The following is a 243,793-nucleotide window of genomic DNA, read 5'->3' as shown; positions in this document are numbered from 1 at the left end:
TACCCCGTCCGATGAAGGCAAGCATGTTGTATGGCTTCTTGACCACTCTATCAACCTGCGTTGCCACCTTCAGGGTACAATGGACCTGAACTCCCAGATCTCTCTGTACATCAATTTTCCCCAGGACACTTCCATTGACCATATAGTCCGCTCTTGAATTTGATCTTCCAAAATGCATCACCTCGCATTTGCCTGGATTGAACTCCATCTGCCATTTCTCTGCCCAACTCTCCAATCTATCTATATTTTGTTGTATTCTCTGACAATCCTCCTCGCTATCTGCAACTCCACCAATCTTAGTATCATCTGCAAACTTGCTAATCAGACCACCTATACCTTCCTCCAGGTCATTTATGTAGATCACAAACAACAGTGGTCCGAGCACGGATCCCTGTGGAACACCACTAGTCACCCTTCTCCATTTTGAGACACTCCCTTCCACCACTACTTTCTGTCTCCTGTTACCCAGCCAGTTCTTTATCCATCTAGCTAGTACACCCTGAACCCCATACAACTTCACTTTTGCCACCAACCTACCATGTGAAACCTTATCAAACGCCTTACTAAAGTCCATGTATATGACATCTACAGCCCTTCCCTCATCTATTAACTTCGTCACTTCCTCAAAGAATTCTATTAGGTTTGTAACACATGACCTTCCCTGCACAAAACCATGCTGCCTATCACTGATAAGTCTATTTTCTTCCATATGTGAATAGATCCTATCCCTCAGTATCTTCTCCAACAGTTTGCCTACCACTGACGTCAAGCTCGCAGGTCTATAATTTCCTGGGTTATCCCTGCTACCCTTCTTAAACAAAGGGACAACATTAGCAATTCTCCAGTCTTCCGAGACCTCACCCATGCTCAAGGATGCTGCAAAGATATCTGTTAAGGCCCCAGCTATTTCGACCCTCGCTTCCCTCAGTAACCTGGGATAGATCCCATCTGGTCCTGGGGACTTGTCCACCTTAATGTCTTTTAGAATACCCAAAACTTCCCCCTTCCGTATGACAACTTGACCTAGAATATTTAAACATCCATCCCTAGCCTCAACATCCGTCTTGTCCCTCTCCTTTGTGAATACCGATGCAAAGTACTCATTAAGAATCTCACCAATTTCCTCTGAGTCCACGCATAAATTCCCTCCTTTGTCTTTGAGTGGGCCAATCCTTTCTCTAGTTACCCTCTTGCTCCTTACATACGAATAAAAGGCTTTGGGATTTTCCTTAACCCTGTTAGCCAAAGATATTTCATGACCCCTTTTAGCCCTCTTTGTTGCGCGTTTGAGATTTGTCCTACTTTCCCGATATTCCCCCAAAGCTTCATCAGTTTTGAGTTGCCTCGATCTTATGGATGCTTCCTTTTTCATCTTAGCTAGTCTCACAATTTCACCCGTCATCCATGGTTCCCTAATCTTGCCATTTCTATCTCTCATTTTCACAGGAACATGTCTGTCCTGCACTCTAATCAACCTTTCCTTAAAAGATTCCCATATTTCAAATGTGGATTTACCCTTAAACAGCTGCTCCCAATCCACATTCCCTAGCTCCTGCCGAATTTTGTTATACTCTGCCTTTCCCCAATTTAGCACTCTTCCTTTCGGACCCCTCCTGTCCTTGTCCATGAGTATTCTAAAACTTACGGAATAGTGATCGCTATTCCCAAAGTAATCACCGACTGAAACATCAATCACCTGGCCGGGATCATTCCCCAATACCAGGTCCAATATGGCCCCTTCCCGAGTTGGACTATTTACATACTGCTCTAAAAAACTCTCCTGGATGCTCCTTACAAACTCTGCTCCATCTACACCTCCAACACTACACGAATCCCATTCAATGTTGGGGAAGTTAAAATCTCCCATCACAACCACCCTATTGCTCCGACATTTTTCTATAATCTATCTGCATATTTGTACCTCTACTTCATGCTCGCTTTGGGAGGCCTGTAGGAAAGTCCCAACAATGTTACTGCACCCTTCCTATTTTTTAGCTCCACCCATATTGCCTCAGTGCTCGAATCCTCCATCATGCCCTCCTTAACCACAGCTGTGATATCATCTCTGAAGAGTAATGCAACTCCTCCACCCCTTCTACCTCCCTCTCTATCCCTCCTGAAGCATCTATACCCTGGGATATTCAGTTGCCAGTCCTGCCCTTCCCTCAACCAAGTCTCAGTAATACCAATAACATCATATTCCCAGGTACTGATCCAAGCCCTAAGTTCATCTGCCTTACCTGCTACACTTCTCGTATTAAAACAAATGCACCTTAGACCATCTGTCCCTTTGCGTTCATCAACTCTTCCCTGTCTACTCTTCCCCTTAGTCACATTGAGTTTATTATCTCGTACCTTACTGGCGTTAGTTGCTGCTTCTTTACTGACCTCTAACTTCCTAATCTGGTTCCCATCCCCCTGCCACATTAGTTTAAAACCTCCCCAACAGTGTTAGCAAAAGCACCCCCTAGGACATTGGTTCCAGTCCTGCCCAGGTGTAGACCATCCGGTTTGTAATGGTCCCACCGCCCCCAGAATCGGTTCCAATGTCCCAAAAATCTGAACCCCTCCCTCCTGCACCATCTCTCAAGCCACGTATTCATTCTGACTATTCTTGAGTTTCTACTCTGACTGTCCGTGGCACTGGTAGCAATCCTGAGATTACTACCTTTGAGGTCCTACTTTTTAACTTATCCCCTAACTCCTTAAATTCTGATTGTAGGACCTCATCCCGATTTGTACCTATATCGTTGGTGCCTATATGCACCACGACAACTGGCTGTTCACCCTCCCCCTTCAGTATGTCCTGCAGCCGATCGGAGACATCCCTGACCCGAGCTCCCGGGTGGCAACATACCATTCGGGAGTCTCGTTGTCGACCACAGAAATGCCTGTCTACTCCCCTTACAATTGAATCCCCTATGACTATAGCCCTGCCAGTCTTTTTCCCGCCCTTCTGTGCAGCAGAGCCAGCCACGGTGCCATGAGCCTGGCTACTACTGCCTTCCCCTGGTGAGTCATCTCCCCCAACAGTATCCAAAACGGTATACCTGTTTTGGAGGGAGATGACTGCAGGGGACACCTGCACTGCCTTCCTGTTCTTTCTCTGCCTTTTGGTCACCCATTCCCTGTCTCCCTCACCAATCCTAATCTGCGGTGTGACCAACTCACTGAACGTGCTATCCACGACCTCCTCAGCATCACGGATGCTCTAAAGTGAGTCCATCCGCAGCTCCAGAGCCGTCATGCGGTCTAACAGGAGCTGCAGCTGGACACAATGAGGGAGTCAGGGGCATCGGCCGCGTCCCTGAACTCCCACATTGAGCACGAGGAGCATAACACGGGTCTGGGATCTCCTGCCATTTTTAGCCTTTACCTTAACTGACTACAAACTATACTACCAAATAATTAATAAGTGAAAGGAAAAAAGACTTTACTCACGAATCACAATACTCACCAACACAGGAAGAGTTAAATTTCTCCTAGCTGCTGCTAATTGGAGCACTTTCCTTACCAGCCAATCAGGTCACTGCTTTGCTGTGATGTTACCTTTCCAGGTAAGTAGGTCTGCGCAGCTAACCTCACGGACCAGAGAAGGGAATTAAAAAATTTCCGACTCTATGTCCTTCCTCATTTCTGCGCTGCCATGCTCCTAGGGTTAGACTTCCAATGCAACCTCCAGAGCTTAACCTTTAAATTCGGCGGCCCTATACCCCCCTCACTGTCTGCAGCCTCACGAACCTCAAGGTCAACCCTCCTTCCCTTTTTGCAAATCTCACCCCGGATTGCAAACCCGGTGCCACCAGGAGCAGACGGTACAGTGCCCAGGACCGGACCTTCATTAGGTCCGAAGTCCAGCGGCTACTGAAAAAGGTATTATCGAGGCTAGCAACAGCCCCTGGAGAGCTCAAATAGTGGTTGTAAAGACCGGGGAGAAGCACAGGATGGTCATCGATTATGGTCAGACCATCAACAGGTATACGCAGCTCGACGCGTACCCTCTCCCCCGCATATCTGATTTGGTCAATCAGATTGCACAATACAAGGTCTTTTCCATGGTGGACCTCAAATCTGCCTACCACCAGCTCCCCGTCCGCCTGGACAACCGCAAATACACTGCATTCGAAGCAGGTGGGTGGCTCTACCACTTCCTGACACAAATCGAGTCTCAGTCATCCAACGGGAGATGGACTGAATGGTTGACCGGTACGGTTTACGGGCCACGTTTCCGTACTTCAACAATGTCATCATCTGCGGCCATGACCAGCAGGACCACGACACCAACCTCCGAAAATTCCTCCATACCGCAAAAATCCTTAACCTCACCTACAACAAGGAGAAATGCGTGTTCAGCACCGACCGTCCAGCTATCCTCGGCTACGTAGTGCATGATGGAGTTATGGGCCTAGATCCCAAACACATGCGCACCTCATGGAGTTTCCCCTCCCCCACTGCTCCATGATTTTTCCCCTGTCGGCAGAGGCCCGCCAGGCCTTCAGCCGCATAAAAGTGGACATCGCAAAGACCATGATGCACGCAATCGACGAATCCCTTCCATTCCAAGTCGAGAGCGATGCGTCCGACGGAGCTCTGGCAGCCACCCTCAACCAAGCGGGCAGGCCCATGGCCTTCTTCTCACACACCCTCCATGCTTCAGAAATCCATCTTTCCTCCGTTGAAAAGGAGGCCCAGGCCATAGTAGAAACTGTGCGGCACTGGAGGCATTACCTGGCCGGCAGGAGATTCACGCTCCTCACTGACCAACGGCCGGTTGCTTTCATGTTCGATAATGCACAGCGGGGCAAGATAAAGAACGATAAGATCTTACGGTGGAGGATCGAGCTCTCCACCTACAACTATGAGATCTTGTATCGTCCCGGGAAGCTAAATGAGCCTCCTGATGCCTTACCCCACAGCACATATGCCAACGCACAAGTGGACCGACTCCGGGCCCTCCATGAGGACCTCTGCCACCCACTCGATTCTTCCATTTTATCAAGACCCGCAACCTGCCCTACTCCATCGAGGAGGCCAGGACCGCCACCAGGAACTTCCAAATCTGCGCGGAGTGCAAGCCGCACTTCTACAGGCCAGAGAAAGTGCACCTGGTAAAGGCTTCCCGTTCCTTTGAATGCTTCAGTATGGACTTCAAAGGGCCCCTCCCATCCACCGACCGCAACACGTACTTCCTGAACGTGATTGACGAGTACTCCTGTGGTATTGTGCGAAGCAAATAATGGCATGATGGGAAAACTAGTCAAGTTTCTTGGTACAATTAAATTTAAATTGACTTCGCATAACTTAAGGCACAAATACAAACAGCCAAGGTCAACTTGACCCGAAAACTTGCTGACTCTAAACTCAGATAAAAACTCAGTCGTCATACCCCAGAGCAGTCTAAATACACAAGATAAACTAGAAATAGTTATTTTCGATACTTAAACAAATCTGCTCCATTTCTTAAACATGCACCAAAAGACAAGATAATGATATGAGACCCCGAGTCCTCTAAAGGTCAGCAAGGTGACGCCAGTTTAATGATTATTACTTGTGTTTTACTTTTGATCAAATTCCTGACCAAGCTGTATTCACGTTATCTTGATTCTATAATGAATAAATGTCTACCTATTTGTCTGTCCTAGCGCAGACTTGGGACGGACCCAGCAGTTTGTATTTGACTGCTCTCCGACTCTTAAGTTTCAGCCAATTCTGCATGCAATTGTAATTCGTAAATAAAGCCTTGTTTTGTTTTCTTAACGAGCGTTGTTGAATCTTTCTATCACAGTCCAGAAGCGGGGAAAATATTGATTACGACACTCCCGGTTCCCATTCGCCATCCCCTGCCCCGATATGACCGCAGCCACCGTCATAAAAGCCCTCCACAGTATGAAAATGAAAAAATGAAAAATGAAGATCGCTTATTGTCACGAGTAGGCTTCAAATGAAGTTACTGTGAAAAGCCCCTTTACACTGTTCGGTTTCCCCGCCTACATACACAGTGATAGGGGGTCCTCCTTCATGAGCGACGAACTGCGTCAATTTCTGCTCAGCAAGGGCATTGCCTCGAGCAGGACGACCAGTTATAATCCCCGGGGAAACGGACAGGTAGAGAGGGAGAACGGAACAGTCTGGAAGACCGTCCTACTGGCCCTGCGGTCCAGAAATCTCCCAGTCTCCCGCTGGCAGGAGGTCCTCCCCGTGCACTCCACTCCATCCGATCACTGCTGTGTAACACGACAAACAAAACACCTCATGAACATCTCCTTGTCTTCCCTAGGAAGTCCTCCTCCGGGACCTCGCTCCCAACCTGGCTGGCAGCTCCTGGACCTGTCCTGCTCCGCAAACACGTGCAGGCGCACAAGTCGGACCCATTGGTCGAGAGGGTCCACCTCCTTCACGCTAACCCTCAGTACGCTTACGTGGCGTACCCCAACGGCCAACAGGATACGGTCACCCTACGGGACCTGGCACCCGCTGGATCCACACCCACACCCTCCCACCTACCCCACCCTCCCTCTCGCCGGCGCACCCCATGGCCGCCCCCTTCCCAGGTGGATCTGTTCTCCCACTGGTCCCATCTAGGGGTGATGAAGCTACCGAAGAAACCGAAGTCATGCTCGCGGAGTCATGGATGCCCGAGCCGACTCCTGCGTCACCACCAAAACTGCGATGTTCAACGAGGACGACCAGGGCCTCCGATCGACTAATTGCTTCATTTTGATATGTACATGTAAATAAATACTGTAAATAGTTGTGACATGGAACAAGACAAAACACTGTACCACCGACGGGTACCACCATGATTTCAACCTCTACCACTGTATAACGCAAGACCACCACCCCCGCCGGACTCTTTTTTTAAAAACAGTGGGTGAATGTGGTAGTCGGTATTAGGGGTATTACGGTACCCAGGTTGAGGCTGTAAGACCATTGGTGTGGGAGTTACCTGAGACAGCAAGATCATTGGTGAAGCCTGCCTGCTGGTTCCGCCCAGTAAGGCAGAGTATAAGAGTCTGTGTCTCCCCAGCTGCTGCATTCTGTACCTGCGCTGCTGGGGGTAAAACTAGTCCAATAAAGCCTTCAATTGTACTCCAATCTCGCTTCGAGAGTTATTGATTGTGCATCACAACTGGAGAACTAAAATTCAATTAATAAATCTGGAATAAAATGCAAGTGCCAGTAATGGAGAAACTAGCAGAATGTCAAGCAATCTCAGGAGGTGTGACAAGTGTCAACATAGAACATAGAACATAGAACAGTACAGCACAGAACAGGCCCTTCGGCCCTCAATGTTGTGCCGAGCCATGATCACCCTACTCAAACCCACGTATCCACCCTATACCCGTAACCCAACAACCCCCCCCTTAACCTTACTTTTATTAGGACACTACGGGCAATTTAGCATGGCCAATCCACCTAACCCGCACATCTTTGGACTGTGGGAGGAAACCGGAGCACCCGGAGGAAACCCACGCACACAGGGGGAGGACGTGCAGACTCCACACAGACAGTGACCCAGCCGGGAATCGAACCTGGGACCCTGGAGCTGTGAAGCATTGATGCTAGCCACCATGCTACCCTGCTGCCCCTAAACAGCTTACCCAAATTATTAAAATGTGGAGGACCAACTCTTACCAAACATTGGGCCTCCTAGTTTGCAGGTCATAACCAATTCCGACTTCAGGGGGGCTGTCCCCCTCCTAACCCACCTTCTCCATGTCACCAGCCTTGTGTCAGTTTGGCAAAGACTGCCCACTTCCCACAGGCCTGGGCAGGTCAAGAATTACATAGAATTTACAGTGCAGGAGGCCATTCGGCCCATCGAGTCTGCACCGGCTCTTGGAAAGAGCACCCTACCCCCTATCCAAGGTCAACACCTCCACCCTATCCCCATTACCCAGTAACCCCACCCAACACTAAGGGCAATTTTGGATACTAAGGGCAATTTATCATGGCCAATCCACCTAACCTGCACATCTTTGGACTGTGGGAGGAAACCGGAGCACCCGGAGGAAACCCACGCACACACGGGGAGGATGTGCAGACTCCGCACAGACAGTGACCCAAGCCGGAATCGAACCTGGGACCCTGGAGCTGTGAAGCGATTGTGCTATTCACAATGCTACCGTGCTGCCCTGTTGCAATTCCTGTTGTTAAAAAAAATGACATGGACCAATTCTTCGTTAGGTTCCTCTTCTGTTCCATCACAACACCAGTAGGAGTTATGAGGAAGAGCTGCAAATAGCACAGGAATGTTGGATGTAGAAATATTGGAGACCATTCAGCCCTTCGAACCTGCTCCGGTTGGGATTTTGATATGCTGGATCCTTGGTTTCACACCAAATGTTGAACAAAACAGCGTTGTAAAGAGAGTTTGGTGTTGCCACCTCATTTATTTGATTGTAGCATATGGTTGTACACCGCCTGCTGTTGGCTGCCCCAGCACTCAGTAGGGATGGAGTAGAATTAGTTTATAGAATGTGGTGCATCCAGCCGCCTGTTCTTAAAGACAACCTTTCTATCTGAAATTGATGCTGCATTAAATTACAGGAAGCTGATCCCGAGCTCTTTTGCTGCAATTGTAAACAAACAAAATGGAACTCAAGGGCAAAGGGAGGGTTTTCAGAATTGTGGAGACAGCTGCAGATGTATAATGGTGGAGTTGTACATGGGGAATAGATGTCTTGGTTCCATTGAGAGAAAGAGGTCCCCAAGACTATCTTAAAAGTGGGGCTCGATGGAGGTGGTTAGGGGGATGATGGCTGGAATTGTCTGGCTGTTTGCATTCGGCGGTCCTGCCGGACACCCACCCCGCCCATGGGGTGGCTTCAATGAGCATTACGATTGACAGGTGCGGGAGCAGAGAATCCTGCTGCCAGCGAATGGCATGCTGCCTCCTGCCACTGAGAAATGTGTGACTGGGAGGCAGGGGCACCCCACCCTGTAAGTCAGTGCCTGGCTCCAAGGACCTTGCAGCAGAGCCACAAGAAGTCTAACAACCTCCTGCAGGTGGTCAAGGCCAGCGAATGCATATTCAGCACACTAACAACTCTCAATGCACCACACCATTACCACACAGCCAACAAGCAGTCCCTGGCACCCAGGACTCACGCCTAAGATCCAGATACTGCGTCTCATCCTCAGACACCTATCAACGCTAGCCACTTCACACCCATCTTTCACTGCCTCCAGCTTTTCAACTATTGCAGGCACAATAGCTACATAATCACTTGAACTCTTCCTTCTCTCTTAAAGGACAAGAGGGCATACAAAATAAGGTGGCAGGAGCAGAATCGTTGGACAAGGGACTTTTGCCAATCATGTCTTATGGACGAGATGACTCTCAGCAATGTTGGGCAGGCTGCAACAGAGCCCACCACATCTGGCATTGCTGAGAACATTGAAGATATGTTCTTGCCTCATCCCTTCTCAACTCTAAGCTCTCCCTTCTCCCTGCTATCAGGCAAAGATAAGCATAGTGCAAATGGTGAGACCATGTACATCTTATTTTCTCTGCCACCCCCTTACCATCCCCTTCTGATTGTCTGCTTTCAGCCATTCAAGAGTCCTGAGCAGGGGTACATTTCAGGCTCCCCGACAGTCCCCTGAACGCCTGTCAGTCAGAAAATTGAAGTTAGGTGGAAAACGTAAGTGGTCAATAATTGCCAACTGGGCCCATGGTGGCCAACTCCAGATACTACACTTCGTGCTGAAGACTTACGAGAATGGCTCCAGAGATAAGGGGCCAATTTAGGTATCAGCATTTCAGATGAAGAACATGAGTTAAATGAGACCACACCTGATGTTAGATGATAGCCTACTCATGAGAGAAGATGTCCTTAAGTGATTATGTTACAAAGTTAACTAATCTCAGCTGGGGAACAAATCTTTGATCTCAGTGCACATGACTGATTGTACAATAAGGAAGTTAGAATTGTAATAGTGTTACTGCTGAAATTGAACATTTGCGTTAAGTTTAATGTTTACACTTTTGGAAACAAACCATTTAATATCAGCACATCACAATAAATTTTGTAATCAAATGATTGAATAATTAAGGACAAAAATAAGTGAAAATGTCCCTTTGTTATATTCAAGTATCAGTAAAAGCCATCTTACTCTTGTTCATGCCACATTTCACCTGGATGTCTAAATAGTCTAAAGAGTAGTAAGGGCGTGGAATGCCCTGCCTGCAACAGTAGTGGACTCGTCAACACTAAACACATTCAAATGGTCATTGGATAGGCATATGGACGATAAGGGAATAGTGTGGAGGGACTTTAGAAGGGTATCACAGGACGGTGCAACATCATGGGCCGAAGGGCCTGTACTGCGCTGTAATGTTCTATGTTCTATACCTTTCTTTCCCTGTTCTACTGCTTATAAGACCACAAGACATAGGAGCAGAATTGGGCCACTTGGCCCATCGAGTCTGCTCCGCTATTCAATCATGGCTGGTATTTTCTCATGCCCATTGTCCTGCCTTCTCCCCATAACCCCTGATCCCCTTATTAATCAAGAATCTATCTATCTCTGTCTTAAAGACGCTCAAGTGATTTGGCCTCCACAGCCTTCTGCGGCAAAGAGTTCCACAGATTCACCACTCTCTGGCTGAAGAAATTCCTCATCTCTGTTTTAAAGGATCGTCCCTTTAGGCTGAGATTGTGTCCTCTGCTTTTAGTTTTTTCTCGAAGTGGAAACATCCTCTCCAAGTCCAGTCTATCCAGGCCTTGCAGTATCCTGTAAGTTTCAATAAGATCACCCTTCATCTCTCTAAACTCCCGAGTACAGACCCAGAGTCCTCAACCGTTCCTCATCCAACTTGATGGCCAGTGTTGTGAAAAGTGAATAGCCGACAGTGTAAAAGCCCAATCAATATTTCATTGCATTTCAAATGTCCATCTGCTCATCTTACAAGGCACCATGATTTCTGCTTCAATTATTTCCTGTCATAAAGGAAGAATTATGAGATTATAAACTGACTGCAGGTTACACTGACCAATATGTCATGTGGCACACGACCATATTGGACCTTCACATGTTCTTACCCAATAACAATTTACACTCAAAGCCAAGGAAAAGCACAGAAGGGGCCTCACGGTAGCATGGTGGTTAGCATCAATGCTTCACAGCTCCAGGGTCCCAGGTTCGATTCCCGGCTGGGTCACTGTCTGTGTGGAGTCTGCACATCCTCCCCGTGTGTGCGTGGGTTTCCTCCGGGTGCTCCGGTTTCCTCCCACAGTCCAAAGATGTGCGGGTTAGGTGGATTGGCCATGCTAAATTGCCCGTAGTGTAAGGTTAATGGGGGTTGGGTTAGGTTACGGGTAACGTGGGTTTAAGTAGGGTGATCATGGCTCGGCACAACATCGAGGGCCGAAGGGCCTGTTCTGTGCTGTACTGTTCTATGTTCTATGTTCTAAGGTCACTTAATGTGGCTTCAAAACTAAAATGACCAAGATACTGTGCTAATAAAATAAGCAGTTGCTGGGTTTATCCAGGATTTTATGTTTTTATTTCAGATTTCCTGCATCCGCAATATTTTGTTTTTATTAACAGTTCATGGCTGCTCAACTTATAAAAGGGAGAACCATTATCACAAAACTAACTTTTTCTCTGGTCTGATACCCCGAACAATCACACCTTTGAGTTGTCTCGATGTGTGAATCATCGTAGAGGGTGTACTGGCGCCACCTTCAGGCAGCTCAAAGTGGAGCACTTGCTACCAAAAATGTTAGACTTTTGTTTTAGTTGCTTCAAATTCAGTTTGAATTGTGAAACTTTTCATGTTTCCATGTTTCACTTTTCATGTTTTTGTTATTCAAAATGAACCTTTTCAGATCACTAACAACTTAATAGAAATGAGTCCGGCACATGTTTCAGACCACTTTGGCAAACTCAATTGCAATGAAGCACAGCATGTTGGCAGAAGAATGGTATATGTCACTTTTCCCGTGTACGCAGCAGCCAAAACAAATAACCACTGGAGGCTGCATCAAACCCAGAAGTACAAAATGATACGCTTACCTGAATGTCAAGTCAGTCGTGGCATTAAAGATACAATGAACTTTTTGTTCAGTATTTGTTAATAGTACATATATCGTAAATGTCTTCCTAAGAATATAATTGGCAAATATACTTTAGTACAGTACATGGATGTTATTTATTATTGATGTAGACTTCCAGAAGGAATTGCAATAATTGTGACATCCCAAAGAATTGGAGGGAGTTTCATTGACATACTCTGTAAATTGGGTGGGAGGCAGGAGGCAGAGCGGAATGTTTTTCTGGTCCCACAGCAGCAGGTTAGGAGGTGGGATTAAGTATCATGCGGAGCTAACGTGGCAGTGTGTGTCTATGTGCTTCTTTTGAGTTAATGAAATAAATTAAATTAACAAATTGAGGAATAAATTAAAAGGCAGGTCCATAAAGGGATACTGTATCTGAGTAAACTAGCAGCATATGTGTGCCTGGCTGCGATAGGCAATTAGACCCGTAATGGACTAACTGGGGAGGACACTGATGGCACCACCAGGTCCAGAGTCTACTCTTTAAATGGAGGCCGCCATCTATCAACGGGGAGGGGGAATCCATGGAAACCTTTTACCCCAGCACAGCCGCTGGGATGCGGCAGGTACAGCCACAGTCCATCCTGTAGAGAGGGGTTTCCTTTCACATTGATGGGGTGACAGCTGTAGCAGCCCAATGTTTTTAAATTTTTCCCAATGCTGCAAAGGGCGACTTTATTTTCAGGCACATTCGCGGTTTCCTGCCTGTCGTGATGAGGCTGAAAGAGGGACGTTGTTGTCAGCACTTCTGCTGGACTCCACCATCACCCTGGTCCACCCAACGTACTTCATTGGATGCGGTTCTGGTGATGGCTTCTTCATGGGCCGCCTCTGGGAAGATCACAACCGCGTCCTGCCTCAGTTACCTCTGCCCCCCCCCCCCCCCCCCCCCCCACTCCCCACTTATGAACCAATCCAACTGGTGAAATACAGGCCAGAGTAATTACTCTGACAAATGGGTCCCAGGGATTTGTACTGATGCCTCAGCCTTTACCATTTTATCAGCGAAGGAACAGAGAATTAAGTCTTAATTTACCTGCAAAGACTTGCATTCGTTATCATCTTGCATCATTGGCTTTGACTATATATGTGCTTGTGTAGCCAACCTCTTCACTCACCTGATGAAGGAGCTACGCTCGGAAAGCTCGTGATTCCAAACAAGCCAGTTGGGCTTTAACCTGGTGTTGTAAGACTTCTTACTGTGTCAGTTAATGTCTTATGACATACATAGCATCCCGGTTGTAACAGTGACAGTTTTATCAAAAGATACAGCAGGTCAGTGATCAAATAGATACATTTTGGATTATGTTTGTGGGGCCAGGAAGAGCCAAAAGCAATTCCATCCCCGGTGTTTTTTCTCTGTTCGGGGCAGCTCACAGAATCTTCTACTTTCTATCTAATTTTGAAAAGATCACAGAATGAAGTGTATCCCTCCGGCCTTCAATGTGGTGGAAACTATTTCCAATACAAACACTGCTTTGATATACTTGGACAACACATAATGATTGTGCTGAGCCTGGGGTGCATGAAAGTAGGTGCTTGTCACTATTCACAACTGGGAAAGAATTATAGGAGGGAACATTGTAAATCTAGTCCAGTAAAACCATGGTGGAGAAAGCAGCATGCGTTATCTTGTCGTTATTATTCTAGAACTTACAATAAAGGAGACAACTGTTTACTGAAGTTATTTTATTGTAGTTGGTACATCAGCTGACAGTGCTATACAGCTCCAAATTCAGAAGCAGTACTAAAATCATTCTTCAAAAATGCATTTCTCATCACAGCAGCCTGTACACAATCTATCAGCTGCTAGTAAACATCACACCATAGTCTTGCAGTTACAGTTCTGTCAAATATACACAACAGCAAAATCGATTCAGACGGTATGTTCTACATTTGATCATGGTACAGTGTATCTAAATAGTACTGAAGTTGCTGTTGAATGTCAAGAAAATGTAATGGTTAACCTGCTACACAGACTTGACTGTGTTTTAATATCCCGAGTACTGAGCACATATTTCTGCTGCAAGTCACTGACATATACACCAACACAGTTATGTCACCAGTGGTGAAATCCTAACCCTAGAGAATAAAAATGAGCAAAGTACAACCAAGAATCGGTGTATATAAAGCACATGTTTCAAATGTTGCCATGTGTAGAAAATCTGCACAGACATTACTTGTGTTCTTAGAAACCAGTGAACTGTCCACCTTTATAGAACATTGTGCTTAGTCAGAGATGGTGGCTAACTCTGCCAGAGTTTCTCTTTTTGGAAAAAATGTGCTTAAAAAACAGAATTCTTTCCTCAGAGAGAATGTAACAATAGGAATGACTGCCGACACCATGAAATAATATGCATGAGATTCCACAAGGAAGAGAGTGGGAGTTAACATGAAAGCTTATGTATTTTTCTTTCTTTCAGGGTATGTGGGTATTGCTGGCAAAGCCAGCATTTGTTGTCCATGCGTAACTGCTCCTTGAACTAAGTGATCTGCCAGACCATTTCTGAGGGCAGTTAAGAATTAACCACTTTACTGTGGATCTGGAGTCACATGTAGGCCAGGCCAGGTAAAGACGGCAGATTTCCTTCCCCAAAGGACATTAATGAACCAGACAGGTTTTTACAACAATCAATGATAGTTTTGTGGTCATCATTACTGATCTTTCAATTTAGATCCAAAACCCCACCAGCTGCTGTGGTGGGATTCAAACCCACATCCCCAGAACAACCGTACCAGCCTCCCCAAACAGGCACCGGAATGTGGCGACTTGGGGCTTTTCACGGTAACTTCATTTGAAGCCTACTTGCGACAATAAGTGATTTTCATTTCATTTCATTTCATAGCCTAGGCCTCTGTATCACTAGTCTAGTGACATTACCACTATGCTACCATCTCCCCTTGCACCTGCTCTTGGATAGTGTAATACTGGAAAATGTGGTACAGGTGCACAGGGCAATATATCTTTTCAACAAAAAAAAAAGTGCTAACCATCTTTCAGCAGAAAAGCTGGAACAGTACTCAAAAGTCGGGAAAAAAACCCCTGAACATTAGTTCTAAATGTTTCCAGTACAGGAAAACCACATTTCAAGTCAATTAAATAGGATGCCAAATAAAATGGCTAATTTATATATAAAACTAAAAAAATAAAAAGCAGATCCTGCTATCACATTAATTACAAACACAATAATGGCAACCAAGTTAACCCACCTCTTCGATAATTTCTAGAAATGTGAATACATCATAAACAAAATACACAAAACGCATTAATATATACATGCAGACCAGCACCTTAACCATTTGTTCACTAATAAAATACAGTAATATAAAATGAAAACTGAAAATACATTGAAACACACTTCATCTGCATAATGAATGGCAGAAACTGACTATGAAAATGTCATGCAAAGTAGTCAAAAATATATCTGCCCATTTAGGCCTCACTGATGATTTAAGTGAACAAAGTGTTTTTTTGGAAAATCTGGGTCAGAAAGTACTCAAACACTCAGAAGAACAGAAATATTGCACAATGCTGCATGTATAAAATGAGTTTTTGTTTTCATTACACAATTAAATAGAATTTTCAGGTTTTAAACCTGTAAAAAGTTGCTAACATTTCATTAATTCTGTAAAACTATGGTGTGAACCAAATTGTTGGTAGTCCAATGTTTGGACCCAGCCCATTGTGGGATGACTTATAAAATGTGTAATATGTGTAGTGTCTAGACTTCTACTGTATATATTTGGCAAAATCTTGTTTGCATAATAACAGCCACTTGGAGTTCAACTGCAAGCATTACAGGAAAATTAAATCATACCCCTCTCTCTAAGGAGCATGGTTAAGTAATTCTTCAATCAATCTAGTGCAAGTTACCTGTCGCAATAATTTAAGGCATTAAAAGAATGTAAAGTAAGCTCGCCTGTATTTATATTGGGAACAGCAGCTGACTTGCAGCAGCTGGACTTGTTTGAGCTTTACCCTGGACTGCAGTGCTCCAGCTGATGAAAATACATCAAACATCACAATGTTTCACCACTGACACAATCAGATGATGCATGAAAAGACTATTTCAATCATGCTCTGCCTCGCCTGGACATGGGACTATTTTGTTAATGAATAAACTTGAAGTAGAAATATCACTTTTAATGAAGGACGTCTCTCTCAAGGCAAGTAACAGTAACTGGAAAATCCTTACTCAAATATAATAGTGCACAGAATAATACAATGGCCATTTGGAGGTTTTATTTGGAGGTTAAGTAATGACATGAATAATTTTATCAATAGACTGAGCAGTTGGCAATGGCAGACAAATGATCAGAGTACTAAGATGAGCTCTGTACCAGAGGGAAAAAATATTTTGCTGAATGGTAATTTATTTCGGACTTACATGGCTTATAATTGAACATTCTGACCTTAATGAAATTACACTTATGTATTATGTGGCTCATTGAACCAATGGTGGAAAGCAATCTTCTGCACCAAAGGAGGGCTATTCTGTATCAAGGTGACATATCAGATCATCTTTTTCCAGATACTTTGCACGATAAAAGCACATTTTTTGCATTTTCTTTTCTTACAGCAGTTTCATATGTACAGCTTGCAAAAAGCAAATTAACTAGTATCGTTTGGTGCATATATAAAATAAAAAGTATTTTCTCCATTTCAGAAATACATGAGGCTCAGAACCACTGCAATGAGTGCTGTGCTGTAGAGGAAATGCAGTTGAATTGCTTCACCCATACAATATAATCAGCCTTAAACTGTCCATTTATATTACTGGAAATTACACATTTCTGGCTGGAGAACTGTGTCTGAGTTCAGCTTTTAAATATAACCAAATTAATTTTTTTTTTTAAACAAAAATAATTTAATAGGCTAAATGAACATTGGTAAGTGTGAAGGTTAAAGAAAGAATAAACTCTCGATGATCATGTTAATCTTTTTCCCAGTTCACAAAATGTTTTGCATTAAGTGCTGGGAGCAAGTAGAAATGTGATTACAATGAACATTTTCCCTGGTTAGTGTTCATGTACTTGTTAGTCCCACTGAGTGCAATCTTACAGTTTTTGCTGAATGAAGTTCTCCAGCTTTATGATGATGCGGGCGGTGCACTCCATCACTCTCATTGCAACTTCAGATGTAAATTTATCATTTGGAATCAGGGGAAAAGGGAGAAGATCAGGATACCGGGTCCTCAATCCGTCAACACCATATGCTTCCAGAGTATTTACATCAACTGTAAGTCCTACCAGACTTTGACTGTATTCCTCCACTTTCTGTGCAAGCGCAATCGGTTTGACATCTTTGTCAGACTTTCCTTTCACTGCATATTCAGCTGCTATCAAAGCGAGTTTTGCTGCTAAGTAACACTTGAAACACACCCACTCATTGGCATTCTTATGCAGGTCATTTCTGGCTGCGGAGAAGTTTGCCCGAGCTTGCCTGAGCCATCTTCGTGCCTCTATGGGATTGCCCACGGTTTTGTAAGTTGGAGGGACAAAGAATCGTGAGGAATGTGATGATCCTGGTGTTGAAGCAAACCTCCCTTTAAAATGCTGTCGGTCAGATTTATGGCTCGTTGCTTCCTGGTTCCATGAAGTATAAAATCTCTGAAATGAAAACTTCTCAGATTGGAACCGAGCAGACGAAGAGGAATAAGTTCTTCTTGATGCTCTATCAGAGCTAAATTCAGAGCCTCCGAGACCTTGCTTTTCCAGCCTGTTGATTTCATTTTGCAGATGCTTAAAGACCTCTGTCGCAATCTCCAGATTCTCCGCATTTTTGTCGGGATGCCACTTGAGGTATAACCGCCGGATAATCTTTTTCTTTTCTGGCTCAGGTAGCCTCCAAGCCTGCTCCAACACTGCTGTGACTTCTCGAAGGATTTCAGGCAAAGCATGTAGCTTAATCTTCCTTGGAGACTGGTGCTTTGCTGTTGGCACTCTGTGGCTTTCCCTCCCAGGAAAATGAGGTGGAATTGGCCTGAGGCCTGGTGAAAGGCATTCTGTGGGACTTGTAGGTGTGGTCGGCGTACTATCTCTTCCTTGGGAACTTTCATCAGGTCTTGAAAACTTATACAGATCAAGAGAACTTACAATTTTATACTCGTTGTAGCCAATATCAATTTGGAAATATTTTCCCAAAAAGCTAGAATTTTCATCTCCTTCCCTTTCTACTTCTTGTACAATAATGGCGTAAGTATAGGTTGGCTGGTATGATCCATATATGTCACCACCTTCAGCATCAACAAGATAGCCAACATATTCTCCTGGGTAGAATACATTCATAGGGTCCATGAGGAGTAAATAATGGATTTCCGCTGGTATGGGTGTACCTGGCAGAGGCAATTCAAGTTTTGAAGGTTCAGTAGAAGAATCATACTTAACACCTAAATTGTCAAGTTTTTCATTGATTCTATAGATGTCATTGCAGCCAAGCATGGCTATCAGGTAGGAGGTATCTAAAATCAAGTTGTCAGTTGCAGTTTTAAGGGTCATTGCTAGGGCTAAAAGAAAATTGATATCCTTGCTCTCGGCATGCTGGATGTACAGGTGGATCACTGCATTTCCATATCTCTTCAGGAATGCTAATGTTTCACTCTTACTGTGAGGCATTGGGCTACATCCTTTTACTCGAAGGCTTGTCTGCAGCTTCTCAAAACAAGAAACTTTCAACCCCTCGCGCAAGGCCTTGCAGAGTCGACTGGCTTTTTCCTCATTCGCTAGATAGGCATTGTCATTTTCATGCTTCATTATCCGAATGAGACCTGTGATAAACTGTTCAGAAGAGAGCAGCAATTGAAGACGACCCTGCAATGAACAGAGTGCTCCAAATTGACATATTTTGGGTGTTTCCTCATCCAGGATCTCTTCCAAGATTCCGCTAAGTAGCCTTGGTCTCAGTTTGGACGGAAGCAGCATGATTAGTTTCGTATGAAAGGCATGGTCTTTGCCCAGGTAACACTGGCTAAGATCCACAAGCATTAGAACACCCACATTACCCTGCATTCGGCTCTTATAATGTGGAGCATCATCAAACACCAGTATATTTGACTTTGTTAATCTCCCATCGTTACTTGGAAGATACAGCCCTAATTCGCGAACATTGTCAAGATCAAGCCTGACCTTTATCGGGTCATTCTGAAGGCTCTTAAATAGTCCAGAAACAACCCTTTTGACAGTTCGCATTTCATTTGGCTCTAGCTGTTTCCCTTCAGATATTTTAAATATACGTCCAAGAACCTCAACGTACTGTTTGGTTGAAACAATATCTTCTGTACCCAGAAGTTTGAACAATTGGTGGAAAGTGCCTAGTTCTAATGGCAACTTGTAGAGGTATGGTTTAAAATCTGACTCATTCTCAAGATTTATTACAACCTCTTCAGGTTTAAGTAATTTCCACCCATCTTCAACCATAACAAAGGCAACACCTCGAAGGTGGAAACGGAAATCTTTTTTTTCTGCATTCAGGAATTCGTAAGTACTGCGTAAGGCCTTGACTCTTGTTTTTATCATATCATCTTCTGGAGAGGCTATGTTACAGATATTTTTGCAGTTGCTAATGACTTTGTCAGGCGGAGGGTCCAGACTGACATTTAGCATTGCCAGAACTTCCTCTACCTGTTCCTGATTGGCAAGTTTGCTACCTTCTTGCTCCTTAATACTTGAAGGTATTGCCTTTTCTGGGAGAAGTGGGCACGATGTCCACAATAATTGCATTACATCAGATTGTTTGAATTTGGGACTGACCTGAGACCCACTGAACCGTATTAGAGGGAGAATCCCATTTAATTCTTGAAATTGAGGATGGAGTTTCAAGAGATCTGCTGGGGCACGTTCTGGATAAATGAACGGAATCAATGAAAGGTCCTTCAGAAAATTTCCAGAAAAGAGGTCTGTCCTTTCTTGAAATATATGATTTAACAGGACATCGACCTTGTTCTGGATTGTTTCCTTGGACCAGTTCTCTGATTGAGCACGAGCTCCAACCTCCTTAGCAAACTGCAACAGCTGTTGTTGGGAGACTGTGTACTTCAATCCTATGTTTCGAAAGAATGTTATCCACGATGTAAGAAATGCAGCATGGTTCTTAGGTTTCTCGACTTGTTCCAGTTTCCGAAAAAAATCTTGAGGAATGAAAGCACTTTCTGGCAGCATAACCTGAAACACATTTTCTGTTCTGTCGTAAAAATTCTTTGTAGCCTTTAAGCGGTAGGATGAGTCTGGAATAATTGCAAGACCGTCAAGTTTTTCAAACAGTTGCTCCCTGATTGCTGTACCTTCATCGAGGTTGCAAAGTTTCTTCTTCAAATGTACTAGATGCTCAATCTTCGCTGAACTGGACAGGTTATCGAATTTTGGCAGCAAGTGCTTCAAATATACCTCAAGATCATCCACATGAACACAGTCGAGGAAAGCATACAGATCCTTCAGATGGGCATTGTCTGCAAGAAATGCAAAGGATGCAGACAGCGCCCATCTGTCTATTCCAGTTAGAGGAATGCTCTTCGTCAGAACAAAGCATGACCCATATTTCAGAATACTAACGTAGTTACCATTAATGGCCTTATAGCAAGGCAGAGACTTCAGTATCCTTATGTCATCTTGGGCTGTCAGTTGTTTCAAGTTGCTATTGAAGTACATTAGAAGCACTTCAAAGTCACTGTCAGACAAGTGGTCTGCCCTTAGCATTGATGTTCGGATCATATAATCAAGAGCCTTTAGAATGCTTTCAGGGCTCTCAACATTTGCCATGTGCAAAGCCAGCTGTGAGACTAAAATGTTCTCTTTAGAGCAAATTTTACTCAATGCTAGTTGAATGCAGCCTGCTTTCATCAGTGTATTGAAGACTTTATCATTCTGGGCATTTGGATAGATGGAGACATTCATTAAACTGAGAGGTACTAAAACATCGCTTTCTGGCACTAGCATCCTGTTGCTGGAAATGGTGAATCTTGTACCAGGCAACAAAGCCCAGTCTCTTAATACTTCTGTGATAGTTTCAAATGTTGGTCTAATCTGTGCCTCACCTTCCTTAACAGAAATTGCATCACTAATAAAGTGCCAGCAGTTTTTCAACCAGGATTCACTTCCAAAGTTGTCTTTCCACTTCACAACAGTTCTGGTTCTGTAATCTCTTGGCAGCACAAATGAGAGCAACTCAGCAAAGCTGCTGATATCAAAAGCTTTTGCAACACCACAATTGAGCAGGATGTTATTGTACTTCATATAAAGTGTGTTCATAAATAGCTCTTTGCGCGATGGAATCAATTCATGGTAGGTTGTCAGGAACTTTGGCCGTTTTGCGTCAAACACTTGCAGAACATTATCAAGAGTGATGAGAAGAGGGAGCCCTTCCACTCGAATCTCATTCTCTTCTGAATCTTTGAAGCAGTAGTCAACCAGAAGTTTCAAGTTGTGAAAGAGCTTCAAGGTAGTTTGGTGTAATCGACATGGTAACTTCCCGAGGTGACAGCTTGAATCAGGAGATGAAAATGAGTGCAAGAAGTCTCGGACATCAGCAGGTGTTACATACTGCACTGGAATTCCTGATTCCTCGAAACAGTGGTAAATGTTGGAAGTTTCATCAGAGCTGTAGACTAAGTTAAAAGCTATGTCAAGTAGAAGACTTTTGAGTCTGTAAACATTTTCAGCAATGGTTTTCCGTACTGCAATATTATATTCTGTGTTTTTCATGTGTTGCAGTTCGTCTTGGAGCAAATTGTCAAAGAATGATCTGTGTCTGTTTGTTGGAGAGGTATTCACCCAGCTAATAAAAATTGTAGGCTGCAGTTCTCCACTGTCTGCATTTGGTATCCGCACTACTGGAAGAAGACGCTTGAGGTCATCATGAAGACAACAATAGACAGATCTCACAAGGCAGTACCAATCTGGCTGTATGTCAGGTTTGTTGGCAGCGAAGAAGGTCATAAATTTTTTCATCAAATCCTTCAAAACATGAGTGGGTGTATTTTGCAAGACTGTTATTGTTGGGTCCGAACCTAGAAAGTAGCGCTTCCGTATCTGCACCAGCAACTCCACGTAGGCTGGAGCAATCAACGTCGTCATGAGGTTATTGTTCCAATCGCTACGCACTCCTACACCATTGTCATCCCGCCACAAATTTCTCCTGGCTGAATCCAAAGCAAAGTGCCCGTTTACATGGACAGGCAATCCGGTTTCCAATGACAACGGCAGAAAGCAGAAAGCTCTGTGAGGCTTTTTGTAATTATGACTGATGCAGGCAGCAACCCCTCCTCGGGGGAAGAGTGTTATGTCTTCGTTTTTATGAGCTGATATAACAGTCTTTGAAACCTTCTCAATATTAGAGAAACCTGATCGGTTACAGACCAGCCAGGTTGTAAGATTGCCTTCAGAATCTTCAATGTCCATCGTATATGTGATCTGTTGAACTGGTATCTGGCTAAGTTGCTTCCTTCTATTTACACTATCCAGTACAGATACATGAAACTGCTTCCGCTTCAACCTGTCGCCATCTGTAATTTTGGCTTTCACAGAATACAGAACGTTTAGCTTCCCAGTTGTCTTTTCAATATCACAAATGGAAATCTTCTCCATGTGATTTAAAAACATTAGAAGTTCAGCTCCATCACTCCGCAGTTTGTCCAAAAGATTCTGCACCATTTGATCCGACACGGGAACTTGACAGATTTCAGACATTTTGGCCATCTCAGCATTTCTGACTGGAAACCTAAACATTGTAGCATTTTCGAGTTTGAAAAGGTTGCCCAGAAATGGGTTCAGTACATCGGTAAATTGGGTTCTGAAGTCCGAATCCAAATCTCTAAACATGCGTCCAGGGCTAACATTGGTAGATCCGGGAGCATACCTTGCATGGGGATCAAATATGCAGAGTACATCATTGTCAGAAATAAACGCTGGGCAGTCTGTTATATGGTACACGGAATTGAATCCTATTCCATACTGCCCAGTCTTACCCGGATTCCCTTCCTTTGTCCCTCTTCCAAGGTTCTGAATCCCTCGAATATCGTCTTCTGTGAATGGTTGGTTGTTGTACACACAAATTGCAGGACCTTGAAGGGGTGCCCACTTCTCGTCAAAGATTCGATCTCCTGGATGTTGCCTAGGGTCAAAGATAAAGTAAATTTCAGTGGCTTTGGCATCATCTGCATTCTGAAGTAGCTCCTTCAGCATTTCTTTCTCAGAAGGATAAGCATTGAGAATGCTCTTAATCCTGCTGGTTAGCTTCTCTTTCTGTCCAAATTCACTGCCAAGGGTGGCGAAGCAAATATTAGATGCATAACGCTCTAGAGCTTTGTGACGCTTTGGTAGCGCTCCAAGTTTAACAGCTACCTCTCTTGGTATGTCAGGATGGCAGTATTTCACAGTTTTATCGCTCACTCGTATCCACGGACAATCATTGTAACACAGAGATTTAGCGGGAACAAGGGACCGATCACCATCTGGTAACAGAAGGGTTCCGTATTTTCTCTTGCAGTAGTCCCGATTTTTCTCTCTAATGAGACCCCAGACACCTTCGCTAATAATTCTTCTGCAAAGTTGAAAATTTGATTCACTTAGAGGTTCCTGCGCACATTCGGTTTTTAAAACTTGCAAGACAGATGCAAAGTCTTCCACAGTGAATGAGGATTGGACTCCCAGCTTTTCAAAGAACTCACGGAAATTGTTCCTGTACTTATTTGGGAGTTGGTGCAGGTAAGGGGTTGCGTCAAAATTGAGGTGGAATGCAACCTTCGCTGACTCAACATAGGTGTTTTCAACCAGAACAAAATTAAAATTCTGCAGCTCCTCATTGATCTGCGACTTTGAAATTTCGTTCTTGAGCATGGCTTCATGAAGATATTTGTAGCAAGCGTTTGTGATGCTCTCTTGGCAGAGAGTAATGCCATCGAAGGAAGTAGCTACTTTCTTCAACTGATCTAACACTACAAGAATAGGTGGCTTTTTTAGCAACCCAAAGATTTCTTTAACACTGGTAGAGAGTGGACCACATCCTTTACTGGGAGGATTTTCATTTAGGATAGGATGCAGAAGACAAACTACATCCTGGTACTCAGCTGTATAAACCTCCTTTGCTGCAAACATGGTTTCAGGCTGAAAATCATTCCCTTTCCAATGCAACGAGAAACCAGGAGGCTTTTTGACAAAAGGTAGGAAAGGTATAGACTGAAATCTCTCAGCAAAGTCTTTGGATCTGTGATCCCGAAACTTTACTTTCTCTTCAATTAAACTTAGTATGATGCTGCTACGTTGGCAACTAGCTGCATGGTCACTTTGATTCAGCACTGCCACCGACTCTGCCCGTTCTAGTAAATCCTCCCATGAGATGTCATCCTTAATCATGCCAAGTTGTACCAGCTTTACTAAACGGACTGGGTTCAAGTAGTCTTGCGTAGTTCCACAAGGGAATCGCCCATCACTTGTCTCGTATAGCTTAGCAACTCGACCTTCTGGATGGATAAGTCTTGAAGGAACTGTCAACTGTTGGTGCTCCCCTGAAGATGGTACACAATGGGTAACACGTAAATACGCTGAAAGCTCCAATACCTTTTCATCAAGAATATAAAGCATCAAAGGATCTCGTAGTTCTGCCTCAATCTCTTCAATGTACGGAAAAAATGCCTCTATGAAAAACTGCTTCTCAGAAAATGTGTTTTCCAGTAATATATTCTTGCACCCCGCCTCTTCAAAACCAGCCCTAACCCAAGATGGAAGCTCCACAGCACACAATGGTTGAGGTTCAGCCTTCTTGAGGAACTTCAAAAGGATCTTGAAAGCCACAGGCCCAACAACTGGTCTGTGAAGCAAAGCATCATCCAAAAACCTAATGTTTTTGATCGAAACCCAGGAAGTTCCATCTGAGAACACCTCTGTCAGCTTGTTTCCTCTTCCTTTGGCAATATCCTCATAAAGGCCTTGCCACACCACAGCAAAGTCATCATGAACCATGGCAATATCAGGCCACAGGGTATAGTAGTTGTAATCAACAAGTTCTGCATTAACAGCCATGTCTCGTAGCACAGCAAGCGCTTCTAAATATGCCTGAACAATCACATGTCTCATAAATATCATGTTCCACCTCCCTTTTGTGTCTGTTTTCCAAATTTCTTTTCGATTGGATGAAACTGCAAAGCAACCATTGATATGCACTGGTAATCCAGTTTTGATTCTCAAAGGCAAATAACAGAACACTTCTCCATAAGCGCTACCGTTTGTTTTAATGCTCCATTTGTTGTCTTCTGTTTCAGATAGCAAAACACTAACAGCCCCACAAGGGACAAGTCCTAATCTCCTCCCACACTCTTGCAGTGAAAATATCAGTGCCTCTCCAGTATCCATGCACGAACATATCAGCCAAGTAGTGGATTCAGTCACTTTTTGTGGCGACTCTTCATTTGCCTTTCTATTCTGAGCCGACTTGGCTGAAACTTCAAAGAAAGGTATGGCCTCATCTTCTGGGCCTCTGAATAGTGGTGACTGAAGATCAGCAATCCTTCGGAATACCTGAAAAAATTCATCGACCACAATTCGCACTATGCAGGCACATTTAGGTGCTTCAGAAGGAAGCTGTCTTGTACTGGCAAGTACTTTCATCAGTTTTGCAGCCTCCTTTAAGATGTTCATCGGCGTCGACACAGCTTTTGACAAACAAACAATTTTCTCCATGGCAATGATGGTCTGTGCCAAGCTAGGGTCAGGTTCATCTGCTTTGAGGTACTTTAAGAACATGGTGCTTACATTCTGAGAGAAGAGAATAAGTCTGTGACCACACAGGCTAAACTCATCAACCAGAGAATAGATGTCTGCTGTATTGTAGAAAACACTGCTAATTTCACTGACTAGTGCCTCCTCTTCGACTCTGAAAGGAAGTCTGAAGAGGGTTCCCAAATAGCAGAAGGGTTTTTCAATAGTCACGGGTAAGTCACAACCAAAAACATTCACAAATGGCCTGAACTGATTGGGAAACTTTCTTAACCTCTTCTGGTGTTTGTTCCAATTGATTTTTATCCCAGGGTTTGTTTTGTCACGGATATGCTTTCCCAAATGATTAATATTTGGATCAAACATTATCATAAATTCACGGCTCAAAATTATAGGGATGTCTGTAATATGATAAACAGAGTTGAAACCAAGTCCAAATTTGCCGACTTTGTCAACCTCACTCCTCTTCAGTGATCCACCCAGTCTGGTTATGTTGACAAAGTCTGAATCTGTGAAATCAGAGTTGTTGAATGACCATAGGGCAGGCCCGTGGCACACTGCCATCCCTGGATCGAGAAGGTTTTCTCGGATATCTGCATTTCTTCGCATATCAATCAGGAAGCTACATTCGGTTCCCTCAGCATCATCTGCATTTTGTAGCAGCTCCTTAAAGATGTCTGCAACTGATGGGTATTCTTCAAGAATGTTTCTGATGCGCACTGTGAGTGGCTCTCTTTGTCCAGACTGCTCAAAGCCCAGGTTCTCTGGGTTAATGAGTCTGGTACTAAGGCACGGCACTTGCAGCGCTTGAGCCATTTTCATAGGGATGTCCTCATGTACCAAGTAGATGGGTTCTAAGGAATCATCAAGCAAGTCATTAAGGTCATCTACTTTGATGTCACAGTAGCTACAATTGTGAATTGGTTCCATTACCAATCTGTTGGGATCTTTACTATAATGAATAGGTATTGGAGTATCAGGATTAACCGTGATCTGATTACTGTACATCCATCTTAAGATGTTCAGTACCAGAAGTAGGTTTTGTTTACTTTCCGGTTCACTGGTTTCATCAGCACACTGCTGTTTGATACTTCGGACAATATTGAGGATGTGCTCATTATTTATTTCTTTTAGTGCTCCAAAAAATGTAAACAATTTGTGATATTTTGCCATGGTTTTTGGAAGAATATATAGGTAAGGCTCAAGATCGAGATCTTGAATTGGTTTTATAGCGACTTGACCAGGAACAGAAAAGACCTTGCCTGTCCACACCCAGGGAAACGCCAGTGATTTGAACCCTTCTTTACCTTTGTCCAGGTGGCCCTGCATATATTCATAAATATCAAGCAGGAAGTGTTGAAACTGGTACCATTCATCTTCATTGAAATCCTTGGAAGTGTGCCAATCAACAACATTTTTCAAGTGCCCTAACACCTTGGTCAGACTGGGCTCTGTGGAAAAGCCAAACAATTTTCTAACTTCCAACGAGATGTCCTCCACAAGGGGCACTGCAGAGCCCAACAATACTGCTTCAGATAAATCTCGCATTTCACATGCCTTGTGAAAACTTAATACGTCTCCTTTCCAAGCTAGGGACTGAGGATAATTTAGAGGACGTTTCTTGCAAACTGGAACCCATTTTAACTTTTGCATCATTGCCTTTGTTTCAGCTGAAATCAGTAAACTCTTCTGCCTGTGCAGAATCGCAAGTAATGTTTTAGCTTTTCTGATGACCAGATCTTGCTTGACTTTGCTACTGCTCTGCAGCACCTCGATTCTTTTGGCCACTTGTACAACTTCTTTTTCGCTTAACTGATCTTCATTTTTCAAGCCTATCTGTCTCAAAGCATGTAAGGTATCTGGAGTTGAGGTAAAGCTATCAGGTGGAAAAAATGTTTTTTCGTCAGCATAAAACAAGTTCTGTAATGTTTCTATTTCAGGATCAAACAATTCGTTAGCTGACATTAATCTTCCCTGAGAAGTAGAAATAAATTTCAAGGACTTCAGCCATTCAACAAACAAAACATTTTCGTCCTTGAGGAAAGCTAAATTGATGAGAATCCAAATCACAATATCTGTGATGTCCTTACTGGCGTAAAAGCTTTTTTCAATATCTTGCAATATAATCTTTAGGCATTCTGTACTTTTTAATTGTTCAATTTTTAGTAAGGTAACTAGCCGAATAGAAGCTTCATCGCTGCAATTTACCACCGGAATGGATAGCCGTATGTCAGGTGGAAGTTTTGCAGTGTGATGTAAGACTTTACTGCCTTTTAGCGCGATAAAACTTCTGCTGCTTTTCTCAGAAGCTGGCTCAACTTTGTTAAAGATCGTCAGTTCCTGAAGAATTTTCTTGTCTCGCTCATTCACTTCCGGCAAACTAGCTAAGAAACATCTCAATGCAACTTTGTGTGTTGGAGGTAGTAACATAACCTGACTGAAAATCTTTTGTGGTGCTGCCTTACCCATGATCTGCAACAAAGTGCTCGGTAGGGGAGAATGGATGTATTTTTTCATAAGAGGGTGCTGCAAACACGGGTCTAGTTCACTAATGACAACCCCTCCAAGTTTTTCAATAATATCTGGTAGGAGCTCAGGGAGTTGCGTCTCTTGTTCCGATTCCATGATTATGGGGGACGGAGTGCGGAGACGTAAAAGATTGACTGTGGTTTGAGCTTCATCTAATGGCATCTTAGGGATCAATGGCAATTCCTCAAACAGAGACAGGTCTTCAGGGAAGTTGTGATACAGATATCGCCATACTGTAGTCAGCCATGGCATTGGCGGGTGTCTCCTCTGTACATTTCTTGGTGACCACTCCACCATCATCTCTCTCCCAGGCCAGCAAGCGTTCACTAGCTCTTTAATAAGACGTGCAGAGCGATCAGAGGTCATCAACTGCAGTTGTGTGCAGAGCCGACCTGTATGATAGTAGCAGTAAAAAGACGAGTTAAAAGGTGCAATTCATTATTAACTAATAAAGCATTTATTTCAAACATATAAAGCCGAGAAACTGGTGCTGGATTTATAACGGGAACAATACATTCCAGGTTTGCAGTATAAAATGGAAAAGAAAAGGTGCCTGAGATACATTAACACAAATATTTTAAATTGTGACACAAACTGTAAAGTGCACTTGCAAAATAAAAATCTCAAACATTGAAAGCATAAAATGATTCAATGCTATTCCTAAATTTCCACTATGCAACATTTCAAAAAGCTTTGGGGTAGACTGCAGTTAACTGTTAGTTAGAGATTGCAGATTACCTGGAAGAAGCATCAAAAATAAAATGTAACAATTTTATGGAAATCCAAGAAACATTTTGTTTTAATATTCACGTTAATAACATGTAATTTCAGTTCACAGGCTGAAATTTACACTCCTCCACAGGGTGGGGGAGACGGAACTGAAACTGGGTGCTCTGCTCGCCCCTGTCCTCCATCACACACCCTCTCCCCCCAACCCCAATTCAAGACATTGGATGCATCGGATGGCCAATTAGTGGCAGTTCAATGAGAAGGAGGCCAATAAGATTAGTAAAGGGGGGTGCTGCCCCCAATCAGCACTGGAAGATGGGATCTCACGTGTCAGAGAAGTAATGCCGCAAATAGAAGTCAGCCATGGCTAGAATTGCAAAAGCACCTGCTCTCAGAATGTCATTATTTTTTACTGCAGGGTCAAAAAGACAGCTTTAAAAACATACAGTTGCTGCCACTTTGCTCAGTAGATTCTGGTCCCAGCGATCTACCCTTGTGCTGCTTCGTCATTGCTGCTAAGAAACACTCCCACACGTCCAATGCCCGGGAAATGCAATGGGCTATGAAAAATCAAATGTGATTGTGTTGTTATCAAGCCAAATAGCTTGTTAATGAGTACTTTCAAAATGATGGATGGACTGCTGATTTCCACTCCTGCCCACCTTCCATAATTCAGGAGACTGGTGTGACAATGTTCTATTGCTGACACAGCATCATCACACCCTATTTCACATTTGCGTGAGTGGGCAGTGCGCCCGATTGGTGGAACATAAAATCTAGTCCCATGTGACAGTGGGGAAAGAGGCTCTGCAATGGCCACTTGAGACGCACCAAGGGACATAGATATATTTTTCAAAACACAATTCCTCTCTTACAATCATGCGTGCTTCCAGGTACACACTATAAACGGCTGATACATGGATACAATTTGTAAGTTATTAACGATAGATAAACTATGGTCATAAATTGCTGCAGAGAGCTCTGAACATGGAGCCATCCAACTTACTTAAAATTAAATGAATACCGTTCTGAAAGTTGACCAGAGGAGAACATGTAAGAGAGTCTTGATTGATTTGCATTGTTTGAATTACCCTGAGATAGCGTGGAAGGTTTGCCTATATTCTTAAGTCAAAGAAATGCTCCAATTATTGCAGCAATTAACGAAATAGATGCAGCTTTTTAGCAAATGTGTATTGGTGTTATGAAAATGTGGGGCGGGATTCTCCGACCCTCCGTGCCGTGATCGCGCCCGGCGCGGGGGCGAAGAATAGCCGTTCACGCCGGAAATCCAGTGCGACGGCACTTCCGTGATTCTCCGCGGACCCGCCAGTCCCACGGAGACGGTCGAACGACCGAACCCCCGCCGGCGTGGCTTACATGTGGTACCATCCGGCGGAAGCTGAGACCTGGGCCGCGGTGAAAGTCCTGATGGGAGGGCGAGGGGTATCTGACTCGGGGGGGGGGGGGGGGGGCCTCAGCGGTGGCCAGGCCCGTGATCATGGCCCACCGATCGGCAGGCCATCGCAATCTGGGAGGGACCTACCTTCCTCCGCACAGGCCGGCTGTGTGGCTCCGCCATGTGGCTCCGCCGTGTCTGCGGCGTCTGCGCCAAAGTGGGCCGCTGCGAGCATGCATGGACCCGCTTGCGGCCGCCAGCCCCTTGGAAAACGGAGAATCACCCCGGACCTTCGAGGAAAATGTCCAGAGTGATTCTCACCCGTTTTCCGGCAGGGGTGCCAGCACCTCCCATAAATAATCCCACTCTACCCAGTCAAACGCCTTCTCCGCGACCATAGCCACCACTACCTCCACCTCCTTACCCTCTGGGGGCATCATGATCACATTGAGCAATCTTCTTATATTCGCCACCAGTTGCCTAACTTTAACGAGCCCTGTTTGGTCCTCCCTGATAACACTCGGCACACAATCCTCAATCCTAGTGGCCAAAAGCTTTGCCAGCAGTTTGGCATCCACGTTAAGAAGGGAGATCGGCCTATAAGACCCACACGACTCCGGGTTCTAGTCCCATTTTAAAATCAAGGAGATGGTAGCCTACGACATCATCTGGGGCAGCACCCCTCTGTCCCTTGTCTCATTAAAAACCTTGGCCAGCAGCGGCCCCAATATCCCGGAGAACTTTTTATAAAATTCTACCGGGTACCCATCCGGCCCCGGGGCTTTATCAGCAATAATTATGAACTTAGGCCAGGATCTTCTGACCCAACCCACTGCCTGTATCTTCCAGTCCCGCCACAAGCCAATGGGCTTTTAGCTGGCTCGTCACATCTCCTGCAGAAAATCTTGGCCTTAGTATGCACCTAAAATCCCAGTTACACCTCTCATTAAACAAGTTATAACTCTTTCAAATATTTCCACATGAGTATCATAGCGTAAAATGACAAGCTCTTTTCAGTTCAGTGAATTATATTTGATTTCAGGCACAGGGGGTTTCATGGAGAAAAGTAGAATCACTGACAGCAAGTTTTGGATATCCACCTGTAACTGCACTTGTGCAGACTCCAGAAGTTGCTGTCAGTTGTCAGATAAGTAATGATGGAGAATAGTGACAGTTCCACCATTATCATTACTGCAAAATCTGGGCCTGTACCTGAAGTAGTTAAGAACAAACAACAGAAGAGTTACAGAGATAAGGATTTAAGGATTGGTAGGCTGTTAAGAGATTCCTGATAATTGATCATTAAACAGCAGATTTTGGAAAGGAAACTATACAATAGTTTGTTCCACAGGGAGTTGAGGAAAACCATGGTTTACATCAGAACAAGACGCTGTGAGAAAGGAACCTTTGTTTTCTCCCCCAAGACAAATAATCCAATAAATGCTTTTGGCAGAATGTTATTAATCCTGCCATGGCATCGATGGCGGGACCAGAAGAATGATAGGACAGGAGACTGTAAATTCAGTGGGCCAATGAGTTCTCGCCTCTGGCCGATCTTGCTAGAGGTGGAGGAGGGTGGGGGAAGCAGTAAGCGCCACCCACTTGGCAGCAGCGGGCAGCCAATTTTCACATGTAAGTATTTGAAAATGGGAAGATTGAGGATGCACCAGGGTCTTTATGAGCCCAAAGCCCAGTTGGTGCCTGGGAGCAGCTTGCCGGCAGCAGGATGGAAGCTGCCTACACTTAAACCCCAGCAGAGCCACAGGGATCAGTTGGCAACAGCTGTAGCCAATGGTCATTCTCTGGAGGGGTCATGTTTTAGTGGGCATCTCAAGATGGAGGTGGCCTCTGGGCCCCCTTCCTACAGCAACAGCAGCCACCTCTGCCAATTACAGCCTCGCAGAAGGTCATACTGGTAGGTGCGATGTCAGTAAGGGCATGTTTGAGACTCAGAAATGGTTTCAACCTGCAATTATTTTTAAAGTTATAATTTAGCCCAACGTATTTGATTAATGTTTTCTCCTGAACCATACATGTTAGATCAGAAAGGTTGGAAGAAATGTTACACTTTGGACAGAATTTAGTCAGCAGCATGTCGTTCCCAAAGCAGAATGGGAAGAGGGCAACATTTCTGCTACATGTCATAAACCAGCACCCAATCAGCTGATAGGAAAACTTAAAAAGCCGTCAGTGGGCACATGAAACGTGCTAATGTGTGGCAGGGCAGGTTTCTATTGAAGTATCATCAGGTTCCTCTTCAGCAGGTCTGGGTGGACTATTAAAGAGCAACCTGGACAAGCAAGGAGGCTCTGCATCACGGGCATAGGTTGCCCATCTGCTTGTTTTGCAAGTCACTGTAATTTTTTTCCAATCCTTCACAACCCTCTGCCAGCTTTGAACTTCTCCCCCATCACTCCTCCGTCATTTAAATCCACTGTCCTCGGATCCTGCTCTCAAATGACCTCAAAAACATGTCAAAGCAAAGGCATTGTCCAGCCCCACAGTTCAGCGATGCCTCCCTACACATCCTCCTCCATGCTGTCAGAGAACGGCAAGAGGTGCCATTCCTGAGTAATGGCAACAGGAGCGCATCCTATCTGACTAAGATGGCACGGACAGAGATCACAGAGGAGGAGACGCACTGTGGGGTTTGTGGGACACCGAGGATGTGGGCTGTGCCGACACTCCATTGCTGTTACCAAGGTGATTTGCCTGTAACAATGCAACAAGTTCTGAGATTGTGGTCATTATGCGTTGCTTGATGTTGCCCAGTGACACATCCATTGTCCTCAGTAATAGGCTTATGTTGTGAGTGTGTGTGACAGAGGTTCACTCTCCTTGTTTATAAAATCCATGGAATGCGGGTGTCACTGGCTAGGTCAGCATTTATTACCCATCCCTAATTGCCTTTGAAAAGGCGGTGGTGAGCCGACTTCTTAACCCCTGCAGTTCCTATGGTGTAGATACACTCAAGGTGTTGTTAAGGAGAGAATGCCAGGAAATTCACAGGCGATTCACATATGCTGCCAGGGAGAACTATTGGCAACAAGTACAGTCTATTACCCTTTCCACACTAGGAAAATGAGCAATTGCTACAAAGCCCACTGCCCCTGCCCCATGACTGCTATCATCTTTGGTGAGCCTGATGAACTCATTGGCATGATGGAAGAGGGCACAGGCTACCTGTTTGATGCCCATATGTGTGTGACAGCCTGCAAAATGCCACACGTTTCCCGTTGAAGTAGCCAGTGGCAAAATAAGTTGAACGATGCAGTCACCTTGAGGACCACAGGCATGGTGTTGCTGCCAACTCCATGTGACTGCAGGTTTCACTACAGGTTCTGGCATATTTTGATAATTGCTTCCTGGGACATCCTCACTATTCCTGGCATTGTCTTTTAGACAGCTGGAGGTAGTTTATCCACAATCTGAAGATGGGCTACCACACCAGTGGCCTTTTTCTCCAATTCTTTCCCTGGATACTGCCCGCTGAACACCCTCCCCATCTGATGCTGGTTGCTGCTGGTCTTACAGTCTCAGTTGTTGGCCGGCGAGAGCCCTCCTTTATCACATCCTCCCTTCCTGCTTTCAAGGTTGCAGGAAAGTTGGGTGTATGAGATAAATAGGTGTTACACCAGGTGAATTGGGTGAAAAAGGTGGACAGTGATAAAAGTGTCTGTGTCCATGAATTCCATCCATACAGCTGCTGAGCTGTGAGATTTTACTCCTCCTATTGTTCACATCCAAAACTCCATTCCACCCACACTGGTCTCCTTCCATTTGGATCTGAACTCCTGGCCAGCTTCAGGTATGATTTCAAAACAGTGACCTTCAGTTTCAGAGTGAGCATGGCTTTGCAACTCGTGACACTCCACCTTCGCCCCTGGCACCTTCGATTTTGTCCCATCATTCCTTGAACCTCCAATCCATAACATCCTAGACCCTGTCATTGTAGAAGTTTGCATGTCATCTCACCCCCGAGCGCCATCCCCATAGAGATTTCTCCTCTTGTTCCTACACACTCCCTGCATCAACCTTAAGAGCTTTCATTAATACCATGACTTGCCCTATGAGACCTTTTCATATATCCCTATCTCAGACTGGACATGCCCCTCAACCAAATCAAGCTCCTCCTGCCCCCTAGCAAATCAACCCCCTCCTTGTGACAGTGAAAGTTCCCATTGTCAGCCACATCAGGATGAGGTACTTAAATGGGCACTAATTGCCCACTTAAGGCCCCTGAATTGACAGCAGGACGGGAAAGTTATCGACGGGCTTTCGTGCCGCAGACTTAATAGGGATGGGGAGGTAGAAGGCTCAACCCTCAACCCCACCCCTCAGCTGAATAAATGCCCCCAGCCACCTAACTCGCCAAGGGCAAGCGCTTAAATTATGCTTACAGTTCCTAGCACCATTTTCTATTAGTTCAACAGCACTTTGGGAATCCATAATAAAGTGACAGTTACCCTTTAAAAAAAAAACATGTTGAGTAACCAATGTTGTACAAAAAGAATTCAAGGCAGTTTTGGCTTTGAATACTAATTTCATTTGGACTGTGGTGAGATTCAACAGCCAACAACTTCATTTTCTCTTGCGTTAGGTTACACTTCAGAAAGCACTTCAGAAAGAAGAACATCTTCTGCTGTCGAGTGTTTGGAAGAAATGCACAGCGGAATAAATAAAAGCATCATTGGCGAATTCTGTCATTGTGCCAGAGCTGTCCTGCCTAGGCATTCCAACATACTCAGCTGTCTCTGAACACTGGTGGATGCTGTGCCAGCAGTGCAGTGCAGGCGGTAACACTGTCAACAGAAAAAAGCTTATCGCTCACGGGACAGAAGAAAAATCTCTTGCACACTCGATACTTGGAAAGCAGATTCCGAATCTGTTTCTGATATAGCAACTGCTGATCTGAGTAAATTAACTGGATTCCATCTGCCCCTACTAACCATTTCAAAACATAATTTTTCTCCTCCACAGCACCAGGCTGAACAATTAGTCGCATTGGCATTATTAGCTAAAGGAAAACAAAACTTGGTTTCCAGCTCGTATTTGCTACCCTTCATCCCTGACTGGAGGCCAGCAGATTAGAAGATAGTTGACAGCAGGGTCAGACTCAGGTCTAGAGTCCTCCATTGTTAAACAGTCTGCCAATGGTCACTGCCAGCACTCAATAGCGTAAAACAGTGAGGAATTAGAGGTCATGGAACATCCAACGCCAACAAGCTCAGCAAGGAGAGCAGCAGTGAAGTAATATTTGTTGTACAATTTCTTTGGATTGAGCAGAAAAAAGTTAGCCATATCTAATGAATTGACCAGTTATTCTGCATGAGGAATTGCTTTGATTGTTTGTATCATTTTAGTAAGTCCATTTTAGTGAAGAACTGCACGAGGCCTCACAGATTTATTGATTAATCCTGTTACAGAACATCGAGCAGATGCAATCGGAAAACTAATAAAATTTTGTGGAAATTGACAGAAAACCTTATGAATCCTTTCTAAACCAACATAGAATGCTTATAAGTTTCTATTCCGATGATGAATTGACTTTTCCAAGAGGAAATGCCGGCATGATGAAATCCAAGAGCTTCATTCTGTGCGGCGCTTATTGTACCAGCAAATGTCAGCAGGTCAGGTGCTTTCAGAGCAAGGCAGAAGGAATCTGAGCTGAATATAGGAAGACAATACAGGTTTAATCAAGCTGATAACACACTGTTGTCTTAAATTTAGCCAAATACCAGGAACCATTGCAACTTGCAGCTAGCAGTGAAAATGTCAATATTATAAATGCATTGTTTCTGATAGAAACATAACTGTCCAAAGGATTTAAAGGGAAAGTGGTTTATATCACCAAAAAAAAACTCAATTGTAGGGGGGAAAAAAATCACCAATACCACTTTTAGAAGGGCTGAATGGAAAAGTCCTCAAGAGTCCTTAGCGGTCCATTGGACTAAGGAGAGGAATTATCAGCCAGAATCATATTTGATCAGAGTCTTAAAAAATTCTGCTGGAAGTTGTACAATTGTGGACATTATGGGAGAACAGGATTCAGTGTGACAGTGATGTGCCGTCGAACTGCAGGACATGGTGTTGTCCAACATACCAATGCTCTGTGTTTGAAGAGGATGCAGACATTTTTGGGACAGGATTTCATTTAATGGAACAAGTGAGCTGTGGTACCAAGTGGTGGTCCCAGTACAGCTTGCTTCAAACCATCCCATAAGTAGGTCCAGCAGAATTTTTCAGTCGTGCCAAAGTCGACACCATCTGTGTAGCATGTTCCCTGGCAGCGGGATGGGCTAGTTATGCAAAATCCCCTAGACTTTGGCACGACTGGAAGACCCCTCTGGTGGCCAATGGCTCATGGCATCCGCCGCAGCAAAGTCCGCCTCTAGGTGGGGGAGGGGGGGCAAAAATCTCACCCTCTATATTCAATCCCTCCATGACTTTGCTCCCTCCTAAATTCTGCAACCTCCTCCAGCTCCACACCAAGTCTGAGATATCAGTGCTCCACGAATTCTGACCCCTTGTGCGATATACTCCTTAAAACCGACCTCTTTGACCAAGCTTTTGATCATCTGCCATAATATCACCATTTGACCTCTGCAAAGAGGCGAATGTGAAACTCCAGTGGCTTTAGCATCTAGTGAGCTATGAAGAGGATCAGTACCATACTTTGTTTTAGAAGACACTTTGTGAATTATCTTGGAACATTTCATTATGTTAAAGGCACTATATAAATATAAATTGTTGTTGCCATTGATTTGCATAATTAAAAAGCCACAAACATTCCAGCCATTCAAAGGGAGGCCCCTTTAAATATAGCAAAGTCCAAAACATTTGTGTCACTCCCTTTTGGTCCATTAAAACCAGCTCAACTGTCTCAATGGATGCACAAAGAATATAAACCGGAGTGAAGTCCTTCATGGCAGCCAGTGTCTCTAGAACTGTAACAAATATCTGCGAGTCGCTATTCTGGATTTCCTTACCTAATGTCTTCATTACAAGAGGAAGAAAAGCCATCATCACAAGGACTACTGCAGTTTAAGATGAAAGTCCACCGTCACTAAGGGATGGGAAATAAATGTTGCCTTGCCAGTATCACCATGTTCAGGATTTCTTTTAAACAAAAAGAAACTACAGAAGGGACAAATGGTTTACCACAAGAGCAAAAGTTTTTTTACTTGTTCATGGGATGAATGTGTTGCTGGCAAAGCCAGCATTTATCGTCCATTCCTAACCACCCTTCAAAAGTTAGTGGTGTGGAGTTCGGGGATTTCTCCGTGTATAAGCTCAACGTGGGGAAGAGTGAGCTGTTCGTGGTGCATCCTGGGGACCAGGAGAGAGGGATTAGGGAGCTTCCGCTGAAAAGGGCGGAGAGGAGTTTCAGATACTTGGGGGTCCAGACAGCCAGGAGCTGGGGGGCCCTGCATAGGCTCAACTTTACGAGGCTGGTGGAGCAGATGGAGGAGGAGTTTCGGAGGTGGGATGTGTTGCCACTCTCCCTAGCGGGCAGGGTCCAGTCGGTCAAAATGATGGTGCTCCTCTTCCAGTGTCTCCCTATCATGATTCCGAAGGCTTTTTTCAGGAGGGTCAATAGGAGTATTATGGGATTTGTGTGGGCGCAAAAGACCCTGAGGGTAAGGAGGGGGTTCCTGGAGCGGGGTAGGGAAGTGGTGGGGTTGGCGTTGCCCAACCTATGTGGATACTACTGGGCCGCGAACGTGGCGATGATACGTAGGTGGGTAATGGAGGGGGAGGGGCTGCATGGAAGAGGATGGAGGCGCCGTCCTGTGTGGGCACGAGCCTAGAGGCGCTGGTGACAGCACCGTTCCGCTCCCCCCAGAAAGATATACTACGAGTCCGGTGGTGGTGGATACCCTCAAAATTTGGGGGCAGTGGAGGCGGCATGGGGGGAGGTGAAGGCTTCAATCTGGTCCCCGATACGGGGGAACCACCGGTTTGTACCAGGGAGGATGGACGGAGGGTTTTTGTGCTGGCACAGGGCAGGTATAAGGCGGATGGGGGACCTCTTTCTCGATGGGAAGTTTGCGACCTTAGAGGAGTTGGAGGGGAGGCGTGTTCTCTCCCCAGGGGTTGGTTTAGCTCACTGGGCTAAATCGCTGGCTTTTCAAGCAGGCCAGCAGCACGGTTCGATTCCCGTACCAGCCTCCCTGGACAGGCGCCGGAATGTGGCGACTAGGGGCTTTTCACAGTAACTTCATTGAAGCCTACTCGTGACAATAAGCAATTTTAATTTTAAACCTTCAGGTATATGCAGATTAGGGCGTTTGTTAGGCGGCAGGTGGCGGAGTTTCCACTGTTGCCGCCAAGGGGGGTTCAGGACAGGGTGCTCTCGGGGACGTGGGTTGGTGAGGGGAGGATTTCGGCAATCTACCAAGTGATGCAGGAGGGGGTGGAGGCCTCGGTGGAAGAGCTGAAAGAGAAGTGGGAGGAGGAGCTGGGAGACGAGATTGAGGAGGGGACGTGGGCAGACGCCCTGGGGAGGGTGAATTCCTCCTCCTCTTGCGCAGGGCTAAGTTTAATCCAACTAAAGGTGCTGCATAGGGTGCACATGACTGGGACAAGGCTGAGCCGGTTCTTTGGGGGAGAGGACAGGTGTGTCAGGTGTTCGGGGAGCCCAGCAAACCACACCCACATATTTTGGGTGTGCCCTGCATTGGAGGGCTTTTGGAGGGGCGTTGCGGAGACGTTGTCAAGGGTGGTTGGTTCCAGGGTGGAGCCGGGCTGGGGGCTCACAGTTTTTGGGGTAGCAGCGGAGCTGGGAGTGCAGGAGGCGAAAGAGGCCGGCATTCTGGCCTTTGCGTCCCTGGTAGCCCGGCGCAGGATTCTGTTGCAGTGGAGGGATACGCGGCCCCCGAGCGCGGAATCCTGGATCAACGACATGGCTGGGTTTATTAAACTGGAGAGGGTCAAGTTTGCCCTAAGGGGGTCGGTGCAAGGGTTCTTCCGGCGGTGGCAGCCGTTTCTAGACTTCCTGACGGAGCATTAGGGGGTGGGCAACTTCAGCAGTAACCCGGGGGGGGAGGGGGGGTGGGGTGTTGTGTTTTTTTTCTCTACAGGGTATGTGTATTTGTTTTCATGTTAATAATTTTTGTTAATTTATTGCTTTTGTATTGGGGGGGGGTTACTGTTTTTTCTCTTTTCTTCTGTTTTGCTGGTTAAAATCTGTCGAAAATTTGAATAAAATTTTTTTTTTTTTAAAAAGCTAGTGGTGCGCCGCTTTCTTGAACCACTGCAAACTGTGTGGTATAGTTACACCCACAATTCTATTGAGAGAGGAGTTCCAGTATTTTGATCTAGAGTCAATGAATGAAAGGCAATGGGTGGGAATCACCATTTCCCAACACCGATTTTGTAATCGGCATTCGGGCAGAGAACCCCTTTGACGCCGAAATCGGGGGGCGCGGCACCCGTTTGACGCCGGTTTTCTATGATCCGCCCCTCTGAAATGGTGTCATTGCATCGTGCGCCGTTGGGACGGCCTCAGTGTCACCTGAAGGCCCTCTCCCGATGCTCTGCCCCCCCATAGACCGAGTTCCCAACCGCACGGTTGACGTGTGGTCTGAGTGGTCGGGAACCCAGCATGACAGCTGCGGACTGTACCCAACGCCGCCATTGTCGGGCGAGAGCCGAACTGCTGGCCGGGGTGGGGGGGGGGGGGGGGGCGGCTTCTGCGAGTGGCTGGGGGAACTGGTGGGGGGTGGCCAGGCGGTCACTGTCACTATCTGGCAGGTCGGGTCCTACACATGACCGCTGCAAGTGGTCGGCGTGCGCATGTGCAGCCACAGATCCGGCCATACTCCAGGCCTTTTTATCGTGCGAGCCGGGAGTTTTGCACAGTGCAGCTGCTAGCCCCTCACCAATATATTTCCAAGTCAAGATAGTGGGTGAATTGGGGATGAACTTGCAGTTGTCCCATGTATCTGCTTCCCTTGTCTTTCTACATAGCTGAGGTTTCAGGTATGGAGGATTCTGTCAAAGAAGCCTCAGTGAATTGCTGCAGTCCATCTCATAGATGGTACACATTGCAGCCAGAAGAAGTGGATACATAAGGTGGTGGATGGGTACCATTCAGGCGAGACTGCATATTGGTAGAGGATGCAGTGTTGCTGGAATTGCACTCAGCCAGGCAAGTGGAGGGTATTCCATCACGGCCCTGACTAGTGCCTTTCAGGCTTTCACGTGTCAGCTGGTGAGCCACTTGCCAAGACCCTCTGGTCTGCTCTTGTAGCCACAGCATTTATGTGGCCGTTCCAGTTGGGTTTCTGGTCAAGGTCAGTTACAAGGATGGAGAAACAGGACAGAAAGAAAACAATGAACCAGCTGAATACATATATTTTTTTAAATTCTCGGACAGGGGAATGGCTTCAAAATATTTAGTGTAACAAGTACAGAAATAACATGATGAATATGCCTCACGGTACTTTTTGTGAACTTTAACCCAAAACGTATAAACCACTAGTAGATACACCCTCAATTCTAAATATAAATTCTAAAATTAAATATAATGCATTTTCAGATGAAGGTCCATTTGCAAAATTTTAAAAATTGTTGACACTGTTATCCTTTGATTAACTTTAGAAACATAAAGGAGGCTTTTGTACGCAAATTACATATGAACCTCCTCTAAGGCCACAGTGTGTTTTCCCGTGTGTATGTGGCAGGCTATTTAAATTGCCGTTAACTTCAGCGGGAGAGACAGTAAAATCCTGGCCTACGTATCAGAGTTATTTTATTGCAGCAGAAAGAGTTTCATATATTCTTTGTCATCATTATTCTAAATATCTACAAATTTTTTGAGGCTTTGTCGGGTCCTGCTGGCAGCAGAAGTGGATTGTTAAAATTGATTTGGAGTCCATCCAATAATCTGTCAGCTGCTGCAGTCCTGAAAATAAGATGATACTACCAACATGTGTTGGTCTTACATGTGTTGATGATTTAAAACAGGTCTTAAATCACTATTCTGATTTTGTGCAGGTTTCTGATGTAGAGCAGATCACAGGATGTGTATTCCTGCCAAGTAGCTCAATTGCTGACTCGTGGAATTGTTATGGTGCATTCAGCCCATCATGTCTGCACAGCTCCCTGAATGAGCATTATGGCCAGGACTTTATACCATGCCCAATAAGATATCCTGGTCCTGCCAAAGTAGACAGCAATATAAATGGGCCACCAGTGGGGATACCGTCATGAGGACATAAAATCCTGGCCAATGACTTCATGCCATTCTCCTGCCTTTTCCCCCATAATCCTGTACGTTGCTCCTATTCAGAGAATCACCTAAAGGCCTCTTGAATGCATCACAAATGCCTCTCCACCACCTGTAAGGCAAAACTGTCTCAAATGGGGAAATCACAATGCGATATTCAGCTGAATTTCTTCTTTACAACATATCGCAGACAATTTTAGGTAAGGTTAACAAGTCACGTCAGTTTTATGTCATCCAAGATGCCGGTCAAGGACATGTTACCTACGCAATGAGAAACAGTTCCACCTACACTACCTGCTTTTACATTAGCTCATAACATAATCATAAGGTGCCTCGAAAACCAGCAAATTCCATGCAGGTTTCAGCACCTCATTCATTTAGAGTGGGGACAATACATTTCTGGGACCTGGCCTGAAGTAGACGCCTTACAAGAACCAACTGCTCTATTTGCAACTAAAAGCCTTTAGATGTGTCTGCTTCAGAGTGTGCCATTTTTTATGTTCTCTTACTTCAAACTTGCAGCATGTAAAGTTATGAGGATAGGTATTGCTATAAGACTTCACATGCTGTATAAATTTAGACAATATAGTCATAAAGGGGCAATCAATGATGCCCAAGGCATTTGCTACACACCCAATACTACCCAGCATTAATGAGTGCCTTCACAATTAGCCATGCAGTATATTACGCAGTATATTGCACAGAAACAACTAGGGAAACTGGGGAGAAATTGGGGGAATAGAAAGTACAAAATAACTCAAAATGAATGACACATTTTATAAATCGATGGATACATAGACTTAAATTGTAAGGATTGGTAAGGTGGCACAATACGAATCACAAAACAAAGGATTCGAGAAACACTTCAATAAGATTACACTGACCCAATGACCCAATCTGCAGTTGATACGAAACATGAAGGAATGCAGAACAGCCCAAAATACGATACAGAAGGAATGTTTGTCAGGACATTTTTAATCCAAAATAAGAGAAAATCTGACAGCAGAAAAAAGATTACATTTCTTACAAACTAAATGAGTTGAATTAACATAACTGTTAACTCAAACTACATGTGGAATATTGAAATAGAGGAAGATATGACCATAATAAACCATTGAAAAAGTTGAATTACGTTAAACTGGTATCAATTTGGAGAAAGATAAAACCTAGCACCAACATATGATTTTCGCTACAATGCCATGCGTTTTTTTTTTAATAGGATTTTTGAAAATAAAGATTTTGGAATTTCAGAGGGAATCCTCAGTTAAGATACCTTTACCTCAAGATGAAGCAGCCGATTATTCTCAGTATCATTGTAAAATGCATTAACGATCCCTTTGGTACGGTCTTCAACCGGCTCCAATGGGGTGTGTGTGGTGCATAACAAAGATGAAACCTCGTGCAAATGGCATATTCACACTAGGCCTGGCACTTTACAAAGTTTTTACTATGTATTACATGCAACACAAACATAGGCTTGGTACAGGTGATGAATGCTATTCAGCCTACCTTAATTCTTCCATCCAGAAAATCCCTACACTTTCACCAACTGATCGAAAACAGACTGTGCAATGATGTATGAAATGTGGGTTTAACTTCTCCCTTGTGTACATTTTGATGTACATTGTAATTTTGATGAAAAAAAAGGACATGAACTAGACACTGAAGTTGCCCCTGAAGGACATTTCCACTTGGGCGATTGTCTCCTGTTGTGTAACTGGGTAACGTAGGACCTGTTCGCCATCTCTTTGGACTCTGTGCCTTTGTCAGCCTTGTTGGACGCTTCAAACTGCCTCTGATTATGCTCTGGCACCGAGGTTACAGATGTAGCAGAATTATCTGAGACGGTATAAAAGAAAATAATTTTTCTTTAACTGTAAGATACTTGTAGGGACTTTAGCCAAGCTAATAGTGTTGCAGCAACAGAGTTTGAACCAGTTAATACACATGTAGATTGAAGAACTTACGTATTTCATTAGACTGAATATTTTGTGATGGTAATGTTTACACTATATATAACTGAAATAAAAAAACATTTGCCAAAATAACGCAGTACTTACCAGAATCAGAGTAGGTATCAGATCCAATCTTCATACAGTGATAACATTGAGGCGTTGGCCTCTGACAGTCCAGCGTTGTTCTTTTCAGCCATGCGGTTGTCCAACACTGATGCAAGCTCACCATTGTTGCTACCGTGAAAACTTTCTGATGGGAATGATCACATTGACAACACGCAGTCTTGTATTTTGTGCTCAGGAATCCACTTGGTGATTTTGTAAATAGTTTTAAAGCTTGTGTAAAGATGTACAAATGATTTACATTTCTGTTGCGACGTCCCGGTGACAACCATCTTTATTTGTTAACCATTTGGTCACAAGTGGGGGAAAAAGGTTACCTGCATAAGTTATGTGGCTTACCTCCGGTAGTTAAGGCAGTGGCAGCATTTTACCCCCAACCTGCTGCAAAAGGCAGCCCGTCATTGGCCGGAGGCAGGATCTTCTGGTCCCGTCATTGTCAATGGGGTTTCCCATTGAATGCACCCCTCGCCACTGTAAACTCTCGGCACGGGTCCGCCGTCGGTGGGACATGAATATCTCACCTGCATGAATGGCCGGAAAGTTCCGCTCAATAAACTACATGATTGATTCTGACTGAACTTGGTAATTGCTCATTGCAAAAAATGTTGTGCTAACCTGTTGACTGATGAGGTAGACGATGCTGGGCAGATTTGCCGGTATTTCTAAAGCAATTATTAAACACAAATGCTGTACTTTTCCCCACAGTCTTCAGGATAGTTACCGTGGGTTGCATTTTACAGGTCACCCGTGGGTGGGAAAACTGGTGAGTTAGGGCACTGTGCCATCAGCGGTATAACCCCCACGCCCTCCAGCCCCCGTCCCCCAGGCCAGGAATTTACAGGGGCCAGAGAGGCGTTGAGGCCCCCACCCCACTGTGGTCAAATTAAGGCTCATAAGTGGGCAATTAATGCCCAAATAAGACCTACATGCCACCGCCACTCCAATATAACAGATGACAGAAGAGGGCTGTGACCAACATGTCGCCCAGCAGGATAACCTGTGTACTACTGGTCAGTGAAGTGAGGTCCAGGGGTCCACCTTTCTGGATCCTCTGCGTGAATCGGAGGTCTCCCTCCCACAGATATGGCCGCCAAGTACACCACCATTAACCGCCACCGCTGCCAACCAAGATCTAGAATATCCTGGTCCAACGTTTAAAGCCCCCTCCTTGGCATACCTACAGTAGCCACTGTCCTACTTGGCACTGTGTGCGCTAAATTGTCAGCTTCCAACTGGCCAGCAGCTTTAAAATGGAAGGCATCCTCCTGGAGAGGATGGAAGTTCCAGCTACACTAATTAAATTGCTAAATGGAAGCTGGCTTGCCCCCGTCATGTATGTTGGGATGTGGGAAGCGCAACCTCAGCATATAATCCAACCCTACATTTATCTCTTGTGCAACAAAGAACTAGGTTTCACAGTTGTTTCTTATTCTTCTGGTTGATCGAAGTTCAGCACGATTTCTTGTTCCTACTAATAATTATGGGTAAATGGACAGATTGAGGCTAAAATGTAATCTAGCCATTATGCCATTTGAACAAAGGATGGAAACGCAGAAAGGAACTTTTACAAATAAACCACCATTAAACTTCATTCTTAGAGGATAAAATACATGGGAAATATTTTATTTCATAATAGAGATCACACGGTTTAAATTTGAACACTGTATGGAGGTATGAGGCCCCTCCCCAACCCCCACCCAACCCCAATTACCCAGATGGACTTTGTGTAGCTGGCTGATGGAATACACTGGTTGGTCACTTGGTAACTCTATTAATACAACACTGGCCACATTCAGGCATTACAAATAAGGAATCAACAAAGATAGCAGAATATCAGATTAGTAGAGTAGAAGTCTGAAGCTGTCATGCTGAAATTATAGAGTACCATAGCTGGAATGCTGCACTCAGTTGTAGTCTTGGAGGCACAATAGCAGGATTATGAATCCTGAAATCAGTGCCATACACAACAAACAGTGATACATGCATTTATACCTTTTTTGTGGAAACAAAATACAATGCTCTTCACAAATTCATAATCAGATAGAAATGTATCCGCAGGTAAGGCAGAGATATAAGGAATGATAACCAAAAGGTGAAGTACATGGGTTAATTCTGTTCAGAAATGGAGGAATAGAATATAAAAGCAACGATGCTGCTAGAAGTTTATAACTGACTGGTCAGACCTCAACTGGAGCATTGTAGATAATTCTGGGCATCACAATTTGGGAACAATGTAACAGCTGAGAAGGATACAGAGGAGGTTTACCAGGATGTTACCAGGCAGAGGGATTCTTAAAAATTCTTAAAAATTCAAACTTCCAGTTGATAACTGAAAGAATGAGACTGCAAGATTTCACATATTAAAACATTTACTGTGACAAAAATCCAAAAGCACCAAAAATCCAAAAGTTGGAGTAAACACCATCACAGTAAGTAACATGCTTTGAACCACGGAACAGAATACCACTTCTATTTTTAGCATAACTGAAAAACACATTTCACAGGTACACATTGCCCTACCCTTTAAGTAGATGTTCAACTCTCCCAGAATCCGTCCAAAATGATTCTTAGCTTTCAACAGGTTACTTCTTTGCTTTCCCCAACCTGAAAACCTTTAACTCCAGAAATTCCTTTCACGGTGTGACTTTTCCTACTGACTTCTCCCTCTAGATAAAGCCAGGTAAATCTTCTCACCTTGTTGTAACGCCCGCCGAATTAGGTCTTTTCAATGAGAGTGTGAACTCCCATTTGATTCCGGCATGGTAAACCATAGAGAATTTCGGACTTTATCTGCACACTCTCCTGGGCTCTCAGGCCAACTCTGTCAGTGAGATTTCATGCAAACTTTAGAAAACCTTCCCCCTCAAAGCCTGTTTCCATGGAAACATGAATTACATGAGCCTTGTGTTCAGTTAGATATGCTGATCAGCTAACCCTGAGAGCCCACCTCTCTTTTTACAATCTGACAATATCAAAACTGTTTTCGGACTTTCAATACTCATAGACCTGAGATATACACCCACCCTGGGTGGCTTCTGAGGAGCAAGAAATTGCGTGGAAGAATTCCCTCTGGGATCTCGTCTACCTTGATTCAGAGGTGATGCTACGGTGAGGCAGACAGGACTTCGGACAGGAAGCCCACCCTGAAGGTGGATAATCACCCAGGGTTCTAAAAGAGATAGCTCACGAGATTGTGGAAGCACTGGTGATGATCTTTCAGGAATGACTGGAGAGAGGAAGGGTCCCAGAGGACTGGAAAATGGCTAATGTAACACCACTGTTTAAGAAGGGAGGGAGGCAGAAGGTGGGAAATTATAGGCCGGTTAGCCTGACCTTGGTCATTGGTGAGATTTTTGAGTCCATTAGTAAAGAAGAGATCGCGAAGTACTTGGAAGTGCATGGTAAAATAGGACAGAGTCAGCACGGCTTCGTCAAGGGGAGGTCATGTCTGACAAATCTGTTAAGAGTTCTTTGAGGAAGTAACAAGGATATTAGACACAGGAGAACTAGTGGACGTGATTCATTTAGATTTCCAGGAGGCCTTTGACAAGGTGCCGCATAGGAGACTATTAAATAAGTTAAGAGCCCATGGTGTTAAGGTTAAGATCTTGGCATGGATAAAGGATTGGCTGACTGGCAGAAGGCAAAGAGTGGGCATAAAGGGGTCTTTTTCAAGATAGTAGCCGGTGAATAGTGGTGTACCTCAGAGGTTGGTGCTGGGATCACAACTTTTCACAATATACATTAATGATCTGGAGGAAGCACTGTTGCTATGTTTGCAGATGATACAAAGATCTGTAGAGGGGCAGGTAGTATTGAGGAAGCAGGCGGGTTGCAGAAGGACTTGGACAGGTTAGGAGAGTGGGCAAAAAAGTGGCAGATGGAATACAATGTGGAAAAGTATGAGGTTATGCACTTTGGAAGGAGAAATGGAGGCATAGACCATTTTCTAAATGGAGAAATGTTTAGGGAATCAGAAGCACAAAGGCACTTGGGAGCCCTTGTTCATGATTCTCTTAAGGTTAATGTGCAGGTTCAGTCGGCAATTAAGAAGGCAAACGCAATGTTAGCATTCGTGTCAAGAGGGCTAGAATACAAGACCAGGGATGTACTTCTCAGGCTCTATAAGGCTCTGGTCAGACCCCATTTGGAGTATTGTGTGCAGCTTTGGGCCCTGTATCTAAGGAAATATATGCTGGTCTTGGAAAGGGTCCAGAGGAGGTTAACAAGAATGAAGAGCTTGTCGTATGAGGGACGGTTGAGGACTCTGGGTCTGTACTCGTTGGGAGTTTAGAAGGATGAGGGGGAATCTTATTGAAATTTGCAGGATACTGCGTGGCCTGGATAGAGTGGATGTGGAGAGGACGTTTCCAATTGTAGAAAAAACTAAGCAGAGGCCACAATCTCCGACTAAAGGGGTGATCCTTTAAAACAGAGATGAGGAGGAATTTCTTCAGCCAGAGGGTGGTGAATCTGTGGAACTCTTTGCCGCAGAAGGCTGTGGAGGCCAAATCACAGCGTGTATTTAAGACAGAGATAGATAGGTTTTTGGTCAAGAAGGGGATCAGGGGTTATGGGGAGAAGGCAGGAGAATGGGGGATGAGAAAAATATCAGCCATGATTGAATGGACCGAGTGGCCCAATTCTGGTCTTTTCCCAATTAAGGTCCTCAAGTAACCACTTAATGGACATTTAAGAACCCCTTTCCACCCAGCCTCAATTTTTAGGCTGGCAGGTGCTGGGTAACTTAGGGTGGGAAATAGTAAAACTTCACATCCTAAACCTCAGGCGGGAAGGTGGGGGGTACCTCCATCGGACGTTCCCTTCTGACTGAGGCCATCCTTCCCTCACGGCCAGATACCTCCAGACCTCCCTCTCCTGCCAGCCTATCACCACCCCACCCCCCCCCCCCCCTCAGCCCCCACTGACAGCCATTCCCTACTCTCCTTTCCATAGGATATCAGCCAATTACCTTCACATCGGTTCCCTGCACTTAATCCCAGGCATGGCACTGCAATACCTCTTATGGCCACTATGGCGTTGTGTTTGAATGGGCTGGAGAGCTGTTGCCAATTTGATTGGCTGGAACCTCTTCAGGGGGGGACTTTCTTCCAAGTGTAGGTGGATGTCCCACATGCTGCCAAATGGCAATGGGCTCACTGGAGTCGACAGAGATCCATTCCCCACGACTCTCTGGGCGGCGGGGGTGAAACCACAACCAGACGATAAGTTCAGGCCATACTCTATACACTGTCAGCACACTGGCTGCTGCCACTGTCTCCAAGTGTAAAAACCTTGCACCTTCTTCCCAGTTAAACATTCTGAACTCCCTTTAATCTCTAATAATCAAACCAACAAGGCAAACTTTATAACAGGTCATATGACCCCTTCATTGTATCTTCAATTAAGGACACAGTTCACACATAACAATCTTATGAACCCAATAATTGTATTAAAGCCATCATTTAGTATTTTTAAATTGATCCTCAGTTTCAATCCCATTTGTATCCTAAAATGATCTCAAGTGTTATTTGTGCCATCATGTGGCATGCTTTCACAAGAAATAGCACTCAAATTGGAGAAAGAGGGAGGTGAAAACAAAAACCTCTTTGTCATGTTAGATAACCACATGAATACTTTACCAGCCGTTATGTTAAGGTTCATAGACCAGACTATCCAAGAATCCCAGCCAGCAATCTAATCAAAGACAAGCAATCCCAGCATACTAAATAAGTGATTTGTTTGTTTGCTTTCATATAACTCCCAAAATTGCAAAACAACATCGGGAGAATAAGCAACTTTCACGATCGATGAAGAGTCTACATTTAAGAAAAACCAAGATTGATTCTTCCCAATAATGTACAGAAGGGTGTACACTATTTTTGCTAATTTTTATTGACTGCATAATATTCTGGCCCGTTAACATGTCCTGTCATTCCAAGAAGAAAGTGTCAACACACTCTTACCTTTCAAGTAAATAAGGAATATACGGTACATAAATCTGGGCATTGCAAGCTTCTACTGTGAGCAACCTGCAATGTTTCAAGAATCATCCACATCAAATAAAGTTGTTTTTAATGAAGAAAGAACCTCCAATTTCAGTGAGTAATTTAGTACCAATCACATCTCGATTGTGACAATCTAATGATTCTCCCCTTCTAACTGTCCCAATCAACAGTGCTACAACTTCAGAAAGCATCGAGTGCCCATAATAACGATTTCCTTACTGATGATTGTATGACTTAAAGTGGATTAATTTCAATAAAGTTAGCGTTAGCCTTCAAAGTTCTATAGGATGTTCCTTGACTTCACAAACCACACAAACTCTTGTCACGGCACCACCAAAATTAAAATTAGATTTCTTTAAATGGTCTCTTTAATAGTTTGTTGTGTTGCACAATCACGGAAGGAAATACACACAGCAAGGTGCATGCATTTTACTTTAGTGCATTCTCCAAGTTGAACATGCATAAAAATCAGACCCCAACACAACACTTCAATCTTTCCTACCTGCACATCCCAAAAGATGTTGCTGAACTGCAATTTAAATCAAACAAAAATATTAAATATAGCATATGGACTTGAAACACTCTAGAGGACCCTGCTGTCCAATTGCTTAAGTAAAATTCTTCAGTCCCTAGTGGGTATCCTATATATAAAGGTATACTCTTATGCTTTCATTTGGCATTTTAAAACAATAAGTCAATGTATCTCTGGTATCAAAGCTGCACGATTTACATTGACCTCGGCAAGCACACAAACAATTAACGTTTATACACACCTCCAGAACTAGGGTGTACAGACATTGTTTTTGTTCTTGCTGTGAAAACCAAATACTGGGTTCGAAAAGAGAAGGAAAAGTATTGCAAGAACACGTAAGAAATTCATGTTTCAGGATTGCTCCTTAGCCAGTTTGCAAGTCTGAGAAAGATCTAGGATCTGTGTCTCATAAGAGAAGATCAGGTAGCAAAGCAAATAAAAATAAAAAAGATTTCACTGGAGCATGCAAAGGTTGGAAGGTGAGAACATTCCTTGTTCCAGTCCTACTCCAGCCCCATCCCACAACTCTTGTATTGGTACATCGACAACTGTTTCGGTGCCGCTTGATGGTCCCGTCTGGACCTAGAAACATTTATTAATTTTGCTTCCAATTTCCACCCCTCTATCACCTTCACGTGGTCCATCTCCGACACTTCCTTTCCCTTCCTTGACTTTTCTATTTCCATTTCTGGGGATAGACCGGTATCCATTACAAACCAGCAACTCCTACAGCTACCTCGGCTACAGCTCTTCACACCACACATTCTGTACGGACTCCATCCAATTCTTCCAGTCCCTTCACCTGTTTCATTTGTTCCAATGATGTTGCTTTCCAAAATGGTGCTGCTGACATGGCTTTGTTCTTCCTTAATCGTGGTTTCCCACCCACTGTGGTCGACAGGGCTCTCAACTGTGTCTGACCCATCCCCCACACCTCTGCCCTCACCCCCTCTCCTCCCTCCCAGAATCAGGATAGGGTCCCCCTTGTCCTCAATTTTCACCCCACCATCCTCCGTATTCAAAGAATGATCCTCCACCAGTTCCACAACTCCAGCATGATTTCAAAGTCCAAAGATGTGCAGGTTAGGTGGATTGGCCATGATAAATTGCCTTTAGTGTCCTAAATTGCCCTTAGTGTTGGATGGGGTTACTGGGTTATGGAGATAGGGTGGAGTTGTTGACCTCGGGTAGGGTGCTCTTTCCAAGAGCCGGTGCAGACTCGATGGGCTGAATGGCCTCCTTCTGCACTGTAAGTTCTATGATATCTTACACTCACTCCCCCGTCAACATTTTGCAAGGACAGTTCACTCCGGGATACCCAGGTCCACTCCTCTATAACCCCCAACACTTCACCCTCTTCGTAAGGCACCTTTCCATGCAATCGCAGAAGGTGTGACACCTGCCCATTTACCTCATCTCTGCTCACCATCCAAGGGCCTAAACACTCTTTTCACGTGAAGTATGATTCATATGCACCTCCTTCAATCTGGTCTATTTCATTTGCTACTCCCAAAGCGGTCTACCCTACATTGGAGAGACTAAACGCAGACTGGGTGACTGCTTTGAACACCTTTGCTCCATCTGCAAACAGGCCTAGACCTTCCTGTCCCTTGCCATTTCAACTCACTGTCCTGCTCTCATATCCACGTCTCTGTCCTTGGCATGCTGCAATCATAGAATCACAGAATTTACAGTGCAGAAGGAGGCCATTCAGCCCATCGAGCCTGCATCGGCCACACATCCACCCTGTTCCCATAACCCAGTAACACCCACATAACCTTTTTTATGGACACTAAGAGCAATTTAGCATGGCCAATCCACCTAACCTGCACATCTTGGGACATAAATGTTCCAGTGAAGTCCAGCGCAAACTGGAGGAACAACATCTCATCTTCCGATTAGGCACGTGACAGTCTGCCGGACTTAACATTGAGTTCAACAACTTCAGACTGTAAACTCTCTCCTCCACCTTCACCCCATTTTTATTTCTATCAATTTATTTGTATTTCATTTCTTCCATTGACCTCACCATTGTTCCTTTCCCCTCCCCCACTTCTACTTGGGAAACCTGTTCCTAGTTGCCCTTTGACACACTGCTCAACTTTGTTCTGATGTGGAGATGCTGGCTTTGGACCAGGGTGAGCACAGTAAGAAGTCTTACAACACCGGGTTAAAGTCCAACAGGTTTGTTTCAATTCACTAGCTTTCGGAGCACTGCTCCTTCCTCAGGTGAATGAACTTTGTTCTGCCATTCACACATTTTTATCTCTTTATGTGCCATTATCAGCAGCCTTCTTAGCCCTAACCATCTCAATTTACATTCCTTTTGTCTTCTGTCCTCGCCATCTTTGTCTATCTCCACCTATCGGTGGCCCCCTATCCAGTCCCACCGTTCCACACCCCCCACTACAGTATAAATCTGACCACATTTCCAGTTCCCTCTAGCTTTGACAAAGAGTCATCCAGACTGGAAACGTTAGCGCCCTTTTCTCTCCACAGATGCTATCAATCCTGCTGAGATTTTCCAGTATTTTCTGTTTTTGTTTCAGATTCCAGCATCCACAGTAATTTGCTTTTAGCCTCCTATCATTGCCAAGGGGAGCGGAGGTGTCTGGCTTCAACTTAACAGAGAGACTCATGCAGAGCTTGCCCTCTCTGAAGCACATAATTCATCTCCTCGTCATGTTGCAGACCAAGACTAACTCCTTTGTGCGGACAGGTCACCAAATCCTCTGCAGCACAGAGATGAATGGTGGATACTCACAATCTCACTGGCACATTGGGGGGGGGGAGAAACCCCACATTGACAGTGTGTGTAGCTCAAGCTAAAAGTATAAGCTACTAATCTAAATTTACTCTAAGGTATCAATTGCTTCGCAAGGAAAATTGATAAAAATAGTAGATAAAAATAACAACTGTTTTGAGTCAAAGTATTGAAAATTATTCGCTTCCCTTGGTAATTTTGTCCTGAACACATCTCAGTCTCTATGGAACCCCGCCTTGCAGACACGAGGGCCGCGATTCTCCGCTCCCCATGCCAGGTGGGGGAGAATCGCGGGAGGGCCGGGCGAATCACGCCACACCGCCCTGGCACCCCCCACGATTCTCCCACCCCCCGCCAAAATGGCGGGTCACGTTTTGCGACACACCGCTCAGAGAATCGGCGCTCGCCGTTTTTCACGGCCACCGGCGATTCTCCGGCCCAGATGGGCCAAGCGGCCTGACGACCCCGACCGGTTCACGCCGGCGGCAACCACACCTGGTCGCTGCTGGCATGAACATCGCGCGACAGGTAAGTGTGGGGCCTGTGGGGGGGGGCGGAGAGAGGATCGAGCACCACGGGCGTGCTCATCAGATGTCTGGCCTGCGATCAGTGCCCACCGATCGTCGGGCCAGCGTCTCTAAGAGACGCACTCTTTTCCCTCTGCCGCCCCGCAAGATCAAGCCGCCATGACTTGCGGGGCAGCGGAGGGGAAGACGGCAACCGCACATGTGCGGGTTGGAGCCGGCCAACCTCCGTATGTGCGGCTGAAGTCACTTAGGCGCCGCCGGCCGCGTCATTCTCGGCGCGCCGCTTTGACGCAAGCGTCAAGGCCCGGCGCCCAAGATTCGTGCACCGCCGCTCCTTACCCCCCCGGGGGGGGGATAGGGGGCGAGGAGCGGCCTCCGGCGCCGGAGTGAAACACTCCGGGTTTCACTCCAGCGTCGGCTGTTTCTCTCCGTTTCAGAGAATCGCGCCCGTGGTTTAAAAAAACCTACTCAACTTAATGAGCCAAATAGGAAAAGTAACTGAAAAATACAGGACTAAGGATCAAACTAGATTTCATAGACTCACAACTACCTTGGTGCCCAACACAAGCAGGTGTCCTACCTCCTCAAAAAACAAAACTGCAAGAAATAAAGAGCAGACTCATGAAAAGTCAGTGACCACTGGACAGCGACTATAGACAAAGGCATGAGCATTGTCACAAATTGAGTTTGAAAGGATGCTTATATTGAGTATTGCACAAATAACCCTAATGAAATACACTAACTGAAGGCAATTGACAGTGCAGTGATCAATATTAATTATATTTATCACCTGGGCAGATTTTAAGTTGCCCGACTTGTTATACCGTGCAATTGTCCTAAGAAACCACAGGCATCTAAATAATTAATCAAAGCAATTTGACTTTGAGAGATAGTCTGTAGAAAAACTCGAAAAGTAGTAGGCAATCCTCTTTTGAATAGTAGAACCCACCCTGACAAGCAGGTGTGAATTACACTAATCACGCCTCATAAGAAATTCTTAACAGGCACAGCAACAGACCCTGCTTCCACAGAAGCTTTACGCCGCAGAAGGAAACCATTCGGTCCACCGTGTCTGCAGCAGCTCGCCAAGCGAGCATAATGACTTAGTGCAATTCCCCTGCCTTTTAGAAATCATCTAATGCATGCCTCGATTGAACCTGGCTCCATCACTCTTCCAGGCAGTGCATTCCAGACCTGAACTGCTCACTGTGTAAAAAAGCTTTTTCATTTTAAAATGTCCAATCAAGCACAACTCTAAATTTATTTCAATGAATATACAACATAACATTATATGGATGGATAATATTCCGGTAGAAACTTGAGATACTACATTAACTAGGTCTTTCAGCGAGTTGAATGGGAATATAATTAGTTAATGCAAAAGTCAGATTGCAGATGCACAAAATGAATCAACTTTCAAATGATTTCTGCGGCAGATGGTGCTGCAGACAAAAAAGAAAGTTTTAAACAAATCCAGGGCAGTGATTGACACAGTAAGATAAAAGCAAAGTACTACGGATGCTAGGTACCTGAAATAAAAGCAGAAAGTGCTGGAAAAACCCAGCGGGTCTGGTAGCATCAGAGAAATGATGTGGAGATGCCAGTTTTGGACTGGGGTGGGCACAGGAAGAAGTCTCACACACCAGGTTATAATCCCACAGGTTTATTTAAAATCACAAGCTTTTGGAGTGCTGCACCGTCATCAGATGAAGTGACTTTACTCACAACAATATTGATGTGGAGATGCTAACGTTGGACTGGGGTGGGCACCGGGATCCAGCCACCTCTTCATTCACCTGAGAAAGGAGCTGCGCTCCGAAAGCTAGTGATTCAAAACAAACCTGTTGGACTTTAACCTGGTGTTGTAAGACTTCTTACTGTGCTCACAATAATATTGTCATTGAGAATTAATTTGCAGGATACCGGCAGCAGTGGGATGAGGCCCTCAAGTAGTTCTTAATTGGCCACTTCAAGGCCTCAATTAATGGTGGGACAGGAATGTCAACCATGGGCTTTCCCACCCAGACCTTAATTCTGGCCGAGGGGGGGAAAGGCAGTGGAATTCTGGTCCAGCAGCACACTGTCTAATTACACGCCCTTCCACCAGTGAGAGCATAAGATCCCAGTCAAAGTCTCTTCCATCGACAATCTAGACTGCAGATTAAGGCAGAATAAAGCACTAATTAATTTACATATGAAAGCACTGGATATATATTGAGCTTCAGGCTGTTAGTTACCAAGCACATTGTCATGTTTAACATACCGTACCTGAAAGGGTGCTTTTCCCCAGTTGGATTAGCCTCAAACTGTCCATCCTCATATTCTCAATGAAACAACTCCCCCCCCCCCCCACCCCTCCCCCACCCCCTACTTCACGAGACAAATTTACAGTTCATGACACATGAAGCATTGCTTATTTTTTAATAGAAAATAAAGTGCTTCAAGAAGCGTGCAGACTAAGGCTCCTGAAAGTGGATCTTACCCCTCAAAAGTGTTAGCACAAAAAACAGGAAAAAAAAGTGATGCAATACCAGCAAAATAATTAGGCTAAGATTTCATAGTAATTAGACTGAGCCACTGGAATGGATGTGTAATTTAACCCTATGGATAAAGGGAGTTTAAAATCCATACAATTCCAAAGCCAGATAATGGCTTTGTAAATAATCACTGGAACCATTAGCAATCTCTGTTTAGTATCACTGAAAATGAGCTTTTGTTTGGACATGATTTTCTGTTATGAGTATCGCTGAGCACAGGATCCATATTAAAAACAAATGCACTTAAATCATTAAGTGGATACCAGGATCCCCGTTGGCACATACATTACATTAGCGCAGAATTAATATTTTCCAAAAAGATCTACCAAATGCCAGATAATACCTCTACTCACTAGTGCAAGTATGCGTTGGCAGACATTAAACTGCAAATAATTGGGCAGCTCAGGTTTTAAACTGTACTCCCAGACAAATTAACCAATCAGCCATCGAGAGTTCTTACCCGGGCCGACAACAGACAGGGCTCAAAGTTTCTGGGCCTGGGCAAAGAAAAGGCAGCTGCACTGTAAAAGGGGCAGGCAGGCTATGAATTTCAGCATGGTACCTTGTTGCTGTAGCAGGCAGGCTAGAAACTGGTGTGGAATCTGGTTCTGTCTCATTTGTTTCATGGTTCCAAATTATGGCAGAAGTGAGGAGAGAAGTGAGGAGAGAATGAAGGAGGGTGGGAGACCAATAGGAACCAACAGGACCACACAAAGCAGACAGGAACAAGAGGGAGCAGCCAGGGAGGAAGCCAAGGAAATACCTGGAGAGCACCCAGGGAAAGACCGCAAAGGGGACCAGAAGGATCCCCCCAACCCACCCCCCCCCCCCCCCCCCCCACACCAACCCACCCGCTTCAACTGAAGGTGTCAAACCACCAGGACGACAGAAGATCTGCTTCTACTTCTATGAAGCAAGCACACCTGTGTACCAGGACAACTTTCTGTAAGTGATGCACATAACCTACTGACAAACAAAAATCTACCCATTTACAAACTTATGTTGTGTTTGTGGGGAATATATTAGTCCTGCAATGTATTAACAAGGTACCATGTTGAGGCCTTGTGGCACAGTGGTAGCGCCTCTACCGCTGAACCAGAAGCTCCAGGTTCAAGTCAAAACCAGGACTTGTTGGCCACGGAAGGAGCATTCAATGCGGTTTAACAGTCTGATAATTAGCTTGGAAATCCTTCCATCACTTGCCCCCCGATTCCCCAAAAAGTGAAAAACATTAGGAGTGCGAATATATGCTAACAACAACAAAGTACCATGCTGAAACTCATAGCATGCCCACTGTGGCAGATGTTCAGAGACACTCGAAATAACAGAGACATCTTCCCGTAAAAATGACTTTATCTTGGGATTTGGGGCATGGTGAGACCATAGCCAAATATCCCAATATTTTGCACATCCAGCTGGAATTCTGTGTGGTTGTTAAACATTTCAAGATTTGCACCTGAAAATATGAACGTACGAGTTAGAAGCCACCTGGCCCTTCAAGCCCGCTCTGCCACCCAATAAGATCATAGCTGATCTCATTGCAACCTCCCACCTATTCTAGATAATCTTTCACCCTTTGAAAACATTGCAAGACTCTGCTTCGACTGCCTTTAAGGACGAGAATTCCAAAGACACCTAATCCTCAGGAGAGAGAAATTCTTCTCAGCTCTGTCTTAAATTGGTGATTTTGCCACAAGAGCATACAACCTTTCCTCATCCACCCTGTCAACACCCCTCAGGATCTTATGTTTCAATCAAGTTGCCTCTTACTCTTCTAAACTCCAGCTGATACAAGCCTAGCCTGTCCAATCTTTCCCCAGAAGGCAACGGGCCCATTCCTGGCATTAGTTTAGTAAAACCTCTCTGACATCAAGGCAGCGTTTGACCGAGTGTGGTATCAAGGAGTCCTAGCAAAACTAGTGTCAATGGAAATCGAGGAAAATCCTTCACTGGTTGTGATGGTTGGAGGTCAATCGTCTCATTTCCAGGACATCGCAGCAGGAGTTCCTCAGGGCAGTATCCTAGGCCAATCATCTTCAGCTACTTCATGGACAACAGTCCATATCCAAGTGCAGTAAGACCTAGACAATATCCAGGCTTGGGCTAACAACTGCAGCTCTTAACCCACCTCCTGACTCCCTAAGCCTGACCACCATCTACAAAGCATAAGTTAAGAGTGCGACAGAATACTCACAACTTGCCTGGTTGAGTCCAGCTCCAACAACACTCAAGACACTATACAGGACAGTCTGCTTGATTGGTACCCCTTTCACAAACATTCACTCACTCCACCACCGATGAACCGTGGCAGCAGTGTGTAGCATCTATCAAATTCACCAGAGGAACTCACCAAGGCCTTAGGCAGTACCTTCCAAGTCCACGACCACTACCATCCAGAAGGACATGGGCAGCAAACACATGGGGACACCACCACCTGGAGGTTCCCTCCAAGCAACTTACCATCTTGACTAACAGCACTCAGGAAGTTCAAGAAGGCAGCTCACCACCATCTTCCCAAGGGCAGCTTGGGATTGGCAATAAACGCTGGCCTCGTCAGCAATGCCCACTTCCCGTAAGTTAATTTTAAAAACTGCTTCCAAGGCATTTACATCCTTTCTTCATTAAAGGAGACCAATACCCAACACAGTACTTCAGACCTGGTTGTTCAGTGTCCTGAAGTATAACCTTCATACCTTTATATTCAATTCACCGCGTAATAAATTATAACATTCTATTAGCTTTCCGAATTACTTGCTGTACCTGCACACTCCTCTTTTGTGATTCATGCACTAGGACACCCTAAACCCTCTGCAATCTCTCACTATTTAGATAATAATCTTTTTTATTCTTCCTGCCAAAATGGACAATTTCACATTTTCCCACATTATGGATGGGAGTTTCTGGCCATTCACACTGATGGGGCACCCCTGGTGCAGGTTCCGCAGTGGCGAGGGGTGCACACCATGGTAAACCCCGTTGACAATGGCGGGAGCAGGCGGTACTGCCGCCAGTCACTGGCGATCCGCCCTCTGCCGCTGACCACGCTGCGGAAGGGGAGGAAAATCCCACCTTATACTGTGCCAGGTCTTTTCTCACTCACTTAACCTATCTGCATCCCCAAGATCAGGCTGACATGAAATAATCCATTGTAATCGTTCTGCAAAGTCCTTGGAGGTAAATGGATGTTTACAGAACCACATGGGAAAAACCATAAAATTAAGAAGAATTGAAAAAACAAAAATTGGCACAGACCAATAGAAAATCCATATGCTTGCATTTATATAACACCTTTCATAATCTCAGGGCATTTCATAGAGAGCTGAATGAATTTGTAATGCGTAGGTTATGTCGGACAAACTTATTTTTTTGAGGCAGTAACTGTAGTAGTGGACAGGGAGGCATTCATGGGTGCCTTTTATATGAATTTCCAGCAGATGTTCGATAAGTTTCCACTTGGGAGACTTAGCTAGGTTTAAAGCTGATGGAATTGAAGGTAAACTACTGGGTCAGTTCGGCAATCTGATATAAAGTAAGGATGGTGGGTGCACATTCAAAATGGAACAAAGACACCACTGGTGTCCCACAAAGACCTGTGCCAGGCTTCAATTATTCACTATATTTCTTTACTGAATAACAAAATAGAAAATCAGAAATGGAAGTTTGGCACAATAATTGGTGACACTAAATAGTGCAGAAAGTAGCATAAAATTACAGAGACATTGACAGGTTAGATGAGCAAGTGCAACAAAACAATTTCAACAGAGGCCCGTCTGAGTTCATCCATGTTGGACTGAAACAGAAAAATCTGAGTATTATTCAAATAGTGAATAACTAGGAACAGTGGAGGTCCAAAAGGATATAGGGGTCCAGGGCCACATATCACTGAAGTGTATTAGTTAGGTACATAAACAATCAAAAGGGCTCGTGGCATGTTAGAATAAAGGCAAAATATTGCAGATGCTGGAAGTCTGAAATCAAAACATTTGTTTCTGAGGAATAGTCAAATTGGACTTAAACCATTGGACTGGGTTTTCTGGCCCCGCCCGCCAGTGGGATCATCCAGACCTGCCAAAGTCATTGGGCGTTTGTCTGGCTCGCTGCATCCGTCACAGCAGTGTCTGCCAACTCGGGATTGGAAAGTCCCAGCCATTAACTCCGGATTCTCTCTCCACAGATGCTGCCAGAGCTGCTGAGATCTTCCAGCAATTTCTGTATATATTGGAGGAATGCTGACCTTTGCAATTAGTAGAGTATAAAAGGGTTATAAAGTGTTTTGCAACAGTTATACAAAGTCCTGGTTAGACTACAGATAGGGTTTTGCGTACAGTCTGGGCACTGTCCCTTAGTGAAATGAAAGTTCCCAAGAACCATAGGCTGTTCTCCCCTTTTGGGTGGAAACTGACTGGTGGTGGTTTAACCTGAGCTAGGCGAGGGCAGAGGTTGAGAAGGCGGGGCCTTCAGGAATAACCTCAGCTGTGTGGGAATCGAACCTGTGCTGTTGACGTCGCTCCACATCATGAACCAGCTGTCCAGCCAACTAAACTAACCAATCCTATGTATGACCCCTGAATAAGGATACACTGGCCTTAGTAGGAGTACAACATAAGATTCACCAAAATATTGCCATTGATCCAAGGGTTAATTATGAGGCAGATTTATATGAACTGGGCTTCTATTACCTGGAATTTAGAAGGTCAGGGGGTGATTTGATTGAAGTTTTTATGATTTTGAAAGGAATGGACATGGTTGAGAGAGAGAAACTGTTTCGGCTGGTGGAGAACCTTAGAAACTGATCGCAATTTTCCCAGTTGGTGCAATAAATGAACTTCCACATGAAACACACCGAGCTGCAGTCCCCAGGTGTCTGATCTGTCCGACCTGGAGCTCAATCGTGCACCATTAACAAAGGGGAGCTTCTCCACCCTGTGCCCTGGCGTGGTGGGGGGACCTGTTGAAATTCTTGACTCTTGAGAAGGTTAAGTTTGAACTGAGGGGAAGGATGGAGGGGTTCTACAATTCATGGGCATTATTCATTATGTACTTTCAAGAACTGGATAACATCGAACATTAGTTGGGGGGGGGGGGGGGGGGGGGGTTGGGTTAGGTGGGAGGGGGATTGTGTGTGTTAATGGTGGGCGCGATTCTCCGCTCCCCACGCCGGGTGGGAGAATCGCGAAGGGCCCCCCGACTAATTTCAGGGCCCCCTGGCGCCCCCCGCGATTCTCCCACCCCCCGCTCGCCGTTTTTCACGGCGACCGGCGATTCTCCGACCCGGATGGGCCGAGCGGCCTGCCGTTCGCGACCGTTTCACGACGGCGGCAACCACACCTGGTCCATGTCTTGCGGGGCGGCTGAGGGGAAAGACGGCCACCGCGCATGTGCGGATTCGAGCTGTCAGCCGTCGTGACGTCAGTCGCGCATGTGCGGGTTGGAGCCGGCCAACCTGCGCATGCGCGGCTGACATCACATAGGCGCCGCCGTCGCGTCACTCTCGGCGTGCCGCCCGGCGGTCGAGAGTTACGGAGCTCCGCTCCTAGCCCCGCCGGGAGGGGAGAATAGGGGGCGAGGAGCGGCCTCCGAGGCCGTCGTGAAACTCGGCCGAGTTCACGACGGCCCTCCCGATTTTTCCCGGGGGCGGAGAATCGCGCCCGGTGACTATGGGTGATTCCTTTTTGTCATTTGTTTATGTTAACATGCAGGCTAATGTTTGGGGTTTGGTGGGAGGATGGGATCGTTGTTATTAATATGGGGATTGACATTATATTCGTTACTGATTATAGTTTGTTGGTGGGTGCAAATTTGGTAGAAAATGTGAAAAAGGAGAATAAAAATATTTTTTTTAAAACAAGGGGGGGGAGCTGCATTTAAATGGCCCCCTGTACTCACTACCATATCAAGTCAGGAGGATGACAACGTGGAGAATTGCTCCTCGCTTCCTGGAGGAAGACCTGAACAGGCTTCTGAACACTTGGGAAGGGAGGAGGGGCAGCCTGTATATTTGAGTAGGAGACTCAAAGTGACGTGACTAATCCCACCTGTGTCGTGGTGGCAGCAACAGTCAGTGCCAGCAGCCTGACAGGAGGACCTGCGTCCAATGGCAAAAGAAAATGAATGACCTCCCACGTGCTGCAAGGGTAAGTTCCCAACTGTCTCTTCCTGGCATCAGTCCCATCTGGCATCCTTGCAATGCACCATCAATCCACTCACTGTCACCTCACAGCCTCCTAACATTAAATCCCCGAGCAGCTTTCTCAGAACCCCCACTATTCCTTTTTGCAACCCCATCCTATCAAGGTGTGGTGCCCACATATGCAACTTGCTGTAGACTCTCGGCCAACCAGGTATCTTTCTCACAATGTCCTCTTCGTGTCCCCACAAGAGAAGAGAGCCCAGGACAAAAGGGAGTGGGAGAAGATGGACAGGGGGAAGCCCAAGTTTACGATTCCTCACCCTCCACTTTATGAAAAGAGCGATGGAAATCGCAGGGAAGGGCCAGGAACTAGCCGTGACTGACGGCATGGTTGGTCTGCTTTAGAGGTGAGGATCCACTGCACCTTCATCCAGATGATCTGTCCAAACTGGATTGTCAGTTACCCAGGTCCATGTCCTTCCCATTTACTGAACCCATGTCCCTTGTCTTGCAGGATAACACTTTTCTTCCCGCAACCCCCCCCCCCCCGACTTTCATGCCCCACCTTCCAAGCTCCCTTCAGGATCGCCCCCCTTCATGCATCCCCTTCAAGTCCATTCATCTCAATGCAACTCTGTCAGCTCTCCCCCCCCCCCCCACTTTCTTGCACCGCCCTCAGCACCCCCTCCATGTGCCCCATTCAGACCCCCATCCCCTCCATGCGCCACCTTTAATGGCCATGCCCACCTCTCAGACCCTTGGCAGTGCCCCTTGGCATGCTGGTACTGTTCCCTGGCACAATGGCCTTGTGCCCTGATACTACTATATGCAGGGGGATAACATCCTGGTTTCTGTTTTTGGAAACCAGTACTGATTCAGGCTACCTTACACTGCGCCTACAGGGCTGGTGAATCCAGGAGAATCTGGCCTCAAACGGGCTGAACATATTTCAATGAGTTTAGAGATTTGTTTAAATATGCAAATCTGCTGCTGCCTCACGGCTCCAAAGTCCCAGGTTCAATCCTGGCTCTGGGTCACCGTCCGTGTGGAGTTTGCACATTCTCCCCATGTTTGCGTGGGTTTCGCCCCCACAATCCAAAGATGTACAGACTAGATGGATTGGCCATGCCAAATTGCCCTTTAATTGGAAAAAATGAATTGGGTATTCTAAATTTATTTTAAAAATTAAATAAAAATATGCAAGTCTGGTTCCCGCTCAGCAAGGGTGTGAAACAGATCATGTCGCGGGCCAGGAGCATTGTGCTCAGTTCGATGTTCGGTGCGAACCCCGTTAAGGGCTCGCCCTCTATTCCCCAGGAGTAACAGGTTATTGGCCATGCAATGGGGTATTATAATCATTATAACCAGACATGATGCCCACGCCGGGGGTTTGAAGGCTATTTGTGCCCCCGGGTGGTAGGGGAAAGGGTGCTGTCCCCCCTGCATCTAGTAGCGCCAGGGCACAAGGCCGTTGTGCAAGGGAACAGTACCAGCATGCCAAGGGGCACTGCCAAGGGTGTGAGAGGTGGGAATGGTCATTAAAGGTGGCGCATGGAGAGGATGGGGGTCTGAATGGGGCACATGAAGGGGGGGACTTGAAAGTGGAGGGGGGGACTGAGGGCGATCATTAAAAAAGGTGTTTCAGTTAAAATTTCAGTGAACTTGCTCGCTGCTCATGTCTGAAACTGTAGGCTGCCTTGGTTGTTAAGGTTGCCGGGGGGGGGGGGGGGGGGGGGGGGGGGGGGGGGGGGGGGAGGACTGGTGCGCGCGAGAGGGCGGGCGAGGGAGGGACATTTGCCTAGAGGGATTGTGTTGTAAATAATTTAAAAATTAGTAGGGGTAAATGTCTGTATGGAAAAACTCTTTCAATAAAAATTATTTAAAAAAAAAAAAAATTTCAGTGAACTCTAACCCCCCCAGCATTCCTGAAGTCGGTGTTAAAACACAGAAAATATCTCTGTGTAAAAGTACATCATGATTTGGAGGCGCTTATTGTATCTGGGCCCAGGAATCTGCCAATGGAGGACAGGTGTAGAGTGCCAGAACTAACCCACTCAGGGCATTTGCTGCTGAAGGCTGCCAAAGTTATTGAGAATAAGGGAATGTCCCTTTGTCTCCCTCTGAAGATCAAGAACATGGGAACACCTACCATAGATGCTAGGTAGGATTCTCCGCCGGCGGGATTCTCCGTCTCTCCAGGTTTCCTGACGGCGTGGGGCTGCCCCACAATGAGAAACCCCATTGACCGGCCGGCGTAACTGAGAATCCTGCTGGTGGGTCGGGGCAGAAATGTGGTGGGTTGGGGTGTTGAATCCAGCCCACTATCTCTCGCCCAGGCCATTTTATTCCATTGGTCTGACGTAGCTTGGATGGCAACATAATTTGGTCCTGACCTAAATTGCAGCTCTTTCACTCACCAGGGTTCACCAGTGGGAATTCCCCAAAACAACTGAGCAATTTTCTGCATCTATACCTCCCTGATGCCTTTCGAGAAACAGTTTCTGAACTCTTCAGCAAGCAAGACTCGCCCCATCAAACTGACAAAACCGCATATTTGCAATACAGTGAGTCCCAGTTCTTCCCTGCACTGGGGTATTATGCAGACTGATATTATAACAATCTAATAGGATACTCCGCTGCAGAAACTCAATGAAATGCATACAAGCAATCAAATGGATTTGAAACCAGTCCTGTTTCTGGCTGCTGCAAATAGTGAGAGTCATGCATCAAGTGTTTTACCTCGGCTTTCGGCAGCTTCCCTCAGGATAGACAGGACGCTCGGCTTCAGATTCTCAGCTAGAAATCTCCCTTCCAGTCCTGGGAAAAGAGACCTAATGAAAAAGTCAAAGCTTAGATTCATGATTAAGCAAAGTGCTCTCATTTGCCTTTTGTAAGCGGTCAACCTCGAAAACCATGCCCTTGTTTCGCAGCCAAACAAACAGTGTATCTCACTGAAATACCGACCTGTTTCATCACCCAATTGTTAGGAACAAAGTTACAATGTCTGAAAACATCCCAGCTTTTATTGTGGGCTCCAAGAATAACCAGGATTTCTCAAGCTTCACTTCTGCTCACCAGTGATGAAACGCTCGCAGCCCGGAGGAAACAACATAACTGAAACACTGGTGTTGTTGCCATTTGCCAGAAGATTGTTATTCAATATTCGCTGAACCTGAAGTAAGGCCAAGCTCTTGTAGCAGTACAAAGAGAAGAAATTATTCCAATGAGACAAGGAACAGATAAAAGGCGACACAATCAGAGAGACTATTGATATTGGCCTTAGTTACCTTAAAAATTGCATTTCAAGGTTGAGATTCTGTTAAAATTTAGCAAAAACTTCTGTTTGTGGCCAAGCAAAGTGAGGTACTTGGAAGAGCTGCACTGACCAAACAGAATCATAGGACACAATACAAACTCACAGGATTGGGTTAACATAGTGGTCATTGTGCTAAGCTGATAGGAGTGCAGTATGTATGTGGGTCCTATCTGAAAAACATTCATCTTCTCTAGTTCAAATAACATTTCTAATCTTCATTGTTTGGAACATTGGTGACATTAAACACCTTTAGCTAATCAGGTTTACAAGCAAACAGCTCCGTGGTGCCAATGGCCCTCTGATACCATACCAGCAATGTGATCATTCTTGATGTTTGAGCATGTGAGTGAATGATTACAGGTCATTCAGCCTTGGCAAAGGTATCACAGGTTTGGCTAACCTCCATACAAGTTTATTTTCAGATAAATAGTGAGCAAAAGCACAATTCATAACAACCCATTGAACAGCCTTCAACACCACTATGCCTTTGTGCCGATCAGCTCTGGCCAGGTATCAAACCTGGGAACCCAGGCCCATAAACTCAGAATCACACATTTATTTTTATTTCAACTTTTGCCATTGTCTGTCTTTCATGTATTGCACAAGAGCAAGTCTTGAAAGGTTATAGCAAACCTTATGCAGGGTAAATTGTTGTGGCTAGTTTGCTAGAGTTCTTCAAAGATGTAACAAGCCAAGTGGATACTGGGCATCCTGTAGATGTAATATACCTGGACTTCCAGAAGGCATTTGATAAGGTGTTGCACAAGAGGTTAGTGCACAACGTAAGATCACATGGGATTAGAGGTATTTTATTAACTTGGTAGAAGACTGGCTAACTGACAGAATGCAGAAAGGTGGGCCAAATGGGTCTTTTTCTGGTTGGCAAGATGTAACTAGTGGAGTGCCACAGGGTTCGGTCCTCAGACCCCAACTATTTACAATATAGATTAATGACTTGGATGTCAGGATTTAAGGTGCTATAGCCAAATTTGCAATGACACTAAAATAGGTGGGATTGTAAATTGCAATGAGGAAATAAGGTTTACAAATGGATATAGATAGGTTAGGTGAGTTGGTCAAAATTTGGCAGAGCGTTTAATTAGGTAAGTGTGAGGTTATCCATTTTGTTTGGAAAAATTAAAAGGCAACTGGTTGTCTAAATGGAGAGAAACTTCAGAGTGCTTCAGTGCAGAGGAATGTCAGAAAACTAGCGTACAGATGCAGCAGGTAATAGGGAAGGCAAATGGAATTTTGGCCTTTATAGCTAAAGGGATAGAGCATAAAAGTAGGGAAGTGATGCTGCAACTGTACAATTGGGCAATACGGTAGCACAGTGGGTAACACTGTTGCTTCACAGCTCCAGGGTCCCAGGTTCGATTCCCGGCTTGGGTCACTCTCTGTGCGGAGTCTGCACATTCTCCCCGTGTCTGCGTGGGTTTCCTCAGGTAGCTCCGGTTTCCTGCCACTCGTCCCGAAAGCCGTGTTGCTCGGCGAATTGGACATTCTGAATTTTCCCTCTGTGTACCCGAACAAGCGCCGGAATGTGGTGACTAGGGGGTTTTCACAGTAACTTCATTGCAGTGTTGATGTAAGCCTACTTGTGACAATAGAGGTTATTATTATTATACAAGGCATTGGGGAGACCGCACCTGGAGAACAGTGGACAGTTTTGATCCCCTTATTTGAGGAGGGATATAGTTGTATTGGAGGCAATTCAGAGAAGGTTCACAAAATTGATTCCAGAGATATGGGGTTTGTCTGATGTCGAGATTGAGCAGTTTAGGCCTATACTCTCTCTCTCTTAGAAGAATAAGAATTCTTACAACACCAGGTTAAAGTCCAACAGGTTTGTTCCTCAGAGGAAGGAGCTGCGCTCCGAAAGCTAGTGATTTGAAACAAATCTGTTGGACTTTAACCTGGCGTTGTAAGACTTCTCGCTGTGCTCACCCCAGTCCAACGTCGGCATCACCACATTATCTCTTTGAAGGATGAGAGGTATGTAAGATGATAAAAGAAAATGTACTGAAAAAGTTGACATGGAGGCGATGCTTCCTCTTGTGGGGCATTATAGAAAGGGAGATTATAGTTTTAGGATAAAGGGAGAGCAGATTAAAACAGAATAGGAGAAATTACTTTTTTCAAAAGGGTCATGAATCTGTAGAATTCACTAACTCTGTGGAATTCAATATCCCAGAGTGCGATGGATGCTGGGACTTTGAGAAAACTTGAGGAGATAGATAGATTTTAAATTAGTAATGGGTTGAGGGGTTATGGAGAACAAGCAGGTTAAGTGGAGTTGAGGCCAAGAAGAGATCAGCCATGATCGTATTGAATGGCGGACCAGGCTAGGAGGGGCTGAATTGTCTACTCCTGCCCCTAGTTCTTACATTCATCATCTCCACACCCACTTTCCTTGGCAATCTGGAATGCAAGACTTTCGGACCAGGCAAATTATCCACTTTAAGCATCGTCAACCTTTCCAGTGCTTATTAAACAGCACTACAATTTTCTGCTGATCTGCAACTAATTAATCAGCTTTGACAAAGTAATTGGACTCGAAACGTTAGCTCTTTTCTTTCCCTACAGATGCTGCCAGACTTGCTGAGATTTTCCAGCATTTTCTCTTTCGTTTCAGATTCCAGCATCCGCAGTAATTTGCTTTTATGCAACTAATTAATAGTTGTTTCTTATCAGTTTCCCCACACGGGATACAATTCAAAATCCTGTACTTCTGGCACATTAGCAAAGATATCTCTTGCAATATTTGTCAAACTTCCTTAGCTGATTTCTTCCGTTACATGTGTATAGTTGTTAACTCTCCTAAGAGTCAAAATTGACCATTCGATTCTGTATCCCACCCACCTCCACCCCGCAAATGTAAATATCAATGACGCATCTGAACAATAATCCCCAACATTGCCACTTCATGTCATGATAATAAATAACAATGCTGAAATGTTACCTGGGATGATCGTCTGTGGTAATGTAAATGGCATCCTTATCTGCCGAGGAAGAGTCAAAAGATATGAAATTCCCATTCTGTAATGGTAGCAGCTCCAGCCCAATCAGTTCTCCAAAGTTGTGATCAGTCAGCACATACTCCAGAAGCTGAAGCTTTTCCTCTGCGCTGCCACGATGCCTGAATTTCCGAATCACCTGCCGTACCAGGGCAGGGCTGACTCTCTTTAGGCTCTTTGCATCAGGGCTGTAAGCCTGTACAGCGTTAAAGACATTCTCAGGCACTCGGGCTATCTGTACTCCTGCCTTATTGAGGAAGCTGAGAACGGTCTCTGTGCAGTCTTTGTCATTGTCCATTTCACAGAAATAAACCGAGTCAACTTGCACCCAACGGTTACTCATTGAATAGATTACGGGATGCTGAATCAGTTCCTTAAAGAGAGGCTCTACAATCGGTTTCCAATGCACTCGGATCTTGCTGACATCAGGCCATACTTTGTGAATGGCCTCCGGAGTTAATGGAGTATCCTGATCTTTTTTATCCTGCATTCGTTTCACAGCTTCGAGAACCAAGGTGGCGTACGTCTTAGGAACTACATTATTAATCAGGAGTTCATTCCATAGAGCAGCGGGGTCTCTCCATTGGTCCACTTCTCTCCACTTAATACTCCTCCTGTTATCTGTTAATCCAAAGAAGCCACTGATGTGCACTGGCAGACCAGTCTTGCTTTCTTCACCAGGTGGTAGAGGAAGGAAGCAGAATGCTCGTCCGACAAACTCAGGTACAGCTCCTTTCTCCTCCTCACTACGCAGGAGAGGCATGGCAATAGCAATATTCGGAATGTACTTCAGGTCTTCAGCCAAGCAATCCAGCTCATTGCACATCCCACGGCCACCCACACTGTTGCAAACGAGCCAAGACATTTCTTCTGTATCTTTTGAAGTTACATCTTCAGTCACTATGTTTACATGGTAGGTCACACATGTTATATTGTTGCTCGGAATATTATTGCAGTAGCGATCTGCAGCAGTCCTCAGCATCTTTAAGGAGTTTGGCCTCTCATGTTTGAGCTCTTTACCCTCAGAGGCAGTCACTTTGAAGCGGATCCTCTCTGTGCCATTGGACTCCCGCATGTACAAAGTTACACTCTGCACATTTTTCAGAAAAAGTAGAAGAGAACTCGCATCTGCTTTGAATGATTCAAACAACTCAAGAACTTTATCTTTATTGTACAGATTGGTGCTTATGTAGGATGGTTTCTTACGGAGAGGGAACCTGAATATCGTACCAGGAAAAAAGCCATCTTTAAAGGTTTCTTTGGTGCTGTCAAAGATTCCAACGTATGGTGCAAATTGGTCTGGATGCTCACTAATCTCTTCACGATCATTTGTTAGATTCCAACTTTGACCTGATTCATGGGAACCAAAGAGCGATTGATGGGGATCCAATATTCCAATTTGAGTCCCACTAAATATGCCTGGTGCATCTGTGGGAAAAACATTCTTCAGTATATCTTAATAAATCTATACAGAATGATGAACTTATGTAAATAAATAATTGTGGCAACTATTAATGTATACACACAAAATCAAATCAGCACACAAGCTGGAAGTCTGAAATAAACTGAAAATCTAAAACCTGAGACAAAAATAAAATTCTGACTTGAAACATTAACACTGTTTCTCACTCCGCGCAGTCTGAGTTACTGCCAGTGATTTGTTTTTATTTATTTATTTACTTTTTAAATTTAGAGCACCCAATTATTATTTTTTTTCCAATTAAGGGGCAATTTAACGTGGCCAATCCACCACTAACTGCACATCTTTGGGTTGTGGGGGTGAAACCCACGCAGACATGGGGAGAATGTGCAAACTCCACACAGACAGTGACCCAGGGCCGGTATTCGAACCCGGGTCCTCAGCGCCACAGTCCCAGTGCTAACCACTGCACCACATGCCACCCTCTGTTTTTATTACTACTGTTCATTTGCTCCTTAATACCATTATCTCTGATCAGCAGCTCAATTTCAACCTCTATGCACAATGGGGGGAAGTTATTGAGCAGCATAGGGAATTCCTGCTTGTTACTACAGTGGAGGAAGAGGGAAAGAAACTTGCGTTACTGGGCCATTTCAAACCCTCAATCCATCACACTGGTCTGGCAGGGAAGCCACATGTGCTCTTCTGCTCAGGATTTGGGTTAAGAAAGCAGATCAGGCTCCAACCATGTGTTACGGACAGGAACTTTGGGGAGGGGGAGGGCGATTAATTTAAACACACATCACCCACCCATAAACAGAAAGCTCTTTTGATTTGTTTCCATCTTTATAGGCAGTTGCATATTTCCTACCCCTTCCGTTTTTGTGTGATCAAATGCCCTATTAATAACCCAAAGCAAGCTCGAGACAGGTTGAACTTGAAGGGTTAATTCATTGCACGCTTTCAAAAGGAAGGTCATAAAGTCACTTCCACACTCAAGACAGTAAAGGGAGGGACAGAGGAAAGACAATTTTACAGTACAGAGACCACAGGGAAAATTGATATTAGTTCATGTGGGTTCCAGAGTCTAAAATCAAAGTCCAATGAGAAATCCCTTCACAAAGGTTGATGAGCTGAACACCAATGTTCTGGTGGTGTTGACTGCATACAGTGAAATAGGCAGGCATGCATATACGCACACAGCAGCTCCCTAGTTTTCCTGGCAACTTCCATCACATAATCAATCTCATAATCAATGCCACCAAGTTTTCACCATACAGATTTTGTGAAACCTCAAAATATCAGGGACTCGTGCAGGCAAGTCAAATTATGATATGATTTTACTACAATTGTGGCCATTTGCTTAACCTTTATGTTTCCACGGATTTGTTGATTTGTTTTCCTAATTTACAACCTGCAGCTGGGTGTCACCTGAGGGCCAATGTTTTGAGATATATGGTTGGCTGCTAAATAGATAAATGGGCCTCTTGAGGCGGAGGAGGCTTTTGTCTCATTAGAGTCGAGTCTTAGTTAGGCCACACTTGGAGTATAGTGTTCAATTCTGGTTGCCACACTACCAGAAGGATGTGGAGGCTTTAGAGAGGGTGCAGAAGAGATTTACCAGGATGTTGTTTGGTATGGAGGGCATTACCTATGAGGAGCGGTTGAATAAAATCGGTTTGTTCTCACTGGAACGACGGAGGTTGAGGGGCGACCTGATAGAGGTCTACAAAATTATGAGGGGCATAGACAGTGGATAATCAGAGGCTTTTCCCCAGGGTAGAGGGGTCAATTACAAGGGGACATAGGTTTAAGGTGCGAGGGGCAAGGTTTAGAGTAGATGTACAAGGTAAGTTTTTTTACACAGAGGGTAGTGGGTGCCTGGAACTCGCTGCCGGAGGAGGTGGTGGAAGCAGGGACGATAGTGATGTTTAAGGGACATCTTGATAAATACATGAATAGGATGGGAATAGAGGGATACGGACCCAGGAAGTGTAGAAGATTGTAGTGTAGTCAGGCAGCATGGTCGGCACGGGCTTGGAGGGCCAAAGGGCTGTTCCTGTGCTGTAACTTAGCCATTAAGTTAGATGACTAAAGCTTAGTCAAAGGGAAGGTTTCAGGGAGTGTCGTAAAGGAGTTGGAGAGGTTTAAGGAGGGAACTCCAGAGCAAATGAAAGCATGGCATCCAATGCTGGAGTGAATAAAATCAGAATGTTCAAGAGATCAGAATCAGAAGAGCACAGGTAGCTTCGAAGTTGTGGGGCTGGAGGAAATTACGGAGAAAGGGAGGGCACGGCCATGAAGACATTTGCAAACAAGGGTGCAAACTTTAACATCAAGATGTTGCTTGACCGGGGGCCAAGTACGTCAGCAAGCACAAGGGTGAAAGGTGAATGAGACTTGGTATGAATTAAGACAGGCACAATGGTGGTTTGGATGATATCAAGTTTATGATGAACAGAGCATGAGAGACCTGCCAAGAGTGCACTGGAATAGTCGGGTCTACAGGTAACAAAGGCAAGGATGAGGGTTTCAACAGCCAATATGCTGAGTCAGGGCCGAATTTGGACAACGAGGTGAAAATAGGTAAATTTAGTAATACAGCAAACAAGTGGGTGGATCGGTTCATCCCTGAGTCAAGTATAAAGCGGTTGGTTTAGTCTCAGACTGTGGCCAGAGAGGGGTCAGTTGCTAGAGAGCTGACTTTGGCACAGGAACAGAAAACAATGGCTTCAGTCAATTACTAAGATACGGCAGGCTTTTGTGCAGCTGTCAGTATTGTCGTAGCCTCCAAACTTTCAGGCAGTGTATACCAGATCATAACACCTTGCCGCATGGATGCTTTTTCTCATGTCACCTTTCGTTATTTTGTCAATTACCACAAATCTTTCCATTGGTGAGGGAATGCTCACAGATTGGCTCATGCTTTTAAATTTCCAGCTCCATGTCCAAAGTAACCATCATAAAATATTACTTTCCTTTCTCTTTATTCATCATTTTAACACACTCAGGTGCAACAAAGACAAGCTGCATGCAAAACCTGCTCACAAAAATGAAACAAAACAAACTCCTGAATTCCAATTTAACATTGCACCAAGGAGTTTCATTCAGAGCAGGTGCTCTGCAAAACGCAAGGACAATTCACTTACCTGTTATATGATAGACAGAATTGAAACCAATCCCAAATCTTCCAACTTTCAGCGGATCGTCTCTTTTCCTACTTCTTGCTATTTCTTGAATCCCATGCCAATCCTCAGGGGTGAATACTGCATTGTTGTAGGAGTACAAAGCGGGTCCTGAAGAAATAATCAATGTTTTGTTTAATCAAAATTTATCCAGATACGCCAGCGTCTTTGGATAGAGAAAACTGTGCAGACGCAGAACGCAACTTATATCAAAAAGGTGCGTTGCTGGCTGCTGCTGCTGAATTCATATATCTGAGCTGAAACTGTTTTGGCAATGAATAACACCAACTTGGGATTGCTCTATTTCAAGGACTAACCTATCACTTGCCTTGGGCACCTTTGACACAAATGTTTGTCTTGTACCTGGTGATCATAGATCCAGGGTGGCTCGGTAGCACAGTGGTTAGCACAGTTGCTTCACAGCTCCAGGGTCCCAGGTTCGATTCCCGGCTTGGGTCACTGTCTGTGCGGAGTCTGCACGTTCTCCCCGTATCTGTGTGAGTTTCCTCCGGGTGCTCCAGTTTCCTCCCACAGTCCAAAGATGTGCAGGTTTGGTGAATTGGCCATGCTAAATTGCTCTTAGTGTCCAAAGTAGGGGTTACTGGGTTACAGGGTTAAGGGCCGGTGCAGACTCAATGGGCCGAATATCCTCCTTCTGCTCTGTAAATTCTATAATTCTATGATTATCCAAGGGAACAAAACTTGCATTTCACATAACTACCCACTAAAAATATCAATTAATGGGCTGTGTTTAGAATATAATTACTCGACTTGCGGTGGTGGCTATGAAGGAGTAAGTCGCACATTTGGTGGCTCCCGCTCGGGTCGGACTTTTGGACCTCTTATCCCGATTTTTTACCGGACTTAATTCCCACATCGAGGAAGCCGCGAATGGGTGACTCCCCACCCAACCCCCACCCCCCCCCCCCAACCCCCCACCCCCCCCCCCACCCCCCCCCCACATCGAGGGCAATGGTGGTGAGATTCCACAGATATCTGGATAAGGAGCGCGTTTTACAGTGGGCCAAGCAGACACAGAGCTGCAAATGGGACAACAGTATCCTACGGATCTATCAAGACCTAAGTGCGGAGGTGACCAGGAAAAGAGTGGCGTTTAACCAGATCAGGTCAACCATTTTCAAGTAAAAGATGAAGTTCGGGCTGTTGTATCCGGCCCCCCTCTGGGTCACATACGAGGAGCAACATTTCTATTTTGAGACGCCTGAGGAAGTGCTGGACTTCGCAAAAAGGAAAGGACTGGTGTCGGACTGAGAACTGTGAACTTTGAATTATGCTCTAACTCTTTCAAAAAAAGAGTTTCTTTCTTCCGATCTGGGGCCAGTGGAGGAGGCATGTAGGGGAGGTAAGAGCTTCGGTGTGGACCCCAATCTGCGGCAACCACCGATTTGCCTCGGGGAACATGGACAGGGGGTATCGACTGTGGAGGAGGGCGGGGATTGTGAGGATGGGGGATCTGTTCCTGGAAGGGAGCTTTCCGAGCATGAGGGCGCTGGAAGAGAAGTTTGGGCTGGCGAGAGGGAACGACTTTAGATACTTGCAGGTGAGGGATTTTGTACACAGACTGGTGCCGTCCTTCCCACGTCTCCCGTTGAAGGGGAGGCAGGACAGGGTAGTTTCTAGGAGAGAGGTGGGAGAGGGTAGAGTTTAAGGCGTCTACAAGGAGCTAATGAGAGCTGAGGATACGCAGACCGAGAACCTGGAGTTTAAGTGGGAGGAGGAGCAGGGGTGGGGGGGGGAGCTGGAGGATGGTATTTGGGCAGAAGCCCTGAGCAGAATAAACAAGACCGCAACATGCACCAGGCTTAGCCTGATCCAGTTTAAGGTCGTTCACCGGACCCGCATGACGGTGGCCCAGATGAGCAGATTCTTCGGGCTGGAGGACAAGTGTGCTAGATGCGCCGGAGGGCCGGCTAACCATGTACACATGTTCTGGTCGTGCCCTAAACTCAGGTGGTATTAGCAGGGATTCGCAGATGTCATGTCCCAGGTATTGAAAACTGGGGTGGTAATGAGCCCAGAGGTGGCAACCTTTGGGGTTTCGGAGGATCCGGGAGTCCAGGAAGAGAGAGGGGCCAACGTTCTGGCCTTTGACTTCTTCGCAGAGGAGAAAACGTCAGCAGGGGGGAGGGGGGGGCAAGGGTAGAGTAGAGTAGGGGGATATTGAGGCAGGTCCGTGCATGAACAGAGTCGTGGTTTGCACTATGTTTAATTTGTAATTTGCGTCTTGACTTCTTTTTTGTACTGTACAATGTCACTTTTTCTATATGCCTAAAATACCTCAATAAAATTGTTTATTTTTTTAAAAGTTTCTTGTTTTTTCAGACGCTATTTGTAATGCCTGCTGTATGGATCTGGGGCCTGTTGCAGAGCTGAGTAAGGTAAAGTTTGCATTTGCACTGTTGGGGGATGGAGGTGTGTTTGTTCAGATGCTGGATCTTTTGCGTGTGTGTGGGGGGGGGGGGGGGTAGTTTCGCTGTCGGACAATTGTGTTCGGATTGTTTTTCATTTGAATATGTATGTATGAGCGGGGGGGGGGGGGGCAGAGGGTGGGAAGGGAACAATAGGTGGGAGAATGTCTGGCGCCGGGGCGAGGACCACCAAGCTAGCTGGGCGGGCTAGCTTACTGGGCGGGCTAGTTTACGGACGCGCAGTGGGGGGTGAGCAGATGTTTGGCTTATCAAAGGGGTTGATTATTTTGTGCTGTTACTGGGGGGGGGGGAAATGTTCTGCTGACGAGGGAGGGACTTTTGCTGAGGGGCAGAGAGGAGGTCAGGGGCGCAGGCTGGCAACTGGCCCAAGAGAGGGGACGGCTGATCGGCGAAGGTGGGGGGGGGAGGCAATGAGCCCCCCAACTAGACTGATCATCTGGAATGTAAGAGGGCTCAATGGGCCGGTGAAGAGTGCACGTGTGTTCGCGCATTCGAGAGGACTGAAGTCGGACATGGTAATGCTGCAGGAGACGCACCTTAAGAGTAGGTGATCAGATCAGATTAAGGAAGGGATGGGTTGGACAGGTTTTTCACTCGGGACTGGATTCGAAGACCAGAGGGGTCACAATCCTGATCAACAAGCGAGTGGTGTTTGAGGCGGGAAGAATAGTTTTGTATGGGAGAGGCCGGTACATTATGGTCAGTGGGAAATTGGAGGGGGTGCAGGTGGTACCAGTAAATGTATACGCACCAAACTGGGACGGTGTGGAGTTTATAAAGAGGATGCTGGGAAGATACCGGACCTGGATTCGCATTAACTGGTCATGGGAGGGGACTTCAATCCAGTTATTGAACCTGGTTTAGACCGGTCAAGCTCAAAAACGGGCAGGGTACCAGCAATGGCAAAGGAGCTAAAAGGGTTCATGGAGCTGATGGGGGGGGGGGTCCATGGAGATTTGGGCAGCCGAGAGTAAAGCAGTTCTCCTTCTACTCACACGTGCATAAAGTGTACGCCCAGATTGATTTCTTTATTCTGAGCACTGCTCTACTGACAAGGCTGGTGGACACGGATTACTCGGCGATCACAATTTCAGACCATGCCCCCCACTAGGTTGACCAACAGATTATTAAAGACAGTAATCAGCACCCGCACAGGGAGAAGGTGGACAGGACAGAGACGGATCGACTGGTAAAGGAGATACTACAGGTCGACAGGAGGTATGCGGAGACCACAAGAGGCAGGGATTCTCAGGGAACGGCGGAGGCTATAGGGGAATTTGGCTTGTTACCCACAGGAAGGGCCGTAGAGCAGCTGAGAAAGGCCAGGGGGGGCGATTTATGAGCATGGGGAGAAGGCCAGCAGAGTGCTTGCACAGCAGCTTAGAAAGAGGGAGGCAGCCAGGGAGATAGGGAAAGTAAAGGATGGAGGACGGAACCTGGTGGGAGCCTCAGCAGGGGTGAATAAGGCATTTTAAGGAGTTTTATAGTAGGCTGTATGGGTCGGAACCCCCCACTTGGGCCGGAGGGGATGAGGCACTTCCTAGGGGGCTGAATTTCCCAAAGGTGGACGGGGAGCTGGTAGAAGGGCTGGCAGCCCCAATTGGGATCGAAGAGATCGCGGAGGGGCTGAAAGCCATGCAGTCAGATAAAGCCCCGGGGCCGGATGGGTACCCAGTGGAGTTCTATAAAAAGTTCTCTGAGATATTGGGGCCGATGTTGATGAGGACATTCAATGAGGCAAGGGAAAGAGGGGTGCTTCCCCGACGATGTCACAGGCCACGATCTCGCTGATCCTGAAGCGGGATAAGGATACGGAGCTGTGTGGGTCCTACAGGCCGATATCCCTATTGAATGTGGACTCCAAACTGCTGGCCAAAATCTTGTCCTCTAGGATTGAAGACTGTGTTCTGGACGGGTTTGGGGAGGATCAGACGGGGTTCGTTAAGTGAAGGTAGTTGGTGTCCAACGTAAGAAGGTTGCTAAATGCAATCATGATGCCCCCAGAAGGTAGGGAGATGGAGGTAGTGGGCGCAATGGACACAGAGAAGGCTTTTGACCGAGTAGAAAAGGAATATCTGTGGGAGATACTGGGACGGTTCGGATTTGGGCGGGGCTTTATTGACTGGGTCAGATTGCTGTATCAGGCTCCCGAGGCAAGCGTATGGACGAATAGGACATCGGACTATTTTAGGCTACATCGGGAGACACTACAGGGATGCCCCCTCTCCCCACTGTCGTTCGCACTAGCTATAGAGTCGCTGGCAATTGCATCAAGAGCCTCAAGGGGCTGAAAGGGGCTGGTCTTTAAAGAGTCTCGCTTTACACAGACAACCTGCTTCTGTATGTATCAGACCCAGTGGAGGGGATGGAAGAAATCATGAGGATTCTGGGGGAATTTGGCCAGTTTTGGGGGACAAACTAAATCTGGGGAAAAGTGAGATGTTTGCGATCCAGGCAAGGACACATGAGAGGCGACTGGGGAGCTGCCATTTAGAGTGATAGGGGGAAGTTTCAGGTATCTAGGCATCCATGTGGCACGGGAATGGGAACGGTTGCACAAACTTAATCTGGCCCGTCTGGTAGACCAAATAAAGGACGATTTTCAGAGGTGGGACGTGCCCCGTTGTCATTAGCTGGGAGGGTCCAGAAGGTGAAGATGACAGTCCTTCCAAGATTCCCGTTTGTATTCCAGTGTCTCCCCATCTTTATTCATCGAACCTTTTTTAAACGGGTCACAAAGTTATCACTGGCTTTGTATGGGTGGGCAAGACCCCGCAAGTAAAAAAGGGGATGCTTGAGCGGAGGCGGGGAGAGGGCGGGCTGGTGCTGCCAAATGTCAGTAACTATTATATAGCCATGATCAGGAGGGTCGGCATGGGAGTGTATTGAGGCAGCTTCATGTAAGGGCACCAGTTTGGGGGCGTTGATAACGCAGCCTCTGCCGTTCCCGCTGGCACGGTACTCCACCAGCCCTGTGGTGGTGGCAGCCCTGAGAGTCTGGGGGCAATGGAGGAAGCATGTGGGAGCATCGGTCTAGTCTCCAATCTGCAATAATCACCGATTTGCCGCAGGACGGATGGACGGGGGTTTCGGAGATGGCGGAGAGCAGGGATTGAGAGGATGGGGATATGTTTATAGAGGAGAGCTTTCCAAGCTTGAGGGACCTGGAGCAGAAATTTGAATTGGCGAGAGGAAACAAATTCAGGTACCTGCAGGTGCGAGACTTCCTACGTAGACAGGTCTCAACCTACCCGCTCCGACCACCAAGGATTCAGGATAGGGTAGTTTCCAGAGTGTGAGGAGGGAGAAGGGAAGGTCTCTGACATCTATAAGGAGCTCATGGGGTCAGAGGACACGCGCACTGAGGAACTAAAGCACAAATGGGAAGAGGAGTTAGGAGGAGAGATAGAGGATGGTCTCTGGGCGGAAGCGGTGATTAGAGTCAACACGTCCACAACATGCGCCAGGCTCAGCCTGATGCAGTTTAAGGTGGTTCACCGGGCTCACATGACAGTACTAGTTGTTGTTCTATTGTTGTTGTCATTGTCGTGCTTGGTGTTGTGTTTGTTGCCGCTGGTACGCTTCTTGGTGCTGTCTTTGTTGTTGTTTCTGTAGGTTTTGTTGTCGTGTTTATTGCGCTCAATGACCACAACGAGAATTCGAGTCCTTCACAAATTTACTTGTGTCAGTGTCCTTTGTGGCATCTGCTGTTTCATTGAGTGTGCCGTGTCTGATTCCTTGGCGCCTCCTGTCTGGAGTCATGTCCGGTTCAATTGAATCATCTTTGGCTTGTCGATGCTCCCCCTCTGGAGCCCTTTCTGGTTCACCTGAATCACCTTTGACTTCTTGATGCTCCCCATCTGGAGTCATTTCAGGTTCTTGTAGAGAGGCTCGAGTGGATGAGATTTGAATTAACGTGGTGTCACTGGAGTCACTAGTAGCCTCACTTTGATTGTTGAGTGCCTCTGTACATACTAGCTGAGATCAGTCAGTCTCACTGAGATGTCGCACATCTTGTATGGGATTTGTGAAGCCTTTGTCACATGTCGCACTGTGTGCAGACCTTCAGTGTCTTCTAGTCGGTTAGATGAGCTGGGTAGGCTGTCAGAGTCTTCTTCTGATGGCTCAAATAATCTGGGTAGACTGTTGTTGTCATCTTGCTGTGCACTTGAGCATGGCAGACTTGCATCGTCTGCTGATGGTTGCTCAGATAAGGTTGCAGGACCTTCATGGGCTTGTTCATGCAAGGACTGCCCTCTGGAGTCTTGCATTGCTTCCATCATGGAGTCTGTCAATGAGCTCGCTGTGAAGGTTTGTACCTCTCTCTCTGTGGAGACTGGCATCGTTCCCTGTGTGGAGTTATGCAGTGGTCTCGCTGTGGAGTCTGTCATCGCTTTCTGTGCGGAGTCGGGGACTCTTCGTGGTGCGTGGACCATTCTCTTGCCATCAGGCCGCTCTCTGTGGGCTTGTACCGCTCTCTGTCTCTTGGCGTCAGGCCGCAGCATAATCCTGCACTCATGGGTCGGGATATCATCTATGCTGGGCTGAGGATCCTCAAGTCCGAAGAACTCATCAATGACTGTGTCGGATGCTTCAATGTACAACACATCTCGTTGCGGTTCAGATTTGGTACTGAGGTCGTCCCGTCCAATGATGAAATCATCGTCTGAGTCGTAGTCTTCAAGGACTAAATCATCTTTTGGGTCGGTGCTAACTCCTTGTTGCAGGGATCTGCGGAGGATACTTTCAGCTACTGGTCGAAGTTCAGGCATCGTGCTGTCGTTCCAGATGAAAGAATTGTGTTTTCTGGCTTAAAACTTTTTTTTCACTATTTTCGGACATTTCCCCTTTAAGTGGCCGTGGTCCGGGGCCTCTGACGTCATGACACTTGTGCCATAGAGCGTAGGCATGCACAAATCGGTTTTCCTTCACTGTGCGCTATTTCCGCAACTCCGCACGTGCGGCTTTTCGCGCATGCACAAAACACTGTTTCGCCGGACTGCATCTTCTCGGGAACTGCGCATGTGCGGCTCCTTGCGCAAGATGGCTGCCAATCAAAATTGCCGTTTGCTTCTGTTGCAAGCCTACCTTTGCCTCGTGGCGAGTATAGGCGCCAGTTTTACCGATTTCTGTTGTGTTCACCTCGCAGTAGTTTTCAAACTTGTCCAGGACTGTCTGGAAGTCTCTCTTGTCCTGCCCTTTGGAGTACTTGAAGGAGTTGAAGATTTCTGTTGCACTTTCACCCGCAATGGTGAGTAGAAGATCTATCTTCTGAGCATCGGCCATAGAGGTCGGATGCTACCATGTCAATCTCAAATCTGACACTGAGATTGCCATGGTACCTGAACCGCTGAGGAACCAGAATCTCGATCATCTTGCCTGGGTGCTGCTGCTGGTAGTCATGGATCTTGCTGAGTTGAACTATATACATTCAACAGGCACTACTAGTACCACGTTGTGTTACGTACTCTGGGATAACACAGGCTGCAACTCGGTGCAGCTTTGACCAAAAGATACTGCAGACGTTGAAGTAAGTTCAATGTGATTTATTGAACCATCTGCACAGTTCTCTAGGAGTTCGACTCTCCTGCTAATCTTGCTATAGTAATTCAGTCTAACCTACCAGTCTGCTCTAAGCCAAGTGGTGGGTGTGAAGCTTCTGATCTGCCCCTATCCTACTCTCCAAGTGTCGCCTGTGGAAAGAGGCCGAGCATGTGTGCCCTGTCCTTATATATGGGTTGTGTAATGCCCCCTTGTGGTAGTGTCACCTCTGGGTGTCTTGACTGCCCGTTGGTCGTGTTAATTCTGTGTGTTCATTAGCTGTATGTCTGCATGTCATGACATTTCTGGTGCTCCCTCTGGTGTTTACTTAGTCGTAGTGTATTTACATTAACCCCTTGTGTATTTACAGTGATGCAGATCACCAGAGGCGGGTTAGTTTAGCTTAGAGTAGGGGGTTAATAAAGGTGGGACCAGTAAGGGCGGAAGCAGGCTTTTTGCACAAAGGTGAATGCCAAATCATCATAAACAAACCTGAAAAGTTCAACATACTTTAACAATTATGTTAGAAATCATCACGGAATGCAGAAATGCGCCATTCTATGAATGTAAACTTAATGTTTCAGAGAAGTTGTCCAGCAGTGATAATGCCACTGAATGTCATTAAAAACCCAGTTACACTTCGCTCAAAAAACACAACTTGAAATTTCAAGAGTTCTTATGGTGAGGGCAGGAGCATAACAACTAGAGTTCATGTCAAATCATTGATTTTAATTGAATTTTACAATTTTCTTTTCATGGGAGGTGGGTTTCACTGAAAGGACCAGCATTTACCGACCATCCCGAAATGCCCCCGAGGTGGTGGTGAGCCGCCTTATTGAATCGCTGCAACCCATGTGTTGTAGTAACACTCACAGTGCTGTTGAGGGGGTGCCAGGATTTTGAACGAGCCACAGTGAATGAACAGTGACACTGTTCCAAGTCAGGATGGTGTGTGGCTTTGAGGGGAACTTGCAGGTGAAGATGTTCCCAAGCATCTGCTGCCCTTGTCTTTTGCAGTGAGAGTTTGTGGGTTTAGAAGGTGCAATGAAGGAGCCATGGCACGTTTCTGCAATGCATTTTGTACATTGTACACCCCGCTGTCACTGCGGACCAGTAAATGTTTAAAGGTGGGAGAGTGCATTGTTCTGGATGGTGTCCACCCTCTCGAGTGTTCTTGAAGCTAATCTCCTCCAGAAAACGGGGGAGTTGCGAGGACTTTATTTGCATATCTGGAGAGGAGTAGGGAATTACCATCAGCGACCGCTAGATTTCCCCATTTAATTATGCATGTGCAGATTCCTAAGTTGCTGTCAGTTTCGTACAGTAATGACATGTAATGTTGACAGCTTAACCATCACTACAACTGCAAGATCCAGGTCCATCCATATTATTTTTCCTCTTCCAGTTACTGTCTATTTTACTTTTAATTGTCATCTACTTCTCCCCATTCGCTGTCAACCAGTTTGTCCCTTTTAATGCTACGCATTTCTCCACTGTTCCATCCATTGGCATCCATTCTCCCCCACCCATGCAAACCTACCTTTATTATGAAAACTCATTTTCACGAGAGTTCTTTTGCAGATTGTGCTGTGCTGTGTTTTCGTCAATTTCTTCCTCTGCTCCTTTACTCTATTTAAGGATTCACCATTTAAGATGTATTTCATGCTTTGGGTTGGAACTTTCCAGCCGTTCACACCTGTCCCACAGACAGAGCACACCGGGTGTATTCAATGGGATACCCCGTTGACAACGGGAGGACCAGAAGATCCTACCGCCGACCAATGGCAGGCTGCCTCCTGCCACTGAAAACAGGCGGCAGGTTGCACGGTAAATCCCGTCCTTAATCTTACATCCAGAATATATTACTTAACATATTGGTACATTCAACTGTGTCTACCACCATTCAAAAAATGAAAATCGCTTATTGTCACGAGTAGGCTTCAATGAAGTTACTGTGAAAAGCCCCTAGTCGCCACATTCCGGCGCCTGTCCGGGGAGGCTGGTACGGGAATCGAACCGTGCTGCTGGCCTGCTTGGTCTGCTTTAAAAGCCAGCGATTTAGCCTTGTGAGCTAAACCAGCCCCATTCTGTTGAGTCTTTCAAGACACTGAGAATTGGAAAGGGCAGCAAGCTGCCTCTTGTAACAGGAGGAGTACTGTGCACCAATCTTCAGCAGAGAGCAATGGAGAGAAAGGGAAAGAAAAAGTTAATTTAGAAGCAACACAAAAGTAAAGAATTTGAAAAGACAAAAAACATAAGAAATAGCAAGGGGAAGAAGATCGCTTATAGGCCACCCAACAGAACCTGCATTGAAGGACAGGGTATACATCAAATAATGGGGTTGAAAAGAAAGGACTTGCAATAATCATGAGTGGTTTTAATCTTCAGAAAGATTGGTTAAATCAAATTAGCAACGGTAGCTTTAAAAATTAGTTCATAAGAATGTATCCTGAAAAGTTTCTGAGAAGAAGCCATCTGAAACCAACCAGGAAACAGGCTATTTTCAGGCTGCTATTGTGAAAAAAGTTTAATGAGACAGAATTAATTAATGATTTCATAGTAACGGTTCCTTTAGACAAGAGTGATCATAATATTATAGAAGAGAAATTTGGTTAGGAAATTAGTGGTCAGATTATTCCAGCCGTTCGTGCTGGTGAGATCATCCGGCCCAGCCAACGGCACACCCCCATGGGTTTCCCAGCAACGAGAGGTCCATTCACCATGAAACCCCATTGACAGCAGCGGGACCAGAAGATCCCACCGCCGGCCAATGGCAGGCGGGCTCCGTCACCGTGAAACACACGGCAGATTGCGGGGGAAATCCCTCCCTGCGTCTTAAATGTAAAAAAAGACAATTACAAAGGTTTGAAGACAGAGCTGGACTGGGAAATGGGTTAAATGGTAAGAGAGAAGCAGTGGCAGATACTTAAGGAAATATTTTGTAACCCTCAACAAAATATATTCCCTTGAGAAAGAAAGACTCTATGAGAAAGAGGTACTATCCTTAGCTAACTAAGGAAGTTCATGAGGATATCAAATTGAAAGAAAAGGAGTACAATGCCTCAAAGATTAATGCTAGGCCAGAAGATTGGGGAAATTTAGAAACCAGCAAATGATGACTAAACAAGGAAATTAGAATAGGAAAGGAAACTATCAAGAAATATAAAGACAATAAGAGCTACAAGTATTAAAAAGTATTGAGTAGTTAACGTGAGCATTGATCACTTAAAGGATGAAACTGGGGAATTAATAACAAGAAACAAGAAAATGACAAAGACTATAAATAAACATTTTATATCTGTCTTCATGAGAGAAGGCAAAAAATGCATCCCAAGAATTTAGAAAACCACAGAGCAAAAGAGAGGGAGGAACCTAAAACAATCACTATTAGTAGAGAAAAGGTGTGAGGAAGGCAAATGGAACAATGGCTGACAAGTTCCTTAGACCGGACAGCCTTCACTCTAGGATCTTCGGGATAGTGGATGCAGTGGCCGTAAACTTCCAAAATCCATAAGGTTGCAGTGGATTAGAAAAATACAAATGTAACAAACATCTTTATTCCAAAAAGGAGTGATAGAAAGCAAGAAACTATAGGTCCATTAGCCTAACATCTGCCATTGGGAAAATGTTGGAATCCATCATCAAAGTAATAGCAGCAGGACACTGAGAAAATCACAATCCAACCTGGTGGAGTCAACTTGGTTTTATGGAAGGGAAATCAGGTTTGACAAATTTATTAAAATTCCTAGAGGATCTAAGAGGCAGGGTGGTAAACGGGAACCAGTGGATGTAGTGTCTTCGAATTTCCAGAAGATATTCAATAAGGTGCCATAATTGTCACTACACAAGACAAGAGCTCATGGTGTTGGGAGTATTATATCAGCATGGATAAAAGATTGGCTAATTGACAGGAGAGAGAGAGACAAGATAAACGGATCATTTTCAGATTGGCAAACTGTGACTATTTGGGGGTGGGGGGGGGGGGGGGGGCGGAGGGGGAGGTTGTGACGGGGAAAGGTGCCACAGGGATCTGTGCTAGGGCCTCAACAATTTTTATAATATGTACTACTGACTTGGATGAAGGGGCAGCTGTATTGTAACTAAGCTTGCCAATGATATAAAGTTGGCAAGTTCTGAGGAATACACAGGCCTCGTCTCTCCCAACTCAGTGACTCGATGAGGCTGTTAGATCACACCTCACAAGATCTCACCCTCGCTGAGTGAGATCCTCATTAACATAAAGCTCATTTAAATATGTCTGCACCTTATTCTCCCGAGGACCAGAAAATAATCCCGACATCTGGGAGACGTCGCCATGGCGTCGTTTAGCACTGGTATAACAAACAAATGTAAACCAGGCACAATGGCACCGAAGGGGGTCTCCCAAGCCATCAGATGCCACTGAGTGGTTGAACTCTGAGCAGGGTGGTACCCTGGCACTCCCACTGGTACCCAGGCACCTTGGCACTGCCACCCAGGTACCGTGGCACTGCCATGGTACCACTGCCAGGTGCACTGCCAGAGTGCCAAGCTGTCAATGCCAAAGCACCCAGTTGCCCGCATCACGGATCAGGCCCAGGGGCTCACTGCCCTTAAGAGGTGGGATTAGGGGGGGGTGGAGGCTTGAGGATTCCCTAAGTGGTAGTTTGGGGAAGTGGGGGGGTCCTGCAGCCGCGGTGGGGTGTCCAAGGGTGATTACGAGATTGGGCCAGCATTTAAAAATTGCGTGCCGATCTCTTGTCAGTGCAAGTGTGACCTCTGCAGGGCAGAACCTGTCAACCTGCAGTTGTTGACAGGGCCCTCAACAGCGTGCGGGTCCATCTCCTGCGCCACTATCCTCAACCCGTCCCTCATAGAACAAGGAGAGAGTCCCCCTCGTTCTCACATTTCACCCCACCAGCCTCCGTAATCCTCCACCATGTTTGCCAACTCCAGCGTGATGCCACCACCAAACACATCTTCCCTTCACTCCCTCTGTAAGCATTCCACATAGCACAAAGAACATACAGTGCAGAAGGGGGCCATTCAGCCCATCGAGTCTGCACCGACTAACTTAAGCTCTCACTTCCACCCTTCCACCCGTAACCCAATAACCCCTCCTAACCTTTTGGACACTAAGGGCAATTTAGCATGGCCAATCCACCTAACCTGCACATCTTTGGACTGTGGGAGGAAACCGGAGCACCCGGAGGAAACCCACGCAGACACAGGGAGAAAACGTGCAGACTCCGCACAGACAGTGACCCAGCGGGGTTTTGAACCTGGGACCCTGGCGCTGTGAAGCCACAGTGCTAGTCACTTGTGCTACTGTTCCCTCCGGGATAATCTAATCCACTCCTCCACCATACCCAACACCTCTTTCATCACCCATGGCACCTTCCCATGCAATCGCAGAAGGTGTAACACCTGCCTCTTTACCTCTTTCATGCTTAATATCCCAGGCCCAAAACACACATTCTTAAGCAGCGTTTCACTTGCATCTCTTCTAATTTGGTCTATTGCATTTGCTGCTCCCAATGTGGTCTCCTCAATATCGGAGAGACCAAACTCAGATTGGGTGATCGCTTTGCTGAGCACCTTCAGTCTTTGCGCATTCAGGACCCTGACCTTCCCGTTGCTTGCCATTTCAATACAAGACCCTGTTCCCATGCCCACATGTCTGTCCTTGGCCTGCTGCAATGTTCCAACATAAACTGGAGGAATAGCATCTCATCTTCCGGTTAGGCACATTACAGCCTTCCGGTCTCAACATCGAATTCAACAACTTCAGATGATCAGCGCGACCCCATCTCGACCCCTTTGCTTTCATTCCATTTCATTTTAACTGTCTTTCACCTTTTATTTTTTTCTTTATATATATATATATTTTCCCTCACTATTTCCCCCTATGTAATCCCTTACCTTTTTCCCCTTTTTCTTCCCCTCCCCCCCCCCTTTTCTCATTTTACCTCTTTTCCACCCATGTCCCCCCTCCCCCCACATCTACATCTGTCACAGCTTACCCTCTGATTTTAGTTTCTCTGCCATTTGGCCTTTTACACCTTTATTTTCTGGGGACTGCTATTAGCACTCTCTTCCCTTGGTTTCTATGGCTATTACTCATCTTTCATTCCCTCACCCTACGGTATAACTATCTCCCACTTTCTCTGTATTTTAGTTTTGACCAAGGGTCATCTGGACTCAAAACATTAGCTCTTTTCTCTTCTTACAGGTGCTGCCAGACCTGCTGAGATTTTCCAGTATAAGTTACAGTTCAGATAACCAGGGAATTGGGATGAAAGTGTGTTTAAGACAACTGGGGTTAAGAGAACAGAGTCCAATGTAGCGTTCAGAATAATTCAAGGAATGGTAATTAAAGCATTTTGAGTTAAAGAGACTAAAGTAACTAGATTTAAAGTGACACAGCAGATTTCAGAGGCTGATAAAACGTTTGATGTAATTTTAATACAGTCTGCGAATTAAGAGTTAAAGCAATTGAGAGCAGTTTGCACAGCACTCAAGACAAAGAAGGGATTGGTGTAAAATCGTGGACTAAATTTGCTGGTAAAGGTGGAACAGGTGCTTTGTGTAAAAGTGTAATTTAAAAAACTTGGCCTGGATTTCAGAACGCAAACTTCATGCAAACTTAAGGGCAGCACGGTAGCATTGTGGATAGCACAATTGCTTCACAGCTCCAGGGTCCCAAGTTCGATTCCCGGCTTGGGTCACTGTCTGTGCGGAGTCTGCACATCCTCCCCGTGTGTGCGTGGGTTTCCTCCGGGTGCTCCGGTTTCCTCCCACAGTCCAAAGATGTGCAGGTTGGATGGATTGGCCACGATAAATTGCCCTTAGTGTCCAAAATTCTATATAACATAGGATAAAAGTTCGGCACAATATCGTGGGCCGAAGGGCCTGTTCTGTGCTGTATTTCTCTCTCTCAAACCACCAAGGGAAATCAATATAGTTATGAGATCAGATTTTTAAAAGTGTTTTTGGGAGCAGAGTTTGTAAACTCTCACGGAATAATCGTCTGGGGGGATTCTGAGGAGACATCCACAAACATTTGCTTGAGATTCAGGGTTGATAGAAATCAGCTTTTCTGGTTAGCTATAGATGAGATAGATAAAAGGTTTAATTGAGAAATCATTAAGAGTAATTGACTAAATCATATTAACCATGAGAGTGAGGAAAGCCGACTAGCTGGGAACTAATCAGATAAGACTCAAACTTTTCACATTTTGCAAGTTGCTCGAGACTGGCCAGAATCCAAGGCCAGTGACAAAAGACTCCATTGTATGCAGATGCCTTCCCAGACCTGGACATGTCCATTTCCATGATAACAGTCAGTCAGGGTCATAATGACTTTTTGAAAACTGTGTTAATTTAACTATTGTTAGAGGCATAATTGGCAAGCCAGGGCATGGAAAATTACACCAAAACATTTCTCTCTTAAATTGACAGGCAGACAGTTTGGTCGAATTGAGTGAATTATAAATTAGGTGAAGCCAATCACAGCTGTAAAGAAGGAGAAACGTTAAGATAATGATCCTCCTGAAAAACACTTGTCGGGATGGAAAAATCCATTCCGGAATCAATCTAACCTCTTTCTGAAACCTATGTCTTTGCTGCTTGCCATTGCTAAATCACCATTTTTCTTTTGCTTAAATCAATCTGTAATTTTGTACTGAGTAATATGATTTGAAGAATTACCGCAATTTGTATTTTAAACTCAACCACTGTATTTGCGAAAGACAATCAATCTGACCCAACTTTATATTTTAACCAAAAGTTTACCAGTGGACACTAAAAGTTGACAATAAAAGTTCAACGAAACTTTGCCAAAAAACACAGCCTGAATTTCTGTTACTTGGGAACTAAGAAGGGATAACGCATATCCAGGGTTCCAAGTAGACACAGAGATCGATCAGGGTTGAGAGTGTATTTGTCCACAGTCATCTTGTTTATTTAAAAGGGACTTTCTGTTAATGAGATCATTGTAGATCAAGGTCGTGATTCTCCGTACCCACGTGCTAAGATCAGGAATCCCAATCAGGTGGAGAATCCAGTGCTGGCACAAAAATGGGATCAGCATCAGGCGCAAGACCTGTCCCCAATCTTGTCCTGCCCGGCCATAGCAGACATCCTGCCCCTTGCCAGCGGGAACATGCAAACAGCTGATATGCATTCATTAGAATCTGCTTAACTCGTCAGAGCCTTCCTAGAAAGCCTACAGTACTTGGAAAGCCGTGAAATCCCCCGTGATCCTTTGAAATGCCCAGCATTCATTCAGTTTCAGTACTTTTAACTAGCCTTTGATTGACAGCTTAATGGTTTAAAAACAGCATCCAGGAGGTTTGTTTATTTCTCTTTCTCTTCACGCTTGAATGCATCTGAAGTACCCTCCATTGATCCTCACTGCAAAGTTTATCATTCTTCTTCTGATTGTCAACTGCTAGCCACTCAACAATGCTAAGTGTTGTCTACGGTAATTTCAATTCCACAGAAATGCGAACACTATTGTAGAAAAGTCTGGAATGATTTCCCTGAAAGTCTAAGGATTCAGAGACAATTGGAACTCCCTAAATTACGATGGATGGATATTTCTTCAGTAAGGATATCAGTGGATATGTAGAGATGACAAGTCAGTGGAGATAAGGTACAGGTCAGCCATGATCTAAATAATTGGCAGGGCAGGCTCGAGGGACTGAACGGCCAACTGCAATCCCTACATTCCTGAAATGTTTCTTCCCTTGCTTCTTTCAGTATTTTATGATATAAGCAATCAAGTTCTAATCATCTACCTACATTAAGGACGCAATGCAATGACCATGCTATGCCTGAAAAGCAGCTCGCCACGACGCAGTGTGGACAATGAAAGCCAGGAGACTCTGCTCCCGGATCTACCCAGCTCACAACGCCTCACGAGATCCAAAGTGGTCTCACAAAACGTTGCGTTGTAAATCCCGTGGGCGGGATCAGTTTTTGGCAAATCTACACCAGAGTGAGGCTATCTCACTCTAACGTGCAGATTCCCGAGTCATCCCGTTCTCCTTGGAGACCTCAGGTGAGCGCCGTTCAGCACTGGCCCCCACAAATGGGGATGAGATGGAACGGCACCCGGGGGGGGGTCTCCCCCAGGGGATTGGAGGCCCCAGCTGCATGCCCTTTGGGCAGGGTGGTGCCCTGGTACTGTTGATGCCATCTGGGCACCCTGTCAGTTCCAGCCTGGCACCTTGGCAGTGCCAATGTGCCCAGCTGCACTGTGAGCTGGCATGGGGCACTGCCAGAGTGCAAAGCTGGCATTTTCCACATGCATCATCAGGCCAGGGAGGCCTGCGTGGGTGTTGTGTGCGGCCCTCCCATAGTGTGCTCGGTGGGGGGGGGGGGGGGGGGGGGGGCCTCACAGATCCGGGTGCCATTTGGGGAGTTCGGGTGAGCAGATCTCCATGTGTACAAAACGGGGCTGAGGCCTCACATACAACATGTGTTGTATAGCCACGTGTTTCATGGCACTGCCAGGTAACACATGGTTAAGCACGCTCGCTCTTGGACTTTGTTCCCAATCGAGTTGAATTGAGCCTCAAGTGTGAGTAACGTCTTTGAATGTCATCCTTTCACAAAACCTCATTCTACTGTCTGCTTAGAAAAAATAGTAAATAGGACAAAGTTGCAAATGTTAGCATAGAACTGAGCAGTTAGAATTGGTGAGGCCAATATGTTTACAGTGTCAGCCCGGCCAACAATCCTAACAATGCATTTTAATGATTCGGGCCTCAATCTTTCTGGAGTGATTACCTAAAATAAATCCAAAACATCCTGATTAAAACCTAAAACAATATTAAGAGATTATCGTCATACTATTTTCCCTAATGACATCACAGACATCTACAGCAAGAGGCTTCGATTGTAATTTGGAGCTATCACTGCTATTGTGGGCATCTCTTACCTTGATATTCCTTTAGCGTCTCTGACCAAAGTGAGTCTGTTCCATATTCTGTCTCATCGTATAGAAACTTTACTTCAGTAGCTCCAGCATCTTCAGCATTTTGTATCAACTCCTACAAACATAGAATTAAGTGGAAATGTACTTGGTTATTTTTAAAGAACTCCTCAGCTGCTATAAACTTCCATAATGGCCCCAGGGATCTTTAAAAAGTATACAGGATCTTCAACCTCACCAGCCATTTTGATGAAGCTAATACTGCCCATTATATCAATGTCAGGCCCAATGAAGAGGGGAAAAAAGGGAAGGATGTGGGAAAAAAGAGAAAGGAAGATGGCAAAAGAAACTGCAAGCATACAGAAAGAGAGAGACTCAAATAGAGGAAACAAGAACAGAAATAAAAGAAAATGTTTTGCAAACGAGTGAGCAAAAAAGATCAGAAATAATCGTTGGATAACCCAGTTTCCAACCAAAACACTGGTATATCATTTTAGATGTCTATGTGCCATGCATTTCCAGTAATTTTAGATTTTATTCCAACCCACCCGATTAGAGCTGCAGCATTTCACCAAATTCATGTCTGTTTACGGGTCAAAAAACAGCTACAAGTCTCTTCAGAAATTAAATGTGAAATTAATAAACTAGTTCAACTGAATTTACACGAGAACTTGTGATTCAGAATCATAGAATCATTACAGGCAGAAGGGGGCCATTCAGCACATCTAGTCCACATTCACCCTCTGAAGGGGAACCTTACCTAGGCCCAGACACCGTCCTATCCCCGTAACCCCAACTAACCTTTGGACACCAAGGGGCAATTTAACATGGCCAATCCACCTAAACCAAGGACTGTGGGAGGAAAACGGAGCACCTGGAGCAAACCCACATTGGCACGAGGAGAAAGTGCAAACATCACACCGACAAGCTCCAAAGGCCAGAATTGAACCCAGGTCCCTGACGCTGTGAGGCACTATGCCGGCCACTGTGCCATAACTTTATAAATCAGAAATGAAGAGAGGTTCTGACAACAACCAGTGTTTGGTGAAATTAATGGGCTGGATATTTTGGTGCGAAGATGGGTTGGGGGGGGGGGGGGGGGGGGGGGTGTTTGAAAGAAATGTTGGTTGGGAAACTGGTGTTAAAACAGGCTGCCCCGCTGCTGTAGCCTGCTCTGGCCGGCTTTCAGTAAGTGGGAATGACACTTCCATCCCTCAGTCCCAGCAACATCAGAATCAGTAATGGGTACTGCGGGGACTGCAAGTCCCAAAGAGATCATGGATACTGGACTTAGGGTCACATCTAGGGTTCATGGTTGGGGAGGGATCGGATACCTGAGGGGGCACGGAGTATTTTTGTGGCCATGTGGGTAGTGACAAGAGGGAGAGTAGCATCTTGTGTGTGTGTGTGTGTGTGGGGTTGGGGGGGAGATATATATATATATATATACCCCTCCCATCCTTCAGTTCAAAAAATGTTTATCCATTCTCACCTGCCTGCCCACCTCAACTGCAGTTTCATGTGAACAGTGTAATATTTAGGTCAATTAGCTTGTTGATAAGCTTAATTGGCAATTAATTATTTTTCTATGAATGGCAGGAGGCTCCCTGCCTACGATTTTATGGGCAAGGTGTCAGGGATGGGCAGAAAGGCAAGGAGCTAGCTACTTGTCGTTCATTTTATTAATTTATGCAATGTGGGTGTTGCTGGCTGGGCCAGCCTTTATTGGTCATCCCGGAGGGCAATTAAGATCTGGGATGGTCACATATAGGCCAGAACCAGGTAAGGATGACAGGTTTGTGTCCGTAAAGGACATTAGTGTGCCAGATGGGTTTTGACAACAATGGTTTCATGGTCGTCATTGAACTTCTAATTCCAGACCTTCATTAAATTCAAATGTCACCATCTGCCACTGTGGGATCCTTACCCAGGCCCCACAGAAGGGCTGGTTTAGCTCACTCAGCTAAATCGCTGGCTTTTAAAGCAGACCAAGCAGGCCAGCAGAACGGTTCAATTCCCGTACCAGCCTCCCCGGACAGGCGCCGGAATGTGGCCACTAGGGGCTTTTCACAGTAACTTCATTGAAGCCTACTCGTGATAATAAGCGATTTTCATTTCATTTCATTTTCAAAGCATTACTCTGGGTCTCTGGATTACTAGTCCAGTGATAAAGCACTGCACCACTGCCTCCCCTAATATTTTACAGGCCACACAAATGAAAACAGGCCTAATGAGGAAGCCACAGAATCCAGCCCAATGTCTTATTTCTGAAGGAACATAAATTTTAATACATCTTGGGTTTTTTTTTTAAACGGACAATTTTATTGAGGTATTTTTTGGCATTGTAAACAGTAACAATATACATTAGTGTGCAGATACCAATTACAAAAAACAGTGCAAATAACAGTACCACTCTCACAAATAGACCCACCTATTCTTCCCCCCTACTCTACACTATTCTACCCCCCACCCGACGGCTGACGATTAGTTCCCCGCGAAGAAGTCGATGAACGGTTGCCACCTCCGGGCGAACCCCGATAGTGATCCTTGTAATACGAACTTGATTTTTTTCCAAGCCAAGAAAGCTTGCCATGTCCGACAGCCATACTTGGGTCTTTGGGGGCTTCAAGACCCTCCAGGCCAACAATATTCGTCAACGGGCTACCAGGGAAGCAAAGGCCACAACGTCGGCCTCTATCCCCTCTTGTACTCCCGGGTCTTCTGACACCCCAAAAATCGCCACCTCTGGACTCATCGCCACCCTTGTTTTCAGTACCCAGGATATGAGGTCCACAAATCCCTGCCAGTATCCCCTGAGTTTTGGACATACTCAGAACATGTCGACATGGTTCGCTGGTCCTCCCCCACATCTAGCACACTTATCCTCCAGCCCAAAGAATTTGCTCATCCGGGCCACCGTCATGTGGGCCCAGTGAAACACCTTGAACTGAATCAGGCCGAGCCTCGCACATGTTGCAGTCGCATGTACCCTCCTCAGAGTATCTGCCCATACGCTTCCCTCCAACTCCCCACCGAGCTCCTCTTCCCACTTGAGTTTCAGTTCCTCGGTTCCTGTGTCCTCCGCTCCCATAAGCTCCTTATAAATATCCGAGACTCCCCCCTCCCCTACCTCACCCCTGGAAACTACCCTGTCCTGGATCCCCCTTGGTGGAAGGCGTGGAAAGGACGGGACCTGTCTACGTACGAAATCCCGCACCTGCAAGTACCGAAAGTCATTCCCCCTCGCCAGCCTGAACTTCTCCTCCAGCGCCCTCATGTTCGCAAAGCTCCCTTCCCGGAACAAGTCGCCCATCCTTCCCACCCCCGCCCTCTGCCACACTCGAAACCCACCATCCATCTTCCCCGGGACAAATCGGTGGTTGTCACATATTGGGGACCAGACCGACGCTCCCACTTCCCCCGCATGCTTCCTCCATTGTCCCCAAATCCGCCGCCACCAGGGCTGGTGGAGTACCTGGTCGGTGGGAGCGGCAGGGGAGCCGTGACCAGGGCTGCCAAGCTGGTGCCCCTGCACGAAGCAGCCTCCACCCGCTCCCAAACTGACCCCGTACCCACCATACATTTCCTTATCATGGCTATGTTAGCCGCCCAGTAGTAGTTGCTGAGGTTCGGCAACGCCAGCCCCCCCCTCGCTACGGTTCCGTTCCAGCATCCCCCTCTTTACCCGCGGGGACTTCCCCCGCCCAAACAAATCCCAGGATGATTTTATTGTTTCTTTTAAAGAAGGACCGCGGAATGAAAATAGGGAGACGCTGAAAAATAAATAGGAATCTCGGGAGGATTGTCATCTTCACCGTCTGTACTCTCCCCGCTAGTGACAGCGAGAGCGCATCCCACCTCCGAAACTCACTCCTCATTTGCTCCACCAGCCTAGACAAGTTCAACTTAAGCATCTTACCCCAGTCGCGCGCCACTTGTATCCCTAAATACTTAAAACTTTCCCCAACCAGCCTAAATGGTAGCTCCCTCAGCCTATTCTCCTGACCCCTCGCCTGAACCACAAACATCTCGCTATTTGCCATGTTCAACTTGTAGCCCAAAAACCTGCCAAATTCCCCTAGGATTGCATAACCCCGTCCATCCCTGCCGCTGGATCCGACACATACAAAAGCAGGTCATCTGTGTAGAGCGAGACCTTGTGTTCTATCCCCCCCTGACCATACCCTTCCATCCCCTTGCCGCTCTCAGAGCAATTGCCAGCGGTTCTATGGCCAACGGAGCAGTGGAGAGAGGGGGCATCCCTGTCTTGTCCCGCGGTGTAGTCTCCTTACACTAGCCTCCGGGGCCTGATATAGCTGTTTAACCCAGTCCACAAAGCCTTCTCCAAACCCAAACCGTCCCAGCACCTCCCATAAATAGTCCCACTCCACACGGTCAAAAGCCTTTTCGGCAACCATTGCCACCACTACCTCCACCTCCCTGCCCTCCGGGGGCATCATAATCACATTGAGTAGCCTTCTTAGATTGACTATCAGCTGCCTGCCCTTAACGAACCCCATTTGGTCCTCCACAATCACGTCCGGTACGCAGTCTTCGATTCTGGGCGCCAGGATCTTGGCCAGCAGTTTAGCGTCCACATTAATCAGGGAGATTGGCCTATAGGACCCACAAGCTTCCGGATCCGTATCCCATTTTAATATCAGCGAGACGGTGGCTTGCAATATCGTCGGGGGTAGCACCCCATTGTCCCTCGCCTCGTTAAACACCCTAACCAGCACTGGCCCCACTATACCCGAGAACTTTTTGTAGAACTCCACTGGATACCCGTCCGGCCCCGGGGCTTTACCCGACTGCATGACCTTCAGGCCCCCCCATTACTTCTTCAGCTCTAATCGGGGCCCCCAGCCCTTCTACCATCCCCCTGCCCACCTTTGGGAAGGTTAGCCCATCTAAGAGGCGCCTCATCTCCTCCAGCCCCTTGGGGGTTCCGAGGTACACAGCTTACTGTAAAAGTCCCTGAATACCCTGTTCAATCCTGCCGGGTCTCCAACCCGGTTCCCTGCCCCGTCCACTACAATCCCTATTTCCTTGGCCGCCTCCCCCTTCCTAAGTTGCTATGCAAGCATTCTGCTGGCTTTCCCCCCATACTCATACACCGCGCCCCTGGCCTTTCTGAGCTGCTCTAACGCCTTTCCAGTGGATAGTGCCCCCAGCTCCACCTGCAGTCTCCGTCGTTCCCCAGTAACTCTGCCCTTGGGGACTCCGCATATTCCCTATCCATCCGTATCATCTCCTGCATCAGTCTGTCCATCTTCGCCCTATCCGTTCTGTCCCTATGGGCTCGGATTGAGATCAGTTCCCCTCTCACCACCGCCTTCGGTGCCTCCCAGAGCACCGCTGCTGAGACTTCCCCTGTATCGTTGACCTGCAGGTAGTCCTGCATGCATTTCCCCACACACTCACACACCCTCTCCTCTGCCAGCAATTCCACCTCTAACCTCCATTGTGAGCGCTGGTAACTTTCTTTGCAGACCTGCAGGCCGACCCAATGTGGAGCATGGTCCGAACTAGTGATCGCCGAGTATTCTGTATCCCTCACCCCCTCCAAAAAGTCCCTACTCATTATAAAGAAGTCGATACGGGAATAAACCTTGTGAACATGTGAATAGAACGAGAACTCCTTGCCCGTCGGCCGGCTGATTCTCCAGGGGTCTCCCCCCCCCCCCCCCCGCCATTTGTTGCATAAACCTTCTCAGTTCCCTTGCCATTGCCGGGACCCTGCCCGTTCTGGAGCACGACCGGTCCAGGTCGTGATCGAGGACTGTATTAAAGTCCCCACATATAATCAACTTGTGCGAATTCAAGTTGGAAATTTTCCCCAGCAGCCTCTTGATGAAATCTACATCATCCCAGTTTGGAGCGTAAACATTCACTAGGGCCACCTTCACCCCCTCAAGCTTGCCCCGGACCATGAGAAATCTACCACCCCCATCCGCAACTGTGCTGTCCGCCTCAAATTTAACCCGTTTGTTAATCATGATCGCGACCCCTCTGGTCTAAGCGTTCAGCCCCGAATGGAAGACCTGGCTAACCCAGCTCTTCCATAATCTAATCTGGTTCGCCACTTCCTGCAGCAACATTACATCCGCCTTCAGAGCCCGTAAGTGCGCGAACACACGTGCCCCCTTGACTGGCCCGTTTAATCCACTAACATTCCAGGTGATCAGCCTGGTTGGAGGGCACCATGCCCTACGCCAATCAGCCATCCCCCTTCTTGGGCCTACCCCCTGCCCATGGGCCACGCATCCCCTGGTCCGCCTCTTGGCAGCACCCACCACCGACCCCTCCCCTGGTGCCTGGTTCAGTTCCCTCCCTCGTCAGCAGATCATCTTCCCCCCCCTCCCATCCCCCCCAGCAACAACCCCTTGTAACCTAACCTCTGCCATATACTGACTGTATGCACACCCCCCACCTCACTCCCGTTGACTAGCTCAAAGCAGCTAGCCTGGTGGCTCACAACTCCGGCGCCACCATGTCTCCCACCTATTGTCCCCCACTCCCCTCCCCCTCGCCCATCAACACCACCTCCCCAGAACAGCCCCATTCGAACAATCGCTCTGGGACCGAAACAGAGAGAAAACAAACAAAGAACAAAGCTCGCACCCACAATAGTGCAATTCAATCTGTGTAATGAGGTGGGCGCTACCACCCACCCCCTCACAACATTCCCAGAAAAAAAAAGCAAAAAGAACCCGAACAGCCCCCCAGCACCCAACAACTTAAACTTTAACTATAACTTTGGCTTTAACTTTAAAACAGGCAAACACAAGACAGCCCCAATTTTAAGTAAAAGAACATGCCGAATGACATCGCTAACACGAAGGGCAATCTGCGAACAAATGCAAACATCCCTTAATACACTCTAACTTGAGTCCATGGGTCCTCAGTTCGGCACCAGTCCATGCCCCTTCGCGAAGTCCATCGCTTCCTCCGGGTCGTCAAAGTAATGTTACTGTTCCCGGTATGTGACCCAAAGCTGCGCCGGGAAAAGTAGCCCGAACTTGACCTTTTTAAACAGGATTTCTTTAATTTGTCTGTAGGCTGCCCTCCTTCTGGTCACCTCCTGGCTCAGATCCTGGTAGATGCGCAGGAGACTGTTGTTCCATGAGCAGCTCTTCATGCTCTTGGCCCACTGTAGAACCCGCTCCTTGTCCACAAACCTATGGAACCTGACCACCATCACCATCACCTTCCCCCCCCCCCCCCCCGCGGCTCCCTCGTCTGCACTCTGTGTGCCCTGTCCAGCTCCAACAGACGCGGGAAGAAATTATCCCCCACCAGCTTCTGCAGCATGTCTGCCACATATGCTGTGGCATCCACTCCCTCGGCCCCCTCCGGGAGCCCAATGATTCTCAGATTCTGCCAGCGAGACCTGTTTTCCACGTCCTCCAGCCTGTCCATCAGCCTTGATTGCTGCTCCTTCAACTTTCTAATTTCCACGTTCACTACCGTTTGGTAATCCGCCTGCTCTTCCACTGTCTTCTCCAGTACCCAGACCTTCTTATCCTAAGCATCCAACCTCTGGTCAAGTCGCTCCACCGCTTTTTGGAGCGGTTACAAATAATCCCGCTTCAGTGCTGCGAAGCTCTCTTTCATGACCTGCAGCATGTTGTCCAGTGCTGTCTGGACCGTCCGTTCCATGGTCCGTTCATCGGCCATCTTTCCTCCCACTTGAACTTCCACACCACCTTTGTTCAGCCCCTTCTTCGCCTGTTTTCGCTCCCTTCTGCTCCTTAAGTCCATACAACTCTGTATGGATTCAAATCTAGAGTACTATTGTTATTCACTCCAGCTCCCAAAAGTTGGGGAAAAAGGTCTTAAAGTCTGACTGGAGCGAGAGCCACCAAATGCGCGACTTACTCCCTCATAGCCGCCACCGGAAGTCACATCTTGGGTTTATTACCCACTGAAGGTACTTCAGCGGGCTTCAAAATTTTCACAGCTTTATAACCGTGCAACAAGATGTCTGACTGGCCCAATAATCAAATTAGAAGATGCTGCAATTAAGTACGGGAAATACTCTTCATCCCACCCTAATCACAATTTTCTTTAGCCAAATTCTTGCACTGTCCAGTAATTCCCTTCTTAATTCCCTAACAAAAAAGATTAGTTACTCTTTAAATTACAGTTGCCTAAAAGTTGATATCAGTTCTTTTCTCTTGGTTCAGTAAAGAAATTGTCTTTCACTTGAAAATCCATTTGAAGATTGAAAAATTATTGGGCACCATTCATCTAAATGGGAATACAGTCTCACAGCGAATGCGTTTAGCCGCATGTTTCCCGGCGCTTGCAGAACTGAGAAACACAAAGCTGTCAAACGTCACTTGGGTTCAGTACGGGGCCTCAGTGGGGAACACACTGTAGCCATCTGGGATGGCCACTTTCAGAATACAAAATGGACACTCACAGAGAATGTGGGGAAATGTGGTCAATACTAAATAACAAGCAGGCACAGAGCCTGAATGTATATTTGGGAAGCAGTTACCAGACGGAATCGAAACCCTGGGTTGATTAACATATTGATGGCCCATCTCCGAGGAACAAAGGACTAACACTCAGATAGTTGATACTGTCTCAGACATTCCGGCGCCACTACCCCAACAGAAAGAGACAAACAAAGCAAGGCCAGCGGCCACCTAAGACACGCCCAGCCATCAGGGCACCCACCCCATTATTGGTTAAGATCGATGACAATGATCAAGAAACTGCCCAATTAATTGGGACCAAGTTTAAGGCCCGCCTAAAAGCGCGCGAAGCCCGTCCAAGTATAAGAAGGAACCCCCATGAGAGATTCGCTCTCTTGGATTTGGCTCTCAAGCAGAGAGACCCATCCACCAGCATCACCAGAAGCAAGTAAGTTCAAGGTCAACGCTCTCTACCAGACGAACGTTCTTAACTGTTCTGCTGTATCTCTTCAAACCCAACAGCCTCAGATTGAAAAACGGCCATTGTTCCTCTGATTAAGTGGGCACCCGAAGTTAAGTATAGGCGTTAGCGTTAGAGATAGTTTAGTTTGTAGTACTGTTGTGCATGAGTAGATCTTACTGTGTGTGTAAATAAGTAGTATTGACTTTGGACTAACTAACTGGTGTATTGGCTCTTTGATCGGTATTCGGTTTGAATCTTGTGGCGGTATCGAGAGATACCTGGCGACTCTGAAAGTATACACATAATTAGGATTAAGAAAGGCGACCATATTGCTATATTTTTAGCAAGTAAACAGAGCAACAACTCGGCTGAGGGAGGCCTCACAAAGCCCCGTTTTTTGCACTGAAAAGCTCCACTCGCCGGACCTCCTCAGTGTAGCGATAGATTGGGACGCCATCTCTGGAACACCTGATGCGACCTCCAACCCAGCTCCCCAAGTGCCAATTGATTATGAGGGCCTCCTCAGGCCCCCACTGTAACCTCCCCATCACCCTCACAGGGCATCCCCAGACTAATCGCCATCAAGTGAAGAATGCCTGCTTGGCACCTTGGCAGTGCCAACCTGGTACCTTGGCAGTGCCCCTGCCTGCTGGCAGTGTTGCCTGGGTACCTTGGAAGTGCCAGGCGGCACTGCCAGAGTGCCAGGCTAGCAGTGTCAGGGTTTCCAGGTGGCACCAGCAGTGCCAGTGTACCACCTAGCCCAGGTGGCAAGCACCTGGGGGCTTCCGATCGACTGGGCAATCCCCACGAGTGCCGTTCCATCTGGTCCCCATTTGTGGAGACCAGTACCGAATGGCGCTCGCCCGAGGTCTCCGAAGCAAAGGGGTTAGATCCCAATGCCTCAGGTGCCTCGAGAAACTGCAGATAAATTGAGACTAGCTGCCTTGCTCTCATATGTAGATTTGTAAAAAAACTGCATTAGATTTTGCATGGTGTTGCGACCGAGTAGATCCTGGGAGTGGGGTCTCCTGGCTTCTATCGACCATGTGCGCTGCGGCGCGCTGATTTTCAGGCGCAGCATGGCCATTCGATTGCAGCCACTGTGTAAGTTCTCTGCTCAGTCCTCTCCTCATCCCTTCACCAGAACAACACGTATATCAGCCTCTAATACCTCCGTACATTCTTGTTGCTATTCATTCAATCTTTTCCAGTATTTCCAAAACATTTGCAATGTCACAAACACAAGTACCCAATATCAATTTGATCAGCATTATACCACTGGTTTGATTAACTATACGGTACCCTAGCTGACAGTTATATTATCTTAGTATTTAGCAGTATATTGGAGTATTTTTATGTGGTGGCAAAGATTTGATTTCATCGAACTGCCAAGTCTCTCAGAAAAAATATTTTCAATGTGTGGAACGTATATTTCTCTTCTCTATGAATATTTAATCTCTCCACTTACTAAGATTAAATCAATCTGAGCGCTGCAAAGACTTGGGAGAAAGTAAAGGACTTAAGGTTAATGTTCTTGTTCTCCCCTTCTTTGAGGTCTTCCCATTAATTCCCTCGCATGCTACCATTCTAAGAGGTACACGAAGCCACCAATATTGATTGCTAGGTTTAAGCAAGGAAAAAGCTGAACCAGTGAAGAGCCCAACACTGCACTTTTAATTGGCTCGAATAAGCCCAAAGATGCTCACCTTAAGAATCTGTCCTCCCTCTGGATACCTGTTCAGAATATCCTTTAGGAAATCTACAAGTGGTGGTGTTGTTTGTCCAAATTTTCCTGTTAAAGACAAATGTTGGATTCAGCATATTGAATTAGAGAACAAATTTTGTTAGTGTTTGGCCCTGTCACATTAAAAAATCTAACAAAGACTTACTGCTGCATAAATGAAGTTTTATGGTTAGTCGCTGGATAAAAGCAAATTACTGCGGATGCTGGAATTTGCATCCGGTCTCAACATCGAATTCAACAACTTCAGATAATCAGCTCTACCCCACCTCGACCCATTTGTTTTCATCCCATTTCATTTTAACTGTCTTTTACCATTTCTTTCTTTCCTAATATATATTTAACCCACCCCCCACCCAATCTTATCCACCTTTCCTTAACCTTTTTCCTCTTTGTTTCCCCCTTCTCCTTCCCCCACATCTATAGTTCACCCTCTGATGTTAGTTTCTCTGCTGCTTGGCTGTTCACATCTTTTGTCCTCTCTGGGGACTGCCATTGACACTCTTTCCCCTCTGTTTCTGTTGCCATTAGCACCCAGTTTCCCTGGGTTTCTGTGGCAATGACTCATCTTTCATTTTCACTCCACAGTATAAATATTTCCTACTTTCTCTGTCTGTTGGCTTTGACAAAGAGTCATCGGACTCGAAACATTAGCTCTTTTCTCTCCCTACAGATGCTGCCAGACCTGCTGAGATTTTGCAGCATTTTCTCTTTCGTTTTATGGTTCGTCATTTGGTGACAAGATGGGGATTTTAATGCTCCCTGATCAGCAATTAAGATAGACTGATTCCAAAACTATCAAGGGCAAAAATTTCTATAAAACGTTTGATGTAACCATCCAGGCATTTCAAGATAGTGAGAGGATTTGCTGATTTAATATCATTGCAAAGTGATCCTCCCACTGCACCCAAGATCGACTGTAAATGGTCACAGATCTCCAGCAGTAAATTTACAATTATTTTGTTACAGAACAGATTTACTTTCATTGAAGTTACCATAGTCACCCTTGCTTACACTAGTGAGGATCACATACTGTAAGTCAATTGATTACCTCCTCCCTTAAGTCCTTTTGCTTGCAGAGTGAAGTTAACCTCATGGGTTGCAGATTGTAACAAGCTCCCAATCTGTGCTGAGTCATACAACTAATGGAGAGAACAGGATAAAATGCCAGTGATGCAACATTTGAAGCAATTCATTAAAATGCAACAGTATGGCAAATTAAATGTTTGTGTAAACGTTGCTTATTCTATCAAATTTCCTGATGCGTACAACTACAGCAGCAACTCACTGGCATGAATACAATCTGAAACAGAAATAGGGAGCGCGATTCTCCGATAATGAGGCAGCGTCCGCGCCGTCGTGAAAGCCGTCGCATTTCACGACGGCGCGAAACGGCCTCAGGCACGATCAATTCAGGCCCTGAGAAGGGGTCAGCAGCGGGGCCACGTGAAACATGGTGGTTGTGGCGCCAAAGTGGCGTCGTCATCGTGTGACGACCGGCTGACGCCGCGCCACGTCATTTAAAGTGCCCAATCCGCGCACAGAGGACCCGACTGATGGAGATGGCTTGAGCCCCGCCGTGCCACTCCCAGGTTCACGGAAAGTGATCTGGACACGATTCTGGACGCCGTAGAAGAGCGCAGGGCCATCTTGTGTCCAAGACGTGGGCACTGGCAACCAGCTGGCACTGTGAGGCACGGCTGGCGTTAGGTGGGCACCGCAGTAAGTGCTGTGGGGCACACCCCCCCCGGTCAAGAGAACAGTGCCGCAAGAAGCTCCACGACCTCGTGAGGGCTGCCAGGGTAAGTACCCCGAGGGTTCCCCTGGGCCACACACACCTCCCCTCTCTCCCCCCCCCCCCCACCCTCCGGCATTGTGGCATCCTCCTCCAACCCCCCCCCCCCCCCCAAACCTCCCCACCTCAGGCACTGTGGCATCCTCCTCCGGAGAATCGCCATACTTGGTACCTCGGGCGATTCTCCGGCAGGCACTGTTCTCGCCGTCTGGTAGAATTGGGCAGCACGGTAGCATGGTGGTTAGCATAAATGCTTCACAGCTCCAGGGTCCCAGGTTCGATTCCCGGCTGGGTCACTGTCTGTGTGGAGTCTGCACGTCCTCCCCGTGTGTGCGTGGGTTTCCTCCGGGTGCTCCAGTTTCCTCCCACAGTCCAAAGATGTGCGGGTTAGGTGGATTGGCCATGCTAAATTGCCCGTAGTGTCCTAATAAAAGTAAGGTTAAGGGGGGGGGTTGTTGGGTTACGGGTATAGGGTGGATACGTGGGTTTGAGTAGGGTGATCATGGCTCGGCACAACATCGAGGGCCGAAGGGCCTGTTCTGTGCTGTACTGTTCTATGTTCTATGTAATTGCGGAACAGCGTCAGACCGGCACCGAGGGAAAAAATGGCGCGAACGGCGATCCTCCCATACGGCGCGGCGTGGGAGAATCGCGCCCAACAAATCCATTATATTAGGCTATATGAACACTCCAGACTAGCTTCCCTCCAATTAAGGGCATTACCATTAATGCTTTCATTTAACTATTTAATTTGACAATCTCAACTGGAACTACTTGGCAACATTTGAAAATGAATGGTTAGAGGATTGCTCCTAAATCAATAATGATTTGAAGTTGCAAAGCCTTGGCGGGGATAGGGAAAGAGACAAAATATCCAGTTAGCAATGAGATGAGATTCAAAACCTCACTTAAATTACCCAAATCTGGGACTTGAACAAAATCAGGCCGTTGAATTTGACTTTGAAATCAACTGGCAGTTGAATCTGCTCAAAACTGCAAAAAAATTCTTCCCATCACACTAAATTTGGACACTATTTTATACATTAGGAGAAGTACAGTCTGATGCATCTTTAAGATAATTAAGAAAACTAAATGAATTGGCAAAATCCTTAGTGGGGGACACTATCGTAGAAAAGAGAAACTATGCAAAGGAAATCAATAGGTAGTGTGTAGATAATGCAAGCTTAGCAGCCAAATATCATTACCGTGAAGGAGAAAGGAAACCAAGGAAGCAGAAAAGATGCAAGCTCATCAGTAGTCAAGATCAGTAAATCAAAAGATTTCCTTTGACTTTAAAGCAGTAAGAATACAAGGGGAGGAAAATTCAGAAAACCAATGGCCATGATAATATTGATAAAATGAAGAGGGGAAAGGTTAGCAGCACAGTGAAATGGGCAAAGGTGTCAAAATGGGAGAATGATGGGCTTTGTATTATAGAGCCTATGGAAGTCACAAGGGTTTCAGAAATTAGTATTTAATGTCAGAGGAATTTGGTGACTTTATCAATCAGTTTTTGACCACATTGATAAATATAACAGCCTTATAAGAAAGATATTCGGACAATTTCAACCACGACTGCATATTATTGAAGATCAATTAACATGCATTTGAAATATTCTTTCACAGATTCTGGAATGGTTAGGGTGATGAAATTATTACCTTGATACAGATACGTGCTATTTTGACGTTGAAATTAAGGGATAAGATTAGGAGCAAAGTGAAGGAATCTTTACTCCACGTCACCATGCTATTGCTCATTGCTGGTGATCTTTCAGGAATCACAGAAGGCAGGAAGGGTCCCAAAGGACTGGAAAGTGGCTAATGTAACATCACTGTTTAAGAATGGAGGGAGGCAGAAGAAGGGAAATTATAGGCCGGTTAGCCTGACTTTAGTCATTGGTAAGATTTTAGAGTCCATTATTAAAGATGAGATCGTGGAATACTTGGAAGTACATAGTAAAATAGGACTGAGTCAGCACGGCTTTGTCAAAGGGAGGTCATGTCTGACAAATCTGTTAGAGTTCTTTGAGGAAGTAACAATTAGGTTAGACAACGGCGAACCAGTGGACATGATTTATTTAGATTTCCAGAAGGCCTTCGACAAGGTGCCGCATAAGAGACTGTTAAATAAGTTAAAAGCCCATGGTGTTAAGGGTAAGATACTGGCATGGATAGAGGATTGTCTGACTGGCAGAAGGCAGAGAGTGAGGATAAAGGGGTCTTTTTCAAGATGGCAGCCGGTGACTAGTGGTGTACCTCAGGCGTCTGTGCTGGGGCCACAACTTTTCACAATATACATTAATTATCTGGAAGAAGAAACTGAAGGCACTGTTGCTACGTTTGCAGATGATACAAAGATCTGTAGTGGGACAGGTAGTATCGAGGAAGCAAGGGGGCTGCAAAAGGATTTGGATAAGCTAGGAGAGTGGGTAATGAAGTGGTGAATTAAATACAATGTGGAAAAGTCTGAGGTTATACACTTTGGAAAGAGGAATTTAGGCATAGACTATTTTCTAAATGGGGAAATGTTTTGGAAATCAGAAGCACAAAGGCACTTGGGAGTCCTTGTTCATGATTCTCTTGAGGTTAACGTGCAGGTTCAGTCGGCAGTTAAAAAGGCAAATGCAATGTTAGCATTCATGTCAAGAGGGCTAGAATACAAGACCAGGGATATACTTCTGAGGCTGTATAAGGCTCTGGTCAGACCCCATTTGGAGTATTGTGAGCAGTTTTGGGCCCCGTATATAAGGAAGGATGTGCTGGCCTTGGAAAGGGTCCAGAGGAGGTTCACAAGAATGATCTCTGGAATGAAGAACATGTCGTATGAGGAACGGTTGAGGACGCTGGGTCTGTATTCGTTGGGAGTTTAGAAGGATGACAGGGGATCTTACGGAACCAGAGGACAATCCTTTAAAACAGAGATGGGGAGGAATTTCTTCAGCCAGAGGGTGGTGAATCTGTGGAACTCTTTGCCGCAGTAGGCTGTGGAGGCCAAATCACTGAGTGTCTTTAAGACAGAGATAGATAGGTTTTTGATCAATAAGGGGTTATAGGGAGAAGGCAGGAGAATGGGGATGAGAAAATATCAGCCATGATTGAATGGCGGAGCAGATTCGATGGGCCAAGTGGCCTAATTCTACTCTTATGTCTTATGGTCTCATGGGATCCAAAACCATGGGCTGGATTCTCCGGTCGCCGACGTCGAAATCGTGCTCGATGATGGACCGGAGAATCCAAAATCCCACCAGAATCGGGGCGGCGCCGCTTCCACGATGCTATGCCCCCTCCAAAGTGGCATACTCTGCGAGTACACTGCGCCACAAATCCATGGCCTCAGACCATTGCCTGAGGCCCAACCATCCCGTGGGATACATGTGGTCTCACCCGTCGGGTACACGGCGTGGCGGCTTAGGACTCAGTCCAGCGCCACCACAGTCGGGGGAGGGCCGATCCACGGGCAGGGGTGGACATATTTGAGGCTGGGGCACTCTGGTGGGGCGGTCCGGGGTGCACAAGCCGGCCAAAGGGGGGGACTTTTTTACGGGTCGAGTCCGCGAGTGGCATCCGCCATGAAGCATGGCGCGGCCGCTGCAGGCCGCCGCCGTGCGCATGCGCGGCCACGAAGCTGGCAGTTCTCCAAGCCATATCGGCAGCTCAAGCCAGGTGCTCTACGCTACCTTCCTGCTAGCCCCCAGCCAAACAGGGAATCGGTGGCCATATTGCACCAATTCTCCTGCCATAAAACACCACCAAAGAAATAGTCTCCAAATCGGAGAATCCAGCCCATGGGGGCGATTCTCCAATATTCAGGGCACACTTTCCCACATTGTATTTAATTCACCACTGGGGGCCAGCACGGCGCAGGACTGGTTCACGCCAGCTCAAACCTGCGCATGCCTAGTTCGGATACGCCATCCTGCACATGCGCGGGGAACGTCTTACACGCGCCGGTCCCGAACCAACATGGGGTCCATGTTCAGGGGCCGGCCGCAGCGGAAAGTAGGCCCGGGGGGGGGGGGGGGGGGGGGGGGGGGCAATTGGTGGTGCCCCGATCGCGGGCCAGACCCCTTCGGAGCCCCCCCCCCCCCAAAGCCTTCGCGACGGGTGCCCACTGGCAGTGACCAGGTGTGGACAGCGCCGGCGGGACTGTCATTTTTATCGCCGGCCGCTCGGCCCATCCAGGCCGGAGAATCGCTCCTCGCTGTTTGTGGCGATTCTCTGAGCGGCCGTGCGCAATTCTCGCGCCGCTGATTTTGGTAGGTGGGGGTATCGCGTGCGGGGGTCAGGGTGGCGTGGCGCGATTTGTGCGGTGACCCGGCGATTCTCCCATCTGCCGTTGGGGGGGGGGTGGGGGGAATACCGCCCCATAGGTTTCTTCACAGCAAACAGAATGATTAACCTCATCACTGTTGAGTTGGGCAAAGTTCTGGTAGAGCTAGGTACCAGCAGCATACCAAAAACTGGCTTCATGCCCACAGATGGTGTCAGCAAGGGACAACATTGAACTGAGGATAGACATAGAATTTACAGTGCAAGGAGGCCATTTGGCCTATCGATGATTCTGCACCGGCCCTTGGAAAGAGCACCTCACTTAATCCCGCACTTCCATCCTATCCCCGTTACCAGCAACCCTACCTAATCTTTTTAGACACTTAGGGCAATTTATCATGGCCAATCCGCCTAACTGCTCATCTTTGGACTGTGGGAGGAAACTGAAGCACCCGGAGGAAACCCACGCAGACACGGGGAGAACGTGCAGACTCCACACATACAGTGCAGAATCAAAACTGGGACCCAGGCGCTGTGAAGCAACTGTGCTAACCACTGTGCTACCGTGCTGCCCCAGGATCAGAAGCTTTCCAATGATAACACTTTTATCAACATCCAAGGTGATCATGCAGAAATGTTTTTAAAGTGTGCCGGAAAGGTCGGAATGGAACCAAGCGAAGGCAGCGCACGGAGGTGGGCCATAAAAAGGTAGAGGATTTTTCCTATTTAATGATAGGTAAAACAAGCAGAGCTAGTGTGCACTCTGGCAGTGAAATAAAGTCTAAATATCAGACGCACGCTTCATCAACTGAGCAGAGAATGCTTTCACTATTGATCTTATTGTAAAAGCAAACATTTTTGTGGAGGGTTTGGCCCTGCATGGCCAGATTTCACCAATTTGTGTAGGAAAAAAATTAGTTTTTCTTTAAGGCTTCATAGACAATTGAACAAGTCACATTGCTGCACCACTACCACATCCAGTTCAAAGTCAAGGTTACCTCTTTTCCATTGTACAGTAAGCGCTGCTCCAAAACAGGGAAATCTGTTTCCACATAGATTAACTCCTTGATATCTTGAACGGATGTCGAAGGGATAACCTCATACAGTCTTCTCCCAATATATTCATGTAGAACAGCTACCTTTGACACCCTTTGAATAAAAAAAATACAAAAAATGCTTCCAGTATATGTGACATACAGCGAAAGAAAAGTTACTGTTTCTACAAGCAGCCTTCCAAAATGATCACATCAGAAGTTCACTTTGGAGACATGAAAACTTTAGAGACATGAAAACATCAGCTTTACTGAAGCACTGACGTTCTTTTCTTTTACCCACAGATAGGTCTGCATTTTCGTCATTTGTGCAGGTAGCAGGAGTCAGGAAAAGTGCTTTCAAAGGCTGGATTCCGGGGGACTGCCGGGGGGGGGGGGTAGGCCAGTTAAGATGCCCACCTTGTTTCTATGGCTCTTCATCCGAATGAAAAAAAAATAAACAGAAAAGCTCTCTAGGCCCTCCTCTTCCCCCATCTGGTCCCATTCCCAATCCATGCTACCTCATGCTCCATATGCCCTCCTTGGTCCCATTCCAAGCTTTGGCACTTCCATGTCCACTGACCCACTATATACTCTATAGAACCAATCAATAATTTGTGACAGTAGGATGCGTAAAAGCATACATAATGAGGCTTGACTGAGAGCCCAGAAATCCATTACTCTTTTGAAACACCTGAGCCCTCGAGAACATGCTGTGTGATAGTTCTGGTTCTCTGATCTCTGCTGTCAATTTTGCAATGGTTATTTATAAACAATCAAAAGGTTTCAAGGGCTTGCAGTTTCTGCTATTAATACTTTAAATGATCTGATTGACCATTTGATCTGGGTTGCAGTGAAATAACTTGTTTTACATGGTGGAAAGTAAAGAATTAATTACTTTTCATAATGCTATTTTCTTTTACACATCACATTGTCACTATTGAGGTTTATTGGTTCTATGCAGTGTATAATGGGTCAATGGGCATGGACATACCGTAGCTTGTTACCAAGGGTATGAGGTGCCTTTGGGGTTGGATGGAGAGGCATAGTTTGACATATGATGAGCCATGGAGGATGAATTAAGTGCATAATTGGCCAAGGAACATGAGGAGCAATGGGTGCAGATGAGTGGGGGGGGGGGGGCATATTTTGTAATGGGAGGGCATGTGGATGATCTTTCGAACTCACCTTTCAAAAAGTCCCCACATGCAGACCATTGTTCATGGCATGTCTGAGGGGCCATGAACCATGACTCTTCTAAAATCTGTCCTGACTCCATGAAAACTGTGGAGGATTAGGATATGCCTAGCTCCGCAATGGAGCCGGCCAGGTCAGGAGTGCTTGTCCGAGCTTTTGACCAGAAACAGCTCACACCCTTTAAAGGCATTCCTGAAAATCTGACAGCGTGGGAACGGGGTCAGGAATCCCGGAATCGGGATCCGCCTGCAATTTTTAAAGGGTACCAGAGTATACGGACTTGCTGAAAATTCCAGCCAATAGTGTATAAAATATTTGTAATCAAATGGAAGCAATTCATTTTCACAACACCGAATGTGCAATTTGAGATTCCAAATAGCTTTTTGTCTGACTAATTACTGAAAAGTATACTAACATTTTTTTTTAAGTTGCTTCTTGCCTCTCACCTACTCGTGTTTTATTTTCTTGCTTTGTACCCATTTTTCTCCCCCGCTTCATTTAGTTATTTATCATCAAATAGCGACAGCACTGGGGAGGCCAAGTTGTAGGGCTTCTCATATTTTCACTTCAAACTAATTAATGGGTCTGGCTGCATTTTTTTTAAACTGGGTCGCACATTGTCACATTACTCAAGCTGTTGATCATTATACATTATGCTGCACCTACTGAATTCTGAACATGTCCGCAATATAGTACAACAGATGCATTCATCTGGAGATTTGGAAACGTCTAGTTCAGTCGTTTCAAGAAGAGTCTTTAAATATTTTAGAGAATAGGCAGTCAACACAAGTGCTATCAACACTAAGTTGACGCAACAACAAAAAAACAACTAATTTTAGATCAGTGCTCATTGAATACAACAGACCTTGAGGCCATCTTGAACCCAGTAATGTGCCACAGTCATCATGCAAATGGCCATATCCTAATGATCATCAGACCAAATACAGATGTTCTTTTAATAAATGTGAACAACAGATATGTCAAACAGATTCCATAACAGAAAATGAGCATAAATATTTAATTCACAGTCCATTCATTATACAAGAGGTATCAAACTGGTTAACTTGCCAAGCAGCTCTGGTGCATCATTGCCCTTTGCTGCACATCAGTGGATGTTTTAGCAATAACCGAGTACAATATTTTCATTGGGAAAAGCTCTCATCTGAAGAACAACAGAATTCAAGTCAGTGTTGCAAACCCTCTGGTGCGGACTGGCTCAAATTCATTACCATTTTAGATTTTGAATTATCCTGGCTCCATGAAAACTGTGGAGGATTAGGATATGCCTATCTCCGCTGCCTGCTGCTAGCTGAGTGTGTGCATCATCAGGAAAGTGAGCACGAGTGACTCGGGTGCAATTTACGTTGAGATTTTTCAGCCCCACCGTGGCAGGTTTTAAATCCGATGACTTTGACATGACCGGAAGATCCCACCCGTGAGAAGAACTGGAAAATCCTGCCCTTAAATAGCAGGGACTAAAACACATGACCCACAAACAAGGTGATGGCGAGGCTTTGGGCAGCCAGGTGAGCCACCAACTACAAATTATCCAAGTCTGACCTGATTTCAAAGCCAGGGCACTTATGTGCCTGGTCCAGTTCAGCATTAGTCAATGGTCATCTCCAGGATATTGGTGACAGAGAACTCAGTAACACTAATGCCATAGTCAAGGGAGGTAGTCACACGCTCTATTGCTAAAAACTGATCATTGCCTAATACTCGAGTGGCACAAAAATGACTGGCCATTTATCAGCTGAATCCTGGACATTGTCCAGATCTTGCTGCTCACGAGCATGGACTGTATCATTATCCGACGGATCGAAAATGAATCTTCACACTGTGTAATCAAGTGTGAACATCCTCATTCCTGACCTTATGATGGAAAAAAGGTCATTAGTAACCAGCTGAAGATGGTTGAGGCTGGGAACTGCCTTGAGAAAGTCCTGCACCAATGTTCTGGAGTTGAGATGATTTGCCTCCAATAAACACAACCAACTTCCTTTGTGCTCGGTGACTCCAATCAGTAAAGTTTTCTCCTGCCACAACCCCACCCCTCCTATTGATTTCAACTAAACTTGAGCTCCTTAGGGCCACATGCGGTCAAAGTGTCAATCACACAACACTCACCTCATCCCTCAAAATCAACTTCTGTTCACATTTGGACAAGACTGCAATGAGATGTGGAACTGAACGTTTCTGGTGAAACCCAAAATCGAGCCTTTGTGAAAAGGTTATTACAAAGTGTTACTTCATGGCAATGCTGATGACCCTGTTGATCACTTTACCTTTCATTGGGAGTAGGCTAATATGGAGGGAACTGCAGTGTTGGAATAATCCTGCTTTGTGTGGGCAGGATAACATACATGGTGAATTTTCCACTTTGTCACGTAGCTGTATTGAAACAGCTTAGCCAGATGCATGGTTCGTTCTGGAGCATCGGCCCACAGTACTACAGCTGGGATGCTGCCAGTGGCCTAGTCAGTGCATGCAGGAAATCTGCAGGATCGCAGTGAACCAGTTATCAGGGTCACCTTGCTTTTTCTTTCACCTTCCCAAGTCATGCAATATCTTCCAGCAGAGAGGATTTGCAGTCCACCAACTCCTAAACTACAATGAAAATGATTATAAGAGGGGTGGCCAAACCACAGCTCACCCGCTTGTGGCTCTTTTACAGATAAAAGTCCATTTTACAGAAAATTACAGATAAAATGCAGCGGTTGTTATGGCAGGGGGATTAGTCTGAATAGTTCTAAAGAATTAGGGTGGGAGCGGCACCGGCCGGCCACGCGGGGTCGCCAGATCCACCAGCCTGACTATAATTTGACTGATCCAGCCTGAGATCTATTATTCAACATTCATGCCCCACAATCGCTGCTGCTCCCACAGGCAGACAGCAGAGTCGTCCTGCAATGGGTCGTCTACCTGGTGCTCCCTCGGCTGCAGGTGTCAACATTGCCGAACTGGGGTGAGAGCAGGTCTGGGGGCAGGGTGAAGGAGATCCCTCCACTCCAGCTCTCTCGCATCCAAGCAAGGTGGAGACATCCAGATCAGGAGGTTGGGTGGAAGGAAGGGATGAATGAGTATGTCTGAATGGGGAGGGAGGGCATGAGTGAGTGATTGGGGGCTAAATGGCGAGGGATGGCACACAGTAATAAAATTGTCTCTGTAAAGTTTGACCGTGTCTTTCAGCTCTCGGTTGTCTGGGTGAGGCTCTAATGTTCAGAAAGTTTAGGTTATAAGAAGGCAGAACAGTGTGGTGGGGGGGGGATGCCCAATTATGGAGAGTTGCCCAGGCAAGCATGCCGAATCCAGCAGTGGAAAGGCGCATTCTTCCTCGATCCCATTGTCCCTTGCACGGGTTTAGCTGCCAGTTTTCTGCGGCTCAGGAAACCCAGCCATCCACAGATTAAATATCAAATCTTGAATATCAATGAGGTTCATATTATCGGTATAATATTTAAAGTACCAGTCTATAACACTGGAGTACGCTGGCCTCCTGCCCATCGTTGCGTCTCTGTTAAACACAGACATGAGGAATGGGATCTCTCTTCACCACCCCCACCCCCTTCCACACATACAGAGTGGGGTTCTCCGTTTCCACATCCAGCCAATGGGGTTTTCCCATTGTGGCCAGCCCACGCTATCGGGAAACCCGTGGGCGTGGGTGTGCTGCGGCAAAGCGGAGGATCCCACCGATGGGAAATCCCACAGGAGAAGATCCGGTGGTGGCCATGAGCTGATCGGGTGCACACAAGGTGGCTCCTACTTGGGAGGCTCCGGTTTTGGCCCTTGCGACCCAGTTAATGGGAGTTCTGGTGGGGAAAAGTGCAAAGCAGGTGGAGTGTGTAAGTTTCTCCTCCAATGTGGAATTCGGCAGGTTACCACACCCAATTTAAATCGAATAAAACCTCCACTCAAGAGGCAGGTGATCCACGTGGCGCAGCAACAGAAAGTATTGCGGAGCTTGCCATGTCGCCACCATCTGCCCACTGCCTATGGATCAGTTGATGGATTCATCAAAGGAGGACTTAAGAAACATCGGCAGGAGATGCAGGAGGACCTGTACAAGGCAATCGAGGGAGCAGTAGCTCCTTTTCCCAGGACTTTGCAACAGGTGGAGCAGCGTATGTAGTCGGAGGGAGTGACGATCGTAAAGCTGGATCGTGGCTTTGGAGGCAGTGGTGACAATGCTGAGTTGTTGAAGGCAAGAGGGGATGACTCTGAGAATCAACCAGCGTCAAAATTTATGAATTGCAGATGCCCAATTATGGAGAATAGCCCAGGCAAGCATGCTGAATCCAGCAGTGAAAAGGTGCATTCTTCCTGGATCCCATTGGATCCAATACGGATTGCTGGAGGGGGACAAGGGTACGAGTACCATCGACTAGGTGGCAAAGATGTTTGGGAAGCTGGTCAGGGAGGGGTTCCTGGAAGAGCTTCCAGAGGTAGATCGGGCCGACCAGTCACTGTGTCAGAGGCCGAGAGCTGGAGAACCGCTGCGGGCATTGGATCGTCCGGATGCACAAGTTCCAGGAGAAGGAATGAATTGCGAGGTGGGCGAAGTCCACATGGGACTGTGGCAGGGAGGGAAATTGGATACGGATCTAACAGGACATTTGGTCCGACTGGTCAAGCGGTGAGCGGGCTTTAATAAGGCCAATGTGGTGCTCTTTCGGAGCAAGGTCCGATTTGGGATGTTGTACCCTGCTAAACTGTGGGTCAATGAAAAATGAAATGGAAATGAAATAAAAATCGCTTATTGTCACAAGTAGGCTTCAAATGAAGCTACTGTGAAAAGCCCCTAGTCGCCACATTCCGGCACCTGTTCGGGGAGGCTGTTACGGGAATCGAACCGTGCTGCTGGCCTGCCTTGGTCTGCTTTACAAAACAGTTCTTTAGCCCTGTGCTAAACCAGCCCCTAACATACAAGGGCAAAGAAAATTATCTGAACATGCCAGAGGAGGCAAATTACCTTGTCAAAAACATTTTTAAAAATACACAATCCCTCCATTAGTGGACCCCCCCAAATGTGCTGGTGACGCAGGTATTATTGTGGCTAGACATAGATGGGAAAGGAGTGGTTGGCCATTTTGGGTGAGCCCGAACTAGAGAGAGGCCTGGAGTTAGTGGGATTTTCGTGTTAGATTGGGATGGCGGACCTTAGTAGCCAGGGGGGGCGGACCTTGCGCAGTTGGTGTCATGGAATGTGCAGGGGCTTAATGGCACGGTTAAAAGATCCCAGGTGTTTGCCCATTTGAAGAGTTTAAAGGTGGCCGCGATCTTCCTGAAGGAGACACAGTTGAGGGTAAAGGTTCAGACGAGGTTAAGAAGGGGATGGATTGGACAGACATTCGTTGCAGGGTTTTATTCAAAGTCAAGGGGGGTTGCAATTGTGTTTAACAAGAGGGTGGGACGCCGACTGTATTGGTTAATAATTATTAGTTAGTTGTGGCCATTGCGGAAGTGGATTGGCGGTATCCGGCAGCCCCTAGAGAGCTATTAGCGGAAAGAAAGAGGCAGCAAGTGGAGCTCGATCTGGCATCCACAGGGAAGGCAGTGGGCCAGCTCTGTCATGCAAGTTGTATGAGTATGCGGAGAAGGCCAACCGCCTGTTAGCCCATCAGTTGAGATGGTAGGAGCCCACACAGGAGTACAGTTTGGGGGGGGGGGGGGGGGGGGGGGGGGGTTTTGCTGGTGACTACCCCGGAAAAAGTTAACAGGGCATTTGAGGCATTTTATATGGGGTTGTATAGGTCTGAGCCCCAGACGGAGGTTACAGTAATGGAGCACCTCACTAGACAGGTTAGAATTCCCGGTGGAGGAGGGGAAGGGACGGCGACTGAAAGAGATAATGGAGTGCACTGGGCTGATGCAATCGAAAAAGACACCGGGGCCGGACGGCTTACCGGTGCCAATTTATAAATTCTCGGCAGTGCTGCCACCGCATCCCCTGGGGATGTATAATGATTTGTGAGCATGGGGAGAATTGTCGGCCACGTTGATGCAGGCATCCATCTCCTTGATTCAAAAGAAGGAATCGGTGGAGTGTGGGTCTTCTCGCCCCATTTCCTTGTTGAATACAGACGTGAAGGTGCTGGCGAAGGTTTTGGAGAGGCGATTGGAGGGGTTCTTGCCGGATGTGGTCTCTGAAAATCAAGGGGTGACAGTTGTGTAACATTAAGCTGCTTCCAAACATGGTGATGCCCGCATCTCGGGGGAAGGTGCCAGAAGTTATTCGTTTTATGGATGCGGAGAAGGCATTTGACTGGGTGGAGTGGAGGTACCTGTTCGAGTTCCTGGAACGGTTCGGGTTTAGGTCAACGTTCATCTCCTGGGTAAGATTGCTCTACTGGTGGACACAATGGTTAGCACTGATGCCTCACAGCTCCAGGGACCTAGTTTCAATTCCGGACTCGGATGACTGTCTGTGTGGAGTTTGCACTACCTCCCTGTGTCTGCATGGGTTTCCTCCGGGTGCTCCAGTTTCCTCCCACAGTCCAAAGATGTGCAGGTTAGGTGGATTGGCCATGCTAAATTGCCCCTTAAGAGTCCAAAAGATTATGTGGGGTTGCTGGGTTACGGGGACAGGGTGGAGGTGTGGGCTGAAGTAGGGTGCTCTTTCCAAGGGCCGTTGCACACTCGGTGGGCTGAATGGCCTCCTTCTGTACTGTAAATTATATGGTTCTATGCCGATCCCATGCCGAGTATGAGGACCAATATGCTTTAGGGGGGCACGAGACAGGGCTGCCCTCTACCTCCGTTGTTATTTGCGCTAGCGATAGAGACCCTGGCCATTGCACCTTGAACATCAAAGGACTAGAAAGGCATAATAAGGTGAGACAGGGAGCACAGGGTATCACTCTACGCGGAAGATTTATACATCTCGGATCTGTTTGTATGTATGGAGAAAACAATGGACTATTAGGGAAGTTTAGGTCCTTTTCAGGGTATAAACTCAAAACGTGTTGAGGAGCGCGGTACGTCCGGTGAATTCTCAGGGGCGGACCTTGGCGTTGCCGTTCAAGCTGGTCAAGACGAAATTTAGGTACCTCGGTATTCAGGTGGCTCACGATTGGGCCACAATGCACAAATGGAACTTGGACCGTTTGGTGGACAGGTTGAGAAGGAGCCTGAGGAGGTGGGATGCTCTCCCGCTCTTGTTTGCAGGGAGAGTGCAGACCAAAAAATGAACATTTTCCCGAGGTTTTTGTTCGTGTTTCAGACCCTCCCAATCTTCCACAACAAACTGTTTTTTGTGAGGGTGGATGGGTTATTTTCAGTTTTTGTTTGGGCAGGTAAGACACCCAGGATTTGAGGGCCTTCTTACAGAGGGGACAGCGGGCAGGGGGGGCTGGCATCACCAAATATTCTGGGGCGGGTCCAAAGGCACTGGTTATGGCCCCAACCCCATTCTCCCGGCCAGGTATAAAGCAAGTCTCATGGTGGTGGATTCCTTAAGATTTGGAACCAGTTTAGGCAGCACTTTGGATTGGGGGACACACCAGTATTGGCGCCACTCTGTGGAAATCATACATTTGCGCCAGTAGGGGCAGATGCAATTCATTTTAGGAGTTGGAGTAGGGAGGGGATGAGAGGATCCAAGGTTTATTTGTGGAGAGGAGGTTCACGGGACTGGGAGATGTATCAGGTCCCGAGAGGGAGCCAATTTTGGGACATGCAGGTGCAGAACTTTGTGCAAAAAGGGTTTCCCTCGTCCCCTCAGCTGCCAAGACATATGCTGTTAGATAGACTCTTATCAAGCAACGAGTTGGGGAAGGGAGAATCTCGGACATATATGGGTGACTGCTGGAGACAGGCAGGGCTTCATTCGAAGAGAAAAAAGGCAAGTGGTGGAGGAGCTAAGAGTCGCATTGAGGGGAGGGTTCTGGAATGAGATATTGTATCGGGTGAATTCGACCTCCCTCTGTGTTGGGGCGAGTCTGATACAATTTAACGTGATTCACAGGACTCATATGGCTCATGAGTGGGTTTTTCCCCACATGTGGAGAATAGGTGTGAGGGGTGCGAAGGGGGACCAGCGAATCACGTTCTTGTCCAAACTTGGGCGAGTTTTGGAGTCGACATTTGAGACTTTGCCAAAGATTGTGGGGGTGGTGGAAGGTGAAGCCATGCCCTTTGGTGGCAAACTTTTGTATATTGGAGCTGCTGGAGGGGAGGGGGCTGATGTCATTGCCTTCACCTCTCTGATCGCCCCGCAACGGATCCTACTGGGTTGGAGGTCAGCGGTGCCATCAAGGGGGCATTGGCATGGTTGGGGATGTGGCAGGATTTCTGAAAATGGAGAAAATTAAGTTTGTCCTTAAGGGTCAGAAGATTGTTTCTAAACAAGATGGAAGCTGTTCATCTCTCCAAGGAAATGTTTGTTGCCAATGAGTGGGGTTGGGGTGTAGAGTTAGTTAAGTTTGCAAACGAGATGAAAAATGACAAAGTGTTTGTAATTTGATTTTGCTTTTATGAATATGGAACTTCCTGTAGAGTTTGGAATAAAATATATTTTTTTAGAAAAGTTAAAGCCAGATATGGGCAAGCTGGAGGTGGGATTGGGTCAGGATTCAAGTTTCTAACGCTTAAGCCTTACACGCGGCCCAATCCCACCCATTTCTGAAGTTTCAATTCTTCTTCGATGTCTTTCTCCACAAGAGACTGTAAGGCCTTCCCTCTGTACCACACCCAGATTCTAAAATTGAACAAAGGAAGCAAGTGATCATCTCTCTAATGCTTATTATGGCACAGAGGTGGAGCTAAGTTTTTAATACACTCCAGTCAACATCAAAGCACACCAGAATTCAGTCCCATACCAATAAATTGTCAGTCTCCGAGTCACAAGAATGACTACCAACAAATTTAATCTTTCTCCCTGGCAATTGTTTGAGACTGAACCCGTTTGCAACCTTAGTGTCATATCTGACCCCGAGTTGAACTGTCATTACTAAGACCCCTTACTTTCATCTCTGTAACACAGCCTGACTCTGACCTTGCATCAGCTCATCTACAGCTGAAGTCTTCATTCAATCCTTTGCCAGTTCCAGACTTGGTTTTTCCAATGCACTCCTGACTGGTCTCCCACATTTATCGTGTTCAGACTTGAGGTCATCCAAAACTCTGCTGCCCACTTCCTAACTTGTAACATGTCCCATTCAGCCACCATTCATGGTGCTTGTTGACCAGCACTGTCTTCTGGTTGAGCAACGCCTCAGTTTTAAAGTTCTCATCCTTGTTTCCAAGTCCATAAATGGCCTCATTCCTCCCCATCTCTGTAATCTCCACTAGCCCCACATAAGAAAAGTAATCGGAGCAAGACTAACCCATTTGGCCCCTCAAACGGCTATTCCGACATTCAGTATGATCATAGTTGATCTGATTGTGTCCTTAACTCCATTTTTCTGCCTGCCTCCATAACTCTTAACGTCCTTGTCAATCAAAAATATAACTCAGCCTTGAATACATTCAACGATCCAGTCTCCACTACTCCCTGTGGAACAGAATTCCACAGTCTTATGACTCTTTCAGAGAAGAAATTCCTAATCTCCATCTTAAAATGAAGACCCCTTATTTTTAAGCTGTGCCTCCTAGTTCCAGTTTCCCCTGGAGGGAAAATTACCCTGTCAAACTCCATTAGGCCTTACATGTTTCAATAAGATCACCTCTCATTCTTCTAAAATCCACTGAATAGATGTCCAACCTTCCCTCATGAGACAAACCTTAAACCCAGGAATCAGTCTAGTGAAACTCTTCTGAACTGCTTCCGAAGGAAGTATATCTCTCCTGTACGGAGGCCGAGACCACATTTTGCAGTCTCAAACATATTGCTGTACAACCACAGCAAGACTTCCCCACTTTTATATTTTATCCCAGTAGCAGTAGAGGCCAACATTCGGTTTGCCTTCTTAAATACTTGCTGATCTGCCTGCTGACTTAGTGATTCATGTACAATGACACCGCCATGCCTCTGTCCAACAGCATTCTGTAGTCTCTCTCTCCATTTAAATAGTATACTTCTTTTCTATTCTTCCTAAAATAGTGGACACCTCCCGTTTTCCCACATTATGCTCCATCTGCCAATTTTTTGCCCACTCCCTATCTAGATCCCCTTTGTTTCCTCCTCACAACTTGCTTTCTAACTATCTTTGAATCATCATCAAATTTGGCTACAATACAGTCAATCCCTTCATCCAAGTCATTATTATGGATCATAAATCGATGAATCCCCAACGTAGATCTCTGCAGCACTCCACTAGCTTCAGTTTGCCAATCTGAAAATGGCCTTACTCAGCTTCTTGTTAATTAGCCAATCCTGTGTCCATGCTAGATTGTCACTCCAACACCATGAGTGCTTACCTTGTGTAGTTGTCTTTTATCAAATGTCTTTTGGAAATCCAAATAGATTACATCTACTAGTTTCCCTTTATCCATCCTGCTTCATTGTCAAAGAACTCTAATAAATTTCTCAATCAGAGTTTCCCTTTCACAAAACCATGTTGACCTGGCCTGATTGTATCCTGTTGTTTTAAATCTCCTGCTTAATAATAGATTCCACCATTTTCCCCAGTGACAGATGGTGTAAGGTTCTTTCTTTCAGTCTCCCTCCCTTAGTTAATAGCAACATTACATTTGTAGTTTCCTAATCTATTGGATTCTTTCCAGAATCTAGGGAATTTTGGAAGATTATAACTAATGCATCCACTATCTCTGTACCCACTTACTTTAAGATACGAGGATGCTGCAGGCCATCAGGACCAGGGGATTTGTCAGCCTTTAACCCCATTGGTTTTCCCATAACATTTTCTCTTGTGATCCTGAAAGTTCCTCCCTCCCTTTTACTTCTTGATTTTCAACTGTTCATGGGATTCTGTGTCTTCTACAGTGAAGACAGATACAAAACATTTGTTCAGAGCTTCTACCATTTCCTTGTTTCTCATTTTTAATTACTAGCTCGTATCACTCGCCAAGGAATCACCACTTATTTAGGATAAAGAATCCCAAGAATAGTTGAAAAACTGATACCATCATTAACTTCCTTAGTTAACCATGGATGATGCATAGACTCTCAATTTAATATTTATTTGTTGAGACCTGCGGATGTCTCCTTAAATGTCTGCCACTGCTTCTCTACTAACGTACCTTTTAACCTACTAACCAGCCCACTTCATCCAGCTCTGGTTTCTTCCCTTGTATTTCTCTATATTTAAGTTTAAGACCCAAATTTCTCACCATCAAACTGAATGTGAAAAACATTTAATGATCACTCTTACCTAGAGGACCCTTTATTATTAATTCATTAATAATGAATCTTATGGCATTACACATTACGAGGTCTAAAATAGCCTGTTTCCAGGATATATTATTCTAAGAAACTGTCCCAAATACACTCATTGAACTCATCCTCCAGTCTACTTTTGTTAATTTGATTTGTCCAATCTATATTAAGATTAAAATCTCCTATGCTTATTTTACAGTACATTTCTTACTATGCTTACAGTATATTTCTTACAAGCCCCCATTATTTCTTGATTTATAGTCAGTCTTACAGTGTGGCTACTATCAGAAGGCCTACGACCCCTCCCACCAGTGACTTCTTTCCTTTGCTACCTCTTATCAAACTGATACTACATTTTGTTTCTCTGAACCAAGATCATTTCTCACTATTCTACTGATCTCCTCCTTTATTAACTGCGCCATCCCACCTTCTTTTCCTTTCTCCCCGTCCTTCTAAATGTCAAACACCCTTGAATATTCAGGCCCCAACTGTGGCCACTTTCAACCATAATGCCCCAATGGCTATCATTTCATTTATTTCTGTTTGTGCCATCAATTCATCCATCTAATTCCAAATTCTGCATTTAGTCAGATAAAAAGTATTCAATTTAATGTAGTGACTAGGGGCTTTTCACAGTAATTTCATTGCAGTGTTAATGTGAGTTTACTTGTGAGAATAAAAACATTATTAACCATATTTCACCACTTTGACATTATTTGCTGGTTTTATTTACCTGCACTATTGCCGTGTCCTTTCTCTTTAACTTTTGAAATTCCCCCTCATGTGAATGCTCCTCCCCCCCCCCCCCCCCCCCCCCCCCCCCATACGGCCCTAATTATACACTTTGCTGGTAAACTGGACCCAGCATAGTCCAGGTAAGGGTCGTCCCAATGGTGCAGTTCCATCTTTCCCCAGTACCCATTGCCACACAAATTGAAATCTGTTTCCCCCACAAAAACCTTTGAGCTTTTATCTTTGTGGTCTGCTTTTTAATTTAGTCTCTAGTTGTTCATACCCCCTCGGCAGAACCTTTTTCTCAGTCCTATGACATTGGCGGACCATGCCGACTAGATCCTTCCTCTCCCGCCCTGAGGAGATGTCCTGAACCATTAGCACTGGGCAGTCAACACAGTTTTCAGCACTTACACGTTCAGCTGCAGAGAACTAATTTCCAAGAGATCTGCATTCACCTAATTCTGGCCTCTTGGGCATCCCGATTTTAATTGCAGCAACATTGGTGGCTATGCCTTCAACTACCTTGACCCAGGCTCTGGAATTCCCTCTTTCCTGCTTTTAAATTAACCTCTCTGATCAAACTTCTGTCCAAATGTAGCCTCATGTGGTTTCTTTTTTTTTCAATTTAGAATACCCGATTAATTTTCCCCAATTAAGAGGCAAGTTAGCATGGCCAATCCACCTACCCTGCACATCTTTGGCTTGTGGAGGCAAAACCCACGCAAACTCGGGGAGAATGTGCAAATTCCATACGGACAGTGACCCAGGACCAGAATCGAACCTGGGACCTAGGCACCGTGAGGCAGCAGTGCTAACACTGCGCCACGATGACTCCCCCTCCTTATGTGGTTTCATGGCAAATTTTGTGCAGCAGCTTGGGAAGTTTTATCATGCTAGGGGCATGAATACAAGTTGCTGTTGTAAAAATTGCTAATGCTATACCAGCGCTGTAGATGGGCTTCTCCTGAGACTGGGGAAAACAGTGGGTGGGATTCTCCAGTCCCCCAACCACATGTTTCTCAGCTGTGCCCCATTCACTGGATTATAACTTCCCGCCACTTGTCAATGGGATTTCTGATTGAAATCATGGCACTCCACCTTGAAACCCGCTGGCGGGGCTGCGTTGCAAGTGGAAAAATTGAATCCTGACCACCGGAGAATTCTGGCCAGTATTTGAATGGAGAGTGTTCAACTGTCCATTTTGCCAGTTTTAATATCTCGCTCCTTAAAATGCACCAAAATATATCTGTGGTTTCTATAACTAAAATAGGGCAAAGTTACTGTGTGTGAGAGGTTAGCACTGTTGCCTCACGGCACCGAGGTCCCAAGTTCGATCCCGGCTCTGGGTCACTGTCCGTGTGAAATTTGCACATTCTCCCCGTGTTTGCGTGGGTTTCGCCCCCAGAACCCAAAAATGTGCAGGGTAGGTGGATTGGCCACGCTAAATTGCCTCTTAATTGGAAAAAGTGAATTGGGCACTCTTCAATTTCTTTTTAAAGTTATTCTGTGTGGGTAAGAGTTTTTTTAAAAACAGGCTAGTCATTAACTTGCGTTCACACCATCAAATCTGGGTATGATTTAATATGCAGAATCAATCTGCCAGACCTCGGGCTGGTGGGTCAGACTCCTCTGCTGCCCAGAAATACCATCCCCGTTAGCCTCGTTCAGCTGGAGGGCTGACTGACCGCCCGCAAACCCTTCAGTTTTCTGAAACCGGGATGAATGAAGGTTGGAGATTTTGACCGGGGTTTGATTCCCAGGAGCTTGCCCGGGTTGATTCCCAGGAACTTACCCGGGTTGACAAGCGCTTTTGTCCCTACCTCGGTCCCAGCCGGCTCTCCATCTGGGTCTCTGCTGCGGGGAGCCTGGGCCACTCCCGATCTCACTGCTCTCGAACTCCGCCCGGGGACAGCCGGCAGCGTCTGCAGCCATCCAGAGGAACCGTTATGTCCTCGCCCATCCGACCCCTTCACAGCTCAGACCAATCGTTGCCGGTGTGAACCATTCCCGCTTTCACGCCGCACCTCGCTTTCTTCTCTCACTCCCTCTCTCTCCTCTGCGGAATCAGAAGAATTTCGCTTTCGCGCTTCCAACTCGACTTCCTCGGTTCCTCATTGTGTGTGTGTGTTGTTTTAAAACACAGCTTCACTGTGGAGTTTCCTTGCGTCCGAAATCTTTCAAGTCCCGCACTACAAGAGAATTTTTTAAAGAAGGAAATCATTAGGAGTCAGGGGTCAGTCACTTCCTGCTACAGTCATGGACAGATTTCATCTGAGAGCGTTACTAATTATAAATCGCTTTGGTTCCACTCCAGCGGGGAAAGTATTACTCAGCGCTTGCAGTTTGCATGCTGGAAGCTGTAGTCTGTAAACCAGTGCATGTGGGCCCAATTTCCCATCTTCCACTCTTTCAGCTCCCCTCAATCCTTCATTTTTAAAATTCCTGTCATACACATTGAAATATTTTCTGCAAAATGTTGTATTAATTCTTGGGAGTATTGTCTTCAATCCTGACAAGTGGAAAGGTAATGAATGATCTGAACAGAAAAGTTAAGACCTTTCTTTTCCACACTAGATCTGAGGGTAACCTGTAGGATTGCCAGCTCTGGCTGGACATATTCCCGAAGGTGCCATGTCATGACCTCCTGTCTCCAGCCACACTCCTGCCACTGACCGCCCAACATGCCCGTCCCTGCATTTGACAACTCCCCTTCCCACATCAGTTGCATAGTGAATAGACTCTTCATTACCCTGTTGGATGATGCAGGACTGTCAGAACATAAGAGGGGCAGGAGTAGGCCAGTTGGCCCCTCGAGACAGCTCCATCATTCAGTGAGATCAGGGTTGACATGTCTGCGGTCTCAACAACATTTTCCTGCCTGCACACCCTGTCCCCATCCCCATAATTTGTACCTCCCTAATTCAGCCCTGTATATATTCAATGACCCAGCCTTCACTGGGAAGAGAACCACAAAATTACCTTTTAGATAAGGAATTCCTCCACAGCTCCATCTTAAATGGGAGGGCACTAATTTTTAACCTGTGCTCCCTTGTTCTAGATTCCCCCTATGAGTGGAAGCATCCTCTCAGAATCCAGCCTGTCAAACGCTCTGGGACTCCTATATGTTTCAATCAGATCACCTCTCATTCTTTTGAACACCAGCGAGCATAGGCCCAATCTGCTCAACCTTTCCTCATAAGACAAGGCACCCATCCCAGAAATTAATCGAGTGAATCTTCTCTGAATTGTTTCCAATGCAAGTATGACTCTCTTCAAGCAGGGAGATCAAAACCATACACCAGAGATTTCCCCCAGCGTGCCACAAAATAAGATTAAAAATTATTTTTTAATTAACAAAATCTAATCTTTTTCAGCTTCGTGGTTGGCATCTTTAAGTCCCGATGAAACTCGGGCCTTCCGCAAATGTGTCCATCAGGGAAGGGGCGCAGTTCAGATCTTTTCCCAGGCAGCGCATGAATGGTTTGAATTATCAATGTAAAACATCCGAACCGCACATGTGTAGCTCTTTCCCAGACAGCGCATGCACAACAGACCCCAGGTTCCTTGTTATCGGAAATGTCGACCATGGACCTGAAGACAAAGGCCCATGCACCAAAGAGTCAAAACACAAAAATTGTGGGAGAAGTGAAGTCAAACAAAACAGGAGAGAAATCAGAGAGGGGGTAAAAGAAGAAAGTTCCCAGAAAGGGAAGGAGAGGTGTGATGAATGTAAGAATTTTGTATTTATTTTGTATTACACGTATCAGGTGCAGGAATGTATTTAAAAGCGTGGGTTGGGGTGTGTATGTATCTGCTGCAGTAATATTTTTTAAGTCTTGTGGCTGCAGAAGGTGAAATGAAGATATTGTAAAAGTGAAATCATCATTCTTTCAAGCCATGCTTATGTTTATAAGGAGGTGCCTAATGGAATTTTATTATGATTTCTGGGGAGTAGATAATTAGAGATATTGGGTGGGATTCTCCGAACCCATGAACCCATGCCGGGTCGGAGAATCCCCAGGGGGCAGCGTGAATCCCGCTCCGATGCCAGCTGCCGTATTCTCCGGCGCCGGTTTTCGGGTGGGGGTGGGGATCACACCGCGCAGGTCGGGGGCCATTGGTAGCGGCCCCCCCAGCAATTCTCCAGGCCCCGATGGGCCAGGCGGCCGTCAGTTTCTGGTCTGTCCCGCCAGTGTGAATTGGACATGGTCCCACACGGCAGGACCTGGCTGGTAGGCCGGCTCCGGGGGGGGGGGGGGGGGGGGGGGGCTCTCACGGTCGCCTGGCCACCAATCTGCGGGCAGGCTTGTGTCATGGGGGCACTGCTTCCTCCCGCGCCAGCCCCTGTACGGCTCCGCCATGGCCGGCGTGGAGAAGACAACCGCCTGCGCATGCGCTAGAATTTTTAAAAAATTCTTTTTATTAGCATTTCCCATATTAATAAACAGTTGTATATATACACATCATTTTTCGCACCCATGCAAATTTCCTTTATTATACAGACGATTAGTTTGTCCTTCGTTTAACTTTCATTGCCCTCTGGATCGGTCAATGGTTCCTCCCCCTTCCCCGTTGCCCCCCCCCCCCCCTCCACCCTCCGGTTTCGGCTGTGCTTTATTTTTATTATCCGAACAGAATGGATAAAAAAAGGGGGGGGCTCTCTCGTGGTTTCCCCACCTTCCTTCCATCTCCCCACCCCCCTTTCCTGGGTTGCGCAGTCTTGTGGTACCTCACCTATCTTGGTGTTTGTTTTTTAAAAGTTATTAGGTTACTCCTCGTCGCTGGCCTCGAACAGGTTTTGGAACAGACCGACAAACTACCCCCAAGTATCCAGGAAGCCTTCCTCTGACCCTTGGGTGGCGTTCTTAATCTTCTCCAGGTGGAGGAATTCCGAGAGTTCAGCGAGCCAGTCTGCAGCTGTGGGTGGTGCTGCCGATCGCCAGCTGAGCAGGATTCTCCGGCGTGCCATTAGGGAAGCGAAAGCAAGGGCATTGTCCACCTTCCCCATGTGTAGCTCTGGCTGCTCCGATACCCCGAAGTTTACCACTATTGGGCATGGCTTCACCCTCACCCCCACAACCTTGGACATTGCCTCGGAGAAGGCTGTCCAGAACCCAGCAAGCTTGGGGCAAGCCCAAAACATGTGGGTGTGATTGGCTGGGCCCCTCTGGCACTGCTCACATTTGTCCTCCACCTCCGGGAAGAACCTGCTCATTTGGGTTCTGGTCAGGTGTGCTCTGTGCACCATTTTGAGCTGCATTAGGCTTAGCCTTGCGTAGGAAGAGGTGGAGTTCACCCTGCTCAGTGCTTCGCTCCAGAGTCCCCATCCTACCTCTGTCCCCAGTTCATCCTCCCATTTTTGTCTGGTCTCGTCCAGTGGAATCCGGGCTCTGTCCAGTAGCTCTGTCCAGTATATTTTCCCACATAGGCCCCCTTCTCGTTGCTTGTGCCTATCAGGTCCGCAAGTAGTGTGGTTTCTGGGGCCCCGGGGTACCCTACTGTCTCTTTGCAGAGTAAGTGTTTTATTTGGAGGTGTCTCATTTCCTGTCCTTTTGCTAGCTTCCACTTCCACGTCAGTTCGTCTAGTGTCGCCAGTCTGTGCCCTACGTAGAAGTCCCCAACCGTCAGTGTGCCCCATCCCACCTCCATCTTTTGAAGGTGGTATCCTGCATGACTGGGGGGAATCTGTGATTGCAGCCTATGAGAGTCATGGGGGACATTTTGGTTATCTCAAAGTGTTGTCTCAGCTGGGTCCACGTTCTCAGCGTAGCCGCTACCACTGGGCTCGTTGTGTATTAAACCCTCCCGTGTGACCCTGACCGCGAAGTTTGCTAGTGTCACACGGGAGGGTTTAAACTAGTATGGCATGGGGTGGGCACCGGAGCAATAGGTCAGAAGGTGAAAGCATTGAGGGAGAACTAGGGAATAGGGCCAGTATGGCTCTGAGGCAGAGCAGACAGGGAGACGTTGCTGAACGCAGCGGGTCTGGTGGCCTGAAGTGCATATGTTTTAATGCAAGAAGTATTACGCTTAAGGCAGATGAATTTAGAGCTTGGATTAGTACTTGGAACTATGATGTTGTTGCCATTACAGAGAACTGGTTGAGGGAAGGACAGGATTGGCAGCTAAACGTTCCAGGATTTAGATGTTTCAGGCAGGATAGAGGGGGATGTAAAAGGGGTGGCGGAGTTGCGCTACTGGTTAGGGAGAATATCACAGCTGTACTACGGGAGGTCACCTCAGAGGGCAGAGAGGCTATATGGGTATAGATGAGGAATAAGAAGGGTGCAGTCACAATGTTGGGGGTTTACTACAGGTCTCCCAACTGCCAGCGGGAGATAGAGGAGCAGATAGGTAGACAGATTTTGGAAAAGAGTAAAAACAACAGAGTAGTTGTGATGGGAGACTTTAACTTCCCCAATATTGACTGGGACTCACTTAGTGCTAGTGGCTTAGACGGGGCAAAGTTTGTAAGGAGCATCCAGGAGGGCTTCTTAAAACTATATGTAGACAGTCCAACCAGGGAAGGGGCTGTACTGGACCTGGTATTGGGGGATGAGCCCGGTCAGGTGGTAAGAGTTTCAGTAGGGGAGCATTTCGGGAACAGTGACCACAATTCAGTAAGTTTTAAAGTGCTGGTGGACAAGGATAAGAGTGGTCCTAGGGTGAATATGCTAAATTGGGGGAAGGCTAATTATAACAATATTAGGCGGGAACTGAAGAACCTAGATTGGGGGCTGATGTTTGAGAGTAAATCAACATCTGACATGTGGGAGGCTTTCAAGTGTCAGTTGAAAGGAATTCAGGACCGGCATGTTCCTGTGAGGAAGAAGGATAATTGCAGCAAATTTCAGGAACTTTGGATAACGAGAGATATTGTAGGCCTCGTCAAAAAGAAAAAGGAGGCATTTGTCAGGGCTAGAAGGCTGGGAAAGGACAAAGCCTGTGTGGAATATAAGGAAAGTAGGAAGGAACTTAAGCAAGGAGTCAGGAGGGCGAGAAGGGGTCACGAAAAGTCATTGGCAAATAGGGTTAAGGAACATCCCAAGGCTTTTTACACATACATAAAAAGCAAGAGGGTAGCCAGGGAAAGGGTTGGCCCACTGAAGGATAGGCAAGGGAATCTATGTGTGGAGCCAGAGGAAATGGGCGAGGTACTAAATGAATACTTTGCATCAGTATTCACCAAAGAGAAGGGATTGGTGAATGTTGATTCTGGAGAAGGGTGTGTAGATAGCCTGGGTCACATTGAGATCCAAAAAGATGAGGTATTGGGCGTCTTGAAAAATATTAAGGTAGATAAGTCCCCAGGGCCTGATGGGATCTGCCCCAGAATACTGAAGGAGGCTAGAGAGGAAATTGCTGAGGCCTTGACAAAAATCTTTGGATCCCCACTGTCTTCAGGTGATGTCTCGGAGGACTGGAGAATAGCCAATGTTGTTCCTTTGTTTAAGAAGGGTAGCAAGGATAATCCAGGGAACTACAGGCCGGTGAGCCTTACATCAGGGGTAGGGAAATTACTGGAGAGAATTCTTCGAGACAGGATCTACTCCCATTTGGAAGCAAATGGACGTATTAGTGAGAGGCAGCATGGTTTTGTGAAGGAGAGTTCGTGTCTCACTAACTTGATAGAGTTTTTCGAAGAGGTCACAAAGATGATTGATGCAGGTAGGGCAGTGGATGATGTCTATATGGACTTCAGTAAGGCCTTTGACAAGGTCCCTCATGGTAGACTGGTACAAAAGGTGAAGTCATATGGGATCAGGAGTGAGCTGGCAAGGTGGATATAGAACTGGCTAGGTCATTGAAGGCAGCGGATAGCGATGGAAGGGTGCTTTTCTAATTGGAGGGCTGTGAATAGTGGTGTTCCGCACGGATCAATGCTGGGACCTTTGCTGTTCGTAGTATATATAAATGATTTGGAGGAAAATGTAACTGGTCTGATTAGTAAGTTTGCAGACGACACAAAGGTTGGTGGAATTGCGGATAGCGATGAGGACCGTCAGAGGATACAGCAGGATTTAGATCGTTTGGAGACTTGGGCGGAGAGATGGCAGATGGAGTTTAATCCGGACAAATATGAGGTAATGCATTTTGGAAGGTCGAATGCCGGTAGGGAATATACAGTGAATGGTAGAACCCTCAAGAGTATTGAAAGTCAGAGAGATCTAGGTGTACAGGTCCACAGGTCACTGAAAGGGGCAACACAGGTGGAGAAGGTAGTCAAGAAGGCTTACGGCATGCTTGCCTTCATTGGCCAGGGCACTGAGTATAAGAATTGGCAAATCATGTTGCGGCTGTATAGAACCTTAGTTAGGCCACACTTGGAGTATAGTGTTCAATTCTGGTCGCCACACTACCAGAAGGATGTGGAGGCTTTTGAGAGGGTGCAGACGAGATTTACCAGGATATTGCCTGGTATGGAGGGCATTAGCTATGAGGGGAGGTTGAATAAACTCGGTTTGTTCTCACTGCAACGACGGAGGTTGAGGGGCGACCTGATAGATGTCTACAAAATTATGAGGGGCATAGACAGAGTGGATAGTCAGAGGTTTTTCCCCAGGGTAGAGGGGTCAATTATAAGGGGGCATAGGTTTAAGGTGCGAGGGGCAAGGTTTCGAGTAGATGCACGAGGCAAGTTTTTTTTACACAGAGGGTAGTGGGTGTCTGGAACTCGCTGCCGGAGGAGGTGGTGGAAGCAGGGACGATAGTGGCATTTAAGGGGCATCTTGACAAATACATGAATAGGATGGGAATAGAGGGATACGGACCCTGGCAGTGTAGAAGATTGTAGTTTAGTCGGGCAGCATGGTCGGCACGGGCTTGGAGGGCCGAAGGGCCTGTTCCTGTGCTGTACTTTTCTTTGTTCTTTGTTGTTCTTTGTATTCGCATGCGCTAGAATATGCTGGCTGGTCTGCGCATGTGCGGAACCACGCCGGCGGTTCTGTGCATGTGCTAACTCACGCCAGCCCTTTGGCGCTGGTTGGTGTGGTGCCAACCCCTCCGGTGCCAGCCTAGCCCGCGGAAGTGCAGAGGATTCCGCAACATCCGGTTGGGCTGACGCCGGACAGGTTTGCGCCGCTTTTTATGCCGGCGTCGGGCCATCGCCGGGATTCGGGAGAATCCCACCCATTGTATTTAAATTTAAGTCATTAGGTCATGGGATTTGAGTGGGATAAAAATTATGTAATAATGGTTGGAGCCAGGTCTGTGGCAGTCAGTTTTGGGTTTGTTTAGTTTTGGCTGTGATCTGAACAGCAGCTTCTGCGGAAGGCTGTCAGGGATTCAGTGTTAATCTAACAGGATCTCACTCTCTCCCTTCAGCAGTCTCTCAAAAGATCTCTCTATTGAAAATGAAAATGAAAATCGCTTATTGTCACGAGTAGGCTTAAAATGAAGTTACTGTGAAAAGCCCCTAGTCGCCACATTCCGGCGCCTGTTCGAGGAGGCTGTTACGGGAATCGAACCGTGCTGCTGGCCTGCTTGGTCTGCTTTCAAAGCCAGCAATTTAGCGTTGTGCTAAACAGCCTATTCAAAGATAGGCAAGTAATCATGTGTTTGCTAACTTTATTTAAAAGTGTTTTTTGACCTGTGATGGGTTTTGCTTGATTGGAGATAGGGAAGGTATCAGTTAGGAGTTAAGAGTTTCATTTTATCCTTAAGCATTCCTTAAATAGTATTTTTAAGCTATATTTCTGGGATGTTAAGATAATTTAACACTGTGTTAATAATAGTTCGTTTTGATATACCCTATCCCTATTTGTGCGTGGAATCACTCCTGGAGCGAAGTAGCCATATCTAACAGTTTTACAAATTTTTAAAAAATGATTGGGGTTCTTGTACAGTATGGTGGCAAATGTGGGGTCTGGTCCGCCATTGTAATAGAGGTAAGAAACAGTAACCAAAAGGAGAAATAGGCTACAATTAGACAAAGGCTACAAGGAGCAGTACTTATAGGGAGCATGATGGCATAGTAGTTAGAACTGCTGCTTCACAGTGCCAGAGACCTGGGTGAAATTCCAGCCTTGCATGACTGTCTGTGTAGAGTTTGCACTTTCTCCCCGTGTCTGCATGGGTTTCCTCCACCAGTCCACAAATGTGCAGGTTAGGGGCAGTAACTTCATTCAAGCCTACTTGTGACAATAAGCGATTATTATTATTATTAGATGAATTGACCAAGCTAAATTGCCCCTTAGTGTCCGAAAGTTTAGGTGGGCGGTGTTTCAGATGATCAGTGCTGACCCGATGGGTCGAATGGCCTCCTGCACTGTAGGGATTCTATGATTTACTTGGGAGAAGCCCTAATAGTGAAATAGACTCCAAAAGAAGCCTCAAAGATTCAAGAAGGCAACTGAAAGTTAGTATCTCCATGCTGCATGGTGTTGGTGCAAGGTTACACATTTGGAGAAGTAGTATTTGGCTTGGCACAGCCAAAGAGCTGAAATTGAGCTTGTAAGATGAAGCTTGAAGGCATTTATTGTATACAGTTTGCCATGGATTATTTCTTGCAAAGAAGTGAAGAACCCTGCTCTGATTCAAATGTAGATGAAAGAATGGAGCCTCAGGAGAAAAAAAGTGATGGTCTTACGCAGATAAGACAGCACAGCTACTTGCTCTTTGGATTTTTGAAGACTGGTGATGCCTCTTGCCTGGTCCCTGAAATGCTGTAAACCATTTCAATACAACTGAGTTAGCGTTCGTAATACTGGCATTTCATAGAATCCCTACAGTGCAGAAGGAGGCCATTTGGCCCATCGAGTCTTCACCGTTCCTCCGAAAGAGCACCCTACACAGACCAACTCCTCTGCCCTATCCCCGCAATCTCACTCGGGGCAAGTTAGCATAGCTAAATTTACCTAACCTGCACATCTTTGGACTGTGGGAGGAAACCGAAGCACCTGGAGGAAACCCACGCAGACACGGGAAGAATGTGCAAACTCCGCACAGTCACCCAAGATCGGAATCGAACCTGGGTCCCTGGCGCTGTGGGCAGCAGTGCTAACCACTGTGCCACTAAAGCAATTTTGTAAAAAAAACAAAAGGCAGGAGCGTCTGTTAGTGGAGCAAGACCTGTGATTTGCCCTGTTATTAATTCCTCCCCAGATCAAGAGACTCTTCTCACCGAGGCAATGTCACTTTATCATCATAAGATGCTGCTCGCAATATTTCCTTAATTTATCACAAAGCCCCAGAGAATCCCTACAGTGCAGAAGGTCTGCACTGAACCTCCAAGGGAGCACCCTTCCTAGGCCCAATCACCCACCCAATCCCTGTAACCCATCTAACTCTGGACACTTAGGGGAATTTTACATGGCCAATCCACCTAACCTGCACATCTTTGGACTATAGGTGGAAACCAGAGCACCCAGAGGAAACCCCCGCAAATACGGGGAGAATGTGCAAACTCCACACAGTCACCTCTAAGGTTGGAATGCTAACCGCTGTGCTAACGTACCAAATTTATACATTTTCACATTGAGAAATGCAGTCTTTAAAAAACTGAAAACTATTGAAATCGTTAATTTGAAATACTTATAAATTGTGTACATTTTCAATAAAAAATATTGGGCGGGAATTTCTGTTTCTTCCTGCCGGTCAAATCTTCCCTTCCCACTGATGGTGACCCCCCCCCCCCCCCCCCCCCCCCCCCCCCCCCCCCCACCCACCCCAGTGGGTTCCCGGCAGTGAGATGAGCGAACTAAGCAAAACGCCACAGACATCAGTGGGATCCTCCAGCAGCCAATGGAGAACGGCCAGAAAACACGCTACTGGGGGTCTGGAAAATCCCATTGTATTTGACATGCAACTGGTGATAAGGCTTTCATTTAAACTTCGTAAACTAATGAAAATTGCATTAAATGGTGGCCTGACATGTTTTTAGGAGGTGGTCAGAGATAAAAGACTCGAGGGCAGTTCAGTTGAAGAGAATAGGAGATATGCCTCCAAATGTTTTATAATGGTGTGGCATGACACAGGAAAGATTGGGAACCACTGCTACACACAGTTCTCCAGGTGTGCTCTCACCAATGCTCTACACAGTTGGAGCAAGACGTTATACTTTTACACTCCATTCTCCTGCAATAAAGGCCAATATTCTGCTTGCCTTCCTAATTACTTGCTGTATCTGCAAGCTGACCTTTTGTAATTCATTTACAATGATACCCAGGTCCATCTGTACTGCGGCATTCTGTTGTCTCTCGCCATTTAAATAATATTCTATTTTTTTATTCTTCCTTTCAAGTGGAGATTCCCACATTTTTCCACATTATACTCCATCTGCCAAATCTTTGCCACTCACGTGGCCTATCTATATTCCATTGCAGAGTTTCTGTGTCCTCCCCACAACTTGCTTTCCTATTTATCTTTGTATCTTCAGCAAATTTAGCCACAATAGTCTAGTAAACAAGGGTGTTCAAGAGGAAAAGGAATTAAGCAATCTTTTTTTTTAAATGCCCCAACAATTCGTTTCTCTCCGGTTTACTCATGGCAATGTCCTACGTACGAACGTATGAATTAGGAGTAGGCCGCTCGGCCCCTCGAACCCGCTCCACCATTCAATAAGATCATGGCTGATCTGATTATCACCTCAACCTCATATTTCTTCCTACCCCTGATAACTTTTCACCCCTTTATTAATCAAGAATCTATCTAAGTCAGCCTTAAAGATATTAAAGATTCTGCTCCCACTGCCTTTAGAGAAAAGATGACCCTCAAAGAGAAAAAAATGCTCCTTAATTCTGTCTTAAATGAGTCACCCTTTATTTTTAAGCAGTGACCCTCGTTCTAGATTCTCTGACAAAAAGGAGCATCCTCGCCACATCCATCTTGACAAGAGCTCTCAGGATCTTCAACAATTTGATCATGTCACTCTTTACTCTTCTAAATTCTAGTGGATACAAACTTACATCTCCAACCTTTCCTCTTACGACAACCCACCCCCTCCTGGTATTGGCTTAGTCAACAATTTCTGAACTGCTTCTAATCATAGAATCCCTAAAAGGTTAGAGGAAGGCCATTCGGCCTATCAAGTATACACCGACCCTTCGAAAGACCACCCTACCCCGGCTCATTCCCCACCTTATGCATTTATACCTTTCCTTAAGTGCACAATATTCCAGTTATGGTCTCAACAATGCCCTATAGAACTGAAGCATAACATTACTACTTTTATAATCAGTTCCCCTCAAAATAAACAATAAAATTCAATAAGACACTATTATCGCAATAACAATAAGTGATCCCGGTTCTGGGTCACTGTCCGTGTGGAGTTTGCACATTCTCCCCATGTTTGCGTGGGTTTCGCCCCCACTACCCAAAGATTTTGGATTGGCCGCGCTAAATTGCCCCTTAATTGGAAAAGATGAATTGGGTACTCTAATTTTTTTTTTTAAAAGGCTTGAGCAGCACATAGCGTCTAAGTTTGTTCTGAAACAAAAACACATTCTGGAGAATTGCAGCTCCAAAACTCAACTGAGAGCAAGCAAAATCAAGGATTCAGCAAATCTGTGACTTCAAATTGAATCCCCGAGCAGGAGAACTCGCGGCGGAATCTTCTAAAATAATTGAGTGCCAGCATCAGAGAAAAACCAGAGTGTAGCTCTGTGAGAATCTGGAGAAAAAAGCCCCGACTGTGCAGCGGGCACACAGAATCTGTGTGTGTGGTTTGTGCCATCACTCTGGCGGGGCTGGCAAGGACAGCTCCGGAGAGATCGGGGTGCCATCTTTAAATGGCACCTCAAACACAGTTACAAATAAACAAACCCCCACTGACACAAGGGGACCCCACCACCACCATCCCTCCATAGGCATCACCCCCCCCCCCCCCCCCCAATACACATTCATAACAGGAATTCCTCAGGTTGGCACTATCAGGGCGCCAGGGGACAGTGCCCAGGCATGTCCCTCTCCCTCCAGGGCTTTATGTACCTTTGCACCCCCGGCGGGTTCCCTTCGACTGCATTATGTTTTTAAATACCTGTCGTAAATCTCATTGCATATTCCGTGGGGGGCATGGGGGAGGATGAACATATTGCAGGGAAGCCCTTTAATTATATTTAAATTTACTGAAATAAAATTCTGCATTATGTCACGTGAGAGGTGTGGAAAATTGGAACAATAGATCTTGCAGTGAGATTTTGGGCCTGTGTCGCCATTTACACTGATGGCTAACGGAGGCTCAAATATCACCCCAATGATGTGCAAAACAGATCTTTTTAACCAGCCAATAATTTTATTGCTAATCATATCTCATGTACTCAAGCAGTGTACATATTTTCAAAATTATATTTACCATGCTATATGTGCAGTACATTGAATATACTGTTGAGAAGAGGTTACTCATGCAGGGCAGCAAATTGAATTTTTACTGTATTTTAGATTCTGATTTTATAATCAATATTAAAATTATCCTCATCGCCTCAACTTCATCCGGTAAAAAAATCAGATTTTTCCCAGATCAATTAAGTTAATTGAATACAATTTACACGGCGCTCCTACTTGATCCATTTTTTTGCAGTACCAAGTCCAGAAAATAGGCAATAAGATTGCACTGGAAACTGGTGTTCAAGGCATTAGATTGTGTAGTACAAGGATTAGTATGACCTTCCAGTCTCAGCTGCAGTGTAAGAGGGAAAAAGAAAATCGACAAGCAGGTGGCCTGGGCTGCAATGGCTGGGCAGTTAGCCAGCTGCTTGTCATCTTAGTCACGGTGGTGCAGAGAAAAAGAGGCATTAAAATTACATGGAAAATTCAACAAAAATGAAAAATCTATTTTAACTTAACATTTTAAATATATAAATGTTTATTTTAAAAACTTACAACTTGTGGATGGTGTTAATAATATAAAACCATTTCCCAAATCGGTCACACAGGAGCTTGAGGAAAACACTTCGAGCCGTAACTTCCGGCTGAGTCAGGTTGCCACTTGCTCAAAATTACTTATCTGGAAATCCAACTGATCCTATCTCACCTGGCCTTCCGATTCAGGCCAGCCTAAGTCTGTGCAGGGCAGTGGGCTCCCAGGGCCGACAGCCGAGGGTTATAGAATTGCATGCTCCCTGTTTTGCTGTACTTGCTGTAGGATAGGATTTGCGGGATGGGGGAGGGATGGTTTGAGGAGGTCGGTCTGGAGTACAGTCAGGTTGCGGAGGGAGCAGGGGGAGCGATGGGGGTCGGGCCTGGGGGGTGGGTGGATCAGAATTCGGACCTAGGATCAGAGGTTGGGAGTCGAGGGGGTGCGGGAGTCCCGTGGGGGTTGGAGGGGCTACTGGAGACCCCTGGGGTGCCAGAGAGTGGTAGTGGAGAGGTGGAGTGAGGCCCATTGGGGATCATTGTGTTGTGGGGGAGCCCTGTGGGGGTTGGGTAGGTCTGTATAATAGTTACCCAGAAGCTCAAAGTGGTTTTAATTCTTCTAACCATTTCTGGGTAACTACTGACGTAACACAGTTGGAATCATTTGAAGTTTGAACTTCTCAGGCAATTGCCTTGCAATCCCTTCCTAGAAATTTCCAACACATCTTTGGGGTACCCCACAAATACACTGCCTGGAGCTCAGACGTTGCAGCCCTTTCTATTCAATCCCATTGTACAGTGGTCCTCAGTCATGCATAAAATGTAAATATATAATCCTGACCTAGGGATAAAATAATCCTTGCTTTTCTGTTTTTAAAACCAGCATACAAATACATTTATCAGCTGCCAAAAACACCAGCACACTTTAGAAATCTAGCTGGTCCAGTATAAAAGATCTTTGGTGTTTTGTATTATCTTCTTTATTGATTTATTGAATGAATAATTAAGTGGACAATGGTGCAAAAATGTGCTGATAATGTTCATTTCATCTGGCGTTTACAGACATTCTAATCAATGTACAAAGTCTTGGCTGTGAATGGTGCCAAAAACAGTGAAGATTATTTGCATTCTGCTGTGTATTGGCTACATTTTAAATCCAGTACACAAATGAAACATTTCTAACATTCACGGCTTTGCTCTCATTAACAGTATTCCAGGAAAATGCAGCAATGTAAAATACAAGATTAGATTAGCAGGAACCACTGATACAGACAGACAAATCAGAATGTTGATTCAAAATTTTGAATCAATTATCACTGAACTGAATTAATAACATAAGTGTCATGCTTTACAAAGTTATATCTGTAACATATATATTGCCCATCAAGTATTTGCAATGCACTGATTGTTTTTTCTTCATCCGCAGATGTGAGCAATTATGGTAACGCAAGCATTTATTGCTCATCCAAATTTCCCTTGACAAGGTGCTGGCGGGTCACCTTCTTGAACTGCTGCAGTAGTCTTGGTGTAGGTATACTCAGTGCTGTTAGATATATAGACCACCCAATGTGAGCATACAGGCATTTTTACGAGGCCAATAATTTTTGCCGTACCTGGATTTGCTCAATGTCAAAACAACCTCTAATGTGACAGTATTTTCACATCCCAGTATACATCTAACTTCAGGTTTGTTTTTGATTAACTCATTTGTCATCCATATTCATGTCATGGGTCAGCATCTTGAAAGCCAGAACATTCAGAAGAGATTTGAAATCAACAGAATTGCCCTGACAGGCAGATCCAAAGGCATGATTTAACGAAGGCCAGAATTCTCTTAGTTGCTTGGACATCATTTCTCCCTGAGCCAAAATTGCTAAAGCAAGCTATCTGGTCATTGACCTCACTGCTGTTTCCTGGAGCCTGCAGTGTAGGAACAGGTTGTCATGTTCCCCCACATCCCAACATTGACCACACGTCAAAAATTCTTCATTAGTTGTAAAGTACTTTGGATCCCCTGAGATGATGACAGGCGCTATATAAATGCAAGTACATCCCCTTTTTTATTCCCTGAAAATGAATACTATAGTTTTGAATTACTAATAAGTGGCAGCTTGGCTCACTGGTACCGTAGAAGACGTTGGCATCATTTTCAACTTGGCCATTGTAAGGGTCATTCCTGTTCATTCTCTTATTTCCCTTTGCTTTTTTTTTGCCATTATCATCTTTGATCCACAGATATTTAATGGACATATATCTTTAAATAAAGCAGCAGAGAGGAAGAGGAATTCAGGAACTTGCAACATAATGTATGGTGCTGCTAGCTTTGGACAGCAAGAGCCAGAAATTCGACACCCGAGAGTGGGGTGGGGCTCTCTCCGATTGATTGTCAATGAATTGGCCAAAAGGCTGTATTCTGTGCTGCTTTGGCTGAGCGAGAATGTATTTTGGAGTTGGGTGAAAACTGGGAGTTTGGTGTAACTGGGAGGAGGTGAAACTGGCAGCTGAGGCTACAAGGGAGAGAAGTAACTGGTAAGTCTCCAGAGAGCAGAGTCGGAGTTAGAAGTTCCAGACACTGCAGCAGAGAGGAGAACAGCTGACCGGTAATTAAACAGATTGCAACTGGAGAAGGTAAGAAAGTACAGTCTCTCACTGAAACTGACAAGACTTCCAGCTGGGCAAAAAAAAGGACATCAAAGGAAGGCTGCAATTTCATTGGCTAATAGGTAAACTGTGTTACCTTTGAGAACCCACTTTATTACAGTTTATAAATTACTTTCAGACAGAGGTACCATCCTTTCCTCGGCTGCCGCCCCTGGGTTGCAGGACAAGGTGCTGTTGAAGGATGAAATAGGGGAGGGGAAGGTGCCGGATAACTATAAGGAGTTGATGGAGTGGAAGGGAGCCCTGGTGGGGCATATCAAACATAAATGGGAGGAGGAGATGGGCGAGGAGGCTGAGCTGAGATGTAGGCGGAGGCCTTGCTGAGGGTGTACGCATCCTCATCATGTACGGGCCAAGCCTCATCTAGTTCAAAGTGGTACATAGGGCTCATACGACGGTTGCACGGATGAGTAGGTTCTTTGCCGGGGCAGCGCACCCAGGGAGGGGAGGGGGAGCCTGGTAAACACGTCCACATGTTCTGGGTGTGTCAAAGATTGAGGGGGTTCTGGCAGGGACCCTCAGACCTGATGTCCGAAGTGCTGGGTCTGGAGGGGAATGATTTGGCAGGAGTGAAGGTTATAGCTTCACCCATGATTACACAAAGTTTGAGGGAAGTATTGCAGATAGCACATGAGATACAAATGGCAGGAAATATGGGAATTAGGAAAACTCATTGGGCATTATATGACTCAAAGAAAGAAGACATTAATCCAGGGTCCCAGGTTCGATTCCCGGCTTGGGTCATTGTCTGCACCTTAGGGCGGAGTCTGCATGGGTTTCCTCCGGATGCTCCGGTTTCCTCCCACAGTTCAAAGATGTGTAGGTTAGGTGGATTGGCCATGATAAGTTGCCCTTAGTGTCCAGAAAAGGGTAGGTGGGGTTAATGGGTTGAGGGAGGTGTGGGGTTGAGTGGGGTGCTCTTTCCAAGGGCCAGTGCGGATTTGATGGGCCGAGTGGCCTCCTTCTGCACTGTAAATTCTATGACTCTATGAATCACATATCAAATGACGAAAAGCAATGAATTTGATTCAGCTGGTACTGATTAAATTATCTCTATGAGAATGATTCCTCACAGCAGGTTGTCAAAGATAAAATCTACTAGAGAACCAGTCTTGGAGAACTCCAAGACTGGCAACCTAAGAAAGAGGGAGTCTGAATCTAATAGTAATAAAGTGATGAAGATTCAGATGAGAGTTCTGAATCTGATTTGGATTCTGATTATGAAGAACTGATAAACAGCTGCTACCGATTAGACCTGTCACTAACTGATCTTGAACAGATGGCAAGTAATTCTTCCAAAGCTAGGAAAGAAGACAGCAAATCAGAAGAAGAAAGTGGGTCAGACTTTTCTGAAGTAATTTGTTACAGCCTCTTGCAATAAATCTGTTGCCATTCACTTTGGGTGCAAATATTTCCCAGAGCATGCCTGTTTTGAAGGAAAATGTACATGATAGCATGGCATCACTTATTCAGGAAGAGGGCAGCAATGGCTGTGAAATGACGCCAAGCAGATTAACCCACATCATTTTAAAGGCCCACAATGCCTCTTCAAGATAAAGGGAGCAAATAGTAAAGACGATGAATTAATCAGGGATCAATTCCTTTCAAAAATGAGGAGGAATGTGGATGAAAAACCATGCAGCCACATCTGTTAACAAAAAACAGAAAGTTTAAGGAAACAATGTGCTTATCCTCTGATTCTGAAAGTAAAGAACGACAATTGAAATCTGGAAAGCGTAAATTGTATAAGTACGTATTACTAAGTCGAGATAAAAGCGGTGATTACAAAGGCTCCGAGGAAGGATTAAAAGCTGTAAAACAAAGAATGGTGCATATAAAACCAACCAACTTTGCAAGATCAAACCCTCAGCTTTACTTGTCACTGAAAGTAACCATGAAAGTAAAAGAGAGAATGGGCGGCACGGTAGCTCAGTGGGGAGCACTGTTGCTTAACAGCTCGAGGGTCCCAGATTCAATTCCTAGTTTGGGTCACTGTCTGTGTGGAGTCTGCATGTTCTCCCTGTGTCTGCATGGGTTTCCTCCGGGTGCTCCAATTTCCGCCCACAAGTCCTGAAAGACGTGCTGTTAGGAAATTTGGACATGCTAAATTCTCCCTCTGTGTACCCGAACAGGTGCCGGAATGTGGCGGCTAGAGACTTGTTACAGTAACTTCATTGCAGTGTTTTTTTTAATAAATTTAGAGTACCCAATTTTTTCCAATTAAGGAGCAATTTAGCGTGGCCAATCCATCTAGCCTGCACATCTGTTTTGGCTTGTGGGGGTGAAACCCATGCAAACACGAGGAGAATGTGCAAACTCCACACGGACAGTGACTTCATTGCGGTGTTTTTTTTGTGGTTTTTTTTATAAATTTAGTGTACCCAATTAATTTTTTCCAATTAAGGGACAATTTAGTGTGGCCAATCCACCTACTCTGCACATAAGAACATAGGAACATAAGAACATAAGAACTAGGAGCAGGAGTAGGCTATCTGGCCCCTCGAGCCTGCTCCGCCATTCAATTAGATCATGGCTGATCTTTTGTGGACTCAGCTCCACTTTCCGGCCCAAACACCATAACCCTTAATCCCTTTATTCTTCAAAAAACTATCTATCTTTACCTTAAAAACATGTAATGAAGGAGCCTCAACTGCTTCACTGGGCAAGGAATTCCATAGATTCACAACCCTTTGGGTGAAGAAGTTCCTCCTAAACTCAGTCCTAAATCTACTTCCCCTTATTTTGAGGCTATGTCCCCTAGTTCTGCTGTCACCCGCCAGTGGAAACAACCTGCCCGCATCTTTCCTATCTATTCCCTTCATAATTTTAAATGTTTCTATAAGATCCCCCCTCATCCTTCTAAATTCCAACGAGTACAGTCCCAGTCTACTCAACCTCTCCTCATAATCCAACCCCTTCAGCTCTGGGATTAACGTAGTGAATCTCCTCTGCACACCCTCCAGCGCCAGTACGTCCTTTCTCAAGTAAGGAGACCAAAACTGAACACAATACTCCAGGTGTGGCCGCACTAACACCTTATACAATTGCAACATAACCTCCCTAGTCTTAAACTCCATCCCTCTAGCAATGAAGGACAAAATTCCATTTGCCTTCTTAATCACCTGTTGCACTTGTAAACCAAGTCTTTGGGTTGTGGGGGCGAAACCCATGCAAACACGGGGAGAATGTGCAAACTCCACATGGACAGTGACCCAGAGCCGGGATCGAACCTGGGACCTCGGCACCGTGAGGCAACAGGGCTAACCCACTGCGCCACCGTACTGCCTTCATTGCGGTGTTAATGTAAACCTACTTGTGACAATAAAGAGTATTATATAATGTGAAGCTGGAGGGGTTGAAGGGTTTTTGTTAGCTCAACTTGTACAGCCTCAAAATGTTGCAATTTGTTTTTTGAATGATTTTACACGAGTTCTGAAAGCAGGTTTGTGTACTTTTATTTCTGTAAAATAAAGTGAAGTCATGGCTATAAAGTACAGATTATGCAACTGTGGTTATTATTTGCACAATCCCAGTGGTCATGGTCATGTGCCAATCTCATTGTTATTCTGCCGTTAATTTAAAAGTTGAGCATAATGACATTCCTTCAGAAATCTGGATAAAAGCACTAAGAATCATTGTTAAATAATTGTGGAGGTTGCTGCATTGCTATACACATGTAAAACCAATTTTTGAACACTAGATCCTAAAGACTGCTGGTGACATGGGTGGTGCAATGGGTTCAAATAGACAGAACAATACTCTCCTCTCTGATGGCTGTAAGAGGCCGAAGAAAAATTATTCGGAGTCATTTCAACCCTGTGTCGAAGCACCGTAAATTTTGCATAGAACATACAGCACAGAAACAAGCCATTCAGACCAATCAGTCCATGGAAATGTCCATAATTCGGTAGAAGTTATTGATTCAAAAAGCCATGAGCACAGCTTGAGTTGAAATGGAAGACAAGAGGGCAGCACGGTGGCACAGTGGGTTAGCCCTGCTGCCTCACGGCGTCGAGGTCCCAGGTTCAATCTCGGCTCTGGGCCACTGTCATAGATATCATAGAATTTACAGTGCAGAAGGAGGTCATTCGGCCCATCGGCCCTCTTTTTGAAAGAGCACCCTACCCAAGCCCACACCTCCACCCTATCCCCATAACCCAGTAATCCCACCCAGCACTAAGGGCAATTTTGGACACTAAGGGCAAATTATCATGGCCAATCCACCTAACCTGCACATCTTTGTACTGTGGGAGGAAACCGGAGCACCCATAGGAAACCCAGGCACACGGTGAGAACGTGCAGACTCCGCACAGACAGTGACCCAAGCCGGGAGTCGAACCTGGGACCCTGGAGCTGTGAAGCAATTGTGCTAACCACTGTGCTGCCCACTGTCCATGTGGAGTTTGCACATTCTCCCCGTGTTTGCGTGGGTTTCGCCCCCACAACCCAAAGATGTGTAGGTTAGGTGGATTGGCAGTGCTAAATTGCCCCTTAATTGGAAAAAATGAATTGGTTGCACTAAATTTTTTTTAAAAAGAAATGGAAGACAAGACAACTGGTGGCGCCATGAGCTGAGCAGTCACACAAAAGATGACTCTCATTTAAGGTGTTCAACTACAGTCTTTAACCCCTGCAATCCCCCAGCCTCCTCCTCCCCCCCCCCCCCCCCCCCAAATGATTGTACTGCCAAGCAAGGTGGGGGAAAAAATCAGCCGCCCAGCCTAAAAGCCAATAGAGACAAGGGAAACCTCAGTCTCGGAGCCGGCAGCCACCAATGAAGGCATGGAACTGGATAGGGCCAGCCCCACAGAGCTCCCAGCACAGAGCCAGGCACTGATAGACAAGCCAACAGGCTTCATCATCTCCAAGCTCCAGAGATGCAGAGAAACAAAGGGGCGTTGGGGCAAGTAGAGAAAGGGGTAAAGCCAAGAAGTGAGAGGGGTGGGACTAGGAGGGGGGAACACAAGGGCAGTGGGGTACAGGAGGAGGAACAGAGGTGGGGAGGGATGGAGGGTAGAGCGCTGGTTGTAGCAGACAACACGTGGAGATGGTGAAAAAGAGGAAGTAGTCGATGTCCATCTTGAACGGCTCGTGAGCAAGGGCATGCCCAGACCCACAAGATAAGTATGGTTGACCCCACAGGATGGCGGGGGGAGGAAGAGAGAGACAGCTACCCATCATCCAGAGAGTAATGGGTGAGGGCCGGTGGGCCGGTGAAGAGGTCCAGAGTTCTTGCCCATCTCCAAGATGGGTGGACGTAGCCTTCCTACAGGAGACACCGAAGAGAGAGGGAACACTACGGGTAATGAAGGGTTGGGTCGGTCAAATGTTTCATTCATGTTTCAACACCAGGGCGAGGGGAGTGGCCATATTAATGAATAGGACAGTTTCATTCATTGAGAAGAGCACAGCAATGGACCCAGGAGGCGCAATATGTGATGGTCAGCAGGACCCTGGAAGGGGCCCCAGTCTTGGTAAATATATGCCACCCGAATGGGGACAATGCAGAATTAGTCAAGAATACAATGGCCAAAATCCCAAACCTGGACACTCACCAACGTATCATGGGAGGGGGGCACTTTAACTATGTACAGGACCTGACATTGGACACATCCAATCCCAGGACAGGTGACGTGTCAGGTATCGCATGAGAATTGAACGCCTTTATGGAGAAGATGGAAGAGGGGGGGTGGCTCCGCCACTGTAATCTCCAACCACGCGCCACATTACATAGATGTAAGGTTGGTTAAGGGACGGACCCAACACCCCCCAATGGAGACTGGATAAAGAATCCTGTACAAAAATAAATATCCCAGCCCATCGACGGTAATGTATCCTGCAACCAGAACAGGGAGGTCTAACTCTACACATCTGGAGGTGGTGAAATCATAGCTTTTAAGGCCCTTAGGGACAGAAACGAAAGAGCAGGCAAGCAGTGGCTGATAACTCCATACTGGAGGTGGATCGGCGATACTCCACGGCACCAACCGGACAGCCTTTTTTGAGACTATGTCCAGGGTGGTGTGGGTCAAGATGGAGCCGTGCCAGTCTGTGATGGTCTTCAGGGTGTCAGAGCAACCAGAGCTTTAGACAGGGAAGGGGGCGGATGCCCTGGCCTTCGCCTCACTGATCGCCAGGCGGAAGCTTCTGCAAGTTTAGAAGTTGGCAGCGCCACCCAGGGCCTCGGAATGGCTCTCTGATCTTGCAAGAGCTCCTGAGACTGGTGAAAATAAATTCCACGATAAGGGGGTCCGAGGAGAGATAATATGACACATGGAAAAAGTTCACAAGCCTCTTCACAGACCTGTTCTCAACCAGCAGCTAACCGGAGGTGGGGGGGGGGGGGGGGGGGGGGGGGGGGCAAGAATCCCAGTAAGGACCCTTCAAAAAGCTGTATAATACACACAAACACTAGTGTAAATAATATAGGATAAAACTGGGACTGCTGTCACAGGCACAGTGACAGCTTTTGGCTTGTGTGTCGTCATTACTATTGTGTTGATTATTACTATTGTTGTTCCTGGATTTGTATCTGCAAAGTTCTGTTTTATAAATGCAAAATGCCAGGATTTGTTATTTAAAAAAGGAAATGGAAGACAATATGTTCATTAGTACAGCGTTCTCCTGGGATTAGAGTGGAGTGTTCTTCACTTTTTAGTGAACCAATGCTAAAAGTGGCAGTTGTTCCACCCCCAGTCACAATATTCCTCACTTTTTAAAAAAAACTTGCATTTACACAGTACCTTTCACAATCACTGGACATTGCAAAGCACTTTATTGGCTGTTAAGTGCTTTGCTATGATCTCTGTAATGACCAATGATTTCCAATTCCTATCTGGGAGAATGATTGCAACATTTGATGTTTTAAGTCATTACTGTAATGTAAAGACTAAAAGTACCAGTAGCTAAGCACTTCCTTGTGTAGACAACTTACACTTTAAACTACATAATACTTGTGACACAATGAACTCTCCACAAAATTACAGCCCTGATAATAAGCAATTAACAGTTGTTACTAACTTCCATTGGGTTCCCATATCCCTGTTTCACCAAGTAGTAACTTTGAGTGACTGCCCCAGACACTGCCCTCAGTTTTTGGAGAGTTTCCTAAAGCTACCATCTGTGTAAAAACTGTTACGATGATTATTTTTCCACAAGTTATGACAGAACAAATCTCTTGGAATCCATAAAAGGCTGCTGGAAGCATTTCTTCGACTAGAGACGGTTTCTCTCTGATATCTCACAAAGACAAGCAGCCTTTTCTCTATGCTGACCAAACAGAACAGCTGTCTGTGATATTCACTGATTTGTAAGGAAGCCTGTAACCTGATCTCAAAAATGGCTTTCTCTTGCTATCGCCCCATGGAAAAATTAAATACATTAGTCTTGTCTTGAGGTAGAAATGCTAATTAGCTATTCTTTTTTTTAAATTTAGAGTACCCAATTATTTTTTTCAATTAAGGGGCAATTTAGCATGGCCAATCCGCCTACCCTGCACATATTTGGGTTGTGGGGTGAAACCCATACAGACACGGGGAGAACGTGTAAACTCCACACAGACAGCCAGGGCCGGGATTCGACCCAGGTCCTCATCGCCGCAGGCAGCAATGCTAACCACTGTGCCACCGTGCTGCCCCTAATTAGCTATTCTTGACGCCAAACTGCCTTTCAACTGAGAGGTAAATGGATAGTTTACAGAATGAATGTGTACAACCCAAAATCTTAACACCTTTTTTGGACATTATTCACTGCCATTGTCTCCAAGCATGATACCTTGCATCTTCTCAGTAAAACAATCTAAGCCTGCTCTTGATTTCTGAGAAAAAACTTTGCAGATTTACTGTTAAGCAGAGCCTGACCTCCTTCATGTAGGAGGTCACAAAGATGATTGATGCAGGTAGGGCAGTGGATGTTGTCTATATGGACTTCCGTAAGGCCTTTGACAAGGTCCCTCATGGCAGACTGGTACAAAAGATGAAGTCACACTGGATCAGAGATGAGCTGGCAAGATGGACACAGAACTGGCTAGGTCATAGAAGGCAGAGAGTAGCAATGGAAGGGTGCTTTTCTGACTGGAGGGCTGTGACTAGTGGTGTTCCACAAGGATCAGTGATGGGACCTTGGCTGTTCGTAGTCTACATAAATGATTTGGAGGAAAATGTAACTGGTCTGATTAGTAAGTTTGCAGACGACACAAAGGTTGGTGGAATTGCAGATAGCGATGAGGACTGTGAGAGGATACAGCAAGATTTAGATTGTTTGGAGACTTGGGCTGAGAGATGGCAGATGGAGTTTAATCCGGACAAGTATGAGGTAATGCATTTTGGAAGGTCTAATACAGCGAGTGAATATACAGTGAATGGTAGAACCCTCAATAGTATTGACAGTCAAAGAGATCTTGGTGTACAGGTCCACAGGTCACTGAAATGGGCAACACAGTGGAGAAGGTAGGCAGGAAGGCATACAGCATGCTTGCCTTCCGGAAATTGAGTATTAAAATCGGCAAGTCATGTTGCAGCTGTATGGAACCTTAGTTAGGCCACAGTTGGAGTACTGTGTTCAATTCTGGTCACCACACTACCAGAAGGATGTGAAGGTTTTGGAGAGGGTGCAGAAGAGATTTACCAGGATGTTGCCTGATATGAAGGGCATTAGCAATGAGGAGAGGTTGAATAAACTCAGTTTGTTCTCACTGGAATGAAGGAGGTTGAGGGGTGACCTAATAGATGTCTACAAAATTATATGGGGCATAGACAGAGTGGATAGTCAGAGACTTTTTCCCAGGGTAGAGGGATCAATTACTATGGGGCATAGGTTTAAGGTGCGAGGGGCAAGTTTTAGAGGAGATGTACGAGGCAAGTTTTTTTACACAGAGGGTAGTGGGTGCCTGGAACTCGCTGCCGGAGGAGGTGGTGGAAGCAGGGACGATAGTGACGTTTAAGGGGCATCTTGACAAATACATGAATAGGATGGGAATAGAGGGATACGGACCCCGGAAGTGCAGAGGATTTTAGTTTAGACGGGCATCATAGTCGGCGCAGGCTTGGAGGGTCGAAGGGCCTGTTCCCGTGCTGTACTTTACCTTAGTAAGAAGTCTTACAACACCAGGTTAAAGTCCAACAGGTTTGTTTCAAACACGAGCTTTCGGAGCACGGCTCCTTCTTCAGGTGAATGGAAAGGCTTGTTCCAGAAATGTTTATATAGACACAGTCAGAGATGCCCCGGAATGCGAGCACCTGCAGGCAATCAAATCATCAAAGATGCAGAGAGAGAGGTAACTCAAGGTTAAAGAGGTGTGAATTGTCCCAAGCCAGTTCAGTCGGTAGGCCTCTGCAAGTCCAGGCTTGTTGGTGGGGGCCGAATGTAATGCGACATGAATCCCAGATCCCGGTTGAGTCCGCATTCATGCGTGCGGAACTTAGCTATAAGTTTTTGCTCAGCAATTTTGCGTTGTCGCGTCTCCTGAAGGCCTCCTTGTAGAATGCTGACCCGGAGATCAGAGGCTGAATGTCCTTGACTGCTGAAGTGTTCCCCAACTGGAAGGGAACAGTCCTGCCTGTTGATAGTCGCACGATGCCCGTTTATTCGTTGTCGCAGTGTCTGCATGGTCTCGCCAATGTACCACGCTTCGGGACATCCTTTCCTGCAGCGTATGAGGTAGACTACATTGGTCGAGTCGCACGAGTATGCGCCGCGTACCTGGTGGGTGGTGTTTCCACGTGTAATGGTGGTGTCCATGTCGATGATCTGGCATGTCTTGCAGAGATTACCCTGGCAGGGTTTTGTGGTGTTGTGGTTGCTGTTCTGAAGGCTGGGTAATTTGCTGCAAACAATGGTTTGTTTGAGGTTGCGCGGTTGTTTGAAGGCCAGTAGTGGGGGTGTGGGGATGACCTTGGCAAGATGTCCATCCTCGCTGATGATGTGTTGGAGGCTGCGAAGAAGATGTCGTAGTTTCTCCGCCCAGACACCTACAGATGCTGAAAGATGCCCTCGTACGAACGGGATATGGCGCTCGACTCATTGATCGACAGTTCCACCGCGCCACAGCAAAAAACCGCACCGACCTCCTCAGAAGACAAACACGGGACACCACTGACAGAGTACCCTTCGTCGTCCAGTACTTTCCTGGGGCGGAGAAAACTACGACATCTTCTTTGCAGCCTCCAACACATCATCAGCGAGGATGGACATCTTGCCAAGGTCATCCCCACACCCCCACTACTGGCCTTCAAACAACCGCGCAACCTCAAACAAACCATTGTTTGCAGCAAATTACCCAGCCTTCAGAACAGCAACCACAACACCACAAAACCCTGCCAGGGTAATCTCTGCAAGACATGCCAGATCATCGACATGGACACCACCATTACACGTGGAAACACCACCCACCAGGTACGCGGCGCATACTCGTGCGACTCGACCAATGTAGTCTACCTCATACGCTGCAGGAAAGGATGTCCCGAAGCGTGGTACATTGGCGAGACCATGCAGACACTGCGACAACGAATAAACGGGCATCGTGCGACTATCAACAGGCAGGACTGTTCCCTTCCAGTTGGGGAACACTTCAGCAGTCAAGGACATTCAGCCTCTGATCTCCGGGTCAGCATTCTACAAGGAGGCCTTCAGGAGACGCGACAACGCAAAATTGCTGAGCAAAAACTTATAGCTAAGTTCCGCACGCATGAATGCGGACTCAACCGGGATCTGGGATTCATGTCGCATTACATTCGGCCCCCACCAACAAGCCTGGACTTGCAGAGGCCTACCGACTGAACTGGCTTGGGACAATTCACACCTCTTTAACCTTGAGTTACCTCTCTCTCTGCATCTTTGATGATTTGATTGCCTGCAGGTGCTCGCATTCCGGGGCATCTCTGACTGTGTCTATATAAACATTTCTGGAACAAGCCTTTCCATTCACCTGAAGAAGGAGCCGTGCTCCGAAAGCTCGTGTTTGAAACAAACCTGTTGGACTTTAACCTGGTGTTGTAAGACTTCTTACTGTGCTCACCCCAGTCCAACGCCGGCATCTCCACATCATGGGTACTTTACCTTGTTCTTTGTTCTTTACCCCAAATTTACAGCTACAGTCCTAAATATAATAATCTTATAAACCGCATGATTGTAACAACTTTTTGAAATATAATTACTGTTGTAATGTAGGAAACATAGCAGCTCGTTTGCACACAGCAAATCCTCACAAAAGCCATGTGATTACATCCATATAATCTATATTTGCAGCACTGATTGAAGGATAAACATTGGTTAAGGCACGAGCCGGTTTTCTTCAAGATCGAGTCATGTAGTTTGTTGGACAGACTGGGCCTTCGGCAATGCAACACTCCCTCACTACTGCACTGGAAAGCCAGCTTAGATTTTGTTACATTCATGTCTCTGGAGTAGGACTTGAACCCACAGACTTCTGACTCCAAGGCGGGAGTTCTACCAATGGAGGCACGCTCTGACAACTACAGTAATGACTTCTCCATGAAATCTGGTTCCACAGGCACCTACAACCCCCTGACACCCCACCAAAGTGACTAGTCTTCATTTATGATCCTGTAGACTGGTCATCAGCAAACAAAATCAACATTCAACCATTGGCCATCAAAACAATCTCAAAACTATCCACATTTACTGTCCATTTAGCCCACATTCTAGCAGCAATCACCATACAGTGAAAAGGATGGGAAATCTGGTTGATCTTTCTTCTCTCTGATTGGTGATGCTGAGGTCAGTTCTGGCACCCCTTATACAATCTTGGTTGAGAATCGGCTAACTTAGCACAGATGAGGAATCAAAGCTGAATTATTCTAATCACATTGTTTGGTATTGTTATTGCCAATGATGAATCTACCCTTTCAGCTATCAGAAGACAGATTTGTAAACTGACAAACAGATTTATTTTGTGTACAGCACATTAATGAACCAAAGAAAATTCACCGTATAATCCATCAATTTCCTTATTCCATATTAAATCGTAAAATAGACGATGAAAGTGGTGTTGTCTTCATGAAAAAGTGGTTGGCAAAGCTTTTGTTCTTTACAGAGGGAAAAGGCTCAGTCAGCATTTTCACCACAATGACAGCATGCACATGTGATATCCTGGTACATGTTGATGCAAATCTCACAAGTGACTGCGCCTCTTCATCACAGAAAACAAGTTCAGAAGAGAAAAAACAAAACGAATGAATTGTGTTAAAATATGTTTCAAATAAAGAATGATGTACCGATCTGGTTACATGTTTTAATGCACTAGAAAAAGGGCAAGAACACAGATAAGCTGACTGTAGTTGCAGACTGCCAGTGGCAATTAAAATGTATAAAATGCTCGTGGCCCAAGCCAGGTATCGAACCTGGGACCCTGGAGCTGTGAACAACTGTGCTAACCACTGTGCTGTTGTGGTGCCACCCCCACCCAGTCTTGTGATTTTAGCTGGAAAATGAGCATTCATGGATTTAAATGAAGACATGATTGGTTCCAAGTTTGCCAGTAGAAAATTTCAGCTATTGCACCAGACATTCTCTCCAATTCTGTAACACTAGTCACTCCTGTTAGCATACCTTGTATACCCTATGATCCGGAGTTCAGTTTTACTGCCCAATATCTAGGTGGATTACTTCAGATTAAGGATTCATAACATTTACCCTTCATTGTACATACTGGCTACTTTAATCTCGCAGTGGCATGGAAATGTTGAATCAAATGGCCTCCTTCTGTGCTATAAATGACTCCAGGACTCTATGTGCAGTAATATGCACCCTTCTGTCTTGACAAAAGGTGGCTGAGCACACTCTAGAAAAAAAAACACCCGACAGTAAATCAACAAACTGGTGTGTTTTGTAGAACATGCATGAATAAACAGAATACAGTCCATGGTGCAATCCATCAACTTCCCACTGCTTCCTGTTCCATATTAAATAGTAAAAGTACAGCTCAACCAACACCCAAGTAAAACCTTATTTTCAAAATACCTAAATCCATTGAAATGTTGAAGTTCACATTTGCAAAATGATTCAGGATACAAATGGTTGACAGTGGTGTGTCGTAATGATGTAATGGCTGAGTAGCCTAGTCCCACAGGAGAATACTCTGCATCAGATACATCACTTCTGCCGGAGGTCATTGGTGAACGCATAAATTATTTGACATGTATGCAGCTAAAGTGCAGCTCTGACTGCTAATATAGCCATGGATTGAATATGAATCTTCAACAATCCTGTCAATAACCTCCATCATTAACACATAGTCAAGTAATTGCGTTGATTATGGAATGAAAGAGCTCACCACAATTGCTAAAATAGTAAAAATGCGTCTGATCCAAAATCTATGCTGTGGCCTCTGAAATAAATACAACAAAGGAAATAAAAGTACAAAAATTCTGTTGGTCTTCTATTTTATACCTTCATTTTAATATCTAAGTGTTCGAATAGTTTTGGTTCCCTTATCTAAGGAAAAATACATTGGCCTTGAAGGCAGTCCAGAGAAGATTCACGAGGTTGATCCCAGATATGGAGAGATTTTCTTATGAGCATAGGTTGAGTAGCTTGGGACTGTACTCGTTGGATTTTAGAAGGAAGAGAGGTGTCCTGATTGAGACATATAGGATTCTCAGCGGGCTTGACAGGGTAGATGCTGAGATGTTGTTTCCACTTGGGGGAGAGTCTAAAACCAGAAGCATAACTTCAGAGTAAGGGGTTGCCCATTTGAGACAGAGATTAGGAGGAATTTATTCTCTCAGAGAGTAGAATCTGTGGAATTCTTTACCACAGGGGGATGTAGAGGCTGGGTCATCAAGTATGTTCAAGGCCGAGATAAACAGATTTTTAATCAGTATGAAATCAAGGGTTATGAGGATAAGGTGGAAAGTGGAGTTGAGGATTATCATAACAGATCAGTCACAGAGTCTTAGAGTTTTGCAGCACGGAAAGAGGACTTTCAGGATATTGTTTGTGTGCAGCCATTAAGCATCTATTTATTCTATTCCCATTTTACAGCACTTGGTCCATAGCCTTGTATGCTGTGCTATTTCAAGTGCTCATCTCATTGTCATGATCTCATTGAATGGTGGAGCAGACTCAATGGGACAAATGGTCCACTCCACTTCTACTCCTACTTTTAATGGTCTAACTCTCTCTGTCCCCTCTCTTTCTCCTGTGCATGCTCACATCCACCGTGCTCCGTTTAAGACGAGTTTAACTTCTACCAATGGACTGGGTAACAGGTGCATAGCTCCTTTTTTGACCATTTTAACATAATCAGGTTAATAATAGCATCTTTAAAAATTCCAGATGTATTTTATACAAATATGTCAACTAGCTCCTGAGTAATTAAACTCTAATGGAAAATACGTGACATTAAAAATCACTTACACTTATCAAAGCATTTTCCACCACAATGGGACTGAGATTCTGTGAGGTATGTTGTGCTGTGATTGTCAGGATATGCCTTGACCACACGTTATAAGGACCAATGAGCAGCAGGTCTTTAACTAATTTGGGGCACACTGAAGAGGAAGGGGGAGGTAATGGAAGCAAATACGATAGTGACTTTTAAGGGGCGTCTTGACAAATGCATGAATAGGATGGGAACAGAGAGATATGGTCCCCGGAAGGGTTGGAGTTTTATTCAAACGGGCAGCACTGTCGGTGCAGGCTTGGAGGTCCAAAGGGCCTGTTCCTGTGCTGTAATTTTCTTTGCTCTTTGAAATACTGTTTGTTGGCTTGGAGGGGGTTGGAAGAGGAGAAAAAGTGATACCTCATCCCATCCAAGGAGAGAGGTTGCTCAAGTGTTCCCCGCACCAAGGAGTATAAAACAGAAATTCCTCCCCTTCCCTCTCTTTGGGGGACCTACTTTCACCAATTGTCAGAAAAAAGCCTCTGCCGAGACCAGGTCAATGTCACATTGGATACCAGGGAGGCCTAGGGTACAGCAATGCCCAAATTTGGGATTCCCCACCTCAATTACATGAAAGCCCTTCTCAGGGCAGCAAAGCTCCATCAGTATAATTCAGAAGTATGCAATGATAAATTAATATGTTCATAGAATATCAGTCGCATTAACCAATCAATAAACTAGTTGAGCAGCAGGCATCGTTAAGTTAAAATCCATTCCTATCCTTGTTCTGCTTCCTGTGTCTGTGGCCACTTCCTCAACGTTCACAGCCAGCTTAGTGCTCAGAACTGTGTGTACCATTATCATCTATTTGCTGACTATTAAGGCAAGTTTTAAAAAAAACTAAAAGACTCTTTATGGTAGAAACATCGGAATTTATTTATTCATTAATTCTATGTTCCTATTCCCATATTCCTAAATGCAAGCTCAAATCACAGCATGACAGCTTTCAAACTTAAAGTCAGTCAAAAACAATCTGCGAATAAAAAGCTGATGGGCACAATTCCCTTGAAATATTTCGAAGTGTGGTAGCGAGTGGGAATTGCCGCGAGCTGCCCGGCACTCGGCCCAGCGAGGCCTGTAATACTTTTCAATGTTAATTGGTCCACTTAACCTCCAACAGAACTGCTTTTTGTGCTTAAGTCCACAATAATAATAATCTTTTATTGTCACAAATGTGAAGTTACTGTGAAAAGCCCCTATTCGCCACATTCCGGCGCATGTTCGAGTAAGCCGGTACGGGGATTGAACCCACGCTGCTGGCCTTGTTCTGCATTACAAACCAGCTGTCTAGCCCACTGAGCTAAACCAGCCCTGCTAAAATGGGTCTTGCACGCATAACCTCTGGCCCAGAAGAAGGAGTGATATCAACTGAGCCATAGAAGATCTTACAACACAGAACTGATTCTTGCATAGAGCCTATTGAAAAGGGATTGCTAAGAAGGGTGCCCTATCCAGGACTCTGGATCCATTTAAAACTCAGCTGGATGTAAGGGGAAGAAAATTGGGTTCATACTGTGGAAGAATTGAATCAAATGAAATTAAATGAAATGAAATGAAAATCGCTTATTGTCACGAGTAGGCTTCAATGAAGTTACTGTGAAAAGCCCCTAGTCGCCACATTCAATCGCCTGTTCGGGGAGGCTGTTACGGGAATCGAACCGTGCTGCTGGCCTGCCTTGGTCTGCTTTCAAAGCCAGCGATTTAGCCCAGTGTGTTAAACAGCCCCTGAAATGGATAGCTATTTAAATATTTGTTGAAAAATTCTAAGAATACTCACTAAGAAAACAAAGGATGAGAATTTTTAAATCTAGGTGTAGCCAATGGAGGTCAACAAGGACAATGGTGAAAGGTGAACAAGACTTAGTGTGGATTAGGAGAAGGGTAGCATATTTTTAGATGACCTCAAGCAGATGGAGGATGGATAATGGAAGAGCAGCCAGGAGTGTTTTGGAATGGTCAAATCTAGAGGTAACCAAGGCATGAATGAGATTCAATTGCACATGAGGTTGAGTCAGACATTCTTAGTGACAACGCGGATATAACATAAGAACATAAGAACTAGGAGCAGGAGTAGGCCATCTGGCCCCTCGAGCCTGCTCCGCCATTCAATGAGATCATGGCTGATCTTTTGTGGACTCAGCTCCACTTTCCAGCCCGAACACCATAACCCTTAATCCCTTTTTTCTTCAAAAAACTATCTATCTTTACCTTAAAAACCTTTAATGAAGGAGCCTCAACTGCTTCACTGGGCAAGGAATTCCATAGATTCACAACCCTTTGGGTGAAGAAGTTCCTCCTAAACTCAGTCCTAAATCTACTTCCCCTTATTTTGAGGCTATGCCCCCTAGTTCTGCTTTCACCCACCAGTGGAAACAACCTGCCCGCATCTATCCTATCTATTCCCTTCATAATGTTAAATGTTTCGATAAGATCCCCCTTCATCCTTCTAAATTCCAACGAGTACAGTCCCAGTCTACTCAACCTCTCTTCGTAATCCAACCCCTTCAGGTCTGGGATTAACCTCGTGAATCTCCTCTGCACACCCTCCAGTGCCAGTACGTCCTTTCTCAAGTAAGGAGACCAAAACTGAACACAATACTCCAGGTGTGGCCTCACTAACACCTTATGCAATTGCAGCATAACCTCCCTAGTCTTAAACTCCATCCCTCTAGCAATGAAGGACAAAATTCCATTTGCCTTCTTAATCACCTGTTGCACCTGTAAACCAACTTTCTGTGACTCATGCACTAGCACACCCATGTCTCTCTGCACAGCAGCATGCTTTAATATTTTATTGTTTAAATAATAATCCCGTTTGCTGTTATTCCTACCAAAATGGATAACCTCACATTTGTCAACATTGTATTCAATTTGCCAGACCCTAGCCCATTCACTTAACCTATCCAAATCCCTCTGCAGACTTCCAGTATCCTCTGCACTTTTCGCTTTACCACTCATCTCAGTGTCATCTGCAAACTTGGACACATTGCCCTTGGTCCCCAACTCCAAATCATCTATGTAGATTGTGAACAATTGTGGGCCCAACACGGATCCCTGAGGGACACCACTATCTACTGATCGCCAACCAGAGAAGCACCCATTAATCCCCACTCTTTGCTTTCTATTAATTAACCAATCCTCTATCCATGCTACTACTTTACCCTTAAGGCCATGCATCTTTATCTTATGCAGCAGCCTTTTGTGTGGCACCTTGTCAAAAGCTTTCTGGAAATCCAGATATACCACATCCATTGGCTCCCCGTTATCCACTGCACTGGTAATGTCCTCAAAAAATTCCACTAAATTAGTTAGGCACAACCTGCCCTTTATGAACCCATGCTGCGTCTGCCCAATGGGACACTTTCTATCCAGATGCCTCGCTATTTCTTCCTTGATGATAGATTCCAGCATCTTCCCTACTACTGACGTTAAGCTCACTGGCCTATAATTTCCTGCTCTCTGCCTACCTCCTTTTTTAAACAGTGGTGTCACGTTTGCTAATTTCCAATCCACCGGGACCACCCCAGAGTCTAGTGAATTTTGGTAAATCATCACTAGTGCATCTGCAATTTCCCTAGCCATCTCTTTTAGCATTCTGGGATGCATTCCATCAGGGCCAGGAGACTTGTCTACCTTTAGCCCCATTAGCTTGCCCATCACTACCTCCTTAGTGATAACAATCCTCTCAAGGTCATATGTGGTCAGAAGCTCATTTTGGGGTCAAGTACAACATCGAGGTAGTGAACAGCCTCAGGAAGTTGGCATAGAAGGGGGTGGCATCAGTATCTGGGGAACAGAGTTTATGGTGAGAGAACCAAAGACAGTGGAGTATAAACAACAAATTCACAGTCCAGGTATAAGGGCCTGGATTCTCTGATTTCCAGATTAAGTGGATTGGATTTGTTTACTGTCATGTGTACTGAAGTACGGTGAAAAGTACTTTTCTGCGAGCAGCTCAAACAGATGATGAAGTACGTGGAAAGAAAATAAAATAAAAGGAAAATACATAATAGGGAAACACAATATCCACAATGTAAATACATAGACACCGGCATCAGGTGAAGCATACAGGACTGTAGTATTAATCCCGTTAGTCCATAAGAGGATCATTTAAGAGTCTGGTAACAGCGGGGAAGAAGCTGAAGAAGTGCTGACGCCGGCGTGGGAACAGTGGCATTTTACGTCAGAAAAATGGTGCAACAGCTCCACCGATTCAGGGACCACTGAGGAACTAGCAGCCACGCCAGGCAAAACTCCCTGCTCCCGCACCAAAAATGGCTGGAGGATGACCGGGTTACGTCGCCACGCATGCGCACCGCGGCCATCCCCGGACAACCTCAGTCCACCCGAAGCGCCCCTGGTCAGCGGCATGGTTTCCCCCCCGACTGTGGCGGCGCTGGACACTGTCTGCAGCCGCCACGCGGGGTCGACGAAAAACATAGCATAAGTGTTCTGCGCTGTCAGGAACTCGGCCCATCGGGGGCAGAGCATTGGGGGAGGGGCTTCCGATGACGCGTCAATGCCTTTCCAACGGTGCCACGCGATGATGCCATTTCGGAGTGGATGGAGACTCAAAACCCGGCGTCAAACGGATTTGGGGGGGGGGGGGGGGGGGGAGTGGAAGGGATACGATATCGGTGTCGGCCAACGGAGAATTCCGCCCAAGGTTTTACCCACGACATTGACATCTAGATAATAGGCACTGCCTTTGTAATAATTGTTCATGTGGCTATTTCTGACCTTTACAGTTTTGGCAAGACAACAATTTTCAAAAGACAATTTGTATGCTTTCTAGGAACTTGTTTCCAATGCATGTTATTTATCAGGAATTACGTATATATATTCAAATTGAAGCTGGAGTAATTGCAGAGATTTTCCTTATTTGTTCAACAATGCAGGTGCCATGTAAAAAGGTGCATTTGTATGTGTGAAGTAGACAGATAATTACATGATGCACTTTACGTTCTGCAGAAGTCAGATTGCGGGCTGCCAGCAGACGTCATGTCAGGGCTATCACTAGATATTGATAGTTCATTCATAAAGTGAAAATGTATGCATTCCCCAAAGTACATCCAAGTCCTTTATTTCCTTCATCTGACTGTCACTATCCCCTATCCTTGATTTGAGATCTGAATTCAATTTTCATTTCTAACACCATCTGTAAAAGAACAGTTGATAAATATTATTTCTGTAAGAGTTTACCTGTAGGCACAAACCAGAAGCAACATTGGACCAGGGGGACATGGTAGCACAGTGGTTAGCATGGTTGCTTCACAGCTCCAGGGTTCCAGGTTCGTTTCCCAGCTTGGGTCACTGTCTGTGCGCAGTCTGCACGTTCTCCCCGTGTCTTCGTGGGTTTCCTCCGGGTGCTCCGGTTCCCTCCCACAGTCCAACGATGTGCAGGTTAGGTGGATTGGCCATGATAAATTGCCCTTTGTCTCCAAAAAAGGTTGGGTTGGGTGAGGTTACGGGGATAAGGTGGAGTTGTGGAGTAGGGTGCTCTTTCCAAGGGTCGGTGCAGACTCGATAGGCCGAATGGCCTCCTTCTGCACTGTACATCGTATGATTCTATGATTCTAAGACAACTACTGCCTTCCCGTCAGCTTGTTAATGTTTACCAACCTATTAGCCTATCAGGTGAAAATGTGCTTGAAACAATCCCCTCCATCTCTCAGTTCCTATTCACTTTGTAAAATTGACTGGGAACTTGCAATTTACACCTCAGCAATAGGCCTTTTTAGTCTGTTCAAACAGGAACCAGGAGCACACAAAGAGCACAAAAAATGTCTTACAATCATAATGATAACATGTTTTCGAAATCAAAAAAGTTACTCAAAATTATAACTTTTTAACCCAAAGTGTGAAACTGGAATAATTCACCCGCTGTTATTTTTCCATAGTTACTGACACACAATATTAATTTCCCTGTACCAGAGACTCTGCACAGTGGGTGTTTGTGGCTTCCTTTAATTAGATCTTGAGCTCAGGTTTACAAGCAAACAACCTTCAAATCCCCAGGTATTTGAAGCAAGGCCAGGCATTGTAATTGCAGACTGACAAATTGGTCCAGGAAGGGGCTTTAATGTTAACCCTTTAGAGTAGCCCAACAGCTGTTAAATAACACCGGATTTCATATTTGTTGATCATTATTTTCTTTGTGTGGATTGCATTAGAGTTTTATATTTGCTACAATTAGCAGCATTGTTCAGAAGATATTTCAACCACCAGTGAGAATAAATAATTTCCCACACTTTAAAGGTGTAATATATACAACTGTTCAGAGAGTCAGAGTGAGGTTTAGTCTTCCATTGTAGTGTCTTAGTTGTACTTAATAGAAAGAGTGACAATTTCCAGATTGTTTAAGACAAGGAAACGATTTTACCAGTTTAAATTAATAAATAAAATACTTGACCTTGGGAAAGGTTAGCTCATTAATTAGTTTAATGATTTGAGTTTCGCACTTAAGTCATCAGACAACACCGAAACCCCTCTGCACTGGCGTGCTTAATTTCCTGTTTTCTTATTATAATGGGAACAAAATAACTACCATTCGAAAAAAACACGAACGTGAACCTGTTACCTTTGTAACCAGGACTTGCTGGCTAAATGGTCTAAACTGGCCCGCCGTCTATCAGATTGTTTCAGTGCCACAACCACACTGCACCACATCGATGTCACTGCTTTTTGATGGAGATTACTGCAGTTTGCTGCTGCGCATTACAGCGCTGCCATCGCAGGGTGAGAAGCCTCCCCTGACACACCGCCTGGAGGATCCTGAGCAATGATCCACTTAGTAACCATGCTGATGGAGCCTCAGTGACTGGAGCCCAGGATAAGGAGACAATGAAGCGGACCTCGCTGAAGCTGCTCTCTGTCTCACACTGTGGGCTCGCCTTATCCAATTTGGTTCCTCGGTGCCGATTCATTTTACAAATTGTGCCAGGGAAAACTCTCATCGTCCGTAACATAAAATCAATTCAGTAATGCTGCGTTTAAAGACGGTACTTACACTGTCAGCTGCAGTCTCTTTGTGATACCGGCAACTATCTTCCGTTAATCTCTAATGATGGAATGCTCCCTCAGTGCTGGTCTGCGAAGATTTCGAGGGGGGACACGGTGCTCTGGCGGTTCTGGACGACATGGTGTGATTTTGAGTTGCCGCAGCTCCAGCTCCCTCCAATGCAGCATCAAACAATCCTCTCACTCACACAGGGTACTGCAATGCGCAGGCGCCCAGCTCAGTTAAAGGATCAATGACCTTTGTCTCTGATACAGTGAAGATTGTCAACCACATCGCAGAAGTTTCTGGAGAACTAAATCGATTGTCTTTGAACTATTTTGGGGTCAACTACTTTTTACCAACATGTGAAAATGACACGCAGGTTAAAACCCCCAGGTCAATCAAGACTGCCTCATGGATTGGATTTGTTTATTGTCACTATACCAAGGTACAGTGAAAAGTGTTTTTCTGCGAGCAGCTCAACAGATCATTAAGTACATGAAAAGAAAAGGAAATAAAAGAAAATAAATAATAGGGCAACACAAGGTACACAATGTAACTACATAAGCACCGGCATCGGATGAAGCATACAGGGTGTAGTGTTAATGAGGTCAGTCCATAAGAGGGTCATTTAGGAGTCTGGTAACAGTGGGGAAGAAGCTGTTTTTGAGTCTGTTCGTGCGTATTCTCAGACTTCTGTATCTCCTGCCCGATGGAAGAAGCTGGAAGAGTGAGTAAGCCGGGTGGGAGGGGTCTTTGATTATGCTGCCCGCTTTCCGCAGGCAGCGGGAGGTGTAGATGGAGTCAATGGATGGGAGGCAGGTTCATGTGATGGACTGGGCTGTGTTCACAACTCTCTGAAGTTTCTTGGTCCTGGGCCAAGCAGTTGCAATACCAGGCTGTGATGCAGCCAGATAGGATGCTTTCTATGGTGCATATGTAAAAGTTGGTAAGAGTTAATGTGGACATGCCAAATTTCTTTAGTTTCCTGAGGAAGTATAGGCGCTGTTATGCTTTCTTGGTGGTAGCGTCGACGTGGGTGGACCAGGACAGATTTTTGGAAATGTGCACCCCTTGGAATTTGAAACTGCTAACCATCTCCACCTCGGCCCCGTTGATGCTGACAGGGGTGTGTACAGTACTTTGCTTCCTGAAGTCAATGACCAGCTCTTTAGTTTTGCTGGCATTGAGGGAGAGATTGTTATCGCTGCACCACTGCACTAGGCTCTCTATCTCCCTCCTGGATTCTGACCCGTCATTATTCGAGATCCGGCCCACTATGGTCGTATTGCCAGCAAACTTGTAGATGGAGTTGGAACCAAATTTTGCCACACAGTGTGTACAGGGAGTAGAGTAGGGGGCTAAATACGCAGCCATGCGGGGCCCCGGTATTGAGGACTATTGTGGAGGAGGTATTGTTGTTTATTCTCACTGGTTGTGGTCTATGGGTCAGAAAGCCAAGGATCCAGTTTGTAGCCATCTGGGAGGGCCACTTACAACCAGGAACAGAGAAACTCGCAAAGCCTAGCGGGTAAAATGGACAAAGCAAGATTCAGGCAGGCTCAGAGCCTGAAATGTATATTTGCAAGCAAGGAGTCCAGACGGTATCGAAATCTGACCAATTAGCATTTTTATGGGCCGATTAGCATTTGATGGCCCATTTTCACCAAGACAAAGGACTGATACCCGAGCAACCGATGCAGTCCCAAACATTTCGGCACCACTCCCTGTTATAGGGAAGCGTAAACAACAAGGTCAGTGACCGCTTAGGACACGCCCAGCCATCCTGGCACCCGCCCATTTATTGGTTAGAAATCGAACAGAGTGATCAGGGATCACCCAATTTGTGGGGTCCAAACTGAAGGACCGCCCAAAAGAGCGCGAAAACCCTCAAGCATAAGAAGAGAGTCCGCCATGTGTTCGGCCTGTCTTGGACCTGGCGCCCCGACTACGTCTGTTTCCAAGTGCAGCACCATCAGAAGCAAGTCCAAGTTGAACGCTCGCTACCAGACGGATGAGCCTAGCTGAGCAGCAGTTACTTCTCCAGACTCGATAGATCCAGAATCAAACAACGGCCACTATTCCTCTGACCGGGTGCCTGAAGTTAAGTACAGGTTGTCTTAGTCGATAGGTGCAGTTAACTAGTATGGTTTATGTTGCATGATCATTGTGTGTGTAAATAAAGTACACTTGACCTTGAACTAACAAACTGGTGTTTGGCTCTTTGATCGATAGCCGGTTGAACCTTGTGGTGGTATCATTGATACCTGGCGACTCTGAGCATTAGAATATAGATATCAGAGAATGAAGGGCAAACCCACTCATTGCCGTAGTTACAGCAGAGCCACAGAAAAGGCAACAAGTTGCAGAGTGAGGAGCCAAGTCCTAGGTTTTGGAGTTTTGATATGAGCTTGGCTGGGATTATGGTGTTGAAGGCGGAGCTGTAGTCAATAAATAGGAGTCTGATGTAGGAATCCTTGTTGTCGAGATGCTCTAGGGATGAGTGTAGGGCCAGGTAGATGGCGTCTGCTGTGGACCGGTTGCAGCGGTTTGCGAATTACAGTGGACCAAGGCATTCTGGGAGTATGGAGGTGATGCACTTCACGACCAACATCTCAAAGCACTTCATTACAACTGAAGTCAGGGCCACTGGACGATAGTCATTGAGGCACATTGCCTGGTTCTTCTTTGGTACCGGTATGATGGTGGTCTTCTTGAAGCAGGTGGGGTCCTCGGAGTGGAGTAGGGACAGGTTAAAGATGTCCGTGAACACCTCTGCCAGTGGTCTGCGCAAGCTCTGATTGCACGACCAGGGATCCCGTCTGGGCCCTTCACCTTCCACGGGTTCACTTTCAGGAAGGCCGATCTGACTTTGGATACTGTGATGGTGGGTATGGGTGAGTTATGGGCTGCTGGGGCACTCAATAGCGGATTGTTCGTTTCCTGCTCGAACCAAGCATAGAATGCATTGAGTTCATCGGGGAGGGGTGCGCTGCTGCCGGAGATACATAACTAAACGCTTCTTAGCTGCTTTACTCCAACTGAGCTGTGCATTCCTGTGGGCCATGATGAATTAGAATTACAGTTGTTCATTGCTTATTATACATCATTATGCTACATTCACACCTGAAAAGGGTTAACTTTTCATGGTAAGTGTTGGATGGGAAATGAGGGAAGCATAGAAAACAGGAGCAGCAGGAGGCCATTCGGCCCTTTGAGCCTGCTCCACCATTCATTGTGATCATGGCTGATCTTCCAACTCCACAGCCTGTTCTGCATTCCCCATATCCTTTGACCCCCTTCACCTCAAGAGCTGTATCTAACTGCTTCTTGAAAACATAAAACATGCAATTTAACTGAAAGGAAACAGAATTCCCTGTCGAGCGTGTTTAGCCGGTTTAATCGCCGAGAAGGACCACGCTGTAAAATTGGACTCTGCTTCATTCTGAGTCCTCGGCAAGGAGCACCCCTCCGAGGCCACACCCAGTCCCCATTGAACAATCATAGAATCATAGAATTTACAATGCAGCAGGAGGCCATTCGGCCCATCGAGTCTGCACCGGCCCTTGGAAAGAGCACTCCATTTAAGCCCACGCCTCCACCCTATCCCCATAACCCAGCAACCCCGCGTAACCTTTTTTGGACACTAACAGCAATTCAGCATGGCCAGTCTACCTAACCTGCGCACCTTTGGACTGTGGGAGGAAATCAGAGCACCTGGAGGAAACAATACAGGCATGACGAGAACGTGCAGACTCCGCACAGACAGTGACCCAAGCCAGGAATCGAACCTCGGACCCTGGAGCTGTGAAACAACTGTGATAACCACAGTGCTACCATGCTGCCCAACTCACCAGTGCAGGAAGAGATCCCAATTTCGTGGGTTCTAGGCTGGGAGTGCCAGGGTGCCACTCTGCCCAGAGGCCAACCACCCAGGGGCCTCCTGTTGGTCGTTCTGGGTGAGTGTGCTTATCACTCACTTGGCTCTGTTTCTCGTTCTAAACTCTGGAGTCGCCAGGTGCCGTTAAGACACCGCCACAAGTTTCAAGGTGAAGTTCAAAGCAATAAAAACCGTACACCAATTAGTAAGTCCAAACAACTAGAGTTTATTATAATACAATTATAATAACTACCCATGCACACGCTAAAGAATTAAACTTACTCCTACCGCTAAACAACTAATACTTATCTCGAAGGAACTGCGAGGTCAGGGAACAAGGCCTCTTGCTCTGCTCTGGTCTGCAGACTTCGGATTGCTATCAGTTGCCAAGGGTGTCAGGAGTGCCTATGTCTGGTAGCGGTCGTTGTCTTTAGGCACTTACTTGTTGGTGGCTGCTGCTCGACGACTGTAGAAGACAGGAGCCCGGAGACAGGAGACTGAACCATGTGTGGGACCTTTCTTTTATAGGTCCCAGGGGGTCCACGCCCCTTTGGGCGTACTCCCTTACCTGCTTGGAATCGATTGGGTCTCTTCCCAATCGATATGTTTAAACCCCCCCAATCCTAGGGCAGTTCCTTGGTTGCTGGGGCGGTTCATGGGACCTTTTGTCTTGGGCTGCTCTGGCGCCACTGGGTCTGGCCTTCCATAGAATCTATCAATTTGTGCTTAACTTGTGTCCATTGTATCTGGGACTCGCCCGGTATTGCCTCATTAATATGTTAACGGGTTTTCTTTCACAGTGCTATCTGGTCTCTGCAGCAGTCAAAACCGGTTTCTGCAGTCGTCCCAATACACAATCGCCTTGCAAGCTGCTTGCTTTCCAACATGTCCATTTTCCCTGCATTCCTTGCAATCTTCCATTTTGTGTTGGGCAGAGGCCACACCAGGTGGCTACACTCCGATCATCTGAGAGAGAGCCCCCCAAATGCCATTCCCCCAAATGCCATTCCCCCAAGTGCCATTCTGCCTGGTCCCCATTTGTGGAGACCAGAGCTAACCAGCACCTAGATGGGGTCTCCTTGGTGAGGTGATTCAATCTTGGGTGCTGGTTAGATCCGGCAAGTGCACACTTTAATATGCAGATTTGGGTTCAGCCCATTGTGGGCGGGATCCAGATCACGATGTCTCGCAAGATCCCATTAGATTTTGCGAGGAATGGCGATCAAGTAAGTCCCATGTTCGGCCTCTCGCGAGATTCGCTGGTCGTGTTGCGCCCAGAGTCAGGGGCGGTATTGCACTTAGATTTCACCCAAAGTTTTTTGGGTCCAACTGCTTCCTGTGGTAGCGAATTTCACATGTTTTACTACTCTTTGGGTCAAGAAATGTCTCCTCATCTCTGTCCTAAATGGCCCACTTTTTATTCTGAGAGTGTGTTCCCTGGTTTCCAAAGAGTTTTTTCGATTCACAATTCTACTCCTAACCTATTCCGACTTCCCTCGCTCATAGCATAATTGTATCTGCTGACTTGCTTAACCATTCCTTCACTATCTTTATTCTCAGCAAACCACCCATCCTAAAAACTCTCCTATACCTTTAATTCCACCAGTAAAATCCCCATCTTCACTCGTTCAAATGTCAAGGTATCAGCTGCACATCTAGCTTAGTTTCTGGTGGTTTGAACAAATCATGTTCTATTATGTCAAGCTTGCCTCTGTCTTTACCTCAGCCTCTCTGCCAGTGGAATACTAATCACTTTCTTTAAATTCTTACCACTTATATCATTTCATAAATGTTACCCTTTCCTCATACAGTTCTATTGGCGCTTCGTCCTCCACCAAGTCAGATTTGAAACCCTCATCTTCATCTCTATATTCCACCCTGGCCTTATCCTTACTGTCACTAGCTCTTCCAGTTCCATATCTGCTCCCCACAAGCTCTCTGTTCCTCTGATCCCACCTCGTGCACATATACCTCTCCTTTTGGTCAATCACGAGAAACTAAGTTGCTTGGGATCTACTTCCTTGCATTCCTCTTAACTCGCTCAATTTTCTTTGGAAAAGCAACTCCCATTTTGCAGGAGGCCTTTACTATCATAAAACATCCAAAGGTGCTTCATTGGGGTGTAACCTGACAAAACTGAAAACAGAACCAAAGAAAGATATTAGGATGTGCGGCCAAAGGCTTGTTAGGGCTAAATGTGATATCTTCAGGTTAACAGGGTGTAAACAGTGCAGTGCTGCAAGAAGAGTTGCTGGGGAATCGGGTGTTTACAATCTATTTTAATGATTGACTAAGCGTCCAAAAATAATATACCTAAATTCACTGGTGATATTGGATTGGATTTGTTTATTGTCACATGTACTGAGGTACAGTGAAAAGTATTTTTCTGCAAGCAGCTCAACAGATCATTCAGTACATGGGAAGAAAAGGGAATTAAACAAAATTCAAGAAAATACAAGAAAATACATAATAGGGCAACACAAGATATACAATGTAACTACATAAGCATTGGCATCGGATGAAGCATACAGGGTGTAGTGTTAATGAGGTCAGTCAATAAGAGGGTCATTTAGGAGTCTGGTGACAGTGGGGAAGAAGCTGTTTTTGAGTCTGTTTGTGCGTGTTCTCAGACCTCTGTATCTCCTGCCCGATGGAAGAAGTTGGAAAAGTGAGTAAGCCGGGTGGGAGGGATCCTTGATTATGCTGCCCGCTTTCCCCAGGCAGCGGGAGGTGTAGATGGTGTCAATGGATGTAAGGCAGGTTTGTGTGATGGACTGGGCGGTATTCACGATTCTCTGAAGTTCCTTGCAGTCCTGGGCCGAGCAGTTGCCATACCAGGCTGTGATGCAGCCAGATAGGATGCTTTCTATGGTGCATCTGTAAAAGTTGGTAAGCGTTAATGTGGGCATGCCGAATTTCCTTAGTTTCCTGAGGAAGTATAGGCGCTGTTGTGCTTTCTTGGTGATAGCGTCGACGTGAGTGGACCAGGACAGATTTTTGGTGATGTGCACCCCTAGGAATTTGAAACTGCTAACCATCTCCACCTCGGCCCCATTGATGCTGACAGGAGTGTGTACAGTACTTTGCTTCCTGAAGTCAATGACCAGCTCTTTAGTTTTGCTGGCATTGAGGGAGAGATTGTTGTCATTGCACCACACCACCATGTTCTCTATCTCCCTCCTGTATTCTGACTCGTAGTTATTCGAGATCCAGCCCACTATGGTCGTATCGTCAGCAAACTTGTAGATGGAGTTGGAACCAAGTTTTGCCACGCAGTCATGTGTGTACAGGGAGTAGAGTAGGGGGCTAAGTACACAGCCTTGCGGGGCACCGGTATTGAGGACTATTGTGGAGGAGGTGTTGGTGTTCATTCTTACTGATTGTGGTCTGTTGTCAGAAAATCGAGGATCCAGTTGCAGGTGAAGAGCCAAGTCCTAGGTTTTGGAGCTTTGATGTGAGCTTGGCTGGGATTATGGTGTTGAAGGCGGAGCTGTAGTCAATAAATAGGAGTCTGATGTAGGAGTCCTTGTTTTCAAGTGATGGGTGCAGGGCCAAGGAAATGGCGTCTGATGTGGACTGGTTGCAACGTTTGCGAATTGAAGTGGGTCAAGGCATTCTGGGAGCACGTAGGTGATGCGCTTCATGATCAGCCTCTCGAAACACTTCATTACAACTGACGTCAGGGGCACCGGGCGGTAGTCATTGAGGCATGTTGCCTGGTTCTTCTTCGGTACCGGTATGATGGTGGTCTTCTTGAAGCAGGTGGGGGACCTCGGAGTGGAGTAGGGACAGGTTAAAGATGTCTGTGAATACCTCTGTCAGCTGGTCTACGCAGGGTTGAGTGCACGACCAGGGATCCCGTCCGGGCCCGTCGCCTTCCAAGGTTTCACTTTCAGGAAGGCCGATCTGACTTCGGAAGCTGTGATGGTGGGTATGGGTGAATTATGGGCTGCTGGGGCACTCGACAGCGGATTGTTGGTTACCTGCTCAAATCGAGCATAGAATACATTGAGTTCATCGGGGAGGGGTACGCTGCTGCCAGAGATACTGCTCGGCTTCGCTTTGTAGCCCATTATGTTGTTTAGTCCTTGCCACAACCGCCGAGAGTCTGTCTGTGACTCTAGCTTAGTTTGATATTCTCTCTTGGCATCTCGGATGGCTTTGCGGAGGTCGTACCTGGATTTTTTGTATCGGACAGGGTCGTCTGCCTTGAAAGCCTCGGATCTGTCCTTCAGAATCTCGCGGTTGAGACATGGTTTCCGGTTGGGGAACGTACTGCTTTCTTTGGCACGCAGTCGTCCACACATTTGCTGATGAAGTCTGTGACGGTGGTGGCATACTCATTTAAGTTAGTCGCTGAGTTCTTAAATATGGACCAGTCCACTGTCTCTAAACAGTCACGCAAGAGCTCTTCTGTCACCAGCACTGCTCAAGCTTCTTAGTTGGATTCTCCCGCTTGAGTTTCTGCTTGTAAGCCGGGAGAAGGAGCACAGTCTTATGGTCTGATTTCCCAAATATAACGCTCGGGGAGAATATAAGCTGGAAGGAGAACACAAAGAGGCTGCAAAGATATATGTTACGTGAATGGGAGGCAAGTGGAGTATAATGTGGAGAAGTGTGAGGTTATTCACTTTAGTGGTAAGAAGAGAAAAGCAAAATATTTTTAAAAGCCATGAAGTTTCTAAATGTTGATGTTTATAGAGATTTGGATGAACTCATACAAGGGACACAGAGGGTGCGATTTGGCACCCGCATTCTCCATGGGCGAAAATGACGACATGGGCACAAAATCTCATGAGAATCAGAAATCGAGATTCTCGCTAGCGAGAAATCATTTTCCGATTATCCCTGCCACTTGCCAATGACGTAATGAATTTAAATGTATTTAAAGGACTTCACTGCCACATGTTTCCCCCAGGTAAGGAATTCCATCACGTTGGCGAGATTTGCAACAGGTATTGAAAAACGGGAAGCAGTCGAGGGGAACATGTCAGACATGCAAAGGTAAGTATAGTCCTGGGAGGGGGGAGGAGAGGGACATGGCCTGCACTGCCCCCTTGCAGTGTTCACCTGACACTGCCAAGCGCTGTGCCAGAGGCGGGTCCTCTAGGGCAGTGATTCTCAAACTATCTGATGTGGCGGACCGGCAGTTTTTTTTTTCAATGTGCCAGGGACCGGCAGTCTCCCGTGGCGTTGAATATCACTACTGTCTCTTTCTTTTCTGGAAACACTCCAAGTACCGGCAGACGATGGCTCGCGTACCGACACCGGTACGCGTACCACACTTTGAGTAGCACTGCTCTAGGGAGCCTCATTGCGGGGGGGGGGGGGGGGGGGGGGGGGGGGGCTTCCCTTATAAGTGGTGGGGGAGTTGCCCGGTGCTTGTGTGGTAGGGGAAGGACATTGCTTCAGTGCTTGTTCGGGGGGGAGGGGTGCGCGCCCCCGTATCAGTGTGGGTTATGGGGAGGTTTTTTTTCAATGCTGATTGGGGCGCCCAGATCGCTGTAGTTCCGGCATTTCAGGCTCTACCAGGCCTTGCCAACATGACAGGGGAGTCCACGCCCCCAGATTTTCTGTGCACAGAGTGCTAAAGAATCTGGAGAGAAAACGCAGCTGCACAGTTGGAGAGATCCACACCGGTTTTCTCGCCCCAGCTACCACTCTGTGCACAGTGCAAGATTCCACCAGAAAATTAGCATACAGGTACAGCAAGCAATTAGGGAGGTAAATAGAAAGTAGAACTTTATTGCAAACAGATTGGAAAAGAAGAAGAAGAAAGCCTTGTATAGACTATTTCTTGAATATTGTGTATAGTTCTTGTCTCCACCTATAAGGAAGAATATACCTTCACTGGAGGCATTACTGCAAACAAGCTGAGCCCTTTTTGTCCGGAGTTTGTAAGAGTGGGAGGGGAACATATTGAAACATACAGGATTCTGAAGGGGTTTGACAGGGTAGACAATGAGAAATTGTTTCCCCTGTCTGGGGAATCTAGAACAAGGGGGCACAGTCTCAGGATAAGAGGTGAATCATTTAAACTGAGGAGTAATTTCTTCACTCAAAGGGCTACGAACCTTTAGAATTCGCTACACCAGAGCCTTCACTGCACAACTAATTTAGTTCAAAGTGGTTTGACCAAATCATATTCCACTGTGTCCGGATTGCTTCTGCCTTCACTTCGGCCCCTCTGCCAGTGGAATACTAATCGCTCTCACTGCCAGGGGGCAGTGTAGGGCATGGCCCTCTCCTCCCCCTTCCCAGGGCTATGCTTACCTTTGCACCCCTGGCATGTTCCCCTTGGTTACTTCCTGTTTTTCAATACCTGTTGCAAACCTCGCTGACATGATATACAATGCAGAAGAAGCCATTCAGCCCATCAAATGCCATGGGCTCTTTGAAAGAGCAATCTGTTTAGTCCCTTTCCCCATAACACTGCAATTTCTTCTCCTTCAAGTATTTTTCCAATTCCCTTTTGAAAGCTTCTTGTAAATCTGTTTCCACCACCCTGTCAGGCAGTACATTCCAAATCCTGGTCACTCATTGAGTAAAATAAATCTGCCTCATGTCACCTCTGGTTCTTTTGCCAATTACTTAAAACCTCTGCCCTCTCATTATCAACACTTCAGTCATTGGCAGCAGTTTCTCTTCATTTACTCTATTTAAACCCTTACAGATTTTTAAAGCCTTAATCATATCCCTCTTAGAATTTTCAAAGAAGAAAAATACTCTGATTTCCCAGTCTAGCAACATAACTATAATGCCTCGCCCCTGGAAATATTCCAGTAAATTTCTTCTATACCATCTTCCCCAATATTACATTGGAGGAAATTTCTCATCAAGTCCTAGATGTCGGTTAAGCAGCCCGATAATTTAGCTACAGTGGAGAAGTTGAGAGAGGTGGTGGTGAGGTTGAGCTGGGCATAGGGTTGCTGACACTCCAGGACCGGCCTAGAAATGGCAGAAATTGAAGACCAATCTCCAGGACACTGTTATGAACAGCCCATTTTCTTTGAATATTTCTATTTACCAGGTATAACAAATATTGAAATGGGGGAGGAAGGTTTATTTTTGGTTGAGGATTCGGCATTATCCAACTGGGTAGCGAGTCTTCTTGTTTCCAGTTGATACAGGAAGGCAATGTGTCGCAGGGATGGGTGTGTTGACTAACTAATGGCTGGAGCGTGGGGGCAACTCCTGTGATGAAACCTCCTGGAATACATTTAATCACAGTTGGGAACCTTAGCTGGGTGTGATCAGTGCACATCTGAAAACTAATGCTCTACTTTCAGGTGATATCTCACAAGGGAAGTATTCAGATGAGAAATATGAGTAGGCCAAGGATTGATCCTTGGTGGGTGGTGGTGGGGGGTGGGGGCATGCACAAGTGCAGAAGCAAGAAGAAAAGCCATTACAAACTGTAGCTAAGATTATATAGATAAGAATGGAACCAGACGGCAGCACGGTGGCGCAGTGGGTTAGCCCTGCAGCCTCACGGCGCCGAGGTCCCAGGTTCGATCCCGGCTCTGGGCCACTGTCCGTGTGGAGTTTGCACATTCTCCCCGTGTTTGCGTGGGTTTCGCCCCCACAACCCAAAAGATGTGCAGGCTAGATGGATTGGCCACACTAAATTGCCCCTCAATTGGAAAAAATTAATTGGGTACTCGAAAAAATTTTTTAAAAATGGAACCAAACAACAGCAGTGCCACCCAGTTGGATGACAGTCGAGAGGGTGGTACAGTCAACTACATCAAAGACTGCAGACATGTTGAGAAAGACGAGTGGGAATAGTTACAGTATCACAGCAAGAGAGAATATCCTTTGTGTAGGGTGGCACGGTGGCACAGTGGTTAGCACTGCTGCCTCAGGCACCAAGGACGTGGGTTCGATCCCGGCCCCGGGTCACTGTCCGTGTGGCATTTGCACATTCTCCCCGTGTCTACATGGGTCTCACCCCACAACCCAAAGATGTGCTGGGTAGGTAAATTGGTCATACTAAATTGCTCCTTAATTGGAAAAAAAAAATGAATTGGGTTCTTTAAATTTATTTTAAATATATGTACTTTGTGTCTTTGATGAGAGACATTCTGCCTTTGTGGCCATGACAGAACCTCAATTGCAGCTATTCAAACATGAAGATCCTTGAAAGATGGGCATGGATTTGGAGGCCACAACATGTTCAAGGAGTAAAGGGAGATTTACAATTTAATGGTAGTTTGAAAGGATGGCGAGGAAAAGGATTTTTTGAGGAGAGCATGGTCACAGCAGATTGGAAAGAGCGAGGGCAACAGCTGAAGAGAGAGAATGGTTAACAGTATCAGCTAACATGAGAACCAGGATGGCAAGCTGGGTGATCAGCAGGTTAGCTGGAATAGGTTTGAGGCAGATGGAGGTGGGTCTCATGGATAAGATGAGGTCAGAGAGGGTATGAGGAGAGAAAAGAGAGAAAGATATGAGTACAGGCTAGGGCAGGGAGACCTTTAGAGAAAGTTTGGCCTGGAAGGCTGATGGAAGGGATGGATGAGCAGAGACAGCTGACGGGATAGTTTTGCTCTTAGAGGCGAAGAAGGCAACACGTTCCTCATTCTTATTGTTCGAGGTGAGTGTGGAGGAGATGGGAGAAGAGGCGAATAAGAAGACCCCCATGTGATTCAGCTGTGCTTGGTGACCTACATTGGCTCCTCGCCAAGCACATGTCAATATTAACACTCTCACCTCATTTTCAAATCTCTACATGGACTCATTGTAATCTCTTACATCCACAGAATGCTCAGCTAATTCTGACATCTTGTGCATCCCTGATTTTAATTGTTCCACTATTGGTTGCCGTGTCTTCCGCTGCCCAGGCCGTAAACTCTGGAATTCCCTCCCTCATCAATCTACCTCACTACCTCGCTTCCCCCCTTTAAAACACTGCTTATAACCTACTTCTTTAATCAAGCTTTTTGTCATCAGACCTAATACCACTCCTGTACAGCTCAATGTCATTTGTTTGTTAAAAAGCTCCTGTGAAGCACCTTGGGACGTTTGATTATGTTAAAGTGCTAGGGCAGCACGGTGGCCTAGTGGTTAGCACAACCGCCTCACGGCGCCGAGGTCCCAGGTTCGATCCCGGCTCTGGGTCACTGTCCGTGTGGAGTTTGCACATTCTCCCCGTGTCTGCGTGGGTTTCGCCCCCACAACCCAAAAATGTGCAGAGTAGGTGGATTGGACACGCTAAAATTGCCCCTTAATTGGCAAAAATAATTGGGTAATCTAAATTTATAAAAAAAAAATGTTAAAGTGCTATAGAAGTTGTTGTTTGTTGTAAAGTAAACCAGTTCATAATAATAATTATAATAATAATATTAATCTTTATTGTCACAAGTAGGCTTACATTAACACTGCAATGAAGTTACTGTGAAAAGCTCCTAGTCACCATATTCCGGCACCTGTTCGGGTACACAGAGGGAGAATTCAAAATGTCCAAATTACCTAACAGCACTTCTTTTGGGACTTGTGGGAGGAAACCCCCCCCCCAGACACAGGGAGTACGTGCAGACTCCGCACAGACAGTGACCCAAATACGAGAATCAAACTTGGGAATTGGCGCTGTGAAGCAACAGTGCTAACCTCTGTGCTACCATGCCACCCAGCAATCTTTTTTTTTTAAAATAATTTTTATTGAAATTTTTACAAAATATAAACATCACAACTATATTAACAAAACAACCGCGGTAACAACCCAAGAACAACACACCCATCTTCAAACGCAACTACAAACAAAAGAAAAAACAAAAGAACACCCAAACAACAATAGGGAAAGAAATAACACCCGCCACATCCCACAAACCCATGTACACAGTTCTCCCTCCCACCGAACCAGACACCCCCCCCCCCCCCCCCCCCCCCCCGGGTTGCTGCTGCTGCCGACCTATTTCCCTACCGTTCTGCCAGGAAGTCCAGGAAAGGCTGCCACCACCTAAAGAACCCTTGTACTGATCCCCTCAGGGCTAATTTCACCTTCTCCAATTTAATGAACCCCACCATATCATTCATCCAGGCCTCCACGCTTGGGGGCCTCGCATCCTTCCATTGGAGCAAGATCCTCCGCCGGGCTACTAGGGACGCAAAGGCCAGAACACCGGTCTCTTTTACCTCCTGCACTCCCGGCTCCACTGCAACCCCAAAAATTGCGAGTCCCCAGCCCGGCTTGACCCTTGATCCTAACACCCTCGACACCGTCCTTGCTACCCCCTTCCAAAACTCCCCCAGCACTGGGCACGCCGAAAACATATGGGCATGGTTCGCTGGACTCCCCGAGCACCTAGTACACCTGTCTTCTCCCCCGAAAAACCTAATCATCCTCGTCCCAGTCATGTGGGCCCTATGCAGCACCTTGAACTGTATGAGGCTAAGCCTCGCACAGGAAGAGGAGGAATTCACTCTCTCCAGGGCATCCGCCCATGTCCCCTCCTCAATCTCCTCACCCAGCTCCTCTTCCCATTTACCCTTCAGTTCCTCTACCGAGGCCTTGTCTACTTCCTGCATTACCCGGTATATGTCCGAAATCCTCCCTCCTCCAACCCACACCCCCGAGAGCACCCTGTCCCACACCCCACGTGGGGGCAGCAAGGGGAACCCCTCCACCTGCCGCCTGGCAAACGCCCTCACCTGCATGTACCTAAACATGTTCCCCGGGGGGAGCCCAAACTTCCCCTCTAACTCCCCCAAGCTCGCGAACCTCCCTTCCACAAACAGGTCCCTCAACCTCCTAACCCCTACCCTATGCCAGCCCAGAAATCCGCCATCCATGCTCCCTGGGACAAACCGATGGTTCCCCCGTAACGGGGCCTCCATCGAGCCCCCCACTTCTCCCCTATGCCACCTCCATTGCCCTCAAATTTTGAGGGTAGCCACCACCACCGGGCTCGTGGTATACCTCGTTGCAGGGAGCGGCAGCCACCCAGCAATCTTAACTAGAGCGATGTGGATTGATGCAATTTATTTCAGTATTTTGATTTGTGGGCAGTGGGTAAGAAAAGTAAGAAACTACCACTGACTATTTAATAAGCACTGTTCAAAAGAATCGCAGATATCATTTTCTTTTTAATCCATTTATGGGATGCGGACATTGCTGGCTGGCCAGCATTTATTGCCCATACCTAATTGGCCCTGAGAAGGTGGTGGTGAGCTACCTTCTTGAACCGCTGCAGCCCCTGAAGTGTAGGTTCACCCACAGTGCTGTTAGGGAGGGAGTTCCTGGATTTTGACCCAGTGACTGAAGGAACGGTGATATATTTCCAAGTCAGGGTGGTGAGTGACTTGAAGGGGAATTTCCAGGTGGTGGTGTTTCCAGGTATCTGCTGCCCTTGTCCTTCCAGATGTTAGAGGTTGTAGGCTTGAAAGGTGCTATCTAAGGAGCCTTGGTGAGTTCCTGCAGGGCATCTTGTAGATGTACACACAGCTGCCACTGTCCATTGGTTGTGGAGGGATTGAATGTTTGCGGAAGGGGGAGCAATCAAGATGGTTGTTTTGTCCTGGGTGCTATTAAGCTTCTTGAGTGTTGTTGGAGCCACAATCATCCAAGAAAATTGAGAATATTCCATCACACACCTGATCTGTGCCTTGTAGATGATGAACAGGTTTTGGAGAATCAGGAGGTGAGTTACTCACCGCAGAATTCCTAGCCACTGGCCTGCTCTTGAAGCCACAGTTTCTAGAGGAAGGATGAACGTTGATGGACCCTCAATTGAAAAAAACATCTAGACAAGCTATCAGAGAGATGCCTATAACTGTGGAATTGTACGCCATATGAATACACTCAAACAATTAGAGAGATATAATGGCTAATTGACATTCTGTGTGCATGTAAAATGGTCCGCCAATTTCTCATCACCTGTTTTATATTATCACAAAAAGTAGAATTTATGCATGAGGGGAAGAAAATGGTCTGCTCTTCTGTTGTAATCAAAAGGAGCAATACAGCTGTGGAACTCATAAAATGAGTCACTGAGGCACCTCTCACGATGACAACAAATTCTGTATTCAACAGTGTTATAACCCTAGGTCCAGGAATCTGCAACATCAGAGCCCCCGTGACCTTGCCTGAATACAATCTCCCCAGCTGAGGGGTGCGCTAACCCCCCTTTTCCGAGGACTGCTGGGATATAAATAGCCCAGCCCAGGTGTAGTCTGGGCATGGAAGACCCTTTGGGGGAGTAGGAGGAGTGTATAGAAACCTGAACAAAACTGAACTTTTCTAATAATAATCTAATAATTTTTATTATTGTCACAAGTAGGCTTACATTAACACTGCAATGAAGTTACTGTGAAACTCCCCTAGTCACCACATTCCAGCGACTGTTCGGGTATACTGAGGGAGAATTCAGAATGTTCAATTCACCTAACAAGCACATCTTTCGGAATTGCGGGAGGAAACCGGGGCACCCGGAGGAACCTCACACAGATACGTGGAAACGTGCAGACTCTGCACAGACAGTGACCTAAGCGAGAATCAAACCTGGGACCCTGGCGCTGTGAAGCAACAGTGCTACCCACTGTGCTACACGGGGCAGCACAGTAGCATAGTGGTCAGCACAATTGCTTCACAGCTCCAGGGTCCCAGGTTCAATTCCCGGCTTGGGTCGCTGGCTGTGCGGAGTCTGCACGTTCTCCCTGTGTGTGCGTTGGTTTCCTCCGGGTGCTCTGGTTTCCTCCCACAGTCGAAAGATGTGCAGGTTAGGTGGATTGGCCATGATAAATTGCCCTTAGTGTCCAAAATTGCCCTTAGTGTCCAAAATTGCCTTTAGTGTTGGGTGGGGTTACTGGATTATGGGGATAGGGTGGAGGTGTTGACCTTGGGTAGGGTGCTCTTTCCAAGAGCCGGTACAGATTCAATGGGCCGAATAGCCATCTTCTGCACTGTAGATTCATAGAATTTCCAGTGTTTCCAACACTAAGGGCAATTTATCATGGCCAATCCACCTAACCTGCACATCTTTGGATTGTGGGAGGAAGCTGGATCACCCGGAGAAAACCCACGCAGACACGGGAGAACATGTGACTCCGCACAGACAGTGACCCAAGCCGGGAATCGAACCTGTGCTACTGTGCCGCCCGACATCGCTTCCGAGTAATGAAATTAAAATCGTTTATTGCCCCTAGTCGCCACATTCCGGCGCCTGTTCAGGGAAGGTGGTACAGGAATTGAACCGTGCTGCTGGCCTGCCTTGGTCTGCTTTAAAAGCCAGCAATTTAACCCAGTATGCTCAACCAGCCCCTTGTCGCTTGCCTGAGATTTACAAACAGTTTTAAATTGAGCATCCTCATCAGATAGATGCAAAGGATTGAAAACCTCACCGATGGAATGGAAAAAATAGTTTGGTTATAGTACAGCTGTAATCACATAATCCATTACCTGTTCCATAAAATGATTCGTATCCGCTGTTCAATTTAAAATGCTATTTTCAGCTTTAAAGGTCATTGGAGAAACTTACATCACGAAGAACAAGGCTGTTCAACTACACCATAGAGTAAGGAATCAAATATATTTTTTAATTCAGTATGTTTGATATATTATAAAATAAAACAGATGGTTCATTAAATTTAGGATATAAATTTAATTTTAGGATTTGGGCTCTGGACAAGATTGAATCATCCCATTCGGAGAGTTGACATTACTCGTGATGTCATCCAATTAAATGGTTCAGTGCCATAATTCATTCCCAGAAAAATTCTTAAATGAGACATTTATTGCAGGTACTAGGATCTTCACAACAATATTGAGCTGAATAATACTGACATTCGGCATTCAGATTTCCGAGCCCACTGCTCAAAGATGCTAAATAAAGTAGCAATTTGGCCAACTTAGAGTTTGTTGGCTATAACCCAGACCGAGATCACGGCCCATCATTTATAAGGCCACTCTGGCCTCTTCAGCAGTGCAAGGCAGACATGGACCACTCTACGTGAAATCTCAGATTCCTGAAGCATGAATTTAAGTCAGTATACATCTAATTCCATGAAGAACTTACAGTGGTCAAATAATTCTACCCTTAAGCAACCTACCATTACAACTGATTGGTGAAAAAGTGGAAAATAGGACTGGCGTTAGTCCCACTCTGAAAGTGTTTTATTCCATTCTGCACATATTCTGAGCACAATTAGTGTGTTACTTTCAATATGCATAATGCGGACAAGATCCCAATTTCCAGACCAGCCCACTACCTGTATTACACCAGACTACTGTGCTGATGCCAGGAACGCAACCTGACACCTTGGCGCCCGACATTGCAAAGTGTTCTTTTCGCTCCTGCTTGGAATGTATTATTCAGGCTATTGAATCGATTTTAGATTAATCTGCGCACTTTGAAAAAAATGTTTTTACACGTTTATTTTATAGAACCACATTCGTCAGGGCTGGATATGATGTATCCGAAAATTGTAAAGAAAATAAGTAAGGAAAATGTCGCAAGTCCGCAAAGCTTTTTTCCAGAAAATATTTTGATTGGAATTTTTGCACTTAATATCGAAATTCTTCAGAAAAATATTTTAAAACAATAATAACGAAAACAATAACAACATTACCATACATATAACAAACTGCCACCGTGTCTGTGACAGTAATCCCAGTACCACCGTGTCTGTGACAGTAATCCCAGTACCACCGTGTCTGTGACAGTAATCCCAGTACCACCGCGTTAGTGACAGTAATCCCAGTACCACCGTGTCTGTGACAGTAATCCCAGTACCACCGTGTCTGTGACAGTAATCCCAGTACCACCGTGTCTGTGACCGTAATCCCAGTACCACCGCGTTAGTGACAGTAATCCCAGTACCACCGTGTCTGTGACAGTAATCCCAGTACCACCGTGTCTGTGCCAGTAATCCCAGTACCACCGTGTCTGTGACAGTAATCCCAGTACCACCGCGTTAGTGACAGTAATCCCAGTACCACCGTGTCTGTGACAGTAATCCCAGTACCACCGTGTCTGTGACAGTAATCCCAGTACCACCGTGTCTGTGACAGTATTCCCAGTACCACCGTGTCTGTGACAGTAATCCCAGTACCACCGTGTCTGTGACAGTATTCCCAGTACCACCGTGTCTGTGACAGTAATCCCAGTACCACCGTGTCTGTGACAGTAATCCCAGTACCACTGTGTCTGTGACAGTAATCCCAGTATCACCGTGTCTGTGACAGTAATCCCAGTACCACCGTGTCTGTGACAGTAATCCCAGTACCACCGTGTCTGTGCCAGTAATCCCAGTACCACCGTGTCTGTGACAGTAATCCCAGTACCACCGTGTCTGTGACAGTAATCCCAGTACCACCGTGTCTGTGACAGTAATCCCAGTACCACCGTGTCTGTGACAGTAATCCCAGTACCACCGTGTCTGTGGCAGTAATCCCAGTACCACCGTGTCTGTGACAGTAATCCCAGTACCACCGTGTCTGTGACAGTAATCCCAGTACCACCGTGTCTGTGACAGTAATCCCAGTACCACCGTGTCTGTGACAGTAATCCCAGTACCACCGTGTCTGTGGCAGTAATCCCAGTACCACCGCGTCTGTGACAGTAATCCCAGTACCACCGTGTCTGTGACAGTAATCCCAGTACCACCGTGTCTGTGACAGTAATCCCAGTACCACCGTGTCTGTGACAGTAATCCCAGTACCACTGTGTCTGTGACAGTAATCCCAGTACCACCGTGTCTGTGACAGTAATCCCAGTACCACCGTGTCTGTGACAGTAATCCCAGTACCACCGCGTCTGTGACAGTAATCCCAGTACCACCATGTCTGAGACAGTAATCCCAGTACCACCGTGTCTGTGACAGTAATCCCAGTACCACCGCGTCTGTGACAGTAATCCCAGTACCACCCTGTCTGTGACAGTAATCCCAGTACCACCGTGTCTGTGACAGTAATCCCAGTACCACCGTGTCTGTGACAGTAATCCCAGTACCACCGTGTCTGTGACAGTAATCCCAGTCCCACCGTGTCTGTGACAGTAATCCCAGTACCACCGTGTCTGTGACAGTAATCCCAGTACCACCCTGTCTGTGACAGTAATCCCAGTACCACCGTGTCTGTGACAGTAATCCCAGTACCACTGTGTCTGTGACAGTAATCCCAGTACCACCATGTCTGTGACAGTAATCCCAGTACCACCATGTCTGTGACAGTAATCCCAGTACCACCGTGTCTGTGACAGTAATCCCAGTACCACCGTGTCTGTGACAGTAATCCCAGTACCACTGTGTCTGTGACAGTAATCCCAGTACCACCGTGTCTGTGACAGTAATCCCAGTACCACCGTGTCTGTGACAGTAATCCCAGTACCACCGCGTCTGTGACAGTAATCCCAGTACCACCGTGTCTGTGACAGAAATCCCAGTACCACCGTGTCTGTGACAGTAATCCCAGTACCACCGTGTCTGTGACAGTCCCAGTATCACCGTGTCTGTGACAGTAATCCCAGTACCACCATGTCTGTGACAGTAATCCCAGTACCACCGTGTCTGTGACAGTAATCCCAGTACCACTGTGTCTGTGACAGTAATCCCAGTACCACCGCGCCTGTGACAGTAATCCCAGTACTACCGTGTCTGTGACAGTAATCCCAGTACCACCGTGTCTGTGACAGTAATCCCAGTACCACCGTGTCTGTGACAATCCCAGTACCACCGTGTCTGTGACAGTAATCCCAGTACCACCGTGTCTGTGACAGTAATCCCAGTACTACCGTGTCTGTGACAGTAATCCCAGTACCACCGCGTTAGCGACAGTAATCCCAGTACCACCGTGTCTGTGACAGTAATCCCAGTATCACCGCGCCTGTGACAGTAATCCCAGTACCACCGTGTCTGTGACAGTAATCCCAGTACCACCGTGTCTGTGACAGTAATCCCAGTACCACCGTGTCTGTGACAGTAATCCCAGTACCACCGTGTCTGTGACAGTAATCCCAGTACCACCGTGTCTGTGACAGTAATCCCAGTACCACCGTGTCTGTGACAGTAATCCCAGTACCACCGTGTCTGTGACAGTAATCCCAGTACCACCGTGCCTGTGACAGTAATCCCACTACCACCGTGTCTGTGACAGTAATCCCAGTACCACCGTGTCTGTGACAGTAATCCCAGTACCACCGTGTCTGTGACAGTAATCCCAGTACCACCGTGTCTGTGACAGTAATCCCAGTACCACCGTGTCTGTGACAGTAATCCCAGTACCACCGTGCCTGTGACAGTAATCCCACTACCACCGTGTCTGTGACAGTAATCCCAGTACCACCGTGTCTGTGACAGTAATCCCAGTACCACCGTGTCTGTGACAGTAATCCCAGTACCACCGTGTCTGTGACAGTAATCCCAGTACCACCGTGTCTGTGACAGTAATCCCAGTACCACCGTGTCTGTGACAGTAATCCCAGTACCACCGTGTCTGTGACAGTAATCCCAGTACCACCGTGTCTGTGACAGTAATCCCAGTATCACCGTGTCTGTGACAGTAATCCCAGTACCACCGCGTCTGTGACAGTAATCCCAGTACCACCGCGTCTGTGACAGTAATCCCAGTACCACCGCGTCTGTGACAGTAATCCCAGTACCACCGTGTCTGTGACAGTAATCCCAGTACCACCGTGTCTGTGACAGTAATCCCAGTACCACCGTGTCTGTGACAGTAATCCCAGTACCACCGTGTCTGTGACAGTAATCCCAGTACCACCGTGTCTGTGACAGTAATCCCAGTACCACAGTGTCTGTGACAGTAATCCCAGTACCACCGTGTCTGTGACAGTAATCCCAGTACCACCGTGGCTGTGATAGTAATTCCAGTACCACCGTGTCTGTGACAGTAATCCCAGTACCACCACGTCTGTGACAGTAATCCCAGTACCACCGTGTCTGTGACAGTATACCCAGTACCACCCTGTCTGTGACAGTAATCCCAGTACCACCGTGTCTGTGACAGTAATCCCAGTACCACCGTGTCTGTGACAGTATACCCAGTACCACCCTGTCTGTGACAGTAATCCCAGTACCACCGTGTCTGTGACAGTAATCCCAGTACCACCGTGTCTGTGACAGTAATCCCAGTACCACCGTGTCTGTGACAGTATACCCAGTACCACCGTGTCTGTGACAGTAATCCCAGTACCACCGTGTCTGTGACAGTAATCCCAGTACCACCGTGTCTGTGACAGTAATCCCAGTACCACCGTGTCTGTGACAGTAATCCCAGTACCACCGTGTCTGTGACAGTAATCCCAGTACCACCGTGTCTGTGACAGTATACCCAGTGCTCTCAATTACTTATCATTAGTGTGTATCACAGTTTTTTAAAGTGTTTTAATCGGTATTTTTAACGTTTGGTGAAAAAAATCGTACACAACTTTACATACGTATTTACAATTACTGGTTGGACTTTTACATAGTTCATAATTATATTTGTTCTGCTGGTGGGGGGGGGGGGGGGGGGGTGGGTGGAGTTCTTGAGGAAGTTCCGATGGTCCGCATTCCTGGTTTGGCCCATGTAGTAGGGATCCATGACCACTCCTGCAAATTCCCTTCCTCCCCGTTTCTTCTGTGTTATACGTGAGCACCATTTCATCCCTGCCGCCCCTTCATACACCTTCCTTCCTATCCCTCCCCCATTTCTTATTTACTTCCCCCCCCCCCAAGTTGGTCGCTGGTTGTGAAACAGGTCTACAAAATGTTTGTGAACTTCTTCGCCATGTTGTGGATTCTCTCCTCGGACCCCCTTATCGAGAAGTTTATTTTTTCCAGTTTCAGGAACTCGGCCAGGTCTGAGAGCCACTCCGAGGCCGTGAGTGGCGTTGCCGACTTCCAGACAAAGTCTTTGTCTGGCGATCAATGAGGCGATGGCAACAGCACCCATCACCCTCCCTGCCCAGAGCTCTGGATGTTCTGACACCCCAAAGACCATCACAGATGGGCATGGCTCCATCTTGGCCCCCACAGCCCTGGACATGGCTTCCAAACAGTCCATTCAGAACTCCCTGAGTCTGGGGCAGGAGTCTGGTGCAAACCTTGAAGAAATCAATGAATACTGGAAGGGTGCCTGTAAACTAGAGAAATCTGATAGTATGATTATTTGTTTCTTAAAATAGGAAATTACATATCAGTGAGGTTGATATCCATTGTGGGTAAAGTTATAAAAAACATTATTAACCATGGTCATCTGGAAAGAAATAAAATTTCCACTGACAGCTCATATGGTTTCATGAAAGGGAGGGTTTGTCACGCTAGGTTACTGATTGTCTTTGGACAATTTCAAAAAGGAGTTTGAGGGATAAGACAGTGAATGATGTCCTTGCATTTAATTACAGTCTTTGCTACAGTTCCTCTGGAAAGGTTGCTCCTAGAAATTAAGATGCAGGAATTAGGGGCAATATTTTTCAATGGATACAGAATGGGTTGATGGCTGGAACCCAAAGAGTGAGGATAGAGTGATTCTTGTCAGCCTCAGACAATATTATCTGTGGGTCCCAAAGAGGCCTGTTTTAGGACCTCTTTGGTTTCATTACAAATGACCTCGAGATTCTAGAGCTATGAGTCACAGGCATAACCTTTCGGTATTTTGGCCGCGAATGTTTCGGCAAGAAAACTGGAGAAAATCCCACCGACATTGACTGCAACAAAAGTTGCTGCTTCTTTTCCAGGAGACACATCCGGAGTGAGACTCATACAGAGTGAGAGATTTAAACTTGGTAATTTGGTGCAGTGAGGTAAATCAGCAAAGGTAAGTGGAAAATCTAATTCTGCTGTTTTTCAGTTAAAAGTGCAGTGTGGAGCTTAGTGTCTGATTGGTTGAAGCTGCCCCCACCCTAATTGCTGAGAGGCAGTTATCTGTTAATCACCTGAGGACTGTTTAGGGGCACATTGTATTATTCTCTTTGAAGTTAAGGTTTTTTTTGAGTCATCGGTTAGCTGAGGTCTGTATAAAAGACAGACAGAGAGCGCACACAGTAAGCGAGCACTTTTCCAGGAGACACATCCGGAGTGAGACTCATACAGAGTGAGAGATTTAAACTTGGTAATTTGGTGCAGTGAGGTAGTTCGGTGCAGAGTGTGAGGAGGTGCTTTTTAACCCTGGTAAGTGACTGGTAAGTAGTCTCTCTTTTTCTTTTTTTTTCTCTCTTTTTCTTTTCATTGTCTAATTTATTTATTTTTATTTTGAAATTGTAGTTGTTTAAGTTTACCAAGGGTTTAAGACATGGCAGGAGATCCCAGACCCGTGTCATGCTCCTCGTGTGCGATGTGGGAGCTCAGGGACACGTCCACTGTCCCTGGCTCCTTCACGTGCAAGAAGTGTGTTCAGTTGCAGCTCTTGTTAGACCGCTTGACGGCTCTGGAGCTGCGGATGGACTCACTTTGGAGCATCCGCGATGCTGAGGAGGTCGTGGATAGCACGTTTAGCGAGTTGGTCACACCGCAGGTGAAGGTTACTGAGGGAGATAGAAAATGGGTGACCAAAAGAAAGAGCAAGAGTAGGAAGGCAGTGCAGGTGTCCCCTGCGGTCATCTCCCTGCAAAACAGATATACCGCTTTGGATACTGTTGAGGGAGATGGCTCACCAGGGGAAGGCAGCAGCAGCCAGGTTCATGGCACCGTGGCTGGCTCTGCTGCACAGCACGGCAGGAAGAAAAATGGCAGGGCTATAGTGATAGGGGACTCGATCGTAAGGGGAATAGACAGGCGGTTCTGTGGACGCAATCGAGACTCCAGGATGGTATGTTGCCTCCCTGGTGCAAGGGTCAAGGATGTCTCGGAGCGGCTGCAGGACATTCTGGGGGGGGAGGGTGAACAGCCAGCTGTCGTGGTGCACATAGGCACCAACGATATAGGTAAAAAACGGGATGAGGTCCTACAAGCGGAATTCAGGGAGTTAGGAGTTAAACTAAAAAGTAGGACCTCAAAGGTAGTAATCTCAGGATTGCTACCAGTGCCACGAGCTAGTCAGAGTAGGAATGTCAGGATAGATAGGATGAATGCGTGGCTCGAGAGATGGTGCAAGAGGGAGGGATTCAAATTCCTGGGGCATTGGGACCGGTTCTGGGGGAGGTGGGACCAGTACAAACGGTCTGCACTTGGGCAGGACTGGAACCGATGTCCTAGGGGGGGTGTTTGCTAGAGCTGTTGGGGAGCGTTTAAACTAATGTGGCAGGGGGATGGGAACCAATGCTGGAAGTTGGAAGGTAGTAAAACAGGGACAGAAACAAAAGGAAGTAAGGGGAAAAGTGCAAGGCAGAGAAGACATAGTCAGAAATCCATAAGGGCGACAGTACAAGGTACAGTGACTGAGGGGAGCACAGTGAATAGGCCCAGTAATAACAAAAGGAATAAAACTGGAGATGTTAAGATTCAAAACAGAGGTAAAAAAACCAACATAAGTGTACTTTACCTGAATGCTCGTAGTATTCGGAATAAAGTAAATGAGTTGGTGGCACAAATCATCGTAAATGACTATGATTTAGTGGCCATTACTGAAACATGGTTAAAGGATGGTCACGATTGGGAGTTAAATATCCGAGGGTATCAAACTATTCGGAAGGACAGAGTGGATGGTAAGGGAGGTGGTGTTGCTCTGTTATTTAAGGATGACATCCGGGCAATAGTAAGGGATGACATCGGTGCTATGGAGGATAAGGTTGAATCCATTTGGGTGGAAATCAGGAATAGTAAGGCGAAAAAGTCACTGATAGGAGTAGTCTATCGGCCACCAAATAGTAACGATATGGTGGGGCAGGCAATAAACAAAGAAATAACTGATGCATGTAGAAATGGTACAGCAGTTATCATGGGGGATTTTAATCTACATGTCGATTGGTTTAACCAGGTCGGTCAAGGCAACCGTGAGGAGGAGTTTATAGAATGTATCCGCGATAGTTTCCTAGAACAGTATGTAATGGAACCTACGAGGGAACAAGCGGTCCTAGATCTTGTCCTGTGTAATGAGACAGGATTGATTCACGATCTCATAGTTAGGGATCCTCTCGGAAGGAGCGATCACAATATGGTGGAATTTAAAATACAGATGGAGGGTGAGAAAGTAAAATCAAATACTAGTGTTTTGTGTTTAAACAAAGGAGATTACAAGGGGATGAGAGAAGAACTAGCTAAGGTAGACTGGGAGCTAAGACTTTATGGTGGAACAGTTGAGGAACAGTGGAGAACCTTCCAAGCGATTTTTCACAGTGCTCAGCAAAGGTTTATACCAACAAAAAGGAAGGACGGAAGAAAGAGGGAAAATCAGCCGTGGATATCTAAGGAAATAAGGGAGAGTATCAAATTGAAGGAAAAAGCATATAAAGTGGCAAAGATTGCTGGGAGATTAGAGGACTGGGAAATCTTTAGGGGGCAACAGAAAGCTACTAAAAAAGCTATAAAGAAGAGTAAGATAGAGTATGAGAGTAAACTTGCTCAGAATATAAAAACAGACAGTAAAAGTTTTTACAAATATATAAGACAAAAAAGAGTGGCTAAGGTAAATATTGGTCCTTTAGAGGATGAGAAGGGAGTTTTAATAATGGGAAATGAGGAAATGGCTGAGGAACTGAACAGGTTTTTTGGGTCGGTCTTCACAGTGGAAGACACAAATAACATGCCAGCGACTGATAGAAATGAGGCTATGACAGGTGAGGACCTTGAGAGGATTGTTATCACTAAGGAGGGAGTGATGGGCAAGCTAATGGGGCTAAAGGTAGACAAGTCTCCTGGCCCTGATGGAATGCATCCCAGAGTGCTAAAAGAGATGGCTAGGGAAATTGCAGATGCACTAGTGATAATTTACCGAAATTCACTAGACTCTGGGGTGGTCCCGGTGGATTGGAAATTAGCAAACGTGACGCCACTGTTTAAAAAAGGAGGTAGGCAGAAAGCAGGAAATTATAGGCCAATGAGTTTAACTTCGGTAATAGGGAAGATGCTGGAATCTATCATCAAGGAAGAAATTGCGAGGCATCTGGATAGAAATTGTCCCATTGGGCAGACGCAGCATGGGTTCGTTAAAGGCAGGTCATGCCTAACTAATTTAGTGGAATTTTTTGAGGACATTACCAGTGCAGTAGATAATGGGGAGCCGATGGATGTGGTATATCTGGATTTCCAGAAAGCCTTTGACAAGGTGCCACACAAAAGGTTGCTGCATAAGATAAAGATGCATGGCATTAAGGGTAAAGTAGTAGCATGGATAGAGGATTGGTTAATTAATAGAAAGCAAAGAGTTGGGATAAATGGGTGTTTCTCTGGTTGGCAATCAGTAGCTAGTGGTGTCCCTCAGGGATCCGTGTTGGGCCCACAATTGTTCACAATTTACATTGATGATTTGGAGTTGGGGACCAAGGGCAATGTGTCCAAGTTTGCAGATGACACTAAGATGAGTGGTAAAGCGAAAAGTGCAGAGGATACTGGAAGTCTGCAGAGGGATTTGGATAGGTTAAGTGAATGGGCTCGGGTCTGGCAGATGGAATACAATGTTGACAAATGTGAGGTTATCCATTTTGGTAGGAATAACAGCAAACGGGATTATTATTTAAACGATAAAATATTAAAGCATGCCGCTGTTCAGAGAGACTTGGGTGTGCTAGTGCATGAGTCACAGAAGGTTGGTTTACAAGTGCAACAGGTGATTAAGAAGGCAAATGGAATTTTGTCCTTCATTGCTAGAGGGATGGAGTTTAAGACTAGGGAGGTTATGTTGCAATTGTATAAGGTGTTAGTGCGGCCACACCTGGAGTATTGTGTTCAGTTTTGGTCTCCTTACTTGAGAAAGGACGTACTGGCACTGGAGGGTGTGCAGAGGAGATTCACTAGGTTAATCCCAGAGCTGAAGGGGTTGGATTATGAGGAGAGGTTGAGTAGACTGGGACTGTACTCGTTGGAATTTAGAAGGATGAGGGGGGATCTTATAGAAACATTTAAAATTATGAAGGGAATAGATAGGATAGATGCGGGCAGGTTGTTTCCACTGGCGGGTGACAGCAGAACTAGGGGGCATAGCCTCAAAATAAGGGGAAGTAGATTTAGGACTGAGTTTAGGAGGAACTTTTTCACCCAAAGGGTTGTGAATCTATGGAAATGAAATGAAAATGAAAATCGCTTATTGTCACGAGTAGGCTTCAATGAAGTTACTGTGAAAAGCCCCTAGTCGCCACATTCCGGCGCCTGTCCGGGGAGGCTGGTACGGGAATCGAACCGTGCTGCTGGCCTGCTTGGTCTGCTTTAAAAGCCAGCGATTTAGCCTGGTGAGCTAAACCAGCCCCTGTGAGCTAAACCAGCCCCTGTAGAGGGTAACCCCTGGAATTCCTTGCCCAGTGAAGCAGTTGAGGCTCCTTCATTACATGTTTTTAAGGTAAAGATAGATAGTTTTTTGAAGAATAAAGGGATTAAGGGTTATGGTGTTCGGGCCGGAAAGTGGAGCTGAGTCCACAAAAGATCAGCCATGATCTAATTGAATGGCGGAGCAGGCTCGAGGGGCCAGATGGCCTACTCCTGCTCCTAGTTCTTATGTTCTTATGTTCTTATGTTCAGTCACTTTTTCAAACATTTTTCATGAGTTTCATGCCGGGCTCATGGAGACCTGCCTCTGATTCGCTCTTCCCGGCATCACTTGATCTTAGGAATCGGGGGCCGCACCTTTTAAACACCTCCCCAGCACTTGTTCCAAACCCAATCGGGGGAATGGCAGCCAGGAAGTCAGCCCCATCATTCTCGGACGGAGCCCTGACCAAGATGGCGGATGGGTTGAACAGAGTGTCATCCTCTACCCTCTAACAGGCAGATGGCCATCCAGCAAAGTGACCAACTCCGCATGGGAGGCGATGGCAAGGCTAATGAGCACCACTCACTGCATAAGACAACGTGGGTCCAGTGCAGGAAGAAAATTGATTACCTTCTTCACGTAGCCAGAGTAAGTCACCCTTCTCATTTGTCCCCACACACCCAATCACACATCCATCACACTTCCACAGGGAGCTCACTCACAGCCACCTCATCTGGTCCCACCACACACCCTCCCACACCCCCTTATCCCTCCATTGGCTCCTCTCCTCCTCACAACACTGCTCCCATTCACCTATCACACAATCACACATCCCAAGCATCATTACCATCTGAACTACACATGTTCGGCCTACAATCACACATGCCAGGCATCATCACCATCTGAACTGGCACACATTCGGCATACACTCTCCCCATCTGTCTCATTGCAGTACAGGCTCAAACACAATTGACATGAGAGGCGAGGCAGTGGAATAGTGGTATTGTCCCTGAACTAGTAACCCAGGGTGCTCTGCGGGCCTAGTGTTTCCTTCAACAAAGGGAAACCCTGGAGTGTAAGGGCTCTCCCACGTGGCGTGCCCACAGTTGGCGACCATGTTGGGTACCCCCTGGGCAAAGGGAAACCCCGGAGCGCAGGAGCCCGGCCTCTTTGTGAGAATGGTGACCGTGGCCGTTTTGGACGGCCCCCGAACAAAGGGAAACCTTGGAATGCAGGGACGCAACCACCAGGTAAGTATGGTTGATCCCGCAGGAAAGGGGGGGCAAAATCGCCCCACCAGGATTATCACCTGGAACATCAGGGGAAATATATAAGTGTTAAAGATTTTGAAGAAAGTAGATTAATTGAGCACTGTTAATATGTTCAAGATTGCTACAACCTCTAGAACTGGTAACACAGGACGCAGGAGTCCAGGGGGCGAGATAGGCTGATATCTTGGCCTTTGCCTCCCTGGTAGCCCGGAGAAGGATCTTATTGGAATGGCGGGACTTGGGGCCATCGAAACCGGGGGTTTGGGTGAGCGACCGAACAGAGTTCCTCAGGCTGGAAAAGATTAAGTTCATCTTGAGAGGGTCTGTGGAGGGGTTTGCCTTGAGGTGGCAGATGTTCGACTACTTTGAAAATAGTTAAGATGTCAGCAGTGGGCGGCAGGCAGCGCCGGCCCTAGGGTTGCTGGCGCCCCGGGCAAGCTGAACTTCGGCGCCCTTCGGGGGGGGGGGGGGGGGGGCCGGTGGGCGGGGGCGGGGGCGGGGCCGGGGGGGCGGGGCGGGGGGGGCGGGGGGGGGCGGGGACCGGGGGGGGGCGGGGTGGGGGGGGCCAGAGTGGGGGGCTGGAGGGGGGGCCGGAGGGGGGGGGGGGGGGTGGTGGGGGGCGGAGGGGGCCCGAGGGGGGGGGCCAGAGTGACCACCGGCGAGCCTGGATCCATCCGCCATGTTTGTGCGGGGCGGCCTGAGGGAGGGCGGCCACCGCGCATGCGCTGGTTGGCACCGGCCCAACTGCGCATGCGAGGGACCCGAGTCTTTTACGCGGCGCCGGGTCTCTGACGCCGGTCACGCACTCCTTCATGGCGCCCCCTAGCACATGGCGCCCCGGGCGACTGCCCGAGTTGCCGGTACCTTGAGCCGGCCCTGGCGGCAGGGTGGGGTGGGGGGGGTGGGGGCGGGGGCGGCAGTGTGACGTGTTGGGGGTTAAAGAGGAGGAGAGTGGGAAATGGGATGGTGGGCTGTTAGATATTTATTTTCTTTGGTTATTTGTATTCCTGTTTGCTTTTTTTTGTATGGCTGTGTTTGTTATATATATATATATATATATATATATATATATGAATGCCTCAATAAAAATATTAACAAAAAAAGAACTGATACCACAGCAAAGATTAGAGGCACAAAGATGCACAAACACTATAGAATTAACAGCCATGAAATTCAGATTCGTAGTCTCTCCAGTACCATCGCTATGCAAACCTAAACTATAAACATTTCAGGAGGCACTTCTGGTGAGATAAACTGTGCCACCTCCTGCAACCCCATCAGCAGCTACACAGTGATGCACTATCAGTTACGACGAGATGAGAGTAGAGAGTAATCGAGGCTTTATTACGCAGAGATGTGGAGCCTCCCGCAGCTGCTGCCGAAATGACTTCAGCTCGGACAGCACACACATTTATACTCTGCCTATTGGGCGGAGTACAGGAGCCTTACCCACGTATGCAGTACAAAATACAACAGTGGTGACTACCACACACAACAGGATGGGGACAATGCTGCCAATACCGTCAATGTCACCATGGTCTTAAGTTTTCACATTAGTAAATCTTTCTGGGCAGAGAGGCAACATTAACAACACATCACAGTGCAGAGTACCTTGCTGAATCCAGGAGGTCACAGAGACCATGTATAGAAGGAGGCGAGGCGTCCTTGTCTCTACACTGACCAAAGAGAAGCAGGAGTAGAGAGTGTGTTAATTTGTTCGGCTAGTAGGGATGAAAATAGTGTAAGATGTATTAGACTGCACACTTGTGCTTATGAGTGGCGTACATGTTGACCAGAAGCATAAGGGCTTCCATTACATTTCCAGGAGATTCTCTCAATAAATGCCATCTGTTCTGCCAGACCCACTTTTCTGGTCTGTCACGAAGAACCAGAAGCTGCCTACTTGATGATAAGAGATACAATCCCATACCTGTCTTGTGACTCCTCTCCAATACCTTACAAGCGAGGACAGCAGGCCTACAATGAGAGTTATACGGCAAGCAGGTATGTCATGGAACAAACTATCGCCATTCAAAAAGAACAGATCCTCTACCTGACACCCTTGGCAGCAGCTCTCCAGTGTCCATCGAAGTGTGCTTCCAGGTTCATGAGGTCTGCTACATGCTTCACAGCCTTGCTATCATGAGGATAGAGCCCTTGCCACCGTGCCTAAAGAGGGCACCTTGAGAGAAGGAGGAATAGAGGAGACATCTTCATTTAGGCTGTCTGTGAACAGACACTCAGGGTGGATTCTCCGCTCGTGTTCTCCCAGCAACTGGAGAATCCCGCCCGAGATCAGCGGAGTTCTCCATTGTACGCGGCTCGCCCGTGGCGTTCTTGCGGTGGTGGGAGAATCCAGCCCTCAGACTCCAGATCCCAAAGATGGCAAACCCAGATCACGGTTGCTCCACAATTACCCACCTTTCCCTCCATCTGTGACATACTATCACAGCTTACAGTTGGTCAAATCCAGAAATAAAAACCAATTAACATTCTGGAAAACTTTATTCAACAACACTTCCCTCAGCACAAAAGTCCAGGCTGACATTACAGTACGGTATGAAGGGAGCACTGCACTGACAGAGGTGCCATCTTTTCGATCAGACATTAAAATGAGGTGAAGTCTCCCCACTCAAGTGGCCATAGAATATCCTGTGGCACTATTTCGAAGAAGAGCAAGGAGTTACCTTGGCCAATCCCTCAATCAACATCACAAAAACAGATAATCTCGTCATCATCGCATTATCGTCTGTGGGAGCTTGCTGTGCTCAAATTGGCTGCTGTTTTTCCTACGTTACAACAGTGACTACACTTCAACAGTACTTCACTGGCTGTAAAGTGCTTTAGGGTGACCAGACATCATGAGATACATTAGCAGGATGTTCCGGCTGCGACATTGGCTGGCACCATCACAGACCGGGCAGTTCTCCAAATGGTCTCACCTCGCCCACAACACTGCCCTCCAGTGTCAGCAGAAAATTCTGCCTGATATAAATGCAAGTTCTTCTTTCTTTCCAATAATAAGTACAAAATTGAAGTATTTAACCTTGTGCATTTCCTTAGTGCCTTCTTCCATGTGCATTTGCTTCGCCTAATACTCCTACATAGTGCACCCCATTGGCTGCAGCATGGCTGGTAGAATGCTGCTGACTTTCAGTAGGGGAAACTGTAGATAGCCTTGGAAACTGACCTTGAACAGCTCTGAGTCTAGAAGGCCCAGTTTCGGACTTCATCGTCTGGGTATGGGTGGTAGCAGTGTAGGCTGGCTGGCTGAGAAGCAGCAGAAAGAGCAGTCGCAGAGTGGCAGAGGTGGGAGGAATGCTGACATCCTGAGCCACTTCAGAGCCACTTTAGTGACACTTCAGCAATCCTAATAATCCGTTGGAGGACAGATTGCTGGACACCATTCAAACCCCGATGAAACTCATATCCATAACCATGATGAGTGCAGTCTGACCTTGCGTGGCGTCAGTCTGAGATTCCACTGTAGCACCTAGATGCTTATGCTGCAATGGGAGCTGAGGCATTAACCATCAGCTGCAGCATTATGGCTGGGTCCCATGTGATAATGTAGTCGGCCACATCTTCCATACTAGCTGATAATTCCAAACTAGGTGACATGTAAGCTGTGGGAAAGTCACACAAAGGCTGCAAAGAGATATATACAGGTTAAATGAGCAGGCAAGAAGATGGCAGATGGATTATAATGCAGGGAAGTGTGAAGTTATTCACTTTGATCAAAAGAATAAAAGCTAAATATTTTTTTTAATGTGAGAAACGCATAAGTGTTGATGTTCAAAGAAACTTGGGTGTGTTGGTGCAAGGTAGGCGGACATTAGTTTGCCAATAAAGCAACCAATTAGGTCGGCAAATGACATGTTGGCCTTAATTGCATGGGGATTGGCGTACAGGAACAAAGAGGTCTAGCTAGATAGAGTTGTACAGGGTTCTGGTGAGATCAGTTTGCAAAATATAGAGTTGCATTGGAGGCAGTGCAGTAAACGTTCACTAAATGGGCAGCACGGTAGCATGGTGGTTAGCATAAATGCTTCACAGCTCCAGGGTCCCAGGTTCGATTCCCGGCTGGGTCACTGTCTGTGCGGAGTCTGCACGTCCTCCCCGTGTGTGCGTGGGTTTCCTCTGGGTGCTCCGGTTTCCTCCCACAGTCCAAAGATGTGCGGGTGAGGTGGATTGGCCATGCTAAATTGCCCGTAGTGTCCTAAAAAGTAAGGTTAAGGGGGGGGGGGGTTGTTGGGTTACGGGTATAGGGTAAATACGTGGGTTTGAGTAGGGTGATCATTGCTCGGCACACCATCGAGGGCCGAAGGGCCTGTTCTGTGCTGTACTGTTCTATGTTCTATGTTCTAAATTGAAGGGCAGCACGGTGGCCTAGTGGTTAGCATAACCGCCTCACGGCGCTGAGGTCCCAGGTTCGATCCCGGCTCTGGGTCACTGTCCGTGTGGAGTTTGCACATTCTCCCCGTGTCTGCGTGGGTTTCGCCCCCACAACCCAAAAAAATGTGCAGGGTAGGTGGATTGGCCACACTAAATTGCCCCTTAATAGAAAAAATAATTGGGTAATCTAAATTTATAAAAAAAAAAAAAAAAAATGTTCTAAATTGGTTCCTTGCGGCTTCCGGTGTGCACCATGGAGTAAGTGGTCACACACAAGGCAGCTCCTGCCCAAGGTTACAGAAAAGAGCTCTTTTTTAAGCAATACGGGGTGGAATTTTGATGAAAAGGCATAGGTGAATGTTGGAGGAGTGCTTTCCCCCAGGAATGGTATGTTTCTTGGTTACCAGACCCACAGAAACAGTGAAAGATTTGGCTGAAGCTGCAACAAAGACAAAAGCCTCTTCCAGCATGCAGGCGGGGGAAGGGTCAGCTTAAAGGCCTCAAGCTGACTTGAGGGCCTTTGTGAAAGTTGAATTCCAGCAGCAGAGGGAACATCTGTGAAAAGATCTCACCAAGGCCATTGAAGAAGCGGTGACGGCTGAATTCCGGTGACGGCGAGCGGGAGGCAGCCGCGCGTTGGAGGGCTCCCGTTCGGGAACGGCATTGTCGGGGATTGACGCCTGGTCCTAGGGGCAGCGAAGGCGGTGAAGGCCAGGAGAAAGTACAGGGAAGGGATATGCTGAGGTCCAGTGAGAAAACGGCTGTGAAAACAGCTGCAAGTTCGTCGGGGAGTAGAAAGGTCACCGCGGAAAATGGTGGCTGGAGCACCAGGGGAGGCCGCATTGCTTACAGCGGAAGAAATAACTAAGGTAATGGCTCCGGAATTCGAAAGGCAGTTTACAAAATACATGGAGACAATGAGGAAGGAGATGAGGGAGGTTTTGAGTGTGCTGGTGGAGGAGGCGATTTCCCCGGTGACGACGGAGGTGGCGAGTGCAGTGGCGGAGGTGCGGAAGCAAGGGGAGGTGCTGAAGGAAGTGGAGGAGACATTATTGCAGCATGGTGATCAACTTACGTCGATGTGGAAGGAGATGCGGAAGGTTATGGAGATTAATAAGGATCTCCGAGGAAAAATGGAAGACCTGGAAAACAGGTCCAGGCGACAGAATGTGAGGATTGTGGGGCTGCCCAAAGGAGTTAAAGGGCCGAGACTGACTGAGTATTTTGCTGCAATGCTGGCGAAACTATTGGGGGAGGGGGAGGATCCCTCCCGATATGAACTGGATCGGGCTCATCGGTCATGGAGGCCTGTACCAAAGGCGAGTGAGCCGCCAAGGGTAGTGACTCTGTGCTTCCGTAGGTACAGTGTGTGGTGAATGTAACTTAGTAATTCACACTGTATTTACCAATACCATTGCAAGCGCAGTAGCGTTATCCGACCACTAGGGGGAGTAGCTCTGGGAATGCTCAGGAGTTTGTACAGGGCTCCACCCTTGGCTCTGCCCACAACTCCTCCCCCTGGACTAGCTGTATAAATACCCTTGTCCAGAGCCAGCCTGCAGTTCATCGAGAGTTCAACGGGTAACAGGCTGACTCTGTAGTAAGTAGATTAAAACCACTGTTCATATCCTAAAGCACATGTCTAGTGAATTGATGGTTCCATCAATTTAATCTACTTAAGAATAGTCAGGATCGATCATGGAATCAGCCCTCAAGCCTGGACGCCTGGAACTTGACCCAAAGGATGCAGAGGCAAAAGAAATCCTCTCCCACTGGCTGCGGTGCTTTAAGGCCTACCTGGCAGAAGCGAGCACAGCCGAAACAACAGAGGAACAGAAGTTAAGTCTACCGCACACGAGGGTGAGCCACAGAATCTCTACGCAACTAAACTCGGCCGGTTTATATACTGCAGAGCTAGCAATACTTGATAAGATGTATGTAAGGCCCATTAACGAAGTTTACGCACGCCATGTGTTCACGACTCACCGCCAGCGGCCTACTGAATCACTCGCCGAATTTTTAAGAGAGCTCAATAACTTATCAAATGACTGTAACTATCAAGCGGTTACCGCGGCAGAACATAGAGAATTTGCTGTACACAATGTTTTTGTAGCGGGCCTCAGGTCTAATCATGTGCGCCAACGACTGCTGGAAAAGGGGGCCCAAGACTTAGAAACAACTGTGGAAATTGCTACCACGATGGAGGTCTCCTTCCGCAGCCTCACCTCGTTCCCCGTGGACCCCGCGACCCAATCATCGGCCCACGACCAGCGACTCCCCCAGGCCTGTGCCACGCAGCCACCCAGCCACCATGCTGCCCCAGCCAGCCACTATGCTGCTCCAGCCAGCCACTATGCTGCTCCAGGCTGCCATTTCTGCGGCCAGAATCTGCCCGGCCCACAACGCGACCTGCAGCAGCTGTGGGCGGAAAGGCCACTACGCTAGAATGTGCCTCGCAAAAAGGGCCCCAGCTTCCAACTCCCCAGCGGCACGAAGTAATCGCTCCCCACACCCGCAGGCCCACGGGGCCGACCCCGCCCCCTCCCGCCACGTGCGATCCATGGGGGCCGCCATCTTGGCAAACCTCCACCACGCGGCCGGCCACGTGTGACTCATGGGTCCGCCATCTTGGACGTCATCTTCCTCGCCGCCCGCCACGTGCGATCCAGGGGCCCGACCTGCATCTCCACGCTTGGACAACTCATCGGAAGAGTACGACCTCCCCGGGCGCTCGTCACGCGGCCCGCAACTCGGCGCAGTCACCCTGGATCAATCACGCCCGAAGCATCTGCGAAATTCGATGGCAGCGGTCCAAATCAACGGGTACAACACGCCATGCCTTTTCGACTCCGGGAGCTCTGAGAGCTTCATACACCCAGACCTGGTAAGACGCTGTTCGCTCCCTGTTTCCCCGTGCGGCAAACTATCTCGCTCGCTTAAAGCTCCCATTCTGTCCAGATCCAGGGGCGCACCGCCGCGACACTCACAATCCGAGGCGCTAACTACTCGAAATTTCAACTCTACGTTTTGCCCGACCTCTGCGCGCTACTCCTATTAGGCCTAGATTTTGAGTGTAACCTTAAGAGCCTCACCCTCAGCTTCGGCGGGCTCCTGCCCCCACTCACTATCTGCAGCCTCGCTACGCTGCGAATCTCCCCCCCTCCTCTCTTCGCCAATCTCACAAAGGACTGTAAACCCGTAGCCACTCGTAGCAGGCGATACAGCCTGCAGGACAGGGTATTTATCAGAACAGAGGTCCGAAGGCTTCTCCGTGAGGGGATTATAGAGGCCAGCAATAGTCCCTGGAGAGCTGAGGTGGTGGTCGTTAAGACCGGGGAAAAATTCCGCATGGTTGTCGACTATAGTCAGACCATAAATAGATTTACGCTCCTCGACGCGTATCCCCTCCCCAGGATTGCAGACATGGTAAATCAGATCGCCCAGTATCGGCTCTTTTCCACGGTGGATCTGAAGTCTGCATACCACCAGCTCCCAATCCGCCCGGAGGACCGCCACTACACGGCATTCGAGGCCGATGGCCGCCTCTTCCATTTCCTCCGGGTCCCCTTCGGCGTCACTAATGGGGTCTCGGTGTTCCAACAAGCAATGGACCGAATGGTGGACCAGTACGGGCTGCGGGCCACGTTTCCGTACTTGGACAATGTCACCATCTGCGGCTATGACCAGCAGGATCACGACTCCAACCTCCACCGTTTTCTCCAGACGGCACAGAAATTAAACCTCACGTATAACAAGGAGAAATGCGTTTTCCGCACAACCAGACTAGCCATCCTCGGCTATGTCGTGGAAAACGGAGTCCTGGGCCCAAACCTGGACCTCCCCCTCCCCCATTGCCCCAAGGCCCTCAAACGGTGCTTGGGCTTCGTCTCCTACTACGCCCAGTGGGTCCCTCAATATGAGGACAAAGCCCGCCCACTCTTTAAGGCCACACGATTTCCCCTGTCAGCTGAGCCAAGCCAGGCCTTCAACTGCATCAAGGAGGACATCGCCAAAGCGGCCATGCGGTCGGTGGATGAATCCACTCCATTCCAGGTTGAGAGCGACGCCTCCGAGGTAGCTCTAGCAGCCACACTAAATCAGGCAGGGAGACCAGTCGCATTTTTCTCCCGTACCCTCTCCGCTTCAGAACTCCGACACTCCTCAGTCGAGAAAGAAGCACAAGCCATTGTGGAGGCTATTCGTTACTGGAGGCACTGTCCCAGTACCCTATTGTTGAGCCAGAAAGTCGAGGAAAGGTTGCCACCGCCTAAAGAACCCTTGTACCGATCCTCTCAGGGCGAATTTGACCTTCTCTAGCTTAATAAAACCCGCCATGTCATTGATCCAGGTCTCCACACTTGGGGGGCTCGCATCCTTCCATTGTAGCAAAATTCTTCGCCGGGCTACTAGGGACGCAAAGGCTAGAACACCTCCTGCACTCCCGGCTCCACACCAACCCCAAAAATCGTGAGTCCCCATCCTGGCTTGACCCTGGATCCCACCACCCTTGACACCGTCCTCGCCACCCCTTCCAGAACTCCTCCAGTGCCAGGCATGCCCAGAACATATGGGATTGGTTCGCTGGACTCCCCGAGCACCTGACACACCTGTCTTCACCCCCAAAGAACCTACTCATCCTCGTCCCAGTCATGTGGGCCCGGTGCAGCACCTTGAATTGGATGAGGGTAAGCCGCGCACACGAGGAGGAAGAATTAACCCTCTCCAGGGCATCAGCCCATGTCCCGTCTTCGATCTGTTCCCCCAGTTCCCCCTCCCACTTCGTTTTCAGCTCCTCTACTGACGCCACCTCCACCTCCTGCATAACCTTGTAGATATCGGATATCTTCCCCTCTCCAACCCAGACCCCCGAAAGCACCCTGTCACTCACCCCCATCGCGGGAAGCGAAGGGAATCCCTCCACCTGCCGTCTAGCAAATGCCTTTACCTGCAGATACCTGAACATGTTTCCCGGGGGGAGCCCAAATTTCTCCTCCAACTCCCCCAGGCTCGCAAACCTCCCATCAATAAACAGGTCCCTCAGCTGTCTGATGCCCGCTCTGTGCCAACCCTGAAATCCCCCATCAATGTTCCCCGGGACGAACCTATGGTTCCCCCTTACCGGAGCCTCCATCAAGCCCCCCACTTCTCCCCTATGTCGCCTCCACTGCCCCCAAATCTTGAGGGTAGCCGCCACCACCGGACTCGTGGTATACCTCGTAGGAGGGAGCGGCCACGGCGCCGTTACCAGGGCCCCCAGGCTTGTATCTCCACAGGACGCCCTCTCCATCCGTTTCCATGCTGCCCCCTCCCCCTCTATCACCCACTTGCGCACCATCGACACATTGGCCGCCCAGTAGTACCCCGAGAGATTGGGTAACGCCAGCCCCCCCCCCCCCCCCCATCTCTACCCCGCTCCAAGAAGACCCTCTTCGCCCTCGGGGTCCCATGCGCCCTAACAAAGCTCATGATGCTGCTGGTGACCATTCTAAAAAAGGCCCTAGGAATAAAGATGGGCAAACACTGGAAGAGGAACAAGAACCTCGGGAGAACCGTCATTTTGACGGACTGCACTCTACCCGCCAACGATAGCGGCACCATGTCCTACCTTTTAAATTCCTCCTCCATCTGCTCCACCAGCCTGGTAAAATTAAGCTTATGGAGAGTCCCCCAACTCCTGGCCACCTGCACCCCCAGGTATCTAAAACTCTTCACTGCCCTCTTAAACGGGAGCCTCCCAATTCCCTCCTCCTGATCACCCGGGTGTACTACAAATACCTCGCTCTTGCCTAAATTTAACTTATAGCCCGGGAAGCCCCCAAATTCCGCCAACAGCTCCATCACCCCCGGCATTCCCCCTTCTGGGTCCGCCACATACAACAGCAGTTCGTCCGCATACAGCGATACCCGATGTTCCTCCCCACCCCGCACCAGACCCCTCCATCTCCCTAACTCCCTCAACGCCATAGCCAGAGGTTCAATCGCCAGTGCAAAGAGCAAGGGGGACAGAGGGCACCCCTGCCTGGTCCCACGGTAGAGCCTAAAGTACTCCGATCTCCTTCCATTTGTAACTACACTCGCCATCGGAGCCGCGGAGAGCAGCCTCACCCATTTGATGAATCCCTCCCCAAATCCGAACCGCTCCAGCACCTCCCACAGGTACCCTCACTCAACTCTATCAAACGCTTTCTCTGCATCCAGCGCCACCACTATCTCCGCCTCCCCCTCCACTGCCGGCATCATGATAACATTTAGCAGTCTCCGCACATTCGTGTTGAGCTGCCGGCCCTTGACAAATCCTGTCTGATCTTCGTGTATCACCCCTGGCACACAATCCTCTATCCTGGTGGCCAGGATCTTCGCCAGCAACTTGGCGTCAACATTGAGGAGCGAGATAGGCCTGTATGATCCACACTGCAAGGGGTCCTTATAAGGGGTCCTTATAAGGGGTCCTTATCCCGCTTTAGGATCAGAGAGGCAAAGCCCCCCCGTCCCATGCCTCATTGAAGGCTCGCACCAACAGGGGGCCCACCAGATCCGCATACTTTTTATAAAATTCCACCGGGAACCCGTCCGGCCCCAGGGCCTTACCTGACTGCATTTGTCCAATCCCCACTGACTAGCTCCTCCAACTCTATCGGCACCCCCAGTCCCTCTACCAGCTCCTCTTGAACCCTTGGGAAACATAGCCTGTTCATGAAGCTCTCCATCCCCCTCTCCCCTTCGGAGGTTCCAACCGGTACAGTTCCTCGTAGAAGTCCCTAAAGACCCCATTTACTTCTGCCCCCTTCTGCACTACATTCCCACCCTTACCCGTCACTCCACCAATTTCCCTAGCAGCATCTCGCCTATGGAGCTGATGCGCCAACATCCTGCTCGCCTTCTCCCCATACTCATATACCGCGCCCTGCGCCCTCCTCCACTGTGTCTCCGCCTTTCTGGTGGTCAACAAGTCAAATTTGGCCTGCAAACTGCGCCGTTCCCCCAGCAATCCCTCCTCCAGTGCCTCCGCGTATCTCCTGTCCACATCCAGGAGCTCCCCCACCAGTCTCTCCCTCTCCTTCCTCTCCCTCCTTTCCCTGTGGCCCGGATGGAGATCAGCTCCCCCCGGATCACTGCTTTCAGAGCCTCCCAGACCATCCCCACCCGGACCTCCCCCGTGTCATTGGTATCAAGATACCCCTCAATACTTCTCCGGACCCTCCTACACACCTCCTCATCAGCCAGCATCCCCACATCCAGGCACCAGAGCGGGCGCTGGTCCCGCGCCTCCTCCATCTCCAGCTCAACCCAGTACGGAGCATGGTCTGAAATCGCTATGGCCGAATACTCGGCATCCTGCACCCTCGATATCAATCCCCTGCTCAGGACGAAAAAATCTATTCGTGAATAAACCATATGGACATGAGAGAAAAAGGAATACTCTCACGCTCTCGGTCTCCCAAACCTCCAGGGATCCACCCCTCCCATCTGGTCCATGAATCCCCTCAGTACTTTGGCCGCCGCCGGTCTCCTACCCATCCTTGAACTGGACCGGTCCAGTGGGGGATCCAGCACTGTGTTAAAATCTCCCCCCATGATCAGGCCCCCTGCCTCCAGGTCCGGAATGCGGCCCAACAAGCGCCTCATGAAGCCAGCATCATCCCAATTCGGGGCATATACATTAACCAGCACCACCTTCTCTCCCTGCAGCTTACCCTTCACCATAATATATCTGCCCTCCTTGTCCGACACCACCTCAGCCACCTCGAACGCCACCCTCTTCCCCACCAGAATCGCCACCCCCCGGTTCTTCGCGTCCAATCCTGAGTGAAAACCTGCCCCACCCACCCCTTCCTCAGACGAACCTGGTCCGCCACCTTCAAGTGGGTCTCCTGGAGCATAGCCACGTCCGCCTTCAACCCCTTCAGATGATAAAATACCCTAGTTCTCTTAACCGGCCCATTCAGCCCCCTCACATTCCAGGTAATCAGCCGGATCAGAGGGCAACCCGCCCCCGTCCCCCGCCGGCTAGCCATAGCTTATCGACTGCTCGCCCCAGGCCAGCTCGCCCCGCCTGACCCGTTCCCCATGGCGATAACGCCTCTTCTCTACCCCCCCGGCCCACGCCAGCTCCTTCCTGGCCATTCCAGCAGCAACCCGGTATCCCCCCCCCCCCACGGCTAGGACCCCTCCTAGCCGCGACGCACCCTCCATGGTACTTCTGCTGACCCGGCAGCTCCCGCCAAAACCCATCCCTTCCCGGCATGTGGTCATCCCCCTCCTGCCACACCTCCTTGGCACCGCTTCAGCGCGGGAAAGAAAACCAGTAGAGGCCACGCCCCCACCGCCAGCTCCGCCCCCCCTGCCCCGTGGCGCGGGAAACCAGAGGAAAGCCCGCGCTTTCACACTGCCACACCCCACCCTTCTGACGCAGCGCCCCAAAATCCAGTTTCACCCCAACCCCCAGCCCCGTACAGAAGAGAACATATAAAATACAAACCCCCAACATTCCCCACATACCCCACACCCATACCCAACAGACAGACCCACCCGGAAACAGAGCAAAAAGAAAACCAGCATAAAAAAACACACATGTCAAAGTTAAAGAACAGCAACAGCGAAAACAGCAACGGCCATAGTGTGTCCTCAGGCCCTAGTTCGAGTCCAGCTTCTCCGCCTGTACAAAGGCCCACGCCTCCTCCGGGGACTCGAAGTAGTGGTGTCGGTGCTTGTATGTCACCCACAGGTGCGCAGGCTGCAGCATTCCAAATCTGACCTGCTTGGCATGCAGCACCGCCTTCGTCCGGTTGAACCCGGCCCGCCGCTTAGCCACCTCCGCACTCCAGTCCTGGTAGATTCTCACTACCGAATTCTCCCACCTGCTGCTCCTCTCTTTCTTGGCCCAGCGCAGCACACACTCCCGGTCGCTGAATCGATGGAACCGCACCAGCACCGACCTCGCGGGTTCATTGTCTTCGGCCTCCTGGCCAGCACTCTGTGAGCTCCCTCAAGCTCCAGGGGCAAATGGAAGGACCCCGCCCCCATCAACGAGCTCAACATCGTGGTCACATACGCCAGGAGATCCGACCCCTCCAGCCCCTCCGCCAGGCCCAGGATCCTCAAATTATTTCGCCTCGTGCGAACGTCCAGCTCCTCCAAGCGGTCTTGCCACTTTTTGTGAAGTGCCTCGTGCAACTCCACTTTCCCCATTAGGACCACGGCCTCCTCCTCCCTCTCAGCGGCCTGCTGCTGCAACTCCCGAATGGACGCCTCCTGGGCCGCCTGGGTCTCAAGCAGCTTGTTGGTAGTCGCATTCAGGGAGTCCAGCAGCTCAGCCTTCAGCTCCGCAAAACAGCGCAGGAGAGAAGCTTGCTGCTCCTGCGCCCACTTCCACCAGTCCTCGGGTGTTCCGCCGGCCGCCATTTTGTCCTTCCCCCGCTTTTCTTGGGGAGCTGCTGCAGCTTTTTCCTTCGCCCCAGTCTGGGTGAGCACCATAAGTTATGGGGAATGCTCCTCTAGACACCTTCCCCCACCGGGATTCGTCGAAACAGCGCTGTTTGGGGCCCTCAAATCGGCCCAAAAGTCCTTAAGTAGCGGGAGCTGCCGAACGTGCGGCTTCGCTCCGCATAGCCGCAACCGGGAAGCCCGCAAACCGCACTTCTGTAGACCAGACAGGGCCCACCTGGTCAAGGCTTCTAGGCCCTTTGAACGCCTCGCGATTGATTTCAAAGAGCCACTCCCCTCAACTAACAAGAACGTTTACTTTCTAAACGTCGTAGATGAGTTCTCCCATTTCCCATTTGCTATCCCGTGCCCCGACATGACCTCCCACACAGTCATTAGGGCCCTGCATAGCATCTTCACCCTGTTTGGTTTCCCCAGCTACGTGCACAGCGACCGGGGTTCGTCCTTCATGAGCGACGAGCTGCGTCAGTACCTGCTCGACAAGGGCATTGCCTCGAGCAGGACTACCAGCTACAACCCCAGGGGGAACGGGCAGGTGGAGAGGGAGAACGCGACGGTCTGGAAGACCGTCCTACTGACCCTCCGGTCTAGAAAGCTCCAAGTCTCCCAGTGGCAGGAAGTCCTCCCAGACGCGCTCCACGCTATTAGGTCCCTCTTATGCACAGCGACCAATCAGACCCCTCTCGAGAGGCTCTTCATATTTTCCAGGGGCACTACCACGGGGGTCTCACTTCCGGCATGGCTGAGGACACCGAGTCCCGTACTCCTTTGGAAACACGTCAGGGCACACAAAACCGACCCCCTTGTTGAGAAGGTGCGCCTGCTCCACTCCAACCCCCAGTACGCCTTCGTCGAGTTCCCTGACGGCCGTCAGGACACGGTATCCCTCTGTGATCTGGCACCCGCCGGATCCAGCGCCCCCTCTACCCCCACAGAAGGACCCCTCACCCTACACCCCATGCTGCCGCCCCCTCGCGCTCCCGAGCCCACGCGCTCGCTCCACCAGTTCCGTGCACCCGCGCCGGCCAGCCCCCCGCGCCCCCAGTCCCCGGTCAAACCAGAAGAGTATGAAGCTCGGACACAACCCTCCCTGGAGTCCGCCATCGTATCCCAGCACACAACACCCATCCAGCAACCGCAAGAGGCTGCAACTCCGGTGCTCCGCAGACAGCGGACAGATCGACCACCGGACAGACTTAATTTGTAGACCACCACCCCTGCCGGACTTGATTTTTTTTGCAGGGGGTGAATGTGGTGAATGTAACTTAGTAATTCACACTGTATTTACCAATACCATTGAAAGCGCAGTAGCGTTATCCAACCACCAGGGAGAGTAGCTCTGGGAATGCTCAGGAGTTTGTACAGGGCTCCACCCTTGGCTCCGCCCACGACTCCTCCCCCTGGTCTTGCTGTATAAATACCCTTGTCCAGAGCCAGCCTGCAGTTCATCGAGAGTTCAACGGGTAACAGGCTGGCTCTGCAGTAAGTAGATTAAAACCACTGTTCATATCCTAAAGCACGTGTCTAGTGAATTGATGGTTCCATCACAGTGTGAAGGAGAAGGTCCTGTGCTGGGCCAAGCAGAAGCGGGTGGTGCAGTGGGCTGGAGCTGGTATACGTGTATACCAGGACTTTACAGTGGAGCTGGCGAGGAGGCGGGCTGCTTTCAACCGGGTGAAGAGGGCACTGTACATTAGCAAGGTGCAGTGCGGCATTGTATATCCAGCGAAGCTGAGGGTAACTTACAAGCTCTAGGACTTTTATTTTGGAACGGCGGAGGCAGCGGAGGAGTTTGCGAAGACAGAAGGACGGTGGCAGAACTGAGAAATTGAGAAATGGCCATGTTCCGATATAACCTCATGACTGTAGTTTCTTTTTTTTTGTTTGTTTGTTTCACTGCATGCGGGTGTATGGGCTAAAGGAGCCGGTGTTGTATATATTTGGACAAGGGAAGTGATGGGACTTTCACTCGAAGTGAGGGCTCTTTGGGGTGTAGGTGGATATGCGGGGTTTGTGCGCTAAAAGGGGATTTTTGTGCTTTCCTAGGGTCGGGCAAGGGGGAAAGGGACCCGGGTGGGGGCCTCCACGCTGTGAACGGGAGTGAGGTGGGGGGAGGGGCTGCGGCCATCGGAGCCTGGCAGAACAGGGTCCGAGTGGTCTAGCCGGGTTGGAAAGTTGGAGGGGAAGGAACCGAGGTTGGGGGAAGGAGTTTTACAAGAGGTAGTGGATGGGAGGAGATGGGAAGGAGGGGGGGGGGGGCGTGTTTACAACTCTTGGATATCATGTACGGCACTCTTTCAGAGGTTGGACAGCGTTGAGTGTGTGGGAGGTGACCATGGGCGGTCCCAGACTCCTTTCTCTTTTTCTCCTTTGCTTTTAGTTTCCACCGTGGGAGGGTTTGTTTTATTGGATGCATATATTGACAGGTGGGCCATTGTTTGGGGTGGTGGGAGGATGGGATCGTTGTTATTGTTAAGGGGATTGACTTTTTGGGGGCGGGGTGGGAATCTTGGAGGAAAATGTGAAAATGGAGAATAAAAACATTTTTTTTTTTAATTGGTTCGTTGCATTAGGGGGTTGTTCTGTGATGTAAGGCTGAACCAAATGGATCAACTTCCTCGGGAGTTTCAAAGACTGAGAGGTGACCTAATTGAAATGAACAATATTCTGAAGGGCCTTGATAGGGTAGACGCTGGCAGATTATTTCCACTAGTTGGGGAGTCTAAAAGATTGGGGCAGAGTCTCAGGCGATGGCACCAATCATTTAGGACTGAGATGAGGAGAAAATACTTCACTCAATGAGTGTGATTCTTTGGAATTCTCTACCTCAGAGGGATGTGCATGCTCCATTGTTGAATACACTTAAAGCTGGGATGGACAATTTTTTGATCTCTCAGGGAATTAAAGGATAAGGAGAACATGAAGGAAAGTGGGATTAAAGCCCACAACCAGCCATAATTATATTGAATGGCAGAGCAGATTCAACAGGTCATACAGTCTACTCCGGATCCTTCTTCTTGTGTTCTTGTACTGGCAAGAATGGGTTTAAGTTCTGCACAGAGCCCTGTGCCAAGTTAGTAGCAGAGTTCTCCATGTTCATTTACATTGTATGCAGGCTTCCAGGTAGGCATGTCAATGCACCAAGCATTTCATTATGCATACCCATATATTCAGTTTAGTTCAGTTGGCTAGGCAGTTGATTTGTGATGCAGAGCATGGCCAGCGGTGCAGGTTCAGCTGAGTTTATTCATGAAGACCCTGTTTTCTCAACCTTGCCCCTTGCTTGAAGTGTGGTGATCCTCAGGTTAAATCACCACCAGTCAACTCTCCCCCTCAACAGGGAAAGCTGACTATGGCGACTTTATTTTTACTTTTACACTGGTCCCTTAAGGCTGCATAGCAGATGGATACACTTGTTACGAAGGCACATGGGGGCAGCACAGTGGTTAGCATTGCTGCCTCACAGCGCCGAGGTCCCAGGTTCAATCCCGGCTCTGGGTCACTGTCCGTGTGGAGTTGGCACATTCTCCCCGTGTTTTGCCCCCACAACCCAAAGCTGTGCAGGGTAGGTGGATTGGCCACTCTAAATTGCCCCTTAATTGGAAAAATGAATTGGGTACTCTCAATGTTTTTAATAAAGGCGCATGGTATACTTTCCTTTTGTAGTCGAGACATTGAGTTTAAGAGAAAAACCCCAGGACTACCTTTAATCCCTCAGCTTGACACTTTGGCCTCAGTCCCAAAACGATAACTGACTGTCACTCAGCTCCAGGCCTGACCACAAGAACATTTCCCTTCCCTTCTCTATAATCCTGCCTCTTGTTCAAGCACTGCCCCCATCTTTCCCTCACCCTGGTCGTCAGTGTGCATGTCCCCCTTCCCTCTTGTGCTACACTAACCTCCCCACCACCCTCCCTATCTAGAGTTTGCCTGCATCCACCCCCATTCATGCTATATGAACCACCCAGCCTCCTGTCATCTCTGCATTCGACCTTTCCCTGCTGGGGTCCAGATCCACCACCCCCAATCATACCTCTTCTACTATCTTTCGCATCCCTTTTTAAAAAAATGTATTTTATTACAAAGATGTATCAAAACAGGTTACAGCAAAGGGCAGCACCTGGCGCAGTAGTTAGCAGTGGGACTGCAGCGCTGAGGATCTGGGTTCAAATCCCGGCCCTGGGTCACTGTCCGTGTGGAGTTTGCGCATTCTCCCCATGTCTGCGTGGGTTTCACCCCCACAACCCAAAGATGTGCAGCGTATGTGGATTGGCCACACTAAATTGCCCCTTAATTGGAAAAAAATAATTGGGTACTCTGAATTTATTTTTAATAAACAGGTTACAGCAAATAAACACCCTGGGAAGCATAATTCCCAACAATCAACTGTACAGTCTAAACAGATTTTCACCCTTTGACCAATCCCCCCCCCCGCGAAGAACAGCCCCTCAAACACAGTCACAAACATCCCCACCTTTCCTCAAACCCTCCTGAAGACCCCTTAACTCATACTTTATCTTCTCTAACCGCTGGAAGTCGTACAGGTCACCCAACCTAGACGCTACCCCCGGTGGCGATGCCGACCGCCACTCCAGGAAAATTCGCCGCCGTGCAATCAGAGAGCCGAAGGCCAAGACATCGGCTTTCCTTCTCTCCATGAGCTTTGGCTTCTCTGAAACCCCAAATATCGCCACCAAAGGGTCCGGGTCCACCTCCTCCTCCACTATCCTGGCTAAGACCATGAACACTCCCGCCCAGAAACTTCCCAATTTTTCACAACCCCAAAATATGTGCGCATGATTCACTGGCCCCGCCCACACCTCTCACACTCATCTGCTACCCCCTGAAAGTATCCACTCATTCTCGCCCGAGTCAGATGCACCCTGTGCACCACCTTAAACTGTATCAGGCTCATCCTTGCACAAGAGGAGGTCCCGTTTACCTTACGTAGTGTGTCACTCTATACTCTCCAATTGATCTCTCTTCCAACTCTGCTTCCCATTTCTCCTTGATCCTGACTAACCGCTCGCCTCTCTACTCCCCCAGCCACTTATATATTCTTCCCCAATTCCTCCCTTCCCTTCCACATTCAGAAGCAACAGTCGCTCCAGCAGGGTGTATCCCGGCAACCTAGTGAACCCCTCCACACCTTTCGCACAAAGTCCCTAACCTGCAGATAGAACTCACTACTCCTCGGCAGCTCTACCCTCTCCCTTAGCTCCTACAGACTGGTGAACCCTTCCTCCAAATACCGATCCCTCACCTGACCAGCCTCACTTCCCTCAAACCCCTGTATATACTAATCTTTGCCACCCCTAACCCTCCCCTATTCCCTTCATTCTCATGTCTCTTCAACCAATGCTTATGCTGGTTTCTGCTGTGAGAGTTTAGCTCTGCTTGAGAGCCACAGGACTGGCTGAATTCAGCCCTCCCAGGGGTGCTGAATCCACAGAGAACAGCCCAGCTAAACATCCACAGTGATGCACAATCAATGGACACGAAACGTAGGTGTAGTCCGAAACAAAAGGCTTTAATCAGCAAGAAGTGTGCCCAGCAGCAGGAGTACAGAAATGACCTGGCTGCTGGGGAACACGGGTTCTTATGCCCCGCCTTATAGGCGGAGCTACCTTCCTCTCGACCAATGAGAATACAGAGGACACAATACTTGGCCCAATGAGCAGCAAGCCCTCTGCACCAATGGCAGCTCACACTCCCAGGTACCATAATACCCCTAGTCATACTACCACACACAGCATGCAATGTGAACAGCCCAGAGAGACACCCACAGCACCCACAGAGATCAGCCCAGAGAGACACCCACAGCACCCACAGATAACAACCCAGAGAGACACACACAGCACCCACAGATAACAACTCAGAGAGACCCCCACAGCACCCACAGAGAACAGCCCAAAGAGACCCCCACAGCACCCACAGAGATCAGCCCAAAGAGACACCCACAGCACCCACAGAGAACAGCCCAGAAAGAAACCCACAACACCCACTGTGAACAGCCCAAAGAGACACTGACAGAGAACAGCCCAGCTAAACACCCATAGCACCCACTGTGAACAGCCCAGAGAGACACCCACAGCACCCACTGTGAACATCCCAGAGAGACACTCACAGCACCCACTGTGAACAGCCCAGATAGACACCCACAACACCCACTGTGAACAGCCCAAAGAGACACTGACAGAGAACAGCCCAGCTAAACACCCACAGCACCCACAGAGATCAGCCCAGAGAGACACCCACAGCACCCACTGTGAACAGCCCAGAGAGACACCCACAGCACCCACAGAGAACAGCCCAGCTAAACACCCATATAGCACAACCTGTGAAAAGCCCAGATAGACACCCTCCCCCACCAGGTAACCTTTGAATGTTGTGCTCACCACAAAGGCACAAGCAAAGTGAACCTGGCCAGCAGCAGGCCTGTTACATCCGGTTCTGAATCGATGAGTCTAATTTCACGCTGGCGTGGTACATAATTAGGGGGGAAACCTGATTCCAGCAATGTTTGTTTTTTTTTTAAATATTTTTATTCTCCTCCTTTTTCACATTTTCTCCCAAATTTACACCCACCAACAATAAACAATAATTGGTAACGAATGCAATGTCACTTACCATATCAGCAACAACAATCCGATCCTCCCACCAACCCCCCAAACAGCAGCCCGCATGCTAACATAAACAAATAACAAAAAGGAATCAGGAATCACCCATAGTCACCATTAACACATACAGTCCCCCCCCCCAACTCTCCTAACCCTCCCCCCAATGTTCAATGAAATCCAATTCTCGAAAGTGCATAATGAATAACGCCCATGAATTGTAGAACCCCTCCATCCTTCCCCTCAGTTCAAATTTGACCTTTTCAAGAGGCAAGAATTCCAGCAGGTCCCCCCGCCACGCCAGGTCACAGGGTGGAGAGGTTGATTTCCATCCCATCAAGATCCGCCTTCGGGCGATTAACGAGGCGAAGGCTACAACATCTTCCTTCGCACGCGTTTCCAACCCCGGCTGGTCCGACACCCCGAATATGGGCTTCCGGGGGCCCGGGTCCAGTTTCACGTGCATCACGTAAGAGATTACCCTAAACACCTCATTCCAGTAATCCTCCAGCTTTGGACAGGACCAAAACATATGAATGTGGTTTGCGGCCACACACACACACACACACACACACACACACACACACCCCCCCCCCCCCCCCCCCCCCCCCGCCCGCAATATTCACACACATATTCTACCCCCTCAAAGAGTCGGTTCATCCTTGCCCTCGTGAGGTGTGCTCAGTACACTATCTTCAGCTGTATCAGCCCCAACCTCGCACACGAGGTGGAGGCATTAACTCTCTGGAGCACCTCACACCAGAACCCCTCCTCCATACCCTCTCCCAACTCTTCCTCCCACTTTGCTTTGATCCCTTCCAGTGGTGCCTTTTCCTCTTCCAAAATAGCCCCGTAAACCGCCGACACTGCCCCCTTCTCCAGTCCCCTTGTCGTCAGCACCTCCTCCAGCAATGTGGAGGCCGGCTCTACCGGGAAGCTCTGTACCTCCTTTCTGGCAAAGTCTCGAACCTGCGAGTATCTAAATATTTCCCCTGCTCCACCCATACTTCACTCCCAGCTGCAACTTTTGTTTTTAATGAGTTTTCACCCGACCAGGAGCAGGGGGAAAGCTGACCTGCTATCAGCAGCATGGGGGAAAATTCCGTCTTATTTTCCCGCTTCCAGAAATCAGACGTTTGGTCTGACTCCAAATTTCCTGCCACAGCCCGCCATAAATCCTGCTGGCGGGACTGATAATTCCATCCTTGGTGTTAATTTCGGGCTGATATGAATAACGTGCATCAATCAGTTGTAATTAATGGATTGTCTGAAATGCTATTGTTAATGCTCTGTGCCAACCCATTCAGCTGGGTTTGCTTTCACTGCAGCTGTTTTTCTACATTTTTATGGGGTGATGTAATCCTGTAGGATCAGAATTCATCCATTGCAAAAGAAATCTGACTTGATTTCTCTGTGGCCCTGACATATATACCTAGAAAGAGCAGCATATAAAAAGAGAATTTACAATAGCAGTGTTTGACCTTTCAGAGATGGATGTTGAACAGATACAATTGCACAATAAACTGCTGAATGAGTTAAACAGCCTAAGCAGTGTATGCGTGGTGACCATTCTAATTTTCAGACTGTTATGTCCAGGTAATCTGGTGTGCTTTAGCGCAGACTCGGAAAATCTCCTCTGACACAGGCATTTCCAACATGTATTGCTGCATGGTGATCAGGAGCATTAATCTCTAACAATCCCTCCACAGAGTGGGAAAATTAAAGTTAAGTGCTTAACACAGGTTTTGTTTCTTTTATTCATTTTTTGTTCTTTTGGGAAGAGAGAATTTTGTGTACTTCAAGCTAAGAAACATCAGTGCTAAGAAATGGAATGTTTCAAATACCCAACATTGGTCTCAACCATTCCCAGGTCAGATATAATGCATTGAAACTCCCCTGTCTGCTCTGACAGTGTACCAAAACTCTTCAGAAACACATCCGCCACTTCACCAATTCCCCACAAAACTGAACATTGAACCTTTTCAATAAAGTTGTAAGCCATGGTACAACAATCTAAACAAGATGCCGCAGGACTATTAAAATACAGAAAATGTTAAGAAATGTTGATTGGTTGATTGCCTTACTGCACACTTTGCAACATAACAAAATGTTGCAGCTCATGCAACTGTAACAAATTGCTTCAAGTTGATGATTCAGTGGATAGCTGAATTTATTAGCAAGGGTGACATTTGTTGCCCATCCCAAGTTCAGCCTCCTTTTTGCACTGCTGCAGTCCATGCAGTGAAGTAGGAAGCAGTGATAATGAAGAAATAATAATAATAATAATCTTTATTTGTGTCACTTTATATTTTTTTAAATTTTAATCTTTATTATTGTCACAAGTAGGCTTACATTAACACTCAATGAAGTTACTGTGAAAATCCCTCAGTCGCCACACTCTGGTGCCTATTTGGGTGCACAGAGGGAGAATTCAGATTGTCCAATTCACCTAACAAGCACGTCCTTCGGGACTTGTGGGAGGAAAGCGGAGCGCCCGCAAGAAACCTACGCAGAAACGGGGAGAACGTGCAGACTCCACACAGACAGAATTGCAATTTGTGACTAAGTCAGGAACGTGGAGGTAATAGTGTTCCCATAACATTGCTTCATTTGCTCTTATTGTTTGGAGAGGTTGCAGGGAGGGATGTACTGAAGTTCAATGTGGGGAAGTGGGTGGTGATGCATTTTAGTAAGAAGAACAAAGAGAGACAATATAAAAGAAGGGGTAAAATTCTCAAAGGGGCGCAGTAGTAGAGGGACCTGGATGTATACGTTCACAGATCACTGAGGGCGGCAGGATAGGTGGAGAGAGCAATTAATATAGCATATAGTATCCTGGGCTTTATTAATCGGGATGTAGAGTAATCACGTCGGCCCTTTGGCACATGCGCGAACTCGCGCTGGCTCCTCAGTGCTGGCTGGAGTGGTGCCAACCCCTCTGCCGCCCACCTAGCCCCCGAGACAGGTGAGAACTCCTCACCTTGAGGGCCCATTAATGCCGGAGTCATTGGCGCTGCTTTTCCCGCCGGTGTGAGTACTTAGTCCCCGGAATGGAGAATCCCGGCCTAGAATCTGACATTTCTATTTTTGGATGATGTTGCCTTGGGAAAGCATATAGATTGGATATAGAAGGGAACCCAGACTAGCTCATGGAGACCCAGAGGTGACAGTATGGTAGCAGGAAAGAAAGCTATTACAGTTGATTCTCAGGCTACGACAGGAGTGTTGTGGAACCCATCAAGGCCAATCCCACCCACTGTTCAACCGAGGGGAGGCATTAGATGAGGATGCTGTGGTTAACTTGGTCAAAGGCTATAGACAGGTTGAGAAGGACAATGAAGAATACTTTACCATGGTCTCAGTGGCACATATTACATGTTGAAGCACAGAGCACATGAAAGGAGATAACATTTTGTGAGTGGGATATCCATAATCTCAATTATCATCTTACAGTATCAGAAGACGCTTAATGACCAGAACTGGTGACTAGATTGTGGAATCAATGGGAATACAACTGGGAATCGGGTGCGTGGGAATCGTGCCACGCCGCGCCGACGCCGGGCCGGCAATTCTTCAGTGACCGGAGAATCGGCGGCAATTGCACCCGCAGGGTCGCCGCCGCACCGGTCGGGGGCCGCACCTCGACGGGCCGAGAGTCCGCCGAGTCCCACCAGCATGGGTTACGTATGGTCCTACCCGGCGGGATCTCGGAGTTCTGGCTGCGGGAGTCGTCCTGGCGGGGGCGCAGGGGGGATCCGACTCCGGGGGGGGGGGCCTCTAAGGTGGCCAGGCCAGTGATCAGGGCCTACCAATCGGCGGTCGGGCTAATTCCGTGGGGGGGCCTATGTTTATCCTTGTCGGGCCCCTGTAGTGCTCCGACATAATGCCCGGGAGCTGGCGCGGCGAGGGCAACCCACACGCATGGGTGGACCGCGCCGGCCATGGCGCGCCGGCATTCTAGCGCCGGAGTAGCAGGCACCACTCTGGCGCTGTACTAGCCCCTAGGAAGGGGTGAATCTTGGCCCTTTGACGCCAGTGTCGCTCACACCGCTTTTGACACCGGGGTCAGAACTTGGCCGCGGGATCGGAGAATCCTGGCCCATAATGTTGGACAAATTACAAACTGGTCAATGACAACATGTGCACTAATATTAGGAAGTTCTTCACATAGGAAATTATCAATGTCTGGAATGGTCTTCTGGGAATAGTGATGGAGAAAACACCCTGGAGTTATTCAAATTATCTGCTGTGATGGAGGGATCACAGCTTTCTATGAAAAGATGAGCTCGACATGATCCAGCTGCATTGTACCACTGATTCCAGATTGGAGACCACAGTTGGCAATATTAGGAAGAAAACAAGAAAAAGATTTAATTTTTTTTTGAACTACAAAGTAAGAACATGACACATTCATGTGTTTTATTTCTGTATTCTGAAACAATAGAAAAATGAAGTGAACATTAAATACATTTTTATATATATCCACTAGATGGAGGCATCTGCATTGCCTTTGGAGGTTTATCCCATAGTATCGTAAGCAGCGGATAGGCAAGATTAATCATGTCAGTGGGAAAAGGCTATTCTGAAGTTGTGATTTAGATTCAAATGAGCTTAAGCACCACTAACATATCCTGGGCTGGATTCTCCGATTCTAGGGCTATGTACCACGACGGCGTGGGAATGGTGGCGTTTTAAACCAGAACAAATGGCGTAAAGCGGCCAACGATTCCCTGTTTGGCTGGGGGATAGCATGCCGGCAGCATAGAGCAACTGGCTCTAGCTGCCAATACGGCCCAGAGAATTGCCGGGTCCATGGCCGAGCATGCGCACGCCTGTGGCCTGCAGCGGCCGCGCCGTGCTACATGGCAGAGGCCACTCACGGATCCGGCCCGCAAAATAGTGTCGCCCCCTTTAAACGGCTCACGCGCCCTGGACCCCCCCCCCCCCCCCCTCCCCACAGTGCCCCCAGCCCCTAATAAATCCCCCCCGCCCAGGGATCGGTCCTCCCCCGACTGAGGCGGCGCAGGACTGAGTCCACAGCCGCACGCGACCAACGCCGTCGGGAACTCGGCCGGTGGGGGGCGGAGCATTGGGGGGTGGGCCTCAGGCAACATCCTGAGGCTGTTGATACGTGGCCCGGTGGCTTTGGAGGGCATGGAGCATCGCGAAAGCAGCGCTGCCCCTGATTTGGCCGGGAACTGTGATTCTCCGGCCGATTGCCGAACGAGATTTTGGCGTTGGCAACCAGAGAATCCAGCCCACTGTTTCTGGAACTTTGCAACTGGAAGCGTTTTCCATCTGAAGGATATGTTTTTCAGCAGTTTTGCACATCAAAAATATGTCTATAAGCAAACATACAGGTTATACTGTGTAATGGTACGGCCAGAACATTTCCAACAGAAATTATTACAATTTCTTGGCTTTCCCTGATGTATTTTCATGACAAACGTCAAGTAGATCTATGCATTGTGGGCCAAGCTTCATACTGCACCACAACCATATGAGTGTCAGCAGGTTACATTAACTGGCTGAAAGGCAACAACAAGGATACTCTTGGAGTGGCAATGATGGGAGCATGAATGCTGCCACCCTGAGTGCCGTTGTCATATACCTGAGACGGCCCTTCATCAATCCTGGTATTCTGTTCCAGCACATCTTGCTGGACCACTGTGAGATTGCTATGAATCATTTTGAGCTCTGCTATCCATGGTCATGACCTTACATGGTGCCAAGCTGAGTTTGCACATGAACATAGAAATTAGGAGCCAGAGTAGGCTATTCAGTCCCATAAGCCTGCTCCGCTATATAATAAGATCATGGATCATATAATAATAACCTCAAACCTGCATCCCACCTACTCTCAATAACCATAACCCCCTTCCTTACCAAGATTCTATCCACCTCTGCCTCAAAAATATTCAAACACGCTGGGTACGATTTAACCACTGTGTTGCGCCTGCTGAGGAATGAGGCCGCTGGGCAAATAGCGGGAAAGGCCAAAATCGACATTGCGCTGGGAGTGAACCAGTTTGCAAATTACCTACCCCGCTCACAATGGCGAATTCCGCATCTCGCCCCAAACTGCTGAGCATATCATTCACCGTGATTTGCATTCATTTCAATCTCATGAGCGAGATTGAAGTTGAATGCAGCGGCCTCTCGGGGATTAACCGCCTCCTTGGCGAGAAATCACGCAGGTGTTGTTTAGTGCTCTTTTTCTTAAAACATGAAGCAGGTGCTGCCCTTGACATTTAAAAATTCTTTTTATTCTCCTCATTTTCAAAATTTCATCAATAAACAACCAAAGGAAAAAAACGAACAAAAACAAATACAATAACAGTCCCTCACGCACAACCCTCACTCCGCTCAACAAAAAGACCAAAACATCCACCGTACGTTCCAGGCGAAAAACACAAATGAACAATCAATCCGTAAACCGTGTAATCAAAGAGAACAATACCACTGACCCGCCCCCAACCCCGCCCTAATGTTCAATGGCAACCAATCTCGGAAGTGCATAATAAACAGCCCCCATGAATTGTGAAACCCTTCATCCCCTTCAGCTGAGACTAAACCTTCCCGAATTCAAGTAGGTTCACCACCGCCCTGGCAACCCATGTCACAGGATGGAGAAGCTAACCTCAACCCCAGCAGGACCTGCCTCCGGGCAATCAGCAAGGCAAAGGCTAACATCTGCCCCCCGCACCCGCCTGCTGCCCAAGCCGGTCCGACCCCCCGAAAAACGCTTCTCAGGTCCCTAGTTCCAAGTTCACGCGCACTACCCGCCGGATATCCCTGAAAAATCTGCCTCCAATAAACCTCTCACATTCGACATAACTATTCTAAACAGGGGCCTTTCGCCCCCACCCCACCCCTCCTATCCACCATCATCATAATTCCAGGCCTGCCTACTGGGCTTAGCCCACCCGTCCCATTGCTACCATTGAGCCCCTCCCAGAATCCTCCCATCCACTTCCTCTCGAAAACTCCTCACCAAGTTTCAGCCCCCTCCCCAAACTTTTCACACCTCTTTGGCCTGTCAAAACCTTTTCTACCAGGCACTGATCACCGCATCCCTCCCCCCCACCACACTCCCGTTTATTGGCCAACTTGAGCTAGCCAGTGTGGAGGCCCCTGCCCAGGCCTCACTCCCCTCCACTCCCTCCCCCACCCCCCCCCCCCCCCCCCCCACCCGGTCCCAGGAAAACAAAGAAATCCTCTTCAAAACACAACCCCAGTGTAAACACACAAACCCCAAAAAAACATTAATGCAGAAGAAAATCCCAAGTCTTATCCTGTCCAAACAGGCAACTTCACTCATTTATGAAATAAAATGAAAATCTCTTATTGTCACAAGTAGGCTTCAAATGAAGTTACTGTGAAAAGCCCCTAGTCGCCACATTCCGGCGTCTGTTTTGGGGAGGCTGGTACGGGAATTGAACCGTGCTGCTGGCCTGCCTTGCTCTGCTTTAAAAGCCAGCTATTTAGCCCAGTGTGCTAAACCAGCCCCTCCCTTTAGCACATATAACAACATGCAGTGAAAAATAGAGCTACATACGCTCCTCCACCCCCGCTACCCTCAGTCCAAGACCTATCCTCAGTCCCATTTCTCACTTCTGCCCCAGTCCTTCTGCCTTCACAAATGCTACTGCCGCTTCCACCGTCTCAAAATAAAAGTCATTGGAGTTGTAGGTCACCCTCAACTTAGCTGGGTACACTATGCCGAACCACAAGTTGCTGTTATACAGTGCCGTCTTCACTCAGCCGAAGGCTGCCCGCCTCCTCGCCAACTCCACAGTAAAGTCCTGGTATAAACATATACCAACTTCAGCTCACTGCACCTCCCGCTTCTGCTTTGCCCAACTCAGGACTTTCTCCTTCACACAGTACTTACGGAAACAAATAATCACTGCTCTTGGCAGCTCATCCGCCTTTGGCTTAGGTCTCCACGCCCTATGAAACCGATTCAGGGGATCTTCCTCTCCTTCCAACAGCTTCGCCAACATCTTGGCAAAATATTCAGTCAGCCTCGGGCCCTCCACCCCTTCGGGCAAGCCCATGATCCTCAGATTTTGCCGCTTAGATCTGTTTTCCAGGTTCTCCACTTTGGCTCGCAGACCCTTGTTGGCCTCCACCACCCTCTGCAGCTCCTCGCCATAAGTGCTATGAACCTATCTAAAGGAACAGTTATTTTATATTGAATAGAAGCTGAGGAAAAATATGTGTTTTGTATGCCAAAGTGACAGCAATGGCCAAGTGAAGAATAGCCCAAATATCTTCACCTGCTTCATCAATTATCTTCCTTCCATCATAAGATCAGAAGCGGGGATGTTCGTTCATGACTGCACAACGTTCTGCATCATTCATGGCTCCTCAGATACCTAAGCAGTCCATTTTCAAATGCAGCAAGGCCTGACAATATCTAGGCCTGGGCTGATCGGGGGCAAGCAACAGTCATACCACACAAGTGCCAGTCAATGACAATCTCCAAGAGAGAATCTAACCGTTGCTCCTTGATATTCAATGGCATTAGCATCACTGAATCCCCCACTATCAACGTCCTGGGGGTCAACATTGACCAGAAAATGAATTGGACTAGCCATATAAATGCTGCTGCTACAAGAGCAGGTCATAGGCTAGAAACCCTACAGTGAGTAATTCACCTCCTGACTCCTCAAACCTGTCTGCCATGTACAAAGCACAAGATAGGAGATGAACAAAGAACAAAGAAAATTACAGCACATGAACAGGCCTATCGGCCCTCCAAGCCTGCACTGACCATGCTGCCCGGCTGAACTAAAACCTCCTACCCTTCCGGGCACCTCCAACAAAACTCAAAAAGCTTGACATCATCCAGGACAAGGCAGCCCGCTTGATTGCCACCCCATCTACAAATATTCACTCCCTCCACCACCGACTCACAGCAACAGCAGTGTATACCATCTACAAGATGCAGTGCAGAAACTCACCTTAGACTGCAATTTCCAAACACACAACCACTACCATCTAGAAGGAGAAGGGCAGCTGATGCCTGAGTACACCACCACCTGGAAGTTCACCTCCAAGCCACTCATCATCCTGACTTGGAAATATATCGCCGTTTGCTCACTGTCACTGGATCAAAATTCTGGAACTCCCCCCCCCCCCCTCCCCCTCAACAACACTGTGGGTGTACCTATACTCAGGGACTGCAGTGGTTCAACAAGGCAGTTCAACACTCTGATGAATGTAGGAATTTCAGATAAACTGTTTTATAGGTAGTTGGTGCCATAAGGGTGAAAAGCCTGAGTTAGTGTGTGACTGCTGCAGTCATGTTTTAAAAGAATTTGGGTTTGAAGGTTGGAAGCCATGAGTGAAATTAAGGTGTCATAAAAACTTGAGAAATGCTGTTTTCTTTGCATTAAAGGGGGTTCCCTGTGGAGTTAATTAGATTTCAGCTTGGTAAGATGATGTAGTTACTGGGTGGAGCTAGGATTGTTAGACATTTTGCTGCTTTTGTATAAAGAGTCAAAGGTACTGCTCCTTTTTACAAACCTTTATTTCACTTTAACAGACTCTGCACAAAACTCTATCTTCACACCACCTGACACAAACGCCACCTGTAGCCTCTTTACATATCGGTGTCAATTATTGGATACTTAACATAAATGAGACACCTAATTGGAATGTCTCTTAACCCATTACTTAACAGTCTCCCCTTGCTTTGAGGAAAAAAAATTAGGTGAAAACAAAATTACAAGAAACTCAAAAACACACATGCAATTTCCCCCCTTCTTTTTTTTGGGAAAAAAAAGTCACAGAAATAGGCGCCCTTCATTAACAATATCCAAATCTTTCTGTGAACTAGCCCCTTTTCTTGTAAAACAGTCTGACAATTGATATGTCTGACAATGACTGTTAACCCATTTAATTTTTGCTCTCTCCCCTCTGTCCAACATCTGCTTCAAACTTGCGATGTCTATCCTTAACCTTTTTTCATTGACACTTTTTGTAGAGTGCACATTTCCCCCACAGGGATTTATTGTCAATGTGACATTCAATAGGTATATTACCCAAATCCCCTAATCTCAAATGTTTGGTCAATATCTGAGATATATAAAAGGCCATATCCACAGCTTCTACAGGCTTAATGTCTCAGCAGCCAAAGTGCTTGTGACCATTCTCCTTATTTTATTTGTTTCCCACACAAGAGGGCAATATTTACCATTGTTCCCCAAAAGGAAAATTATAAAACCTCCTGTGCTTGAAACCCCATCACATACATTTGCATAGGATGCATCACTATAAACTATGCGTTTCAAGTCCCTACGGTCACCTAAAACCAGGAACCTCAAAACACACTCCTGCATTTTTAGCTTGATCAACGCTTTATTTCCTCTTATTATGTCTTCCACTTTGGGATCATTCATTTTTGTACTCAACTCTAAGACATCAAAACTCACGTCCGATCTAGTCTGTCTACCTAACCAATTTAATTGCCCAATTAAACACCGCAGTTGCTCTTTTTCCATCTTTGAAACCATTGTGTCTTTTTGTGAATCCCAGCCATTGGTATTGCTATTGGTCTGATGCTTTCCAAATAGAATTGCTGATGTAAAGTTGCCCCTAACTTAGTCTGTCCGATTTCCAGTCCAATATATTTAAATGCACCAGAAGCCTGACTTCCAACCCTGAATTCTTTCCTCAAACCAGATATTACAATAGCTTTGAAATCACAAGTCCCACCCCACAGAAAATCATCAACATACATCATAAAGATGCCAGAAATATTTCCTTTTTAGTGCCAGATCTACTTTCAACTGGCAACAGCCTAACTTTAACAAAACTGATCTTACCAAAAAATACCAGACTCTCGACGCATCATTTAAGCCATATATACATTTATTCAACTTCCAAAGTACCCCTGCTGTGTTAGCTGCCTCTTTAGGAGGACGGAGAAAAATGTCTCTCTGGAGCTGATGCTCCTGCAAAAAGGCAGCTTTTATATCTATAGATAGGCATTTCCATGCCTTTGTGGCTAATAGAGCCAAGAAGATCTTTAAAATATCCTTTCCTGCCGTAGTTGAAACTACCCTTAAATCCTGATCTTCTAAGTTTTCTTCAAATCCCCTTGCCACAAGCCTGTCCTTTGCCTTCTAAGTTCCATCCATGCAAATCCATCTGTGGGATAGAGCTCTTTGTCCCCTATCCGGTACTTCTGTGTATACCCCAAATTCACTCCAACTATGCAGTTCTTGCTGTTTGGCATCTTTGATAACTTTTTCATCTAATGAATGATGAATGTACCCTAACAGTTTGATTGCCTTACTGCAAAATAATTGTTTTGCCATCTATGTCTATGATCTTTCCTGGGACTTTCCATTCATTAAAATTGTCTCTCTTATAGTATACTATGTCTCCTTGCTGAAAAACAGTATTAGATGGTAACAGATGGTATAGATGGTAACAGTAACAGATTAGATAAGGGGCAGCAGGGTAGCATGGTGGTTAGCATAAATGCTTCACAGCTCCAGGGTCCCAGGTTCGATTCCCGGCTGGGTCACTGTCTGTGTGGAGTCTGCACGTCCTCCCCCTGTGTGCGTGGGTTTCCTCCGGGTGCTCCGGTTTCCTCCCACAGTCCAAAGATGTGCGGGTTAGGTGGATTGGCCATGCTAAATTGCCCGTAGTGTCCTAATAAAAGTAAGGTTAAGGGGGGGGGTTGTTGGGTTATGGGTGGATACGTGGGTTTGAGTAGGGTGATCATGGCTCGGCACAACATTGAGGGCCGAAGGGCCTGTTCTGTGCTGTACTGTTCTATGTTCTATGTTCTATGGCCGTACATTATGACTTAAAGCTCCGTGAATTCTTTCAGAGACTTCTGCTTCCAAAAAAGCGTTTCTACTGCTATGTAATGCATTTAAATGCTCAGCAAAGGCAGAGCTAATTGTAGTCCCTTCCCAAGCTGGAGGCTGGTCATCTAATTTAGGATTTCTACCAAACACTAATTGATAGGGACTAGAGCCCCCAACTATCTGCAATGAATTCTTTGCATGTACCGCCCATGCTAAAGCTGAATTTAGTTTGCAGTTTGGTCTATCTGCCAACATTTTCTGGAGCATGTCATCTATTACGGCATGGTTTCTTTCACACACGCCATTACTAAATGGGCTTTCTGCAGCCGTAATCATAACTGTGATATTCACGTTTCCACACATATATCTAATCTCATCATTAGCAAATTCTCCCCCATTGTCCGTACCGAATTTTACCGATGGGCCCATTCCTGTCCCTATCCATTTTTCCACGATTTGATCCAGAATTACTCTCTTTTCTTCGTACAATCGTTGATTGACTAAATCTGGTTGCTAAATCTACAAAATGCAAAATAAATATATTATTGATGTTATCCCAGATTCCTAATCTCATCATTAGCAAATTCTTCTCCATTGTCCATACCAATTTTGCCGGTGGGCCCATTCCTGTTGCTATCCATTTTTCCATGATTTGATCCAGAACTACTCTCTTTTCTTTACTTCGTGCAATCGTTGATTGACTAAATCTGGTTGCTAAATCTACAAAATGCAAAATAAATATATTATTGACGTTATCCCAGATCTTAAGGTCCATGGCCACAATGTTGTTAAAATCTATGACCAAAGGTAGGGTTACTATCGGCTGTGCTGGTGTCCTTCTGTACTTCCTACAAACTTCACAGCAATCACTAACCTGTTCTATCAGTTTAGTATAGTCTTCATCCTTTAATAAATTTTTCAGCCTCCGAGGAGACGGACGTGCAAATTGTCTATGCAGTTTTAATACAACAAGCTTTTTATCAGCTAAAGTCCCATTTTCAACTGCCATTAACACATCCTTAACAACTGTACTTGAAATATTATTTGTTAGTAATGGAATACAATAGGTCCCAACTATGTAAATTGTAAGTCGATCCTCTTTCCAAAAACTGTTGTCTTATCCTGTTCCATATCCAGTTTCATGTGTGCTGTCTTCATCAACGGTCTGCTCAGAAGCAAAGGTATCTCACTTGATACAACATCTGTGCTGATGAAATTATTCACTCCAGCAATATTGCAAGGGATCACCATTCTTTTCAGCGACTTCAGAGTATTATCATCCACAAACGTGAAACTTGTGGAACTTTCAAATTCCTTAACCTTGTTACGATTTTCAGCATTCAAGGAGTCCAGGTAACATTTTAACCAGTCAATTCCACACACAGTAGATGTGCAGACACTGTCCAATACAGCACAATTGAAGGATTCTGCAACCAATCATTACCAGCGTAAAACTGCTTGATAATAGAACAATACCTTCTTTCTGGTCACTATCTTTTTCCTCTTCTGACTCTTCTGTGTCGTGTGTCGCTTCAAACACTCTATTTATTTTCTGAAAGGGGATCGTACGACCAATGGCGAAGTGCAGTAGTTATGTGGACTAATGCGTTGGACAGTTGAAAGCATAATGGTATTGAGAGTCACATCGAAAACATTGATTTATCATACCCCGGGCATTTCTGGGGTTCATCTTCCTATTGTATTTCTAACTAGGTGTCTGTCTTCATAATTTCCAGGTCCAGATCTCCTTCTATAGTCTTGGAAAGTGTTTGTAGCCGTACGATTTCGCCATCCTGTTAGTAGTGTATCTTCCATATTCTGCTTTATTGCAGACTGACCTATTTGGGTCATCAGAGCCATCGGAATCGAATGTTTCCCCAGAAACTTTTTTAAAGCTTCTGTCATCTGATTGAATAATGTATCCTTATCCGCTAACTGAACTCCTGCCAAAACCAGGAGCCTATCCATGTTGCTCACTCTAGTACAGTCAAGTAATTTAAAGGCCAACACAGACTGTGGAAATTCCAGGTTGTGTTTCTGCAGCCTTTTATATAGTCTGCCAAATTCCATTATATAGTCTTCCATGGCGAAATCCCCTATTTTCCGGAACCTATCAAAATCCAACCATGTGAAGAAATAACTAAGGTAATGGCTGCGGAATTCGAAAGGCAGTTTACAAAATACATGGAGACAATGAGGAAGGAGATGAGGGAGGTTTTGAGTGTGCTGGTGGAGGAGGCGATTTCCCCGGTGACGATGGCGGTGGCGAGTGCAGTGGCGGAGGTGCGGGAGCAAGGGGAGGCGCTGAAGGAAGTGGAGGAGACATTATTGCAGCACGGTGATTAACTTACCTCGATGGGGAAGGAGATGCGGACGGTGATGGAGATTAATAAGGATCTGCGAGGAAAAATGGAAGACCTGGAAAACAGGTCCAGGTGACAGAATCTGAGGATTGTGGGGCTGCCCGAAGGAGTTGAAGGGCCGAGACCGACTGAGTATTTTTCTGCGATGCTGGCGAAACTATTGGGGGAGGGGGAGGATCCCTCCCGATATGAACTGGATCGGGCTCATTGGTCATGGAGGCCTGTACCAAAGGCGAGTGAGCCGCCAAGGGTAGTGACTCTGTGCTTCCGTAGGTACAGTGTGAAGGAGAAGGTCCTGTGCTGGGCCAAGCAGAAGCGGGTGATGCAGTGGGCTGGAGCTGGTATACGTGTATACCAGGACTTTACGGTGGAGCTGGCGAGGAGGCAGGCTGCTTTTCAACCGGGTGAAGAGGGCACTGTACATTAGCAAGGTGCAGTGCGGCATTGTATATCCAGCGAAGCTGAGGGTGACTTACAAGCTCTAGGACTTTTATTTTTGAACGGCGGAGGCAGCGGAGGAGTTTGTGAAGGCAGGAGGATGGTGGCAGAACTGAGAAATTGAGAAATGGCCATGTGCCGATGTAACCTCATGACTCTATTTTCTTTTTTTTTTGTTTGTTTGTTTCACTGCGTCCGGGTGTATGGGCTAAAGGAGCCAATGGTGTATATATTTGGACAAGGGAAGTGATGGGACTTTCACTCGAAGTGAGGGCTCTTTGGGGTGTAGGTGGACATGTGGGATTTGTGCGCTAAAAGGGGAATTTTGGGCTTTCCTAGGGTCGGGCAAGGGGGAAAGGGACCCGGGTCGGGGCCTCCATGCTGGCCGTTCTAAGCCGGCCTAGTGAACGGGAGTGAGGTGGGGGGAGGGGCTGTGACCATCGGAGCCTGGCAGAACAGGGTCCGAGTGGTCTAGCTGGGGTGGAAAGTTGGAGGGGAAGGAACCGAGGTTGGGGGAAGGAGTTTTACAAGTGGCAGTGGACGGGAGGAGTTGGGAAGTAGTGGAGGGGGGGGGGGGGTGGTTTCAACTCTGGGGTATCATGTACGGCACTCTTTCAGAGGTTGGACGGCGTTGAGTGTGTGGGGTGGGGGGGGGGGGGGGAGTGGGCTCTATGGGCGGTCCCGGACTCCTTTTTTCTTTTTCTCCTTTGCTTTTTGTTTCCACCGTGGGAAGGTTTGTTTTATTGGATGCATATATTGACAGGTGGGCTGTTGTTTGGGGTGGTGGGAGGTTGGGATCGTTGTTATTATTAAGGGGATTGATTTTGTATTTGTTACCGTTTATTGTTTGTGGGTGGGGTGTAAATTTTGGAAGAAAATGTGAAAATGGAGAATTGAAACATTTATTTTTTTAAAATCCGACCATGCTCCATATGCACTTAACAAGTCATCTTCTTTATAAATCTTATCCATATAACATAATAGAGTCTCCAGACCTTCTTCTGAGTCTAACTCTTCCAATTCCAGCTTAGAAAACACTTTGCTTCGGATTTTACTGTCATAAGGTAGAGAAAGAGCCAATACCATACCTTGTTTTCTCTTTCCCAAGGCAGTTACCTTACTCCACATAACTACGGTACTTCTCCATTGGTAGTACGATCCCCTTTCAGAAATTAAGGGGGGGTAGTCATATCCAACCATCTTTATCCTCAGTTCAGCTATATATCTTTTTTTTTCTTCTCACTCACTCCTTGGTTTGGTCTGGAAAAGTTGTATCTTTCAACCCTTCACATTTGCACAGCAACCATTCTCTGCTATCATTTGTTAGATGTTTAGCTGCTGTTGTATAAAGAGTCAAAGGTACTGCTCCTTTTTCATAGTTTCATAGATTTTACAGTGAACAAGGAGGCCATTCAGCCCATCAAGTCAGCACCGGCCCCTAGAAAGAGCACCCCACCCAAGGTCCACACCTCCACCCTAACCCCATAGCATAGCAACCCCACCCAACACTAAGGGCAATTTAGCATGGCCAATCCACCTAACTCGCACATCTTTGGATTGTGGGAGGAAACCGGAGTACCCAGAGGAAACCCATGCACACACAGGGCGAATGTGCAGACTCCGCACAGACAGTGACCCAAGCCGGGAATCGAACCTGGGACCCTGCAGCTGTGAAGCAATTGTGCATTCCACAATGCTACCGTGCTGCCTTTTACAAACCTTTATTTCACTTTAACAGGCTCTGCACAAAACTCCATCTTCACATCACCTGACACAAAGGCCACATTGAAGCTTCTTTACATATCAGTGTCAATTATTGGATACTTAACATAAATGAGACAACTAATGGAATGTCTCTTAACCCATTACTTAACAAGGGTATCAGGCATTTTTCAGAAAAGCTGGTTAGTTGAGTTCTAGATGAAGCCAGTCAAGCATTTTGTTCTCACTGCAGTTCAGTTAAAGATATGCCTGTAGACTTGTTAGCAGTTTCTTTTCAAGCAGTTCCGAGTCATCTGATTAGAAGGATCTGAAACATGCTGAGAAGCATCTTAAAAGGAATAAAGTCAGAGTTTCTGCATGATTCTGACAGGAGACAGGTCTTTTCTTTAAGGCAGTGTCAAAAGATCTCTCTTTTTCAAAGTTGAGTATGCAGACATCTCAGTAAAGCAGTATGCCTGAGAGCTAACTGGATTTAACATTGGATTGAGAGCTGAGATGGGCTCTTTTGTTGTTTGAGTGGGAGTAAAGATAGCAGTTAAGGGTCATTGTATTGACTGTACTGATTAGCATTGTTTAAGGGTAATTGTAAACTACTTTCTGGTGCGATGTTAAAGATATTTTAATCCAGTGTTAGTAATAAAGTTTGTTTCAATGGACCATATCCCTATTTCTTTGTGTAATCCCTCCTGAAGCAATGTATCCTTTCATCACAGTCTTACAAAATTAAAATTAAATATTGGGGTTTCTGTCCAGAATCTGAGCCACTGTAGGAGTCTCGTCCAGAATCGGAACAGTACCGCCTTCACAAGGGCAATTAATTAGGGACGGGCAATAAATTCTGGCCTAGCCTGCGAAATCTAAATCCCATAAAATGAATAGATGTTAAAAAAAGAATTGTTGCTTTGAACTTTTCAAAGTCAATATCTCTTGAGAAAATCTCAAGGAATGAAAAGAATTCAGAAAGAAGGCTGTGAGAGGTCGGAAAAATGATGAAAGATTAATTTACATAGGAATTAGGAATGTCTGGAAGCAAAGACACAGCATAGAATATCCTCAGGGGCACATCTGATGGCGAAGGGACATTTAATCAGGCAGGAGGTGGTGGCTGAGGACTCCACCTTCCAGCCTCCATCCCGATTAGGCCATGGATGGTGTGATGAATGCAGGAATTTTAGATATTATTATATGTAACAGGTGCAGCAAGGGTTAGAAGCCTGGGTTAGTGTGTGTATGACTGCTGCAGTAGTGTTTTTAAAACTCCTGGTTTGCAAGGCAGTCAGGCTTTGTGGCTACAAGAGGTGCAATTCAAAGTCGTAAAAGTTTGGGCTAACGGACTTTCGTTTGTATTAAGAGTGCTCCCTGGGGAGTAGATAATTAGAGACATAAATTGTGAGATGAGGTAGTTGAAGTGAGGATCCAAGGGCTGAAGTGGTCAGATTTGAAGTTTCAGTTTAGTTTTAGATTGGGATCTGACCAGAATACAAGCAGCTGCTCTCAATACAGTTCAGTTAAAGATCTGCCTGCAGACAGACTAGCAGTTACTTTCCAAACAGTCAGTTAAAGATTTGAACAGCTGATCTCAGATCAGTGAGTTAAAGATGTGCCTGTGTACAGGCTAGACAGTTTAAACAGTAAGTTGAGACAGGCACAAATCTGCAGGCTGGGTCCTGAAGGGTATCGCTTCTCACTACTTCTCACCACTTCTCAAAGTGGTTTATCCAAGACATCTATTTACAGAAAGTATTCCTGAGTTTACTAACTGTACTTTACTGATTTTGGCTTGAGATGGGTGTTGTTTGAATGGAAATAAAGATAGCAGTTGAGGGTTGTTGTTCATTGTATTGATAAGCATTGTTCAACTGGTTATTGAAAGTTATTTGTATGTATAAAGGTAATGTTATTAATACTGTGTTAATAATAAAGTTTACTTTAATATACCATATCTCTATTTGTGCGTGAAATCACTCCTGGAGAAAGGTATCCTTTCCTCATAGTCTTACAGATTAAATTAAATATTGGGGTTTCTGTCCAGTATCCTCAACACTGTTGAGGTCTGGTCCTAGATCGTAATAATGGCCTTCCAGCCTTGTCGTCAACTGGGATCCTGAAGTGGGCAATACATTTTCCGTTAAGGACCTTATTCTGATGTCACTGGTGTGAGCCCTGTGCTGGGCAGAGGACTCACCATGTGGGGAGCCTAATAAAGGGGCCCACCATCAAGAAGGAGTGGGGTGGGTTACCTCTGCCTTTGCAGCTGAACCCATCCCCAAAGCCCCCAACCCCATGACCGCATACCCACCATTACTCACCTGCGGCTTGGTCTCTACTCTATCCCAGGCCGCACGGGGGATATTGTACCAGCAGCTGTGGTGGCTATCCCATTGCTACTGGTTACAGAAGATATATTGTCCCCTGGTTGACCAGCAGCTGTTAGTAGCCGGGTCTTCCATCCCGAGGCCGTTGATCCCAAGATCTGTCACTGTCCTGCCAAGTGCCTGTATGGCACAAGATACGGTGCAACTTTTCAAAAAGAGGCATTGTGGGGTCTCACTGACTCTCTTGCTAGTGACTGATACGCTCGTCGCCACCACACGATTCTGCCAATGTCCCCAAACCAATACAAAATACTTTCACTGATCTTCTAGTGCTGGAAAAATAACACAGGGGCCCACACCTCCTTGTCAAGGCTGCCTTTATAGCATACCTCATCCTCACAAGGTTGTAGTGAGGAAGGAGGGTTTAGATAACCCCAGCAAGCAGATTGTTCTCTCTCTCTCTCTCTGCACAATAGGCACTTCATTGCAGTAGGAGGTAACTACAAACAAAGCTCAGCAAAGTCAATCTAAAAAGTAAAAGGAAACGGCATCGAGCAGTAAACCAAAACTGATTGCTCATATCCAATGACTGCAGCCACCCCTTCCTCTCTGACTCACAAAGTTCATGCCAGCTATCAGCTTAGCTGCTTTTTGTCAGTGAAGCTTTGAAATTGCACTGTGGGATAATGGCTTATGAACATTTAATGTGTTCGGTGTTCTTTTGTCTATTGCTACAAGACAAACAAATCTCAAATGAATGTATTTGCTTTAAAGCTCTTTTTTTTCAAGGGGCAATTTAGCGTTGTCAATCCACCTACCCTACACATTGTGGGGATAAGACCCACATGGACACAGGGAGAATGTGCAAACTCCACACAGTGACCTGGGGCCCGGATTGAACCCGAGTCCTCGGCGCCATGAGGCAGCAGTGCTAACCACTGCGCCACTGTGCTGCCCTCAGATGAATGTATTAAGGACTCATATTATCCTACATTCAGTTTAATGGTTTTGGAATGTAGGGACGCTGTGGACCCCATTGAGAAAAATAATCCAGGAAGAGACAAATTTCTTACAATGAAAGCTTTCATTTATATAGTGCGCGATTCTCCGCAAATGCGGCGAGTCGTTAAGGCTGCCGTGAAACTGGCCGTGTTTCACGGCAGCCTCCGCGCCCCCTCCCAGGACCTGATTCTCCCCCCGGGCGGGGCTAGCAGCGCGGCCCCGTGAAGCACCGTCGCTAAGTTTGCACGCTAAGCGTCACGGCGGCTGACGCGCACGATGGCGTCAGCCGCGCATGCGCGGGTTGGACGGCTCCAACCCGCGCATGCGTGGATGGCGTCATCACGCAGACGCATCAAACCCGCGCATGCGCGGGCCGTCATGCCCCTCAGCCGCCCCGCGGACTGATCCTGCGGGGCGGCGGAAGAACAAATAGTGCGCGGGTATCGGACCCGCTGCCCGCTTTCGGTGCCCACTGATCGCAGGCTCATGCCACCCTTGGCACGGCCGTGGTGCGGCCATGCCAATCGGTGCCATGGTTGTCCGGGACGGCACTTTGTGGCTGTTTTCACGAACGGTGCGAGCAGGTGTGTTTGCGTTCGTAAAAACGGCTGTAAAGGCCTGGGAACTCGGCCCATCGGCCTGGGGAGAATCGCTGTTCGCCGTAAAAAACGGCGAGTAGCGATTCGTGTCGTGGGGCGGCCGTGGGGGTGGGGGAGAATAGCGGGAGGGCGGGAAAAATGTCGGGAAGGCCCTCCCGCTATTCTCCGATCCGTCGTGGGCAGCGGAGAATCGCGCCCATAGTGCCTCGTATGCAAGGGAATGTCTCAGAAAGGTGTGCTGAATTAGAGAAGATGGTGGTGTGGTGATAATGTTACTGAATTAGCAATCCAGAGGCTGAGGTTAATGCATTGGGGAAATGGGTTCAAATCCCACCGTGGTTGCTGGCGAAATTTAACTTAGTAAATCTGGGATTAAAAGCTAGTCTCAGTAATGGTGACCACAAAACTATAATTGATTGTTGTAAAAACCCATCTGTTTCACAAATGTTATGTAAGGAAGGAAATCTGCCACCCTCATCTGGTCTGGCCGAAATTTGACTGTAGACACAATGTAGATCATTCTTAACTTCCCTCCCAGCAAGCCATCCATTCCAATCCCAATTAGGGATAGGCAACAAATGTTGGCCCTGCCAGCAATGCCTTTCAACCCATAGAAGTGTGAAAGAAAGAGGGTATTAGGAGGGACCAGACCAATGCGTGGATTTTATTTTTTATTTTAAATATTTTTATTCTCCTCCTTTTTCACAATTTTTCTTCCGAATTTACACCCAACAACAATCAATAACCAACAACAAATTTCTCAAACCCCATAACAGCAACAACGATCCCATCCTCCCACCATGCCCAGACATCAGCCCACATGTTAACATAAGCAAATGACAAAGAAAACAAAAAGGAATCCGGGATTACCCATAGCCATCTTCAACATACACAGCCCCCTCCCCCCGCGCCCCACCCACCCCCCCCCCAACTAATGTTCGATGTTATCCAGTTCTTGAAAGTGCATAATAAATAGTGCCCATGACTTGTAGAACCCCTCCAAGCTTCCCCTCAGTTTGAACTTAACCTTCTCAGGGTCAAGTATTCCAACAGGTCCCCTCGCCATGCCAGGGCACAGGGTGGAGAGGCCGCTCTCCATCCCAGCAGGATCCGCCTTCGGGCGATCAACGAGGCGAAGGCTATGATATCTGCCTCCGCACCCGTTTCCAACCCTGGCCGGTCCGACACCCCGAATATGGCCTCCCGGGAACCCAGGTCCAGCTTCACATGCACCACCTTGGAAATTACCCTAAACACCTCCTTCCAGTACTCCCCAAGCTTTGGACAGGACCAAAACATATGAACGTTATTAGCGGCGCCCCCCCCCCCCCCCCGCAACGTTCACACACATCCTCGCCCTCGTGAGCTGTGCCCTGTACACCACCTTCAGTTGTATCAGCCCCAACCTCGCACACGAAGTGGAGGCATTCACTCTCCGGAGCACCTCACACCAGACCCCCTCCTCTATAACCTCTCCCAATTCTTCCTCTCACTTCGCTTTGATCGCCTCCAGTGGTGCCTTATCCTTTTCCAACATAGCTCCGTATACCGCTGACACTGTCCCCTTCTCCAGCCCACTTGCCGCCAGCACCTCCTCCAACAACGTGGAGGCCGGTTCCTCCGGGAAGCTCTGTATCTCCTTCCTGGCAAAGTCAATGTGTGGATTTTAAGGAGGTGGAAGGGAAGTGAAAGGATGGAGAGGAAATTTCAAAGTTTTTTTTTATATAAATTTAAATTAGCCAATTATTTTTTCCAATTAAGGGGAAATTTAGCGTGGCCAATCCACCTACTCCGCACATTTTTTTTTTTGGGTTGTGGGGGTGAAACCCACGCAGACACGGGGAGAATGTGCAAACTCCACACAGACCGTGACCCAGAGCCGGGATCGAACCTGGGACCTCAGCGCCATGAGGCGGTTGTGCTAACCACTAGGCCACCGTGCTGCCCGGAAATTTCAAAGTTAATGTCATTGTTACTAATGGTGGGCCAATGGATAGAGAGATGCATAAAATATGTGCAATAGTGAATATGTTCGGTCTTCCCAGTGTTTGACTGGGAAAACCTACGGTTTATCCAAGACTGTATTTTGAGCAGACCTTAGATTGCCACCTTGCCATGGTGGAGAGCCTTGAATGTTCCGTTGATCACGAGAGCAATGCCATTGGGAGTCTAAAGCTCATGGCTAGATCACCCATGACGGTACGGTCAGACGGGAGGAACCAGACAAAGCACACTCCAAAACAAGTCCTCAATGGTGGATCAGATGGAAGATATTCGAAAGGTATCAACGGCTGCGATAGCGAATGGAGGCTGCAGCAGTAGGGAGATCCCCAGTCATTGAAGTTCCCTTGCCACTGGAATTGGACCTTCCCTCTGTCAAGGACATTGCTGATGTGCAATGGCATACCCACATTAAAAGATGTCCCACACCAGGTGTCTACCTAAAGGAAATCACCAACACAGTTACTTAGGTGGACAATCATACTTATTAATGGGTGATCGCCCGAAGAAGAGTGGGAAGAGGGGCGGTCAATGGATTCAAAGATGGGTGGCGAGCTCTTGTCAGCATACATCTATAAGCTGAACGCATGTCTGAATATGAGATCGCCAAAGGGCAGCATGCAGATGAGGAAGAGGATGATGCCAAGAATGGATCCTTGGGGGTACAATTGAAGGAAGAGATGATATTGCTATATCTGATTACTCCAACTAAGAGTGGAACAAATTGGGGGCAGCCCCACAGAGTCGACAATGGTGGAGAGATATTGAACATGTCAATGTCTGCAGGGAGACTGAGCACACAGTAACAGAGAATATAATTTGTGGCTCTACTTTGGTAGCTATTTTGGTGCTGTCACAGGGTGGAAATATAATTTCACGGTAATTAATTTCAAAAGAAACTAGATGCTCCGTTCTGGTTTTCTCCCGGAGGCAGTTGTGACAACAGAAATGGAGGAACACGAGCCATCCATGTAATGCTACATCCCCATGCACCCCCCCCCCCCCCCCCCCCCAGCTCCAACCTTCCCAATGGTCACAATCCAGTTTTCTGGGCCAGGGTTTAACAAACCTGTGGTGCAGATTTATGGTTTTATCGAGGGAGCCTGTGACTGGTGGGAGATGAAATGTGGATCACCCACTGCTGTGCTGGAAGGGAGCAGATGCAGCCCAAAGTCTTTTTACAAGTTTTCATGAGAAGACTGACTGAGTTCCAAACCCTTCTTGACTAGCTGTGGGGGGAGAAAAAGAGGAGGGGGGGCCAGTGCTAAACGTTTCCCTTCCAAAGGGACCATCAGTACAGTCGCTGAATTCACTCTCTCTATCTTTTCACCTTGCTGCCTCCCCGAAGACATCCTGCTTTAGAGGAATAATTTTCAGAAAAAGGGAAAACATTAACAACTTGGAAGTCCCCTTTCAGAGTTACCAGATAAAAATAAATGTCAGAAACTAGGTAATGGAGCAGTTAACTGTGAATTAACATTATTGGCAGTCTGGGAGGTCTTGTGGATCAGTGGGTGGCATCCTTGCCTCTGAACCAGAAAATCTTGGTTCAAGTTCCACCAGGACTTGATGTGTTCAGAACACAGTCAAGAGGTTGAATATCATTCTGCAAATTCTTCCAACACACACCAATGAAGGTGAGAAGATTTGTGGTCTGCCATTTGAAGGAGCCTCTACCATCACGATCCATAGCTTGACTAAAATATATGTGCATGTTGCCAAAGCAACTTGCACTCCAAATGCACTGTGACAAACAACTCTGGCTGTCTGAATTCGTGCCCTTAGACAGTGAGCCACTTGAAGGAGTTGGGAAACTTAAAGCTGAGAATGGTTACTATCAGCTATTCACAATAGCCACTAAATATTAGCATCTCACTTAGGTTATAAAGTTTTTCTATCCAAATTATGTCAGCATCCCAGCATAACTTGGGTGAACTGGGACAGATAATATGATAAGAGTCAATTGACAGGCCCAATATCAGGCTCTGCCACATTTAAAATTTCCATTCGAAGCGACCAGCTATGAACACTCCATCTCTCCATAATTAGTCAGGGTATTTTAATTATGTAAATTAGAGGAAAATGTTTCCCATCGTTCAAACTTGTCGTTTACAGGATGCACAGGTTGTTTATCTCAAATATCCACGGTCACCATAGCCACAGTTAAGGCTAGTGAAAATGAAAACAACTCAAAGGGCCATAAACAAAATACTACCGATGTTGAAAATCTGAAATAGAAACAGAAAATGCTGGAAATACGCAGCAGGTCTGACAGCATCTGTGGAGAGAGAGAGAGAGAGAGACAGCATTAAGGGCTGCAACCTTATGGCATTCCAATGGCGGGTCACAAGCAAAGGGAAGAGAGGAGTGGTAAACTTGGGCACCAGGACAGTGGCACCATGCCTACTGCCTACCCGCCCTGCCCTTGGATGGCCTGCTTATCCAAGGGTCAATTGGCTGGCAATGCTTTGCTTATTTCTCCTTGAAAGTTGCAATCAGAAACATAAAATAGTCTGTCATTTGAAAATCGACCGAAAAGTGAACCAAAGGGGCAAATGTAACAATTTCTTGAGCCTGCTCAATTGATCCATTCTTCTATGTTTGATTGTGGGTGTCTGTTTGCTATTGAAGCTTGCTGCACTTGATTAGTTTATCTTGGGCATGGACAAACTGTAGAAGTTTGCCAGTCACCTACATCTGTGCCGTCTGGTTATTTAACATTGGCGAGAGTTTCTCTTCATTCACTCTATCTAAACTCTCCATGATTTTAAACACCTCCAGAAGCTCTCCTCTTGGCCTTCTCTGCTCTAAAGAAAAAAAGGCGATTAGACTGCTCAAGATGTGGTTCCTGTGCCTGGACCGGGCTGTGGGGTTGGGTGGGCATGGGGGGGGCGGTGGGGGGTGAGGGTGTCCTGCATTATTGTGTTCTGCTGCGCTCTCCACAACTTGATGCTGCAGAGGGGAGACTATCTGGACCCAGAGGAGATGGAGGAGTGTCACATCTCCTCAGATGAGGAGGCAATTGAGGAGGACAACGAGGGGCAACCCGTGGAGGAGGAGGAAGGATATCAGGCCATAGTGAGAGCTAGGGGTGCCATCATAGGGGCAGTTTGGGATGACCAGGACTGGGGAGTGAAGAGCTCTCACACTGTGAGATGTGACAGCACATCAACGCTGTGGGGTCACTGATAGGTTGTCATGATGGTCCCCAAGTTCATTTGCATGCGGCGTTAAAGCCATTGGCTGTAGGAGAATCATGATAACTTGCCTTCAGGACCAAGCAATGCTCTGCTCATCCTCAGCAACATTATTGACCCCTGCCTGGCAGGGAGTACTGAACGCATCCTGCCAATGAACGGGCTTATCATGTGGTCAGAGATGCTGGTTAAACTCTCATCTGCTTCAGCCCCCTTCAAGGTCAGGGATCCTGGTGTTTTCCTCCAACATCCAAGGTAGACAGCCACATTACACTTTGCCAGTCCATGGTCTCCTCATCATTGGAGAAGAGTGGCAGAACTGAGAGGCCTGAACATTGATGCTGGGAGCTTGGGGAGGGGGGTGCATGGTAGCAATGGCCTGAGCCAGCAACAGCACCACAGAATCAGAGAACTGCAGAATTGCGGAATTTACAGTGCAGAAGGAGGCCATTCGGCCCATCGAGTCTGCACATGGCCCATGACTGCCATTCTCACATTGCACAGGGATGAAGCGCCAAATGGTGTGCAGGAGTTTGTGGAGCATGGTGCCGTCAAATGACAGGGTGGTGGATCTGCTGGTGAACAAGGTGATTTTTAATACAAGGGGTATATTATAATGATGACCGATCTCAACTAGTGCCTATGTTCACCCATGCTTACTAAGTGCCTACAGTTGCATACTCTTCCGCAACCTCCTGCTACATATAGGTGACTCCTAAAGATCCACAGCTGAAGGTGAGGTGGCCTTCTGCCTGTTGTCTGAGATGAGATGACATTGGTTGGTGTCCCCTGGGGGGCCTGGACATAGAGGGTCCAGGCTTATTTTCGGGCAGAACAGGTGTTGCAGTGCGACCCTCCTCAGTGTGCTGGGATGGAGGTGTGTTGCTCAGAGGGAGGGGGGTTTCAGATGGGCTAGACACTGCCAGGGTTCCCTGGGTGGAGGGCCCCGGGCTACGCTCCTGCCGATCCGCTTCTCTTCGGGTGTCTGGAGACCCCTGTGCTCCTCCGTGGGATAAAGGGGTAGCTGGAGTGAGATACAAAAACCCCGCCATCCTCTGGCACAGACACTCATGGATGGCCACCAGTCCCTACACCATGCGGTTGAAGTTTTGCACCATGGAACTCCTGCCTTCAGCCGTGGAGTGGACATCCCCTGCCCTGGAGTGCACATCCTACGCCAAGGTCTCCACTATGGAGGCCACCTTCGCAGAGTATTGGAGTGATAGCACCATCTTCTTGGAGAGAAGGAGATGGTACTCCTCCATTGGGCCTTGCACTCCGAGGAGAGCGGCTGTCATCTCTTCCTGATGTCGCAACTCTGCCTTTGCAATTCCAACAGCTCTGGGATGACCGGACCTAGGGGCACGCCATCGGCCAGGTTGAGTCTGAGAAGTCTCCCTCAGAGCTGCTTGTGTCCATGGTCTCCAAGGGCCGTGAAGATGGTCTGGGCTGGTCGACTGATTGCCCTGCCATGGAGGGGAGATGGCATTAGTGCATCACGGGAAATTAATGATGGGATAATGTTTACTCACCGGAGGCTTGAGGAATGACAGTGTGTCCTGAGGGTTCTCACATTTGTCTGCGGCCCTCAATTTGCCCTATGCACTGGCATGGTCTTGCTCCACACGGCCAGCTCAAAGGAGGTGAGGCATCTGAGCTTGAACATGACTCCAAGTGGCTGTGCCCACTCACACCTGTTTTTCTCGAGTTTGTCCTGCAATGAGACAGATGGGGAGAGTGTAGGCGGGAGTTCTGCCAGTTCGGATGGTGATGAGATGTGGCATGCATGAGACCTGAGTGGGACCGGGGATGTTAGGAGCAGAGGATACTGGGGGAGACTATACAACCCGTGAGCTGGCTGAGCAAGAGATCACCTTGAGGTGCGAGTGGTGTGTGAGGGGGGTGCAGCGAGAGACTGGAGGTGCCAGACTTATCCTTTTTCACACGAATGGTTCAGGTGTAAATGCACTGCCTGGAAGTGTGGTGGAGGCAGGTTCAATAGAAGCATTCAAGAGGGCATGAATGTTTATTTGAATAGAAAGAATGTGCAGGGGGACGGAGAAAAGGCAGGGAAATGGCACTAAGTCATGATGCTCGTTTGGAGAGCCGGTGCAGACACGATGGGCCAAATGGCCTCCTCCTGCACCGTAACAATTCTGTGACTCTGTTGCCTCTGGCATTTTTGCTAATCACCTTCAATCTGATGAATGGCCATTCAATTTAAAAGCTGTGAGTATTTCCGAGATGCAAATTCTTTCACCAAAGTTTTCTAGATTCCCCAATTTTTAAAAAAGTTGTGCCTTCTGGTTACCGACCCTTCAGGCATTGAAAACAGTTTCTCTTTATTTAATAAATGTGAGAAGATTTGCGGTGTACCAGGTTTAAGAGAAACAGTTAAAGAGACAAAGCTAACCATTTGAGTTTGCTGGGGTTGATGTTCTGTCGCAACAGGCAATCTCTGTATTTTAAATCATACTGGTGATTAATAGCTTAAACGTGAAAGATATCTTTTGATGTTGATTGTCTCTGAGTGAATGGATTGATTAACAGTTCTTGCCAAACCCAAGATAGTTTGTCGTTGCCAGTTAAGTGCTTCTTTCTATTTCATCAATACAGAAATGAACAACACATGAAGGTTCTATGGGGTAGTCCACAACCTCAGCATTACAAATCCTGGTTCAGGTTAAAGGTCATTAAGGGAATTAGTGAAATGCAGTGATACATCTTGGGTCTTTAGTCTTTTTCTTCCACAGCTTCAATATTTCGGACCACTCCTTTAGCTGAGACTCATCCCCCCGTGACAAGAAATGTGCCTTCCTCTGCTCAGTTACGAGGTTATTTGTAAAGAGTTTGTGAGTGAAACAGAGAAGAAACACTTCCCATACCCTGGTTAGGCTAAAAGCTATCAAAAGCTAATAAGCAATTTTATTGAACAATAGGTGAATGGGAGCTGGAGTGGCTCAATAGGTATCTCACCTATCTGAGCATCCAAGACCCTGGGTTCAAGTTCCACTCCAGGACTTGTTGGCTACAAAAGAACCTAATCACTAGTGCAGGAAAGACAGTGTGTGTTGGTGCCAGTCCCCAGTCTGGAGAAGTGGGGAGGATGTGCTGCAAAAAGCACATGGTGGCACAGTAGCACAGCGGTGCTTCACAGCGTCAGGGACCCAGGTTTGATTCCCGGATTGTGTCACTGTCTGTGTGGAGTCTGCACATTCTCCCTGTGTCTGCATTTTGGGTTGATTGTCTTTGGGTTGATGAATGGATTTTGAGGAAATACAGCACTAGCGAAAGGGTGAAGGGGAAAAACATAAGGGAAAGTCTATGATATATTAAGGGACAGGAGTGATTAAAAGACAAAAGGGATAATGAGGGATGATGGGGCAGCAGGGTGGCACAGTGGTTAGCACTGTTGCCTCACAGCGTGGGGCCTCGGTTCAATTCCAGCCTTGGATGACTGTGTGGAATTTGCACGTTCTCCCCGTATCTGCGTGGGTTTCCTCCAAGTGCTCCGGTTTCCTCCCACAGTCCAAAGATGTGCAGGTTAGCTGCATTGGCCATGCTATATTTCCCCTTAGTGTATAAAGATGTATAGGTTAGGTGGATTGGCCATGATTAATTTGCAAGGTTAAAGTGATAGGGTGGAACAGTGGGCCGAGGTAGAGTGGTCAGTGCACTCTCGATGGGCCAAATGGCCTCCTTCTGCACTGAAGGGATTCTATGTTCTAAAAGAGAGTGGCAAACAAAGTGACCAACTTTGCTGGATTTTTAGGATATGCCCCATGATCAAGGGTGTTGTCCCGTGTCCTGGGTTGCCATGATACTGTTATTCAGATGTTTAAAGTACACAAGTGCAAAGTATGTATATGCTCAATTGCACTTCTCCCAGCATGCCCCTCCCACTGTCACAGTTTCACCAGACACCTTCCCCCCCCCCCCCCCCTCCCCCGCACTCAGAGGTTTGCCAGCCCACCTTGCCCACTTGCACGGACCCCAATGTCAAAGAGTTCTTTAAGTTTTCCACCTTGGTGGTAACGGGACAACTAAAGCAACTAAACTAGTTGGCCGGGATTCCCTGACCCCGTGCCAGGTTGGAGAACTGCCGTCGGGGGCATGAGAATCGCGCCATGCCGCTCCGACGCCGCCCCACCGATTCTCCGCCACCGATTCTCGGGTGCCCGCGGGATTGCCGCCGCGCTAGTCGGGGGCCGAATCTGGGCCGATTCAGCCAAGTCTCACCAGCGTAGGTTACGTATGGTCCTACCTGGTGGGACGTCGGAGTTCTGCCTGCGGGGGCGTCCTGGTTGGGGGGGGGGGGGGCGAGGCGATCCGACCCTTGTGGGGGGGGAGCCTCCATGGTGGCCTGGCCCGCAATCGGGCCCTACCAATTGGCGGGCGGGCTAGTTCCGTGGGGGCCTATGTTCCTCCGCTCCGGGCCTCTGTAGGGCTCCGCGATATTGCCCGGGGGCCAGCACGGAGATGGGAACCCACGCACAAGGGCGGAATCATGCCGGCCGTGGCGCGCTGGCTTTCGGGTGCAGGAGCAGCAGACACCACACCGGTGCCCTACTAGCCCCCTAGGAAGAGGTGAATACCTGCCACAACAGGCCCATTCATGCCAGAGTGGCTCGTGCCACTTTCCACGCCAGCGTCAGAACTTGGCCGCGGGTTTGGAGAATCCCGGCCATTGTGTCTCTATGATTAAGCACAATGTAAATTGTTGGACACGACACAGGGGGTGGGATTATTCCTTCTGGGGACTAATTCCCACGCCGGTGGGAAAACAGACGCTAACCATTCCAGTGTCAACAGCCCTCGAAAGTGAGGAATTCTCCAAATTTTCGGGGGCTAGTTTGACGCCGGAGTGGTTGGTGCCGCTCCAGCCGGTGCCGAAGGGCCGGTGCGAGTTCACACATGCGCGGAACAGCCGGTGTGATCTCATGCATGCGCGGACTGGCTGGCGTATTTCCGTGCATGTGCAGATCGGCCGGCGTATTTCCGTGCAAGCGCGGGGGTTCTCTTCTACGTGCCGGCCCCCGGGCAATATGGCGGAGCTCTACAGGGGCGCAGTGCGAGGAAAAAAGGCCCCCACGGAAACAGCCCGTCCGCATGATCGGCAGGCCCTGATCGCACCAGGCCGCCATGGGGGACCCCCCGGGGTCGGATCCCCCCCTCCTCCCAGCACCGCTCCAACACACTTACCAGCCAGGTCCCGTCACACGTGAGGTGAGTAATTGACGCCGGTGGGACTGACCAAAACTGGACGTCCACTCGGCTAATCTGGGCCCAGAGAATTGCTGGAGGGTCCGCTGTCAACAGCCCCCGACCGGCATGGCGGAAATCCCGCCGCTGCCCGAAAAACACGCCGGAGAATAGGGCAGCCGGCGTCGGGGCGGTGGGGTGGGATTCTCTGACCTGTCGGGGTATGGAGAATCCCGGCCAAGGTGAGTATTACCTTTTGTGTGGGGTATTGGTGCTGACTGGCCAGCATTTCTGGCTTCAGATGGTCCCCACAACTTTAAAAGGAGAAGTGAGAAATACTTGTGAACAAACAAAATGGCTGAGGTAATACAAAACTTTAAAATGTGGGATAGTTTCAAATTGCAACCCAAGCATAAAGCAGGTGTTATAAATTGACTGTGCATGACACAAACCATCAGATTGTTATTTCCATTGAAAATTTTAAATTGTAACACAGGAACAAGAAGATATTTTTAAAAATAAATTTAGAGTACCCAATCTTTTTTTTCCAATTAAGGAGCAATTTAGCGTGGCCAATCCACCTACTCTGTTCATCTTTGGGTTGTAGAATGAGACCCATGACGACAGAGGGAGAATGTGCAAACTCCACACAGACAGTGACCCACAGCCAGGACCGAACCCAGGTCCTCGGTGCTGTGAGGCAGCAGTGCTAACCACTAGGCCACCATGCCACCCAGGCACTACGGAATAACAATAAACCTCAGGTAATGTTGGGTAATTATAAATGACCTTCTACCAGTTGACTTAAGATCATCTAATACATCAGAGTGCAGTTCAACTCTGGGACCTTGTTTCATGTATTAATAATTTTTAAAAATAAATTTAGAGTACCCCATTTTTTTCCAATTAAGGCCCAATCCACCTGCACATCCTTGGGCCATAGGGGCGAAATCCACGGCAACACGGGGAGAACATGGAAACTCCACACGGACAAAGAACCAGAGCCGGGACCGAACCTGGGACCCCGGCCACCATGCTGCCCCTGTTAATAATCATTAATAACCTTTATTAGTTTCACAAGTAGGCTTATATCAACACTGCAATCAAGTTACTGTGAAAAATATATGTCTCAGTGTCACAAAGAGCGATGGTGTAACCATTCAAACTTCAGATAAACTCAGTATTTTTATGCAAAGGACAAACAGCACCAAACATGTACCACGTGAACCAACTCAACAAGGGGTTTGTAAATTAATCACATAAATTGAGTTGAAAAGTACAGGGTAGGATTTAATCGTTTTTATTCTTTTCAGGTGAAGCCAAGCTTCATCAAAGGCATGTAATTCTACTTTAATGCACTGTATTACTTACTTGTATAGCACCAATCAATAATGTTACACTGGTCAAAGAAGAAAATATGTTTCTTTCTTCCAGTCCTGAAATGTTGTCTCCCAAGCAATAAGTAGATAGGCAAGACTAAATCTAATATATTTAAGACCCATCAAAAGAGTTGGATCAGTCAGTGTCGAGGATTAGGAAGATAAAAGGTTAGCTATACTTACAGCATATCCTTTATCTGAAGGCACTTTGGCACAGTGTTCAGGCAGTTCACATTAAATGAACCGGAGTAATTAAATGAACCTATTCAGTCCCAATATCTTTAGCAGGAGGAATTATCGTTCAGCTCCATTCAAAATTATTTCTAAGTCGTCAGGAAACTGAACAGACATAATTTACCATTAATTGTAGAATTCCTAATGCTCTTACATTTGGGCTGACATATCATGACCCATGTTTATGTAGCGATCCCTTCCCAATTATTGCTCAGGTCAAGTTAACATTGCAGTTGGGCAGCAACTTAAAACAATGTGATGCAAAATGTGCAGTCTCCTTAGCAAAAAAAGTAGCAGTTGGTACAAAATGGTTCTCCCCACTTTTGAATCATATTTCCTTTTTTGTTAAAAACAGAGGAAAGTTACTGGTGTATCCCACATTTCAGTTATGTCAAAAAACAAGAGAAACGAGGATTGGTCTCCTCAGAGCAGAGAAGAGGAGGTTTAATAGTGATGTGTTATGTTCTGGAATGCACTGTCTGAAAGATCAATGGAAGGAGACTCAATGGTAACTGTCAAAAAGGAACTGGATATTTATTTGTAAAGGAAAGAATTACTGACCTGTGGGGAGAAAGAAAATGGGGGGAGGCTGGGACTAATTGGATAGCTCTGTCAGAGAGCTAGCACAGACACAATGGGATGATTGGCCTGCATCAGCACCAAAAGACTCAATGATTTCATGTGATATTGTTTACATAGGATATATGGCTCAGAAACAGGCCATTCTTCACAACCAGTCCATGCCAGTGTTTATGCGAGCCTCCT

The 243,793-nt window shown here is 46.9% G+C and overlaps 1 protein-coding gene across 2 annotated transcripts; it reads right to left on the bottom strand.

Moving 5' to 3' along the window:
* Positions 1-13,739: 13,739 nt before the first annotated feature.
* sacs (sacsin molecular chaperone) lies at positions 13,740-161,062 on the bottom strand. Of its 2 annotated transcripts, XM_038817630.1 has the most exons (10): positions 160,877-161,062; positions 123,836-124,204; positions 108,773-108,923; positions 102,762-102,852; positions 101,676-101,761; positions 91,087-91,198; positions 73,135-73,281; positions 68,511-69,993; positions 64,972-65,063; positions 13,740-28,690 (listed from the first exon to the last, which is right to left on the bottom strand). In XM_038817630.1, exons 2-10 carry the CDS (start codon positions 123,856-123,858, stop codon positions 17,124-17,126), a joined length of 13,752 nt encoding a protein of 4,583 aa, XP_038673558.1. In that variant the 5' UTR covers positions 123,859-124,204; positions 160,877-161,062; the 3' UTR covers positions 13,740-17,123. The 2 variants fall into 2 exon arrangements, with proteins under 2 accessions (XP_038673558.1, XP_038673559.1); XM_038817631.1 differs by lacking the exons at positions 64,972-65,063; positions 68,511-69,993; positions 73,135-73,281; ... (4 more) ...; positions 123,836-124,204; positions 160,877-161,062 and adding an exon at positions 32,886-33,747.
* Between the last annotated feature and the right edge of the window lie 82,731 nt (positions 161,063-243,793).

The sequence above is a fragment of the Scyliorhinus canicula genome, chromosome 14 (genome assembly GCF_902713615.1).
Source record: "Scyliorhinus canicula chromosome 14, sScyCan1.1, whole genome shotgun sequence".
NCBI classification, from domain to species: Eukaryota; Metazoa; Chordata; class Chondrichthyes; order Carcharhiniformes; family Scyliorhinidae; genus Scyliorhinus; species Scyliorhinus canicula.
The sequence above is the reverse complement of the archived record's forward strand: the minus strand, read 5'-3'. Positions and strand labels throughout refer to the sequence as shown.

Bases quoted from the DNA above. Each gene is read 5' to 3' on its own strand.
- sacs (XM_038817630.1), bottom strand. From the start codon at position 123,858: ATGGAGAGCCGGCTGGGACCGAG. The intron at 108,924-123,835 runs GTAGGGACAAAA...TTTTATTCAAAG, and splicing joins GAGAGCCGGCTGGGACCGAG to GGTGTCAAAGGTAGCTGTTC. The intron at 102,853-108,772 runs GTAACCTTGACT...TCTCTCCATTAG, and splicing joins TACTGTACAATGGAAAAGAG to TTGTATGACTCAGCACAGAT.